Raw genomic sequence first — 288,358 nt, 5'->3', positions numbered from 1 at the left:
CAATTCAATTCAATTTTACATGTATAGCGCTTTTTACAATAGACATTGTCTCAAAGCAGCTTTACAGAAATATCAACATGGTATACAGATATTAAAGGCGCAAATTTATCCCAACTGAGCAAGCCACTGAGTGGCGACGGTGGCAAGGAAAAACTCCCTAAGATGTTTTAAGAGGAAGAAACCTTGAGAGGAACCCGACTCAGAAGGAAACCCGTCCTCATCTGGGTAACAACAGTTAGTGTGAAAAAGTTCATTATGGATTTATATGAAGTCTGTATGGTGTTAGGAGCAGCCGTAGTCCCAGCAGTCTGGAATTAGAGAAGATTTGAGCTCCATCCAGCGGCAGAAAGGATCTGGATCTCTAGTATCTCCATAAATTTGTGTGGGGCTCGGCGAAAGGAGGGAGGGAGAAAAAAGATAATTACGACTGCGGAGTAGTAGAACAGAATCTAGTCAGGGTAGGCTTGAGTAAACAAATACGTTTTAAGCCTAGACTTAAACACTGAGACTGTGTCTGAGTCCCGAACACTAATAGGAAGTCTGTTCCATAACTGTGGGGCTCTATAAGAGAAAGCTCTTCCCCCTGCTGTAGCCTTCACTATTCGAGGTACCGTCAAATAGCCTGCATCTTTTGATCTAAGTAGGCGTGGCGGATCATATAAAACCAAAAGGTCGCTTAGATATTGTGGCGCGAGACCATTTAGTGCTTTATAGGTTAATAAAAGTATTTTATAGTTAATGCGAGATTTTACTGGGAGCCAATGCAGTATTGATAATATCGGTGTGATATGGTCGTATCTTCTAGTTCTAGTTAGGATTCTAGTAGCTGCATTCTGGACTAACAGGGGCTTATTTATATTCCTACTGGAACATCCAGACAGTAAGGCATTACAGTAATCTAATCTAGAGGTGACGAATGCATGAACTAGTATTTCCGCATCATGTAGTGACAATATGTTTCTTATTTATAAATATTTCTGAGATGAAAGAAAGCTATCCTAGTAATATTATCTACATGAGCATCAGATGATAGACTGGAGTCAATAATCACTCCAAGGTCTTTAACTGCTGTACATGATGAAACAGAAAGACCATCCAGAGTAACCATGTGATCAGAAAGATTACTTCTAGCTACACGTGGGCCTAATAAAAGTATTTCTGTTTTATCAGAATTAAGTAGAAGGAAGTTAATTAACATCCAATGTCTAATGTCCTTTACACAATCCTCAACTTTACTAAGCTTCTGTCTGTCCTCTGGCTTCGCTGAAACATACAACTGTGTATCATCAGCATAACAGTGGAAGCTAATTCCATGTTTACAAATAATTTGACCTAGGGGTAGCATATATAAAGTAAAGAGCAGTGGGCCTAAAACAGAACCCTGTGGAACTCCAAAAGTAACCTCAGTATGCATGGAGAAATCACCATTTACATCTACGAACTGATAACGATCGGTCAAATAAGACCTGAGCTAGGAGAGGACTGTTCCCTTAATACCTACAACATTTTCTAATCTATCAAGTAGAATAGTGTGATCTATAGTATCAAAAGCTGCACTAAGGTCGAGTAACACAAGCAGCGAGACACAACCCTGATCGTAAGTCAGTAAAAGGTCATTTACTACTTTAACTAACGCTGTCTCTGTGCTATGATGAGGTCTAAATCCTGACTGATACATTTCATGAATGTTATTCCTGTCTAAGTACGAGCATAACTGCTTTGCTACAACCTTTTCTAAAATCTTAGAGATGAAGACTTCCTTTCTGCCCAGTGATGTAGCGATGAAGCTCAAAAGGCACTTTTCCTTCAATGCTCACATGTACCAGAACCTTCAGGGCTTCCACTGCAGCCTCACGTCTCCATGTAATATTTCTTGGCCAACTACCACAAACTTGGAATAGAATACCCCTTCTGGGAAACTGCCGTTCCCGAGTTTGGACACACGAGGGCAGTCAAGCTCCATCCAACACAACGCCACCTGAAACAGAAGGTAGATTTGGGCTATTTTACACTGGCGCAGCTCATCAGAGTTATTACTGTGCATTGTCTAGTTTTCACGTATCCAGGACAATACACGGAGCTTCTGAACTGTTTAACAGCATCATCATTATGATTTAATTTTTAAAGAACGCACCCTCTTCTCTAGACATGGAAATGTTGGGGTTTTTTAAGTTTACATTGTCACACAGCAGCTGTACATATATCTGGATATATTATTTATTCTTAATACTTAATACCATTCTTAAACACAGATGAACAAACAAAGAAACTAACCACATGAAAAGGTTAGATAGACCAATGATTAAATACTACTCCGTTCAAATGAATACAGAGGCCAGCTCAGATACCACAACGTTAAAAAACCTCAACATTCGGGCCGTCATAAAGGGAACAACCGTCAAGCATACCATCAGGAAACTTATAGAACTCTGAACGTGACGTCATAACGGATCTTATGGCTCGCTGCTCCGATTTGACTATATATGTCTGTGCGCGCGCGCCGGGGAGACTGACCTAGACACGGTATAAGGACAGCACACAAACACATTTAAAACATATTAACACATTAACATTATATCATGTACATAGCAGTAAAGTTATCATAATAAAGTACACAAATTTACGGCTAATAGTAACATTATTAATGTCTTTCTAATCTTATTAGTCCTTTAATTCTCATCACTGCTCCTACATAACTTCATGTGTTCCCTAGGTGGCCTCGTCTATTTCACTCGAGAATATCCACAAATAGGGAAGAACATTACAGAGATAAAGGCTTAAAATTGCTTGAATGATAAAAAGTCAATAAATACGAAATCACTAGATAACTTTAAAGGGTTTATTTTCTACAGAACATGAATACAATCCTTTCACTCAAAATAGGACTCCCACTGCAGACCCTCCTCCAACGTTTTCAAAAAAGCTCCTAGCGTCATATCTAGAGACTTTTTAGACAAACCTTAGCTACTTTCTGTAGAAGAGAATGGCCAGTACTGCCCGGTGAGTGTGAGGTCCTGCTTTCCCCCCGGAGACACGCCTCTCTCTGCGGCTACTCTGTTCAGTGAGGGGCAGAGAGGAGCAGCACATTCATTCACTTCTAACTTTCTCTCTGAGAGATTATTTTACATGGAAATATAGCACGAAATCACAGTGCACTCGTTGTCTTTAACTTATGTGTGTGGTGGTTTAGTCAGATGACATCACGGTTATAAAATCAGGATTTTAACAGTGTAGATCAGCAGCTTGGAAAAGGTTTGAAAGTGACTGCTGGTGAACATGTAGTCTCTTATTGGGCCGTGGTTCAGTCACTATTTCATACTCGTCCTGTTGTCTGACAACAGAAACAGAAAAAATACGTAAATGAAAACAGCTTTATTGGGAATTTGTCTGTAAAGGGCTGACTTTAGGCAGAATGAAAATACGATGTAATGATGTAATGAATATGCTAATTAGCACATGACATCATCTAGAAACGTGTGGACACAGTGCTCCTGTCACTCACTTGGAGTATTTTAACATTATAGTGAGGTTGAATCAATGCCTGGGAAATACAAATTTAGTCCATGGCAGGATTGCAAGGAGAAAGCCACTGTTTTCCATAATGAACATTGCTTCCTGCATGCAGTTTGCTAAAGATTACATGGACAAGACATAAGGCTACTCGAAAAAACGTTTTGTGGACAGGTGAGACCAAACTAGAACTTTTTGGTTTAAATGAGAAGGGTTGTGTTTGGAGGAAGGAAAACACTGCATTCCAGCATAAGATCCGTATCCCATTTCTGAAAAATGGTGGTGGTAGCATTACAGTTTGGGCCTGTTTCGCTGGGTTTAGGGTTTAGGCTCCAGTCTCTTCAGAGGCGTGGGTTCCCACCGCTGCCAGCCTCCCCAGAGCAGAAAATAGTTATGCTCAACTTTCCTTAACTTTTCTAGTTAATTCTCAATGTTAGTCCTTATCACAACGGATGCAATATATTTTTCGCCACATGTTGAATCCATGGCGCTGTCCCGAAGCTTGGTGTTTTTTCTTTTTTGGCTTTCATCTCTTTTTGTTTATTTCTTTTTTTCCCCAGACAGCGATTAACATTCATCATTTATACCTGAGGGAAAAAAGCGCTATTAGGTGGCAGATAAAGTTAACTGTACACTTACATTTACATTTATTCATTTAGCAGACGCTTTTAACCAAAGCGACTTATAAATAACAAAATTGCTTATTTACTCAAAAGAAACATCGGTATATTATGAATATCATTTGAATGGTTTGTAACTATATATGTAGGGTCAATTGTAGTCAAACACACAGTAAAATTAAGTCTTTCGGTAACAAGTGGGTAGATCACACAATTATTTTAGATTAGGTTAGAATATATTAGATTAGATGTGTATCTTTTCAATAGTTGCATAATTCAATGTTGGGTCATTGATCTTTTAATCTAACATGAAACCTGTCAAGTAATTTTAAAAGAATCAATTACCATATTTTTACTTTACCTAACATTATGCATAACTATGTAAATGATTTTTATAAATTTATTTATGTTAATTGTTCATATCTATGGGTACTATTCATGCTATCAGCATGAAGTTGTCCTTCAGGAGAGGCCCATCAGGTCATTTACGTCGGGACCCATCTGAAGAGGCAAGAAGCATTAAGGACATTCTTTGCAAGAGAAGTCAACACCTCAAAGAGAAGATATGGTCAGGAACAATACAGCCTCCCGCTCCGTTCAATCCACCTGCAAGTGGTGTTCCTGAAGACGTACCTCTGACACAGGTAGCAATTGAGAAGACACCAAAAAAACAAATTAGATCCTGTTTAGCTTGTGGTCTTCCAAATTCTCATTACATGGGTGATGGCTCCTCTGTATATTTCTCTTATCAAGCTGGTGATGTTAAATATTTCTACTGCTCCAGGAAAGTCTTTGAGGCATACTCTGCAGAGGGCCTTCTGGTCATCTGTGCAGGTTCTGCCACCAGCCACTAAAACAAGGACCCAATAGAACTCATAGAAACCCACACTGGTTTCCCTGGAGCGGCAGGCAAATACACTTACTGTCCTTCTAAAGTGCTCTCCCTGTGTCAAGTACAGGGAATGAATGCAGAGACGACATGGGCAGAGTTTCAGCAGTCTTCATTCTATGAGGCTGAGAGGCAGAGGTGGATTGTTGAAAAGAGAAAATAACTTTGTTGTGAAACACAGTATTTAAGGTCTGTGCATGGCATGTCTGATTGCAAGCCAAGCACAAGGTTGGATTTTGGTAAATAGTTACAAATCCTGTGTAATACTGTTGTTCATGAACCTCATTCGTTTTGTTCTGTGCTCGCTCTCGCTCTCGCTCTCTCTCTCTCTCTCTCTCTTTTTACCATTGTGGAATTGTGTATAGACAACACTGTATTTTAAAAAAAGAAAATTGTCCTGTGTATTTGTAAATATGTTTTATCTTGCTTGTATTTGTAGAAGTTTTTAAACTCTTAGTCCTTATTTGCAATACATTTTCAATAACTTACTATAACTCACTCTGCATATATTATTTAGAAAGTTATTTTAATTTTGGCAAACTGTTAATTTCAGGTTCTCCTCAAGCAAAATAGTAAATGTTGACAATTCCTCTTAAAAAAAAAGTTACATAGCTACAATGTGTAACAGATAATATAATAAAAATATACTAAAACATGATCAAAACATCAAAATGTTGTGTGGTGTCTTCATTTTAAATATGAATATCTAAATATTTGAAATAGTAACTACTAATGAAATAGTAACTACTAATGTCCCCATCAATAATTGTTTATTAATGATCATTTTTACAATTTACTCACCTTAAACAAAGAAAACTCTTGAGAAATAACTTTTTTTATTTTTTATTTATTTATTTATTTTTTTTTACATCTTATTGCTTTCATATGTTTATCATATTTTTATGGATTCGACATTAAAACAAGTTTTTTTTTTTTAAATCACATTTTAACCGAGGTGAGATTCTAACCGATGTTTTTACGTTAGGTTCGTCTGACCCGCCTCCCAGATTTTCCTCACTTTCTATTGGCTAGTCAGTGTGCTACACCTATGTGCGACTGGCCACCTCCTGGCAGGTGAGAATTCTACCCCTGAACCACCAATGCTTATCTTAAAAGTCCACGGACTTCACAGTGTGAGATTTACAGCTAAGTATTGTGCTGCTTCAGCAATTTGGTTTAAAATTCTAAAGGGTTTGTCCACTACCCTAGTTTGGGCAGAACTGATAAGACTTGTGAAGTGCTTTGGGTGAAAAGCACTCATGACTTACAATTGAGAAATATTTTGCTTCCGTACAGATAAAACCACTCGATACTTTAATCATGAATAATTTTACTTAAACAATCAACACATAAAGAACTACAACACGTACTTCATTCTGACTGCAGAGCAGCTCCATGATCCTCCAGAAGAAATGCGCCTCCTTTTGGTCAGGATTATCCACATGTTGGAGATACTCTTGGGATTTCTGCTGGATAACATGAATCGGGTCCTCCATCTGCATCTTACTGCTGTGAGAGATGGATATGGATTACTGCACATACACTTTGACCACATGATGAGAAGTTTTAAAGCGTACTGCTGAAACAGCCTGCATGTTTAATGTTCAGTTTGTGTGTGGTATAGAAGAGGAGAAAGAAGGACTCACCTCAACAGAGAGCCAGGAAAAGAGATGTTCTCCCCATCAGGTAGGTAGCTGTCCTCACTTTGGAAGATGCCCTATTCTCTGGAGACAAAAGCTCAGTTAGTAAGGTTACAGAAGAACCTGACACGATAACTTCTAGGTGTGTGTGTCCGTGTCCTACCTGGCCTGCATGGATGAATGCGAGATTCTCCTTCAGGATGGGGCATATGAGCAAGAGGATTGTTCAACATGTTTTTGTTCGCTATCCTCCTCTTGTTTTGGTGAAAACTATGGAACAAGAGAAATAACTTAGCCTATGGTTGTTCATTTATTTGTTTTTATATGGTTAAAGTTATGTTTAAACTCTTTTGCCCGTCTCTTGACAAATTCATCTGATTGGTGGACGATATTTGCTTGTTATTTGCATAAATGTGAGAATTTCTCAGATCCTGTGTACAGGATGTTCACCTGTCTCCATAATAAAAATATGAAGTAAAAATATGAAAAAAGAAAACATGGTGGATTTATAATTAATTTTTTTTGCTTTGTGGATTTACTCCACAATATGTAGTCAAAGAGATAATAAATAATATAGGACTAATGTAAGTTTGTCATTTTCCTGACAGTTTTTGGCTTTAGGTAATAGATCAATATACAGTAGATAGCCGCAGTCACACACTATATTTCCAGATACTGTATAATATTATAATATCTCTTCTCTACTCAACACACATATAATACAGTCTACATACCGTAGAGCAATGTTTTTCAACCGTGGCACACTAGTGTGTCGTGAGAGATCGTCAGGCGTGCCGTGAGAAATTGTCCAATTTCACTTAGTCTTAAAATTATTTTTTATAAATATTGATTAATTATTATCTGCAAATAATAAGCCATGGTCGAGTGTATGCGCTGTAATATAGTGACTGGCAGAGTAATGTAATATTCGTCCGGGTGGCAGCAGGTAAATGCCTCCTACCTTCTTAGAGACAAGAGAATTAGTGACACATGCGACAGGTCGTGGTGGCAGTGATGGAGAAGTTTTTAAAAAGGAAAAATGCAAACTCCGAACTGGGCCCTGGACAAGACTGTGACCCAGGTGAAGGGCCTAGTATGAGTGATGGTAAAAAGAAAGCAAAGATGGTGAGCTCGAGCAAAAGTTATCTTTCGTTAGGATTTACTTTCACCAGCGATGAGATGACCCCGACTCCATTATGCTTGGTGTGTGGCGAGAAGCAGTCCAATAGCGCCATGGTGCCAAGCAAGCTTAAACGCTATCTCCAAGTGAAACACCCGTCGCTTCAAAACAAGCCGATGGACTATTTTGTTTGCCTGCGTGAAAACACAGAAACAGGCAACATTAATGAGAAAAATCACAAAGGTAAATTAGAAAGCCCTCAAAACTAGTTGCTGAACTTGTAGCTAAATGAAAAAAGTCCCACACTGTGGCAGAGATGTTAATACTACCTGCCTGCAAAGACACTGTCAACGAGATGCTCGGCCCTGACACAGTTAAAGACATATCTAAACTCCCGCTCTCAGATAACACAATCGCCAGACGTACTGATGACATGTCTACAGACATCGAAAGTCATGTTTTGGAAAAGATATGCATCAGTAGTAAATTTGCATTGCAACCTGATGAGTCTACGGATATTCTCAGCTCTTGGCCAATGTGCGTTTTGTGGATGGAGATGGCATTAGAGAAAACTTCCTATTTTGTAAGGCACTGCCAGAAAAAACAACAGGAGAGGAAATTTTTCGGGTCACATCTGAAAATCTTGACCAGGGAGGACTTACGTGGGAAAATTGCACAAGTATTTGCACTGATGAGCTGCAGCCATGGTCGGGCACACCTAAGGCTTCGTTAGCAGAGTGAAGGAAAGAAACCCAGATCTTAGTGTTACACACTGTTTTCTGCACCGTGAGGCCTTCGTTGCAAAGACTTTACCAGCAGAACTAGTTCCTGTGGTGGATGTTGTGCACATAGGAAACTTTGTAAAGACACGACCTTTGAAAAGGTATATTTGCATCTTTGCGTGAGGAAATGTGAGCGGAGCATAAAGCCTTATTGCTCCATACGGAGGTCCGATGGTTGTAGCGTGACAAGATGCTGGCCCGTGTGTATGAGCTGCGGGAGGAACTTAAAGTGTTTCTGACAAATGAGAGGTCTGATTACTCAAATCTGTTTGCAAGTGATGAGTGGTGTGCAAAGCTGGCATACCTGGCAGATATATTTCATCATCTGAATGAACCGAACACACGGATGCAAGGCCGAAATGAGATAAAATAAATGGATTCCATTTAAAGGTGCACCTCTGGCAACAACATGTGCAAAGTGCCAACCCTGAGATGTTCCCACTCACAGAGGAACGGCAAGATCACCCTGCTGCACTGTGCGAGGTAATAGGTAAACATCTGAAAACTCTTGAGGAGAAGTTGTCATTTTATTTCTCTTCAGCCTCCACTGAATGCCTTGACTGCTGTTGGAAAGGACATGACTTTACAGGAGCAGGAGGAACTAACTGAACTGAAACAAGATCGTGGTTTAAAGCTAAGATTTGCTGAACTTCCTTTGGACAGTTTTTGGTTGACTGCTGCCAAGGAATTCCCCATTCTGGCCAACAAAGTTTTGACATTGCTCCCATTTTCCACAACATATCTGTGTGAGCTGAGCTTTTCAAGAATAACTGCTATAAAAACTAAAAACAGAGAGAGACTGAAAGCTGGTGAAGAAGAGCTTTATGTATGCCTTTCTTCAATTCCTGCCAGGATATCGGCTTTGTGTTCATCTAAACAGGCCCAGGTTTCACTGTGAGTGAGTATAAATAAATTGAGAAACTATATTGCAATTACATATACTGTATTAGGCTACAGAGTGCCATTCTGTAACATTTTTGGTCGGTGGTGTGCCACAAGATTTTTCCAATGTAAAAAATGTGCCATGGCTCAAAAAAGATTGAAAAACACTACGTTATACTACACAATTTAAGAAGCTACACTTACTTCTGCTTCCATTGTAACACTTTTCAGTTTTGGAGCAACAATAACAGCAACAACAACAACATCAAAAAAGTGTTGGAACAAAATAAAGCTTATTTTCCATTCCAGGTTGCAGGTATTCGTGGGTGCAATGCAACACTGTTCCACACACAAATAACTCTTTTGAATGGTTAAGTGACTAAAATCAGAAAGCGCCACCAGCATATCTGACAAAGATGACTCATGAACCGGTTCTTTAATCACTAGCTGAAAACGACGTATTGAATTTACACAAACGTCAAATAACAAATACAAAATTCTACTTTCTCATGAATATGGTATAGTGCATTGCTTAATCAGCAGTTTTTCTTAGAAAGACAAGATATTTAAATTGAATGAATTTAATGAAATCACACATCAAGCTGTCTTTTCTAACAGAACATTAAATTTAGCATTAGCTCCCAGTTCCAGAAAGTTCTAGCCAGACATTCAGGGGGAAAGAATCAGAATAAAATGTAAAATAAAAAAAAGTAGTGAAAGATGAAAGTGAAGGAATAAATGAGGGGTTTGTGTCTTAGTTGTTGAGTAATTAAAAACTAAAAAAAATAGCTGTGAGAATCAGCGTTTGTCACAACGATGCCAAACGCTCTGCGTCTCCCGACTATTTCTTTGGGATTGTTCCCAAACTGAGAAATCAAGGTTCTTCAGTCATGCTTCCCCCACAATCAAGCTTTGGAGTTGACTCCATATTCACAATGAATACAGAGTCGACTTCAAAGCTTGATTCCTTTGAATCGACTCTATTCCCATTACCTGGTATCTACAAATTGACACCAGGTATTAGGAATCGCCCTGTTAATCATGATAATGATCCTATGTACTTAATACTGTGGGTTGTTCCCCTAACCTTTAATTCGAGATTTGTGCTGAATCGATTCTTGGAACAGACTCATTCAGTGTTGCAATCGATTTCAGATTATTAGCAAGGGTTTGAATCGTTATCATTTCCCCTGCTTCCATTTGTAGGAAGCTTCCTTAATCACGATGAACCCAGGCTACGCAGGCAGGACCGAGCTCCGGGACAACCTGGAGGCCGCTTCAGATCCGTCTCCATGATTGTGCCCGACCACGTCGTCATCGCAGAGGTGTGCTCGGGTGCCGTCATTCATTATGTTATTTAATGAACGCAATAACGGATGTATTCTGGCATATTACAGAACTGTTTCCACGTTGAACCCGCTTGTTCACGTTGTCTCTTTTGCTGTAGGTGGACTTGTGAGCTGATGGCTTCAAGTCCAGTGAGACTCTGGCGAGGAAGATGATTCAGCTGTATAAGCTGTGCAGCAAGCAGCTTTCCCGGCAGGACCACTACGACTTCAGCATGAGAGCCGTCAACTCTGTTATCGCCATGGCCGGGTATGTCCGTCTACGAACAGGGTGAACATATTAGATTAGATTAGATTAATTTGTTGTTTTTTCTAAATTGTTAATTAAAACTATCTATAAATGTAACAGATGTCTTGCTGGAATAAATCGAGCGTGTGTGTGTGTGTGTGTTTTCCAGGTCTCTGAAGCGAGAGAACCCACACCTGAGTGAGAACGTGGTGTTGATTAGAGCGCTACGATACTCCAACCTGCCCAAGTTACTCAAGGATGACACAGAACTTAAAATAAAATAAATTGATAAATAGTAAAGAACGCCAAAGCTTACATATGGAGTATCAAAGGTCATTATCACAGGATCAGTGGAATCAGGCACTAGGAGGAAATTCCAGGACAAATTAGGAAATACAGTAAAACCTTGGATTGCGAGTAACTTGGTTTGCGAGTGTTTTGAAAGACTTGATATACGAGCGAGGTCTTGCAATACGAGTACCTGTAGTACGTATACACCGCTTTGACTGTCGAGCGTCACGTGATCACTACTGAGCTGATGGTTCTTCTCTCACATGCTCGGTCTCAGTCAGCGTGCCTCATTGACTTTTATAGTCAACATCTGTATGAGCGTATACTGTTTACTATAGTGTTGTAACTGTAGTAACTGTACTGCGACAATGGCCCCATGAAGAAAAAAATTGAAAAGGAAAGCGATAAGAAAAAGGAGATGATTACGGTGGAAGTTAAGAAGGAAATGATCGAGAAGCACAAACAAGGTATGCGAGTAGCTGAGTTGCGAGTAGTCAGTTGTCGATGAAATTGTGTCCTTGGGAAAGACCATGGGACTGGACATGAATGAAGACGACATTCAAGAACTGGTTGAGGAACATGGCCAGGAGCTGACCACAGACGAACTGATGGATCTGCATCACGAGCAACAGCAAGAGGTTATGGGGGAGGTCTTGTCTGAGAAGGAGGAGGAGAAAAAGACGGAGAAATCCCTCACTTCAAATGAGATTAGGGAGGTGTGTAAAATGTGGGAAACAGCGCAAAATTTTGTAGAAAAGCACCACCCGAGTAAGACTGTAGCAGTGCGAGCGATGAATCTGTTTAACGACAATGTAATGTCACATTTCCGCGAAATCCTTAAAAGGAGGCAAAAGCAAGTGTCACTGGATAGGTTCCTTGTTAACGTCGTACAAAAAGAAAAAGATTCTGGCGGGACAACAGACAGCAGTGATTCCATTAGTAACAGTGAAAGTCCCCCTACACAATAATGAATAAATGTGATTACTTTATATTAAATTTAAATAATAAAAATATAAAATGGTATTTTGTGTTAATCATTATTATGTATATGAATATTTTTGGCTTTTGGAACAAATTATCTGAGTTTCCATTATTTCTTATGGGGAAATTCGCTACGAGTGCTTTGGATTACGAGGAACGAATTATGCTCACAATCCAAGGTTTGACTGTACAATTAACTGACATTTGCAAATTCTTTGCAACTAAAAAGCTGTAATTATATAACTTTATAACTTTTTTTAAGCATTTAAAGTATATAACATTAGCACCTTGTAATGTTATACCAGATGAAAAGTAAAGAATCCTGGAACAGCTGAACATCCATAATCTGAAAATCTTGAACCTAGTGTCAATCGAGTCAATCCAATCCTTCTTGTGTGCGTTTAGCGGTATTCTGTCGGACCTCTTTCCTGGTGTGGGCGTCCCCGTGCATGACTACGGCGTGCTTCAGTCGAACATCGAGGCAGCTCTATGCGCCCGCTCCCTGCAGCTCTTCTCCAGCATGACCACCAAGGTGATCCAGCTGTACGAGACCAAGCTGGTGCACCCGGGCGTCTTGCTGGTGGGCCCTACAAGAGGCGGTTAGACCACAGCGTACCGTGCCCTCGCTGACTCACTGCGCACTCTCCACGAGACAGAGGGCTGCGAGGTGAATCCCTTCTACAAGCCCATCGAGACCGACGTGCTCAACCCACAGTCAGTGAGCATGGATGAGCTGTATGGTGAAGACGACCCTCTCACACTGGAGTGGAGTGCCATCAAACTGTCCCTCGGCAGTGACATCGTCGACACGCACAAGTGGGTGGTGAGTGACATACCTGTGGATGTGCCTGTGGATTGAGAAAATTACCGCCGTGTTGGACAACAAGACGCTCTGTCTGGCTAAATGTGAAAGGATCAAGCTCACACCTTCTACACACGTTATTCGAGGTGTTACCCATTAGACACAGATAGCACCGGTCCTAAAACCATCACAAACAAGCACAAGTATGTCATTTCCAAGAAGATTTTTATTATTTTTTTTTTACATTAAACGGGTTCCTGATGGAAAGGTCACACACGAACGTATCTTTAAGACTTCACTCTTTCACACGTCTATAACGAGCGATAAACGCATTCGAAGCATGTTATAAAGCCTCTGTAATGCATTACACATAGTATTTAAATAAATATTATTACAATAACATGCACTACACTACATTATGCATTATGCACAACAGATTATAAGTCTTGGCTGACTCTAGACTGATAAGGGAACCTGCAAATGTAAGTGAAAACCAAATTCAAGGTGTCTCAAATGAAAAACTGCTGTAGATTTAACATTGACAAAATATTTCAAATTGTTACAAGCTCTACATCATTCAGAAATTCTGGTGGCCACAACACCGCCTAATCGTTATCCACCAAGTGTGTTCAGACAGGTCACAAAATCTTTCATTAAACCTTCTCCAAACCAGTCAACACTGGAAAAGTTGATGAAAGTTAACAGATCCGTTCTCAACAGTAGAGACTCTTCTTCTGAGATTAGTTTATCATCATGGTCAATCTGGCAACCTGAAGTGTAACTGAGGAAGCAGCACCCTTCGAGCTAACGCTATATCTATACTTTAAAATTATCTACCTTACGTTATACAAATATAACTGACACTACTTTAGATAAAACAATCGTAATGTTGCGCTGTCGCTAAATTTGATCTGTTTTTTTTTTACAAGCATCTGCGACTAGCTTGTAGCCTGTAGCCCGCTAGCATCACCTACTGCTAGCCTTGTTTACGTTTCACATTTCTCACTTACTGCTGTTCTGTTTAAAAAATGGTGCGGCTTCACATGGTGCGGCTGGAACTGGAGGATGTGGAGAAGCAGATCCGCGGCCTACTCGACAAGCAGGCCCAGCTGTTGGAGCGACAAACTGTGCTGGAAACATCTTGTGCCTCTGCCCACATATCCAAGGTAAGCACACAGCATGGTATTTCCACTCCCAGCCCCTCTATGCCGTGTGTTTCTCTGTGCAGGGACCGTGCACCTAGGACTTTCCCAGCCTTGGTCTCCGTCACGCCGGCGCCAACACACCTCGGGCCTTGGGTGAACCAGTGGCGGAAGGCGCGGGCTGGACCATCTCCACTTCCTGTGTTCGAGATTCCAACCAGGAACCGCTTCGCCCCTCTCCGCCAGACCAGACCCAACGCTGTGATCGTCGGGGACTCCATTGCACAACGTCCGTGTAGCCTAATCTAAAGGTAAGGTGCGCACACACTGTTTTTCTGGTGCTTGTGTCCTTGATGTCGCTGCGCAGGTATCCGGGATCCTGAAGAAGGACGAGCGCATTGGAGCGGTTGTGCTGCACGCGGGGACGAACGACATCAGACGGAGGTTCTGAAGAGGGACTTCTCCAGCCTGATCGAGACGGTACGAGGCAGATCACCCACCGCGAAGATCATCGTCTCTGGACCTCTTCCCTCATACAGACGTGGAGCAGAAAAGTTCAGTAGACTTCTATCATTAAATGATTGGTTAGTCTCTTGGTGTAATGAGCAGAATCTGGTGTTTGTCAATAACTGGAATCTGTTCTGGGAGCGTCCTAGGTTGTTTCATCCTGTTGGCCTGCACACCAGCAGCCTTGGAGCGGAACTGCTTTCAGACAACATTTCCAAGGCGCTACACTCCAAGTGACTGTCTACCGTAAGCACATCTTCCAACAATAACGACATTCAGTATAATCAATGTTCAATTAAAAATCTGGCAAAGGTAATACATACTATTAGAGACTGTGTCTGTTCCCCGAGCTATACAAATATATAGAAAATCTCGGAAAGTCTATCTTCGTAACCTAATTAACATAAAATTAAATCATATAGAATGCACAGCCAGCACTTTTGATCTGAGGCTAGGACTATTAAACATTAGATCTCTTGCGTCTAAGGCTCTTATTGTTAACGACATCATTACTGATCAGGAATGTAATTTAATGTGTTTAATGGAAACTTGGATTAAACCAAATGAGTACGTAGCATTAAATGAAGCCAGTCCTCCTGGATACAGTTATGTACATCAGCCTCGTTCAACTGGTAGAGGAGGAGGTGTTGGTCTCATCCATAGTAAAAATCTAGTCGTCACACAAAAAACCTAAGCATAAATTTAATTCTTTTGAAATTCTTTATACCAGTATAACTTATGTAGCCATAAAAAATAAGTCAATTCCTCTAATTATTATTTACAGACCCCCAGGGCCATATATTGAATTTCTTAGTGAATTTGCAGACTTTGTCTCAAACCTGGTTGTGTCTGTAGATAAAGCATTAATCGTCTGAGACTTTAATATTCATTTTGATAACCTGGAAGACCCTCTAAGAATAGCGGTTGTGTCCATCTCAGATTCAGTAGGGATTAATCAGAATGTAATCGGGCCTACTCATAATGGTGGTCACACTCTTGACCTCATACTAACATACGGACTAAGTATAGAAAATATTATCATTTTTCCGCAGTCTGAAGTTGTCTCAGACCATTATCTTATCTCATTCATATTACGTATTGATCATAATATTTCCACCTCGCCTCACTACCGCGTAAAACGTACCTACACATCAGTTACTGCACCGAGCTTCATAAACAACCTCGCAAAAACATCAATTAGATTTGGATCACCGTCAGATCACACAGAACTCGATCAGGCGACTGAAAGCTTGGAGTCAACACTCCGCTACACACTAGATAGAGTGGCTCCACTCAAAAGGAAAATAATTAGAGAAAAAAAATTAGCACCCTGGTATAACGATCAAACGCGAACCTTAAAACAGACCACTCGACAATTAGAACGTAAACGGCGTCAAACCAAACTGGTGATATTTCAAACAGCATAGAAGGAGAACCTACTGAACTATAGAAAATCTCTTAGCGATGCTAGAAAAGTCTCTCCACCTTAATAGGAGACAACAAAAACAATTCTAGATTCCTTTTCAACACAGTAGCAAAATTAACTAGGAATAAAACCACTACAGAGAGAAACACTCAATCATTACATAGCAGTGAAGATTTCATGAAATTTTTCATTGATAAGGTTGAAAATATTAGACGTGAAATACAGGCCATTAAATTAAAACCGGACAGTACTGTAACAAACCCATTACATGACAATGTAGCAATATCAGATCAATGTTTAGAGTGTTTTGCTCCGCTTAGAGAGACCGAACTAGCTACATTAATCTCTTCAGCCAATTCATCAACTTGCATACTAGATCCCGTACCTACATGTTTGTTTAAGCAAATTGGTCCAGGAGTAATTGAACCACTTTTAAATATAATCAATTCTTACCTGAGCACTGGCTCTGTACCTAAATCACTTAAATTAGCAGTTATTAAACCCTTGATTAAAAAACCTGATCTTGACCCGTCTCAATTGTCCAGCTATAGACCAATATCAAATCTCCCCTTCATCTCTAAGATTTGAGAAAAGGTTGTAGCAAAGCAGTTATGCTCGTACTTAGATAGCTCTTCCCCCTGCTGTAGCCTTCACTATTCGAGGTACCGTCAAATAGCCTGCATCTTTTGACCTAAGTAGGCGTGGCGGATCATATAAAACCAAAAGGTCGCTTACATATTGTGGCGCGAGACCGTTTAGTGCTTTATAGGTTAATAATAGTATTTTATAATTAATGCGAGATTTCACTGGGAGCCAATGCAGTGTGGATAAGATCGGGGTGATGTGTCGTATCTTCTGGTTCTAGTTAGGACTCTAGTAGCTGCATTCTGGACTAACTGGAGCTTATTTATATTCCTACTGGAACATCCAGACAGTAATGCATTACAGTAATCTAATCTAGACGTGACGAATGCATGAACTAGTATTTCCGCATCATGTAGTGACAATATGTTTCTTATTTTAGAAATATTTCTGAGATGAAAGAAGGCTATCCTAGTAATATTATCTACATGAGCGTCAAATGATAGGCTGGAGTCAATAATCACTCCAAGGTCTTTAACTGCTGCACATGATGAAACAGAAAGACCATCCAGAGTAACCATGTGATCAGAAAGATTACTTCTAGCTACACGTGATCCTAATAAAAGTATTTCTGTTTTATCAGAATTAAGTAAAAGGAAGTTAGTTAACATCCAACGTCTAATGTCCTTTACACAATCCTCAACTTTACTAAGCTTCTGTCTGTCCTCTGGCTTCGCTGAAACATACAACTGTGTATCATCAGCATAACAGTGGAAGCTAATTCCATGTTTGCGAATAATTAGACCTAGAGGTAGAATATATAAACTAAAAAGCAGTGGGGCTACAAACAGAACCCTGTGGAACTCCAAAGGTAACCTCAGTATGCGTGGAGAAGTCTCCATTTACATCTACGAACTGATAACGATCAGTCAGATAAGACCTGAGACAGGAGAGGAATTTTCCCTTAATGTCAATAACATTCTCTAATCTATCAAGGAGAATAGTATGATCTATAGTATCAAAAGTATCAAGCTGCACTAAGGTCGAGTAACACAAGCAGCGAGATTTTCATTCAAACATGAGGATTTTTATTTAACCATCTTACCCCGTGTGGCCGAAAAACCGGCTTGCCTGTCTTTGATCTATTCCTGTAAGGATGATAGACCGGCTTGGTCGTCTATGCCAAATCCCCGTAAGGCCGATATAGAGGATTTACAGTGTAAACGTTATCCCCGTAAGGCCGGTGTACCGGCATTACTCTGCTATGATTCCTTACTTATTTAATTATTATTTTTTGACCCGGAAGGTTGATGACGTCACGACGTGATTTCGTTTTTACGCCGGCATTATGATGAAGATCCAAGCGTGAATATTAGTGTACTACTAGAAGTGAACTAAAAATGCCAAAGCGACAAGCTAATCGTGTTCCAGCTAAAATTACACCTACAGTGAACACAGGTACATCTAAAACAGTAAAAAAAAACAAAAAAACATACACAGTTACACAGGCGAGAGCGAGGATTCTAGATAGTGACAGCAGTGAAAGTTCAGGCGATGTTGAAACCGAAACCGATAGAGACGCAAACTCTCCTGATTCAGACCCTGATCCATCTTCATCTTCAGCATGAACCAGTGCGACTGACACTGCAGGGGTCTGGAGTCGTAACGGGACCATTTCTGTGCATTCGGGAAAACACTACCTGCTGGTCTGATTATCACCAGAAACTTGACTTTTGGCACTAAAATGCATTTATTTATTTAGTATTTATAAAGGCATTGACCACGCTGATGCTCGTATGGTACTTCTAAATGAGTAGAAGGATTTTAGAGAGCATTTTTTTCGTAATTTCTCTAGTTAAGAATTGTGCTCTAAGTTTAGTAAAAACACTGAACTGCTTCATTTTCAAAGTAATATTACACAAATACATTATAAGTTGTTTCAAGGCCTAAAAATGTTAAAATTAAAATGTTGATTTTGGCCCAGGAACTCAGGGTTGGCGTGCTGTTTCTCTGGGGAATATAGGGTTATGGGACATAATACTGTGGGAACTTAGGGGTAAGAGGGTTAATTATACACTTTTTACACAAATACCAGGATATTAACCAAAAACTATTGGCCTTTCCTTGCCTCCCGGGCCACCGGGTTGTTCAATAGACGTGACACTGATGCCCAAAGCGTCCTCAAGCGGGGACTGGGCAGAGTGCACCTCACCGACCGACAGCTCCGCGACGTAGAAGCGGTCTGATGTCCCCTTGCTGTGGCACATTATTTTCGTGATGAGAGCGCGCTGTTGAGATTCCTCTCACTCTGAAGAAAGAAGACATTTGTCTATCACTTTAATGTTTAAAATATTGAAATTAATTCGTTCGTTTAGTCATTTACATTTTTAATTTTTTTTTACATATGTTAGCTTGCGTAGGTTGCTAGAGCTGTCCTGATGTCAGAGACGTTGTTGTCCTTCCCCACGAGTGTCCACAAGGCATTCTTGACATGCAAAGACATCTTGGTCTGTGAGCCTGTGCTCAAGAAGAAGAACCACCTGACAGAAGCCCCATAGCCTGGCATGTGCTTCCTGCAGTGTTAGAAGCATTTCAGGCACTTCAGCTCACTTTTGTTGAAAGCCAGCTTAGTGTGACCGAAATCAGATTTGTGCTGCTTCACCAGGAAGAAACAGACAATAAATTAATAAATAAAAGAATAAATAAATAAACCACTCCCATGTACAACACAACAGCCCACGGAATAAAAATGAAATACACAGCCCATGGTATAACTAGCGCTGTGGGACTTAGAACATAAGTCACAGGTTTCTAGTTATCCCAGGGGGGCCCACCCTTCTCTGTTATAGCAGGGTTCAGACCCTGCTATGACTCGCGACCTGGGACATGGGACATAGTCCCACGTTCGTGTTTCCCACCTATCACCCAGTCCCACCTATCACCCAGCAGGCCTATAGCCTAGGCTATACCGGGGGTTTGCATCTAAATCTCTGCCCCGGCGCACCTTGGGTGATAGGGTTTTTTTTTCTCTTATTTTCTTATGTCCCCCTGGAACATCCCTGTCCTTTAACGGAGTGACTAACCTTTAGTCTGGCTGTAGTGTAGAGAACGAAACTTGTACTGGAGCTTCTGTGCCTCAAGACAGGTACACCGTGACTGAGGAAGCAAGAGAGGTAAGACAAGACAAACTGTAAACTGGAAAACATGACTTTTGTGAGTAAATTCAAGTGCCTATCCTGTAAATTCCCGGTCCTTTAAAGGAGTGACTAACCATTAATTTTGCTGTAGAGTAGAGACCAGAACTTGTACAACATGACATTTTTATTTACCATCAGTGCTTGGGTCCCTGTGATTGCTACACTCTCCCAAAATTTATTTACAAATGAAATGATAATTTGCAAAAACCAGTGGTAGACAAGTTCAAGTGTCACACTGATGGATAAAATACACAAAAGATAATTCAGAGTCAAATTAAATGTCACACTAACAATGAAATGTAATTGAATCTGGTATTTGAATCAATCCCTGGGGAATGACCGGTTCTACCAATCAGGGCATGCATGCACGCATACATACATACATAAAATAAAAAGCATGGAATTAAACTACAGTTAAAATTGAATAATATATATTCTGGTCTGTGTATTAGATTCTTTTCAGAGTTGTACAATTGTACAAATAGTTGTGTAAAGTTTTAGTCTTAAGTTAATATTTGTAACACTTAAATGGAAAAAAAAAGGGTACTGGAAGTTTGCCCCGCCCCATCCGATTAATCGAAAAAAAAGTAACCGGCCAACTAATCGATTATGAAAATAATCGTTAGTTGCAGCCCTAGTGTACATCTATGTGTATATACCTGCTCTTTATGAGCTAACTCACAGTTTGGGTGTCTGATGTCCCCTCTTCTGGATCTTCCCCTCTGAATCTTGCTACTTGCACATTGCTATTTTTTTATTTTTTTTTCCATGTCCATTCGGCTTAAATTAGTCGTTGTTGGAGAGCTGAAATCGCTCCTGTGTAGGCTACATTGCCATCCTGGGTTCAGTCAGCCATTGCCCAGGGCCGGTGGACGAGCACTACCTCATCAGGCCCTGCCATGTCCACCATAGGGACTGTTATTATCTCATGTACAGGTCCCTGTGCCTTTAGGGAGGTGTGGGCATGTGCTTCTGAGTCCTAAGTGGTGAGAAGTCCTGCTTTGCATTTTCAGAGGAATCAGGTAGGGCTTCCAGCGCAGTGAGGGCTGGACAGAAATGTGGATCTGATGATGGTGCTGAGGGACCCACTTCTGCTGCTACTTGTGTTTGCCGTGGAGGGGCGGAGTCCAGGTCAGGATCAGCTTTCTGTAACTTAGCACACTGAGAAACAGATGAGGGCCCTGCCTGACATTTTTCTCTCTTTTATGTACCTCACACTGACATTTACCAAATGCCTTCCAGTCTACTAAAAACTGTGCTTCTTTTTTTTTTACTTTTAGGAATCTCTCTCTCTTTTGCTTCCGAATTGAGTTTTAACTGTTCTAACTGCCTAAGACAAAACCTCCCTTTTTCTGGGAGTGCACATTCTTTTACTCCCACATCATATCGATACAAGCATCCCTCTCCATAATTTACATGCATAAACATGATATTAGGACAACATATGAACAACCTGTGCGCACCATAGTATGCACCAGACTGCTCTTTGCTACTTGCTTTATCATTATTCAACTTTCACAGTGACCTTCAAAATAACTTAATCAGTTCAACATACTGTTGTAATTAACTGTAACTGTTGTAACCCTCTCTGCTGCTCTAATTACTCTGTGATAGGTCCGAGTTTGGTTAAGCCGGGTTTATGCACATTGTAAAAAAGTTTCTTTGGTCATGAGCCGAGATCAGAACGCACAATGTGAGCCATTGTGACCGGATACAGCAGAAGTTTTGATCTAAAACAGAGAGAACCAAGGGAAAATCATGTCATCCTACAACAGTCCACTTTTTTTCTCTATTCCACTTTCTGTGCTGTGTGATCAGGTGCGGCTGGCTCTGATAGATCTGGAATACTTCCTGGAAAATATCGAGACACCCCTGCTTTTCAGCAGCTCCTTGGAGTGTCAGTCCATCATCACCCGTGCCTTGATGGCCATTAACAAGGTTGGACAACTCCGGATACCCGGATCTGCCTGCCGCTCCCATATTCCATCTTGTTCGCCGGCGGCGGCATCAGCAAACTGTCTCCTACAAATGTTTTAGAAACCTACAACTCGAGGATGGACAGCTGGATGTGCACCTACAGCAGAGAAGAAAAAGCTCGAGCCTATCACGGCACAGTGTTCCTCTACGGTTTTGTGTACGTCATCGGTAGATTCTGTTCTACTACTTTGCAGTCATAATTATCTTTTTTCTCCCTCTCTCCTTTCACCGAGCCCCACATGAATTTATGGAGATACTAGAGATCCAGATCCTTTCTGCCTCTGGATGGAGCTCAAATCTTCTTTAATTCCAGACTGCTGGGACTACGGCTGCTCTTAACGCCATACAGACTTCATATAAATCCATAATGAACTTTTTCACACTATCTGTTGTTACCCAGATGAGGATGGGTTCCCTTCTGAGTCGGGTTCCTCTCAAGGTTTCTTCCTCTTAAAACATCTTAGGGAGTTTTTCCTTGCCACCGTCACCACTCAGTGGCTTGCTCAGTTGGGATAAATTCGCACCTTTAATACCTGTATACCATGTTGATATTTCTGTAAAGCTGCTTTGAGACAATGTCTATTGTAAAAAGCGCTATACAAATAAAATTGAATTGAATTGAATCAGTGTCTTCGACGGCATGGAGTCCTTGAACACGGTGTGCAAGTTCAATCCTCTCAACAGAACCTGGAACGAGGTGGCGCCCATGAAGTCTCGCCGCTGCTTTGTGAACGTAGCCATACTGGATGGATAGACCTACGCGATGGGAGGTTTCGATGGCGTAGATCGGCTTAACACGGCTGAACGTTATCAGCCAAGCACCAACCAGTGGAACCTCATCCCTTCCATGCACGAGGAATGAACTGTTGCCGGTCAGGGCTCTACAGTGCGAGTATTTCACTCGCATTTACGCCTAATAATAGCTGCGTGCGAACTGGAAAAATTATTTAAGAGCAGTGTGCAAGTGACGGGCTGTTCTCAATAAATGCAACAAAAGCACAATGAAGCGAAGTACACCACTAATTACCATGGAGAGGAAGAAAGAGGACGGAAGTTGTCAGGATCATGACTGCGCGATATGAACATAGCACGATGATGGTCTTAGCATTATGCAAATGAGAGTGATGATTCGCAAGCAATGAGCCAATCACTGAAATAATGTGGGAATGTGCAGGAACTGCTGGATTCTAAGTGAGAGAGACGAGTGTCAAATGATAGCCAGGTAAACACTGGGGGAAAAAGGTACAACAGTGCAGACATGGTTTAAAATGAAGCCCATTTTACATTTACTGTGTATTTATTTACTCACTACTTAACAGATAAAGTGTGAAATGCAGAATGCACTCTTGTGTATTCTTATGTATTCTTGTGTATTCAACCTGAAAGCTTGAACTAGAAACACCCAGAACCTTCTTGTTTTTGGGTTCCTTTAGATCTACATACTCAATATTAGTACTATAAATATATTTTTAATATTTATACCATAAATATTAGTAAATAAATAAAATTGTATCCAAAATGAGAATAAAAGTATAAAATTAACAAAAAAAAAGACACAGCATTATCACACTTCAAAGGCTCAGCACATGTACTGTCTACAAACACGCAGTATAAACCTTGTACACAAGTTGACCAATAAAATATTGCTAAAGCACACAAACCTATGTGTAATTATGATCAGAAGCCATTTAAAGTGTTAGTTCACCCAAAAACGAAAATTTACTGATAATTTACCCCAGGTCATCCATGATTTGTATGCATTTGTCTTCATCGGAACACATACATAGGTCCATAAAACGCAAATGAATGGGTGCCAGAACTTTCAGTCCAAACAGCAGATAAAAGCTGCATCAAAGTATTCATGGATGACCTGAAGATGAGTAAATCAGCAAGTTTTCATTTTTGGGTGAAATAGCCATGTAACCATATCAAATGTGAAAAAGTTCCAATTCTATGTACTCAAGCTCGACCCCCCAAGCTCCATGTGAAAAAAAACCTGAACAATAAGGTTGCATTGCACCATTTTTACATCACTGCATTAATTTATTTTTTAGATTGTGAACTCTTGCTGTGCAGCTCGCCAATTTTCATGAAAATTCTCTGAAGTACCTCAAAAGGTATATCATAGTTCTTTGGGATAGTTAATGTTCAGAACATAGAGTAGTCCAAGCAGTATAGCAAGAGCATTAGGAACATCTCCCCTTCCAGTATCACAGCAACATTCAGGACATCAGCTGGGACGAAACCATCATGTCTGGTATCATCACTCACAGTCAGGATGCCCACCTTAACTTCCCTAAGTGTGACTTCCACATCAACAGTTGGCTAAAGAGACAAGAAAAGAAAGAGAGGACTTGATATATTGTACTTCTACACAGTAGGAATACCATACTGCTACTGAGATTAAAAAAAATTTAAAATTGTGTTTGTAGCTGCAAGCTGCAATGGTCGGATTCCTCTTCAAGATTGCAGACCATTTCAAAATTGACATGGTGGAGAAATGTATCCCACATATGTAACATTTCAACGCATTTGGATCAATGGCAGATTTTAAGTTCATTTTTGTAGTTTTCCACAAATGATCATTGTCAAAAACAATAAGGAGTGAGAGGTTTGGAGAATTACTTCATGCTGATACAACACTACTTGAACATTTTGAATTTATTCCTGCTGCTCAAACAAATCTAAATGAAGTGTGCTTTGGCTGGATCCAAGACAAACAGTGCCATCTAGGGGATGATAAAGATAGTTACATTATGTTTATCTACCAAAGATACTGTAGTGCCCTCTTTGTGTGTGCCACAGATCAAGTACAAAAGGTTAATGTTCCATTGATTTATGGACACGATATGTGCAGATGTCAATTCACCAACATGTAAATAGTTTGTCATTTTTTTATTTGATTCCTTATTGCTTATCACCCTATAGAAAGACATGTATCCCACACAAGTACACCAGTTCAGTCAATCGGACCTACAGTTCATAAGGAGAAGATTTTTGTAGTTTTGGACAAAGTGTACAGGAAAATCTATCATGGTGGACTTTATGAATTTTTGTTCCTGATGGGAAATAAAGCATGTATACCAATTTTCAGACAATTTGGACTTATGGGACAGAGTGAAAATCATGTAAATTTGGGCGTGGCCTGTAGCGCTACCTATGGGCTCATGTGGGCCAGTTACCTGTGGCCTGTAGTATCAATGTGCCAAATTTCAAAACTTACCATTCAGATCTTGTTATTGGTCACTTTAGGGAGATAATAATAATAATAATAATAATAATTATTATTATTATTATTATTATTATTATTATTATTATTATTATTAAATCTGCAAGCAGCGATGAAAGGGTCCTCGCACCCGGATACACATTCTGGCTGCTCTGCCAGGGGCACTCAGTTCCAGTTTTTAGCACTTTTTCACATTTATATGTTGTAAGGAGTGTGTCACGATGTCCAATGTATAATTTCCTGTTGGCAGCAGGTGGCTCTATGACTATAACTGAATATTGGCATGTTAATAGCCTCAGGCTAAGTTTTGTACAAAACATGTGACATTTGGTGCAGATTAACACTGTATGTTTAAGTTAGTGTAAATCATGACAGTTCATGTTACCAGTAGGGATGTCACAATACCAAAAATCTAGTAGTCGGTACCGATACCACCAAAAGTACATGAAGTACAAAAGTACAATAAAAGTACATCCTCCTCTGGCAGAGAGAGAGTGTGTGTGTGTGAGAGAGAGAGAGAGAGAGGGGGGGGGGTATTTTAATTATCAAACACTGTCTGAAAATGAGTGGAGGTGCACTCCTAAATGCGCGCATACACACACACACACACACACACACACACACACACACACTCACACATCTTATACTCTGAATGCAAGCATTAGTTTAAATTCACCAATGTGGTGGCAGGCCAGAGAGATTTATTAGCATTAACATTTGAATAATTATTAGTGACGTTAGCTGACGGGACACGGGCTGAATGGCGAGGCATAGCTTTCCGATACTAGCTTTCCTCTCAACAAGCTTCCCTCTCTTTACCTCTCAACGAGTCGGGGTGGAGCTAAATTTGTTAAGCTAAGCTAATCTGTAGTTTTTCCTGTGTACTTGTAGGCGTTGTTCTTATTCTTCAACTCTTGTGGACCAACTAAAACATTTGCGCGTATTTGTTGCCCCATCAGGTCCAGAAGAATTGCAACCCCGGTACCTCCATTAAACTCGTTCCAAAGCTAGTGCAGAAAAGCAAGTACCGTCATGTTTTAAGAATGTTGGTACCAACCTGGTACGGAAGTATCGGTTCTCGTTTGGAACAAATTGGACATTCTATGTATGAGTTAACACAACTTCCTTTTCCTGGTGAAACATCAAAATTTGTGAGATGGCCAAGCCCACACCAAGCAGTGAAAATTCAAAAGCTTCACGATTTAGTGACATTTTAGTGACTTTAGTATTTTAGTGATTTTAGCAATTTAGTGACAAAAGCACTACTGTTGTTATTCGGCATACTTATTATAATTATTATAATTATTATAATTATTCTTCTTCTTCCACTTTTTTTTTGGCGCGTAACTAGTCCCGCACCGTTTGTCGGAGATTGACAGTTGAGGTGTCAAATCGATCGGCTCATTGAGGTGAGGTGTGCTATGTATTACAGAAGCGATCGGAATGTCAGCATTCCCGGTACGGAAGCTCAAATTCGGAAAATTTCCCATAGACTTGCATTGAGTTGCGAAAGAATTGGCGCCCTACCCGGCAAGCTCTAAAAGAATTGCCTCCGTACAAGTCCGGCTCTCAAAAGTATTTTCGCCCCACACAGACGGCTCTAAAAAGTATAGCTGCACTACACTGCTGGCTCCATCAGTTCTGGTGCCCGACATGTCTGGCTCTCGAAAGTATTGGCCCCCTACGTGTCCGGCTCTCAAGAGTATTGGCACCCTTATCGTCCGGCTCTCAGAAGTATTGGTGCCCTACGCGTCCGGCACTTGAAAGTATTGGCGCCCTACGGGTCCGGCGCTCAATAGTATTGGCGCCCTACACGTCCGGCGCTCGGAAGTATTGGCACACTTAGAGTCTGGCTCTCAAAAGTATTGGCGCCCTTAGCGTCCGGCTCTTGAAAGTATTGACGCCCTTAGTGTCTAGCTCTCGAAAGTATTGGCGCCCTTAGCGTCCGGCTCTCGAAAGTATTGCCGCCCTACTCCTCCGGCACTCAAAAGTATTGGCACTGTTATGCATAAAAATGACATGAAATAAACACGAGGGAGACCTAGTATAAGTAATATGTAATTTTATTGAAAATTCACAGGACTGGTGTGTGTGTAATCCTGAGGAGAGCGGTAGGGGGAAGAAAATGGGCGGCGTCCTGGGGACATGGGATAGCCAGCAAGGGTGAAATAAGGACAATACTGAGAGTACTGCGGACTGACAGGTGAGAAGAGGGAAGAATGGTCAGAGCCCAGATCAGAGAAGGCAATATCATTCTTAGACTGAAAGCTGGAGGGAGGGTCAGGCAGAGGGTCTGTTTGTGTAGAGGCGTCAATACACACATTCGCGGGGTGGATTCTGTATCTGAGAGGGGGGGGGGGGGGCACACATTTCCATTTCCAGTGGTATTAGGCAGATATTGACGAATTGGATTCACACTTTAAGATCTTTAAGAGTAACACACAATGGTTTATTAGTCACAGAGAAATATAAGAGCTGAGGAGTGCAGGCTGAGAAACACACACACTCTCGTACTGTCAAGGGCGGGCGTGCAGACATAACACACCCAAATTCCCCAACGCACACACATAACATTATGAGATAACAACATGAGACCAAGGTCTCTCTAAATTGTTTTCTCTCTCTCTCACTTTCAATCCTAATGGTAGTCAGAAAGTCCTCTTTCAGAACATCATGGTAAATTTGATAAGCCTCTTTCAAAACATCATGGTAAATTTGATAAGCCTCTTTCAAAACATCATGGTAAATTTGATAAGCCTTTTTTTAAACATCATGGTAATGTAGATGAGCTCTTTTTTAACCCTATTGGTATTGATATCATAGTCTTTCTAAAATATATTGGTTATTTACTGTGTAAATACAGTGTAAATACTGGAGCTTGAGCTCCAGGTGTCAGATCACTTCTGAGAATTCTCATTGGTGTGGATCTCATGAGGTGGAAATAAAATCTGGACCCTTGCTTCTTCTCACTCACGGCTGGTGTCTTTTTTCTATCTCCAACTGGGTTTACAGATGTGAGTATTTGCTTCTATGTTGAATTTTAAGTGTCTTTGGGTAATAGGCTAAATTTGGGCCAGCATTTGGCGACCCCGAAGGGACTGTGTTAAGATCTATATGTCTGTAATCTCTCCCGTGGGACTTCACTCTCTAAGCAACAGATAGGCCGTATAGGGGAAAAAACGTATTGCAGACGCCTGTTATTTCAAAGTTCTGTTTTAGTGATCTGTTGCCACAAGTGGGAAGCCCCGGGGTGGGAAGAAGGACTAAGTTGGTCTCCAAAAGGACCTTGAGTGAGAAAAGGTAAGAGAAGTGTAAACTGATTGTACCTATGTAAGGTTGTTTAATGGAATGGTATATGTGTTGTGTGAGCAAAAGTCCTGCAATACCGCTGGTGAAAGATTACAGGGCTGGATAGGAAGCAGGTGGATGTGAGGCCTCAAACCCCAGATACCGGCCACTAGAGGTGGCGGCTGCATTGGTGGGGGATCCCTAATACCGCTGGATTGAGTCCAGGTCTGGATAGAGAGAGGTATAAATCCTGGGCCCAGGTCCTGGTCACACAACTTAGGGAAGGTCAGCGTGCCCGGTGTATGAATGTGTAATAACAAATGTGTGTGCTTATAATATGAGTGTGGTGTGAGAGCGTGCATGCATGTGCGATAAGCTCTGAAACTTAGTTTTGGAGACAGGGAAAAATGTATTCATTAGTGCTCTGTACATGAGCTCCATACATAAGGAGATATGTGTGTTTGATAAGCTTTGAAAATTAGTTTCGGAGAAAGTTGCATTTAATTTATATGACTGTAAGCTTCATACATACGGAGCTGGTGTGAAGGTGCTTTATACTCTGAAACCACAATTGTGTGTATGTAATAAAATAAATATGTGTAATATGTGAATATAATATGTGTATGTGAGCTTGCAGGCATTGTTGATAAAAAGGAAGGTATGTGTGTCCCTATCGGGCCTTATCTGCGCAGGAAGTGTGTGTGAAAAAGAGAATACGGTGTACATGTGCTCTTCAGCGCTCTTCTGCTTTGTCATTGAATGTTTTAAATCTGGTACAGACTTTCTGTGAGTCGGGTGTGACTGTGAGTATTATAATTACTTTGGTATCAATAATGGCTGTATGAATGTTTTAAAAATTGGGGAGCATTCAAAAACATTGTAAATATTTTAGACCTTTGCCAGACTGCCTATTGTATAAATAAGAATTTCTAGTAAATATATAAAAACATATTCCCAGATTGTGTGATCCAGGGAAGACTGGAGGTGGAGAAAAAGTGTGCATTTTCAGGCCATTGTTGAGAAATGAGTGAGTCAGTCCATTTGGACCTTTCATTTATATTCCATAAATTATGAATGTGTTGGTTAGTTAAAAGGTCCCAAAATGACAATAATAATATAATTTTTTGCGAAAGCTGCCACAGGGCCTACGCAGATGATGGCCCCAACTCAGTCTGGGGAGAGCCAGCTGCGGCATCCACAGGAAGACAATGGGGCCCATGTAGTGAGGATGCCAAACTCCGCAGGAGTGGGCGAAATATTGGCATGGATAAAACGGGGGGGCGCAAAAAGAGGCGGGTACTGGGTTGTGGTGCACTGTAGAAGGGTTGTGTATAGCCCCAGTCAGCTACCTCCCACTCTTGATCAAAGAAGCCCATGGCTTGGATCATGCCAATAGGGCCGAAATTATCCAGAAAATCCGTCAGGAATGGTGGTCTCCTTACCTGGCCAGTATGGTGAACCATGCGTTGAACACATGTGATGTGTGCATCAACTACAATGTGCGAAAGAACCTTACCGCCCCCTTAGGACATATTCCCCCATCCCCCCATTTTATTCCCCCGCCGACGGGACCTTTCCGGCATATAATGATGGATTATGTAGACATGGGAGCAGACAACAGGACAAATGGGAAGCGCTACATTCTAGTGATAGTAGACCGCTTCAGCAGGTGGGTGGAGGCGACTGCGACTTCCGAGGAGGACACGGGGTCCACGGCTAAATTTTTACGTCGCAAGGTCATTCCCTGATTCGGTATCCCTGATTTTCTGAGTTCTGACAACGGCACCCACTTTGTGAATAATGTCATCAATAATATTGCATCTGCCTTGGGCATAGATCATAAGCTAGGCTGTGTATATCATCTTCAATCCCAGGGCATGGTGGATCGTGTGAACGGTACCCTACTAAGTAAACTGGCAAAAATATGCGAGAGCTCTCACCTAAACACTGAGACTGTGTCTGAGTCCCAAACACAAATAGGAAGACTGTTCCATAACTGTGGGGCTCTATAAGAGAAAGCTCTTCCCCCTGCTGTAGCCTTCACTATTCGAGGTACCGTCAAATAGCCTGCATCTTTTGATCTAAGTAGGCGTGGCGGATCATATAAAACCAAAAGGTCGCTTAGATATTGTGGCGCAAGACCGTTTAGTGCTTTATAGGTTAATAAAAGTATTTTATAGTTAATGCGAGATTTTACTGGGAGCCAGTGCAGTATTGATAATATCGGTGTGATATGGTCGTATCTTCTAGTTCTAGTTAGGACTCTAGCAGCTGCATTCTGGACTAACTGGAGTTTATTTATATTCCTACTGGAACATCCAGACAGTAAGGCATTACAGTAATCTAATCTAGAGGTGACGAATGCATGAACTAGTATTTCTGCATCATGTAGTGACAATATATTTCTTATCTTAGAAATAATTCTGAGATGAAAGAAGACTATCCTAGTAATATTATCTACATGAGCATCAAATGATAGACTGGAGTCAATAATCACTCCAAGGTCTTTAACTGCTGTACATGATGAAACAGATAGTCCATCCAGAGTAACCATGTGATCAGAAAGATTACTTCTAGCTACACGTGGGCCTAATAAAAGTATTTCTGTTTTATCAGAATTAAGTAGAAGGAAGTTAGTTAACATCCAACGTCTAATGTCCTTTACACAATCCTCAACTTTACTAAGCTTCTGTCTTATGCCCAATGCCCATGGCGTTTACCCAAGGGCCGTACACAGGGCCACCTTTGGCACAACTGGAGGACAAAATGCCGGAGTATGTGAGAACTCTCACCCAAATCCATAGACATTTGTATTCACAGGTTAGTGAGGCAGTCCATGGAGGGAACGAGGTACGGGAGGATGTACGTCAAGTGGCACCCGGGGACCAAGTACACATTCGTACCATCAAGAGGAAAAGCCGGGAAGGACCTTTCACCGTGGTCGTTGCAACCCCCACGGCTGTGAAAGTTGAAGGGAGGGATCATTGGTATCACTTGAACCAATGCGTCCGCCCCGGATCAGGTACAGGACTTCTATGGCAAGAACAACCTTCAACCTCAGGCCTTGCCAATACAAGGCAGCCCACTGAGGTAGAGGTGTTAAACGATAGTGACAGTGATTCGGATGCATCCCTGAGCCCTGACCATGGCCCAGACTAAGCCCAGAGCCCAGACTAAGCAGCGGGCTGTTGAAAAACTAACAAGAGTGTCTCAGTCTGATGTCATTAGCCCAACCAGCTCTCTGTTTCTCTCTGCTTCTTCTCACTCACGGCTGGTGTCTTTTTTTCTATCTCCAACTGGGTTTACAGATGTGAATATTTGCTTCTATGTTGAATTTTAAGTTTCTTTGGGTAATAGGCTAAATTTGGGCCAGCAGCACCCTACGCGTCTGGCAATCAAAAGTATTGGCACCATTAGCGTCCTGTTCTCAAAAATAGTGGCACCCTTAGCGTCCTGCTCTCGAATGTGTGATTATAGTGAGTGTGTATGTGTGTGTGATTATAGTGAATGTGTGTGATCATAGCGAGGGTGTGTGTGATTATAGTGAGTGTGTATGTGTGTGATTATAGTGTGTGTGTGATTATAGCGTGTGTGAGTGATTATAGTGAGTGTGTATGTGTGATTATAGTGTGCATGTGTGATTATAGCGAGTGTGTGAGATTATAGCAAATGTGTGTGATTATAGTGAGTGTGTATGTGTGTGTGATTATAGCGAGTGTGTATATGTGATTATTGTGTGTATGTGGTTATAGTGTGTATGTGTGATTATAGCGTGTATGTATGAGTATAGCGAGTGTGAGTGATTATAGTGAGTGTGTGATTATAGTGAGTGTGTGATTATAGTGTGCATGTGTGATTATAGCGAGTGTGTGAGATTATAGCAAATGTGTGTGATTATAGCGAGTCTGTATATGTGATTATTGTGTGCATATGTGGTTATAGTGTGTATGTGTGATTATAGTGAGTGTGTATGTGTGTGATTATAGTGAGTGTGTGTGATTATAGTGTGTGTGTGATTATAGTGTGCATATGTGATTATAGTGCATGTGTGTGTGATTATAGTGCGTGTGTGTGTGATTATAGTAAGTATGTGTGTGTGATTATATATACTAAGCCATCTCAAGTCAGTGTGTAGCAGGAGCTGATTGGTCGCAGTCTGCCTTCTCCAGATGCGCACGGAACAGCTGTCTTTGAAGTGATCTAGCACGTATAGAACAGGCGATCTTTGTTGCCACATCCATGATCTCTTTCATGTTTAGCATTCTTGCACATAAGGCTTGTTGGTGTATTATGCAGTGGTAGTTAAGGAAGTCAGGGAAAGCATCGTCTTCCCTGCACTTGGCAATGAATCCATTTGCGCCGCCAACCATTGACTGATATCAATTTGCACACTGGAGCTGGGTTTTGTCAATGAATTCTTTAAAAGACTGAAAAATGTCCTCTCCCCGCGATTTCTCTCGCTAGCCTTTAGCACTGGCGCGCTTGACCGCACACGCGTGGTGAGAGAAAAGACGAGATCTCAGACTGGCTGCCCTGTACATCAACTAACGTTTTTCTTTTTTTTTTTTTTTACCCGCACTTCCTTTGCGATCGACCGGTCAATCGCGATTGACATCTTGGGCACCCCTGGTCTAAAATATATCCCAATGTTTCTGAAATGTGTGAAAAATGTAAACTTTCACCCTGTAACCTTAGTCATATGTTTGCACTCTGTCCCAAACTGCAGAACTTTTGGAACTCTTTCTTCGTAACTATGTCTGATGTTCTTAAAATCAAATTGGATGTCTGTCCTTTAATTGCCATCTTTGGTGTTCCACCTCAAATTTGTTGTTAAAGCGTTTTTGGCCTTTTGTCAACCCTACAGTGCTCGTCCCCAAGGTGCGTTTACAACGACGCGCCCACTCTTCTCACTTTGCGTTTTCCTACAAAATGTCGCCTCCTGTATTAACACGAGCACTGCTTTTTATTTATTTCAATATTTTACATATACACATTATATATGTTGGATTTCCATGTTCACAGGAATCCCCAAATAGATAGATATAATGTCTTCCAGATCTCCACCAGCCTATCAGCCTATTCTATAATTACTTAATTCTATTAACTTTTAGTTCTTTGCTGCTATGAGCTAGAAAGTGTGGTTTACTGCAGAGTTCAGACCTGGAGAGTCCGAATGAACACACACGCTGTCACATATGACTGTTCACAGAGACTTCCCGTTTATTTCATTCAAAACAAGAGTATTTATACACATTAATAAGAAGCAGTGCGTGGACGGTTTCTACTGGTCCAGGTGTTAGACAGATTTAAACAAAACACACGGTACATAGTCATAATATAAGTCCTGTGTCATGTTGACACGAAAATACATGTGTAATTCAAGGATATAGCTATAATCACGGATAGCAGTTGATCAGCTTATTCAAAGAGGTAATTAAAGGAATACATTCACCATAGGTACTTGATAGCAGTTCATAATATAAGAGAACCAATCTCAATCCGGACCACAGAATCTCTCACCATCTTCAAAAAACAGCTAAAGACCCACCTCTTCCATGAACACCTAACCAACTAATCATAAAAAAAAAAAAAAAAAAAAAAAGGGCACTTACACCTCTACTCTGCACTTTGCTTCTTCTGGAACTCAATTAATGGATCTTGTACAGTAACACTTCTTGTATTGTTCTCTGCTTGATATACAGTGAGGGAAAAAAGTATTTGATCCCCTGCTGATTTTGCCCACTGACAAAGAAATGATCATTCTATAATTTTAATGGTAGATTTATTTGAACAGTGAGAGACAGAATAACAAAAAAATCCAGAAAAACGCATGTCAAAAATGTTATAAATTGATTTGCATTTTAATGAGGGAAATATGTATTTGACCCCTCTGTAAAACATGACTTAGTACTTGGTGGCAAAACCCTTGTTGGCAATCACGGAGGTCAGACGTTTCTTGTAGTTGGCCACCAGGTTTGCACACATCTCAGGAGGGATTTTGTCCCACTCCTCTTTGCAGATCTTCTCCAAGTCATTAAGGTTTCGAGGCTGACGTTTGGCAACTCGAACCTTCAGCTCCCTCCACAGATTTTTTATGGGATTAAGGTCTGGAGACTGGCTAGGCCACTCCAGGGCCTTAATGTGCTTCTTCTTGAGCCACTCCTTTGTTGCCTTGGCCGTGTTTTGGGTCATCGTCATGCTGGAATACCCATCCACGACCCATTTTCAATGCCCTGGCTGAGGGAAGGAGGTTCTCACCCAAGATTTGGCCCTGTCCATCGTCCCTTTGATGCGGTGAAGTTGTCCTGTCCCCTTAGCAGAAAAAGACCCCCAAAGCATAATGTTTCCACCTCCATGTTTGACGGTGGGGATGGTGTTCTTGGGGTCATAGGCAGCATTCCTCCTCCTCCTCCAAACACGGCGAGTTGAGTTGATGCCAAAGAGCTCCATTTTGGTCTCATCTGACCTCAACACTTTCACCCAGTTGTCCTCTGAATCATTCAGATGTTCACTAGCAAACTTCAGTGGGCTTGTATATGTGCTTTCTTGAGCAGGGGGATCTTGCGGGCGCTGCAGGATTCCAGTCCTTCACAGCGTAGTGTGCTACCAATTGTTTTCTTGGTGACTATGGTCCCAGCTGCCTTGAGATCATTGACAAGATCCTCCTGTGTAGTTCTGGGATGATTCCTCACTGTTCTCATGATCATTGCAACTCCACGAGGTGAGATCTTGCATGGAGCCCCAGGCCGAGGGAGATTGACAATTCTTTTGTGTTTCTTCCATTTGCGAATAATCGCACCAACCGTTGTCACCTTCTCACCAAGCTGCTTGGCAATGGTCTTGTAGCCAATTCCAGACTTGTGTAGATCTACAATCTTGTCCCTGACATCCTTGAAGAGCTCTTTGGTCTTGGCCATGGTGGAGAGTTTGGAATCTGATTGATTGATTGCTTCTGTGGACAGGTGTCTTTTATACAGGTAACAAACTGATATTAGGAGCACTCCCTTTAAGAGTGTGCTCCTAATCTCAGCTCATTACCTGTTTAAAAGACACCTGGGAGCCAGAAATCTTTCTGATAGAGGGGGTCAAATAGAGGGGGTCAAATACTTATTTCCCTCATTAAAATGCAAATCAATTTATAACATTTTTGACATGCGTTTTTCTGGATTTTCTTGTTGTTATTCTGTCTCTCACTGTTCAAATAAATCTACCATTAAAATTATAGACTGATAATTTCTTTGTCAGTGGGCAAACGTACAAAATCAGGAGGGGATCAAATACTTTTTTCCCCTCACTGTATCGCTTTGCTTGTATCTTTCTCATTTGTAAGTCACTTTGGATAAAAGCGTCTGCTAAGTGAATAAATGTAAATGTAAAGAGAATTTCCTTTCAATATACTTTATTCATTTACAAAAGGCTGGCGTAGATTTAAAACGTTCTGAATTCTGACTGTTAATTTTTATTAACCCGGTTTATGATGCTCGTGAGTGTGGCTCTGTGACATATTTAACACATTCAGCAAGACTTTAATGCGAACACGCGACAGGAAATACCAGTTTAAAGCAGCAGGCGCACAGGTTTGTTTATGATTAGCACACGCACACTTATAATATTGTCACTACAGATCCCATGGAAATTAATGCTACTTTTGAATGGTTTTACTCTTCACTTTATATATCTGGATTTCCTGCAGACGATACTAAAGTGAATTCAATTCAATTTTATTTGTACAGCGCTTTTTACAATAGACATTGTCTCAAAGCAGCTTTACAGAAATATCAACATTGTATACAGATATTAAAGGTGTGAATTTATCCCAACTGAGCAAGCCACTGAGTGGAGACGGTGGCAAGGAAAAACTCCCTAAGATGTTTTAAGAGGAAGAAACCTTGAGAGGAACCAGACTCAGAAGGGAACCCATCCTCATCTGGGTCACAACAGATAGCGTGAAACAGTTCATTATGGATTTATATGAAGTCTGTATGGCGTTAGGAGCAGCCGTAGTCCCAGCAGTCTGGAATTAAAGAAGATTTGAGCTCCATCCAGAGGCAGAAAGGATCTGGATCTCTAGTATCTTCATAAATGCATTTCTTCAAAACCTTTGTAACCCTGTTATTGATTCGAATACTGCCATGCAACTGGACTCCCCACTCTCTCTTGAAGAAATTATAAGAGAGAGAAGATAGTTTGTATATATTGTAACCCTAGTTTTGACAGGTATAGGTCAAAGGTCAAAAAGATACACATTCTAACTCTATATCTAGATCAAAGGTCATGATCATAAAAATATGAATAGTTATGTTAAATCTGGATCACATCCATTCGTGACCATATATGGTGCTGCCATGTGTGTTTTTCCGCCCCACACGTTGCGCACACCTGGTACATCTTTTCACATAGAATATGAAACTCTCTGTGGTAGGACATAAAAATATATATAGTTTTGTTAAATCTGGTTCACATCCAAATCGTGACCATACCTGGTACGACCATTTGTCCCCCCCCCCCAACTCACCCCACCCCACCCCACACACACACACTGACACAAATTGCATAGTCATGTTTTTCTCACACTCTGTGGTAGGTCATCGACCATGTGTCGTCCGCCCCCCCCCACAGACAAAAGTTGCATACTCATGTTTTTCCTCTTCACATAGAATATGAAGCTCTCTGTGGTAGGTCATAAGAATATATATAGTTTTGTTAAATCTGGTTCACATCCAAATCGTGACCATACCTGGTACGACCATGTGTATCACACATCCAAACAAAAATATGACGCACACAAACGCACTTTATTTTCACATTATTTAAAAGGAATTTAAGTGTTATGTACTAAATTACCATAATTATGAGCACAAGTTGTTAAGTTGACAATCATTTTTAAAATTACGTTTCTCCATTTAGATTGTCTGCAGTAGAATGCAGTCTTTTAATCCAGGAAAAATGACTGCCTTTAAGTTTTATAACAATAGTAAGTAAAATCCAGCGTGATTTACATTACAAATCTCATACGTAACATCTCTGCAGGATTTATAGACGTTAAAGCACTGAATGAAATGAACAATATAGACAAAAAATAAACACTCTGTGTCTACTACTTTTATCTCTCATAGAACTATCCACAGTCCAAAGGCTGTGGAGCTAGAAGGCTACGCGTGCGAATGACAAAAGATTTTTAAAAATAAAATAAAAAATGTATCAATACATGAAATTAGATTACACAATGTAGTTGAGGTTTACATGAATAAGCAGAAATGTAATCATGCTTATCTTTCCTATAGCACAATTGAAAAGCCCTCTCTAGATGAACAGATTTGTCAAATGAAACTTTTTCCTTCTTTTCCACTGCTACGGTAAACTAAAGAGTGGATATTCAAATGACACTGCTAAATATGACTAGCATTAGCTACGTGTACTAGTGCAAAATAGTCCATCAAATGTATTAGCCGGTGTAGCCTATACACGAGTCCACTATCGGTCATATCGCAACTGAGAACATGCCCCAAATTCATTGCTTTAGTAGAATTTAATGGTAAGTGAAATGATAATCACATTGTAATGTACTTAGTATTTGTTCAGTCTACAGGTCCTCCAACACTCTGTTAAATGAATAAATGTAAATGTACTACAACGTAAATTTTGTTTTAAATCAATTAACGCAGAAATTACACACAATATTAAGTTGATGTAATTATCAACATTATTATGTCAACACCACTCATCAAAATAATGTGTACAACTTTAAATATTTAATTAATTCAATAAATTGGAATTTTTATCTTGCAACCACACATTAAATTTAGATTGTGGGGGTTTGTTTTGTATAGCTCCGCTGTTAGAAAATACACGATGGTTGAATGTGAACATAAATGAGCAGAATGTAAGCTTGTGAAATAAATTCAACTTTATTGATTGCACTTTTTTGAGAAAATGGCATGACTTTGAATAAAACTTTACTGAAATAAATACTCTAAAACATTGATATACCCGAAGAAATGTAAAAAAGAAAAAATAATTAAAAAAAACTTTTTACATACCTTCTAAATAGGTCCCTTTAGGAGGTAAACGTTTTAAAGACGGTGTTTTATAAGAAACGCGCGTATTACATGCCTTCTAAACCTAACCCTTTAGGATGTAAAATGCTGCTTAAAAGAATCGAGAGTTTTGTTTAAACTAGAAGACACAATTTCCGGGGAATGTCTTGTAGGCCTATACAGAGTGTCCTACACATCTGACGTGTGTGTGTGTGTATGTGGGTGTGGGGGGGTGTGTGTGCGTGCGTGTGTTAGAGAGAGAGAGAGAGAGAGAGAGAGAGAGAGAGAGAGAGAGAGAGAGAGAGAGTCGAGTGTTTCCTGGGGGTTTGCTGACCAGAATGCTTACAGTGTGTTTATGTTAATGAATCAAGGGACGAGTCGTGTGTTTTAGGGTTTAACGATCCCTACCAATGTGTACATTTATGGTTTAAGTGAATCTTTGTTTCTGAAATTACTTCTGTGGTAAATATCAGTTTGTGTAACTAATCTATCAGAAAATACTAGACCTGGTGACTGAATGTGGTAGATGTATTAGAATTTTGGACATGTTATGCATGTGTAGCTCCCTATGTGTATGATCTATGTGTAATCCTTCTGTCAAGAAATGAGCAGACTGAGGTTTGTGAAATAATTGAACTGTTTATTGGCTACGTTGTTGAGAAAAACACTGTGATGTGTAAAACATTTCTACAGTCCTTCAAGGGTTAGGAGGCAGAAAAACATTTAAAGACGGTGTTTTAAAAGAGTCGTGCATTTTGTTTAAACTATAAACAAGATTTCAGTAAATGGTCCGCCAACGAGGATACTTACACAGAACTGTCGCTAAATACATAAGCTTTCGTCTATGCTTTGACATCCCGTGTCCCAGCAGTACATTTATGACCTCTGGTGACCATGTGGGTGTGCGGGGGTGGGTGTGAGAGAGAGAGACACAGGTGTTCTTTCGGGGGTTTTGCTGACCAGAATTCTTACAAATGTGTTTGTTAACGAATTAAAGGGAGTCGTGTGTCTCAGTGTTAAAATAGTGGTTAAGACGTCGTAGTGGGTGTGGGGGGTGTGCGTGCGTGTGTGTGGGTGTGTTAGAGAGAGAGAGTCGAGTGTTTCCTGGGGGTTTGCTGACCAGACTGCTTACAGTGTGTTTATGTTAATGAATCAAGGGACGAGTCGTGTGTTTTAGGGTTTAACGATCTCTACCAATGTGTACATTTGTGGTTTAAGTGAATCTTTGTTTCTGAAATTACTTCTGTGGTAAATATCAGTTTGTGTAACTAATCTATCAGAAAATACTAGACCCGGTGACTGAATGTGGTAGATGTATTAGAATTTTGGACATGTTATGCATGTGTAGCTCCCTATGTGTATGATCTATGTGTAATCCTTCCGTCAAGAAATGAACAGACTGAGGTTTGTGAAATAATTGAACTGTTTATTGGCTACGTTGTTGAGAAACACTGTGATGTGTAAAACATTTCTACAGTCCTTCAAGGCTGTATGATGTCGTTGTTCTCTTTTACTGAAAGAAAGGTCAAAACCATCGGTGTTATTCGTTGTGTAGACTGAAGTGACAATATGTCTGAAGAAAATGAAAATATGTATTACATATCCTACCTGCTAACCAGGTTATTTTAAGGGTGGAAAAAAAAACCTTTTTTTATAGACGGTGTTTTAAAAGAGTCGTGCATTTTGTTTAAACTATAAACGAGATTTCAGAAAATGGTCCGCCAACGAGGATACTTACACAGAACTGTCGCTAAATACATAAGCTTTCGTCTATGCTTTGACATCCCATGTCCCAGCAGTACATTTATGACCTCTGGTGACCATGTGGGTGTGCGGGGGTGTGTGTGTGTGTGAGAGAGACACACAGGTGTTCTTTTGGGGGTTTTGCTGACCAGAATTCTTACAAATGTGTTTGTTAACGAATTAAAGGGAGTCGTGTGTCTCAGTGTTAAAATAGTGGTTAAGACGTCGTAGTTAAAACACAGAAGAAACTCTGCAACTATCTGTTACTATGTCTGCTCCGAGAAATCCTAATACCCTTAGAAGATTGCTGTGTATTCACCAACAAGAGGACCTGTTGAAATGAGAGAGGACCTGACTTTTGCTCCAAATTTTTTTTTTTTTTTTTAAAAACCAAGAGGTTAGTTTGACAATTTATTAATGAAGGTAATGTAAAGACGTTGTTGTTTAACCCTGAGCAGGGCGTCAACAGCTCCAAAGATCCTGTCTTAAGTCGGAGGGTTTAGTTAGGAGGTAGAAAAACATTTAAAGACGACGTTTTAAAAGAAACAAGTGTTTCATCCTTAATGGTAAAAAAGAAAAATGGCTGTACTCCAATATGAAATAAAACGGCGGAGACACACTGAGTACATTTCTGTTCCACAGTCTATAAGGATCCCCAAACTTCATGTAGTGTGGAAAAATATATACACCCTCCGTGACTACGTTACTTATGGTTTAAACATTTTTATTTTGTGATGGCAGCAAGACAAAACGGTTGTGCATTTGGTATGTGGTGATTTTAGAATTAGGCCCCAAATGTCAAATATGTTTGTGTATGGTTTCGTCAGGCAAAGATCACGACGGTATGGAAAGAGTATACAAGAGTAATTGGGGTGATCTAATGCTTAGGACTTGTACAGTACTTCAGCTCGGGAACGTCCCACCATGGCGTTCAGAGAGGCGTTATCTATGGTACACGTATATATAATATAGATCAGATCACCAGTCTGTCTTTACCCACTCCTGATCTGGGGGTGGGTGGGATGGGGATATCAGTTCGGGCATATTTCCAACAGAACAGAATATTAGACATTTAGTGTAAAGTAGTGAAAAAAAAAAATCTCTGAAACATTTCAGTGAAAATAGTGGTCCATATTTAATGCATTATATTAGAAATGATAGTACAGTCTTTGTTGATCAGTTACCAACTCATACTTTATAATAATTTGTTTAGGAGCATCTGAATCTGGCAAATAACTTTTATTGCAATTAGGCATACAATAAAAGTTAATAAAAAATTAGGAAGAAATGACTTGTGCACTACTGCTGCGGATATTAAGTCAAACCATTTTGTTCAAACTTCAGCATGACCCATAGAGAAGCAGAAACCTATGGCACCTTATGAATACCATGTGAAGGATTACGTTGACTCGTCCCTTACAGTTACAAAGACGTGTCCTTGTGCAGGATCACCTTCGCACCAGCATCGGACCCCTCTTCTCCCATTTCAACGTATAAGAAAAGGCAAAATGTAATATAAGATGTATTAGAATATATTTATAAAATATAACACATTATGAGGAAGAAACATAAAATATTATTTAACAAGGTCTGCCGTTCAGCCCCTCTTAACTGTAAGAGCATCATCAGTATTGTACGGCAGTTGGGGAACAGTAGTTAGCTTTCAGATGTCAGATATAAAACAACTTTTTGAGTCACAGTGCCAAACTACCGGTATTATATTCGGATCCTTCTTTTTCAGCATGAAGGACCGGCATTTATTTAATAGACAGATGGTACAGCCATATACTCGGTCAGAGGATTTAGGAATTTCTTTGAGAGGTTCATTGTTTTCGTTCTTTTATCATAGCTTCAGTTTGTATACTTACTTTGGTTAGTGACTTAAACTGTTTTATTTGGTATGGACCGATTTCATTAACAGGGAACAATGATAGGTGAAGATTAAGTTGGTATGCGTGTACAAAATAAAACTGTCTATATGTATATTCGTCTGCTATGTATCTGTTTAAACACTGCTGTAATGGCGATATAAAGAGAGAGAGATACCCATTTACTAATTCATAGAACCCCTTTCCACCTTTTCAAGTTCGTTATACATTTTTCTTTTCAAGCATCGTGTTCAGACATTGCAAATCATCAGTCTGAAGGTTAAGGGTTACTTAGATTTTTGCTTCTTCAGCATAAAAAAAGTCTAAACATTAATCTTATTATTAAACTCAGAAACAATATAACTGTCTGGTTGTGATCATAATAAAAGGCAACGTGAAAGGTTCCTTAATCCCCACTGAGATTTCTCTATGTTCTCTATGACCTTTCTACAGTATATGCCATTAAGTCCTAGTGTCCAGCCATCATCACAGCACGGGAGAGGAAATCTCGTTCATCAGATGTGCGATGTACGTCTAGACAGTCTGATAACAAACTACACACACAACATTTATGTTGAGAGAATTCAGATTGATCTTTGTTCCCAAATAACATTGGATCAGATCCATAGTTTACAGCATCTGTCCCACGCGTATTTAATCTGTATTACGAGTACTGAACAAGTTAGAGGAGGAGAAAATGTAGATTTACTGTTCATTGGAACTTTATTGTTTATTTAGATCTGTCTTGATTCATTTTCATATTCAAATTTTTAAAAATACATAACGTAACATAACATAACGTATGAATGTAGGAACATGGATTTTCACCATGCGACTCTTTTCAGAAAATGGTCTTTCTCTGTTTCTTATGCACACAGAACCTACTTTTCTTTTCATAAAATCATACACCAATTTACTATTCCTGTATAGGGTTTGAGTAAATATAGATAAACTCATTTTTTAAAAATTTGAATATGAAAATGAATCAAGACAGATCTAAATAAACAATAAAGTTCCAATGAACAGTAAATCTACATTTTCTCCTCCTCTAACTTGTTCAGTACTCGTAATACAGATTAAATACGCGTGGGACAGATGCTGTAAACTATGGATCTGATCCAATGTTATTTGGGAACAAAGATCAATCTGTATTCTCTCAACATAAAAGTTGTGTGTGTAGTTTGTTATCAGACTGTCTAGACGTACATCGCACATCTGATGAACGAGATTTCCTCTCCCGTGCTGTAATGATGGCTGGACACTAGGACTTAATGGCATATACTGTAGAAAGGTCATTTAGAACATAGAGAAATCTCAATGGGAATTAAGGAACCTTTCACGTTGCCTTTTATTATGATCACAACCAGACAGTTATATTGTTTCTGAGTTTAATAATAAGATTAATGTTTAGACTTTTTTTATGCTGAAGAAGCAAAAATCTAAGTAACCCTTAACCTTCAGACTGATGATTTGCAATGTCTGAACACGATGCTTGAAAAGAAAAATGTATAACGAACTTGAAAAGGTGGAAAGGGGTTCTATGAATTAGTAAATGAGTATCTCTCTCTCTTTATATCGCCATTACAGCAGTGTTTAAACAGATACATAGCAGACAAATATACGTATAGACAGTTTTATTTTGTACACGCATACCAACTTAATCTTCACCTATCATCGTTCCCTGTTAATGAAATCGGTCCATACCTAATAAAACAGTTTAAGTCACTAACCAAAGTAAGTATACAAACTGAAGCTATGATAAAAGAACGAAAACAGTGAACCTTTCTCAAAGAAATTCCTAAATCCTCTGACCAAGTATATGGCTGTACCATCTGTCTATTAAATAAATGCCGGTCCTTCATGCTGAAAAAGAAGGATCCGAATATAATACCAGTAGTTTGGCACTGTGACTCAAAAAGTTGTTTTATATCTGACATCTGAAAGCTAACTACTGTTCTCCAACTGCCGTACAATACTGATGATGCTCTTACAGTTAAGAGGGCTGAACGGTAGACCTTGTTAAATAATATTTTATGTTTCTTCCTCATAATGTGTTATATTTTATAAATATATTCTAATACATCTTATATTACATTTTGCCTTTTCTTATACGTTGAAATGGGAGAAGAGGGGTCCGATGCTGGTGCGAAGGTGATCCTGCACAAGGACACGTCTTTGTAACTGTAAGGGACGAGTCAACGTAATCCTTCACATGGTATTCATAAGGTGCCATAGGTTTCTGCTTCTCTATGGGTCATGCTGAAGTTTGAACAAAATGGTTTGACTTAATATCCGCAGCAGTAGTGCACAAGTCATTTCTTCCTAATTTTTTATTAATTTTTATTGTATGCCTAATTGCAATAAAAGTTATTTGCCAGATTCAGATGCTCCTAAACAAATTATTATAAAGTATGAGTTGGTAACTGATCAACAAAGACTGTACTATCATTTCTAATATAATGCAATAAATATGGACCACTATTTTCACTGAAATGTTTCAGAGATTTTTTTTTTCTCTAGTTTACACTAAATGTCTAATATTCTGTTCTGTTGGAAATATGCCTGAACTGTTATCCCCATCCCACCCACCCCCCAGATCAGTAGTGGTTAAAGACAGACTGGTGATCTGATCTATATCATATATACGTGTACCATAGATAACGCCTCTCTGAACGCCATGGTGGGACGTTCCCGAGCTGAAGTACTGTACAAGTCCTAAGCATTAGATCACCCCAATTACTCTTGTATACTCTTTCCATACCGTCGTGATCTTTGCCTGACGAAACCATACACAAACATATTTGACATTTGGGGCCTAATTCTAAAATCACCACATACCAAATGCACAACCGTTTTGTCTTGCTGCCATCACAAAATAAAAATGTTTAAACCATAAGTAACGTAGTCACGGAGGGTGTATATATTTTTCCACACTACATGAAGTTTGGGGATCCTTATAGACTGTGGAACAGAAATGTACTCAGTGTGTCTCCGCCGTTTTATTTCATATTGGAGTACAACCATTTTTCTTTTTTACCATTAAGGATGAAACACTTGTTTCTTTTAAAACGTCGTCTTTAAATGTTTTTCTACCTCCTAACTAAACCCTCCGACTTAAGACAGGATCTTTGGAGCTGTTGACGCCCTGCTCAGGGTTAAACAACAACGTATTTACATTACCTTCATTAATAAATTGTCAAACTAACCTCTTGGTTTTTAAAAAAATAAAAAAATTTTGGAGCAAAAGTCAGGTCCTCTCTCATTTCAACAGGTCCTCTTGTTGGTGAATACACAGCAATCTTCTAAGGGTATTAGGATTTCTCGGAGCAGACATTGTAACAGATTGTTGCAGAGTTTCTTCTGTGTTTTAACTACGACGTCTTAACCACTATTTTAACACTGAGACACACAACTCCCTTTAATTCGTTAACAAACACATTTGTAAGAATTCTGGTCAGCAAAACCCCCGAAAGAACACCTGTGTCTCTCTCTCTCTCACACCCACCCCCCGCACACCCACATGGTCACCAGAGGTCATAAATGTACTGCTGGGACATGGGATGTCAAAGCATAGACGAAAGCTTATGTATATAGCGATAGTTCTGTGTAAGTATCCTCGTTGGCGTACCACTTTCTGAAATCTCGTTTATAGTTTAAACAAAATGCATGACTCTTTTAAAACACCGTCTTTAAATGTTTTTCTGCCTCCTAACCCTTGAAGGACTGTAGAAATGTTTTACACATCACAGTGTTTTTCTCAACAACGTAGCCAATAAACAGTTCAATTATTTCACAAACCTCAGTCTGTTCATTTCTTGACAGAAGGATTACACATAGATCATACACATAGGGAGCTACACATGCATAACATGTCCAAAATTCTAATGCATCTACCACATTCAGTCACCAGGTCTAGTATTTTCTGATAGATTAGTTACACAAACTGATAATTACCACAGAAGTAATTTCAGAAACAAAGATTCACTTAAACCACAAATGTACACATTGGTAGGGATCGTTAAACCCTAAAACACACGACTCGTACCTTAATTCATTAACAAAAACACACTGTAAGCAGTCTGGTCAGCAAACCCCCAGGAAACACTCGACTCTCTCTCTCTCTCTCTCTCTCTCTCTCTCTAACACACCCACACACACGCACGCACACCCCCACACCCACTACGACGTCTTAACCACTATTTTAACACTGAGACACGACTCCCTTTAATTCGTTAACAAACACATTTGTAAGAATTCTGGTCAGCAAAAACCCCGAAAGAACACCTGTGTCTCTCTCTCACACACCCACCCCCGCACACCCACATGGTCCCCAGAGGTCATAAATGTACTGCTGGGACATGGGATGTCCAAGCATAGACGAAAGCTTATGTATTTAGCGATAGTTCTGTGTAAGTATCCTCGTTGGCGGACCATTTTCTGAAATCTCGTTTATAATTTAAACAAAATGCACGACTCTTTTAAAACACCGTCTTTAAAAAAAGGTTTTTTCACCCTTAAAATAACCTGGTTAGCAGGTAGGATATGTAATACATATTTTCATTTTCTTCAGACATATTGTCACTTCAGTCTTCACAACGAATAACACCAATGGTTTTGACCTTTCTTTCAGTAAAAGAGAACAACGACATCATACAGCCTTGAAGGACTGTAGAAATGTTTTACACATCACAGTGATTTTCTCAACAACGTAGCCAATAAATAGTTCAATTATTTCACAAACCTCAGTCTGCTCATTTCTTGACAGAAGGATTACACATAGATCATACACATAGGGAGCTACACATGCATAACATGTCCAAAAGTCTAATACATCTACCACATTCAGTCACCAGGTCTAGTATTTTCTGATAGATTAGTTACACAAACTGATATTTACCACAGAAGTAATTTGAGAAACAAAGATTCACTTAAACCACAAATGTACACACTGGTAGGGATCGTTAAACCCTAAAACACACGACTCGTACCTTGATTCATTAACATAAACACACTGTAAGCAGTCTGGTCAGCAAACCCCCAGGAAACACTCGACTCTCTCTCTCTCTCTCTCTCTCTCTCTCTCTCTCTCTCTCTCTAACACACCCACACACACGCACGCACACACACACCCCCCACACCCACATACACACACACACACCTCAGATGTGTAGGACACTGTGTATAGGCCTACAAGACATTCCCCGGAAATTGTGTCTTCTAGTTTAAACAAAACTCTCGATTCTTTTAAGCAGCATTTTACATCCTAAAGGGTTAGGTTTAGAAGGCATGTAATACGCGCGTTTCTTATAAAACACCGTCTTTAAAACGTTTACCTCCTAAAGGGACCTATTTAGAAGGTATGTAAAAAGTTTTTTTTTAATTATTTTTTCTTTTTTACATTTCTTCGGGTATATCAATGTTTTAGAGTATTTATTTCAGTAAAGTTTTATTCAAAGTCATGTCATTTTCTCAAAAAGTGCAATCAATAAAGTTGAATTTATTTCACAAGCTTACATTCTGCTCATTTATGTTCACATTCAACCATCGTGTATTTTCTAACAGCGGAGCTATACAAAACAAACCCCCACAATCTAAATTTAATGTGTGGTTGCAAGATAAAAATTCTAATTTATTGAATTAATTAAATATTTAAAGTTGTACACATTATTTTGATGAGTGGTGTTGACATAATAATGTTGATAATTACATCAACTTAATATTGTGTGTAATTTCTGAATTAATTGATTTAAAACAAAATTTACGTTGTAGTACATTTACATTTATTCATTTAACAGAGTGTTAGAGGACCTGTAGACTGAACAAATACTAAGTACATTACAATGTGATTATCATTTCACTTACCATTAAATTCTACTAAAGCAATGAATTTGGGTCATGTTCTCAGTTGCGATATGACCGATAGTGGACTCGTGTATAGGCTACACCGGCTAATACATTTGATGGACTATTTTGCACTAGTACACGTAGCTAATGCTAGTCATATTTAGCAGTGTCATTTGAATATCCACTCTTTAGTTTACCGTAGCAGTGGAAAAGAAGGAAAAAGTTTCATTTGACAAATCTGTTCATCTAGAGAGGGCTTTTCAATTGTGCTATAGGAAAGATAAGCATGATTACATTTCTGCTTATTCATGTAAACCTCAACTACATTGTGTAATCTAATTTCATGTATTGATACATTTTTTATTTTATTTTTAAAATCTTTTGTCATTCGCACGCGTAGCCTTCTAGCTCCACAGCCTTTGGACTGTGGATAGTTCTATGAGAGATAAAAGTAGTAGACACAGAGTGTTTATTTTTTGTCTATATTGTTCATTTCATTCAGTGCTTTAACGTCTATAAATCCTGCAGAGATGTTACGTATGAGATTTGTAATGTAAATCACGCTGGATTTTACTTACTATTGTTATAAAACTTAAAGGCAGTCATTTTTCCTGAATTAAAAGACTGCATTCTACTGCAGACAATCTAAATGGAGAAACATAATTTTAAAAATGATTGTCAACTTAACAACTTGTGCTCATAATTATGGTAATTTAGTACATAACACTTAAATTCCTTTTAAATAATGTGAAAATAAAGTGCGTTTGTGTGCGTCATATTTTTGTTTGGATGTGGGATACACATGGCCGTACCAGGTATAGTCACGATTTGGATGTGAACCAGATTTAACAAAACTATATATATTCTTATGTCCTACCACAGAGAGCTTCATATTCTATGTGAAGAGTAAAATCATGACTATGCAACTTTTGTCTGTGTGGGAGGGGTTGTGGAGGGGTTGGGGTGGGGTGGGGGGGACAAATGGTCGTACCAGGTATGGTCACGATTTGGATGTGAACCAGATTTAACAAAACTATATATATTCTTATGACCTACCACAGAGAGCTTCATATTCTATGTGAAGAGGAAAAACATGACTATGCAACTTTTGTCTGTGTGTCTGTGTGTGTGTGTGTGTGTGTGGGGGGGGGGGGGGGGGGGGGGGCGACGACACATGGTCGATGACCTACCACAGAGTGTGAGAAAACATGACTATGCAATTTGTGTCTGTGTGTGTGTGTGGGGGGGGGGGGGACAAATGGTCGTACCAGGTATGGTCACGATTTGGATGTGAACCAGATTTAACAAAACTATATATATTCTTATGACCTACCACAGAGAGCTTCATATTCTATGTGAAGAGGAAAAACATGACTATGCAACTTTTGTCTGTGTGTCTGTGTGTGTGTGTGTGTGGGGGGGGGGGGGGGGGGGGGGGCGACGACACATGGTCGATGACCTACCACAGAGTGTGAGAAAACATGACTATGCAATTTGTGTCTGTGTGTGTGTGTGGGGGGGGGGGGGGACAAATGGTCGTACCAGGTATGGTCACGATTTGGATGTGAACCAGATTTAACAAAACTATATATATTTTATGTCCTACCACAGAGAGTTTCATATTCTATGTGAAAAGATGTACCAGGTGTGCGCAACGTGTGGGGCGGAAAAACACACATGGCAGCACCATATATGGTCACGAATGGATGTGATCCAGATTTAACATAACTATTCATATTTTTATGATCATGACCTTTGATCTAGATATAGAGAGTTAGAATGTGTATCTTTTTGACCTTTAACCTATACCTGTCAAAACTAGGGTTACAATATATACAAACTATCTTCTCTCTCTCATATGTTTCAAGAAGACTATGATCTCACTACCAATAGGGTTGAAAAAGAGCTCATTTACCTTACTCTTATGTTCCAGAAAAGGCCTATTTCACTTACACATAGAATTGAAACCAGGGGTTTTAATTTACACATAAAATCAGAACCCAGGCATTTCTAATAACCCAGAAAATAAAAACCCAGAGTTTCCAGTTACTCAGAGGATCAGAAACCAGAGTTTTCAGTTACCCAGGGCATCAGAATCTTCAGTTTTGATTTACCTAGAGAATAGAAAGTGGAGGAGACTAAACAATCTAATGGGACCTTGGTCTTATTGTTATCTCGAGGGGGGGGGGGGGGGGGGGGGGCAGTTTGACCCAGCCACCCTTATAACTGGCTCTCTTCATGGTTCTCTTAAAATTTAGGCCTCCCTTGCGAGACGAGAATCTTCACCATCTGAATCATGAGTAAGTTATATTTTCCTGTATATCTAGTTTATATTTTATTTTCAGATTTACTCTATATCTCTTATTATATATACTGCTTGAAAAAACAGTTTACTGTACTTCCTACTTCTTATCATTTTTATAAAGAGTATATATATATATATATATATATATATATATATATATATATATATATATGTTATTATTATAAGACATTACCCTTATAATATCTTAATATTCCTTTTTATTATTCTTATAAAGTTATAATAGTATGTGTGTGTGAGATTGTGTGTGTGTGTGTGTTATGTCTACTTGCCCGCCCTTGACTGTACGAGGGTGTGTGTGTGTGTGTTTTAGCACTCCTCAGCTCGTACACTTCTTTCGACTTTTTGACTAACAACCCATAGTGTATTACTCTTAAAGATCTTTAAAGTGTTTTTCCAATTTATCCACATCTGACTAATACCGCTTCTGTATGTCTAGGTGCCGGTGCCCGTCGTCAGTCCCTTCTCTCTCCGTTACTGGACCTGGATCTGGATCTCGATCTGGACACTCATTACCAGCTTGTGCATCTCACTGCTGATATCATGATGCTACTTAACTATCTTCGCAGCACCCGCTCTAGGAATGGAGATCCGGGGGGTTCCCCCCTCTTCTTCGATACAGAATCTGCCTACAGCATCTACAGCAATCTACAGCAAATGTGAGTATTTGCTTCTATGTTGAATTTTAAGTGTCTTTGGGTAATTGGCTAAATTTAGGCCAGCAACTTTCAGCTTTAATTCAAGGGGTTGAACAAAAATATCATATGAAACGTTTAGGAATTGCAACCATTTTTATACACAGTTCCCTTATTTAAGGGGCTCATATGTAATTGGACAGATGAACATAATCATAAATAAAATGTTCATTTTTAATACTTAGGTCAAGAATACTTTGCAGGCAATAACTGCTTGAAGTCTGGAACCCACAGACATCACCAAATGCTGGGTTTCCTCCTTTGTGATGCTTTGCTAGGCCTTTACTGCAGCTGTCTTCAGGTGTTGTATGTTCGTGGTTCTTTCTGCCTTGAATTTTGTCTTCAGCATGTGAAATGCATGCTCGATCGGGTTGAGATCAGGTGACTGACTTGTCAATTGCAGAATGTTCCACTTCTTTGTTTTAAAAAACTCCTGGGTTGCTTTTGCAGTATGTTTTGGGTCACTGTCCATGTGTAAAGTGAAGCGCCGTCCAATTAACTTCACTGAATTTGGCTGAATCTGAGCAGACAATATATTCACATACAATTCATCTGATTGCATCTTCTGTCACATCACCAATAACTACTAGTGACCCAGTGCCATTGGAAGCCATGCATGCCCATGCCATCACACTCCCTCCACCGTGTTTTACAGATGATGAGGTATGCTTTGGATCACGAGCTGTTCCAATCATTCTGGTACAGTTTGATCTTAGTTTCATCTGCCCAAAGAATGCTTGGTCTGGTTTTTTTGGCAAAATCTAATCTGGCCATTCTGTTCTTGAGGCATATGAATGGTTTGCACCTTGTGGTGAACTTGTGTATTTGTTCTTGTGAAGTCGTCTCTTCATGGGAGACTTGGATAATGATACGCCTGCCTCCTGGCGAGTGTTCTTCACTTGGCTGGTGTTGTGAAGGGGTTTTTCTTTACCATGGAAAGGATCCTACGATCATCCACCACTTTTGTTTTCTGTGGACATCCAGGCCTTTTTGCTGCAGAGCTCACCAGTGTGTTCTTTTTTTCTCAGACTGTACCAAACTGTTGATTTGGTCACTCCTAATGTTCCTGCTATCTCTCTGATGGATCTTTTTTTACAGCCTAAGGATGGCCTGTTTCACTTGCATTGAGAGCTCCTTTGACCGCATGCTGTGCGTTCACAACAACAGCTTCCAAATGTGAATGCCACACCTGGAATCAACTCCAGACCTTTTACCTGCTTACAGGCTGTCTGCAGGTCCTTAAAGTCTTATCTCTCTAGTTTTTTCCTTTCCTGGAAAGTCATGGGAAGGAAATACTGGATTTTTCTTTCACTGTTGGAGCAAATGGTAATGCAAACAGTCTCCCATCTACCTCTATAGAAGTTTACCCTGCTGTAGTTTACTTAAACCCAGGAATGGATGTATATGCATGAACACAATCCATTATAGCTGATGTATCGTGTAGCATGACTGAAGTGATGTGCAGGTCTTCAAATCTAATACTTTTTAATATCATAGTCAAGAAATTTCCAAAAATGTAAGTGCTGTTACCTGCAGCTACCCTGTGCTTAACTGATGAAATAGCGAAGGAATAGCCCACACCTGTCCATGAAACAGCTTTTGAGTAAAATGGCCAATTACTTTTGGTCCCTTGAAAAAGAGGGGGCTACATATTAAAGAGCTGTAATTCCTAAACCCTTCCTCCAATGTGGATGTGAATACATTTAAATTAAAGATGAGGGACTGCACTTTAAGCCCATATTCATTATTTAACTGTAACTTGAATAAGTGTGTAATAAGCCTCAGCACTTTTATTATGAGCTACAAGTAATCTGCTTCATTACATTTATTCTCAGTGAATATGAAATTACTGCAGATATATTTATCATCCTGGGGAGGGTCTCTGTTTGCACAAAGGACCAATCACAACTGTTGTCTGCATACACACGACGCATTATTACAGTTTTCTTTAGAAGTGCACATCAGGCAACGCAAAGGTCTGACGTAGAAGTATAAATAGCCTTTTTAGCGTGTCTCGAATTGCAGAAGTTGTCAACTGTTTTGCCTCATGTTCATTAGATGCTGTCTGAAAGAACCCGTTAATATCAAGGGCAACAAGTGCTGAGATTGTGACGGTGATGAAAAGGTGGCTGCAGCTGGCTTCAGACCGTGGAGGAGGATGGAAGAGGTGCAACAAACAGTAGCTTGCCCTGACTAGGAACGCATAAACCATTGAAATCAACGAGGAAAAAATTCAGCTAATTGACGCTCTCTCCCTGGGCAAAGCCTGCGAACTTCGCCCGGAGCTCAGTCCATGTACTTTCGGAAATTTCGGTTGTGTGGTCTCGCCATGAGTGATGCTACTGTACTTTTGACAAGGGGAATTCAGTTCAAACATTTTAATGAAATATTTACACACACACACACACACACACACACACACAGGGCCATTAGCCAAAAACAACCGGCCAATGTAGCACCTATGCCCGCAGCGGACTCTAGCGCAGACTGGGCGGAGTGCGCCTCGCTGACCGACAGCTCCACGACTCAGCTAATTGCTGTAGCACATCGTCTTGGTCACGAGCATGCGTTGTTCGTCTTTTGCGTTCGCACTGTGAACAGGAGACATTTCTCTATCACTTTAACGTTTAACACATTGGAATGAATTTGTTAAAAAACATTTTAATCATGCTTACGTAGGTTGCTAGAGCTGTGCGGATGTCCGACACAGTGATGTCTCTTCCCACGAGTGCCCGCAGGGCAAGCTTGACATGCGCAGAAATCCTGGCCTGTGTGCCAGAAAAGAAAAGCCACCCCACAGAAGTCTCATATCCCGGCATATGCTTCCTCAGGCGGCAGAAAGCTTTCAGCCACTTCAGCTCCAGCTTGGTGACGGCTAGCTTAGCGAATCCGAAAGCGGAGGCAGGTTTGTGCTGCTTCACCTGGGAGAAAAGGACAATGAATGAAAAATATTAAACACCCCCATGTACAACACAGCAGCCCCTGGAAATAAAAGTGAAATACACAGAAGTTACTTACATTGATCAGAAAGAGTCAGCCTTCTCGAGGTTCTCAAACTCCTCAGTCGTGAGGTTCTGCAGGACTCCGGTCCTGTGTCCGCTGACCGAAAAGAAGTGAGCACACAGCAGCCCGATGCAATGGTTGAGCATGTCCGGGTCTGCTGGACGAGTTCAGATCAGCCAGTGAAACAGGGACAGCGTCCAACAGTTTGCCGTGCAGGAGCTGTAAGTACTCCCTCACTCTTCTCCGCTCGCACGCCTTGCCTGTGGAGCACGACTCGACCGGACAGATGTCTGCACTCCCACTGCAGCAGTCTCTGGAGACTCCACAGCCTCGTGGAGCCAACTCGGCCCTTGGACAGTTACTCATCGAGTTAATGGAGGAACTTGGTAACACGCGTCAGAAATAACTTGACCGGAGTGACCTTGTACCGCTGGCACAGTGATTTCATCCATTCAAGGACTCTCAAGACATTGTCGATGTACTTCAAGTGGGCTATGTTGTGGATAAAAATGACATGAAATAAACATGAGGGACACTTAGTATGAGTAATATGTAGTTTTATTGATAATTCACAGGACTGGTGGGTGCGTAATCTTGAGGAGAGTGGTGGGGGGAAGAAAATGGTGTGCATCCTGGGGACATGGGAAAGTCAGCAAAGGTGAAGTGAGAGGACCACTGAGAGTGGGGCGGACTTGCAGGTGAGAAGTGGGAAGAATGGTCGGGGACCAGGTCAGAGAAGGTGACATCTTCCTCAGACTGAAAGCTGGAGGGGGGTTTTGGCTGCGCATTTCCATTTCCAGAGGGGGTGCTGCGAAGATAGTTAAGTAGCACCATGATAACAGCAGTTAGATGCGCAAGCTGATAATGAGTGTCCAGATCCAGAAAAGGGGAGAAGAAGGAATGACGATGGGCACCTAGACACACAGAAGCGGTATTTGGCGGATATTGACAAATTGGATTTACACTTTAAAGATCTTTAAGAGTACTACACTATGGTTTAATAGTCACACACACACACACTCTCGTACAGTCAAGGGCGGGCATGTAGACATAATACACACACATACACACACACACACACACACACACACATAACATTATAACTTTATAAGAATAATAAAAAGGAGTATTAAGATATTATAAGGGTAATATCTTATAATAATAGAAAACTCTTTATAAAATACAGAATAGTAGGATATGTAGGACAGTAGAAGGGTAATATAATGATATTATGAAGTAGGAAGTACAGTAAATCGTTTTTCAAGCAGTATAACTATATATAAAATAGAGATATAGAGCAAATATGAAAATAAATTATAAACTAGAAATACAGGAAAATGTAACTTACTCATAATTCAGATGGTGAAGATTCTTGTCTCGCAAGGAAGGCCTTAATTTTAAGAGAAAACCATGAGGAGCCATTTATAAGGGTAGCTGAGTCAAGCTACTGGTTTTGATTATATTTGTAAGTTGAAAAGCCCTGTTTTTTGAGCTAATGGTAAGTTGAATAGCTCTTTTTTAACCCTATTGGTATTGAGATCATAGTCTTCTTGAAACATATGGGTTATTTACTGTGTAATTACAGTATAAATACTGGAGCTTAAGCTCAGGGTATCAGATCACTTCTGAGAATTCTCATCGGTGTGGATCTCGTGTGATGGAACGGAACAATAAATCTGGACCCTTGCTTCTCACTCACGGCTGGTGTCTTTTTTTCTATCTCCAACTGGGTTCAGAGGTTGATGTGAGTATTGGCTTCTATGTTAAATTTTAAGTGTTTTTGGGTAATGAGCCAGCAGCTGCCAGGGGACTGTCTGCGTTGGCCCACATAAAGTGAAGGAAGCGCTCGACGTGTCTCCTCTCCTGCTTGCCGTTGGCCGCGGCTTTGGGGACATATCTGAGGCTTGTCAGCCAAGCCGTGTACACTTAACATTGGCTCTGGAAAAGAGAAAAAAAAAGGGGGGGGGGGGGGGATCAGTGAAAGAAAAACAAAGTTCATCCTGGGACGTCCACCCCGGGCGACCACCTGGAGTCCGCCGCCCACACACAATAAAAATAGGCCTAGAGATAGTTTAGGTACTCACCCACAGAGCCACTACTCTTTCCGGGCTACTATCGCTTGCAGCCGCTCAAATTCTGCGGAGAGTTTTGCTACTTTTCGATCAGTTCAGAACATTTGCAACTTTTAGATTTCTTCGCCTCACCGAAAGCTTGCAGTTGTTGTTGAGCAGCTTTATTTTGGCGCTGAGCAGTAGCTTCCTGACCGTGTCCCCGGCGAGCTGGTGAAGGTGGAACAGGTGGCTGTCTAGCCGGCGGAAACCTTTCTTGCCACATGCAGACACCGGGCAGTCCAGAGCACCCGCATATCACCCGCTCGCTCGCTGCCGCCAGGTGAAGCCAGCGTTCCTCTGGACCCTGCTGATGAATCTGGGCGAGATGAGCCTGCACGTTGGTGTAGAAACGCCGACAAACTGGACACACTCTTCTCCGTGACATCTCGCTGCTCAGCACCGCTGGAGCGGGTGACTTTATAGGCAGCCAGTCAGGAGGGCGGTCCCATTAGCAGACCTAGTAGGAACCATCCTGCAGCAAAAAAACGGCATGCTCTGCCTATTAGGGACATTTAAACGCTTAAAAATGTGCCCTTAATAGCTACTATGGTGGAATAAATTACATACTTAAAAATTACAATGTTTCAGCTGTGTTCTCTTGCTATTTAAGGACGTTCTGATACTTTCGCATGCTTACAAATGTGCTCTGAACAACTGCCACGGTGGAATAAATAACATGTTAAAATAGTACAGAATGTTTCAGCTATGTGCACTTGCTATTAGGGATGTGCCGATGTTTCCGCACACTACCAAGTGTGCTCCGAAAAATTGCCACGTTGTCATAAACAGGGTTCCATTCTTTCCTCACACAGTTCTTTGACTATCTGCACAGGCAAGTTACCAGACATCGCAGGCTTCGAACAGCCAGTGTGCAGGGAGTCAGTGTTTTTAATTCAGCACTTGAGCACCATTGGGCTGTTCATTTCAGGCTCTCCATCACATTTTATGTGAATGTGGCCATGACATTCCTCACAGTTGCCTCTGATTTCTATGAATTTCTCTGTGGCTGATGGATAGACCTGGGCTCTTTTAAAGACAAATGTGCAGGGGCTTTTCGCTTCTTCCCAAATGTGATGATTTATCACATTTCCAGATGCTACACTTCAGAATTGTGTATTCCCTTTTTTTGTGTTTTAGAGAACTTGTTTTTGTATGAACTGTTACACGCATGAATTCAATCCATTTCTGAAATGAAACTTCAAGATAAAAAGTCCACAATCTTTTGGTCTTGGGGAAAGGGACCTGGCTCAAAATGAGTGTCATCACTACTGCCACTTGTTTCATGATCACCTTCATAAATAAACCCTAAAGCAGTCCAGATGTTGTCTGTTCAATTTAACAAAAGTATATAGAGCCTTTGCAGTGATCTTGTTTTCTAGCTGCTCACTAAGCTCTGTCCAGATGCTCTGATTAGGAGTAGCTATGTTGACATTTTGGACTATGGCCTCTTTTGATGAAGGGAGGACTGTGAAAATGGAATCCCTGTCCACTGCTGGTTTCTTGGGCATCTGGCATAAGCAAAACATAATTACCCACTGAAATAATCCTGATGCAAAAAATGTCATGTACAGTATAAACATGTTTTCATGTATTACTGTATTTGCCAAAATACAAGGAAAATATAATCTAGTAATAATGTATAAGGATATTATATCTTATATCAGGACCAATATGGTAATGTGGACCCTTAGATGCACAATGTATTAAAAAAAACTAACATGGGTACCATGTGCAGCGGTAATTAGCATTTCATAGCTACATTAGCCATATTAGTATTAGCAGTGAGATTTCTGTTCAATAAACATTGACAATCTTAGCTCTCTTGAATGTTTTACCATTATGATTGAAGTTAACTAATATTATTGTAACTGACAGTGTTAAAACATTGTACTTACACTGGCCAGAATTTTGATTTAGTAACTATATCGACTTTCCCTATACTAACACTAATTTCCACTAGAGCATCGAGAACAGAAGTGTCCCTGACACCTAGTGGTGGGAGTGAAGTGTAACATGATTCTCCTTGTAAATAAATGAAAAGTTCAATCATGAGAGACCAGTGAATGAAGTAAAGAGAATTGTTTATTGAACAAATGATGATATGAATTGTCTTGAAAAAGTCTTCGGCACTTCGACTCAAAGTGTGCTCACACCAAGGAGATTTGTGCATATAAGTCAATGTCTAATATTTTAAAAACAAAAGCAGCACAAACGATTGAGAATATTTGTGGTGAATTAAGAGCATATGGGGAGTCTGAGAGACCTCAGAATGACCTATGAATATTCTTTTAAATATCTTCAAAATCGAAGCAGCACAAACGAATTTTTTTTGGGCACAAACGGAGCACAAACGATTGAGACAATTTTGCCGACATTTTGGGTGAGGGTGGCAACTTCATGCAGGTCCAAACCCAAGTTATCAGAATAAGTTTTACTGGCCAAGTATGCTGGAGTATACAAGGAATTTGTTGCTTGAATAGCGATCCTACAGTGCACACTTACACACACAGTTCTGGATGTAAACAAGACACCGAGTAATACAAAAGAGACCAATGACAGATACCACAGGACAGTTTACAGTGAAAACAATCTTAAAAACCACTCACAAAGAACAGTTAAGAGTAAAGTGATATTACTTTAAATGACTAAAAGCTTGTATGAGCCCTGATGAGCCTCATAAATAGGAGTTTGAGACTCTTTAGATTTTATTCACAGGAACTGTAAGAGAATTGTTTCCCATTGTCATAAAGAGTCAATTTAAGGCAAGCTGAGGAATCCATCCTGTCATATCCATGTTTAAAAGCGCAATAATGGAGATTGTTTAACGTGTAAGAAGTATAAACGCTACACTGAAGGAGCGAACTAGAGGAATAATAATTACTACTACTACTAATATTAATAATAATAATAATAATAATAATAATAATAATGCACCTGTAGTAAATCTACGCTAATCAGAATCGTGATGTGTTTTATTCATACAACCAACAGAAGTACCTCAATTTAGCTGAAAGGAGCTGTCTCGCGCTGATTCTCAACAGTCATCTCGCTCGGTTTGAATGACGCACCTGCGCACTCAACCACGCCCACCAGATGACTAAATCATAGAAATGAATGGAATAGGGATATAAACAAATAGATCAATAAAGAAGATTGCACTTTGCATTCCATATTTTCTCCATCACAGTGATTGCAAATGTTATATTATATTTAGAGCTGCAACAACTAATCGATAATAATCGATTATGAAAATCGTTGGAAACGAATCTCATTTTCGATTAGTTGGTCTGCACGGTGCGTTTACTCATTACATTACTTCTGTACTGAAAACACACTTCGGAGAGTAAATATTAAAGTAGTGTCCTTAATGAAGTACTGTACACTTACACTATGTACTTACACTACGCACTACTCTACCGTCTAGTGCAATAAAGTCTAAAACCATCTAAGCCTAATCCGTTTGCAAAAGAAATCTGTGATCTTCAAAATACCTTCATTTTTATATATCCTAAATACTGAAAACATTTGTTAAGTTGCTAGACATGACTGAATGCATTGCTGTCCAACTAAAATGAAGACAATATTATTTGTATATTGTAATATAGTACATAGAATAACACTTCCATGTAGAGACACTTAAAGACTTGTATTATATTTGAAAAGAGACATGGTCAATCGTATAACTGTACACAAGCAGTTTGTGCTTGGTTCCCGATAATCACCGCTTGCACCTATATCTGTATGTTGTCTTATTTATAAGGTATCCTTGAGTGTTATGAAAGGCGGCGACAAATAAAATGTATTATTGCATAGTTCTCCCATCTGGCCATGCAGAGTCCATTGGTGGTGTTGTCCCAGGAATAGCAGCTGGCTGTGTGTAGTGCCGTGTCACTCTTCTGCATTATAGCCCAACTACCAATGTACTTAAATGATTTTCCATGTCTGTTTTTTTTAAATGAGAGTGCGCGCTGTGATACTCTCTGTCCACTGGTTCAGTTTGTTCCGACTTTAGTTCAACCCTGACACCTTCACATTCATCAGTCACTTAAAGAGACGTTTTAGGCTGAGCTGGTGCTTTGGGAAATAGTATAGACACTGGCCTGTGCTCTGTTTCTGTGAGCAAGGGGTATCACTGGGGACACTATTTGGAATGCTATTGTGCATCTGTGCCTTTCCCATTTTGACTCCTGTCCTGGAGTCAGGATCACACTGCTGGTACTGGCAGTGTCCGGCTCTTTTAAGAACTCACTTACACATGATGTGTCACTCACTGTAGGCCAATCAGCTACCCATTACCATTCTCTTTCTTTCCAACAAAAAGAGCTTTTTAATGCATTAAAACTCATGTTGTGTTTCGCTAAAAGGAAATGCTGCATCCATGGAATTGTCATTGCCATATCATGGCACATAGGATTAAAACAAATGCTTCATTTCTCCATATGTTGCTTGTAGCATTTTAAGACGTATTAAGGCACAAGTGAGGTGTAAGAGGCTGTGCTACACCTCGCACAGTCAGCAGAAGACAGCAGCAGTGCACCGCAAGAGTTGCCGTGTGGGGGAACTCAGTTACCCAGAACACTCCAGGCTGATTAACTGGGATTGCCTGCACTTGCCAGGCCGGATGCTTAAAGCCAGACTTTGAGGCCACTCTTTGTCATACCTTTGTAGAGTGGAGAAAAATTGCCTGATGTGGGAACTACTGGGGAAGGGAAGTTGGGTCAGAGCCACTCAAATGCCAGGTGCGCCCTCAATAAATTCTTTGAGGAGGGGGCTCACAACGTAGGTAAAATCATCTCCCACCCTCCCTGCTCCACTTTGGTTGCTCTGCTTCCTTACTCAGCTGAGGTCATTACTCCGCTGCGTGGTTCCACTGAGGACATCCCCCTACCCCTCTGCTCTGCAGAAGATATCATTACAGCTCATGGCCTCACCACTCTGTCTCTCTGCTCTGCCTCCAATGTCACTACACCACCGTGTAAGGCCTGACATTCAGTGTATTTTACGTTACACCCATACTGTTCCTCATTATCTCAATATCATTAAAAAATGGACTGTTCTGTCTCAGATGAGTGATGAAGTTGATTTTGAAGCTGTGTTTCCTGATGTTGGTGTTGCACTTCCACCAAAAAGTGTTAGTGAACCTAGTAATCATTTCTACATTTGAATATGATCATGAGGCACATGGCTCTCACTTCACTTATTCTACAGGGTTCGGCAGGGATTTGATTCAACCTACTAAAGAGTGGAGAAGTGGATACCAGAACTTTGCATGCTGCATGCTCAGTTTTTGTAGGCAGTACGTGGGGTAAGTTTCCAGTAAGCACCTCTGCAGAAAATGCTTGGTGTATTTGGTTATTTTTTAATGTACTCAATTTTACTGAAAATTGGAAACAAAATGAGTGCTCACTGATATCCAAGCAACTTCATAAATCTTTTGTAAATATTTCTTTTAATCTTTGATTTAGTTGCCAATAAGTGGCTCTGCTGTCGGGGACAAGAGTTCAGGAGAAGGTGCACTCTGTACAGGTCCGACTGAGACTGAAAATTGAAACTCTGCCTAAAGCAAGCTGAAAAGATTTTCAGAACTAAGATATTTGGCATAGATCAAAGGGGCTGATTAGATTTGTACTAATGTTTGTAATGTGTATATGAAGAATAAAATACAGAATTGATATGAAAGATAAATATATTAGTTCACTATTTTACAATATTGTGTAATCTCTAGATAAAGGTGATTACTGCACTTCGCTGTTTATTGTTTTATCAAAGGCTTGACACAGTGGATCATGAAATATTGCTGCAGAGATTAAATAATGTTGGTCTATTAAATCATTTAAAAATTATTGAAGTAATCTCAGAGAGGCTATTCGGGTTAAATAAAGGTTAAATAAATAAATAAATAAATAAATAAATAAATAAAATGGCTCTTTCCGCAGGTGATGGCTAATTCCCTGCTTTTCTTGTAATACTTGATTTAATCTCCCATCCCTTCAGTTCTCTCATCTTCGTGTAATGTACTTCTCTAATCAAATATCATTTGTTGGAATACCCCCTCTCATAAAGGGGTCTTCTACTCTCATGTTTAGTTAATCTGTCAAAGAGTTCTAGTCTGTTGTCTGCAAAAATACAACAAAATACAACAAAGATTCATTCTTCTCCCTTCCTGAATTCCTTTCTTAATATCCTTCTGGTGAATGAAAAAACTAAATCCTTTAGTCTAGGACTATTTGTGATGTACACTAATCTAACATGTTAATATCCCATCTGTGCTAATGAGTATAATCCCAATAATACAGAACTAAAAAATAGAGTAAATGAGGTTGAGATCTAGACATGTATTTACAGTTCTCTGGTCTCTTTTATCCCACTAATTTTTATTCAAAACATCCTATTGAATTTGTTTTACTGTGTACAACAATAGTGTTTAGTTTAAAGGGTAGACGTGCATGCACCCCTTTGTCCCTTATTAACTTACAACTGCACCACACTCAAAATATCACTCAGACCCTTCATACATGACATTTAAACTTTCTTCACTTTCTGTAAATCTCTCTAATCATGAGTAATGTGTATGTGTATTTAACTAGTCTAACAAAATTTATCATCTATGAGCTTCGTTTCAATTTAATACAAATTTATTTCCTTCGCTGGGCGCCATTTGTGAAAGGCATAAAAAAGTTCCATTATAAATGTATCCACTTCATTTAAACTGTATTTGATCCTATTAAGTTTATCATATTAAATCTACTCATGTCACGAACTACATTTCCCATCCTGCACTGCGGCCCACAAACATCTCTGCCATGCACTGCAAATCCCAGATCACATACCTGCATTAAATTCACAGCACAATCACAGATACAGTATAAAGACTTTCAATTCACTCACAGATTGTGCAGTATACGCTCCATTCCTCGTGTTTGTGACCATTGCACTGTATTAAATATTGAGACTTGTGTTTTGTATACATTGTATTACATGTCCATAGCACACCGTATATAATATACATTTGTATATTCACACATTACTTTATTCTATTCAACAGTCTACGGTTCAGTAAAGAAACAAGACACTCAAACTACACTGCTGCAAAGAGACTGTAACTGAACTAAACTAACAAACATGTCACTGCAGTGAGACCCACATCAGCACAACAGGTCACATCAACAGCAAAAGAAACCACCACGTAACATGCAACACTGTCCGATCCAGACACATGTAATCCATGCAAATCCTAATTCAACATTAACTATTCATCTTATTCCAATGTGAAGGACTCCACACATCTGGAATAGACAGAAAATATGTTACAAAAAGTTTGAAAATAAGTGTAGACTAATATTACCATCAAATCTTACTAATTATTCATCACTGGACATAGGCACTGTTTAAAGAGGAATATACAGCAAATTATTCATCACAGTGCAACACAAATACCTCACGCCAAAAGAACTCACACTTACACTGCTCAACTTAGAAAAACAGCAGTTACAACTTTTGGTAGGTTTAGTATTGAGCCATAAGTTTAAAAAAAAAATAATGTTGCAGTGGCACGAAGCTCAGTAGAATTTTCTGGCATAAGTTTAATTACCCCAAAGTTCTATGATTTTGCTGTAGCAGTGACATTGATTTGGGACATCCATCCATCCAGCCATCCATTTTCTGTACCACGTATCCTACACAGGGTCGTGGGGGAGCGTGGAGCCTATCCCAGGGGACTTGGGGCACAAGACAGGGGACAGCCCTGGATAGGGTGCCAACCTGTTGCAGGGCACAATTGCACACACACACTCACACACACTCGCACACTACGGATCATTTGTAAATGCCAATCATCCTACAACACATGTCTTTGAATTGGGGAGGAAACCAGATCACCTGAAGGAAACCCATCACTAATGTGTCCAAAAGCACATTGCAAGATGTATGAAAAAAACATGATAATATTAATAATAAAATTAATTCATTAATTCCATAAAAATCAGAAAAGTTGGCTGGACTAGAAAAAACATGCACAATGACCATCCAAGCTGTTTTTTATTTTATTTTTATTTTATTAATTACATTATTTTTGCAGACCCAGCAGATACAGTCAGGTTCATAAATATTTGGACATTGGCAAAGTTATTGTTTTTAAAAATATATATTTTTACCACAGTATATTGGAGTGGAAATAAAATAATATCAATATTCATTATTTCATTCCAACTCCAACATACTGTGTTCGACAGCTAAAATAATAACTTTGTCAAGTAACGAAGAGGAAACATTAGCATTGTCTGTACACCAAAAAAAGAGAGAACCTCTATGTTATGTTAGTATCAGGGTACTGGTATTGCACCTCCCCATAGTCCACCTCCTCTGTATTAAAGGTCATTTTAGATAGCAACTATAGAAAATATAGTAGTTTAAAAAACAACACCCTACTACACACTCGTCTCCTCATGCTGCAAGTGCACACTGGTTTTGGCCTAGTAGGGCGAGTAAGGGAAATTGAACACAGGTTATTGGGAAAAAATAAAATGTAAAGCAAGGCAATGTTCCTAAGCATACCTCCAAAGTTGTAACAAAATGGCTTAAAGACAACAAAGTAAACCTACTCGAGTGGCCATCAAAAACACCCTGACCTGACTCCCAAAGAAAATTTGTGGACTGAAGTGAAAAAGCATGTCTGAGCAATGAGGCCCTCAAAACAGTTCTGTCCGGAGGAATGAGCACAAATTACAGCAAATCATGAGAAGCTTGTGGAAGGCTACCCCAAGTTCAATCAATGAACAGGCAATACCACTAAACACTAACAAAGTGTATGTAATTACTCTAAACATTAAACATAAGGGTTAATAATCTGTCATGTACATATGTTTATAGTTGAATAATTTTCAGACATGGTTTGGTAATTCTAGACAACATGGTTCAGGTTAATTGGGAAAGACTGGAAATACAGTAAGTGAAGAAAGGAAAAGTGAAGGGATTTACAGGAAGAGATGCATGAAACACCTCACACCTATGGGTAAATGATGGGTTGCTGGTTAAATGATGGACTGATGGATTTTATGTGTATTAAATGGTGTTTTTATGAAACATCATAATAAGCAGAGAAATGAGGTAGACTGGGAAATATAGAAGTAGCCCACTACTTATTTGTGGAGGCGGGGTTTGGTTGAACACCAGTTTGTGAATGGAGGGCGGAGCCAGGGAAAAGTGAGTGGTAAGGATCTACACCTGTGCAGGATTTTGTAACAGGTGTTCTGTGTTTCAATGAGCAGGATAAAAGGGGGAGAGAGAGGACAGACACAGGAGACCCACGTGTCTAGATATGTGCATAGTGTAATAAAATTCCTGAAAAGAGACAGAAATAGTGAAGGAAAATAAAGAACTGATTTTTGAGCCTGCCCCCATCTCCTCATTTTCAGTCCACCCGTATGCAGAGATTTTTACTTAGTGTACTGTGTTCACGTAACCATAGAGATTAAAGCTGTTTATTTTTAAATCCACATTCATACCCAATCTTTTATAGAATTCACTGTAAACCGATTAGGTTAAAACACACACACACAATTAAAAAACACCATTAAAAGGTAAGTAGCATTTATAATTTGTTTCTTGCCATACCAGCATACCATAGAATAAAAAAAAGTAAAATAAATGAGAAAACAAAACCAGCATGAATTCATAAAATGTATGTACACTAAATAAAACTCTCTGTATATTCAGTATTGGACCTATTAAGTAATGTTCTATATTTCTCAGTCCACCTTATTCCACTGCTTCTTACAATGCTTCATAAAAACACACACTCTAATGCACAGAAAATCGATCAGTGCATCATTTAAGCATGTAGCCATTATATCCTTTTACTTTTCCTCTCTCCACTTATTGTATTTTATGACTGACAATTAACCTGAGCCATGCTGTCTAGAATGATCAAACACTCTGGTAATTTCCAAACCAAACTAATGTTCTGCCTCTTTTGTTACAGTAGCACACCTTATACAGTGGCTTGTACTGATATTATAACTAGAACACCACCATGAGAGAATTACTATTAACTTTATCACCTTAGCAACACTACAGTTCAAAAGTTTGGAGTCACTCAGAAATTGCCTTGCTTTTGAATGAAAATCACAATTTTTAAAATAACATTGATCAGAAATACAGTCATTATTATAGCTGGATTTTTAAGGGAATATCTACGTAGGCATGGAAAGGCCCATTTTCACCAACCAGCAACTCCTGTGTTCCTATGGCACATTGTGTTAGCTAATCTGACATTATCATGGTAAAAAGTTCATTCATCATTAGAAAACCCTTGTGCAATGATGTTAGCACAGCTGAAAACCGTCGTGCTGTTTAAGAAAGCCATACAACTGGTCTTCTTTGGGCTACTTGAGAACCTGGAGCATCAGCATTTGTGGGTTTGATTACAGTCACAAAATGGCCAGAAAGAAAGAGCTTTCTTCAGAAACTCATCAGTCTATTGTTGTTTTGAGAAATGAAGGCTGTTCCATGTCAGAAATAGACAAGAAATTGAATATATCTTACAAAGGTGTGTAGTAATCTCTTCACAGAACATGACATGAATGAAGTTGTTACTTCTATCATGCAGTTCCACTGCAGTGGCTTAGTAGGTGGCTTTGTACTCAACCTATTTGCATTAAAGGAATTAGATATCATTTTATATTAACAATATTTTCCCCTTCACATATTGAAGCCATGGATTTCTAATAATCTGACAATTATATGAGTGTACGATATTGACCCATAGAGTAGATACAAGTAAAAAGCAGATGTAATTTGTCAACTTTGCTCATTTATTTATCATCAGTAACCACTTCATCCTGCTCAGGATTGAGGAGGATCCAAAGTTTATCCAGGATTAATGGGCAGGAGGCAAGAATATATCTTACATCAGTCCATCACAGGAGACCACGGACACACACACAGACACAGAATCACAGACTCATTCACACCCTGGGGCAAGATAGCATAGGAAATTCACCAACCAGTAGGTCTGTGTGGTGGGAGAAAACCTGGAGGAATCCTGCACAGACGCAGGGAGAAACTGCAGTTCCACATAAACAGTATCCTGAGCTCAGGATCGAATCAGGGAACATGGAGCTGTGAGGTAAACTGGTCTACATGAACCATACTCATACACAATATATGGTAAATCCACTTGGAGGAAGGAGTGGGGATGATTCATTCATTAATAATTATTAGGGCTGCAACTAACCATTATTTTCATAATCGATTAGTTGGCCGATTATTTTTTAGATTAATCAGATGGGGCGGGGCAAACTTTCAGTACCATTTCTTCTTATTTGAAATAAAATCCACAAACTGAGTTTTACTTCAGACTAAAACTTTACACAAGTGTTTGTCCAAAACAGAAAAGAACCCAATACACACACACACACACACACACACACACACACACACACACACACACACACACACACACACACCAGAATATATATTATTAATTAGGACTGTAGTTTAATTCAGTGCTTTTTGTGCAGCCTTGAAAATAATGCATAAATACTATCAAATAAATATAAAATTTTGTGTTTCAATTAGACATTACAGATCTTACTCGCGCTACACATCTGTATCAGCGTGTCTACACCGCGCGTGATCGCAATGCGGCCTCGTTACTAACACATCACTTCCATTATAATAGACAACAGAATTTACACTGCAAGCGCGCAAATACAGCATATAATGACAATGAACTTAAATTAAACTAAACCTTTTAAGCAGCGTGCACCAGTTTCCCCTGCCCCTTACACACAGTGGATATGAACATAACTTTGTGCTTCGCGGTGTTTAATATAAAATGCTCCCTGCATTTCTGATTTTCTTCCTCAGTGACGTCGTGACTTATACTACCGGTTAGTAAAAAAATCACTAGTGATACATTTGAGATGATATTACCTTTCTAAAATCCACACAGTAGAGTATATTTGACTGTAAGTAGAAGTTAATTTTATTATCAGACTCAGATATCCATGTTAATATTTTTAATACTGCTCATTACTGTTAAATGACTTGAAAGAGTTAACACATCGGATAGTCATGGCAGGACCTTGATTTTGTGGTCAGTAAACCAATTGTGTGTTGATTTTGATGTATGTTTTGGATCACTGTCCTGCTGGAAGATCCAACCACGGCACATTTTAATCTTTCTGGCAGAGGCAGTCAGGTTTTTATTTAATATCTGTTGATATTTTGATATTTGGTCCATGATGATCCATATGAGTCCATGATGCCATGTATCCTAACAATATGTCCAGGTCCTCTGGCAGAAAAACATCCCCAAAACATTAAAGATCCACCACCATAGTTAAGTGTGTACATGAGGTACTTTTCCATATGGCTAGGGTGAAGTCAGCTAACATGGGCCACTTTTTGGAAAATGATTTATAATGCCATCAAATAAGCTATCATGTCTCATCATCTCATCAAATCATGAATCATCAATATAAATTTCTTTTAAACATATGAAAAAGTATCATTGTTTAAAAATTATGAGGGTTAGAGTATCAGCAGGAACCCTCTTGAGCCACAACACAATGTTCAGGTAAATTGGGCCGGCTGTTCAGTTAAAATGGACCAATATTGGATCAATGGACCAATTCCCGCTGCATTGAATGCTGAAGGACTGTCGTGGTCTCTCCATTCTCCCCAGCAGTAACCTCTACACAGGGTTTACCCACCTCCCCAACCACACGGGTAGAGTAAAACTGGTCTTGCAGGACAAATACATCACAATTCCACAGATGTGATGGAACATCTCTGATTGCAAGTTCCTCCAGCAGGTCTTCATACTGTGGAAACCACTTTCCTAACACACTACATTGCTGTATGGTTCAAGCTGCTTGGTTTGTTTCCTGCTCTCCAGGTCCTCCCTCGGTAGAGTAGAAGTTGATGGTAAACTAATTGGTTTTTCTTCCATTATTATTTGTAGTTCCTTAGTTAAATCTGTGACCATAGGCACTTCTACTGTTTGTTCTGCATGTTGTTTTAAGTTCCTTTCTCCCCTTTTTCCTTTAGGGCCAGCCTGTGATGGGGTTAATGAAAGTCTGGCTTTCCTCTCTCTACCGAACCCCCTATTTTCCCTTACGGTCCCCGCATAGGAACCCATAACAGGTTGCGTACTCGGTTTAAGAGGTGGAAACGATTCAGGGTCATTGAAGGATTCAGCCAATGGGGTGAGTGACTTTTTTGGCATTTCTGTTAACATTGATTTCAGGGTCTGTGCTGAACTCGCTGTGAATTTCTTTCTATATCTTGTTTTGCTCCAGGTTACTGCTCTGTTGAAAACCTGAATGTCCAATTCCCTTATTTCAGACAAAATGGTTGCTATTACTTCATCGTAGTGTTCTTTTAAGATCTCTATATTATTGTCCATCCACTGTGCTGTGTTTTGTTTGACCTTTTCCAGTGTTGACTGGTTTGGAGAAGGTTTAATGAAGGATTTTGTGACCTGTCTGAACACACTTGGTGGATAAGGATTAGCCGGTGTTGTGGCCGCCAGAATTTCTGAATGATGTAGAGCCTGTAACAATTTGAAATATTTTGTCAGTGTTAAATCTACAGCAGTTTTTGATTTGAGACACCTTGAATTTGGTTTTCACTTACATTTGCAGGTTCCCTTATTGGTCCAGAGTCAGCCAAGACTTCAAATCTGTTGTGCAATACTACAGACATATTGTAAAAGTAAGTTCACTTTAAAAAGGAAGAAAGATGGAACAGCCTGTGCAAAGGGGAAGAATGAATAGGGGCAGAAAATCCTTTAAGATGAAATAGAATTCAGAAAGGAGAAACAGTCAAGGAAATTATTCAATCAACACAACACCAAATCAGAAACAAAACACATATCTGTGTATGTATAGGGAAAAATGTAGAAGTGATGCCATCTGGTGGATGAATCAAGGAATCATTCCTATGATGGACATCTTGGAAGATGTGAGCATAAAATACACCTTGTATTTCTTCACAGGACTGCAATTTTGAGGTCTGGGTGAGCTACCGGCATAAAATGGAGGAAGAACATCCCAACAGGAGAACAGGAAAACTTTCTTTGCAAAGTTGTATATATCCTTTTCTCTTCTTTGTTTTCAGTGTGCACACTCTTTGTAGACTTTACGTAGAAAAGGATTGTACTTACTCCTTTCAGGGTTTGGTCATTGTTGTTGTTGTTTGAGGTTTAGTAGATCTCCTTCCCTCTCTGGATCCCATTAAAAAAATTCATTTATTTATTTTATTAAACATATTCCAGGACTCCAGGCAAAAAAAGATCTTGGAGCCATTGGTTCCTAAACCCAAAATATTTATGTGCCAAATCAAATTTTCAAATTTTCAGGAGCCAAAATAGTGATGTCATATGACATATGATGATATCATTGTTAAATGGCTACCTCACACTGCCTTTTCTTTCCCCTCTGTACTGTCTGCCTTTGTTTACTCTGCCTCCCATAGTTTACACAATGTATTCTTTACATACACAATATGTGCAATATTCAGTACGTCATATAATAATAATAATAATAATAATAATAATAATAATAATAATAATAATAATAATAATAATAATGAGTCTTTATTGATCACATATACATTACAGCACAATGAAATTCTTTTCTTTGCATATCCCAGGTTGTTAGGAAGTTGGGGTCAGAGCACAGGGTCAGCCATGATACACTGAAAAAGAGTGTAAAAAAATTACCATAAATACTTAAATGTGCAGTCATTTGTTTCTTTTTTTTTCACTTTTTTATTCATTTCCTGCTTATTCAGGCTCAGAGTCATGTAGGCTGCATTGAATTTTATTTTCAATTCCCTCATCTCTTTTTCAGTGACTTTATCACTAGCACATTGCACTGCTTTCACGATTGGGGTGGCACGAGGGGCAGACCTAGCAATGACACAATCCTTGGCGTTCTCATGTTTTGTACTGTCTGCATGCTTCTTCACGGTTTCTTTTTTAAAATGACTCGAACTGGTAATGAACTCTGTTTTACCAGCAATATCTTGTCCTGCTTTAGCACAAAAGGTGCCGTACATTTTCCCTTTGTCATAACGTAACCAGTCGAACTCTTGTAGCCAAGCTGATTTAAACTGTCTTGTCGGGACGAGAGCTGCAGAGATGGGAGAAGACTCAACTCGCTGCGCTTGGCTGTCATCATCTGTAAAAGATTGCACACAGATTGAAACGGGCTGGGATGACTCAAATGTCACTTGAGAACTTTCACTGGTCGAGTTGGTCTCAACATCGTGGGCATCTGATGTAGAGGAGGCAGGGTTTGGACAGGCAGGGAATGAGGAAAAAGTCTGATATTTTTCTTGTCAGCTGACTAACGTTAGTTAACTACGCAGTTAGCTAGCCTACATATAACGGATAAATTCACATTCTAACAAACTAAACCACATCAAACTAAATTAAACACCTTTAATAAAAAGGCTCAGGCAGGGTTAGGTTAGGCGATGACTCAACCCAACACTCATTGGTGTGGGAGGTGGCACAGGCACAAAACCTTGTCCTTCATTCTGCATATATTCCTCTATATGTATTTAACATTCTATGAGAAAATATCAGTTGTATAAAAAAAAAATGGGAAAGAAATTATATATATATTTTTAATCTATATATTGTGTTAAAAACGAATTCTGGCACTTAAAAAAAAAAAGAATTTTCATGAATCTCATGAAAATGAATCACATGTAAATGAATCAACGTAAATGAATCACATGAAAATGTATCACTTGAATATGAATCTCATGAAAATGAATCATATGTAAATGAATCACATGTAAATGAACCATATGAAAATGAATAAATAAATTAAAGACTTTAAAAAAAAATCTGTCTAAATGTAAGATGTTTTAGGTGAGTTTAACTATTGGGGGTTGGAGGATCAGTTTAGAGAACATATTTGTTTCTGATGGTTAAGTTCAGGGTTAGGGTTGGCCCCTGAGTTTCAACATTGGAAAAGGGAGTTTTTATTGGTTAAAAATTAGGTGATTAGAGTTTATTGTTTGGGTAAGCCCCTAGATTTCAAGATAAAAAATGGTTTTAATGGTTGGAATAGAAGTTCTAATTGGGTTTAAGGGTACTGGATCTATGTTCCCCATCCCTATTGTCCAACTTGTACAGATGAAATTTAATCTGGCCCAAATTTAGGGCCAAACCAGGAAAAAGTTCCATTAATTTTGTCCATGCTCCCTCTCAGATCCTTCTTCCTATTGATTACTCCCCTCCCCCCTGAGAAGAAATGCCTTTCTCTCTATTAATATATACCCCCACACACATTTTATATATATAATATTATATTATATTTATATTTTTGTGTCACGATATGGAGGTTGAGACGGATGCAAGTGCAGATTTTTCAAGTTTAATAAAGAACTAAACAAAATACAAAAGACACTGACATTGGGGCAAATCACTGTGGCAAAGACTAAACATAAACCAAAGAGAAAAACACAGCACCAAGGACAAAGGTAAAGAAAGACAAACGTGAGACAAAGAGTGCAGTGAAAACTGTGGCTAAATACACAAGTGCTTACCAGGAATGTGATCCAGGTGCAGGTGGTCATGTGACTGTGATGCAGTGGCTGCTGGGAACTGTAGTTCAGATTTCCTTCTCTGATTACATGACATAATGGTGTATGGTGTAACATGTGGTAATGTACGGGTATTACTCTGTGTGTGTGTGTGTGTTTATACAGAGGCTGAATGTGTTGGCCACTCTTGGGTAACTTACCCAAAATACATCAGAGAATCATCACAGCTCTCATTACTGTGGATGTCCACGCCAGAGACATCGTCACGGAGCTCGTCAATGAAAGGGTACAGATGGCTACACACCTTCTCTTCAGAGCAAAGGGAATCATGGGTGTGGTCAGATCTGATTGGTCAGAAGCTGTTAATAAATCTTTTAAAAATAACTGCAGCTCTGACAGCAGTGCATATGCAGATCAGTTCCCAGGTTTATACAGTATGAATGCACTCATTATAAACTATCCACGCTATATCGTCAGTGAGAATGCCCAATTCGTATACAGTGAGATCGTATATATATCACATGTCTTTTTGCATGTGTTCACGTAGGTGGACTCGAGCAGTAACTTTCAGTGGCAGAAGCAGCTGTGCTAATACTGGGACATGGATCTGGATAAGTGCGTGGCCAGGATGGCTCTGTATCAGTACGTCTACGGATATGAGTACCCGGGAGCCTGCGTGCGTCTGGTCATCATCCCGCTCACAGTAAAGACGTGTTAACAATACGTTAAGAATTCATAATGTAGTGTAGTGCATGTTATTATAATAATATTTATTTAAATACTATGCATAATGCATTACGGAGGCTTTATAACATGCTTCGTATGCGTTTATCGCTCGTTATAGGCGTGTGAAAGAGTGAAGTCTTAAAGATACGTTTGTGTGTGACCTTTCCATCAGGAACGCGTTTAATGTAAAAAAAAAAATCTTCTTGGAAATGACATGCTTGTGCTTGTTTGTGATGGTTTTTAGGACCGATGCTACCTGTGTCTGATGGGTAACACCTCGAATAACATGTGTGTAGAAGGTGTGAGCTTGATCCTTTCACCGTTAGCCAGACAGAGCGTCTTGTTATTGTCCAACACGGGGGTAATTTTCTCAATCCACAGGCACGTCCACAGGTACGTCACTCACCACCCACTTGTGCGTGTCGGCGGTGTCACTGCCGAGGGACGGTTTGATGGCACTCCACTCCAGTGTGAGAGGGTCGTCTTCACCATACAGCTCGTCCATGCTCACTGACTGTGGGTTGAGCACGTCGGTCTCGATGGGCTTGTATAAGGGATTCACCTCGCAGCCCTCTGTCTCGTGGAGGGTGCTCAGTGGGTCAGCGAGGGCACGGTACGCTGTGGTTTTACCGCCTCTTGTAGGGCCCACCAGCAAGACGCCCTGGTGCACCAGCATGGTCTCATACAGCTGGATCACATTGGCGGTCATGCTGGAGACGGGCTGCAGGGAGCGGGCGCATAGAGCTGCCTCGATGTTCGACTAAAGCGCGCCGTAGTCATGCTCGGGGACACCCACACCAGGAAAGAGGTCCGACAGAATACCGCTAAACGCACACAAGAAAGATTGGATTGACTCGATTGACACTAGGTTCAAGATTTTCAGATTATGGATGTTCAGATGTTCCAGGATTCTTTACTTTTCATCTGGTATAACATTACAAGGTGCTAATGTTATATACTTTAAATGCTTTAAAAAAAAGTTATATAATTACAGCTTTTTAGTTGCAAAGAATTTGCAAATGTCAGTTAATTGTATTTCCTAATTTGTCCTGGAATTTCCTCCTAGTGCCTGATTCCAGTGATCCTGTGATAATGACCTTTGATACTCCATATGTAAGCTTTGGCGTTCTTTACTATTTATCAATTTATTTTATTTTAAGTTCTGCGTCATCCTTGAGTAACTTGGGCAGGTTGGAGTATCGTAGCGCTCTAATCAACACCACGTTCTCACTCAGGTGTGGGTTCTCTCGCATCAGAGACCTGGAACACACACACACACGCTCGATTTATTACAGCAAGACATCTGTTACATTTATAGATAGTTTTAATTAACAATTTAGAAAAAACAACGGATGAATCTAATCTAATCTAATATGTTCACCCTGTTCATAGACGGACATACCCGGCCATGACGATAACAGAGTTGACGACTCTCATGCTGAAGTCGTAGTGGTCCTGCCGGGAAAGCTGCTTGCTGCACAGCTTATACAGCTGAATCATCTTCTTCGCCAGAGTCTCACTGGACTTGAAGCCCTCAGCTCACAAGTCCACCTACAGCAAAAAAGACAACGTGAAACGGTTCTGTAACACGCCAGAATACATCCGTTATTGCGTTCATTACATAATGTAATGAATGACGGCACCCGAGCACACCTCTGCGATGACGGCGTGGTCGGGCACAATCATGGAGACGGATCTGAAGCGGCCTCCAGGTTGTCCCGGAGCTCGGTCCTGCCTGCGTAGCCTGGGTACATCGTGATTAAGGCAGCTTCCTACAAATGGAAGCAAGGGAAATGATAACGATTCAAACCCTTGCTAATATTCTGAAATCGATTGCAACGCTGAGTGAGTCTGTTCCAAGAATCGGTTCAGCAAAAATCTCGAATTAAAGGTTAGGGGAACAACCCACAGTATTAAGTACATAGGATCATTATCATGATTAACAGGGCGATTCCTAATACCTGGTGTCAATTCGTAGATACCAGGTAATGGGAATAGAGTCGATTCAAAGGAATCAAGCTTTGGAGTCGACTCTATAGTCGTTGTGAATATGGAGTCAACTCCAAAGCTTGATTGTGGGGGAAGCATGACTGAAGAACCTTGATTTCTCAGTTTGGAAACAATCCCAAAGAAATAGTCGGGAGAGCGTTTGGCATCGTTGTGACAAACGCTGAATCTCACAGCTTTTTTTTTTGTTTTTAATTACTCAACAACTAAGACACAAACCCCTCGTTTATTCCTTCACTTTCATCTTTCACTACTTTTTTTATTTTACATTTTGTTCTGATTCTTTCCCCCTGAATGTCTGGCTAGAACTTCTGAAACTGGGAGCTAATGCTAAATTTAATGTTCTGTTAGAAAAGACAGCTTGATGTGTGGTTTCATTAAATTCATTCAATTTAAATATCTTGTCTTTCTAAGAAAAACTGCTGATTAAGCAATGCACTATACCATATTCATGAGAAAGTAGAATTTTGTATTTGTTATTTGGCGTTTGTGTAAATTCAATACGTCGTTTTCAGCTAGTGATTAAAGAATTGGTTCATGAGTCATCTTTGTCAGATATGCTGGTGGCGCTTTCTGATTTTAGTCATTTAACCATTCAAAAGAGTTATTTGTGTGTGGAACAGTGTTGCATTGCACCCACGAATACCTGCAACCTGGAATGGAAAATAAGATTTATTTTGTTCCAACACTTTTTTGTTGTTGTTGTTGTTGCTGTTGTTGTTGCTCCAAAACTGAAAAGTGTTACAATGGAAGCAGAAGTAAGTGTAGCTTCTTAAATTGTGTAGTGTAACGCAGTGTTTTTCAATCTTTTTTGAGCCATGGCACATTTTTTACATTGGAAAAATCTTGTGGCACACCACCAACCAAAAATGTTACAGAATGGCACTCTGTAGCCTAATACAGTATATATAATTGCAATATAGTTTCTCAATTTATTTATACTCACTCAGTGTGAAACCTGGGCCTGTTTAGATGAACACAAAGCCGATATCCTGGCAGGAATTGAAGAAAGGCATACACAAAGCTCTTCTTCACCAGCTTTCAGTCTCTCTCTGTTTTTAGTTTTTATAGCAGTTAGGCTTGAAAAGCTCAGCTCACACACATATGTTGTGGAAAATGGGAGCAATGTCAAAACTTTGTTGGCCGGAATGGGGAACTCCTTGGGAGCAGTCAACCAAAAACTGTCCAAAGGAAGTTCAGCAAATCTTAGCTTTAAACCACGATCTTGTTTCAGTTCAGTTAGTTCCTCCTGCTCCTGTAAAGTCATGTCCTTTCCAATAGCAGTCAAGGCATTCAGTGGAGGCTGAAGAGAAATAAAATGACAACTTCTCCTCAAGTTTTCAGATGTTTACCTATTACCTCGCACAGTGCAGCAGGGTCATCTTGCCGTTCCTCTGTGAGTGGGAACATCTCAAGGTTGGCACTTTGCACATGTTGTTGCCAGAGGTGCACCTTTAAATGGAATCCATTTATTTTATCCATGCTTGTAAGCAGGTTCTCATTTCGGCCTTGCAATCGTGTGTTCGGTTCATTCAGATGATGAAATATATCTGCCAGGTATGCCAGCTTTGCACACCACTCATCACTTGCAAACAGATTTGAGTAATCAGACCTCTCGTTTGTCAGAAACACTTTAAGTTCCTCCCACAGCTCATACACACGGGCCAGCAACTTGTCATGCTACAACCATCGGATCTCCGTATGGAGCAATAAGGCTTTATGCTTCGCTCACATTTCCTCACACAAAGATGCAAATATACGACTTTTCAACGGTCGTGTCTTTACAGAGTTCCCTATGTGCACAACATCATCCACCACAGGAACTAGTTCTGCTGGTAAAGTCTTTGCAACGAAGGTGTCACGGTGCAGAAAACAGTGTGTAACAATAAGATCTGGGTTTCTTTCCTTCACTCTGCTAACGAAGCCTTAGGTGTGCCCGACCATGGCTGCAGCTCCATCAGTGCAAACACTTGTGCAATTTTCCCATGTAAGGCCTCCCTGGTCAAGATATTCTGATGTGACCCAAAAAATTTCCTCTCCTGTTGTTTTTCTGGCAGTGCCTTACAAAATAGGAAGTTTTCTCTAATGGCATCTCCATCCACAAAACGCACATTGGCCAAGAGCTGAGAATATCTGTAGACTCATCAAGTTGCAACACAAATTTACTACTGATGCATATCTTTTCCAAAACATGGCTTTCGATGTCTGTAGACATATCATCAGTACGTCTGGCGATTGTGTTATCTGAGAGCGGGAGTTTAGATATGTCTTTAACCGCGTCAGGGCCGAGCATCTCGTTGACAGTGTGTTTGCGGGCAGGTAGTATTAACATCTCTGCCACAGTGTGGGACTTTTTTCATTTAGCTACAAGTTCAGCAACTAGCTTTGAGGGCTTTCTAATTTACCTTTGTGGTTTTTCTCATTAATGTTGCCTGTTTCGGTGTTTTCACGCAGGCAAACAAAATAGTCCATCGGCTTGTTTTGAAGCGACGGGTGTTTCACTTGGAGATAGCGTTTAAGCTTGCTTGGCACCATGGCGCTATTGGACAGCTTCTCGCCACACACCAAGCATAATGGAGTCGGGGTCCTCTCATCACTGGTGAAAGTAAATCCTAACGAAAGATAACTTTCGCTGTATTGCCTCGAGCTCACCGTCTTTGCTTTCTTTTTACCACCACTCATACTAGGCCCTTCACCTGGGTCACAGTCTTGTCCAGGGCCCAGTTCGGAGTTTGCATGTTTCCTTTTTAAAAACTTCTCCATCACTGCCACCACGACCTGTCGCATGCGTCACTAATTCTCTTGTCTCTTATCTCTTGTCTCAGCAATTACCTGCTGCCACCCGGATAAATATTACATTACTCTGCCAGTCACTACATTACAGCACAGACACTCAACAATGGCTTATTATTTGCAGATAATAATGAATAAATTTTAATAAAAAAGAATTTTAAGACTAAGTGAAATTGGACAATTTCTCAAGGCACGCCTGACGATCTCACGACACACTAGTGTGCCACGGCACAGTGGTTGAAAAACACTGCTCTACGGTATGTAGACTGTATTACATGCATGTTGAGCAGAGAGGAGATATTATAATATTATACAGTATCTAGAAATATAGTGTGTGACTGCTGCTGAAATAAGGAAGAGACTTAGGATTCTCCTTTTCAAATCTGAAACCAAATTGCTGAACAGCACAATACTTACCTGAACAGCTTACTCTGCGAAGTCTTTAGTTATTTAAACTAAGCATTGGTGGTTCAGTGGTAGAATTCTCGCCTGCCACGCGGGAGGCCCGGGTCCAATTCCCGGCCAATGCAGAAGTGAGTTTTGAAAGTTAAGCCTTCACCAAAAGAACATTACAAGCCTTATCATTTCTGCCCAAACTAGACCAACTCCATGCTGCTGAAATATACAAGAGACTTAGGATGCTCCTTTTCTATTTTGAAACCAAACTGTTTAAGCAGAACAATACTTAATGAAAAGCACACTCTGCATTGTCCTTAATCCTTTAAGATAAGCATTGGTGGTTCAGTGGTCAAATTCTGACCGACCACGCGTGAGGCCGGGGTTCGATTCCCGGCCACTCACGGCTGAGTTTTGAATATTGAGCCTTCGCCCAAAGAACTCTACAAGCCTTATCAATTCTGTCCAAAAAAGGGTAGCAGACACAGTCCATGTTGCTCAAATATACAAGAGCCTTAGGATGCTCCTTGTCAATTTTGAAACCAAATTGCTGAGTCAGCACAATACTTACCTGGAAAGCGCCCTCTGTGAAGTCCGGGTTAGATTCCAGGCCAATGCACAACTGAGTTTTGGAGACGTTTGTTTTGCTTGTGTTGCTTCACCCAAAGCACTTCACAAGCCTTATCAATTCCGCCCAAAACTAGGGTAATGGACAAACTCCATGCTGCTGAAATATGGAAGAGATTTTCCTTTAGAATTTTAAACCAAATTGCTGAAGCAGCACAATACTCAGCTTTAAATCACACTCTGCGAAGTCCATGGATTTTTAACATTGGTGGTTCAGTGGTAGAATTCTCACCTGCCACACGGGGGCCAGTCACACGTAGGTGTAGAGCGCTGACTAGCCAATAGAAAGCGAGGAAAATCCAGGAGGAGGGACGGACGAACCTAATGTAAAAACATTGGTTCAAATATTTATATTATATTATCTGTTACATATTGTATCCATGTAATTTTTTTAAAGCGGCATTGTCAACATTTAGTATTCCGATGCTCTTTCAGTGTGCAAAATTAACTGTTAAAGAAGAATGTGAAATTAACAGTTTGTCAGAATTAAAATAACTATCTAAATAATATATGCAGAGTGTGTTACAGTAAGTTATTGAAAATGTATTCCAAATAAGGACTAAGATTTTAAAACATTTACAAATACAAGCTAGATAACACATATTTACAAATACACAGGACAATTTTGTTTTGTTTTTTTAAATACAATGTTGTCTATACACAATTCCACAATGGTAGAGAGAGAGAGAGAGAGAGAGAGAGAGAGAGAGAGAGAGAGAGAGAGAGAGAACACAGAAGACGTAGAATGAGATTCATGGACAACAGTATTACACAGGATTTGTAACTATTTACCAAAATCCAACCTTGTGCTTGGCTTGCAATCAGACATGTCATGCACAGACCTTAAATACTGTGTTTCACAACAAATTTATTTTCTCTTTTCAACAATCCACCTCTCCCTCTCAGCCTCATAGAATGAGGACTGCTGAAACTCTGCCCATGTCATCTCTGCAATCATTCCCTGTACTTGACACAGGGAGAGCACTTTAGAAGGACAGTAAATGTATTTGCCTGCCGCTCCAGGGAAACCAGTGTGGATATGAGGACTATTGGGTCCTTGTTTTTGTGGCTGGTGGCAGAACCTGCACAGATGATGCTGGCTCAAATATAGCCTTTTACCCAAAAACACTTAAAATTCAACATAGAAGCCAATACTCACATCTACCTCTGTAGAACTATCTCAGTTGGAGATAGAAAAAATACACCAGCCGTGAGTGAGAAGAAGCAAGGGTCCAGATTTATTGTTCCGTTCCACCACACGAGATCCACACCGATGAGAATTCTCAGAAGTGATCTGATACCCTGAGCTTAAGCTCCAGTATTTATACTGTACTTACACAGTAAATAACCAATATGTTTCAAGAAGACTATGATATCAATACCAATAAGGTTAAAAAAGAGCTATTCAACTTACCATTAGCTCAAAAAACAGGGCTTTTCAACTTACCATTAGCTCAGAAAACAGGGCTTTTCAACTTACAAATAGAATCAAAACCAGGGGTTTTCAAATTACCATTAGCTTCAAAAGTGGAGAGATAAAACAATCTAGAGTGACCTTGGTCTTACTATTATCTCGCGGGGGGCGGGGGGGGGGGGGGGGGGGGGCAGCTTGACTCAGCTACCCTTATAAATGGCTCCTCATGGTTTTCTCTTAAAATTAAGGCCTTCCTTGCGAGACAAGAATCTTCACCATCTGAATTATGAGTAAGTTACATTTTCCTGTATTTCTAGTTTATAATTTATTTTCATATTTGCACTATATTTCTTATTTTATATATATTTATACTACTTGAAAAGCGGTTTACTGTACTTCCTACTTCATAATATCATTATATTACCCTTCTACTGTCCTACATATCCTACTATTCTGTATTTTATAAAAAGTTTTTTATTATTATAAGATCTTACCCTTATAATATCTTAATACTCCTTTTTATTATTCTTATAAAGTTATAATGTTATGTGTGTGTGTGTGTTATGTGTACATGCCCATCCTTGACTGTGCGAGAGTGTGTGAGTGTGTTAGTGCTCCTCAGCTCTTATACTTCTTTTTGACTCTTCAACTAATAAACCATAGTGTAGTACTCTTAAAGATCTTTAAAGTGTAAATCCAATTTGTCAATATCTGCCTATTACCGCTTCTGTATGTCTAGGTGCCCATCGTCAGTCCTTCTTCTCCCCTTTACTGGATCTGGATCTGGATCTGGACACTCATTATCAGCTTGCGCATCTCACTGCTGAAATCATGGTGCTACTTAACTTTCTTCGCAGCGCCCCCTCTGGAAATGGAAATGCGTGGCTCCCCCTCTCCGATACAGAATCTGCCCCGTGAACATGTGTATTGATGCCTCCACACAGCCAAAACCCCTCTCCAGCTTTCAGTCTGAGGGAGATGTCATCTTCTCTGATCTGGGCCCCGACCCTTCTTCGATCTTCTCACCTGTCAGTCACTCTCAGTGGTCCTCTAACTTCACCTTCGCTGACTATCCCATGTCCCCAGGACGCACCCCTTTTCTTCCCCCCACCGCTCTCCTCAAGATTACGCACCCACCAGTCCTGTGAATTATCAATAAAATTACATATTACTTTACTAAGACTCCCTCATGTTTATTTCATGTCATTTTTATCCACAACATTTCCCCACTCTGAGGCTATAAAGCCTCATACACTACCTTAATTAAGCGGGTGTCTGTAGAGAAGCTGGTTCGTTTTGCTGCACCCCATGGCCGTCCCCCTAACCATAATTCCTAACCCTTAGCTTCTCCTTTCAACTATATATATTATCTCGAATCTAACTACCTTGATTATATGTTTGTTTGCCTACATCGATTATAAGTGTGATTAACTGAGTTCCCCTAATAATTCATTATTACTACTAAGTATGAGAGTGGCCACTGCAGTAACTACTCGATTGGATCTACACGTCCCTATCTTTCTCAACTAGGCCTGTCAGCCCACAGTTTTGTATTTGTCGGGACCTGCAGAGTCTTGCTCCCCCCAAAAAAAACAACCCCAATCCTTCGCAGTCAGGGGTGGGCAAAAAAACCTCCTATGAGGAAAAATTCCCACCCTGTCAGCACTATGTGCTCAACAGCACCATTATACTTTTCTCGTGCCTGAGTGCGTCATATCGCAAACATTTTATAACATTTTATACCAATACAACTTGACAGTCTCTGTTGGCAGTATCTCTCTGTATGCTGTTTGTCTTCAGCACTTTACGTACTGTAGAGAGCCACCCTTTGGAGAGGTTAGGCTAGCACGTACACCCAGTGTATGGATCTTCACATCTTCTCACCCTGTCTGCCACTGACTTGAGAGTTCTACGATAGCAGACCCCCCGTTGACGGCAGCTTCGTACACAGCAGCTTCGTACCGGACCTTCACGTGTTCCCCACCATCTCGTCATTGGAGTAGCATCCTCCGGGGGTCGCATGTTCTTGTAGTCCGCTGCTGCCTTGTAGTCAGCATTCTCTCGCTGCTCCGGGTCTCCCACCTCCGGGTGAACACCTCCCCCCGTTGAGGCGGTAACGCCTCACCCATAACAATGCACCCAGCTCTTTTCCTGTGAATAGATAGCTTCATACATAATAGTTAGTGGTCTCATATATGTTTTTGATTCATCTGCAATTACTCCAGTGGCAGTCCATCATGAGGAACAGACACAGACATGGGTCGACCCGTAAGCATTTCATGCTGTGTTAGATACATATTGCTGTTAGTCCGCATGCAGTGACCTAATAACGATAGGTCATTAGTGCAAGAGGTAGAGCATCTACCGAAATACGTTTAGTATCAGCACAAATTACGGTAACTTGAGATGGTATGCCAGATCTAGGACCTATCCCTGGTCAAGAAATTTTTTTTCAAATATCACACGGTTGCCTGCAAGTACAGAGATCACTCCTCTACCTTCCCCCTCCCACACTGGCTAAAACTCATGGGTATCTGTAATAAATACAGTGAGAAGTGCAGTCAGAATAAGAATTCAGTTAAACTATTTGCTCGATAAGTGGCGTTCCAACGGTTTTTAGAAAACCGCATTGCTTACAAACAACTCCAAACAGACAACACAATCCATGGGCCTAAACGTCAGTATTTATCTATATATTTATATATTAGCAGTTTTACCCTTAACCAGGTTGCACTCTGTAGTGATCGCTTTTAATTCAGCCAATTGGGCAGATCAGGGTGTTCATAATGTTTGTGAAATTTCAGACCCGAAACTTTTAAGCTTGAGGAAATATGAATTTCGGCTGGGCAATCATGAGTGTTCTCAGTGACTGGCTCCACAGAATTAATTAGGCACTACAACACTACAGTTGGTGTGTTTGGCACACTAATAGGTTTAAGAATTTCATTTTGGGTGGTACATAGATCAACCCCATATCCCCATATCTCCCCATGTCCTGTTCTTTCAAAATAGAAATGGCCTGGTGTGATGAACGTAAGATCAATTCGTGAGAGAGCAGTTTTCCCAGTGATCTGCACTAAGAGAGCATCTCCAGCCGCGGCACGCACCGTGCTGGCAATCCTTGTGCCACCAAATCCAATGTTTTCAATACATAAACTACAGCCCTGTAAGCGCCCCACTCTCCTGAGCCGGGACACACACCCCCCAGCAGCACCCCCCCTTTCAGTCACATGTAAGACACAGTCTTTGTTGTAGTTTGCCAGCCATAGTACAGGTGCAAAGCATAAGTCCATTCAATGTCAGGCTTGTCCAAAGAACACCTGGATCTCAGGATGTTGTCATGTAGTGAGCAATCAGTGATCCACTGCAGACCATACTTGATAACGTCCAGGAACATTTGTTGCGCTTTTATGGGGCGGAGGATGACCCCAATCATGTTCTGTCGGCCTTGGGAGCGTGCAAGGGAGTCTATGACCACAGAGGAGTACACCGCAGGGGAGCCCACAGCCCCTGAAGGAGACGCTTCCAGGTGTACTACCGATCTAGGAATGTAAAGGGGAGTAACGGCCTTGAGCTCTCACATGCAGTCACTTGGAAAAAGCGCTGATCAATAATAATATCATGTGGAATGGAATGGGTTACAGTTGGGATATATATATATATATATATGGTATATGTACTTTGGCTAGTTGTTTTTCTCTCCATATGGTTATAATGTTCCCAAGACTAATAATCACAGGTATTCATCATGTATACATAAGATGGACTACCATAACAAAATGAGCATAAAGTTCAAGTCATGCACAGATGTTTATAATCGAATCATTTTCCTATATGTCACAAATGACCAAATAGTCTTCAGTAATTCCAGACAGCATGGAGAAAGTTAAATAAAGTGAAGTGAAGGATATAATGGATGCCTGAAGGGTTGCATAAAACATCTCAAAACTATGACTACACAATAAATTGATGGGATTTATGTGCATTAAATTGTGTTTTTATGAAACATCTTAAGAAACAGGGGAATAATGTCGACTGAGATTGATTACTTAAAGTGAAAAACAATAAGAATCATTTTATAATAAATAAATAATGTACAATGTAAAATAGATAAATTATTTACAATAACCTGATTGCATAAGTGTGCACACCCTTAAACACATTTAAATTTTATCACAGCATTTCATCTTTTTGGATAAGAGTAGATCAGTTTGGAGCGTCTTGATTTAGCAATATTTTGCCATTCTTCCTTGCAAAAGCATTCTAACTCCGTCAGATTGGCTGGACATCTCCTGTGCACAGCCCTCTCCGGGAAACCCCCCAGATTTATGATTGGATTTAGGTCTGGACTCTGACTGGGCCATTCCAAAAGCTTGAACTTGTTTTGGTGAAGTCATTCGTTTGTTGATCTGGAGGTTTGCTTGGTCGTTAACATGCTGAAAGGTGAAATTCCTCTTCATCTTAAGTGTTGTAGCAGAAGCCTTAATGTTTTGTACCAAAATTGACTGATATTTGGAGTTATTCATTATTCCCTCCATCCTGATTAAAGCCCAGGTCCAGCTGAAGAAAAACCACTCCAAAGCTCAATGCTTCCCTGTGGGGATGGTGCTCTTTTGGTGTTGCGTTGTTTTTTTTTTTTTTGCCAAACATGTTTTTTGGTTATAGCTAAAAAGTTAAATTTTGGTCTTGTCAGGTATCATAACATTATTCCACATGGTTTTGGGAGATAAAAAATGAGTAATTTTAGATGTGTAATTCACAAACTTAAACTTTTCATTCAAAACGTTGCTAAATGTTTGAGATTTTTCTTTATTCTCTCGACCATATAAACCATAATACTTAAATACTTAAGAGACGACAACTGAATTTATTTGTGATATTTGTCTTTGTACGGAATGAATGAACACAGGATATTCCAGGTGAAACCATCAGGGTTGAACAGCATTAATAGGCACTAGATGGGACAGTGATGTGAGAAGTTTAAATAGACCCTGTAATGCAGCCTGGCTGGGGTTTTAAGGTCATGTAAAAATCCACTTAAAAATGATATTATATAGAACACGGATACATTCATGGCTCATTTGTTCACATTTAATCCGCACTGAATCATTTGTCAAGTACTGAATAGAACCCATATTCTGTTCATTAAAATTTACTCCAAGTACGTGCATACCATGTGTGTAAAAAGAAAATCAGTACCATCATGCCCTTCTTTAGAGATTTTATATTGATTAGTTTCACTTGTCCATTTGCTCTTACTATATTAATGTTTACGAGGGGCATCTACACACAAATTGTGTTTTTGCTTTGTGCAGGATAATAAAATACATCAAAAAGGCACTCGGGATAAACATTGTGTACATGGACTTTTTAATAATGCTGTAAAATGATTAGCAAAAGGAGACTTCATAATCTTGCTTACAAATCAGAATATATAACTTCAAATAATAATAAACACAGGAAGACATTTCTGTAACCCATCATTCACAACAGCCTTTAAATCTGTTTGCTGGTCCATCTGTAAGAGAAAAAATATTATACATGCATACAAAAATAAATTTCCAGCCCAGCTACACATTTGAGGTTTCATGCTAACTGCAGTTCTACCTGCTTTTTATAGTTACAGGTGTGAGTCACATTTCTTCTGTCATATTCGGCAGAGAGCATAATAAAGCACACCCTTCTTTTTCCCCCTGGTTTCACAGACAAGGCCTAAGCCTAGTCCCAGACTAAAATGTATCTTTGAGCTGTTTTAACTGAAAGCTACTTGCACGGACGGATCTTAAAACACGTCAGTGCCATTGTTTTATCTCAGGATGTGCACCAGAAATATTTTTTTCTAAAGACACGTTTATAAAAGCTACTGAAATGTCCTAATTTATTGAAGATCTAATCCTGGCTTAATGTAAACCCTGTCTGTGAAACCGGGCCTTTATCTTCTAGTGAAGGGGAAGAACATTCATTGAGCCTGTAATAAACTTTTACACAATCTTTAAATAGTAAAAAATGAAGGACACTAATGTAGTAACCGCTGAAAGTATCATGGTGAATATAGTCACAAATAAGGTCAAATATTTCACAAGACCTTGAGCGGGGATAGTTGTGACTTTCACAATATAACATCCTCTACACAACACCAGCAACAATGAACTAAACCTGTTCTGAGACCAGGAGCTATGCTGAAAGAAGTGAGAGCAGCACCTTGCACAGGAAGAACCTCTCCTCCCACTCGTCAACCCCATCATACTTACACTTCTTGCAGCATAACTGGACTCACCTCTGTGTAGCACAAGTCAAACCACTGAACAGAAAAAGGTTGGTGGGTGGACTACAAGACACAGTCACACTTTATTTATAATAATAGAGTGTTTATTCAGAGTCGTACCATCACCTCTTGGGAGAGGGTGAAGATGGCTACCTGTGTTGGAGTGTGATGGAGAACAAGATCACTGCAGCACAAGCACCATGGCCAGAAACCCTTTTGACCTAAAAAAAGAAAAAACATGTTTGGTAAATCATGAGGCTGTCTAACAGAAATTAAATCAATACATAAAAACATGACAAGCATTCTGGCTAGGTCAGCTGATGGAGGACAACATACCCCAGCCCACTTAGCTTCCACATGACAGCCAGGAAGTCTTTCTTGGTGGCCTCCAACACAGCCAAGCACTGCATGTGGAAAACAGCACCTCAGTAAGAATCTGAAAATAAAAGATCATCACCTGGGACTCACAGAGGCCAGAAATGCTGCTTATGTAGAAAGTTTAAAAGCAACTCAACAGCCAGGTCATAAACACACACTCAGCAGGAATATAGATTTATAATCTGCGGCTTTAAACAACGTTTGGGGGAAGGTGCACTTCCTAAACATGACCACACGATGGCAGTCAAGATCCACCCAGAACACCACGCAGCGCTGATATTTTATTTATTTTATTTTATTAATCACCCTTTCTTCTTCTTCTTCTTCTTCTTCTTCTTCTTCTTCTTATTATTATTATTATTATTATTATTATTATTATTGTTATTATTATTGTATTCATATTAGCATAAGATTAGGAAATAATTTCTAAAAACTCAGTCACACCTTCATGCTACCTCTGTGCATGATGTCAATGGTGCACTGCTCCTCTTTCTCCATAGATACAGGGACCCTCGACTTTAAGCCTTTTTATTGCAAGAGCAGCTGCTACAATAATAATTATGTGTAGATGGAAAAAAAAGTATTAGGCTAAGCAAATGTTCTGAGTTTTTTTCTAGCAGTTTTTGACTTTTTATTTCAATTTATTTGTGTAGCGCTTTTTACAATAGACATTGTCTCAAAGCAGCTTTACAGAAATATCAACATGGTATACAGATATTAAAGGTGCGAATTTATCCCAACTGAGCAAGACACTGAGTGGCGACGGTGGCAAGGAAAAACTCCCTAAGATGTTTTAAGAGGAAGAAACCTTGAGAGGAACCCGACTCAGAAGGAAACCGTCCTCATCTGGGTAACAACAGATATTGTGAAAGAGTTCATTATGGATTTATATGAAGTCTGTATGGCGTTAGGAGCAGCCGTAGTCCCAGCAGTCTGGAATTAAAGAAGATTTGAGCTCCATCCAGAGGCAGAAAGGATCTGGATCTCTAGTATCTCCATAAATTCGTGGGGGGCCCGGCGAAAGGAGAGAGGGAGAAAAAAGATAATTATGACTGCGAATTAGTAGAACAGAATCTAGTCAGGGTAGGCTTGAGAAAACAAAATACGTTTTAAGCTTAGACTTAAACACTGAGACTGTGTATGAGTCCCGAACACTAATAGGAAGACTGTTCCATAACTGTGGGACTCTATAAGAGAAAGCTCTTCCCCCTGCTGTAGGCTTCACTATTCGAGGTACCGTCAGATAGCCTGCATCTTTTGATCTAAGTAGGCATGGAGGATCATAGAAAACCAAAAGGTCCATTAGATATTGTGGCGTGAGACCATTTAGTGCTTTATAGGTCAATAAAAGTATTTTATAGTTAATGCGAGATTTTACTGGGAGCCAATGCAGTATTGATAATATCGGTGTGATATGGTCGTATCTTCTAGTTCTAGTTAGGACTCTAGTAGCTGCATTCTGGACTAACTGGAGTTTATTTATATTCCTACTGGAACATCCAGACAGTATGGCATTACTGTAATCTAATCTAGAGGTGACGAATGCATGAACTAGTATTTCCGCATCATGTAGTGACAATATGTTTCTTATTTTAGAAATGTTTCTGAGATGAAAGAAGACTATCCTAGTAATATTATCTACATGAGCATCAAATGATAGGCTGGAGTCAATAATCACTCCAAGGTCTTTAACTGCTGCACATGATGAAACAGAAAGACCATCCAGAGTAACCATGTGATCAGAAAGAATACTTCTAGCTACACGTGGGCCTAATAAAAGTATTTCTGTTTTATCAGAATTAAGTAGAAGGAAGTTAATTAACATCCAATGTCTAATGTCCTTTACACATTCCTCAACTTTACTAAGCTTCTGTCTGTCCTCTGGCTTCGCTGAAACATACAGCTGTGTATCATCAGCATAACAGTGGAAGCTAATTCCATGTTTACGAATAATTTGACCAAGGGGTAGCATATATAAAGTAAAGAGCAGTGGGCCTAAAACAGACATGTACATGTATTTCATCAACACTGCTACGAGCTTATTTTTTCCCCATAACAATAATATAGCCTTATTCTCTGTTTACTCAGCAAGACTATAACTTTATTCCCAGTTCCTCTCCTTAATTTCAGTCACTTCCTCACTGAAACCTATAATCAGAATAACTCCAAAGCTCAGGACCCAAGTCTCCACTCTAAATCCTGTGTCTAGAACACAAGCTCTGAACTCTTATCTAACACATTTAGTGTTTTATCTGCTCTAAAGCACCCACCTCAGCTTGTGCAGGCCGCTTAATTAGCTGATGACTTGAATCAGGTGAGTTTGGTGCAGGTTCTAATTGAACATCCTCAGGAGTGTAAGGAAGCCTCTCTCTAATATCTTTCTTACCGGTTCAACTCCAACTTCATCACCACCCCAAGAAAGCACTGCATGTTAGTAGTGTTCAGGGTCAGTATCTAAACTGACAGTCTATTCACACACACTAGCACTACTGCACTTCACATCCAGTATTTCCTTCTCTAATGTAGTGGGTTCATAATAAAACTGCCATATTAAATCATGAGCACCAAAAGTCATGTTTATTCTCATCACTGCTCCTGTGTAGCTTAATATATTCCGTAGGAGGCCTCGACTGTTTCACTCGAGAATATCCACAAATAGGGAAGAAGATTACAGAGATAAATGTAATGTATTCACTGTTACATTAAAACAACGATTATCAAGGGAGAGAAAGAAAGTGAGTTCTACACCTCTGACCTGTACATGACGTCATCAAAGATCTTATGGTTCACTGCTCCAATTTAACTGTGTGTGTGTGTTAGGGATGCACCGATGCCGATACCAGTACTCAGGTGTCGGCCCGATACTGTGTTCATGTACTCTTGCTTGTAAAACTAAAAAAAACTAAAGACAGAGGAAGAAAGGATCTGGATCTCTAGTATCTCCATAAATTCGTGTGGGGATTACTGGTAGATCAGAGAGAATAGTCGGGAACATATTAAAGGATTTGAAAACATCTTTTCCTGCATGTTTGTGGGATAATATATAACCAAGTTTATGTCTGGCAGTAACACAAAGGTCTTTTTTTCCAGAAGTGTACATAACTCCACAGGTAGGTCAAATTAACAATGGAGACAATGTAAACATGTTGTTATCCTTTAAAGGCTTGCAAAGTCTTCCGTTTTCCATGGTGAACAAACAAAATATTTTTGGTGAATGAACAAAATACAAGCATATATTTCCTGTGTAAAGTCCGACTTTGTCAGACATCTAAGGGGGTGGAGGCATACAAAATGGAGGACTCATTTCTTGATGTCGGGAGATAATGAACTTTCATGGCGGTTATTGTATAAGAACCCTCTACCAAAACGGTCTGGTGACTTACAGTGGCGGATTTTACATTGTGCATTACCAACAAAAGTGTTTTTGTTTAAATGTAAATATGCATCGTCTCCACTGTGTACTTTGTGTGATGAACTTGATACTGTGTTTCATGTCTTTTGTGAATGTTGTAAATTATCTCCGCTCTTTAATCTATTGTATACAATGTTTCGTAGTTTGGGGATCATTTTCTTGAAAACAGTGTTTATTTATGGGGGTAGATATTCTCGCCACAGGCAGGAAATCTGTACCTATTCGAATTTTTTGGTTGGTCAAGCAAAATTAGCCATTTGGAAGGCTTACAAAATGGGATCAGAAGGGAAAGAAGTAAACATGGTTAAATTATTTAAGGCCTTGGTTGAGTCTAGGATTAGATTAAAGTACGAATTTTACCAAATTAATGGTGATCTTCCGATGTTTGAGAAGAAATGGTGTGTAAACAAAGGGGTGACCTTATAAGAGGCGAGAATCTCTTTTTCAATTGGTAATGGTCGTTAAAACAATGTGTTCTGTATGTTAAGGTTTTTTAATTGTAGAATAAATTATATTTTAAAAGTCAAAGTCTCTCTCTCTCTCCCCCTGCAGATGTGTTGTTATCTCTAGCATCCCTGCTGGTGCCTCTGCAAATTACACCTGCAACATGAGGGGTCGTTATGTGAACATCATCATTCCCAATGTTATCCAGGCTCTCACGCTCTGTGAAGTGGAAGTCTATGGGGTTCCAGGTTACACTTTTATATCCAGTTCACAATTTCATATACATTTGAAGTCAAATTAAGTTTTACAACAGCTGCTAAATATCAACATTGCTAATTTTTTTTTAGTGCCTGTTACTAAGAGGGCATTTCTGAGATTGAAGTTTAACATCAGTGAGTATCTTATGAACCCTACTGTGAGGGACAAAATTATTCAAAAGGTTTGTGTTCATGACATGTATGGTAGATTCATAAATAAATAAATAAATAAATAATACTAATACTTTTTCATCATAGACGATATCTGCCAATGTCCAGCCTTCAGTGCGTCAGATCTGTTGGACTACAGAACCAGAGGTGGAAAATGAAACTTAAAAAATGGTAGGAAATATCAGTACTACTACTGCAATAATAATAATAATAATAATAATAATAATAATAATAATAATAATACAACTACTTCTACTGCTAATAATAATAGTAATATAGCGATAAGAGGCAATCTGTCCAAACACTCCCTGCATATAGCACTCCCAGTGGCCAGTTCTTGTCAAGATTCATAGAACAATAAAGAGACCATATGTGAACATACTTATGCATATCACATTTTGTGATGATGGCTCAATGCTAGTTGTGTAACCTACCTGCTGAAAGCCGACTGGCAGAAGGCAGACATTTTTGAAGTAATTCAGTTACAGATTAGCAGAAAGCTCACTGCAAATTCTGCTAAATTGGCATTTTGGTTCCTGAGAAACAGCTATTTGAACTTAACGCTGACCCTTATAAACATGAACAGCACGCCCCAGGTAGCCAATTTGAGCGAGATTGCATTGGATACTAGGAGGTCCATCCCTGAACTTTCTATTCAAGTTTTGTGGCAATAACCTAATGGGAAACTTTTCAATTATCTGATATCTGATTGGCCAATGACAGGCATGTTTTTTTTCAGTAATTAAGTCATCATGAGAATCTATTATAGATTAGCACATACGGTATATCTACCATATCAAATTTCAGCTTGATCAGACATACAGTTCCTCATAAACAGCTATCTGATCTTAGCTCTGCTCCATTTGTATGACCAAATTTGGCACATAGCAAAAAATGCTAAACTAACTTTTGCCAACTAGTGCTAGGATGTTTGGCCTAGCTTCAGAAATTTGGTGACAGTCCTCATTAATTAATTTTTGGTGTGATGCTCAATAATTATCAAAAACATGTTGACATTTGTAAACAGCAACATCTCACTTTCCTGGGTAATGGGAGGAAGTACTACAACCCCAATTCCAAAAAAGTTGGGACGTTGTGAAAAATGTAAATAAAAACAGAATGCAATGATTTGCAATCTCATAAACCCATATGTTATTCACGGTAGAACATAAAAAACAAATCAAATGTGTAAACTGAGGAAATGTAGCATTTAAAGGAAAAAAATAGGTAACTTTGAATTTATGGGCGCAACACGTCTCAAAATAATTTGGACGGGGCAACAGAAGGCTGGAACAGTAAGTGTTACTAAAAAGAAACAGCTGGAGGAACATTGTGCTACTAATTATGTTAACTGGCAACAGGTCAGTAACATGATTGGGTATAAAAAGCGTATCTTAGAGAGGCAGAGTCTTTCAGAAGTAAAGATGGGCCTCTGTACACCAATCTGCGAAAAACTACATCTACAATTTGTGGAACAATTTCAGAATAATGCTCCTCGATGTAAAATTGTGAAGGCTATGAATATCCCATCATCTACAGCACATCATATCATGAAAAAATTCAGAATCTGGAGAAATCTGTGGCCCGAGTCTCTTTCCATAAATCTTAAATAAACACCTCCTTATAGATAGCTTCACCATATCAACGACTAAAAGTTTTTATTAAAGTAGTACAGCACAAATCTGTTTATTATTAGACTTTGATTATGTGGAATGTTTGCCAGAGAAGTCTCTGTGAATGATTTGCTATCATAGAAAGGATAACTTATTACAATGAGCACATTAATGTAAACCTGAGATATGAATTGCAACCTTCAGACCTTCTGACCTATCAGATTCCAGAGTGCAACAGCAGTGTGATATAATTTGTATTAAATACACTAAAATGTCTATTAATAGTTCCATGAAATTTGCAGAAAATCAGTTTACTGTTACTTATTTATTAATTCATTGATTTATTTCTTTTACCTGAGTGATATTACAGTCAAGAATTTTGTCATTCTGACTTACAGGTGGCAGAAATATATCTGAAACAAGAAGAAGAAGAAGCGGAAGAAGAAGAAGAAGTGTTCAAAGAACAAAAAGAAAGAAAAAACATCAAATGTGTGAGGTTTGGGTTTAGCACTTGAAAATACTAGCTAACTGATGTTATAGGTTTATTAATTAGAAGTACTAGAAGTTTTTTAGTTTGTTTGTTTGGGAAATGTATCCATGAAAAATTATTACCACAGGGTTTGTACAAGGTGCTTGAATTTGGCATTTGGAAATTTAAGTACTGGAAAACCTTGAAAATAGCCAATTTTTTTTTTTATGTTAAAAAAGTGGTTAAAAAGTGCTTGAATGATAAAACATCAATAAATAAAAAATAACAATCACTTTAAAGGGTTTATTTTCAAAAGAACACGAATACAATCCTTTCACTCAAAATATGACTCCCCGCTGCAGCCCCTCCTCCTCCTGCTGTTCACTCATTCATTTTAACAGGGACAGCTTCGGTCCACTTCTCAGACCCCTTTAGCAACTTTTTTTTTTTTTTTTAAAGCATCTAGCGACATATCTAGCGACATTTTGGACAACCCTTAGCTACTTTCCATAGAAGATAATGGCCAGTACTGCGCGGCGAGTGCGAGGTCCTGCTTTCAGAAACAGAAAAAATGTCCAGAATGTCTCTGAAACACTTCAGCCTATGATTAGCCCTGGATTCCTGGGAGGACACTGTAGCAGTCTCTGAGGATTTCTTCTCATCACTCCACTGTAAAAACAAACAAACAAAACAAACAAACAAACAAAAAAAAACAAACCACTAAATGTTAGCTTCATCTTCTTTTAATTTGATTGTCAGTGCTCAACTCAAACCAACAGCAGAATTATTAATAATATCAAGAATGATTGTGTCTAAAATCAACCACTGATTATATCCCACTTGTTTGTTTCTAGATAGTATGATTTATTTAGCCAAATCTAAACTCACTTCTCCATTTGTGTAACTGGATACTCAGGATAATAAAATTTCACTCTCGTTTCCATCCACCCCCATTTTCTACATCTCCTATCATACAGGAACCTTGAGCCTATCCCAGAGATCATAGGGCACAGGACAGGGTACACACTGGACAGGGTACCAGTCTATCGCAAGGCACACTCACATACACATTCACACACTACAGACACTTTGGACATGCCAATCAGCCTACCATGCATGTCTTTGGACAGGGGGAGCAGCACAGGGAGAACACGCAAACTACGCACACACAGGGTTGTGGTGGGAATCAAACCCCCAACCCTGGAGGTGGGAGGCAAACGTGCTTAGCACTAAGTCACCGTGCGCCCCACTCTGGTCTCTTTAATAAAAATGTGACACACAGAATAGCGCAATGTGCTATCAAATAAATAGTGGGTGACTGTTTTCTTTATAGTGTATATGCACTGTGAATGACTTCTTATTTAAAAACATAAATGTAACTGACATGCTGCTTTATTAAATCATAGCAACTTGAGCACCTGCCTAGCCCTACTCTGAATATGAGGAACTTTCCTACACAACTATTGACATAACTAATGGTCTGCACTTATATAGTGCTTTTTAACCTGAGCAGTGTTTCCCATTCACCCATTCTCACACCAATGGTAGCAGAGCTGCCATGCAAGGTGCTAACTTGACATCAGGAGCAACTTGGGGTTCAGTGTCTTGCCCAAGGACACTTCGAGTCATGTGGGCCAGGAATCGAACCTCCAACCCTACGATTAGACAACCTGCTCTACCACCTGAGCACAGCCACCAACTAGATAACTAGATGTTTAAGTCAGCCTATCCCATTCCTTCATTTTCTTGTTACATATAGATTAAGTCTCTTAAGTGTTTCCTACATGTATATATTTTTTTAAATTTGCATATGTCTACCAATATGTAAGCCAATGCATATGTTTTACACTACTAATACAAAATGTCCCAGTGAGGCCTTCTACACCCATCAAAATATTGCCATCTCACTGTTTGACAGAATAAAATATAGCAATGATGCTTTAGAATTAGATAAATTAAGTTTCTGCAAAATATGAATTGAACTATTCATTTAGAATTCAAAAAGTACATTAATGACTTTTGTAATGACTACTCTGTAGCCCATGTAGCACACTAACCCTAATGTGTATGACCGCATGTACTATGTTGCAATAATAATAAAATGTATTATTATTATCACCAAATAATCACTTCACTGGACAGGAGTGTGATGTGATGTAACGACACAGGACAGTTAGCAGGAAGTAAGCGCAGGAGCGCCGTCTTTATTGATAAACAAACTAACAGAACACAAGAAACGCGGTCTATGCTGAACAGGACTAGCTGGATCAACCATGGAACTACAGTCTAGGCATTACTCGAAAACAGAACATGGAAGTGAGACCGCTAGCATGCTACACGCATTCTAACACAGTGCTAAAGCTATACTCCTTAACCACTACTAACGTTACAAACTATAATACTGCGCGAAGTGCGCAGCCACACGAGGGGTTTAAATAACCAACATAATTATCTAAAGCATAGACACCTGGAGAAATAAAGACACACCCTCGAACATAAGCCAATACCTGGACGGGAAGTAAGTCAAAACAAACGAGCCGCGCGTGTCCATATGTCAGGGTCTCGTGCACGCGCGCTCTGCAGCAGTCTTTGCGCTTCGACGACACAGCGCCACCCACCGGCGGAAGCGTAACAGATGTAAAAACAGACTTAAAAACATTGAGTCATTTAACACAGGTCAACTGTTTTCTATTATACAAGCAGCGTGCGTGTGTTCCGTTTCATTTTCTTTTCAGGGATAAACATACTGGAGGATTTTTTGTTGATCTGGCACAAAATTAAATTGAACTAAGTTACATTAAAAAGGGGGAAACTTTGGGTACCAAGGTTATAAGTTATAAACTAGGGAACACTGAGAGAGAGAGAGAGAGAGAGAGAGAGAGAGAATCGGCATGTGGTCTGCGCCTCTGTAGCACCGCTGTTTTATAGTAAGTGCTGAGGGGGAGACCTGAATGTCGGGCTGCCAGATAGCTTCATTTCAACTATAACTATTAACTGGATGGGGTGGGGTTAATATTTGACTATTGCATAAATTACACCTAATACGTCTAGGTCACTAGTTACTATTAGCTATAATTTAATCAAAAAAGAGAACCTAGTATGTTTATTAGAAACCAACCAAAATTACTCCAATAGTGAGACATGTAAAAGTCCCTGAAGTTACAAAGGAACCCAGGGTAACTTCTAAGCAAACAAAGGCCTCTCTCACATTGGCTAATGTTAATGTTCATGAGTTCACCATCGGGAGAACACTGAACAACAATGGAGTGAATTACAGTGTTACAAGGAGAAAGCCACTGCTCTCCAAAAAGAACATCGCGGTCCATCTGCAGTTTGCTAATGATTACGTGGAAAAGTCTTTTGGAAAAATGTTTTTTGGTGGAAAAATATAACCTTTTGGTTTAAATAAGAAGTGTTATGTTTGGAGAAAGCAAACACTACATTCCAGCATAAGAACCTTACTTATAAGAACCTTTCAATAATGGATGCAACAATGAATTCTGAATTATAACAGTGAATTCTAAAGGAAAGTTTCAGGACATCTGTCTGTGAACTGAATCTCAAGAGAAAGTGGGTCATGCAGCAGGCCAACAACCCTAAGCACAAAAAGCACATAAGGGTCTACCAAAGTATGGTTAAAAGAGAATAAAATTCATGCTTCAGAATTTGCCAAGTCAATGTCCTGACCTTAATCCAATAGAAATGTTGTGGAAGGACCTCAAGCAAGCAGTTCATGTGAGGAAAATCACCAGCATTCCAGAGCTGAAGCTGTTCTGTACTGAGAAACGAGCTAAAATTCTTACAAGCCGATGTGCAGGACTGATCAACAGTAAAAACAGGGAAAATGTTTAGTTTCGGTTATTTCTGACCAAGGGGTTCACACCATATGCTGAAAGCAAAGGTTCACATAGGATCACATAATAGAAAGAAAACATTCTACACACCGTTATACCACCAGCAGCAGTCTGGACTGTTGACACAAGGCAGGTTCATGCTGCTGATGCCAATGTCTGACCCTATCATCTCAATGTCACAACAGAAATCAAGATTCATCAAATCAGGCAATGTTTTTCCATGCTTCAACTGTCCAGTTCCAGTGAGTCCACGCCCACTCTAGCCTCAGGTTCCTGTTCTTGGCTCACAGACAGGAGTGGAACCTAATATGGTTGTAGCTTATCCACCTCATTTGGTTAGACGTATTGTATGTTGCAAGAGGGTTTTCTGTTCTCCACACTTGTAAAGTGTAAATTATCATTACCATAGCCTTTCTGTCAGCTCGAACCAGTCTGTCCATTCTCCTCTGTCCTCTCTCATCAACAAGGTGTTTGTTTTTCTCCACCATTCTGTGTAAACTCAAGAGATTGATTGCTGTCTGTGAAAATCCCAGATCAGCCTCTAGAATTCTCAAACCAGCTCATCTGGCACCAACATTCATACCATCATCACTGAGATCACTGAGATTCTGATGTTTGGTGTGAATATTAACTGAAGCTTACTGAAATACTTACCTGTATCTGCATGATTTTATGCATTGTGCAGCTGCCACACGAATTAGTTAAGTTCTTTTTCAAACACATCCTGCAGAAGCAAATAAGATCGGCACTCCAGCTGCTTTGAGTAGCCTAATGCAAAATGTATTCAAAATACTATTTTTCCTAAAACAGATCATTAAGAACTCCCAAAACACCTGAAATTGGATTCAAGGCACTGTATACAGTGTTACCACCACTGAAATCACCATTTAATTACACATGCTTCAACAGTTAAAATATATCATAAATAAATAAATACATTATTATTATTATTATTAATAATAATAATAATAATAATAATAATAATAATAATAATAATAATAATAATTATATGTGTAATTTATATAGCTCCTTACTCATAACCAATGTCGCTTTACAATTACAATGTCTCAACAAAACATGGAACATGCGGTAGACTAAATTTGAGAAAAAATATGATTTATAGTTTACAAAGAAATATTCAATTTCTCATCAAAACACGATTTCACTGCTTATGCTAAGCTTAATTTACACAAGTTTCTAATTACAAGATTGAATTATATAAAGTGAGCATGATCAATTAATGTAGTATTAATGTAAACCCATTACATTATGAAATCTTGGGGGATGTTGGCACTGACAGGTACTATAACTATAGTATTTAAATTAACATGATTCAAAGGTGTGTGATAGAATAGCACAGTGTTTTAATAAATTCAATGCTAATGAATATTAGGTGCTATTATTAATGAATATTATCCTGGTGTCTAATATTTTTTGAGAACAGTTTCATATTGAAATACAATGAATCTGCACATTTTAACAGTTCAAATGGAGAAGTTATTAATGTTTTGTCACAGTAATGATTCTGTGTCTCATTGCCAAACATGAAAAGATCTTAACTCTGAAAGTCAATTAAACAATGTTTGAAGGAGAATCTATAATAAATGCATCATCAGATGACTAAAGGGAACGCTGGATGATCCGTCACATCAGTTTTAGCCTGACATTTTTGCTTTTGCGTCACACATTTGTATAAATCAATTATCTCGCTGGATAAAACCTAAACCTATATTATATATGTATATATTTATGTATGTATAAAATGTAAATGGAAGCTTTTTGCTTCATGTTTTTTTAAACTTTGCTGTAGACTGTCGTTTGAGTCAAACTTATTTGCATTTGAAGAACACAAAGTGCATTTGCCTTTTAAATAAACTAAATAACCATTTAGTGATACACCAAGTGGACAGGTCAGAGTTTAAAGGGTCAAAGAAATGACTTTCTGATCTATGTCGAAGAAGGTAAGAAATTCTGATTTCAAGTATCAAACAGATTTCAAGTATTTAAAAAAAAAAATCTCATTTTACAGTACACTATGATTGATTTAATATCACTTGTAAATTGTCATCATTTAAAAAGACAATACCTTTTATAGATTAAAAACACAACCTATCAAATGTTCCTATAATGTATATATATTTTTGCGCAGGGATATGCATTTTTTCACTGCAGTCGATTCTGACCCATCAGCAAGGTAAGAATACAGTATAGTAGAACACAGAAACACACACACACACACACACACACACACACAGAAAAATGTCTGAGACCACATTGAAAATCTGGATTTTTTTTTCTCTTACATTTTGAAATAAATTTGTTAGAATGTATTACTATTTAAAACAAAGAAAGTAAATGTTTAATATATTGGATATTTATATATTTTTTTAATTCTGCAATTGTAAACATTAAGAAACTCTGAATCTCTTGTAAATATTTTAAAGATTCTCCGTTTTTTTTTTTTTTTTTTTTTTTTTTTTTTACTGAAGTTGTAGTCAATAATACAATTTCGAATGAAAATGTTAAAATTAAATAATAAAAACATGCAAAATAGAAACATTTTCCACTAGTGCTCTCAGACTTTTGGCCCCGACTGTGTGTGTGTGTGTGTGTGTGTGTGTGTGTGTGTGTGTGTGTGTGTGCGTGCGTGCGTGCGTGCGTGCGTGTGCGTGTGTGCGTGTGTCTGTGTCTGTGTGTACGTAAACAAACTATTAATGAAAATAAAATTTTGTGTAAGATAAATGAATGAATAAATATGTTCCCTTCTCCCCTCCAGTCGATGTGGCCTTAGGAGGAATAGCAGTACAATCTTCTTTACACTAACAATTATCCTGCTTACTTTGCTATCGATGACAACAGAGCATCTAACATGAATTTCAACTCGTGTGATTACGGCTGCTCCTAAGGCCATACAGACTTCATATGAATCCATAATGAACTTTTTCACACTATCTGTTGTTACCCAGATGAGGACGGGTTCCCTTCTGAGTCGGGTTCCTCTCAAGGATTCTTCCTCATAAAACATCTTAGGGAGTTTTTCCTCGCCACCGTCGCCACTCAGTGTCTTGCTCAGTTGGGATAAATTCACACCTTTAATATCTGTATACCGTGTTGATATTTCTGAAAGCTGCTTTGAGACAATGTCTATTGTAAAAAGCACTATACAAATAAAATTGAATTGAATTGAACTTATGTTTATATCCAAAATGCTACACTGTGTGTAAGGGGCAGGGGAAACTGGTGCAAGCTGTTCAAAAGGTTTAGTTTAATTTAAGTTTGTCATTATATGCTGTATCTGCGCGCTTGCAGTGTAAATTCTGTCGGAAGTGACATGTTAGTAACAAGGCTGCGTTGCTGGTCACGCGCGGTGTAGACGCGCTGATACAGAGTGTAGTCCTAAATTAATAATATATATTCTGGTGTGTGTGTGTGTGTGTGTGTGTGTGTGTGTGTGTGTGTGTGTGTGTGTGTGTGCGTGTGTGTGTGTGTTGGGTTCTTTTCTGTTTTGTACAAACAGTTGTGTAAAGTTTTACTGTGAAGTTTATATTTGTTACACTCAGTTTGTGGACTTAAAAACAAAAACAAATGGTACTGAAAGTTCGCTCCACCCCATACGATTAATCAAAAAAATAATTGGCCAACTAATAGTAATAATAATAATAATAATAATGCTGTTAAACAGTTCAGAAGCTCCGTGTATTGTCCTTGATACGTGAAAACTAGACAATGCACAGTAATAACACTGATGAGCTGTGTTATTATTATTATTATTATTATTATTATTATTATTATTATTATTATTCTACAAGAAATAAGCTCATAGCAACACTGATGAAATACACATACAGTACAAAAAACCACACACACAAATAGAGAATGTGTTTAGCATTTTGTTTTTACATCTGCACATAATTTAGTCTGCACATAGTTTAGCAGCTGTTTTAGAATTAAAAATGTCATGTATAAGTCTACATAATGAGTCTTTATTGGTCACATATGCAGTAGAGCACAGTGAAATTGTTTTCTTCACATACCCCAACATGTCAGGAAGCTGGGGTCAGAGCACAGGGTCATGATATGGTGACCTAACCTTCTGATCAGTAAACCAGAGCCTTAACCACTAAGCCACCTCTGCCCCAGTGGTGAGAGAAACATGAATGTTCATAGCATCTATTACTTCTTACCCCACTATTTGCCAAATAATACAAATATAGACTTCTAAACACCGCCATTAAAAGCTTAATAAGAGAATACTGCAATTTTGGGGAAATTGCCGTTCCCGAGTTTGGCCACACGAGGGCAGTCATGTTCCATCCAGCACAACACACGCCGCCTAAAACAGAAGGTAGGTTGTAGGTATTTTACTATTACTACTACTACTTCTAATAATGACCTCAATCGAAGTAATTAAATACGTAATGAACATTGTTGTCTATATAGCTGACCTCATTTTTCTACACAGTGAGTTAAAGGCACACAACTATCAGAATCCCAGTTCATAATTGTGTTTGATTGGCCAAGTAGAATAAAGTGTGCTGCGAGTCCGGCTCTTTTTGAGCTTATTGGACATTACACATTGCTGTAATTATCTCATTGGCACTACTTAATTGCTCATAGTTTATTTGACGAATGCAACTGCTGCGACATATTTTGCCAATCTTAAGCTCAGCCGTCATTCTGGAGGCGCAGTTTTGGTTGATGCATGACATTTAGGTTCAAACACAGTGTGTACATCGACTGTAACACAGATAGTGAAAATGGAAATGTGAAAAGAGAAGGCCAGTGATTAGAGAAAGAGAGAGAGAGAATGGGGAAGAAGAAGACGTTAGCAGGTGAAAAGCAGTGCCTAGTGATTGCTTTCGAAAAAGAGAGCTATTGTGTGACCGTTGGTGTAAGGCCCGCCTCCTCGCCTGTTCTCAACTAGGTCCTGTCGAGTGTGGATAAATAGGTGGGCGCTGCGCGAGAACTTTTATTGAGTGGTTTGACTTCGAGAGCAGCGCTATGTCTGGCAGAGGCAAGGGTGGTAATTAATACTCTCTTTTTGCAAGTGGTATCCTCGTTCGTAATTTGAAACTAAAGACTTTAACGACATCAACAACAAAAACACCTTTAACGAGGTGATAATTATCGCCACCCGGGGTTCGGTATGTCACCCCGTGTGGCCTCCTCGCCGTCGGCGGGGAGGCACTGAGTCAGACTACGTTACAGTGGAGAAGGAGAAGCGCCAGACAGGTCTGAAGTCGGAGTAAACCTTTTAAGTAGTCAATGGATATCGACTACAGATGTATACTCTTTTATTGCAATGCCTAACAGAAAAGAGTATGAAATATGTTTTACCAAAGAACAGGCACTTCAAACATTTTCTCAAATTTTTAATAATAATACAGGAAGTGAATTCTGGAAAAACTGGGAGATGACTACATCAGCTCCCCAAGACATAAAGAGCATTGTAGTAAAGTTTTGGACTGGGAGAATCGCTGACTCGGATGTAGAACAATACCTCTTAAGGTTTGGTGAGATACTGAACCCTGTTGACAAGCCGCTGGACCAGTTCGGGATATGGTATGGAGTCAGGAGATATAAAATAAAACTCAAGAAAAACCCCCAGAGAAGGGAACTGGGAGGCCTTGGGGCTGTCGATATATCCTTAAAAACTAAAATAGCAGTGTGCAAAATCATCGCGAGTGGTATTGCCAGGCAAACCGAATGGATAGGGAACATCTCTAACTGGAAATCTAAAAAAGGTCCATCGAGGAAAGGTATTCCGTATTATAAACTGATGTTTTCCGACTTCACTGACAAATTTAAAGATCTAAACATCGATTGGGTGAAAGACTCGAGCAAAGAAATATATCTTTTAATTGTTGATCGAGTTTATTGTAACCCTGTGGCTTTCAGAAATTTGGAGGAAGACCAAAACAAAGAATGTCTCCAAAATTTACAGAATAAAATCCTATCTGAACACCTGAGAGATACAACTTGGTTAGTCGCTGTAAGAAGGCTCCCAGTAAGAGCGGTTGTAAAATGGAGCTGTTTTGTAAAAACCAGTAAATGCCCGATGCCTAATTGTAATGAAGAGGAAACACTCGAACATTTCCTGTTAGAGTGTTATCGCGCTAAAGAAACATGGGCTAAATTAAAAATCATTGGTCTCAATATAGAAATAAATATGAACTCAATTTTCTATGGCATTTTTAAAGAAAATTATAGCAAGACTCAGCATGACTTCATTTGGTTCATAATATGTTTGACTAAATCTAAACTCTGGAAAACAAGGTCCAGAATGACTATAAATCAAACGTTTATATCCAGTGATGTTGTATTCAAGGACATTCAAAAAGAGCTAAGAAGACTTAAAAGCAGCACATCTTGGTTTAAAGACTCTTCAGTGTGGGACAATATTTGCGTGTAATTGTACTTTGACTATGTAAGTTTTTTCTCTCCCTTTCTTTCTGAATATGACTTGTGTAAGATTGTGAATTTTGTATAATTTCAATAAAACTCATTAAAAAAAAAAAAAAAGCAAGGGTGGTAAGGGACTCGGCAAAGGAGGCGCTAAGCGTCACCGCAAGGTGCTTCGCGATAACATCCAGGGGATCACCAAGCCGGCTATTCGTCGTCTGGCTCGCCGTGGTGGTGTAAAGCGTATTTCTGGTCTGATCTATGAAGAGACTCGCGGTGTGCTGAAAGTGTTTCTGGAGAACGTGATCCGCGACGCCGTCACCTACACCGAGCATGCCAAGAGAAAGACCGTGACCGCCATGGATGTGGTGTACGCTCTGAAACGCCAAGGACGCACCCTGTACGGCTTCGGCGGTTAAACGCTCTAACACCGAACGACGCGAACACAACGGCTCTTTTAAGAGCCACCCATATGTCTAGAAAAAGAGCTGTTCCGTGTGGGGGGAAAAAGGCTTTTTCTTTCATGAAGCATAAGGCATCAAACGCTGTACAGAAGTAGCATAAGTGGTAGATCTATTTGTATTTTTTGTAATAAACTACATATATGCAGTGTTCAATAGTATAAACTATAAATCAATATAATATATCAACATTATAAAACGATTTAAAAGATGATTTCAGTAGAAACTTACTTCTATATTTTTTTTCTCTCATACACACGCACACATGCATATATAATATAAAACGGTTTTTTCGCAAGCCAATTGTTTTTTCATAGTGCACGTTGTCCTGAAAGTACAAGGGCGGGAAGGGAAACAAAGCGTGGAGGACGAGGAGGAGGTATGGGAGGAGGGAGGAAGCAGAGTGCAGTAGGAGGCGCCATGCAGGAAGAGGTATCGAATTTTGGCCAATCAAAAAAAGGTGTCTTGTCTGTTCGTCATTAACATGTGGGTCTGTAAATAGAGCGGGCGCGAGGTGGGCGCCAGTCATTTTCTGTTTGTTTATTCGAGAAGTAGCATCATGCCCGATCCAGCCAAGACCGCGCCCAAGAAGGGATCAAAGAAAGCCGTGACCAAGACGGCCGGCAAAGGAGGCAAGAAGCGCAGAAAGTCCCGGAAGGAGAGCTACGCCATCTACGTGTACAAGGTCTTGAAGCAGGTGCACCCTGACACCGGCATCTCATCCAAGGCCATGGGCATCATGAACTCTTTCGTGAATGATATTTTTGAGCGCATCGCCGGTGAGTCTTCTCGTCTGGCTCACTACAACAAGCGCTCCACCATCACCTCCAGGGAGATCCAGACCGCCGTGCGCCTGTTGCTTCCCGGCGAGCTGGCCAAGCACGCCGTGTCCGAGGGCACAAAGGCCGTCACCAAGTACACCAGCTCCAAGTGAAGCGCGTTACCGCCGTCTTCATCAACCCAACGGCTCTTTTAAGAGCCCCCCACTTTTCATACAAAGAACAATCTATTCTCTTTCGCTTTCTCTCTTGCTCTGTGTGTGTGTGTGAGAGAGAGGGGGGGGGACACTTCTGAAGTGCTGCTCTCCCACGAATGTTCAGGCTTATTTCTCAGGGTAATTCTAGCAGTCTGATAAATGCAGAGATGAGTAAATCTCAACAGGGTTGTAGCACGGTTTCTTGGGCTTGTATAATCTGAGCAATGCAAAATGGGGCTTTAGCAGCACAAAGTTATTCATATTAAGACTAGCAACAGGAAGTAACTGAAAATGGTATTCTAGTAACATGTAGAAATTCAAACTAAGGTTCTAGAAGCACGTAAATGTTCTAAATACTGTTGTAGTAACATGTAGTCATTCAAAACAGTGTTCCAGCAGTACAAAGTCATTCAAAAGAATGCTCTAGCAGCATGGAATACAACACACACACACACACACACACACACACACAAGGCAATAGCGGAGTTGGGATAAAGGGCATTAGGGTGACTGTTTTGTTAGGGTCAGGGAGGAATCCGACCGAGCTAAAGAGGAGGAGGCCGGATGGGCTGGCTGGTGCTAACTAGGCGTGCCTGTTTGGCCCGGGACTACAAGAGCGGAGCGCCGCGTACGAGTGGGGAAGCCCGGACACTGGCAAAAACAGAAGGAGTCTTCTGACCTACACCTATAATCACATTTTCTTGTTGGACATGCTTTCTCCCCTACAACTAACAATGTCTTACTCTTGTCTTTGCTGCTCTGTTCAGCTCTTCCTACTTTCCTACTGACTGTTTCCCACCCACCTAGTCAACTTTTATTCAACATTTGTTCTTTTCATCTAGACTTTAAATTTATTTACTCTTCACCATCTATTCATATGCTTTCAGTTTGAATGAAAGTGAGCAAGTGATTTCTAGCATGCTAGCCGTGTTAATGAATGATAGCGACCATGCAAAGTTTGCTCCGGTCGAAGAATAGCTTGTTTCTCTATGAATGGGACTGTTGTGTAAACTTCTCCTTTGAAACTGCTTTATCCTCTTTACTCTTTATCCTCTTTAATTTTGTCTATATGATTAATGTGTGGGATTTTAGCTTGTTCTTATGAAATGGGGGTTTGACTCCTGTACTTATGTTGCTTTTTTCTAAAGCCTACAAACATTTGCAATATCTGCCACAAGCTCTCCCATTTTCTCCAAACTACTGAATTTGTGATGCAACAAACTTTTTTTGGACAAACAATTTTGAGCCTTTGCTTTTATTTCTTTTAACTATATGCTTTGAGAACTAATAATTTTCCCCCAATATCTGATTCTGACTATTGTGCTAGTAGGTCATTAAGGCTTGAACCTTATGAAAACTTCATTTAGACTGATTTGCTAGCCTAAGCTCAATCGGTTTTGTCCGATCTAATCCACAAACTGAGCAGGAGTCACACCCGACTCCATCTGTTTAATCGGTCGATCTTGACTTTCAGTAGACTCGGGTGTGGCTTCTGCTTGGTCAGAATGAAAACCTGCACCTGAGTTCTGAGTCCTGAGTTCCTGAATACTAGATGTTCATACCAAATTACTACAGTCTTTCACTTATCCCAGTATTTTTTAGATAGTTTATTAGGGGACAGTGCATTTTCCCAGATGTTTTTAGTGTCATGTTTTGCATTCCAATTCACATCTCTAGCTCAGTTCTCTCCTCCTGATATCTTTTGCAGTCTAACAGAATGTGTTTTACCGTCTCTTGTGTATTGCAGTGTGTGCAGAGTCCAGTGGGGTGTTTACCTATTCTGTGTAATGTTAGATTTAAGCCAGCATGAACTATTCTAAGACACATAATTATCATCTCTTCCTTTGGGTTCCTGCCTTGGCTCATACATATGTCCCGGTATTCCTGCCGTATTTTATGTGTCCCTTTATAATGGTTTTAACATCTGCTCTACTTAATGGTACTTGTATATCAACTGTTTCATGCTTTATCGATCTTTTTGCCAGTACATCCACAGTTTCATTTTCTTCCACCCCTACATGTGCAGGAACCCAAAAGAAGGAAACATTCAGCTCCCTACCATGGAGTATGAGAAGCAGATAAAATATTTGTTAACCAAGGTCTTGTCTACATGATGTTTTCCCAGACTGTATATGTGATAGTGCAGATAGACTGTCAGAAGCTATAGCGACATCTTAGTTCTGATTATTTTTTTCCGACCGCTGCAGTGACAATAGGACTCCTGATAGTTCTACGGTGTACTGATAAATGATCGGTCGCTCTTTTTTTGACTGCTACTTCACGAGGAATGAACAAAGCCACACTGCGGCCAGTATTGAGCCATCTGTATATACAAGTCATTTATTCTGATAATGGTCCATATATTTTTGAAGTATTATCCACTGTGGTGCTATTTTAGATTCCTCTTTTAATATTTGTTGTAATCTTGTATCTACAGATGGTTTTATGAATTTCCAGGGTGGTACAGTTCACCTCTATGGGGCTTTCTTGTAGCTGGCTGAGGCCTGCATTTTGTGCCTATACATTTCTTACCCATCCCAAACTCTTAAAGAAGTTAGTCCTATAAAACTGAGCATTCTTGGTGTACACCCTGCTATGCCCTCATAGATTTATCCAATATAAATCACAGCATCTCTCCTGTCTCGACCTGTAACGCAGTCACTGGTGATGATTTAAATGCTCTAGTACAGATCCAGAGTTCTTGCGCCTGTTCCACGTCAAGCTTTTTAAGATTTTTAAGATACATTAGGCGACCGTAATCAAAGACAACTCTTGTAAGAGCCTGATAGATATTTATGAGCGATGCCCTACTTGCTCCCCGGTCTCAGAACATTATTCATCTTTTTACATTTGTTCTTAATTTTATCAATATGCTGACCCAGGTAAACTTCTAATCAAAAAGCTCTCCTAAAAATCTCACAGCCTTGACCTGTTCAAGATCTTGCCTGTGCAGTTTCAATGGTGCTGTTTTATGACGTTTAGAAAAACATATACCTTGTGATTTTGAAATTGATAGTTTAAAACCCTATTCATTTGCCCACTGTTCTACTTTCCCTATTGCGTGTTGCATTTTCTTTCTTACATATTCTATATCCCAACCCCTAACCTCGTCAGCTGCATAAAGCGACTTACCTATATTTTTACCTGATAAAATGTCTTTAATCATAATATTAAACAGTATCGGGCTACATACACTGCCTTGTGGGGTAAAATTTTCTACTGCATATCTATTTGAGTACTCTGCACCTACTCTAACTTCTATTGGCCTTCTGTTCAGGAAGTCTAATACCCAATTATATATATATCTTTCCGTTTATTCCTAATTCGTCAAGTTTAATAAGAAGTCCATCCTTCCCAAGGGTATCGTACATATTTTCGACATTGAAAAATACAGAGGTGACACTTTCTTTGTTAGTTTGAGCTTTCCTAACTTCTGGGTCTAGGCATAAAATGGATTCTACCATTCTCCCCCTCCCTTTACAAAATCCTGACTGATACGGTGAGAGAAGAACTTTACTTTCTATATAGTGATCTAATCTATCTGTTATCATCCTCTCCGTAGTTTTCCCTGTGACGTTAACACTGTGGATCTGTAACTTGACGGATCTGACTGTATTTGCCGGGTTTGAGTATTGGAACCGTTTCCGTGTTAGTGGGATTTTTCCTGTATTCCATACCATATTGAACAGTCTTAATAATACATCAAGCATGATGTCTCTCATGTGGCCTAACATGCTATAGCATGTACTGTATTTCCCTGATGTCGTTTGCCGTGCGTTTGATATAACTCTTTTGAACTCAAATAGAGTAAATGGCAAGTCCTTCTTTCTACTATCCCTGGATTTTGGGCAAGTGTCTGATCTCTACACTGCTTGGCTGTTGAGGATAGGTTTTCAGTACTGTGGAGCTTCACAAAAGTTTTTACCAAATGTTGTTTTTTTTCTGCATTGCTAATTGCATTTTTATTGTTGCTATTTAACACTGGTATTTACACACCGTTTCTTATTCCACTCATTTTCCTAATTGTTCTCCATATGTCCGATAGCTGGGTTTCTCTTCCAATTTTATTGCAGAATTGTCTCCAATATACACGTTTTGCTGATCTGATTGTTTTCTTACCTACTGCTTGCGCCATTTTATAGTTAATCAAAGTTTCCTGTGTACGGTGAGCTTCGAGTTTCCTAAAAGCTTTATTTCTCTTTTTAATTGCTACAGTACAGCTCTCATCCCACCGTGGCACGCTCTTTCTTCGTTTACTTCCTATCTTTTTTGACATTGTTTCTTCATCTGGTCGTATAATGGCCGTGGTCACTTTTCCGTTCGTTTCTTCGACATCTGTTATATCCTTATTCGCTAATCCCACACATTTCAGTCCGCTCTACGTTTGGAACATCTGCTGGTCGGCTTTCTCTAACTTCCACCTTGGCGTTCTCGGTACCTACTGTCGAATGGTCTAAACCCTCCCATGTGTTGATTCCTGCAATTTCAGTTGACGTTATTGTCAGATCGATAGCGCTTTCTGCATTATGTGAACTACACCACGTGTCCTTCCCGTCATTAACACATACCAAATTTTTATCATCTATAAATTCCTCGATCACTGATTAATTTATATCTGTATTCTTACTCCCCTGTATTGTGCTGTGTGTGTGAGTTAAAATCCCCACACCGTACTAATTTCCCTTCAACCCACATACTGCATTTGGTGTATCGGTGCTCTGTCTATTACGGGGATTGTAAAAGTTGAATATCGTTATACTGTCTTTTCCTGTCCGTAGTTTGACTACCACAGATTAGTGTTCTTTCCCTTTATTGATTATATCTCACATCATTTCTTATAAAAGTTTCTATCCCCTCCACCTTTCCCCTTTCCCCAATCATTTCTGATTGTACACTGCAAATTTTAGTGTTATTTTTACACTCACAGTGTTAAAACTAACACTTATCAAGAGTTTATATAGGTCCACACTAAATAGAGTTCAATTTACACTTTCAGTATTGTTTTTTTCCTACACTCTCATAGTGTTGATCAAGCACTGTAAGTGTTCACTGTTAGCACAATTGGTGTAGTTTTTTTACTCCTCACAGGCTCCATTTACACTAAGAAAGTGTTGAATCTACATTAAATGTGTCAAAAGCTCAACCTAATGAGTTATTTTCTACACTAGTGTAATTAAATGTGATCTACACCCTGTCTGCCTAAAAATGCAGACCTTTAAAATGTGTGTACTCGTCAGTAAAAGAACAGATAACACATCAGTTGCTGTATAAGGTTGAACTTTTATTTTCAACACAGTATCTTAGATGTAACAAACCAGCATGAATTGAGGTGCAATATATTCACCTCATAGTGAATATATTCATCTGACCCATTTGGACCCTGTAGATCAAAAGGCATGTAGAACTTCAAACTCCGGGCTTTTACAAGTTCACCCAAGTCACATACTGTCGGCTACAGCCACGCTGTGCACATAATAACTTAAACTTTAACAAAGGATAGAAACTGTACGTGACTCTCGTGGCTTTGCATGCATCTCATTTGTAAGTCGCTTTGGATAAAAGCATCTGCTAAGTGAATAAATGTAAATGTACTAACATTTAACCTAGTTCAGAAGCTTTGCATGCAATTCCTTTACTCTGGGAGACTCACTTGTAAGACCAACATCAATGTTGTAGATCGTAGTCTGCAGGAAGGTAAAGATGTTGACAAGGGCTTCCTCATATCACAGGTTGAACACATAGTGGACTTTGAAGAGTTCATCTATAGCACTCAAGGAGCTGGTTCCTGTGCAAGTGATGAGGTGCTTATCCACTACCACGTAGAATTTGTCAATCCTGCCCTTGATCCTTCCTAATGGTAGTAGATACGGCTGGAGGCCCTCCCTGGCACTGAGATGGCCTTCAATACTGGTGGATGACTAGAAAAAAAACCCAGCAACGCTAAAAACTAGATTAAAAATACAAAATACACCAATTACAACGTGCAATGACGAAATCCCTGAAATGTGGTCCTTGGCACATTCAGACACTGTGATGAAAAATGTGCTATAATCATAACTAGGAAACACAACAAACCTTAATTCAATATGTCCAAAATAACGCCAGTTCATATCATTCTTTATGTATTACTGGACAACTTCATCAAAGGAATATTTCAACCAAAAAAGAAAGTTCTTATGTGACTTTCTTTCTTCATCTGAACACAAAGAATTTTCAAAGGAAATTCAAGTTCTGTGAGTCAATAGAATGCACGTGAATGGGTGCCATCTTTCTGAGAGTCCAAAATGTACATTTAGACAGTGTCACAGTAATAAAAGAACAGTTATTCAAAGAGCTAACAAGCTGTACACTCACTACTTTACACCGTAGCAAAGTGTCACTTCTTCAGTGTTGTCACATGAAAAGATATAATCAAATATTTCCAAAAATGCGAGGGTGTACTCACTTTTGTGAGATACTGTGTATATATATATATATATATATATATATATATATATATATATATATAGTGTGTATGAGAGAGAGAGAAATATAGAAGTATTATATGTAATAAATATAGAAATATGTTTCTACTAAAACAGTCTTCTAACTCGTTTTAAACAAACACATTAAATGTTATTTAATACAGCGCACACACACACACACACACACACACACACACACACACACACACACATATATATATATATATATATATATATATATATATATATATATATATATATATAGAGAGAGAGAGAGAGAGAGAGAGAGAGAGAGAGAGAGAGAGAGAGAGTGTGTATCCACAAATAGGGAAGATTTCAATGATCATGTCATGTCTACAATTATTAAATTACAAAAACAATTATCATGGACGGGACAAAAGGGATGATGGATGAAATGTATGTATGATGTAATAGCTCTTGCCCAGAAATCCGCTTCTAGAAAATTGCCGTTCCCGAGTTTGGACACACGGGGGCAGTCAAGCTCCATCCAGCACAACGCTGCCCGAAACAGAAGGTAGGTTTGAGCTATTTTACAGACACAGCTCATTACTGTGCATTGTATTGTTCGGACATAACCACAATTAACGGCTCATCTATAAAAACAAACATTACGTAATACTCATGTCTATACTTGTCATGAAAATGCAAAATGAATAACCAACCTTTCTAATGTGGATAAAAATAGAAAGCCGCGCACTTCATTTACACACACATACACATATGTACACATACACATATATACACACATTATTATTACTGTTCCTTCTCCCTGTACCACGTTCTAATACTTAAACTGCCCAAGAAAGAAAATTTGCTGTTTTCTGAGACGAGGAAGTGGCTCTTAAAAGAGCCTTTGTGTATATTAAAGAGAGTTGTGGTTTAAGCGCGTTCTCCGCGAATACGGCGGGCCAGCTGAATATCCTTGGGCATGATGGTCACTCTCTTGGCGTGGATAGCGCACAGATTGGTGTCCTCGAACAGACCGACCAGGTATGCCTCGCTCGCTTCCTGCAGGGCCATGACGGCCGAGCTCTGGAAACGCAAGTCGGTCTTGAAGTCCTGAGCGATTTCTCGCACCAGGCGCTGGAAGGGCAGCTTGCGGATGAGCAGCTCAGTAGACTTCTGATAACGACGGATCTCTCTCAGAGCCACGGTGCCGGGCCTGTAACGGTGAGGCTTCTTCACGCCGCCGGTAGCCGGCGCACTCTTGCGAGCAGCCTTAGTAGCGAGCTGCTTCCTTGGCGCCTTGCCACCGGTGGACTTACGGGCGGTCTGCTTGGTTCTTGCCATAGCGTCAAACTCTGCACTTCGCGGATAGAAAAACAGAATAAACTGCGCGCGCGAACGCGGCCTTTTTAAGCCATAACGCCGCCCTGCGCTGATTGGGCGTCTCGAACGCGCTCGTCTGCTATTCGATAGAACGTTTTACGTCACCTGTTGACTATTGGACCGTCTTCTCTGCCACCGTTCGAAACACAAGACGTCCGCCACTATTCTATTCTATTGGCGCGCTCTCTAATACAAATGCTTTGTTCATTAGGAACACACACAACGCCGTCACAAACCATTTTCACTCCTCAGACTTCATTTAACCAGCACTCTAACTGCTATTGTTCTTATAGTCATTACTTAAATATGGTATTAAATCATGACTACAAAATTATCGTCCTTTTTTTATTTATAAATATGCTGTCTTAAAAGTGCACAATTTCACCCCTCAGATTTCATTTAGACAACACGCTAACTACCACTATTATTACTACTACTACTTAACGTAATCACATAATTATTAGCAAAGTATAACGCTTCTGTTTTCATTTCAAACGTGCTGACTTTCTAGTGCACTTTCAGTAGAAAAACGGGTGTAAAATTGCACTTTTGAAGCAAAGATGGTGGCTCTTAAAAGAGCCTTTGGGTACTGACAAAGCAGCAGTGGACGAGTTTACTTAGTCTTGACGGCCTTCTCGGTCTTTTTAGGCAGAAGCACAGCCTGAATGTTGGGCAGCACACCACCCTGAGCTATGGTCACTCCGCCGAGCAGTTTGTTCAGCTCCTCGTCGTTACGCACGGCGAGCTGCAAGTGGCGGGGAATGATACGAGTCTTCTTGTTATCACGGGCGGCGTTACCGGCCAACTCCAGGATCTCAGCGGTCAGATACTCCAACACTGCGGCCAGGTAGACCGGAGCGCCGGCACCGACGCGCTCGGCATAGTTGCCTTTACGTAGAAGCCTGTGCACACGTCCCACGGGGAACTGAAGTCCAGCCCTGGATGAACGAGTCTTAGCCTTAGCTCTAGCTTTTCCGCCGGTTTTTCCTCTGCCACTCATCTTGATACTCAAATCTGTTCTAACAACTCCGAAATAAACGTTACACCCCGAGCTCTCCGTGATATAGACAAAACGACCACTCTCTTATTCGCTAAGAACGCAATGGCAGATTAGCCAATCAAAAACAGGCCGTCGAATTCCAGCGTCACCCCTCCCACCCCTGTTTGTGCTTGTGTGTGTGTGTGTGTGTGTGTGTGTGTGTGTGTGTGTGTGTGAGAGAGAGAGAGAGAGAGCGCGCGAATGAAAACATACAGAAGGGAATATTCATACAAAAGCACGAAGTAACTATATACTGAATTTATTTATTCTTATCATTAACATTGATTTATTATGTATCAATATGTTATCCTACATATTCTGTGATCGTTTTGGAGATCAGGAATGACGTTTAGGAATCACGATCAGGATTCTATCCTACTGTACTAAAATCAGTATCAGCTTGTGGCTATGTGTATATGATATGTAGTAGATATGTGTATCCATACTATTGAATGTTTCAAACGTGTATTGCTTTGATTCCATAAAGCTTGACTGAAAATGTTGCTCTTTAAAGGAAAATATGGGTGGCTCTTAAAAGAGCCGTTTAAGGAACAAAAGCATGAAAGAAACAAACGTCTTTACTTCTTTTTGGGTGCTGCCTTCTTCGCCTTTGCCGCTTTAGGCTTTGTGGTCTTGGGCTTGACAGCTTTCGCTTTCTTGGGGCTCTTGGCTGCCTTTTTAGGGGTCGCGGGCTTTTTCGCCTTCTTCGGGCTCTTGGTGGCTTTCTTTGCGGCGGCAGCGGGCTTCTTCGCCTTCTTAGGAGACTTCTTGGCCGCGGCGGCGGGTTTCTTGGCCGCTACCTTCTTGGGCTTCTTAGTGGCGGCGGGCTTTTTCGCTTTGGGCGCGGCTTTCTTCACGGGCTTCTTGGCTTCGGTCTGCTTCTTGTTCAGCTTGAAAGAGCCAGACGCGCCGGTCCCTTTGGTCTGCACCAGAGTGCCTTTAGTCACGAGACCCTTAACGGCGATCTTGACGCGGGAGTTGTTCTTCTCCACATCATATCCGCCGGCAGCCAGCGCTTTCTTCAGGGCAGCGAGAGACACGCCGCTCCTCTCCTTAGACGAGGAAACGGCTTTGACGATCAGCTCGCCGACGCTAGGGCCGGCTTTTTTTGCTCTCGAAGCTGCTTTCTTCTTGGGCGCTTTGGCCGGCGCGGCGGCGGGAACGGGTGCGACTTCTGCCATCTCTCTTGGAACTACGTAGAATACACGAGTCGTACGCTGTACGTTAGTGTGTAACACAGGATGATCCTCCCTCCCCGGGGCCGGGGGCTGGTCTTAAAAACAGATATGAGAGCGGTGTAGACTCAACTCGGGCGCCGCTGAATGAATGCACGGACGCGGCGCGCGCTCAGATGTGTTTTCTCATGGCATTTCTCGGTGAAAATCCCACTCGCAAAACGAGATTCAAAACGTTGAAGCACACGCTGAGCGAAGACGGGCTTTCTCGTTTCCCCCGTGGCCCGGCCTGGCCGGCTAGAGAGCAACAGTCTCGCGCAGCGCACATGAAAAGGCGCGGCGCGCGTTGTACTCAAGCCGGCGGGCTGCGCATTTGGTGCGATGTGGTGTGTAAAAACGGGCGAAAAGCAGGCACGGCCGTGGTATGCGTTCTGGGCCGAGTTAAAGAGGAGCCTTGTGAACGAGCCTGATGTCTTTGCAGCTGTCGAGTGGTGTGTGTAGTATCGGAAGCAGAGCGCGTTGGGGGCCGTGTAAAGCACAGCACGCGTGACTATAGGCTCCGCTATAGCCTTGTGTGTGTGTGTGTGTGTGTGTGTGTGTGTGTGTGTTGTATTTCATGCTGCTAGAACATTCTTTTCAATGTCTATGTGCTACTAGAACACTCTTTTGAATGACTTTGTGCTAATGTCACATTAGTTCGAATGACTAGGTGCTACTACAACAGTATTTAGAATTATTATGCGCTTCTCGAACCTTAGTTCGAACGATTACGTGCTACTGTGACATTAGTTCAAATGACTAAGTGCTACTACAACAGTTAGAACAGAGATGCCCAAAGTTGGCCCGTGGTGACTTGATTTGGCCCGCCATGCCATATGTGAGAAGGGGGGGAGGGGGAAATTTAATTGATGCTGATCTTCATTTCTAATTTAACATTTTTTTAATTATTATTATTGAGCTACAAAAAATGAAAATTGAAATTAAATGTAGAGAATAAGAATTAGAATTTTATTTAATGTACATGCATACTTCAAGGCCAGCATGCATTGCGACAGTCAACAAACAGGTAATAATGGAGAGATCCAGGCACTGGCACACAGACAAGAGGAAATTTAAAAAGATTTGGCAAGTTGACTTTTTATTTACTGAAATCAATTCAATGGCAGTGTGTCTAGTTTGCAAGCAGTCAGTTGCTGTTTTGGAAGAGTACAAAATCCGTCATTATGAAACAAAACCTTCTTCAGCTTTCTCAAAGGACAGCGGCAAGGCATAAAACAGAAGGCTAACGAGCTGCTACTAAACTTCGATCTGAGCAGAGTGTGCTGCTACGTCCTTCATCAGCTCAAGAAAGTGCCACACGGGCCAGCTATCAGATTTCCTGTATTTTACATCAAGAACAGCTATGTGCCCAATCCATCGGGCTTGTGGATGTGTTTGACGTCGTCAAAATTGTGAATGATATACGCTCCGAGGCGCTCTCTCACCTGCAGTTCAAGGTACTGTTGGATGAGATGGATGTGCAATACGTTGATGTGTTGTACCACCAGGAGGTTAGATGGCTGAGCAGAGGAAAAGTGTTCAGGAGACTTTTTGATCTGCGTGATGAGATCAGAGCTTTTCAGGAAAGCAAGATTGGTAGGATTCAAGAGCCCATGGATAAGAAATGGTTTTCTGACCTGGCTTTCCCGGTGGACGTCACAGAGCTGCTCAATGTTTTAAATGTTCAGCTCCAGGGAAAAGACCAGATTATCACCCAGCTTTTTTATCACGTCAGAGCCTTCAAACAAAAACTACTGCTGCTCAGAAGACATCTCTCAGCAGCTAACATTCACAATTATAATATTCACCATAGTTTTATGTGCAGTTATTGTTATTATTAATACTTATATTTAGTTAGCATTTATATCCAGTGGTGTCAGCTTTGGGTTTTTTTGTTAATCAAGCTGATAAATTTTGTGTCAAAGTTCTCTTAAATTATCCTGATTTAATTCCCTTGTTTTGTCAGTTATTTATTCTATTTTCCTCCCTCTCTCTTCTTTCACTCCCTGTCTCACACTGTTCCTCTCTCGCTCATCTCCACATCCAGGAAATTTAGCCCATTTTCCCTGTTTTAGAGAGGCAGGCATGATGAGAGAAGGTACCTGAGTATGATGCCGTTCTCAGCAACCTTTTCCAGGAGTTTGACAGTTGCTTTGAGGACTTCAGACACAATGCTTCTGACTTTGAGTGGTTTGTTCAACCCTTCACCATCAGTGTGGACACAGTCAGTGATGATCTACAGATGGAACCAATTGAGCTTCAGTGTGATTCAGAACTCAAACACAAGTTCAGGTCCCTTCCCTTGACAGACCTCTACAAATGTGTCCCAGCAAACAGGTACAGATGGGCAAACAGGCACAAGTGATGCTGTCTCTGTCTGGCAGTACCTACCACTGTGAACAGACTTTCAGTCTGATGAACTTAAACAAGTGTAAACTGAGATGCAAAGTAACTGACTCACACCACCATAATATCCTGACTTTGACAGTAAGTCCACTGCATCCCAATTTGGAAATACTTTTGAAAAATAAGGACCAGCTTCATGTGTCTCATTAGAGGTCACTGATATTGCAGGCATGTGGCTGTATTGCTTATAGCTTGAATAGTTGTATGAGGTATTGAACATGTATTATAAATGGGATTGGTTCTATGTTTTAGTTATACTATAAGTTTCATTGAACTATAGAACTCTGAAAATAAAACTGCATTAGTGAAGCAGATACAGACTAATGTTTTCTATTAATTTATTTATTTGTAAATATTATGAAATGATAGAGAACCATGGTAACTTTAATTTTAATATAATACAGTTTGGTATAATGCAACATTTATTTTTGGCCCACAGCCCTCAATCAAGTTTGATTTTTGGCCCTTCACAGGAAAAAGTTTGGGCACCCCTGATGTAGAATGATTATGTGCTAGTAGAAAACCATTTTCAACTACTTCCTGTTGCTACAATCTTAATACGAATAACTTTGTGCTGCTAAAATCCCCTTTTGCATTGCTCAGATTATACAACCCCTGAAACCGTGCTACAACCCTGTTTAGATTTACTCATCTCTGCATTTAACAGACTGCTAGAATTACCCAAAAGCCTGAACATCCGCGGGAGTGCAGCGCTTCAGAAGTCCCCCTCCCGCTCTCGCTCACACACACAGCGAGAGAGAAAACGAAAGAGAGAAAATTACTCTTTGTATGAAAAGTGGGTGGCTCTTAAAAGAGCCGTTGGGTTGATAAAGACGTAACGCGCTTTACTTAGAGCTGGTGTACTTGGTGACGGCCTTTGTGCCCTCGGACACGGCGTGCTTGGCCAGCTCGCCGGGAAGCAACAGGCGCACGGCGGTCTGGATCTCCCTGGAGGTGATGGTGGAGCGCTTGTTGTAGTGAGCCAGACGAGAAGACTCACCGGCGATGCGCTCAAAAATATCATTCACGAAAGAGTTCATGATGCCCATGGCCTTGGATGAGATGCCGGTGTCAGGGTGCACCTGCTTCAAGACCTTGTACACGTAGATGGCGTAGCTCTCCTTCCGGGACTTTCTGCGCTTCTTGCCTCCTTTGCCGGCCGTCTTGGTCACGGCTTTCTTTGATCCCTTCTTGGGCGCGGTCTTGGCTGGATCGGGCATGATGCTACTTCTCGAATAAACAAACAGAAAATGACTGGCGCCCACCTCGCGCCCGCTCTATTTACAGACCCACATGTTAATGACGAACAGACAAGACACCTTTTTTTGATTGGCCAAAATTCGATACCTCTTCCTGCATGGCGCCTCCTACTGCACTCTGCTTCCTCCCTCCTCCCATACCTCCTCCTCGTCCTCCACGCTTTGTTTCCCTTCCCGCCCTTGTACTTTCAGGACAACGTGCACTATGAAAAAACAATTGGCTTGCGAAAAAACCGTTTTATATTATATATGCATGTGTGCGTGTGTATGAGAGAAAAAAAATATAGAAGTAAGTTTCTACTGAAATCATCTTTTAAATCGTTTTATAATGTTGATATATTATATTGATTTATAGTTTATACTATTGAACACTGCATATATGTAGTTTATTACAAAAAATACAAATAGATCTACCACTTATGCTACTTCTGTACAGCGTTTGATGCCTTATGCTTCATGAAAGAAAAAGCCTTTTTCCCCCCACACGGAACAGCTCTTTTTCTAGACATATGGGTGGCTCTTAAAAGAGCCGTTGTGTTCGCGTCGTTCGGTGTTAGAGCGTTTAACCGCCGAAGCCGTACAGGGTGCGTCCTTGGCGTTTCAGAGCGTACACCACATCCATGGCGGTCACGGTCTTTCTCTTGGCATGCTCGGTGTAGGTGACGGCGTCGCGGATCACGTTCTCCAGAAACACTTTCAGCACACCGCGAGTCTCTTCATAGATCAGACCAGAAATACGCTTTACACCACCACGGCGAGCCAGACGACGAATAGCCGGCTTGGTGATCCCCTGGATGTTATCGCGAAGCACCTTGCGGTGACGCTTAGCGCCTCCTTTGCCGAGTCCCTTACCACCCTTGCCTCTGCCAGACATAGCGCTGCTCTCGAAGTCAAACCACTCAATAAAAGTTCTCGCGCAGCGCCCACCTATTTATCCACACTCGACAGGACCTAGTTGAGAACAGGCGAGGAGGCGGGCCTTACACCAACGGTCACACAATAGCTCTCTTTTTCGAAAGCAATCACTAGGCACTGCTTTTCACCTGCTAACGTCTTCTTCTTCCCCATTCTCTCTCTCTCTTTCTCTAATCACTGGCCTTCTCTTTTCACATTTCCATTTTCACTATCTGTGTTACAGTCGATGTACACACTGTGTTTGAACCTAAATGTCATGCATCAACCAAAACTGCGCCTCCAGAATGACGGCTGAGCTTAAGATTGGCAAAATATGTCGCAGCAGTTGCATTCGTCAAATAAACTATGAGCAATTAAGTAGTGCCAATGAGATAATTACAGCAATGTGTAATGTCCAATAAGCTCAAAAAGAGCCGGACTCGCAGCACACTTTATTCTACTTGGCCAATCAAACACAATTATGAACTGGGATTCTGATAGTTGTGTGCCTTTAACTCACTGTGTAGAAAAATGAGGTCAGCTATATAGACAACAATGTTCATTACGTATTTAATTACTTCGATTGAGGTCATTATTAGAAGTAGTAGTAGTAATAGTAAAATACCTACAACCTACCTTCTGTTTTAGGCGGCGTGTGTTGTGCTGGATGGAACATGACTGCCCTCGTGTGGCCAAACTCGGGAACGGCAATTTCCCCAAAATTGCAGTATTCTCTTATTAAGCTTTTAATGGCGGTGTTTAGAAGTCTATATTTGTATTATTTGGCAAATAGTGGGGTAAGAAGTAATAGATGCTATGAACATTCATGTTTCTCTCACCACTGGGGCAGAGGTGGCTTAGTGGTTAAGGCTCTGGTTTACTGATCAGAAGGTTAGGTCACCATATCATGACCCTGTGCTCTGACCCCAGCTTCCTGACATGTTGGGGTATGTGAAGAAAACAATTTCACTGTGCTCTACTGCATATGTGACCAATAAAGACTCATTATGTAGACTTATACATGACATTTTTAATTCTAAAACAGCTGCTAAACTATGTGCAGACTAAATTATGTGCAGATGTAAAAACAAAATGCTAAACACATTCTCTATTTGTGTGTGTGGTTTTTTGTACTGTATGTGTATTTCATCAGTGTTGCTATGAGCTTATTTCTTGTAGAATAATAATAATAATAATAATAATAATAATAATAATAATAACACAGCTCATCAGTGTTATTACTGTGCATTGTCTAGTTTTCACGTATCAAGGACAATACACGGAGCTTCTGAACTGTTTAACAGCATTATTATTATTATTATTATTACTATTAGTTGGCCAATTATTTTTTTGATTAATCGTATGGGGTGGAGCGAACTTTCAGTACCATTTGTTTTTGTTTTTAAGTCCACAAACTGAGTGTAACAAATATAAACTTCACAGTAAAACTTTACACAACTGTTTGTACAAAACAGAAAAGAACCCAACACACACACACACGCACACACACACACACACACACACACACACACACACACACACACACACACACACCAGAATATATATTATTAATTTAGGACTACACTCTGTATCAGCGCGTCTACACCGCGCGTGACCAGCAACGCAGCCTTGTTACTAACATGTCACTTCCGACAGAATTTACACTGCAAGCGCGCAGATACAGCATATAATGACAAACTTAAATTAAACTAAACCTTTTGAACAGCTTGCACCAGTTTCCCCTGCCCCTTACACACAGTGTAGCATTTTGGATATAAACATAAGTTCAATTCAATTCAATTTTATTTGTATAGTGCTTTTTACAATAGACATTGTCTCAAAGCAGCTTTCAGAAATATCAACACGGTATACAGATATTAAAGGTGTGAATTTATCCCAACTGAGCAAGACACTGAGTGGCGACGGTGGCGAGGAAAAACTCCCTAAGATGTTTTATGAGGAAGAATCCTTGAGAGGAACCCGACTCAGAAGGGAACCCGTCCTCATCTGGGTAACAACAGATAGTGTGAAAAAGTTCATTATGGATTCATATGAAGTCTGTATGGCCTTAGGAGCAGCCGTAATCACACGAGTTGAAATTCATGTTAGATGCTCTGTTGTCATCGATAGCAAAGTAAGCAGGATAATTGTTAGTGTAAAGAAGATTGTACTGCTATTCCTCCTAAGGCCACATCGACTGGAGGGGAGAAGGGAACATATTTATTCATTCATTTATCTTACACAAAATTTTATTTTCATTAATAGTTTGTTTACGTACACACAGACACAGACACACGCACACACGCACACGCACGCACGCACGCACGCACGCACGCACACACACACACACACACACACACACACACACACACACACACACACAGTCGGGGCCAAAAGTCTGAGAGCACTAGTGGAAAATGTTTCTATTTTGCATGTTTTTATTATTTAATTTTAACATTTTCATTCGAAATTGTATTATTGACTGCAACTTCAATAAAAAAAAAAAAAAAAAAAAAAAAAAAAACGGAGAATCTTTAAAATATTTACAAGAGATTCAGAGTTTCTTAATGTTTACAATTGCAGAATTAAAAAAATATATAAATATCCAATATATTAAACATTTACTTTCTTTGTTTTAAATAGTAATACATTCTAACAAATTTATTTCAAAATGTAAGAGAAAAAAAAATCCAGATTTTCAATGTGGTCTCAGACATTTTTCTGTGTGTGTGTGTGTGTGTGTGTGTGTGTGTTTCTGTGTTCTACTATACTGTATTCTTACCTTGCTGATGGGTCAGAATCGACTGCAGTGAAAAAATGCATATCCCTGCGCAAAAATATATATACATTATAGGAACATTTGATAGGTTGTGTTTTTAATCTATAAAAGGTATTGTCTTTTTAAATGATGACAATTTACAAGTGATATTAAATCAATCATAGTGTACTGTAAAATGAGATTTTTTTTTTTAAATACTTGAAATCTGTTTGATACTTGAAATCAGAATTTCTTACCTTCTTCGACATAGATCAGAAAGTCATTTCTTTGACCCTTTAAACTCTGACCTGTCCACTTGGTGTATCACTAAATGGTTATTTAGTTTATTTAAAAGGCAAATGCACTTTGTGTTCTTCAAATGCAAATAAGTTTGACTCAAACGACAGTCTACAGCAAAGTTTAAAAAAACATGAAGCAAAAAGCTTCCATTTACATTTTATACATACATAAATATATACATATATAATATAGGTTTAGGTTTTATCCAGCGAGATAATTGATTTATACAAATGTGTGACGCAAAAGCAAAAATGTCAGGCTAAAACTGATGTGACGGATCATCCAGCGTTCCCTTTAGTCATCTGATGATGCATTTATTATAGATTCTCCTTCAAACATTGTTTAATTGACTTTCAGAGTTAAGATCTTTTCATGTTTGGCAATGAGACACAGAATCATTACTGTGACAAAACATTAATAACTTCTCCATTTGAACTGTTAAAATGTGCAGATTCATTGTATTTCAATATGAAACTGTTCTCAAAAAATATTAGACACCAGGATAATATTCATTAATAATAGCACCTAATATTCATTAGCATTGAATTTATTAAAACACTGTGCTATTCTATCACACACCTTTGAATCATGTTAATTTAAATACTATAGTTATAGTACCTGTCAGTGCCAACATCCCCCAAGATTTCATAATGTAATGGGTTTACATTAATACTACATTAATTGATCATGCTCACTTTATATAATTCAATCTTGTAATTAGAAACTTGTGTAAATTAAGCTTAGCATAAGCAGTGAAATCGTGTTTTGATGAGAAATTGAATATTTCTTTGTAAACTATAAATCATATTTTTTCTCAAATTTAGTCTACCGCATGTTCCATGTTTTGTTGAGACATTGTAATTGTAAAGCGACATTGGTTATGAGTAAGGAGCTATATAAATTACACATATAATTATTATTATTATTATTATTATTATTATTATTATTATTATTATTAATAATAATAATAATAATGTATTTATTTATTTATGATATATTTTAACTGTTGAAGCATGTGTAATTAAATGGTGATTTCAGTGGTGGTAACACTGTATACAGTGCCTTGAATCCAATTTCAGGTGTTTTGGGAGTTCTTAATGATCTGTTTTAGGAAAAATAGTATTTTGAATACATTTTGCATTAGGCTACTCAAAGCAGCTGGAGTGCCGATCTTATTTGCTTCTGCAGGATGTGTTTGAAAAAGAACTTAACTAATTCGTGTGGCAGCTGCACAATGCATAAAATCATGCAGATACAGGTAAGTATTTCAGTAAGCTTCAGTTAATATTCACACCAAACATCAGAATCTCAGTGATCTCAGTGATGATGGTATGAATGTTGGTGCCAGATGAGCTGGTTTGAGAATTCTAGAGGCTGATCTGGGATTTTCACAGACAGCAATCAATCTCTTGAGTTTACACAGAATGGTGGAGAAAAACAAACACCTTGTTGATGAGAGAGGACAGAGGAGAATGGACAGACTGGTTCGAGCTGACAGAAAGGCTATGGTAATGATAATTTACACTTTACAAGTGTGGAGAACAGAAAACCCTCTTGCAACATACAATACGTCTAACCAAATGAGGTGGATAAGCTACAACCATATTAGGTTCCACTCCTGTCTGTGAGCCAAGAACAGGAACCTGAGGCTAGAGTGGGCGTGGACTCACTGGAACTGGACAGTTGAAGCATGGAAAAACATTGCCTGATTTGATGAATCTTGATTTCTGTTGTGACATTGAGATGATAGGGTCAGACATTGGCATCAGCAGCATGAACCTGCCTTGTGTCAACAGTCCAGACTGCTGCTGGTGGTATAACGGTGTGTAGAATGTTTTCTTTCTATTATGTGATCCTATGTGAACCTTTGCTTTCAGCATATGGTGTGAACCCCTTGGTCAGAAATAACCGAAACTAAACATTTTCCCTGTTTTTACTGTTGATCAGTCCTGCACATCGGCTTGTAAGAATTTTAGCTCGTTTCTCAGTACAGAACAGCTTCAGCTCTGGAATGCTGGTGATTTTCCTCACATGAACTGCTTGCTTGAGGTCCTTCCACAACATTTCTATTGGATTAAGGTCAGGACATTGACTTGGCAAATTCTGAAGCATGAATTTTATTCTCTTTTAACCATACTTTGGTAGACCCTTATGTGCTTTTTGTGCTTAGGGTTGTTGGCCTGCTGCATGACCCACTTTCTCTTGAGATTCAGTTCACAGACAGATGTCCTGAAACTTTCCTTTAGAATTCACTGTTATAATTCAGAATTCATTGTTGCATCCATTATTGAAAGGTTCTTATAAGTAAGGTTCTTATGCTGGAATGTAGTGTTTGCTTTCTCCAAACATAACACTTCTTATTTAAACCAAAAGGTTATATTTTTCCACAAAAAAACATTTTTCCAAAAGACTTTTCCACGTAATCATTAGCAAACTGCAGATGGACCGCGATGTTCTTTTTGGAGAGCAGTGGCTTTCTCCTTGTAACACTGTAATTCACTCCATTGTTGTTCAGTGTTCTCCCGATGGTGAACTCATGAACATTAACATTAGCCAATGTGAGAGAGGCCTTTGTTTGCTTAGAAGTTACCCTGGGTTCCTTTGTAACTTCAGGGACTTTTACATGTCTCACTATTGGAGTAATTTTGGTTGGTTTCTAATAAACATACTAGGTTCTCTTTTTTGATTAAATTATAGCTAATAGTAACTAGTGACCTAGACGTATTAGGTGTAATTTATGCAATAGTCAAATATTAACCCCACCCCATCCAGTTAATAGTTATAGTTGAAATGAAGCTATCTGGCAGCCCGACATTCAGGTCTCCCCCTCAGCACTTACTATAAAACAGCGGTGCTACAGAGGCGCAGACCACATGCCGATTCTCTCTCTCTCTCTCTCTCTCTCTCTCTCTCAGTGTTCCCTAGTTTATAACTTATAACCTTGGTACCCAAAGTTTCCCCCTTTTTAATGTAACTTAGTTCAATTTAATTTTGTGCCAGATCAACAAAAAATCCTCCAGTATGTTTATCCCTGAAAAGAAAATGAAACGGAACACACGCACGCTGCTTGTATAATAGAAAACAGTTGACCTGTGTTAAATGACTCAATGTTTTTAAGTCTGTTTTTACATCTGTTACGCTTCCGCCGGTGGGTGGCGCTGTGTCGTCGAAGCGCAAAGACTGCTGCAGAGCGCGCGTGCACGAGACCCTGACATATGGACACGCGCGGCTCGTTTGTTTTGACTTACTTCCCGTCCAGGTATTGGCTTATGTTCGAGGGTGTGTCTTTATTTCTCCAGGTGTCTATGCTTTAGATAATTATGTTGGTTATTTAAACCCCTCGTGTGGCTGCGCACTTCGCGCAGTATTATAGTTTGTAACGTTAGTAGTGGTTAAGGAGTATAGCTTTAGCACTGTGTTAGAATGCGTGTAGCATGCTAGCGGTCTCACTTCCATGTTCTGTTTTCGAGTAATGCCTAGACTGTAGTTCCATGGTTGATCCAGCTAGTCCTGTTCAGCATAGACCGCGTTTCTTGTGTTCTGTTAGTTTGTTTATCAATAAAGACGGCGCTCCTGCGCTTACTTCCTGCTAACTGTCCTGTGTCGTTACATCACATCACACTCCTGTCCAGTGAAGTGATTATTTGGTGATAATAATAATACATTTTATTATTATTGCAACATAGTACATGCGGTCATACACATTAGGGTTAGTGTGCTACATGGGCTACAGAGTAGTCATTACAAAAGTCATTAATGTACTTTTTGAATTCTAAATGAATAGTTCAATTCATATTTTGCAGAAACTTAATTTATCTAATTCTAAAGCATCATTGCTATATTTTATTCTGTCAAACAGTGAGATGGCAATATTTTGATGGGTGTAGAAGGCCTCACTGGGACATTTTGTATTAGTAGTGTAAAACATATGCATTGGCTTACATATTGGTAGACATATGCAAATTTAAAAAAATATATACATGTAGGAAACACTTAAGAGACTTAATCTATATGTAACAAGAAAATGAAGGAATGGGATAGGCTGACTTAAACATCTAGTTATCTAGTTGGTGGCTGTGCTCAGGTGGTAGAGCAGGTTGTCTAATCGTAGGGTTGGAGGTTCGATTCCTGGCCCACATGACTCGAAGTGTCCTTGGGCAAGACACTGAACCCCAAGTTGCTCCTGATGTCAAGTTAGCACCTTGCATGGCAGCTCTGCTACCATTGGTGTGAGAATGGGTGAATGGGAAACACTGCTCAGGTTAAAAAGCACTATATAAGTGCAGACCATTAGTTATGTCAATAGTTGTGTAGGAAAGTTCCTCATATTCAGAGTAGGGCTAGGCAGGTGCTCAAGTTGCTATGATTTAATAAAGCAGCATGTCAGTTACATTTATGTTTTTAAATAAGAAGTCATTCACAGTGCATATACACTATAAAGAAAACAGTCACCCACTATTTATTTGATAGCACATTGCGCTATTCTGTGTGTCACATTTTTATTAAAGAGACCAGAGTGGGGCGCACGGTGACTTAGTGCTAAGCACGTTTGCCTCCCACCTCCAGGGTTGGGGGTTTGATTCCCACCACAACCCTGTGTGTGCGTAGTTTGCGTGTTCTCCCTGTGCTGCTCCCCCTGTCCAAAGACATGCATGGTAGGCTGATTGGCATGTCCAAAGTGTCTGTAGTGTGTGAATGTGTATGTGAGTGTGCCTTGCGATAGACTGGTACCCTGTCCAGTGTGTACCCTGTCCTGTGCCCTATGATCTCTGGGATAGGCTCAAGGTTCCTGTATGATAGGAGATGTAGAAAATGGGGGTGGATGGAAACGAGAGTGAAATTTTATTATCCTGAGTATCCAGTTACACAAATGGAGAAGTGAGTTTAGATTTGGCTAAATAAATCATACTATCTAGAAACAAACAAGTGGGATATAATCAGTGGTTGATTTTAGACACAATCATTCTTGATATTATTAATAATTCTGCTGTTGGTTTGAGTTGAGCACTGACAATCAAATTAAAAGAAGATGAAGCTAACATTTAGTGGTTTGTTTTTTTTTGTTTGTTTGTTTGTTTTGTTTGTTTGTTTTTACAGTGGAGTGATGAGAAGAAATCCTCAGAGACTGCTACAGTGTCCTCCCAGGAATCCAGGGCTAATCATAGGCTGAAGTGTTTCAGAGACATTCTGGACATTTTTTCTGTTTCTGAAAGCAGGACCTCGCACTCGCCGCGCAGTACTGGCCATTATCTTCTATGGAAAGTAGCTAAGGGTTGTCCAAAATGTCGCTAGATATGTCGCTAGATGCTTTAAAAAAAAAAAAAAAAGTTGCTAAAGGGGTCTGAGAAGTGGACCGAAGCTGTCCCTGTTAAAATGAATGAGTGAACAGCAGGAGGAGGAGGGGCTGCAGCGGGGAGTCATATTTTGAGTGAAAGGATTGTATTCGTGTTCTTTTGAAAATAAACCCTTTAAAGTGATTGTTATTTTTTATTTATTGATGTTTTATCATTCAAGCACTTTTTAACCACTTTTTTAACATAAAAAAAAAAATTGGCTATTTTCAAGGTTTTCCAGTACTTAAATTTCCAAATGCCAAATTCAAGCACCTTGTACAAACCCTGTGGTAATAATTTTTCATGGATACATTTCCCAAACAAACAAACTAAAAAACTTCTAGTACTTCTAATTAATAAACCTATAACATCAGTTAGCTAGTATTTTCAAGTGCTAAACCCAAACCTCACACATTTGATGTTTTTTCTTTCTTTTTGTTCTTTGAACACTTCTTCTTCTTCTTCCGCTTCTTCTTCTTCTTGTTTCAGATATATTTCTGCCACCTGTAAGTCAGAATGACAAAATTCTTGACTGTAATATCACTCAGGTAAAAGAAATAAATCAATGAATTAATAAATAAGTAACAGTAAACTGATTTTCTGCAAATTTCATGGAACTATTAATAGACATTTTAGTGTATTTAATACAAATTATATCACACTGCTGTTGCACTCTGGAATCTGATAGGTCAGAAGGTCTGAAGGTTGCAATTCATATCTCAGGTTTACATTAATGTGCTCATTGTAATAAGTTATCCTTTCTATGATAGCAAATCATTCACAGAGACTTCTCTGGCAAACATTCCACATAATCAAAGTCTAATAATAAACAGATTTGTGCTGTACTACTTTAATAAAAACTTTTAGTCGTTGATATGGTGAAGCTATCTATAAGGAGGTGTTTATTTAAGATTTATGGAAAGAGACTCGGGCCACAGATTTCTCCAGATTCTGAATTTTTTCATGATATGATGTGCTGTAGATGATGGGATATTCATAGCCTTCACAATTTTACATCGAGGAGCATTATTCTGAAATTGTTCCACAAATTGTAGATGTAGTTTTTCGCAGATTGGTGTACAGAGGCCCATCTTTACTTCTGAAAGACTCTGCCTCTCTAAGATACGCTTTTTATACCCAATCATGTTACTGACCTGTTGCCAGTTAACATAATTAGTAGCACAATGTTCCTCCAGCTGTTTCTTTTTAGTAACACTTACTGTTCCAGCCTTCTGTTGCCCCGTCCAAATTATTTTGAGACGTGTTGCGCCCATAAATTCAAAGTTACCTATTTTTTTCCTTTAAATGCTACATTTCCTCAGTTTACACATTTGATTTGTGTTTTATGTTCTACCGTGAATAACATATGGGTTTATGAGATTGCAAATCATTGCATTCTGTTTTTATTTACATTTTTCACAACGTCCCAACTTTTTTGGAATTGGGGTTGTAGTACTTCCTCCCATTACCCAGGAAAGTGAGATGTTGCTGTTTACAAATGTCAACATGTTTTTGATAATTATTGAGCATCACACCAAAAATTAATTAATGAGGACTGTCACCAAATTTCTGAAGCTAGGCCAAACATCCTAGCACTAGTTGGCAAAAGTTAGTTTAGCATTTTTTGCTATGTGCCAAATTTGGTCATACAAATGGAGCAGAGCTAAGATCAGATAGCTGTTTATGAGGAACTGTATGTCTGATCAAGCTGAAATTTGATATGGTAGATATACCGTATGTGCTAATCTATAATAGATTCTCATGATGACTTAATTACTGAAAAAAAACATGCCTGTCATTGGCCAATCAGATATCAGATAATTGAAAAGTTTCCCATTAGGTTATTGCCACAAAACTTGAATAGAAAGTTCAGGGATGGACCTCCTAGTATCCAATGCAATCTCGCTCAAATTGGCTACCTGGGGCGTGCTGTTCATGTTTATAAGGGTCAGCGTTAAGTTCAAATAGCTGTTTCTCAGGAACCAAAATGCCAATTTAGCAGAATTTGCAGTGAGCTTTCTGCTAATCTGTAACTGAATTACTTCAAAAATGTCTGCCTTCTGCCAGTCGGCTTTCAGCAGGTAGGTTACACAACTAGCATTGAGCCATCATCACAAAATGTGATATGCATAAGTATGTTCACATATGGTCTCTTTATTGTTCTATGAATCTTGACAAGAACTGGCCACTGGGAGTGCTATATGCAGGGAGTGTTTGGACAGATTGCCTCTTATCGCTATATTACTATTATTATTAGCAGTAGAAGTAGTTGTATTATTATTATTATTATTATTATTATTATTATTATTATTATTATTGCAGTAGTAGTACTGATATTTCCTACCATTTTTTAAGTTTCATTTTCCACCTCTGGTTCTGTAGTCCAACAGATCTGACGCACTGAAGGCTGGACATTGGCAGATATCGTCTATGATGAAAAATTAGTATTATTTATTTATTTATTTATTTATGAATCTACCATACATGTCATGAACACAAACCTTTTGAATAATTTTGTCCCTCACAGTAGGGTTCATAAGATACTCACTGATGTTAAACTTCAATCTCAGAAATGCCCTCTTAGTAACAGGCACTAAAAAAAAATTAGCAATGTTGATATTTAGCAGCTGTTGTAAAACTTAATTTGACTTCAAATGTATATGAAATTGTGAACTGGATATAAAAGTGTAACCTGGAACCCCATAGACTTCCACTTCACAGAGCGTGAGAGCCTGGATAACATTGGGAATGATGATGTTCACATAACGACCCCTCATGTTGCAGGTGTAATTTGCAGAGGCACCAGCAGGGATGCTAGAGATAACAACACATCTGCAGGGGGAGAGAGAGAGAGACTTTGACTTTTAAAATATAATTTATTCTACAATTAAAAAACCTTAACATACAGAACACATTGTTTTAACGACCATTACCAATTGAAAAAGAGATTCTCGCCTCTTATAAGGTCACCCCTTTGTTTACACACCATTTCTTCTCAAACATCGGAAGATCACCATTAATTTGGTAAAATTCGTACTTTAATCTAATCCTAGACTCAACCAAGGCCTTAAATAATTTAACCATGTTTACTTCTTTCCCTTCTGATCCCATTTTGTAAGCCTTCCAAATGGCTAATTTTGCTTGACCAACCAAAAAATTCGAATAGGTACAGATTTCCTGCCTGTGGCGAGAATATCTACCCCCATAAATAAACACTGTTTTCAAGAAAATGATCCCCAAACTACGAAACATTGTATACAATAGATTAAAGAGCGGAGATAATTTACAACATTCACAAAAGACATGAAACACAGTATCAAGTTCATCACACAAAGTACACAGTGGAGACGATGCATATTTACATTTAAACAAAAACACTTTTGTTGGTAATGCACAATGTAAAATCCGCCACTGTAAGTCACCAGACCGTTTTGGTAGAGGGTTCTTATACAATAACCGCCATGAAAGTTCATTATCTCCCGACATCAAGAAATGAGTCCTCCATTTTGTATGCCTCCACCCCCTTAGATGTCTGACAAAGTCGGACTTTACACAGGAAATATATGCTTGTATTTTGTTCATTCACCAAAAATATTTTGTTTGTTCACCATGGAAAACGGAAGACTTTGCAAGCCTTTAAAGGATAACAACATGTTTACATTGTCTCCATTGTTAATTTGACCTACCTGTGGAGTTATGTACACTTCTGGAAAAAAAGACCTTTGTGTTACTGCCAGACATAAACTTGGTTATATATTATCCCACAAACATGCAGGAAAAGATGTTTTCAAATCCTTTAATATGTTCCCGACTATTCTCTCTGATCTACCAGTAATCCCCACACGAATTTATGGAGATACTAGAGATCCAGATCCTTTCTTCCTCTGTCTTTAGTTTTTTTTAGTTTTACAAGCAAGAGTACATGAACACAGTATCGGGCCGACACCTGAGTACTGGTATCGGCATCGGTGCATCCCTAACACACACACACAGTTAAATTGGAGCAGTGAACCATAAGATCTTTGATGACGTCATGTACAGGTCAGAGGTGTAGAACTCACTTTCTTTCTCTCCCTTGATAATCGTTGTTTTAATGTAACAGTGAATACATTACATTTATCTCTGTAATCTTCTTCCCTATTTGTGGATATTCTCGAGTGAAACAGTCGAGGCCTCCTACGGAATATATTAAGCTACACAGGAGCAGTGATGAGAATAAACATGACTTTTGGTGCTCATGATTTAATATGGCAGTTTTATTATGAACCCACTACATTAGAGAAGGAAATACTGGATGTGAAGTGCAGTAGTGCTAGTGTGTGTGAATAGACTGTCAGTTTAGATACTGACCCTGAACACTACTAACATGCAGTGCTTTCTTGGGGTGGTGATGAAGTTGGAGTTGAACCGGTAAGAAAGATATTAGAGAGAGGCTTCCTTACACTCCTGAGGATGTTCAATTAGAACCTGCACCAAACTCACCTGATTCAAGTCATCAGCTAATTAAGCGGCCTGCACAAGCTGAGGTGGGTGCTTTAGAGCAGATAAAACACTAAATGTGTTAGATAAGAGTTCAGAGCTTGTGTTCTAGACACAGGATTTAGAGTGGAGACTTGGGTCCTGAGCTTTGGAGTTATTCTGATTATAGGTTTCAGTGAGGAAGTGACTGAAATTAAGGAGAGGAACTGGGAATAAAGTTATAGTCTTGCTGAGTAAACAGAGAATAAGGCTATATTATTGTTATGGGGAAAAAATAAGCTCGTAGCAGTGTTGATGAAATACATGTACATGTCTGTTTTAGGCCCACTGCTCTTTACTTTATATATGCTACCCCTTGGTCAAATTATTCGTAAACATGGAATTAGCTTCCACTGTTATGCTGATGATACACAGCTGTATGTTTCAGCGAAGCCAGAGGACAGACAGAAGCTTAGTAAAGTTGAGGAATGTGTAAAGGACATTAGACATTGGATGTTAATTAACTTCCTTCTACTTAATTCTGATAAAACAGAAATACTTTTATTAGGCCCACGTGTAGCTAGAAGTATTCTTTCTGATCACATGGTTACTCTGGATGGTCTTTCTGTTTCATCATGTGCAGCAGTTAAAGACCTTGGAGTGATTATTGACTCCAGCCTATCATTTGATGCTCATGTAGATAATATTACTAGGATAGTCTTCTTTCATCTCAGAAACATTTCTAAAATAAGAAACATATTGTCACTACATGATGCGGAAATACTAGTTCATGCATTCGTCACCTCTAGATTAGATTACAGTAATGCCATACTGTCTGGATGTTCCAGTAGGAATATAAATAAACTCCAGTTAGTCCAGAATGCAGCTACTAGAGTCCTAACTAGAACTAGAAGATACGACCATATCACACCGATATTATCAATACTGCATTGGCTCCCAGTAAAATCTCGCATTAACTATAAAATACTTTTATTGACCTATAAAGCACTAAATGGTCTCACGCCACAATATCTAATGGACCTTTTGGTTTTCTATGATCCTCCATGCCTACTTAGATCAAAAGATGCAGGCTATCTGACGGTACCTCGAATAGTGAAGCCTACAGCAGGGGGAAGAGCTTTCTCTTATAGAGTCCCACAGTTATGGAACAGTCTTCCTATTAGTGTTCGGGACTCATACACAGTCTCAGTGTTTAAGTCTAAGCTTAAAACGTATTTTGTTTTCTCAAGCCTACCCTGACTAGATTCTGTTCTACTAATTCGCAGTCATAATTATCTTTTTTCTCCCTCTCTCCTTTCGCCGGGCCCCCCACGAATTTATGGAGATACTAGAGATCCAGATCCTTTCTGCCTCTGGATGGAGCTCAAATCTTCTTTAATTCCAGACTGCTGGGACTACGGCTGCTCCTAACGCCATACAGACTTCATATAAATCCATAATGAACTCTTTCACAATATCTGTTGTTACCCAGATGAGGACGGTTTCCTTCTGAGTCGGGTTCCTCTCAAGGTTTCTTCCTCTTAAAACATCTTAGGGAGTTTTTCCTTGCCACCGTCGCCACTCAGTGTCTTGCTCAGTTGGGATAAATTCGCACCTTTAATATCTGTATACCATGTTGATATTTCTGTAAAGCTGCTTTGAGACAATGTCTATTGTAAAAAGCGCTACACAAATAAATTGAAATAAAAAGTCAAAAACTGCTAGAAAAAAACTCAGAACATTTGCTTAGCCTAATACTTTTTTTTCCATCTACACATAATTATTATTGTAGCAGCTGCTCTTGCAATAAAAAGGCTTAAAGTCGAGGGTCCCTGTATCTATGGAGAAAGAGGAGCAGTGCACCATTGACATCATGCACAGAGGTAGCATGAAGGTGTGACTGAGTTTTTAGAAATTATTTCCTAATCTTATGCTAATATGAATACAATAATAATAACAATAATAATAATAATAATAATAATAATAAGAAGAAGAAGAAGAAGAAGAAGAAGAAGAAGAAGAAGAAGAAAGGGTGATTAATAAAATAAAATAAATAAAATATCAGCGCTGCGTGGTGTTCTGGGTGGATCTTGACTGCCATCGTGTGGTCATGTTTAGGAAGTGCACCTTCCCCCAAACGTTGTTTAAAGCCGCAGATTATAAATCTATATTCCTGCTGAGTGTGTGTTTATGACCTGGCTGTTGAGTTGCTTTTAAACTTTCTACATAAGCAGCATTTCTGGCCTCTGTGAGTCCCAGGTGATGATCTTTTATTTTCAGATTCTTACTGAGGTGCTGTTTTCCACATGCAGTGCTTGGCTGTGTTGGAGGCCACCAAGAAAGACTTCCTGGCTGTCATGTGGAAGCTAAGTGGGCTGGGGTATGTTGTCCTCCATCAGCTGACCTAGCCAGAATGCTTGTCATGTTTTTATGTATTGATTTAATTTCTGTTAGACAGCCTCATGATTTACCAAACATGTTTTTTCTTTTTTTAGGTCAAAAGGGTTTCTGGCCATGGTGCTTGTGCTGCAGTGATCTTGTTCTCCATCACACTCCAACACAGGTAGCCATCTTCACCCTCTCCCAAGAGGTGATGGTACGACTCTGAATAAACACTCTATTATTATAAATAAAGTGTGACTGTGTCTTGTAGTCCACCCACCAACCTTTTTCTGTTCAGTGGTTTGACTTGTGCTACACAGAGGTGAGTCCAGTTATGCTGCAAGAAGTGTAAGTATGATGGGGTTGACGAGTGGGAGGAGAGGTTCTTCCTGTGCAAGGTGCTGCTCTCACTTCTTTCAGCATAGCTCCTGGTCTCAGAACAGGTTTAGTTCATTGTTGCTGGTGTTGTGTAGAGGATGTTATATTGTGAAAGTCACAACTATCCCCGCTCAAGGTCTTGTGAAATATTTGACCTTATTTGTGACTATATTCACCATGATACTTTCAGCGGTTACTACATTAGTGTCCTTCATTTTTTACTATTTAAAGATTGTGTAAAAGTTTATTACAGGCTCAATGAATGTTCTTCCCCTTCACTAGAAGATAAAGGCCCGGTTTCACAGACAGGGTTTACATTAAGCCAGGATTAGATCTTCAATAAATTAGGACATTTCAGTAGCTTTTATAAACGTGTCTTTAGAAAAAAATATTTCTGGTGCACATCCTGAGATAAAACAATGGCACTGACGTGTTTTAAGATCCGTCCGTGCAAGTAGCTTTCAGTTAAAACAGCTCAAAGATACATTTTAGTCTGGGACTAGGCTTAGGCCTTGTCTGTGAAACCAGGGGGAAAAAGAAGGGTGTGCTTTATTATGCTCTCTGCCGAATATGACAGAAGAAATGTGACTCACACCTGTAACTATAAAAAGCAGGTAGAACTGCAGTTAGCATGAAACCTCAAATGTGTAGCTGGGCTGGAAATTTATTTTTGTATGCATGTATAATATTTTTTCTCTTACAGATGGACCAGCAAACAGATTTAAAGGCTGTTGTGAATGATGGGTTACAGAAATGTCTTCCTGTGTTTATTATTATTTGAAGTTATATATTCTGATTTGTAAGCAAGATTATGAAGTCTCCTTTTGCTAATCATTTTACAGCATTATTAAAAAGTCCATGTACACAATGTTTATCCCGAGTGCCTTTTTGATGTATTTTATTATCCTGCACAAAGCAAAAACACAATTTGTGTGTAGATGCCCCTCGTAAACATTAATATAGTAAGAGCAAATGGACAAGTGAAACTAATCAATATAAAATCTCTAAAGAAGGGCATGATGGTACTGATTTTCTTTTTACACACATGGTATGCACGTACTTGGAGTAAATTTTAATGAACAGAATATGGGTTCTATTCAGTACTTGACAAATGATTCAGTGCGGATTAAATGTGAACAAATGAGCCATGAATGTATCCGTGTTCTATATAATATCATTTTTAAGTGGATTTTTACATGACCTTAAAACCCCAGCCAGGCTGCATTACAGGGTCTATTTAAACTTCTCACATCACTGTCCCATCTAGTGCCTATTAATGCTGTTCAACCCTGATGGTTTCACCTGGAATATCCTGTGTTCATTCATTCCGTACAAAGACAAATATCACAAATAAATTCAGTTGTCGTCTCTTAAGTATTTAAGTATTATGGTTTATATGGTCGAGAGAATAAAGAAAAATCTCAAACATTTAGCAACGTTTTGAATGAAAAGTTTAAGTTTGTGAATTACACATCTAAAATTACTCATTTTTTATCTCCCAAAACCATGTGGAATAATGTTATGATACCTGACAAGACCAAAATTTAACTTTTTAGCTATAACCAAAAAACATGTTTGGCAAAAAAAAAAAAAACAACGCAACACCAAAAGAGCACCATCCCCACAGGGAAGCATTGAGCTTTGGAGTGGTTTTTCTTCAGCTGGACCTGGGCTTTAATCAGGATGGAGGGAATAATGAATAACTCCAAATATCAGTCAATTTTGGTACAAAACATTAAGGCTTCTGCTACAACACTTAAGATGAAGAGGAATTTCACCTTTCAGCATGTTAACGACCAAGCAAACCTCCAGATCAACAAACGAATGACTTCACCAAAACAAGTTCAAGCTTTTGGAATGGCCCAGTCAGAGTCCAGACCTAAATCCAATCATAAATCTGGGGGGTTTCCCGGAGAGGGCTGTGCACAGGAGATGTCCAGCCAATCTGACGGAGTTAGAATGCTTTTGCAAGGAAGAATGGCAAAATATTGCTAAATCAAGACGCTCCAAACTGATCTACTCTTATCCAAAAAGATGAAATGCTGTGATAAAATTTAAATGTGTTTAAGGGTGTGCACACTTATGCAATCAGGTTATTGTAAATAATTTATCTATTTTACATTGTACATTATTTATTTATTATAAAATGATTCTTATTGTTTTTCACTTTAAGTAATCAATCTCAGTCGACATTATTCCCCTGTTTCTTAAGATGTTTCATAAAAACACAATTTAATGCACATAAATCCCATCAATTTATTGTGTAGTCATAGTTTTGAGATGTTTTATGCAACCCTTCAGGCATCCATTATATCCTTCACTTCACTTTATTTAACTTTCTCCATGCTGTCTGGAATTACTGAAGACTATTTGGTCATTTGTGACATATAGGAAAATGATTCGATTATAAACATCTGTGCATGACTTGAACTTTATGCTCATTTTGTTATGGTAGTCCATCTTATGTATACATGATGAATACCTGTGATGTATTAGTCTCGGGAACATTATAACCATATGGAGAAAAAAACAACTAGCCAAAGTACATATACATAATATTTACATTTAATAGGATGTCACATGAGCAATGTTATTTCTATCGAGCAGTTCTACTGCATGGTTTTAGTAGCAAAAGTTTTGACTTTCAGTTAAATAATACTGCTAGTATATAATAGAATATGGAATATGAGACTATATGCTGTTTGTTATGATAGGTCAGTCTGCTCAGTGTAATAGTATAACACACCTGATATGGAGATAAATGCGCTGCTAAATACTTCACTGGACAGATACTTAAACCCAGAGTTTACACTTTTGAGGTTTTTTGTTTGTTTGTGTGTAAGTGATTTTCAGTCAAGTCTAAAATTCACAAGTGCTCTGTCTTCTTTAATACACTTCACACAACACTTTTGCTTGTTTGCAAGTACTAATATTCAAACAGGTTCTTTTTTTTTATTTTTTTTTTTAGAGCAGGACACATAGATCCACCCATTTTTCCTACACAGAGTCAAGACTCACAGGGGACTCAGGGCACAAGGTGGGGGGACACCCAGGACAGGGTGCCAACCCATTGCAGGGCACAATTGCACACATTTTTTAGAGATACCAATTGGCCTACAACACATGTCTTTGGACTGTGGGAGGAAACCAGAGTACCCGGATGAAACCCCCTGAAGCACGATGAGAACTACGATGCAGGGCAGAGGCAGGAGTTGAACCTCCAAAACTGGAGGTGCAAGGCAAACATGATAACGTACGTGCAGCAATTGCCTTGGGCCCCGAGCTAGCAAGGGCCCCCAAAACGCTGCATAAACTTAGAGTTAAGAAAGTTTTATTTTTACTTTTTGCTAATTAATTATGTTTTTTTCTAAAATGCCATCAGAATGCTTACTTCATGAGTGGCGTATTGTGGACCGGGTGTGGTGGTCCACTCGGGGCCAGAAAGTCCAGGGCCACTTTTAGGCCCCGTACACGCCTGATTATTGCTGTTAATGCTAAATAACATAAGCTGAAATTTTAAATATTGATGTTAAAACACTGAAATGAGGGCCCCATCCCTATATTTTGTCTAGGATCCGACAAATCACTAAATCTGTCCTTGTGCTAGCCACTACACCACCACATAGGACACAAGTTTTATTTTATACATTTACAAAATATATAATTTATTTACAAAAAAAATTTGTATGAGTTGCATTTTGAAGCTATAATATTTGTGATTTTATGTGAAACTACTATAAACAGGTGTCACTCAAGTGAATTAAATGATGTAGATAATGACTGAATCATACTCTATGGACCCTTAGTCTCTGTATAAGAGGATTTCACTGGGGATGAAGTAATAGATTTAAACTCTATGTAGAGCGCTCTCTCGTGGCTCCACCCACCACGCACGTTCGAACCAACCATATTATCCTCTCTGGCGTCCATGGGCGTGGCTAACCGCATCTGTCTGTTAAAGGTAGCAGGTTTATTTGGATTTGGGCACAGGCCACGCTAATGAAACATCATCCATTTCAAGTCAAGTTGCTATTGTTAAACACTTCACTAAAACCTGTATGGAAACGTTGCTGTTCAGTTGTTCTATAAGCGCAATTTCAACCAAATACAGTGGAGTGTAAAAGTTTGTACCCCCTTTTGGTTTTCTTTTGGGTGTTAAATGTTCTAAACACTACAAAATTTGACTGCAAGTAGAAGTTAATTTTATTATCAGACTCAGATATCCATGTTAATATTTTTAATACTGATCATTAGTGTTAAATGATTTTGTGGTCAGTAAACCGTTTTTGCGTTGATTTTGATGTATGTTTTGGATCACTGTCCTGCTGGAAGATCCAACCACGGCACATTTTAATCTTTCTGGCAGAGGCAGTCAGGTTTTTATTTAATATCCATGTATCCTAACAATATGTCCAGGTCCTCTGGCAGAAAAACATTCCCAAAACATTAAAGATCCACCACCATATTTAACCGTGGGCATGAGGTACTTTTCCATATGGCTGCCTATCTGTGTGCTTCAAAACCACCTCTGGTGTTTATTACCAAAAAGCTCTATTTTGGTTTCATCTGACCATAGAACCCGATCCCATTTGAAGTTCCAGTAGTGTCTGGCCAACTGAAGACACCTGAGTGTGTTTTTGGATGAGAGTAGAGGCTTTTTTCTTGAAACCCTTCCAACAACTTGTGGTGATGTAGGTGACTTCATATTGTAGTTTTGGAGACTTTCTGACCCCAAGACACAACTAACTTCTGCAATTCTCCAGCTGTGACCCTTGGAGATGTTTTATCCACTCGAACCGTCCTCTTCGGTGTGTTGAGACGATATAGACACACGTCCAATTCCAGGTTGATTCATAACATTTCCAGTTGACTGGAGCTTCTTAATTATTGTCCTGATGGTGGAAATGAGCATTTTCGATGCTTGTGCTATTTTCTTATAGACACTTCCCATTTTGTGAAGCTCAACAACCTTTTGCTGCACATCACAGCTACAGTGGTGCTTGAAAGTTTGTGAACCCTTTAGAGTTTTCTATATTTCTACATAAATAACAAGATTTTCAGACAAGTCCTAAAACTACTCAAAGAGAACCCATTTAAACAAACGTGACACATGTTATACTTGGTCATTTATTTATTGCAGAAAATAATCCAATATTACATATCTGGGAGTGGCAAAAGTATGTGAACCTTTTGCCTTCAGTATCTGATCTGACCCCCTTGTGCAGCAATAACTGCAACTAATCATTTCCAGTAACTGTTTATTAGTCCTGCACATGGGCTTGGACATCAGTTTTGGCCATTCCAAACCAATAACTTTATTGTTCTTTAACCATTATTTGTTTTGGGCCATTGTCTTATTGCATGCCCCACTTTCTCTTGAGATTCAGTTCAGTTCCTGGGTTCATTCTTGCCCTGCGTTTGGGGAACTCACCACTACACTAATTATAATCTTTCAGATAGCTTGGAGATTTAGTACGTGTAGACCTTCTCAACTCGGGGTTTTCCATCCCAAGGAAAGTTTCTGATGCAGCCACTTCAGAAGTTCCTCCCAGTTTTTGTTTGTGACTTTCCTCAGAGAATGAAGAACCTGAGTCTTTTGTAGAATGCGCTGGAATGGCAACATCTGGCCGTGAAGTGTCTTACAACTCTGGTGCTACGGATGTTGCATTGTGCCTGTCTCTCACCTGATCAATATGTCAGTGCACTACTTGCCCACTTCCCAATGCTACTGTGCACCATACAGGACCAGTCTTTTTCTGAACTGTTCCTGGAATAAAAGTAGGTCCAGAGCTGAAGTTCCTAGTATACACTGGGTCACCCACCACGAGATATCTTTCCTTTGCATGTTGGTCATGGTACCATTTTTCTCAATTATTTGTATCTCAATGAGATACAAATAATTGTGTAGACCAGTCTCCCTGTGTAGACCAGTTTCCTTCCACACAGCTGATTAGCGGCTGATTTGCCAGTGGTCGACTGTGGCGTCGTTCGGTAACTGAACAGCACTCTGCCTAGCTTTTTCAATGGACTCTCCAGCACTCTTTTCATCAGGGTTTTGAATGTTTGAACGGCCCTTTCAGCCAGACCACTGGAAGATGCATGGTAGGGTGCTGTGCTTGTGTTTAATTCCGTTTCTTTCCATAAACTCTTGGAATTCAGCACTGGTAAAAAAACAAAAAAACTGCTATGGTCTGACATCACTACTTCTGGTATCCTGTGTTGGCTAAAGGTTTGTCTTAAGCACTGAATGGTAACTGTGGATGTAGACTTGATTAACAGATAAGCCTCTATCCATTTTGAGAATGCTTCTACCACGATCAAGAACATTCTACCCATCCACGGTGCACCGTAATCAATGTGAATCCTTCTCCATGGTTGCTCTGGTATCTCTCACGCATGCAGTGGCGCGTTTGCCGGAGCGTTTCTGTTTTCCTGACAGACTGCATACGATTTGACCAATGCTTCCACCTCTGCATCCAAGTGTGGCAACCACATATAGCTACGCACCAGGCCTTTCATCCTGGTAATTCCCGGATGGGTTTCGTGTAGATGTCTTAGAAGAGCCGCACGCCGCGGAGGTGGAACCACTACGCGAGTCCCCCATAAAACTAAGCTTCCCTGTATGCAGAGTTCATCCTATTTCCTTACATATTAGGGATGTCATGATACCAAAAATCTAGTCGTTGGTAACGATACCACCAAAAGTACACATGCTCAGTACCATGGTGTGATTTTTATTTTTTTTTAAAAACCCAGAGAATTAAAAAAAAAAACTATAAAATTGAAAACTCCTGGAGGGCATCCTCCTCTGGCTGATACTGAGAGAGAGAGAGAGAGAGAGAGAGAGAGAGAGAGAGAGAGAGAGAGAGAGAGATATTTTAGTTCAAACACTGTCTGACCATGACTAATAAGTGCTAAGGTGCACTCCTGAATGCACACACATATCCCTTATACTCTGAATGCAGGCATTAGTTTAAAGTCACTGATACGGTGTCAGGATAAAAAGATTTATTAAAAGCATGAACATGTGAATAATTATTAGTGACATGAGGCTACATTTAGCTGACAGGACACGGGCTGAATGGAGATGCATGGTGGTCCATTAGGAGGTAGTTTATAACATTGCAATGCGTTAGCGTTTAACAAATAACTGGATATCTCAAACATTACATGGAGCATAATGTTAGCTGATTTCACGGCTACAATGCCAGCTGTCTCAAACATAATATAGGACCTGTCTTTCGACTGTAATCCTATGGCATTAATTTTGTGACCTAAAAATATCTCTACTTCTCCCAAGGACTCGCACTTGCTCCTTCTTTGCCTCAGTCCACTCTTTTCTATCCTACTTAGTACCTCATCCAAGTTCTGCAGATGTTCATTAGCCCCTGAGACTAAAATGTCATCCAGATAAACTGTGACGCGTGTGATGTCTTGCAGAATCCCTTCTATTGTGTGCTGGAAGATCGCTGGACTTGAAGCAACTCCAAATGGTGGCCTGTTGTAAGTACATAATCCCTTGTGCATGTTGATTGTAACATACTTATTGGAATTTTTGTGCAGCATTATCTTCTGATGCGCATGGGTCATGTCCAGTTGGGAAATTCTTTCCTCCTGCCGACTGAGCAAATAAATCTTCTACCTTGGGAATTGGATACTGCTCCACACTAGAGCTGGATTTACTGCGAATTTATAATCCCTACAAATTGGGGTAGAACCATCAGTTTTCTGACTGGAACAATGGGAGCTGCCCACTCTGCAAACTGCATTTGTTCAATGATCTTGTCTTCCACCAGCCTCTGGATTTCTCTCTCCAGTAGTGGACCCAACTCTTCTTTGAACACTTTGGATTGTCTCTCCAATACGTTAGCCAATTTATGACCTGGTACATTTGCTACTGTATTTACCAGCTGAGGCAACAAATGATTTCTGTAGCCACCACCCCCCCCCCCCCCCCCCCCCCATCTTTGAATGTTGAATGTTTGAATTTTACCAAAATGAAGCTCGTTTAACCGCATGTTTATTCCTTACATAATACATATTAAACTCAAAGCATGTAGGGGTTCTACATGCATAAAGTATTTGCACAATCAATAACCTATTCGAGTAATACATTGTCGTATATAAACTTGATTTTGTGTTTGTGTCTGCAGTGTCCAAAGCCCAGGCTGACCCCCCACCCCTTCAACCTTTGCAGCAATGCTGGCAGCACTATTTCCCAAAGACAACCTCTGGATATGACGCTGAGCACGTGCACTCAACTTCTTCTTTGGTCGACCATGGCAAGGCCTGTTCTGAGTGGAACCTGTCCTGTTAAACCGCTGTATGGTCTTGGTCACCGTGCTGCAGCTCAGTGTCAGGGTCTTGGTAATCTTCTTAAAGCCTAGGCCATTTTTATGTAGAGCAAGAATTCTTTTTTTCACATCCTCAGAGAGTTCTTTGCCTTGAGGTGCCATGTTGAACTTCCAGTGACCAGTATGAGGGAGTGTGAGAGTGATGACACCAAATTTTACACACCTGCTCCCCATTCACACCTGAGACCTTGTAACACTAACAAGTCACATGACACCGGGGAGGGAAAATGGCTAATTGGGCCCAATTTGGACATTTTTACTTGGGGGTGTACTCACTTTTGTTGCCAGCGGTTTAGACATTAATGTGTGTTGAGTTATTTTGAGGGGACAGCAAATTTACACTGTTACACAAGCTGTACACTCACTACTTTACACTGTAGCAAAGTGTCATTTCTTCAGTGTTGTCACATGAAAAGATATCATCAAATATTTACAAAAATGTGAGGGGAGTACTCACTTTATTGTGAAATACTGTACATCTTTTTATTGACTTTAATATTTATTCATAGTGTGTGTGTTTGTTTATATATATATATATATATATTAAATAAATAGATAGATAGATAGAGCGAGCGAGCGAGCGAGCGCCGGTAGCGTGTCTGACTCCAGATCAGAAGGTTGCGTGTTCAAATCACGTCGGGGTCATTCAATGCACTGGGGTGAGATCTACCATTTGATCTTGAAAATCTCCCTTAATGTCCAGGGAAGGGAAACCTGGCAGGTTATGCCTTTAAAGGGCTCGTGCCTTGTCCTTGAAAGAGCTCTTGCCCAGATGTCAGACACTAGTCGCAACAGTCACAGCCCACCACCTGTCTCCGAGTTCCAATGCGTCTTGATCGCCACACCGATGAACAAGTATGCCTTGCACCATGATGCGCTATAGGCTTCGAGCTGGGACCTCGTGGCGCAACGGAAGTGTGTCTGACTCCAGATCAGAAGGTTCAAATCATGTCGGGGTCATTCAATGTGCTCTTTTTCACACAGACCCATGATTTTCTGCGCAGTCTAATAAGGATGCTGTTATATGGACTCCAATCTCTATGATGACCACCCATGTCTTTGTCAACTTCATGCTAAAAGGTAACAAAGCTTAGGTAGCAACACTCTCACCTAGTAACCATTAGTAACTTGACAACCTGCTGAATGTTTACCCTTAGTTTGCCCATTTTGCTTGCTGAACAAAACATGCTGGAAAGAGGCACCTTAGATGGTTTCACTGGTCCTCTCAGAAGATTTGGAGGGTACTACAACACCCAAACAAGGACTTGAACCCTGGACCCTCAGATTAAAAGTCTGATGCTCTACCGACTGAGCTTACTGGACTGAGCTTTTCATGGCTTTCTACAAACTATTAACACAGCTCAGCACCACTATTCAAGGATACAAACCAACAAGGTTCAACCACAGCTCTGTCCTTCATACTTCTTTACCCACTGACTGCCTGCAGTCTGAGACATACAAAGAGACAAGGTTCTTGTGAAACCTGTAAAATGGTGACGTTAACCAAGAGAATGTTGAACTTTGGTCCTATCTATTATGTTGGCCAGTTTCTAAGTTGAGATCAACTTAACCCCAGTGCTTTCTGTTTAACGACCTTGTTCGTATTTTTGTTTACAACTAGCACACTTTTGACCAGCATGTCGCTTGGAAATCGTTACCAGCATAACTCTTATTCGTAAGGCTCACTCTGGAGGCTTGTCTTGGTTCAAGGAATGCCTTCGTGTCATGGTATGAGAACAAGTAGAATAGCATCAGCATTTTTAATTAAACTTGGCTTTTCTGCACAAGGAGACCAAAATTTCTAACAAACACGTTAATTCCACACCACAAACTGACGTGTAATCTTGGCTCTGTATGCCTCGCAAAAAGCAGGTTTACGCCACCTTTGCCACTGATTGCCCATCATCTGACACGTATAATGACACAAAGGCCTCGTACAAATGGTAAATGTGTGAAGTTACCCAGAAGAAGGCTGAACCATGGTTCTATCGCATAGGCAGTTGAGTCCCTGAGTTGCGCTTCAGGTATAAGTTGTCCACGCTTCACTCTCACGCACTGGGGTGAGATCTACCATTTGATCTTGAAAATCTCCCTTAATGTCCAGGGAAGGGAAACCAGCCAGGTTATGCCTTTAAAGGGCTCGTGCCTTGTCCTTGAAAGAGCTCTTGCCCAGATGTCAGACACTAGTCGCAACAGTCACAGCCCACCACCTGTCTCCGAGTTCCAATGCGTCTTGAGCGCCACACCGATGAACAAGTATGCGTTGCACCATTGTGCGCTATAGTTTTTGCGCTGGGACCTCGTGGCACAACGGAAGTGTGTCTGACTCCAGATCAGAAGGTTCAAAGCACGTCGGGGTCATTCAATGTGCTCTTTTTCACACAGACCCATGATTTACTGCGCAGTCTAATAAGGATGCTGTTATATGGACTCCAATCTCTATGATGACCACCCATGTCTTTGTCAACTTCATGCTAAAAGGTAACAAAGCTTAGGTAGCAACACTCTCACCTAGTAACCATTAGTAACTTGACAACCTGCTGATTGTTTACCCTTAGTTTGCCCATTTTGCTTGCTGAACAAAACATGCTTGAAAGAGGCACCTTAGATGGTTTCACTGGTCCTCTCAGAAGATTTGGAGGGTACTACAACACCCAAACAGGGACTTGAACCCTGGACCCTCAGATTAAAAGTCTGATGCTCTACCGACTGAGCTTACTGGACTGAGCTTTTCATGGCTTTCTACAAACTATTAACACAGCTCAGCACCACTGTTCAAGGATACAAACCAACAGGGTTCAACCACGGCTCTGTCCTTCATACTTCTTTACCCACTGACTGCCTGCAGTCTGAGACATACAAAGAGACAAGGTTCTTGTGAAACCTGTAAAATGGTGACGTTAACCAAGAGAATGTTGAACTTTGGTCCTATCTATTATGTTGGCCAGTTTCTAAGTTGAGATCAACTTAACCCCAGTGCTTTCTGTTTAACGACCTTGTTCGTATTTTTGTTTACAACTAGCACACTTTTGACCAGCATGTCGCTTGGAAATCGTTACCAGCATAACTCTTATTCGTAAGGCTCACTCTGGAGGCTTGAACCCTGGACCCTCAGATTAAAAGTCTGATGCTATATATATATATATATATATATATATATATATATATATATATATATATTTCATTAGAAAAAGTGCAGTACATTTTCATGGTACGGTCAGTACTGTTTATTTTTGTAATAAAGTGAACTTAATTTTTCCACTGAGTGTTATATTTTCATTCAGTAGTAATCGGTTATTAGTAGGTGCTACCCAACTTTGTTATCAGCATCTGTAAGATCCACTGTCGATCAGCCTTTAAAATAGATTAATGTGTATGACATGATCTTCTTTAATTAATAAAGAAATGCACTTGTTGACAACTTGCTGTGGTATAAGGGGAATAAAACACTTCAGAATGTGCAGTTCTACCTTAGGGTGGTAACGGTCACTCCACTTCATTGGATCGTTGACTGTTTTCCTATAACCGTATGTTTATTCCTTACATAAATTAAACACAAAGCATGTAGGGGTTCGACATGCATGTAGTATTTGTACAATCAATAACCTATTAGAGTAATACATTGTGGTATATAAACTGAACTTTGTGTTTGGTGTGTCTGCAGTGCCAAAGCCCGTGGTGGTGGCAGTGCATGGCGTTTGTGTGGAAGCAGGTCTGTTGGGAGTGTTAAGTACCATCATCTCATATACTCACCACAACTCTGGGAAGTTCCATCCATATTGTTTGCTGTCACTTTTCCTGCAAAGCTTTAACCATCAGAGAGTTATCTTTTACTGGGGCTTTTAGCTGCAGGAGACTGAATTACTAAGTTTTTTTTTTTTGTGGATCTGATTTCTTCTTTCGCAGGAGTGGATCTAATCACAGCCTGTGATATTCGTCTGTGCACACAGGATGCCTGGTTTCAGGTGAAGGTATGAGGAACATTAACTTGCCATACATTGCTTGCTTACATGTTTACACCAAGATCTGTAAACAAGCTATTTTTGTCCATATGATCATATATAGAGATAGTAAGTGATGAGAAGATAAGAATGGGCTGATTGTTCTGACTCGTACAAGCCCCTATGAAAGAGTTGACCACAAGGGGGCACACTCTGAACAATTATTTACATTTGCAGTTTGTTGAAGATTAAATAAACCACAGTGAGCATCAGATGTCTGGTTTTAATACAAAGTTTTATGATGAACTATTTTATGATATTACCATCTTGTCATTTATCAAAGAAGAGCTACAAAACCTGAAATTTGTTCATTTTTAGACAGAAAAATTCTGCAGTGTAGCTCTTCTAGTGGGCTTTCCCACTGGATGTTTAGTCCAACACAGAGCAGTTTGCATGAAAAGTTGGTAATGTGACCGTCGTAATGTGGACTGGGAAGTGCACTGCGGTACCGAACCCGAGACTACCTGTAGAAGGTGGTCCGAGTTCAGTTACAATGGAACTGTGAATGTGAATTGTCCCATGAATGTGAACGTAACTTGTATCCGGGTCTGCACTTGTTCAGGAAGTAGAGTAACCTGTGCTGAAGGCCTGTTGTGGTGATGACGTGTCATGACATGTTTTGGCCCAAATCTGCAGTGACTTTGAAAAAGTGGAAGCTCCTCTGAATATTGTGGAGTTTCTTGATTTTGCGTTAATTTCTGTGATCACAAAAAGGTGAAATTCTGGACTGACACATGGAAGATATGGAATGATAACAGAAGAATGTGACTTTGGGTTGTACCGTGTATTTTTTTCATGTAGCTTTATTATTTAGTATAAATGAAGGCAAGTGTGTGTTCTGTTCTTCATCTCTGCAGTCGTGTGTTCCCTGATAGTCAATGATTGCTGGAGCTCTGGAAATAGCAGGTGAGATTGCAGGCCGGAGTCGCGTCACTGTCCAAGGAAGCAAAATCAACCTCCTCTACTCCTGAGACCACAGTGTGACTGAGAGCCTAGACTACATGGTAAGAACCTGCTTAAGACATGAAAAGCATTTTTAGCCTCAAGGTAGACCCATGCACACACAGTATGGCCACAAACACAAAGCAGAGCGGTCGAAATCTGAGATTTCTCCTCTGCGTCTCCAGGCTACTTGGAACATGAACATGTTGCAGACACAGGATCTTATGAAGTCAGCGCAGGCAGCCCTGGAAAAGAAGAGTCCGAAAGACGTGCCCTTCTCCAAGCTTTAAAGGAGAAGATCCAGGGCTGTTGAAGCTGCGGTGGAACTGAGACTTCATCATCCACAGATCTTCAGTTCTTCTTGCTAAGTCTGTTTCTTTTTAGTCTTTTTATTTTTAGACTGGTCAAAAGACTGATTAGTGGAAGTGAAATGATAGATGAACTTTTAATTACTTGCTTTATTATTTGCAGGTGCCTTGTACAGTAAGACAGGGTAACTAATACTCAAAAGCTTGTTTTGTGTGTTAACATGTACAGTAGATGGACATATTTTTTCTGGTGCTGTGTGACTGCAGAATGTAGTGCAGTTAACACATTAAATTTCCTTGGATGCTCACTTTTAACTCGAGGAGGTCACAGTTTGCCCAGACATCTTTTTTTAAATCCGTCAATCCGTCACCCACACGTCATTCTGGGGGACGAAGAGGAGGAAGCTGGACAGATAAATTTATTTATTTATTTATCATTGCTGTGTTTCCTCAATCGAGTGCAGAAAGAAGAAAAACAACACAACTGATTTAAAATTAAAATATAGAAAACAATCTAATGTAAGGTTCTGATCCGGTTTGCTTTCAGCAGGAAGGCTGTCCTCTTTCCTCTTGCTCTTTCTCTTCTATTAGTCCATTTGTCCAGTCTGAATCGGTTTGATTCGTTTCGAGATGATTCGGTGTCAAATAATTTTCTAGTGAGAGTCGCACACTTCCAAACGAACTAGACTGAGATGAGTATTTGATTCTCACTAGAAAGTGATTCGACTCTGAATCAACTCGAAATGAATCAGTCAAACTGATTCAGACTCTATAAAAGGACTATGAGATGTGATTAAGATATATATTCCAATGTTTTGCTTTACAATTCCACTGTGTGTGTGCATGTGTGTTTTTCAGGAGAACGAGAAACTCTGACACAAGAGTACATCCTGACCATTGGTACTGTGTGCACATCAACATACACACACACGTCTCCATGCTGGACATCTCAGGAGCTTTCACACACAGTGCTAGGAATATCCCGGGACAGAGAAACGCACCTTCTAAGTGAGCGAGTTTAGCGTCAACCGGTGAAATTTGCTGTAGCGTGAACACTTCGCCTCTGTGAGCTTCACTCTCCGTCAGGTTCACTGTAATTAGACATAAAATGTACATAATGTTTATTTTTCATGCATTTAGGATTTAATGTTTTTTTTTTTTTACTCTTCGAGGAACAGAAATGATCTTTCGAGGCAGCTTCTTCATCACTACCTGCTCCGTTTGACTCAAAAATGTAACGACCGGTTTCAAAAAGTCACGATGTCTCGGGTTCATGAGATTTTACTGTTGAATTTAAACAGGAAATGTGAAATATTTTTGTTCCTTTGTTTCCTCTACTGTCTTTTTGCTGTGATCTTGAACACAGTTGTAATTTTTTTTTTTAATAATAAATAAATGATCATTCTAGTTCTCACTTTCCTTGTCCTAATTGTCCTGTATCTGTTAAATCCGTTTCATCTCTGGTCTTTCTGTCTGTATGAACACTTGTAGAAATGACTTGTAGTCCATATTTTTAAATGATTCGTGATTTTGAATTTAAATAAAGATATTCTTTAATTCTGTATTTTGTCATTTAATTATCATTAGAAATCAGAAGAGCAGATTAAAGCCACGGCTTCTTTACCTGCTGGAGCTGTAAAACTTTCAACAAACCAGTCAATAGATCAGCTGGATAAATGTAGATTTTTATTTACTGATGAGATGTATTGATGGTGTTGATAGATTATTTGAAGATTTTTATTGATCTTGGACAACCATTCAGTTAAATATTGAAAAAACTTGATAAATAGTTGATTAAATAAATATAGTGTAATGTACTGAGTCAAACATGAAAACTACATATAAATAAAATCTATGTGTATAATTAAAAACCTCACTTAACACAAGAAATTCATATCCTAAATGTTGCAAGTGATTAATCTGATCATTTTATTCAACTGTTTAATTATTACTTTCTAAATAATAAATGAATGTTCTGGATTCATGAGGAATGTTTACATTTTGTGTCCAAACTCAAAAGTTTAAATAAAGTGTATATTTATGATGATAAAGCACAAAGAACGTGAAACCTCAACACGACTACAATCATTGATGAATTAAATATTAATTAAAAAAATTAAACAAGAGTAAGATGAAGTATATTTTTAATTAAAATGTAATTAGGAGCACTTTTAAAGTGGATTTGATTTAAAATAATGATAAAGCTGTTTTTTTATGTATTTGTATATCTTATCCTCTATCGTGTTTAAGAAGAGAATAATGAAGCTTTTTATGAAATGATATTTGGGTTTATTTTATTTTCTCCTCACATATTCAAATTTACGTCAACGTCCGTTACGTTGGTGACGTCACCGCGAGCGCGAGAAGTCGAACTGAGGAGCAGAAAGCGTTGTTAGTGTTAGTTCTGGCCCGTTTGGACCCAAACTAAAGTGAGTTTATTCGGTTCTGTGTAACCGAACCCGTTCTGTTTTTTGCTGTATTGTGTGTATGTGTGTAGTTAACGGTGTTAACACCTGTGTTTCAGGTGTATCAGTATGAAGCAGGCGGTGACGGCGCAGTGGTTCACTCTCGGAGCTCGGTTCACTAATAACCGAATCACCGAGGAACCGACCAAAGATAACTCACACCCACACGGAGAAGAAGAACAAGAGGAGGAGAAGTGAGAAATAACATTTTATAACTTTTTTTATTCACTCCTCTGGTTCAATATTAATGTTAATATTGTACAAATATGCTAGCGGTGCTAGCTTTTGAGGAGGCAGTCCAGTCCACGCATGCGCAGTGTAATTAATGAGCAAGCTATTCGAAATGTGATTAGCAAATAGGTCGATGTTATTTTTGATTCTATTTAAAACGATGGATTCACTCTGTCAATAACTGCCCAGTCTGAGAATATTGCATGATTTACTTTTATAAGTGGACGTGGCAGAACAACATTTAGCTTCACTGGCTAATTAGAGCTCTTTTCCTAGTTTAATGGCCGATTCATCCGGCTTCGCGCATGCGCAGTGTGGGTTAAGGCGCTATAGTTCTCTTCGTTTTTGTTTTAATGCTAAAGAGGCATTCCCGCCACCTACTGGACTGGAGTGTGGGCAGTCGTTTGGCAGAAAAAATCAAATAAAATGGAAAAAAAAACAATAATACCAAAACAATACTACGTAAATAAAGGAAAATAAAGAGATACAAAACTATATACTTATTCTTGTATACTTACTGACAACCACTGCATATAGACACGTGTATAACCTAATAGACCTATGTAAGATATAACCCAGCACACCTGTACTATAGCACTTGCATTGGAAACATACACTACCGGTCAAACGTTTAGACACATTCATTTTTTTTAGGTTTAGGCGCTATAGTCTTCTTCTTTTGAATTATTATTATTATTATTATTATTATTATTATTATTATTATTATTGAGACCATTTGGGGTAAATTTGGAGCATGTGGGGGGTTTGAGTGACCCCAGAATGACCTATAAATATTCTTTTAATATCTCCAGAACTGAAGCAGCACAAACGAAAATTTTTACGGCACAAACCAGCACAAACTATTCTGACGATGTTTTGTGTTGGTGGGGGGTCCAACTTCACGCAGGTTGTGTGTGTGTGTGTGTGTGTGTGTGTGTGTGTGTTTGTATGCTCTTCAAATATCCAGGTGTTAGATGGTCAAGTGTGTAGTGTACAGATAGAGTGCACAATTTAAGAAATAGGAACCAGTCAGAGAGAGGACATCGTAATAAGAACAGGAAGCTCTGACCAAATAAGGAAATAGATTAAACCGGTACACGGCGTATGGGAGGCAGGAGATCGTGACAGTTATGTTGAATTATAACGTGTTGGATTATAGAAATAAATAAAGTGATACTGATGTGTGTGTGTGTGTGTGTGTTTTAGGATGAACTGGAGTGGGGCAAAGAGAACTGCATTCAGATCAAACGGATACAAGAGGTTATGACTCTCACTCACTCGCACACATCTATACACACACTTCTTGACACAGATCCCTAACTATCATTTCTGGTGTGTGTGTGTTAGAGGTGGCCGAGTTGTTTGAGGATCTGAAGAATCGAGTGTCACAATTCAGCATGCACATCAGCGAAACTTTTCCCTCTGACTACACCAGCGTGCACACAGAAATTCATAGTGCAGGTAACACACACACACACACACACACACACACACACACGAGTAGAGCAGGTGTAGTTTAACAGCATATGTGTATAAAGAGGCTTTTTTCTTCAGGTCAAAATATATACAGCAGGGGTGCTCAATATGTCGATCGCAAAGGAAGTGCGGGTAGATCGCCATTAAAAAAAAGATGTTAGTTGACGTACAGGGCAGCCAGTCTGAGATCTCGTCTTTTCTCTCACCACGCGTGTACGATCAAGCGCGCCAGTGCTAAAGGCTAGCGAGCGAAATCGCGGGGAGAGGACATTTTTCAGTCTTTTAAAGACTTCATTGACAAAACCCAGCTCCCAGTGTGCAAATTGATATCAGTCAATGGTTGAGCAGCGCAAATGGATTCATTGCCAAGTGCAGGGAAGACGATGCTTTCCCTGACTTCCTTAACTACCACTGCATAATACACCAAAAAGCCTTATGTGCAAGAATGCTAAACATGAAAGAGATCATGGATGTGGCAACAAAGGTCGTCTGTTCTATACGTGCTAGATCACTTCAAAGACGGCTGCGCATCTGGAGAAGGCACACTGCGACCAATTAGCTCCTGCTACACACTGACGTGAGACGGCTTAGTAGGGGTAAATTCCTGCAGAGATTTCGAGAGCTCTGTCCGGAGATAAGCGAGTTTCTTTTTGCTGTTAAACATGCAGAATACACCCAGGTCAATGATGATCAGTGGCTGCTGGACTTTTTTTAACCGAGCATTTTTAACCGATCTGACCAACTTAATTTGGAGCTGCAAGGAAAAGACAAAAATTAAAGGCAGTTAATGCCTTTAAACGGAAAATGCAACTTCTGTTTTCAAAGCTGCAGCGCCATGTTTTTGGGAACTTCCAAAACCTCCCGTCAGATCTGGAGACGCAGCGGAAGGCTTGTGCGCAGTTTAACATTGCACGCTACATGGAGCAGATTGACAGCTGTCGGTCAGAGTTTGACAGACGCTTCAAGACTTTGCTTTACTGGAGCCATTCGCCACATTCATGTGCTACCCGTTTAGGGACAATGTTGAGGTTGATTCACTCGCATCGAAAATTGCAGCGCTGTTTCACCTGAACTCGTCTGAAGTGGAGGATGAGATTTTGAAACTACAGACTGACATTCAGGTCCAGGGCTCATGGACAGTTCTGGAACTTACTCACAGGGGAAAAGTACCCAAACATGAGGAAATGTGCCACCTCCTTGACTGCATTATTTGGCTCTACTTATTTATGTGAGTCAGCCTTTTCCCTCATGAAGATCATTAAGTCCAAATACCGTTCCACAATGACTGATCATCATTTGGAGGCCTGCTTGAGGCTGGCTACCAGCAGCTACTGTCCGGACTATGCAACCCTGGCTGATTCTATTCAGTGCACGTCGTCAGAGTAAGGTAATGACCAAAAATGTACTGAATTGTATCGCGCCATAAGGGTTCATGCAGTTATGCAAGGTACATGAACATATATTGTATGTGTGTGTGTATATGTATATGTATATGTGTATATATATATAAAGTATACGCAGTGTATATATAAATATGTTTAGCATTTTTAGTGTAGGTAGATCTCTTTGACTGGTCATGTTAAAAGTAGCTCGCAAGTCAAAAAAGTGTGGGCACCCCTGATATACAGTAAATATAAATATTAGTCATAATTCGCAGCCTTAGAAGCACAAGCATCCAAAGTAAGTCCAAGAAGTGTAACTTACTCCTGCAGAAAATAAATAATAATTATTATTAAGTATCAGTGATGTTTCCGTTGTTCAGGTGGCGATTGCAGGCGCATTTTATCCGAACTGCTTCCTCCAGGGAACTGTGGACGAGGAGCTCGCCTCCAAGGAACTCTATGGAAACGACCCCAGGACTACCGTAGTGGTATTGTCAGCTTCCATTTAACTAAGGGATTATTATTATTATTATTATTATTATTTCTCTCTCTCCCTCCCTCTCTCTCTCTCTCTCTCAGGTGTGTAATCTCCCTCCATTTGCATTCCTCTACTATAAACAGCTCCAGTCTCTCTTCAGACACTGTGGTTAAATCAAATCCATCTCCTTTGACAGCTCCAGGTGTGTGTGTGTGTGTGTGTGTGTGTGTGTGTGTGTGTGTGTGTGTTTAATTGTGATTTTCTATAAATATGTATTGTGGGTCTGTGTGTATCAGGGCCTATGTAGAGTTCTACCGCTCGTAAATGAGAGGTTCTGGCGTTCTCCCAGAGGTCTCTCTGTCTCTCCTCCTCACGCAGCAGAGACTTCCTCTCCATCTCAACGTTTAACCCGCTGGAGAGGTGGAGACTTGGGCAGGGGGGTAGTGTATCTCACACCTCAGATATACACGGTACACACACACACACTGCAGCGAGCATCATCAGATGAGTCATGGTTACATTTTAAGTGAGAGTAGTCATGTGACCACATCCCCTAGACAGTGTGATGTTTAGATGATGTTCTGTACATTAGTGCTGTTCTGTTACAGGTCTCTCTCTCTGTGTCTCTCTCACTCACTGTGTGTGTGTCTCTCTCAGGGTGAATGTGGATTTTCAGAATCAGTCAGTAAGCCCTGTCGGGGTTCTGAGCAGCTCCATTGAGCTGGAGAATCTTCCGTCTAACCCTGTCTTTATCGTCAATATCACCGAAGTGTCTGTTCCGCCTCTTTCACTTTCAGTGCACAAATAAAAAAAGCAGTGGCTCCTGTGTGTGTGTGTGTGTGTGTGTGTGTGTGTGTGTGTGCACTAACAGGATTTCAATGTGTGTCTGTCTGTCTGTGTGTGTGTGTGTGCACTAACAGGATTTGTGTGTGTGTGTGTGTAGGTCATCAGAGTCGGGCATTTCTGGGGTTTCCAGGCTCACGCGGCAAGTCTGGAGAAACAGAGGTGGCTGACAGTGGCTGTTAATACACGGGCGCTCTGCTCACTTCCTGTCTCACCTTATCCAAATCTTCTGTGTCTCGCCCCTTTCTCTGAAACTCACACCAAACCTGGGAACTACTACAGAGCCAAAATACTGCATGTCATGGGGAGTAATGTGGAGGTAACATCTGTACACACACACACGTACACCTACTAAAGCGCCTCCGTGATGGAGAATGGAGTGGTTACAGGAAAACTGCACATTGAGTGTACACACGTGTGTGTGTGTGTGTGTGTGTGTGTGTGTGTGTGTGTGTGTGTGTGTACAGGTGTTCTTTGTGGACTTTGGAAACACTTCCAAGGTGCCATGTAACTCTCTGCTGACCGGCAAGCTCTGCCCTTTCAGGTATTGTCTCCATGGCAACAATTTAGGCTGTAAACATTAAACACTTAATCTCCAACAACACGTAGTTAATACAAAATAGTGTGTACCAGAAGTGTATATACTGAGGGGAGTGTGTGTGTGTGTGTGTGTGTGTGTGTGTGTGTGTGTGTGTGTGTGTTCGTTCAGGCTCAGGAGTTCAGCGTGGCGTGTTTGGCATCATCGGCACAGTCAGTCAAGAAGTCCGTGTTACAGAGTAAAAGTCTTTTAATTCATTCAGTACAACAATATCAAGAAACACAAACAAACATCACAAGCTCTTCACACAACTTGGTGACGTCTTCCACGTCCTTCATCTGAAAACACAGACGAAATAGAAATCACACACTGCAAGGACACAGCCAGGTTCTGTTTTACACACACCTGAGAGGAGATAAACCAGCTGAACTTTCTAATCTTACATTAAACATCCAACAAGCAGCTTTCGGGTCACAGTGACTACGTTTACATGGACAGCAGTAATCTAATTATTGACCTTACTCTGAGTAAGATAATAATGTGATTAAGGTGTTTACATGAGTCGCTTTTAGAATACTCCTGTCATGTTCCCGTTTTACATGTTTTAGAACATAATTAGATTAACAGCCCGCATCATTACGTCACCGCGCCACGCCGTCCGACGTCCCTCCAGAATTTCACGTATCGACATACAGTTCGTCTTCGTTATGGAACCGTATACAGTTTTGGGTGTTTTTATTTAATTTTTAATTTTTTTAACGAACGCTTTAAGTGCAGTTAATTATTTGTCATGCTGTACATGCTAATAGACAACTGCTTGAAGCCGTGGGCTGTGTCCCAAATCGCGTAGTTACCGTCTATGTAGTAGTCGAGATACATGTATTTTTCCCCATTACAGGCCTGTAGTAGGAAAGTATGCGATTTGGGACACAGCCGAGCTCTCTTGTTCGCCGTAAAACTGCCGTGTGTGATCGTGTCCTGTCGCAAAATGTGGTGAAAACTCTCACACAACGTTCATAATGTGATAAAGGTGTTTACATGTCACTACTACACGTCCATAATGCGACTAAAACAGGAGTACTCCACCTGTCTTAATTAGATTATTTCCTGTAGCATAATCTCACCAAACTGTGTGTACACGAGTCCACAGACACTGAGTCTATTCACAGTTCCATGCTGTGTAGATGTTCTGCTCATCCTCACTGTACCGTAAAGGTCAGAACCTCACATCTGTAACCTTGTAGCTTTCCTTAATCAACACGACTGCAACCAAGCTTGTGTAGCACTACTATTTTTAGATCTCCGCCTCTCAAAAGTATTGGCGCCCTGCGCGGCCGCCTCTCAAATCTTTTGGCGGCCAGCTCTCAAATCTGTTGGCGCCCTATGCGTCCGGCTGTCAAATCTATTGGCGCCCTATGCGTCCGGCTCTCAAAACTATTGGCGCCCTTCACGGGCAGTTCTCAAAAGTATTGGCACCCGATCTGAATTTTGCCACGGCAAGCACCACTCACATTTTCTTCAGGAAATGTACCTTAAAATAATAAAAAGTCTCTCACTAGGCTGTGTGTCGAGATAAACGTCAAAACATCTTGAGCTTGTGTTCACCACAGACCTTATTTCCGGCATTTAACCCAAAACCCCATTGACGGAAGTGCTAATACGCTGAATCGTTTCTGGGTTTCACGACTCATTCCTGCAGCACTCTGTAAGACGGGCTGTTGTTATCAAACCATCGAAGTAAGATAAGCGGCTTTGGTAATGATTCTTTAAATGAACCGATTCAGAATCCTCTTCTTGAATCGTTTGAGTCGTTCTCACTCGGTCAGGGTTGCACGTGTGGGTTGCTTTTCCTGCACGTGTAATCAGCACGTGTTCACAGACCGTAAATCCCGACCACATGGTAGACACTCGACAGAAATTTCATACTAAAGTAAGTATTTTATATTTTCTGGGTCTAAACAGAGCAGAAGTATTGCTAACGTGTTGTACAGATTCTATTGGACTGGTGAACTGTGTGGATTTGTATATTTAACCCAGTTTTATATGGCCTGCTTTGTTCAGTCAGAGACAAGTAAATCTGTTCTAATGTTCATTTATTTTCCATAGATAAAACACGTTTGTTTACACATGAATACGTACTTTATGCTTTCAGAATGGTGGAGATTTGTCTCTTAACTATGGTTAAGTGGGGGGTACTATAAAATGCACAGTTCTGAGACACTATATACCTATACTGTGAAATCAGTACATGTGTGTGTTTAGAATGATTATAGCTTTTGGGGAAAAAACTATTCTTGAATCTATTAGTCCTTGTTCTGATGCACCTGTAACGTGTCCCTGAGGGCAACAGATCAGAGCCAGGGTGAGAGCTGTCCTCAATGATGGTTTTTCCTCTGCTGAGGCAACGGGGGGTGTAAATATCCATCACGGAGGTGTTGTGGATAAAAAATGTCATAAAATAAACATAAGGGAGACCTAGCATCCAGCAAAGGGGAGAAGAAGAAAAGACGGTCACCTAGACACATAGAAGCGGGATTAGGCGGACATTGACAAATTGGAATTACACTTTAAAGATCTTTAAGAGCAGTAGTACTCAAAAAAGTCAAAAAGAGGTATACGAGCTGAGCTGAGGAGTGCTAATACACACACACACACGCTCGTACAGTCAAGGGCGGGCAAGTAGACACAACATACACACACACTCTCTCGCTCTCATACACACACATGAATAACTTTAATAATCTTATTGTAATAGAGAAACTCTCTATAAAAAAACAGAATAGTAGGATATGCAGGACAGTATGGAGGATATGCAGGAGCTTAAGCTCATCACTTCTGAGAATTCTCATCGGTGTGGATCTCGTGTGGTGGAACGGAACAATAAATCTGGACCCTTGCTTCTTCTCACTCACGGCTGGTGTCTTTTTTTCTATCTCCAACTGGGCTCAGAGGTAGATGTGAGTGTTGGCTTCTATGTTGAATTTTAAGTGTTTTTGGGTAATAGGCTATATTTGAGCCAACAGAGGGGAGAGGTAATAAATAAACTTATAAATGTGATTACTTGATGACCGTAGTCAAAACTCTATAAATGTGAAATGTTTTGTTGAAGTTCAGATGAATCTCTGATGTACAGAATCTTCAACAGAGTTCTGCAGAAAGATTTTGAATGCCTGTCATTCACCAGAACAAATTTGCAGGTGATCAGTCTGTCTAAAAGAAAAAATCTAAACACACAATATAAAATTCCTGCAGTGTGAATAAAGCCTTTGTGTTGCTTTTAGCAAACATGTCTAAGTACTCTCGGTTCAATGTACACAATTTACCCCATTTAAATGCATTTTGGAAATTGTTCCACATGGCCTTAAAGTGTGAATATTCACTGTATGACAAATAAGTAATCAAAGAATGGAATGGATTTTTTCTTCTCTAATGGACCAATTCTTCCCTAAGCAGTGGCTATGTACCTAAATCACTTAAATTAGCAGTTATTAAACCCTTGATTAAAAAACCTGATCTTGACCCGTCTCAATTGTCCAGCTATAGACCAATATCAAATCTCCCCTTCATCTCTAAGATTTTAGAAAAGGTTGTAGCAAAGCAGTTATGCTCGTACTTAGATAGGAATAACATTCATGAAATGTATCAGTCAGGATTTAGACCTCATCATAGCACAGAGACAGAGTTAGTTAAAGTAGTAAATGACCTTCTACTGACTTACGATCAGGGTTGTGTCTCGCTGCTTGTGTTACTCGACCTTACTGCAGCTTTTGATACTATAGATCACACTATTCTCCCTGATAGATTAGAAAATGTTGTTGGTATTAAGGGAACAGTCCTCTCCTGGCTCAGGTCTTATCTGACCGATCGTTATCAGTTCGTAGATGTAAATGGTGAATTCTCCATGCGTACTGAGGTTACTTTTGGAGTTCCACAGGGTTCTGTTTTAGGCCCACTGCTCTTTACTTTATATATGCTACCCCTAGGTCAAATTATTCGTAAACATGGAATTAGCTTCCACTGTTATGCTGATGATACACAGTTGTATGTTTCAGCGAAGCCAGAGGACAGACATAAGCTTAGTAAAGTTGAGGATTGTGTAAAGGACATTAGACATTGGATGTTAATTAACTTCCTTCTGCTTAATTCTGATAAAACAGAAATACTTTTATTAGGCCCATGTGTAGCTAGAAGTATCCTTTCTGATCACATGGTTACTCTGGATGGTCTTTCTGTTTCATCATGTGCAGCAGTTAAAGACCTTGGAGTGATTATTGACTCCAGCCTATCATTTGATGCTCATGTAGATAATATTACTAGGATCGCCTTCTTTCATCTCAGAAATATTTCTAAAATAAGAAACATATTGTCACTACATGATGCGGAAATACTAGTTCATGCATTCGTCACCTCTAGATTAGATTACTGTAATGCCTTACTGTCTGGATGTTCCAGTAGGAATATAAATAAGCTCCAATTAGTCCAGAATGCAGCTGCTAGAGTCCTAACTAGAACTAGAAGATACGACCACATCACCCCGATCTTATCCACACTGCATTGGCTCCCTGTAAAATCTCGCATTAATTATAAAATACTCTTATTAACCTATAAAGCACTAAACGGTCTCGCGCCACAATATCTAAGCGACCTTTTGGTTTTATATGATCCGCCACGCCTACTTAGATCAAAAGATGCAGGCTATCTGACGGTACCTCGAATAGTGAAGGCTACAGCAGGGGGAAGAGCTTTCTCTTATAGGGCCCCACAGTTATGGAACAGTCTTCCTATTAGTGTTCGGGACTCAGACACAGTCTCAGTGTTTAAGTCTAAGCTTAAAACGTATTTGTTTACTCAAGCCTACCCTGACTAGATTCTGTTCTATTTTCTCCCTCTCTCCTTTCGCCGAGCCCCACACGAATTTATGGAGATACTAGAGATCCAGATCCTTTCAGCCTCTGGATGGAGCTCAAATCTTCTTTAATTCCAGACTGCTGGGACTACGGCTGCTCTTAACACCATACAGATTTCATATAAATCCATAATGAACTTTTTCACAATATCTGTTGTTACCCAGATGAGGATGGGTTCCCTTCTGAGTCGGGTTCCTCTCAAGGTTTCTTCCTCTTAAAACATCTTAGGGAGTTTTTCCTTGCCACCGTCGCCACTCAGTGGCTTGCTCAGTTGGGATAAATTCACACCTTTAATATCTGTATACCGTGTTGATATTTCTGTAAAGCTGCTTTGAGACAATGTCTATTGTAAAAAGCGCTATACAAATAAAATTGAATTGAATTGAATTGAATTGAATTAATGGACCATTAATCACAATTATAAAAGATGATGCATCAGGTACAAAGTATCAGGGTTTTTCCCCCCTCTTTTTCCCACAATAGTTGCATGATTTTTGCTACACCCTTTCCACCGTGTGTGTGTGTGTGTGTGTGTGTGTGCGCGCGCGCTACAAATCACTTTGAGGTAAAAATATTTTAAGGCAGCCACTTTCACCTTCCTACAACAATTGGTGACTGGTCTGAGGTGAAGCTTCTTGTCATGTTACTGTGGTCATGGATCACATTGTGGGGATCTCTGTAATGTAACCGTTTCTGTAATTATCCTTACTTGCCTTTGCGCTTTTGTGCTTCTGTATCTTCTGTTGGTGCTTTATTCTGCTTTTTAGGGCCCGAGCACCGCTGCTGCAAAGCCCTATTGGATCTGCTGTTTATTATTGGGGCAGAGCACCGAAGGTGCAGCGCTTCCGGTGACCACCGGAGGGCGCATGCACCGGATGTGCAGGGCCCTATTGATTTTCTGGTGTTTATTGTTTATTTCATGCATTCTTGTCGTTTTTAAGGACCTAAACATGGCTGAAAACTCCCAAAACTCGGTAGACGCGCCAGCACCAGTGAAAATGTAACTTGCATGGGCATGGTCGAGGAGCTCCTTAGCACCCCTGAATGCAGACAAAGGTCGGGATGAAGTTGCTCCGATGTGCACGATTTACCATATATATATTAATATATATATATATATATATATATATATATATATATATATATATATATATATATATATATATATATAATTAGATAGATATGGGGTAATAAAGTGTAAAATATAGATAATTCACTATAATTTAATATCAGATATCAGTTAGATTCAGCTTCGGACACAAGTTCCAGGTACTGATCGAGAAGGAGTGGATCAGCTTCGGACACAAGCTGGCCTCGGTGCGTATGAGCAGTGAGGGCGTGGTTGTGTGTGGGCGCGTGAACGCATGTATATTTAACCCCATCTTTCTCTCTCTGTGTGTTTCTCAGCGTGTCGGCCTTGGAGATGAGAATCACGCCAACTCGGAACGATCCCCTCTCTTTGTGCAGTTCATCGACTGTGTGTGGCAGATGATGAGACAGGTCAGCTACTGATGCTTTACATCACAACACTGTTGAATTCTCCAGTCTGATTGGTCAGAAGGCGTTGGAGACATTTCTGTAACAGCAAGATTCTGATTCCAGCTGCAAGGGAAATTACAGCTTTATAGTGATGTGCTCGTTCTCGTTCCTATAGTAACAGCTCTTTCACAGGGTCTAGTATGGCATACGCAATACATAGTCTAAGCTTAATCGTAAACATATTATAAACATGTCACTTAAAGAAAAAGACGTATGATCATTGTGATCTAGTTAAGATTTATAAGTTATCTATTTATGGAAGTTTTATGGAAGTAGTCTCCAGTGTCACGGCAGAGAGGACATTGCACTTTCCAGTTTCTCAGTAACATTGCAAGTCTTATTCATTTCAAGAGTTAGGGTGGGGAAAGAGAGGCTTGTGAGGGAACTATTGTTTTATTTTAATGTTATAAAGTAAGAGATCATAATGAGAACTAACTCTCTTTTCCAGGACATTCCAAATTGTTCTTTGGCTATGCCCCATGTTTGTGCAATATTTCAGACCGGTTTTTCCTCTTTTCGCAGCTTCAAAATGGCTTGCTTTTCTCCCATAGACAGCTCTCTGGTCTTCATGTCAGTTTATTCTTTTTAACAACAAATGCTGTCTCCACAGGTGAAACCCAGGGCTCAAACCAAGAGAAGACATTCAGAGCTATTCATTCTTTAAAGTCCATTTAACGAGGTACACCTGGCCAGCAAGAAAAAAACATCAGTCACTCGTTCCAGTATTTTTGAACAGTTAATGAATAGGATGGCTTCAAAAAAGCTGCCATATTTTAAGCTGTGTAACACGTCTAGATGTAAATATGAGGAAATGAAAGCTGAAATTCTGATCTATCGTCTCATATTCGTCTTTTATCTCAAACCCAAATGTCTTCAGTATACAGCAAAAGCAAGTGAATTGGCCTTGATGTTCCAATACTTTTGAAGAGGACTCTAATTGTAAGAATTAAATATAATTTCCGTACTGAACAAAGACTGATTATCTGTTCAGGCGTTATTGTGCAGATCCACATTTAAGCATCTTACTATACACTGTTAAACCCAGTGTTTGTGTTCTTTCTTTCAGTTTCCTTCTGCTTCTGAGTTCAAAGAGCTTTTTCTCATCCCCATCCTGGATCGCCCCTACAGCTGCCTGTTTGGTACATTCCTCTACAGCAGTGAGCAGGAGAGAATGGAAAAGGTACGCTCCACATTTCTCCACTAATGGGCGGAGGCTTTCCAGCCTGTCTGATTTTTCTGAATGGAAATGAATTTGTCTAAGTGTCTTATGACTTCTCTCTCTGTCTCTCTCTCTCTTTTGTTTTTAGGAAGTACAGGGTAAAACAGTCACTGTGGTCCTACGTTAACAGTCAGCCGGAGGACTTCACTAACCCGTTCTATGTGGACTGTAAAAACCAGGTGCTGTATCCACTGGCCAGTCTCACACATCTGGAGCTCTGGGTGGGTTATTATGTGCGTTGGAACCCACGCATGAGACCACAGGTGCTTATACTGCAAACCACACTCTATGAAATTCTGGGGAAATGCTCAAAAATAGTGTTTCCAATATATACCAAAATACCTAGTTACTTGTATAACTGAACAGTGTCACTTCAGACACATGATGAATGTCACTTTTTATTTCTAGATGTTTCTGGGTTTTAACACCAAGTTTGCTTTAAAAAAACAAAACCATTTCTATCAGCACAAAGCTAAAACAAACACAAAAGCTGGAGTAATGGGTCGGTAAGCATAAAAAGTGCCGTACACAGTGGAACTGGACACACGAGGATCTCTGACACTGTTGACTCTTCAGTGGTTCCATTTTCAGTTCTAGTTTGTAGGTACAGGTTTCAGTCTTCAACAACATTGTAGTTTTCTTTTTAAAATGCACTCCTTGGTTGTGCTCACTGCATTACAAACTCAAATCCAACATTGTGAGATTATTTTTTTTTTTTAAGTGTGTTGAAATGGAGTTTTCTTGTGATTCCTCTATATTCCTGTATATTTCATGATTGGCTGGTTAGAAAACTACATGAACGTACAGGTGTTCCTAATAAAGTGGACGGTGAGTGAACATGACGTGGCTGAAACGATTTCCAAAACACTTCAGGAGCAGCTAGCGATAAAGATTAAGGTTACACCGGCTTGATGACTGATCTTTTAATAATGCTACATAAATAAATAGAAAGCGAATGGAATGATTTAGAAAATCGGTGTCCCAGAACGAAACTGATGTTTGTGTGCTTTGTTGATTATGTAGATGCCGCTCCATCAGAATCTGAGAGAGTTATTGTTTTTGCGTGAAGAACGTGGAGGAGCTCCAGAGAGAGGCCACGTCATCCTGCTCCATCTCCTCATCCTCAGAGCATACTTCTCCCTCCTCACATAGTGGTACACCACTTCACACTGCTGTCTAAATACACACGCGCACACACACACATACATACATTTAAGAGCACACACTGTCTTTACTCAATGAATACACTCAGGCACAAGTAGGGAGTGGATGAGTATGAAGCGGGCACACACACACACACACACACACATTCCTGTTTGCAATTTTTTTAACTATAGAGAAGTAACCTAGTGTCACATTTTATAAATCTTTAATACTTCAAAATGGATCTTGGATCAATGAGGTTTTCTACTGTTCTCAAGGTTTGGCATGCTGTGCATCCTGAGATGCTTTTCTGCTCACCATGTATGTAAAGAGAGCTTATTTGATGTTACCATGTCCGTCCTATTAACTTGACCCAGTCTGGCCATTCTCCTTTCGCCAACAAGGTGTTTCCACCCCGAGAACTGCCACTTACCGGATGTTTTTCACACAAGTGTGTGTGTGGAAATCCTAGGAGAGCCGAAGTTTCTGGAATACTCAAACCAGACCATTTAGAATCTACAACCATGCCACGGATAAAATCACTGGATTACATTCTGGTGTTTGATGTGAATATTGACTGAAGCTCTTCATCTGATCCTGCTTGATGTTGTACACTGTGGTGTTGCCATATGATTGGCTGATTGGATAATTGTATGAATGAGCACATGTACAAGTGATCAGTGAGCACATCTATCTACCATAGAGGTATTTTGGGGCAATACTTGACAATGTACCTGACTTTGTTAGATTTGTGGCCAAGTTGAAGAAGCTTTTGACATCCCAATGGAAAATAATAAATAAAACAATCCAGGACAAATTCACTTTCAGTATTTTATTTTTACATTGTTTTTTTCCCCCTTAATGTTAATCTCTTTCTACAGAACCCGTCCAAACTTCATATGTCAATGTAGTAAGCAAGATAAACTGTCTACAGATAAAGAATCTAAGCATGCATCTGTTTTCACCCTTATAGAAAAAGTTTTGCAGTTCCTATCCAAAAGACACCAAGAGCCCAGATGTCCTTAGAAACTAAATGTAACCTCCAACTCGTGGCCTTTTCAGAAACTCGATTCCCAGACGTCGCCACACTGATCACAGTGCACCCTTCAAATCCACCGTGCAGCGAAAATGGACCAGTCGATTTAAACGGATTGTTGAAAATGTACGTTGTTCAAGGCATTTGTGGATTTGAAATTTCGCTACAAACCGAGTCTGAACAGTCGCCAGAATCTGAGGCAAAAACACACGAAGGAACGAGATCACGTCGTCATTGCCTCGTCTCTGGTGTTCTACATTTTTGACGAAAGTAACACCAGAGATGCTGCGTTAAAATGGTCAAGAAAATTACACCAGAGTAAAAAAAAATCCCATTGTGTTAGATTATAAACATCGACTGAAACTCTCGATAGGACGTGACACTGTTGGAGAGTTGCATACGAGCGGACATTCAACAATATTTAGTAGAAGCCTTGTGGATGTTTTCGTCTGTGTTCGTCTGTAATATACTGGACAGTCCTACCAAGAGTTCGACCACATACACATTCAACTGAAGCTCATACAGTCGGCATACTGAACTCTCCTTTTTGCCATAGTGCGGCCGCTTAACAGGATAAGGCCTCAGAAGTCAAGCACCAGCAGCTTGTGGCTAAAAAGCTGCAGCAGAATTGAGCTCGGTTAGGGGGTGACGGGTGACGGAAAAAAGCCGGGGAACCTCGGAAAGGAAAACAGGGCTGTGTTCCAAATCTTTTATCGCCTCCTCTTCAAACTCCAAAAACCTCTGGGCCCTACAGCTAAATCCAAAGCTGAGGAAAACAACCGTTCTACTAAGAAGGCCTTCTCAAATACAACGTTTGAGCGAAGGGAGGAAATGATCAAACACAGATCAATTGGAACACAGCCCATACAGCAAAACCGTAAAAGGTGCCATAGAGCGTAAATGATTCAAAAAGACACAAATCTAAGCCCAGTACAACCAGTTGAACATGAATAACACGCAAAGCACATTTCACAAGCATGATATCTTTCAAAAATGTCCAAAAGTACAAATTCCCTAATAAAGGAAAAAGACATGTTTGTGCTAACATGTAAGACTTGAGTTTCTACATCTTCCAAACAAGTACACTTGAGCGTCTTCGTTACTATAAGCTCGGCTCTGAAAATCTGCTACCACTATTGTACCAGTAAACACACACACACAGACAGAGCAAGTTAGCAAAGATCGGTCAACAAGGTTTCTTCAACACAACCACCTTTTTATACATGTATGCTCACTTCATATTGTCAGTCCCTTTTTAAAAGTGAATTAAACCATGAGCAGCTATCTTCTCAAAAGTCCTGTTCAATTTCAGAGCACAAAAAAACTGCCTATATACACAACAATTCAGTCCCACGGCTCTGAAAGAAATGCAGAGCACAAATGTACAAATCACTGCAATTTTTCTTACATGTGAAAAGGATGCTTGTAAAAAGATGATAAATCTTCACTGGGAATGACTTTAAGGTCATCAACAATTAATTTATAAATCAGGGGAGCCTGGCTCTGGTCCTGAATTCCTGTGATCATGCACAGTGTGATGATTTCTCATCTAACACTCCTACCTAATGACCCGAGGACTTAAATCGGGTGTGATTCAGGAAAATTCCCAAACTGTACTGGACTGTAGTCTTACAGGACCACAGTAAGGCTTCCCTGCTCTAAAGCGTTTACTACAGAAATATTTATTTGAACATGATGTGGATAATCTAATCACAGACTCTGGATTAACGGTGCACACAGCGATGCTTTCACACAAAAGTGTGATGGACACTAAAAAGCTGGAGCAGCACTAATGCATGAATAGTTTGTCTCAGAGTTTGTACTTTCAATTAGAAACACATTAAACCTCTGCACAGTTTCCAACTTCATATGAATAATATTGTAAACAGTCGTATTAGTGAGAATGAGGACAAATGGTTAAATATTCACAGAAAGTTTGACTTAGTCACAAAGCAGATGTCCCTCCCCCACCCCCCACTGAGAGCATGTATGCATTGAGCAGTGCTCCCTCTTCAGGCTGGGAGATGTATCACAGGTTACACCACGTTGTCTTCTGTGGGCGGCTCAGCACTGGGGGGCTGGAGGAGAGTTTGTTGAACTGTAAAATGACATTTTCACTTAGGGGTGTACTCACTTTTGTTGCCAGCGGTTTAGACATTAATGGCTGTGTGTTGAGTTATTTTTGGAGGGACAGCAAATTTACACTGTTCCACAAGCTGTACACTCACTACTTTACATTGTATCACAGTGTCATTTCTTCAGTATTGTCACATGAAAAGATATCAGCAAATATTACCATAGCAGGCTGAGAGTTTCACATCAACAAAGGTCAAGCGTGCTCGTTAGAATATCAGCCTGGAAAGTTTTCAAATCGGTCTTATCAGTGTTTTTTTGCTCGCTCATTCACACTTTGCACTATGGTTACGATAACAGTCTATCCTTCTGCCCAACATGGATAAAACTGGCCACGTCAGCCATTTTGACAGCCTGTGGTGTTGTCTGGTTAAAAATGTGTGTAAGTTTATATTCTAGATTATATTTGTAGTACATCTCCTTGCACATGCACTTTTTCCCCTTAATAGTACAGGGACATACTTGTGCATGAAAAGCAGATAGAACAGTATAATCAAAAAGAGTGCGAAGAAGGGGAAAAAAGTAGAGTACTCGTGACCCCGCCCTCCTTTAAGCCAACCAATGAAAGCAAAGCTCGTTATCAAACAAAATCAAGGTCTACAAAATAACCTGTTGGGAGAACACCACATATAAACACTACACCTTAAAGTGATTAACATCCTATATAAGGTTTGCATAATTATTAGTTTCTCCAATTCAGGAAAATGGGTCAAAAAAAAAAAGGTCAGAAATTGTAAAATGCCTATCAGGGGGCTGCAGCACACTGACGATCGCAAAATTATTGAGGTGTGACCTCCCAAGAAAAATGCTTTGTGATGAATACTCGACAGGGGGCAAAAAACCACGGAGAAGAAAAGGCGCTAGTTGACTGCAAAAGACTAAGAAGAATAAAACGTGAGAGAACCCATTAGCCAGCACTGCCACCATGTTTCAGAACTGCAACCTTCCACGAGTGTCCAGAAATACAAGGTGGCAAGTGCTCAGAGACATGGCTACAGTAAGGAAGGCTGAAATACAACCGCCACTGCATAAGACTTACAAGCTGAAGCATCATGACTGGGCCAAGAAATACCTGAAGACCGTTCCTTATAGGTTTCATGGACCGATGAAATAAGAGTGACTATAGATGGAGCAGATGGACCTTTTCCGTCTGGTTAAAGATGGACTGAAAATGAACTCCCAAATCTACTGCCAGTTTGTAGAAGATCCTTTCTTCAACAATGGTACAGGAAGAAGTCAGCAACGTTCAAGAAGACCATGATCTTTATGCAGGACAATGCTCAATTCAGCTAAAATGGATCATGAACAGATCAAGAAACTGACATTCAATGGAAGGCTCACGGCGGTTATTGAAAAGAAGGGTGGCTACATTCATCACTGAATAGCTTTGAAGGGCCAAAATAGTTCATTGTTACTTCACTGAATAACTTCCTGAGAAATTACATTTTTTTATTTGTTAAACCTTCTATTTTGTTGGGAAAGAAACATTTAGGATCAACTGAGACCACTGTATTTGTTCACCAATCAAATTAAGCTGAGAAGTACCATTTGCCATGTGTTTGGGTTTTTTTTTTTCTTTTTACAGGCCTAGTTAAATAAATTGGAATATAGAAGTACAGTAGAAACGAGAAACCGGACTGAATGCACGTTTTTAAAACGGCTATAGTTGTGTATCCGTGGATTGCAGGCGTGAAAAAGTGAAAAACTGAAATCTGACTGAAGCGAATGTAAGTTCAGTCTGAAGTTGTAGAGGAAACATTCGCACTCGGTAATTTAGTTTTGTAACGCCACACAGATCATAAGCTCTGTTAGAAATTATATATCGGAGCTACAAACCCCACCCTGCTCCGCTGACTCAACACCGCCATCTTGTGTTTGTGTGTATGTGTTGCTGTGTTCATGAGGCAGTTTTGCTTAGTTTTTTCTTTAAGGTTTAATGTTCTATATTATTGTGAGTGTGTGTTTATGTATTTTAGTGTGAGCTGTAGTTTTGCTTTGTAATTTTACGTGTTTTGTTTGCACAATGTATTATTAGAAACAGGGCTTCTCTGTATAGGAGAACAGTTGTTTTGTGTTATTAACAGCAAGTTATATCGTTTATTGTGAACCGTTATGTGTGCAGGAGGCGGTTCAGCTGGACGGAGAGATCCTGCATGCGCTGTGAAGCGAGTGTGTTCTGTGGCGTATCGGCACCTGGACAAGCACAAGATCGAGCCGGTGCTCTACATGATGGAGTGCTTCATGTGCGCCTTCTCCAGAACTCTGCCCTGGGCCACGGTCCTCAGAGTGTGGGACATGTTCCTGTGTGACGGTCAGACACAAACACACACTTGTCCTTCTTTTCTTTCTGTGTTGATTCTCTCTCTCATTCTTTCTTTGTGTAGGAGTGAAAATGATATTCTGTGTGGGTTTGGTGGTGTTGACGTCCATGCTGGGTACTCGGGATAAGCTCAAGGCCTGTCCGGGTCAGTATGAGACCATGGAGGTCCTCAGAGCGATTGAGCCTAGATACATGCAGGAGGGCTTCTTCGTGCTCCAGGTAACACAACAGAGAGAAGGAGGAGGAGGAGGATGATGATGATGGGTCTTTCACTACTGTAACATTTCCTGTCATTACTGTAACTATGCGAGTCCATGCCATGGTGATCAAGCATGTTTTATCCATCATCACCTTCGTATTTCTACAAAATTAGCATTCATAAATATTTATCATCGTCTTTTACATGACGTTGTAATGAAGCCCATCCTAACACATTAAGTACAGTAGAATGACATTCTATTCCAGTTCATTTTTGTGACTGATTTTTGCTGTAGGTTCTGGAGTTGCAGGTATCGGCACAGGACGTGGAACGTGAGCAACGCATGCAGCTGAAGCGCTGGAAGAAGAAGCACGGCAAGCCCGGCCCCAAACTCCCTCAGAGAATGCACAGTGCTCGCACCATCATGGCCACCGAGCCTCATACACACCAAGACCTCCGCCAGAAACCCACCATTATGGTCCAGTACCCATCGATCCCTGAGGAGAAGTCCGAGCCGAACCTCAGGAAGAAGAGAGGGAGCCTGAAGAAAAACCAAGCCCTCATTCCGAACCCCTACGCTCTACCTGGCGAGTCTAAACCTAGTCAGATATTGGACATACAGCTTCTGAACCAGGAAAATCTCAATCTTGTACTTCCAAATACACCATCACATCCACCACGGCTCCCTACAATGCAGGAAAATCAGGTCAAAGAGACGAGCACTTCTACAGAGCGACTCGTGCAGCGTCCTCGAATTCCTCCATCGATAAGAAACTGGCGGAATCTATCCCACTGCAACATCTATCCCTCCTTACTGCTCCTGTACACGGATCACCTTCAGCGTAGCGTCCTCACCTGCTGAAATGTGCTCCTGTCCAATCCGGACAACCTGACCATGATGAGCTCCCTAATAATACATAAAACTCAGCCACCATTTTGGATCCATCTACACACTCAAGCCCTCTGCTAACGCACAACGCACCTGCCACCCACGACTCTCCTGCTGCTCCCGAGTACAAAAAGAACACTCATTGATTTTTTTTTTTTTTTGTTGTGCGTGTTAAACAGTGTGATACGTTGAGGAATTGATTATTGGCACACGTCTACTGAATAGCAAGAATCGTTAAGTCTTTAACGTGTGTAAACTATACTTGTTATAAACTATACGTGTTATAGTTTACACCGGAGGAACTGCAAACAATCTGAGAGAGGACCACACTTGGTCCAAAAATGTACACACACTCCACAAAAACTCTGCAGTGCCTGAGGAGTGTTTACTCGCTCCAGTCTTCAGAAGGGAAACTACCTACAGATTCACTTTTGAAAGACTTTCACAGGCATCACAAACATTTGTTTATATTACACTCGTATCAATTTGGCAGGTTTTTTTCTTCTTAATCCGAAGCAACCACCACTTCTTTGTGTTTGTATTTCACAAATTTCCTTACCACATCTTACAAGAGCTGCACGACAATCACAACAATCCTGTACAATAGGCACAGCCTTTTCATTAACATAACCTCAGTGAAATATCCTCTGTCTGTATACTTTACACGCAAACAAAACAACTCAAGCTGAGAACTTTATTGCTGATTCACGTTATACCACACCGCCTTCTAATATAGATCTGATCTATATTATATATACGTGTACCTTAGATAATGCCTCTCTGAACGCCATGGTGGGACGTTCCCGAGTTGAAGTACTGTACAAGTCCTAAGCATTAGATCACCCCAATTACTCTTGTATACTCTTTCCATACCATCGTGATCTTTGCCTGACGAAGCCATACACAAATCATAATTGACATTTGGGGCCTAATTCTAAAATCACCACATACCAAATGCACAACCGTTTTGTCTTGCTGCCATCACAAAATAATAATGTTTAAACCTTAAGTAACAGAGTCACGGAGGGTGTATATATTTTTCACACTACATGAAGTTTTGGGATCCTTATAGACTGTGGAACAGAAGTGTACTCAGTGTGTCTCCGCCGTTTTATTTCATATTGGAGTACAACCATTTTTCTTTTTTACCATTAAGGATGAAACACTTGTTTCTTTTAAAACACCGTCTTTAAATGTTTTTCTACCTCCTAACTAAACCCTCGGACTTAAGACACGATCTTTGGAGCTGTTGACGCCCTGCTCAGGGTTAAACAACAACGTCTTTACATTACCTTCATTAATAATTTGTCAATCTATCCTCTTGGTTTTTTTATTTTTTTTTGTAGCAAAAGTCAGGTCCTCTCTCATTTCAACAGGTCCTCTTGTTGGTGAATACACAGCAATCTTCTAAGGGTATTAGCATTTCTCGGAGCAGACATTGTAACAGATAGTTGCAGAGTTTCTTCTGTGTTTTAACTACAACATCTTAACCATAATTTTAACACTGAGACACATGACTCCCTTTAATTCGTTAACAAACACATTTGTAAGAATTCTGGTCAGCAAAACCCCCAAAAGAACACCTGTGTGTCTCTCTCTCACACCCACCCCCACACACCCACATGGTCATCAGAGGTCATAAATGTACTGCTGGGACATGGGATGTCAAAGCATAGACGAAAGCTTATGTATTTAGCGACAGTTCTGTGTAAGTATCCTCGTTGGCGGACCATTTTCTGAAATCTTGTTTATAGTTTAAACAAAATGCACGACTCTTTTAAAACACCGTCTTTAAAAAAGGTTTTTCACCCTTAAATTAACCTGGTTAGAAGGTAGGATATGTAATACATATTTTCATTTTCTTCAGACATATTGTCACTTCAGTCTTCACAACAAATAACACTGATGATTTTGACCTTTCTTTCAGTAAAAGAGAACAACGACATCATACAGCCTTGAAGGACTGTAGAAATTTTTATTTTATCATCCTAAATGGTTAGGTTTAGAAGGCATGTAATACGCGCGTTTCTTATAAAACACCGTCTTTAAAACGTTTACCTCCTAAAGGGACCTATTTAGAAGGTATGTAAAAACTTTTTTTTCTTTTTGAACATTTGAACATCGGGTATATCAATGTTTTAGAGTATTTATTTCAGTAAATTTTTATTCAAAGTCATGCCAATTTCTCAAAAGTGCAATCAATAAAGTTTAATTTATTTCACAAGCTTACATTCTGCTCATTTATGTTCACATTCAACCATTGTGTATTTTCTAAAAGCGGAGCTATACAAAACAAACCCCCACAATCTAAATTTAATGTGGGGTTGCAAGATAAAAATTCTAATTTATTGAATTAATTAAATATTTAAAGTTGTACACATTATTTTGATGAGTTGTGTTGACATAATAATGTTGATAATTACATCAACTTAACATTGTGTGTAATTTCTGAATTAATTGATTTAAAACAAAATTTACGTCATAGTACATTTACATTTATTCATTTAACAGAGTGTTAGAGGACCTGTAGACTGAACAAATACTAAGTACATTACAATGTGAGTATCATTTCACTTACCATTAAATTCTACTAAAGCAATGAATTTGGGGCATGTTCTCAATAGCGATGTGACCGATAGTGGACTCGTGTATAGGCTACACCTGCTAATACATTTGATGGACTATTTTGCGCTACTACACGTAGCTAACGCTAGTCACATTTAGCAGTGTAATTTGAATATCTACTCTTTAGTTTACCGTAGCAGTGGATAAGAAGGAAAAAGTTTCATTTGACAAATCTGCTCTTCTAGAGAGGGCTTTTCATTTGTGCTATAGGAAAGATAAGCATGATTACATTTCTGCTTATTCATGTAAACCTCAACTACATTGTGTAATCTAATTTCATGTATTGATACATTTTTTATTTTATTTTTAAAAATCTTTTGTCATTCCCACACGTAGCCTTCTAGCTCCACAGCCTTTGGACTGTGGATAGTAGATAAAAGTAGTAGACACAGTGTGCAATATGTGCAATGTTCAGTACGTCATATAATAATAATAATAATAATAATAATAATAATAATAATAATGAGTCTTTATTGATCACATATACATTACAGCACAATGAAATTCTTTTCTTTGCATATCCCAGGTTGTTAGGAAGTTGGGGTCAGAGCACAGGGTCAGCCATGATACAGCGCCCCTGGAGTAGAGAGGGTTAAGGGGCTTGCTCAAGGGCCCAACAGTGGCAGTGCTGCCCCCATCTTGAATCATATTATCGTAAATACTTAAATGTGCAGTCATTTGTTTCTTTTTTTCACTTTTTTATTCATTTCCTGCTTATTCAGGCTCAGAGTCATGTAGGCTGCATTGAATTTTATTTTCAATTCCCTCATCTCTTTTTCAGTGACTTTATCACTAGCACGTTGCACTGCTTTCACGATTGGGGTGGCACGAGGGGCAGAGCTAGCAATGACACAATCCCTGGCGGTCTCATGTTTTGTACTCTCTCCATGCTTCTTTACGGTTTCTTTTTTAAAATGACTCGAACTGGAAATGAACTCTGTTTTACCAGCAATATCTTGTCCTGCTTTAGCACAAAAGGTGCAGTACATTTTCCCTTTGTCATAACGTAACCAGGCGAAGTCTTGTAGCCAAGCTGATTTAAACTGTCTTGTTGGGATGAGAGCCGCAGGGACGGGAGAAGACTCAACTCGCTGCGCTTGGCTGTCATCATCTGTAAAAGATTGCACACCGATTGAAACGGGCTGGGATGACTCAAATGTCACTTGGGAACTTTCACTGGTCGAGTTGGTCTCAACATCGTGGGCATCTGATGTAGAGGAGGCAGGGTTTGGACAGGCAGGGAATGAGGAAAAAGTCTGATATTTTTCTTGTCAGCTGACTAACGTTAGTTAACTACGCAGTTAGCTAGCCTACATATAACGGATAAATTCACATTCTAACAAACTAAACCACATCAAACTAAATTAAACACCTTTAATAAAAAGGCTCAGGCAGGGTTAGGTTAGGGGATGACTCAACCCAACACTCATTGGTGTGGGAGGTGGCACAGGCACAAAACCTTGTCCTTCATTCTGTATATATTCCTCTATATGTATTTAACATTCTATGAGAAAATATCAGTTGTATAAAAAAATGGAAAATAAATTATATAATTTTTTTAATCTATATATTGTGTTAAAAATGAATTCTGCCACTTTAAAAAAAATAATTTTCATGAATCTCATGAAAATGAATCACATGAAAATGAATCAACGTAAATGAATCACATGTAAATGAACCATATGAAAATGAATAAATAAATTAAAGACTTTAAAAAAAAATCTGTCTAAATGTAAGACGTTCTAGGTGAGGTTAACTATTGGGGGTTGGAGGATCAGTTTAGAGAACATATTATTTGTTTCTGATGGTTAAGTTCAGGGTTAGGGTTGGCCCCTAAGTTTCAACATTAGAAAAAGGAGTTTTTATTGGTTAAAAATTAGGTGATTAGAGTTTATTGTTTGGGTAAGCCCCTAGATTTCAAGATAAAAAATGGTTTTAATGGTTGGAATAGAAGTTCTAATTGGGTTTAAGGGTACTGGATCTATGTTCCCCATCCCTATTGTTCAACTTGTACAGATGAAATTTAATCTGGCCCAAATTTAGGGCCGAACCAGGAAAAAGTTCCATTAATTTTGTCCATGTTCCCTCTCAGATCCTTCTTCCTATTGATTACTCCCCTCCCCCCTGAGAAGAAATGCCTTTCTCTCTATTAATATATACCCCCACACACATTTTATATATAATATTATATTATATTTATATTTTTGTGTCACGATATGGAGGTTGAGACGGATGCAAGTGCAGATTTTTTCAAGTTTTATAAAGAACTAAACAAAATACAAAAGACACTGACATTGGGGCAAAATACTGTGGCAAAGACTAAACATAAACCAAAGAGAAAAACACAGCACCAGGGACAAAGGTAAAGAAAGACAAACGTGAGACAAAGAGTGCAGTGAAAACTGGCTAAATACACAAGTGCTTACCAGGAATGTGATCCAGGTGCAGGTGGTCATGTGACTGTGATGCAGTGGCTGCTGGGAACTGTAGTTCAGATTTCCTTCTCTGATTACATGACATAATGGTGAATGGTGTACTATGTAATATTACTCTGTGCGTGTGTGTGTTTATACAGAGGCTGAATGTGTTGGCCACTCTGTTTCAGGGTAACTTACCCAAAATACATCAGAGCATCATCACAGCTCTCATTACTGTGGATGTCCACGCCAGAGACATCGTCACGGAGCTCGTCAATGAAAGGGTACAGACGGCTACAACCTTCTCTTCAGAGCGAAGGGAATCATGGGTGTGGTCAGATCTGATTGGTCAGAAGCTGTTAATAAATCTTTTAAAAATAACTGCAGCTCTAACAGCAGTGCATATGCAAATCAGTTCCCAGGTTTATACAGTATGAACGCACTCATTATAAACTATCCACGCTATATCCTCAGGGAGAATGCCCAATTCGTATATAATGAGATTGTGTATATATCACATGTCTTTGTGTATGTGTTCACGTAGGTGGACTCGAGCAGTAACTTTGAGTGGCAGAAGCAGCTGTGCTAATACTGGGACGTGGATCTGGATAAGTGCGTGGCCAGAATGGCTCTGTATCAGTACGTCTACGGATATGAGTACCCGGGAGCCTGCCTGCGTCTGGTCATCATCCCACTCACAGTAAAGACGTGTTAACAATACGTTAAGAATTCATAATGCATAATGTAGTGTAGTGCATGTTATTATAATAACATTTATTTAAATACTATGCGTAATGCATTACGGAGGCTTTATAACATGCTTCGAATGCGTTTATCGCTCATTATAGGCGTGTGAAAGAGTGAAGTCTTAAAGATACGTTTGTGTGTGACCTTTCCATCAGGAACATGTTTAATGTAAAAAAAAAAAAAAATCTTCTTGGAAATGACATGCTTGTGCTTGTTTGTGATGGTTTTTAGGACCAGTGCTACCTGTCTCTGATGGGTAACACCTCGAATAACATGTGTGTAGAAGGTGTGAGCTTGATCCTTTCACATTTAGCCAGACAGAGCGTCTTGTTGTTGTCCAACACGGGGGTAATTTTCTCAATCCACAGGCACGTCCACAGGTACATCACTCACCACCCACTTGTGCGTGTCGGCGATGTCACTGCCGAGGGACGGTTTGATGGCACTCCACTCCCGTGTGAGAGGGTCGTCTTCACCATACAGCTCGTCCAAGCTTACTGACTGTGGGTTGAGCACGTCGGTCTCGATGGGCTTGTAGAAGGGATTCACCTCGCAGCCCTCTGTCTCGTGGAGGGTGCGCAGTGCGTCAGCGAGGGCACGGTACGCTGTGGTCTTACCGCCTCTTGTAGGGCACACCAGCAAGACGCCCTGGTGCACCAGCATGGTCTCGTACAGCTGGATCACCTTGGCGGTCATGCTGGAGACGGGCTGCAGGGAGTGGGCGCATAGAGCTGCCTCGATGTTCGATTAAAGCGCGCCGTAGTCATGCTCGGGGACGCCCACACCAGGAAAGAGGTCCGACAGAATACCGCTAAACACACACAAGAAAGATTGGATTGACTCGATTGACACTAGATTCAAGATTTTCAGATTATGGATGTTCAGATGTTCCACGATTCTTTACTTTTCATCTGGTATAACATTACAAGGTGCTAATGTTATATACTTTAAATGCTTTAAAAAAAGTTATATAATTACAGCTTTTTAGTTGCAAAGAATTTGCAAATGTCAGTTAATTGTATTTCCTAATTTGTCCTGGAATTTCCTCCTAGTGCCTGATTCCAGTGATCCTGTGATAATGACCTTTGATACTCCATATGTAAGCTTTGGCGTTCTTTACTATTTATCAATTTATTTTATTTTAAGTTCTGCATCATCCTTGAGTAACTTGGGCAGGTTGGAGTATCGTAGCGCTCTAATCAACACCACATTCTCACTCAGGTGTGGGTTCTCTCGCATCAGAGACCTGGAACACACACACACACACACGCACGATTTATTCCAGCAAGACATCTGTTACATTTATAGATAGTTTTAATTAACAATTTAGAAAAAACAACGGATGAATCTAATCTAATCTAATATGTTCACCCTGTTCGTAGACGGACATACCCGGCCATGACGATAACAGAGTTGACGACTCTCATGCTGAAGTCGTAGTGGTCCTGCCGGGAAAGCTGCTTGCTGCACAGCTTATACAGCTGAATCATCTTCTTCGCCAGAGTCTCACTGGACTTGAAGCCCTCAGCTCACAAGTCCACCTACAGCAAAAAAGACAACGTGAAACGGTTCTGTAACACGCCAGAATACATCCGTTATTGCGTTCATTACATAACGTAATGAATGACGGCACCCGAGCACACCTCTGCGATGACGGCGTGGTCGGGCACAATCATGGAGACGGATCTGAAGCGGCCTCCAGGTTGTCCCGGAGCTCGGTCCTGCCTGCGTAGCCTGGGTTCATCGTGATTAAGGCAGCTTCCTACAAATGGAAGCAGGGGAAATGATAACGATTCAAACCCTTGCTAATATTCTGAAATCGATTGCAACACTGAGTGAGTCTGTTCCAAGAATCGATTCAGCACAAATCTCGAATTAAAGGTTAGGGGAACAACCCACAGTATTAAGTACATAGGATCATTATCATGATTAACAGGGCGATTCCTAATACCTGGTGTCAATTCGTAGATACCAGGTAATGGGAATAGAGTCGATTCAAAGGAATCAAGCTTTGGAGTCGACTCTATAGTCGTTGTGAATATGGAGTCAACTCCAAAGCTTGATTGTGGGGGAAGCATGACTGAAGAACCTTGATTTCTCAGTTTGGGAACAATCCCAAAGAAATAGTCGGGAGAGCGTTTGGCATCGTTGTGACAAACGCTGAATCTCACAGCTTTTTTTTTAGTTTTTAATTACTCAACATTTAAGACACAACTTTTAAGACACAAACCCCTCGTTTATTCCTTCACTTTCATCTTTCACTACTTTTTTTATTTTACATTTTGTTCTGATTCTTTCCCCCTGAATGTCTGGCTAGAACTTTCTGGAACTGGGAGCTAATGCTAAATTTAATGTTCTGTTAGAAAAGACAGCTTGATGTGTGGTTTCATTAAATTCATTCGATTTAAATATCTTGTCTTTCTAAGAAAAACTGCTGATTAAGCAATGCACTATACCATATTCATGAGAAAGTAGAATTTTGTATTTGTTATTTGGCGTTTGTGTAAATTCAATACGTCGTTTTCAGCTAGTGATTTAAAGAATTGGTTCATGAGTCATCTTTGTCAGATATGCTGGTGGCGCTTTCTGATTTTAGTCATTTAACCATTCAAAAGAGTTATTTGTGTGTGGAACAGTGTTGCATTGCACCCGCGAATACCTGCAACCTGGAATGGAAAATAAGATTTATTTTGTTCCAACACTTTTTTGTTGTTGTTGTTGTTGCTCCAAAACTGAAAAGTGTTACAATGGAAGCAGAAGTAAGTGTAGCTTCTTAAATTGTGTAGTGTAACACAGTGTTTTTCAATCTTTTTTGAGCCATGGCACATTTTTTACATTGGAAAAATCTTGTGGCACACCACCGACCAAAAATGTTACAGAATGGCACTCTGTAGCCTAATACAGTGTATATAATTACAATATAGTTTCTCAATTTATTTATACTCACTCAGTGTGAAACCTGGGCCTGTTTAGATGAACACAAAGCCGATATCCTGGCAGGAATTGAAGAAAGGCATACACAAAGCTCTTCTTCACCAGCTTTCAGTCTCTCTCTGTTTTTAGTTTTTATAGCAGTTAGGCTTGAAAAGCTCAGCTCACACACATATGTTGTGGAAAATGGGAGCAATGTCAAAACTTTGTTGGCCGGAATGGGGAACTCCTTGGGAGCAGTCAACCAAAAACTGTCCAAAGGAAGTTCAGCAAATCTTAGCTTTAAACCACGATCTTGTTTCAGTTCAGTTAGTTCCTCCTGCTCCTGTAAAGTCATGTCCTTTCCAATAGCAGTCAAGGCATTCAGTGGAGGCTGAAGAGAAATAAAATGACAACTTCTCCTCAAGTTTTCAGATGTTTACCTATTACCTCGCACAGTGCAGCAGGGTCATCTTGCCGTTCCTCTGTGAGTGGGAACATCTCAAGGTTGGCACTTTGCACATGTTGTTGCCAGAGGTGCACCTTTAAATGGAATCCATTTATTTTATCCATGCTTGTAAGCAGGTTCTCATTTCGGCCTTGCATCCGTGTGTTCGGTTCATTCAGATGATGAAATATATCTGCCAGGTATGCCAGCTTTGCACACCACTCATCACTTGCAAACAGATTTGAGTAATCAGACCTCTCGTTTGTCAGAAACACTTTAAGTTCCTCCAACTTATTAACAATTTAAGCTCATACACACGGGCCAGCAACTTGTCATGCTACAACCATCGGATCTCCGTATGGAGCAATAAGGCTTTATGCTCCGCTCACATTTCCTCACACAAAGATGCAAATATACCTTTTCAAAGGTCGTGTCTTTACAAAGTTCCCTATGCGCACAACATCATCCACCACAGGAACTAGTTCTGCTGGTAAAGTCTTTGCAACGAAGGTGTCACGGTGCAGAAAACCGTGTGTAACAATAAGATCTGGGTTTCTTTCCTTCACTCTGCTAACGAAGCCTTAGGTGTGCCCGACCATGGCTGCAGCTCCATCAGTGCAAACACTTGTGCAATTTTCCCACGTAAGTCCTCCCTGGTCAAGATATTCTGATGTGACCCAAAAAATTTCCTCTCCTGTTGTTTTTTTCTGGCAGTGCCTTACAAAATAGGAAGTTTTCTCTAATGGCATCTCCATCCACAAAACGCACATTGGCCAAGAGCTGAGAATATCCGTAGACTCATCAAGTTGCAACACAAATTTCCTACTGATGCGTATCTTTTCCAAAACATGGCTTTCGATGTCTGTAGACATGTCATCAATACGTCTGTCAATTGTGTTATCTGAGAGCAGGACTTTAGATATGTCTTTAACCGCGTCAGGGCCGAGCATCTCGTTGACAGTGTCTTTGCAGGCAGGTAGTATTAACGTCTCTGCCACAGTGTGGGACTTTTTTCATTTAGCTACAAGTTCAGCAACTAGCGTTGAGGGCTTTCTAATTTACCTTTGTGGTTTTTCTCATTAATGTTGCCTGTTTCTGTGTTTTCACGCAGGCAAACAAGATAGTCCATCGGCTTGTTTTGAAGCGACGGGTGTTTCGCTTGGAGATAGCGTTTAAGCTTGCTTAGCACCATGGCGCTATTGGACTGCTTCTCGCCACACACCAAGCATAATGGAGTCGGGGTCATCTCATCGCTGGTGAACGTAAATCCTAACGAAAGATAACTTTTGCTCGAGCTCACCATCTTTGCTTTCTTTTTACCACCACTCATACTAGGCCCTTCACCTGGGTCACAGTCTTGTCCAGGGCCCAGTTCGGAGTTTGCATGTTTCCTTTTTAAAAACTTCTCCATCACTGCCACCACGACCTGTCGCATGCGTCACTAATTCTCTTGTCTCTAAGAAGGTAGGAGGCAATTACCTACTGCCACCCGGACGAATATTACATTACACTTCGTCACTATATTACAGCACAGACACTCGACAATGGCTTATTATTTGCAGATAATAATGAATAAATTTTAATAAATAAGAATTTTAAGACTAAGTGAAATTGGACAATTTCTCAAGGCATGCCTGACGATCTCTCACGACACAGTAGTGTGCCACGGCACAGTGGTTGAAAAACACTGTTCTACGGTATGTAGACTGTATTACATGTGTGTTGAGCAGAGAGGAGATATTATAATATTATACAGTATCTGGAAATATAGTGTGTGACTGCTGCTGAAATAAGGAAGAGACTTAGGATTCTCCTTTTCAAATCTGAAACCAAATTGCTGAAGCAGCACAGTCTTTAGTTATTAAAACTAAGCATTGGTGGTTCAGTGGTAGAATTCTCGCCTGCCACGCGGGAGGCAGGTTCAATTCCCGGCCAATGCAGAAGTGAGTTTTGAAAGTTAAGCCTTCACCAAAAGAACATTACAAGCCTTATCATTTCTGCCCAAACTAGTCGAACTCCATAGGGAGGGTAACCATGCTCGTGAGTTTCGTTGGTGGAGTCCAAACAATTTAGAGATTTTTTTTTTTTTTTTTAACTTTTCCAGCCTGATGAGCATCAACAACTCTTTTTCTGAGATCCTCACAAATTTCCTTTTTTCATACCATGATACACTTCCACAAACATGTGTTGTGAAGATCAGACTTTGGTAGATCCCTGTTCTTCAAATAAGACAGGGTGCTCACTCACACCTGATTGTCATCCCGTTGATTGAAAACACCTGACTCTAATTTCCCCTTCAGACTAACTGCTCATGCAGACGCCAACAATGTCTGCACCATGCACGCTTCCTTTACAGAATGCGCTTAAGCAAGGTCTTTACAAGAAAAATAGGGTCCAAACCCACATGGGCTGTGCCCAGCGGATTGGCAGTTCATCACCTTAACCTCTTGCTGACATAGCTCACGCGTATGAAATTACATCCCGGTGTGTGGAGCAAAAAAGAGGTTTCGGTGCAGGTTCTTTGCCCCTGTCGTCTGGACTGCGGAATGCGTTCTGCGTTGACGGACCTCCAGAGACGCCAGAGCCTTACAGCAGCTGTGGCCAAAAAGCATTGAAATACAGTTCACGGTTGCGAAACACGTAGTCACAGTGCTAGCTTTTCACATTTCTCCACCCTCTCTAGTGCTAGCTCAGGAACCTGTACAAAGCTTCACATTTGTAGGCCTTGTAGGTGTGAGACAGACTGCAACAAAGCCAGATATTGCTGGAAAGAGGAGGCAAAGTAACAAGTTTGCGACGAGGATGGAATTCGAACCCACGCGTGCAGAGCACAACGGATTAGCAGTCCTTAACCTTAACCTCTCAGCCACCTCGCCATCGCAATGCAATCCAATCCTTGGTCGGCTAGGTACCGACTACCTATGGACTGCCCATCTCAGCGTGTTAAATTGCTTTGGAAAATGTAATACAGCTCATGGTTGCGAAACACGTAGCCACAGTGCTAGCTTTTCACATTTCTCCATCTCTCTCAAGGATATTCAGCTGGCCTGCCGCATTCGCGGAGAATGCGCTTAAACGACAACTCCGTCTAATATACACAAAGGCTCTTTTAAGAGTCACTTCATCGTCTCAGAAAACAGCTAATTTTATTTCTTGGGCTGTTGGAATATTTAGATAAGAGAAGGGGACATATATATATATATATATATATATAAATAAATGCTTTATATTTCTATCAACATATAGAAATGTTTATTATTCGTTATTAATGAGTGAACTTTATTATGATAAATATACTGCTATGTATATTACATAATGTTTTTTGTTTTTTATAGATGATGATGAACAGTGCAGAAGAGCCGTGTATTGTCCTTAGGTGAAAACTAGACAATGCACAGTAATAACGCCGATGAGCTGTTTGTGTACAGTAGCCCAAATCTGCCTTCTGTTCCAGGCGGCGTTGTGTCTTGTGCTGGATGGAGCTTGACTGCCCTCGTGTGTCCAGTTTAAATATTAGAACGTGGTATGGAGAGAAAAGGAGATTATATATATATATATATATATATATATATATATATATCTGTGTGTGTAAATGATGTAAAAGGCTTTCTATCAACATTATAAAAAGGTTAGTTAATTTTGTATTTTTAGTATAAATATAGTGCTATGAATATTACATAGTTTGTTTTTATAGAAGAGCCGTTAATTGTGATTATGTCCGAACAATACAATGCACAGTAATGAGCTGTGTCTGTAAAATAGCCCAAACCTACCTTCAGTTTCAGGTGGCGTTGTGTGTTGTGCTGGATGGAGCTTGACTGCCCTCGTGTGTCCAACCTTGGGAACGGCAATTTCCCAGCAGCGGTATTCTGTCATAAGAGTACATTTGTAGTTAGGCCCGAGTAGGGTAAGAAATATTACATGGTTTATATTACTGTGTCCCCTTTTTAACGCATTCATGATCATTATTGTATACATTACAAAGATAAAGGTAATGTTCTTCCTTATTTGTGGATATTCTCGAAGTGAAATAGATGAGGCCACCTAGGGAACACTAAGTTATCTAGGAGCAGTGATGAGAATGACATGTCTAATAACATTAGAAATACATTAATAATGTTATTATAATAGAAATCAAGGTATGCACTTTAACATTATAAAATATACATACACAGCAAAATCAACAGAAACAAATCCACTCTATTGGAGTTTCATTTCAACACTTTTAAAGTGTCCGGAGGGGTCCACACTCCACAGTGTCACTTTAACACTTTAATAGAGTTCACATCAACTCTTTGTATAGTTGAAATTGAACACTACTCAAGTGTTAGTTTCTCAACAGCAGTGTGTAGTGTTAGAAATTAATTCTCATAGGAGTAATTCATTAAATCTCATAGTGTTAATTGCGTACTATTAAATGAGTTGCCTGTAACACTATAAAGTGTTAATATGCTACTGCACAATTAAAATAACATTTAAATGATTACAAATCTAAAAGGCAAATAAAGAAAAAAAAAACAGTTGGTTGCTTTATAATAGTTTTCTTTTTTTCAAGGGCGTTAACATTACTGACCCCTCAGGTCAAGGCTTTCTAAATATAACAATTGGGCACTATGTACTCTGTTTGTTTATTCTCATTAGAGCACTGCTGGTCAAATGGCCTAAAGTGTGTCAGTTCATTCACAGAGATGACAGAAAACTCATCCATTCGGTTATCTTCTATACAGTATGCATTGAAGTGGTCATCATAGTACATCGTTTTTACATTGCAGGAAATAATGAAAGCACTCTCTTCATATATTATTATATCACAGATCTTTTTGAACACAGGGAGATCATAGGTACATCCAGTGCATATGAACACACCAACCTGATACTCAGTACCATAATGTCTGACCCACTTTGTACTTGTAACACTCAAACAGGCTTCTAAATATAATGTCTGACTGAGTTCTTCCCCACCTTGCAAGTTACAGACGGTTTTTGATGTAGGACCAAATTCAAACCTTCTAAAACAATCATTTTCATAGTTAAATGCCAATTGACTTTGATGTTGCTTTACTAATGATTTAATGAGATTCTTGAAATTTTTGTCACATCTTTTGAAAATATGGTGCTTAGCTTCAAATCGCATTCACCACATATGGATAAGAGGGCCAATTTTTTTTTATGCATCTCAGATAGTGCATCATCAAGTGGTGCTTGGGAATCGACGTCTTGTCAGGAAACAATTCTTTGAATAGAGTATGGTGATCACAGATCAGATGTTTTAAGTAACATATCATTCCATCAGTTATGGTGTAGGAAAACACTATATTGACAATCTGTATCAAAAGTAGGAGAAAGTTCCAGTGATTGTTATTCCTTTCAATGACCACCAAATATCAGTGGAGTGTTGTGCAGAAGACACCATGACTGTATGGCATTCAAACCCAGGTGTTTGCCCTTATCATCCATTTTTAACCCACTTGGTTTGTTTTTACGGTCTGTGTAACCATAATTAAAGCTCTGCATCCTGTTTAACATGGTACTCAAAAACCAGTTTAAGTTCATACTGTACCACACCCTCTAGCAGATCATGCATGATGTCAACAGCATAGTTATCAGTACAATGGAAATACTCTAATGAATTGAGCGCACATGACTTTTTGACACCATATATTGACCGCAGTTCAGGATTTTCATTTAGTGCCTTACAATGTTCAGTATGAACCTCTTTGGAACGAAAAATTAACCCAGAATGATCTTCAGAAAATATAGATTGAACTTCTTCCTTACTAATTAAACAAAGCCTACAGAAATTAGTTGCACTGTAAGATTCCCAGCAAGCCATTTAAAGCCAAATTATCTCCTGTTACTTGAATTACTGAGCCAAACAATGGTGGTTCAAAACAAGGAAGCTGTATGCCTTCGGTTTCTAAGATTTTCAGGTCATCAATAAGGGGCTTTAGTATCACATCAAAACCATATGTCTTAAGATCTTCCATGTAGAATCAAGCTGCAAGATGTACATTAATCAGTACAGAGTTACACTTGGGTGGAAGATTTTTTAGAGTAAAATAGATTCAACCAAGTTTGTGGATCCCCCTCTTGGAACCTAGAGGGTTAGCAGTTTCAAAATCGTTGTGATAGAGTAGAATCTGAAAAGTGTGCTTTTGCTGTGAGAACAGTGCATGGTTTTGGAAACACGACCCATCATTAATGTCTTTGTAAACTCCAACTTTGTAAACTTGGGCGATCATTTGAACATTCTGCCTCATATTCTCCCTGAGTGGAAAGATCCTGATTAGTATCAATCTCCTGATCCATAGTGTGACTATGTACCTTGCTGAGGTGTTTTCAGAAGCCACTATATGTACAAAATGATAACAGGTGACCTGGCTCTCCACATTTTAAATGTAACTTTTTGCTAGGATATAAACATGTTGAAATTTTAAATGTTGACGAAGAGCCAAACAAGTTCTGAGGTATGCTTTACATTCAAAACATGTGAACATCTTCAAGGCAGTTAATCTCGCTGCAGCAATCATGCTCGAAGTTCTTTAACACGCAGGCTCTCCATTGCTCTTCCGACATCGATGTTATAGATAGTGGTTTGGATAAATGTGTAGAAATCACAAAGAGCTTCATCATATGAGAAACTGAAGACACAGTGAGCTTTGAACAGTTCATCAAAAGCTGCCACTGATGTGTGCGCCTTACATGGGATCGCCTTTTGGTCGATAATAACGTAGAACTTTGGGATATCCTTCTTTCGCTCACCGATGCAGAGGAGAAATGGTTGTCTTGTGTCAGCACTCTCAATGAAGGTATTCACACTGGCTCCTTCCTGAAGGTCAGCAAAGGGACATAAAATAAATATGACAATAAAACTCTTTGCATGTTTTTTACATTATCACTAGCACCGTCACATCTTGTTTGCAGGTGGTGTAAGCAAAATAAGATGCAGGTCTCAGAATCCCAAAATAATCTACACCTCAAGAGCTCCTAAAATTAAGATCTGATGTTTAAATATTAACTTTTGCATACCTTAAGACAGCTCACAAGATGGCTGATTGCTTGAGCTGAACTGATCTTGGATATTTTTTTCTGGCCTCTTGAGGTTAGAGGGAGCAGATGCAGCTGCAAAAGGATTGAGGACATATCGCTGTCCCATCCTAAAGACATCACAAAATAATTAAATGATCTCTATTTAATTATTTTTTTAAAGACTGGAACATTTTTAAAATACAAAACAGTTTATACTGACCATTGTAGTCCTCAGATTCAGGTTCAGTTCCTGACAGCAGCTCGCCCATATTCTTAAGAGTCTTGCAGTCTGCAATGATTTTTGGCTTGAAGAATATTGACCACATTGCCAGGAACTTCTGAGACACTTTGTCACCAAACATCATGGAGAAATCGTGGTAGATCTTTAAACAAGGTTTATACAGGTTTAAACACAACGGACATAAATGGATAAAAGCTCAAATACTAAAAATTAAGATCTGCTGTGTTATTTTAGCTCTTCCAAAACACTTACCCATATTTCCGGTTTTACCGTTAACCGAGAGATGGTTGAAAGTGTGGAGCATTTCAGATATCTGGGCATTACATTGGATAAACATCTCAGCTTCAATCAGCACATTCTAGGTATTTACAAATGTTGTCAGAGACTCACAGTTATCCATAAACTTAAATATCTGTCTGTTCAGCCTAGTCTGCTTCTTCTTCTGTACCGAAGTATTATTGAACCGGTTCTTATATATGGTGCCATTTGTTTTTTTCCATATGCTAACAGTAACTAATAAGAACAACCTTTTGAAAATAACTAATTTAGCAAAGAAAATTATTGGTATTCCCATCCCTAATTTATCGGACTGTGTCAATTCATTTACGCTCCAGAAGGCACATAAAATTTTGAATGACCCAAACCACCCACTTTATCAATATTTCAATCTCCTTCCATCTGGCCGCAGGTATAGACTACCCGTGTGCAGAAAGGCTGGCTATGGTAGGAGTTTTGTTAATATGGCTATACGAGCATTAAACACATAGGTACACAGCCATTGTGATGTCAGATGCATTGTTGTATGATGATCCTGATGTTTTTCTCCTCGTCCCCTTTTCCTCTCTATGGCTGTGATTGTTTATGTTGGTCTATACGTATGACGTTATGTTTTTGTACGCACCCACTGTGGAAACAAATTTCCTCTTTTTGAGGACCAATAAAATTATCTGTCTATCTATCTATCTACAGGACAACTCTGTGAATGTCCTTGAGTGGCCCAGCCAGAGCCCAGACTTGAACCCGATTGAACATCTCTGAGCAAGTTTCTTTTAGTAAAGTTGTGTGTAAATGTTTGCCCAAGTCAAACCAAACTAAACGTTTCTGCCGGATTTATAAAAGTTTCGGAAACGCCGATGTTCTTCGTACTTGTGTACGCGTGTTGTTCACCTCTAAAGTGCAAACCGTGTTCCTGACACAGCTCATTTCCATGTAGCAATGCCCACAAAAGTCCATAAAAGGAAACGGAAGTTATTTTTGACTCACTGTTACGACCCCAGTCTAGGGTCGAGGTGTAACATAAAAAAAGTATAAACAAAAACAAATCAGACTCAGAAATAATGAGGTTGACACCTCATTATCTCATTACCTCACGTCTTTCAAATCTTACAAATTTAATGATCACAAGAAAAATAATGCAAAACAAACAGAATCACTCGGAAAGCACCACTCTTCAGGGCTGGCAAGGCCAATGTAATAAACAAAACAATCGATATCTTCCCTGTATCAGTTTAACTAACCTAACAAAAAAGGTATGTCAAAAGAAAACAGAGTCTAACCTGACTCCCTCACTGAGGCAAAAACAGCGAACAAAAGGTAGAGCCCAAAAATAAACGCCACACAACCCCTACAGCTTTCATGACAGTAAGAAGAGAAATATTTACAATGAAAGATGTATTTACAATTCAGGCGTACACTCAGCCACAACACAAGACAAACCAGGGGAATGGGACAACACAATATACTTCCACTCACTTCTTTCACTCGTACACACACAACAAGCAAGCGATTTCACTCAAACACCAGGAAAAACATTCGCTACTCAGTCGTACACACGCAGACACAGACACCCCACACATCCGCATTCCTCCCAACATATTGTTCGTCCTCCTTTTTAAAAGAGGGACAATCTTCTCCTCTCCAATCCCCGTGCAGCACGTCAGCACAACGAATTAGGTCAGAGCGACCTGTGAGAAAAAAACAGGGGGAGGGAGAGAGAACACAAACCCACACAATACGTCTGCTGACTTAACATCACTTCCATACCTTTGGAAAATATTTAGCAGCGTAACAAACAAGGTCAAATCATTAGAGACTAATTATCCAATAAGATCACTGACTGGGTTTCACTAAATTTCCTCGATGTCCCTGCAAATGTGCTTCAGGGGTTTCCTCCCCCAGTCCAAAGACATCCGTTGTAGGTGGATTGGCATCTCCAAAATTGTCCAGTGTGTGTGTGCACGAGTGATTGTGCCCTGTGATGGGTTGGCACCATGTCCAGGGTGTCCCCTGCCTTGTGCCCCGAGTTCCCTGGGATAGACTCCAGGCTCCCCACAACCCTGTGTAGGATGGATGGATGGAAGTGTGCTGTGGTATAAGAAGAATAAAACACTGTTATTGGAACTGTGCTGTTATTGTAAAACTTCAGCGGCTAGTTTGTAGCTGTATCTTGCCAGTTACTGATGATTACTTTTCTATAACAGCACACGCCAAAATGTATTATTTCTTCCTCACTTTCATTTATTTTTCAGATTTTTTTTGTTCATTGATTGTCAAACAACCAAACTTCAAACCGCATGCTTTGCTTTAATGAGCATTTTTCTGAGTTTGTGTGCAAATGATAACATAAGCCTTTCCTTCAGCTTTTCTGTGCTTACCACTTGCTAAAAAGCAGATGGAAGCAAACGCTTTTTCACAGCACAGTATGAGTATGCAGCCTTTTACTGGGGGTGGACAAGACAGTTACCATGGTGATGAGTGATGAAGCCTCAGAGGTCAGGATGGTCATCTACTTACAGAGAGACAGAGAAAGGGCCGTTTATGCTGGAGACAGAGGAGAGCATAGCGAAAAAAGTGAAACAAAGAGAAGCAAAAAATATTTGTACAAAGAAGAGAATTTCAGACGTGCAGTGTTAAAGCAGTCAGACAAGGCAAGGGTAATAAATTATAGCATTCATATAATCATCTCTGAATCCAATTCATTAATTCTGACTTAATCCTATTATCCTAATGATTTACAGTGATGTTTGAGAAGCTAAAAATCATCTAATCTCTACTATTCCAAGCACACCATTTGCCCTTTAACCCTATATTATTTAAACTAGTCATGAAGTGAGATAGGAGAGAATGCACTTTTAGCTCAAGTTGGACATTATCCCCAGATAACTACTAGACCCGATTCGTGGTTTTATACACGTGTATACATTACTTTGCAAAAAAAATTAAAAGTATTTTTTCTGAAACCAGAGCCAGGCTCCCCTGATCAATTAATTGTTGATGATCACCTTAAAGTAATTCCCAGTGAAGATTTCTCATCTTTTTACATTTAAAAAAAAGAAAAGAAAAATAGAAATCACAGTGATTTGTACATTTGTGCTCTGCATTTCTTTCAGAGACGTGGGACTGAATTGTTGTGTATATAGGCAGTTTTTTTGTGCTCTGAAATTGACCGGACTTTTGAGAAGATAGCTGCTCATGGTTTAATTCACTTTTAAAAAGGGACTGACAATATGAAGTGAGCATACGTGTATCAAAAGGTGGTTGTGTTGAAGAAACCTTGTTGACCAATCTTTGCTAACTTGCTCTGTCTGTGTGTGTGTTTACTGGTAGCAGATTTTCAGAGCCGAGCTTATAGTAACGAAGACGCTCAAGTGTACTTGTTTGGAAGATGTAGAAACTCAAGTCTTACATGTTAGCACAAACATGTCTTTTTCCTTTATTAGGGAATTTGTACTTTTGGACATTTTTGAAAGATATCATGCTTGTGAAATGTGCTTTGCGTGTTATTCATGTTCAACTGGTTGTACTGGGCTTAGATTTGTGTCTTTTTGAATCATTTACGCTCTATGGCACCTTTTACGGTTTTGCTGTATGGGCTGTGTTCCAATTGATCTGTGTTTGATCATTTCCTCCCTTCGCTCAAACGTTGTATTTGAGAAGGCCTTCTTAGTAGAACGGTTGTTTTCCTCAGCTTTGGATTTAGCTGAGGGCCGAGAGGTTTTTGGAGTTTGAAGAGGAGGCGATAAAAGATTTGGAACACAGCCCTGTTTTCCTTTCCGAGGTTCCCCGGCTTTTTTCCGTCACCCGTCACCCCCTAACCGAGCTCAATTCTGCTGCAGCTTTTTAGCCACAAGCTGCTGGTGCTTGACTTCTGAGGCCTTATCCTGTTAAGCGGCCGCACTATGGCAAAAAGGAGAGTTCAGTATGCCGACTGTATGAGCTTCAGTTGAATGTGTATGTGGACGAACTCTTGGTAGGACAGTCCAGTATATTACAGACGAACACAGACGAAAACATCCACAAGGCTTCTACTAAATATTGTTGAATGTCCGCTCGTATGCAACTCTCCAACAGTGTCACGTCCTATCGAGAGTTTCAGTCGATGTTTATAATCTAACACAATGGGATTTTTTTTTACTCTGGTGTAATTTTCTTGACCATTTTAACGCAGCATCTCTGGTGTTACTTTCGTCAAAAATGTAGAACACCAGAGACGAGGCAATGACGACGTGATCTCGTTCCTTCGTGTGTTTTTGCCTCAGATTCTGGCGACTGTTCAGACTCGGTTTGTAGCGAAATTTCAAATCCACAAATGCCTTGAACAACGTACATTTTCAACAATCCGTTTAAATCGACTGGTCCATTTCCGCTGCACGGTGGATTTGAAGGGTGCACTGTGATCAGTGTGGCGACGTCTGGGAATCGAGTTTCTGAAAAGGCCACGAGTTGGAGGTTACATTTAGTTTCTAAGGACATCTGGGCTCTTGGTGTCTTTTGGATAGGAACTGCAAAACTTTTTCTATAAGGGTGAAAACAGATGCATGCTTAGATTCTTTATCTGTAGACAGTTTATCTTGCTTACTACATTGACATATGAAGTTTGGACGGGTTCTGTAGAAAGAGATTAACATTAAGGGGGAAAAAAACAATGTAAAAATAAAATACTGAAAGTGAATTTGTCCTGGATTGTTTTATTTATTATTTTCCATTGGGATGTCAAAAGCTTCTTCAACTTGGCCACAAATCTAACAAAGTCAGGTACATTGTCAAGTATTGCCCCAAAATACCTCTATGGTAGATAGATGTGCTCACTGATCACTTGTACATGTGCTCATTCATACAATTATCCAATCAGCCAATCATATGGCAACACCACAGTGTACAACATCAAGCAGGATCAGATGAAGAGCTTCAGTCAATATTCACATCAAACACCAGAATGTAATCCAGTGATTTTATCCGTGGCATGGTTGTAGATTCTAAATGGTCTGGTTTGAGTATTCCAGAAACTTCGGCTCTCCTAGGATTTCCACACACACACTTGTGTGAAAAACATCCGGTAAGTGGCAGTTCTCGGGGTGGAAACACCTTGTTGGCGAAAGGAGAATGGCCAGACTGGGTCAAGTTAATAGGACGGCCATGGTAACATCAAATAAGCTCTCTTTACATACATGGTGAGCAGAAAAGCATCTCAGGATGCACAGCATGCCAAACCTTGAGAACAGTAGAAAACCTCATTGATCCAAGATCCATTTTGAAGTATTAAAGATTTATAAAATGTGACACTAGGTTACTTCTCTATAGTTAAAAAAATTGCAAACAGGAATGTGTGTGTGTGTGTGTGTGTGTGTGTGTGTGTGTGCCCGCTTCATACTCATCCACTCCCTACTTGTGCCTGAGTGTATTCATTGAGTAAAGACAGTGTGTGCTCTTAAATGTATGTATGTGTGTGTGCGCGTGTGTGTTTAGACAGCAGTGTGAAGTGGTGTACCACTATGTGAGGAGGGAGAAGTATGCTCTGAGGATGAGGAGATGGAGCAGGATGACGTGGCCTCTCTCTGGAGCTCCTCCACGTTCTTCACGCAAAAACAATAACTCTCTCAGATTCTGATGGAGCGGCATCTACATAATCAACAAAGCACACAAACATCAGTTTCGTTCTGGGACACCGATTTTCTAAATCATTCCATTCGCTTTCTATTTATTTATGTAGCATTATTAAAAGATCAGTCATCAAGCCGGTGTAACCTTAATCTTTATCGCTAGCTGCTCCTGAAGTGTTTTGGAAATCGTTTCAGCCACGTCATGTTCACTCACCGTCCACTTTATTAGGAACACCTGTACGTTCATGTAGTTTTCTAACCAGCCAATCATGAAATATACAGGAATATAGAGGAATCACAAGAAAACTCCATTTCAACACACTTAAAAAAAAAAAATAATCTCACAATGTTGGATTTGAGTTTGTAATGCAGTGAGCACAACCAAGGAGTGCATTTTAAAAAGAAAACTACAATGTTGTTGAAGACTGAAACCTGTACCTACAAACTAGAACTGAAAATGGAACCACTGAAGAGTCAACAGTGTCAGAGATCCTCGTGTGTCCAGTTCCACTGTGTACGGCACTTTTTATGCTTACCGACCCATTACTCCAGCTTTTGTGTTTGTTTTAGCTTTGTGCTGATAGAAATGGTTTTGTTTTTTTAAAGCAAACTTGGTGTTAAAACCCAGAAACATCTAGAAATAAAAAGTGACATTCATCATGTGTCTGAAGTGACACTGTTCAGTTATACAAGTAACTAGGTATTTTGGTATATATTGGAAACACTATTTTTGAGCATTTCCCCAGAATTTCATAGAGTGTGGTTTGCAGTATAAGCACCTGTGGTCTCATGCGTGGGTTCCAACGCACATAATAACCCACCCAGAGCTCCAGATGTGTGAGACTGGCCAGTGGATACAGCACCTGGTTTTTACAGTCCACATAGAACGGGTTAGTGAAGTCCTCCGGCTGACTGTTAACGTAGGACCACAGTGACTGTTTTACCCTGTACTTCCTAAAAACAAAAGAGAGAGAGAGACAGAGAGAAAAGTCATAAGACACTTAGACAAATTCATTTCCATTCAGAAAAATCAGACAGGCTGGAAAGCCTCCGCCCATTAGTGGAGAAATGTGGAGCGTACCTTTTCCATTCTCTCCTGCTCACTGCTGTAGAGGAATGTACCAAACAGGCAGCTGTAGGGGCGATCCAGGATGGGGATGAGAAAAAGCTCTTTGAACTCAGTGTATAGTAAGATGCTTAAATGTGGATCTGCACAATAACGCCTGAACAGATAATCAGTCTTTTGTTCAGTACGGAAATTATATTTAATTCTTACAATTAGAGTCCTCTTCAAAAGTATTGCTTGATGAAGCTGAATCTAACTGATATTAAATTATTGTGAATTATCTATATTTTACACTTTATTACCCCATATCTATCTAATTATATTATATATATATATATATATATATATATATATATATATATAAAATATAATATAATATTATATATATATATATATATATATATATATATATATATATATATATATATATATATATATATATATATATATATATATGGTAAATCGTGCACATCGGAGCAACTTCATCCCGACCATTGCCTGCCTTCAGGGGTGCTAAGGAGCTCCTCGACCATGCCCATGCCCAATGTAAGTTGCATTTTCACTGGTGCTGGCGCGTCTACCGAGTTTTGGGAGTTTTCAGCCATGTTTAGGCCCTTAAAAACGACAAGAATGCATGAAATAAACAATAAACACCAGAAAATCAATAGGGCCCTGCACCTCCGGTGCATGCGCCCTCCGGTGGTCACCGGAAGCGCTGCACCTTCGGTGCTCTGCCCCAATAATAAACAGCAGATCCAATAGGGCTTTGCAGCAGCGGTGCTCGGGCCCTAAAAAGCAGAATAAAGCACCAACAGAAGACACAGAAGCACAAAAGCAGGTAAGGATAATTACAGAAATGGTTACATTACAGAGATCCCCACAATGTGATCCATGACCACAGTAACATGACAAGAAACTTCACCTCAGACCAGTCACCAATTGTTGTAGGAAGGTGAAAGTGGCTGCCTTAAAATATTTTTACCTCAAAGTGATTTTTAGCGCGCGCGCGCACACACACACACACGGTGGAAAGGGTGTAGCAAAAATCATGCAACTATTGTGGGAAAAAGAGGGGGGAAAAACCCTGATACTTTGTACCTGATGCATCATCTTTTATAATTGTGATTAATGGTCCGTTAGAGAAGAAAAAATCCAGTTCCATTCTTTGATTACTTATTTGGCATACAGTGAATATTCACACTTTAAGGCCATGTGGAACAATTTCCAAAATGCATTTAAATGGGGTAAATTGTGTACATTGAACCGAGAGTACTAGACATGTTTGCTAAAAGCAACACAAAGGCTTTATTCACACTGCAGGAATTTTATATTGTGTGTTTAGATTTTTTCTTTTAGACAGACTGTTCAACTGCAAATTTGTTCTGGTGAATGACAGGCATTCAAAATCTTTCTGCAGAACTCGGTTGAAGATTCTGTACATCAGAGATTCATCTGAACTTCAACAAAACATTTCACATTTATAGAGTTCTGTCTACAGTCATCAAGTAATCACATTTATAAGTTTATTTATTACCTCTCCCCTCTGTTGGCTCAAATATAGCCTATTACCCAAAAACACTTAAAATTCAACATAGAAGCCAACACTCACATCTACCTCTGAGCCCAGTTGGAGATAGAAAAAAAAGACACCAGCCGTGAGTGAGAAGAAGCAAGGGTCCAGATTTATTGTTCCGTTCCACCACACGAGATCCACACCGATGAGAATTCTCAGAAGTGATGAGCTTAAGCTCCTGCATATCCTCCATACTGTCCTGCATATCCTACTATTCTGTTTTTTTATAGAGAGTTTCTCTATTACTATAAGATTATTAAAGTTATTCATGTGTGTGTATGTTGTGTCTACTTGCCCGCCCTTGACTGTACGAGCGTGTGTGTGTGTGTGTGTGTGTGTGTGTATTAGCACTCCTCAGCTCAGCTCGTATACCTCTTTTTGACTTTTTTGACTACTACTGCTCTTAAAGATCTTTAAAGTGTAATTCCAATTTGTCAATGTCCGCCTAATCCCGCTTCTATGTGTCTAGGTGCCCATCTTTTCTTCTTCTCCCCTTTGCTGGATGCTAGGTCTCCCTTATGTTTATTTTATGACATTTTTTATCCACAACACCTCCCTGATGGATATTTACACCCCCCGTTGCCTCAGCAGAGGAAAAACCATCATTGAGGACAGCTCTCACCCTGGCTCTGATCTGTTGCCCTCAGGGAGACGTTACAGGTGCATCAGAACAAGGACTAATAGATTCAAGAATAGTTTTTTCCCCAAAAGCTATAATCATTCTAAACACACACATGTACTGATTTCACAGTATAGGTATATAGTGTCTCAGAACTGTGCATTTTATAGTACCCCCCACTTAACCATAGTTAAGGGCCAAATCTCCACCATTCTGAAAGCATAAAGTACGTATTCATGTGTAAACAAACGTGTTTTATCTATGGAAAATAAATGAACATTAGAACAGATTTACTTGTCTCTGACTGAACAAAGCAGGCCATATTAAACTGGGTTAAATATACAAATCCACACAGTTCACCAGTCCAATAGAATCTGTACAACACGTTAGCAATACTTCTGCTCTGTTTAGACCCAGAAAATATAAAATACTTACTTTAGTATGAAATTTCTGTCGAGTGTCTACCATGTGGTCGGGATTTACGGTCTGTGAACACGTGCTGATTACACGTGCAGGAAAAGCAACCCACACGTGCAACCCTGACCGAGTGAGAACGACTCAAACGATTCAAGAAGAGGATTCTGAATCGGTTCATTTAAAGAATCATTACCAAAGCCGCTTATCTTACTTCGATGGTTTGATAACAACAGCCCGTCTTACAGAGTGCTGCAGGAATGAGTCGTGAAACCCAGAAACGATTCAGCGTATTAGCACTTCCGTCAATGGGGTTTTGGGTTAAATGCCGGAAATAAGGTCTGTGGTGAACACAAGCTCAAGATGTTTTGACGTTTATCTCGACACACAGCCTAGTGAGAGACTTTTTATTATTTTAAGGTACATTTCCTGAAGAAAATGTGAGTGGTGCTTGCCGTGGCAAAATTCAGATCGGGTGCCAATACTTTTGAGAACTGCCCGTGAAGGGCGCCAATAGTTTTGAGAGCCGGACGCATAGGGCGCCAATAGATTTGACAGCCGGACGCATAGGGCGCCAACAGATTTGAGAGCTGGCCGCCAAAAGATTTGAGAGGCGGCCGCGCAGGGCGCCAATACTTTTGAGAGGCGGAGATCTAAAAATAGTAGTGCTACACAAGCTTGGTTGCAGTCGTGTTGATTAAGGAAAGCTACAAGGTTACAGATGTGAGGTTCTGATCTTTACGGTACAGTGAGGATGAGCAGAACATCTACACAGCATGGAACTGTGAATAGACTCAGTGTCTGTGGACTCGTGTACACACAGTTTGGTGAGATTATGCTACAGGAACAGTCAAAATACACCATGGCCTTGAATGTTTTGGCCCCGTCGTAAACACTAAACAATCACAACTACTCTGTTGAGAGCGAGAAATGACCTCACAGAGTGCTGCGTGTTGACGTCCATTTTATATAGTTACTGTTTCTGATAGAAAATCGATCTCCCTCGCGCGCTCTCAATACTGCACTGTAACAGTGTGGGACAGAGACCCAAACAGCAAGGTGAAAATGATCTCTCTGCAAAACATGCGTAAAAGTCGTTTAAACAGATTACACAGGGTCTCTTTCTCCTGCAAGGGGTATGTCAACTTCAGACCAGAACTATATACCCACCCAGCTACCAACACGCACACACGCGCGCGCACACACACTAATTCAGCCACTTAAAAACAGCAAGGACTTTTATAAACAATTAAAAATAGACTATAATATGAACATTTTAACAAATTAATAATAGCGCAAAAAACACACCAGTTAAAACACTGTAAATACCCTCCTTTATCAAAAGTCTGCTCTTGCGCCCACACTCTCGCTCTGATGCCAGCTGGAGCCGCCTCTTCATGGACCCCTCGACCTCCATCTCTGCAGCTTTAGCCGTGAAGAGGTTTCTATGAACTGCAGCTTTGGAATAAAGCAACACATATCGTACAGTCATTATGAATCTTAAGCATTAATTACACTTATACCACAGTCAGTGTGAATACTGGATTCTGATTGGCTGGAAGGTGTGCATTATACAGTGAGGGAAAAAAGTATTTGTTCCCCTGCTGATTTTGTACGTTTGCCCACTGACAAAGAAATGATCAGTCTATAATTTTAATGGTAGTTGTATTTGAACAGTGAGAGACAGAATAACAACAAAAAAAATCCAGAAAAACGCATGTCAAAAATTAAAAAATAAAAGACACCTGGGAGCCAGAAATCTTTCTGATTGAGAGGGGGTCAAATACTTTTACCTCATTAAAATGCAAATTAATTTATAACATTTTTGACGTGCGTTTTTCTGGATTTTTTTGTTGTTATTCTGTCTCTCACTGTTCAAATAAATCTACCATTAAAGTTATAGACGGATCATTTCTTTGTCAGTGGGCAAACGTACAAAATCAGCAGGGGATCAAATACTTTTTTCCCCTCACTGTAACTGTTTATTGCACAGGTAATTCCAGCCAGTTTGATCACCGTGATCATTCCTAAATCTTATCACACTACTTTATCTCTGTGTCTGATTTACTTCAGACAAAATTCCAGATCTGACCACCTAACTTATGGAAATTAAAGTTTATTTTAAACTACTTTTTTCTTTCCAGTTTCATTTTTATTGAACATTTCTCCTGAACACGTCTACATGTCAGCTGAACATCACCTTTTCTCTTCTCTCCTCCCCTCCCTTTCCCAAGGAAAACAAATTGAGCAACACAGAGCAGTAAACATTCACAGGTTTTTCTTCTTTTTTCACTAACAAAGGAAAACAAAATTAAAAATGCAGAAAACCCGCCCCCCGCCTCATCATGGATACCCAATAACTGTCGCTGGTTATAAAGATATTGTAAAATTCAACAACCGGCACAAAAATTTAAGTGGGAAGTGTCTAACTCCATAAAGTATACAATAAAGGGATGCCCTTTATAAAAAAACTTGTCCGTACAACCATTCATCCTATATGTTATTTTCTCGAGTTTCAGAAAAAACATCACGCCCTTTAGCCGCTGGGAGATAGATGGGTATTTAGCAGACTTCCACTGCAACAGTAGGGAACGTCTTGCTATAAGGGATGTGAAAGCAAAAACATCCTTTTGTATCAAGCTCAATGGAACTGAGGCATCAGGAATCCCAAATACAGCAATCAATGGACAAGGATTTAAATCTACCCTGAGAATAGTGGACATGATGGTAAAAAAACAGTCCAAAAACCATGGAGATCAGGGCAGAAGAAAAACCTATGGCCAAGATGACAGGGAGAGCCATGGCATTTATCACACTTGTCCTCTACGTCCGGATACATCACAGAAAGTCTCGACTTGGACAGATGGACTCTGTGTAAAACTTGCACAGGAAGTGGTAGACTGTACCCTCCCTATAGCACGTTCCCAACACCCCTCACTTATCTGTACTCCTAACTCCGTTTCCCACGCATTCCTAACTTTGTTACACGACTCACTACCTAACGCCAGAATGAAATCATAGATCCTAGAAATCATTCCTCTCTGCTGTGGATTGTTTGAAAACAAGCTTTCCCAAGCCTGTTCAGGAGGCGCAGAGGGGAAATCAGGAAAACATCTAGAAACGAAATTCCGAATGTGAAAATACCGAAAAAAATGAGTCACAGGGAGGTCATAAGTGTATGCCAGATTGGCAAAGCTATCGAACACACCTTCGTGATACAGATTTCTAACTTGTTTAATACCCTTGTCATCCTACACTGAGAATGTGGAGTCCAAACACGATGGAGGAAATAGATGGTTGTTGACTAAAGGACACAAAGAGGATGCACCTACAAATTTAAAGCGCCGTCTAAACTGATACCAAGTCATAAGTGTTGAGGACAACTAGATTATCAGTATATAGGGAGAGTTTTGTAGGTAAAGAGGAGTAAAGTAAAGCAGGTAAAGAGGATTCCCTACACGACAATAGTTCCAATTTAGACCAAGAAGATCCAGGAGATTTAACCCAGTAGCAGAGTTTATGGATGTGCGCAGCCCAGTAATAGAATTGAAAATTGGGTAATGCAAGTCCTCCACTAAGTCTACATTTCTGCAATAATTTACTAACCCTTGGTGGCTTCCCTCCCCAAATAAAAGTACTAATTATCTTATCCAATGAATCGAAGAATGATTTTGGCAGAGAAAGAGGCACTTGCTGGAACAAGAAAAGAAACTTCGGTAATATATTCATTTTGACGACATTGATCCTGACAATTAGAGAAAGGGGTAAGTTACCCCAATCTGAATGTTAGATTTAACCTTTGAGATAAGGGGAGTGAAGTTAGCTGATGAAAGATTAGATAGAGAACGTGTCACGTTGATACCTAGGTATTTAAACCCTTACTGACTAAATCGAAACGGTAAATCTGACTGTTGGAGAGAAAATGCTGCAGTATTGACAGGAAAACAGTCGCTTTTATCCAAATTTAATTTATAACCAGAGACAACACCGAAGGATTCCAGAACAGCCAAGACAGCAGGCATAGAGGCAACAGGATCGGTTACATACAATAACAAATCATCAGCATATAGCGACAATTTGTATTCTACACCGTATAGAACTATTCCTTTAAACAAGGGAGAAGATCTTAATGCGATAGACAGAGGTACGATAGCGACAGCAAAAAGCAGAGGGGATAAAGGACAACCTTGACGAGATCGTTTGTCTGAACCCTGGCATTAGGGGTTGAGTAAAGGAGGCTAATCCAAGAAATAAACTCATCCCCAAATCCGAACTTCCTCAAGACTGCAAACAAATACTCCCACTCAACCCTATCAAATGCTTTTTTCAGCATCTAATGAAATCACAATCTCAGGAAGCACTGCCGAATGCTTTGAATAAATTATATTAAAGAGCGTACGGGTATTGAAAAACATCTGACGTCCCTTTATAAAACCCTTCTGCTCTTCACATATAATATAAGGGATAATGTCCTCTAAACGAGATGCCATTACTTTCACCAACACCTTTACATCTGCATTAAGCAGAGACAGCGGTCTATAAGAACCACAGGAGGTTGGATGCTTACCCTCCTTAAGAAGCAGAGCTATCGTGGCTTGTGTCAGAGTCAGAGGCAAAGACACATTCCAAGGATTCGTTGAACACAGATAAAAGCAATGGAGCTAATTTTCCAATAAACATTTTAAAAAATTCAACTGGAAACCCGTCCGGGCCAGGAGCTTTGTTAGATTGCATAGTTTTAACTGAATTCAAATTTCTTGAAGAGAGTGGGGAGTCCAGTTGCATGGCAGTATTCGAATCACTAACAGGGTTACAAAGGTCTTGAAGAAATGCATTCACTTTAGTATCGTCTGCAGGAAATTCAGATTTATAAGGTGAAGAGTAAAACCATTTAAAAGTAGCATTAATTTCCATGGGCTCTGTAGTGACGATATTATGAGTGTTTTTAACACTAGGTATGAGACGGGAAGCGGCCTGTCGCCGTAGCTGACGTGCCAGTAAACGACTCGGCTCGTCGCCATGTTCATAATATGAACCAGGAGTACGTAACAACAAGCGTTCCGCCTCTTTAGTCGAAATAAGATTGAATTCTGCCTGTAAGTCGATTCGCTGTTTAAGAAGTTCTGGAGAGGGGTTCAACGCACATCTTTGATCGAGACTACTGATCGCAGATGCAAGTTCATTAACCCTAGCAGTGCGCTTTTAATTACAGAGAGTGGAGTAAGAAATAATCTGCCCTCTGATATAGGATTTAAGTGTCTCCCATAACAATGAATAAGAGGTGGAGTCATTCTGACTGAAGAAAAGAAAGTCATCCATAGAAGTAGAAATGAACTCACAGAATTCACTGTCTGCTAAAAGAAGAAAATTAAATCTCCAAGGCGGTTGGCTACGTTTATAAATAGAAAGATGAATATCTAATTCATGATCGCATGGTCAGAAATTACAATACCCAAATAGTCAGAAGAAACTACACAAGAATCAAGAGTGCTGTCTATAAAAAATAATCAATCCTCGAATAGGATTTCAATAGGATAGCACCTGGGAGAAGAAAGAAAACTTTTTAAGAGCAGAGTTACGGGATCTCCAGGGATCAACGAGACCGTTCTGACCCATAAAATCGGAAAATGTTTTAGACATTGCAGATTGATTCAGAGTACGGGGATTAGACCGATCAAAGTTTTGGTGAATTACACAGTTTAAATCTCCCCCGAAAATCTACAGGTGAGTATTTAAAAAGGGAGATTGCTCAACAATCTATTAGCAAATTCCACATCATCAAAGTTTGGAGCGTGTACATTTACCAACAACACCTGTCTTTGCATCAGAGTACCAGCAACTATAATATATCTACCGTTCACATCAGCAACAACGTTAGTGGAGGAAAACTGTGACCTTTTGTCAATTAAAATAGCGACCCCTCTTGCTTTCGAATTAAAGTTCGAGTGGAAGACTTGACTCACCCAAGGGCAGAGTAACCTTTGATGATCTTTAATACTTTAAGACGTAGGTGCGTCTCCTGTAAAAATACTATATTGAAGTTTAAATGTTTCAAATGTATAAAATCCTTAGATGTCTTGACAGGATTACCCATACCTCTGACGTTCCAACTAATAAATCTTAAAGGCGTGCCTGTCCCAGCTATGCTGGGATCCATATGACTACTAACCATTTAAATAAAGTAAACCAGAGAAATATAAATAGCCAATTAGAGCCGAAGTGGGACCTCCCAAAGTTTATTTTAAACTTCTAATCAAAGTTTGCACTTCTAAACCAATGACAGCTTTAACGTTATTAATTGTGGAAAGACCATGGTATAGGCGGGGTAATCCATGGCTAGGTGTGCATTAAACGATTTGAACGAGTGGTTCTTTTCCTCCACATCATGCATTAAATCGTTTAATGCACATCTAGCCGTGGATTACCCCTTACATATCATCTGAGAGAGACAGCTAATTCTGTATGTAAACAGATATACTTACCAATCACGACCTCTCCGAGTTGGAGAGCGGACAGTGAAGTCTTTCCATTGACTCCCCTCCAATTGAGATTCTTTGCCAGGGAGTTAGCAATCACCCTCTTCAATATGCGCCAGGTGCAGTCACGCACATACACCCCGTCAATAAGCGCCAACCAGTTTACCTGAAACCGATTTAAAAAATAATATACACTAGTATAAAAACAAATAATTAATAAGCATGTATTGCCTCGTCAACTGTGTCAGTGCTTCTCACTACTCCTGCAGTTACCCTGCCCTGTGTGTTTTCCATCTCTACTAAAGAGTAGGTCATAACTGTTCCCTCATATCAAAGTGGTGTTCAGTGTTGTGCTTTGAGTACGAGTGTGTCACCTTGAGAAAACAGAAATGCTCTCAGTAGCTGTGTAATTGTGCAAGTAGTTGTTAACAAGAAGGAAAAAAAAATCACCAGATTTTGCTTGTAATCTGGGCTCTGTTGCATCCTTTGCTCCAGACTACGCAGTTGAGGAAGGTCTTGCAGGGGCAGTAAATCTTCATCAATATCCAAAGGCTGCACCTGGACCTCCTGTTAGTACACACACACACACACACACACACACACACACACACACACACACACACACACAGGAGCCACTGCTTCTTTTTTTATTTGTGCACTGAAAGTGAAAGAGGCGGAACAGACACCTCGGTGATATTGACGATAAAGACAGGGTTAGACGGAAGATTCTCCAACTCAATGGAGCTGCTCAGAACCCCGACAGGGCTCACTGACTGATTCTGAAAATCCACATTCACCCTGAGAGAGACACACACACACAGTGAGTGAGAGAGACACAGAGAGAGAGAGACCTGTAACAGAACAGCACTAATGTACAGAACATCATCTAAACATCACACTGTCTAGGGGATTTGGTCACATGACTACTCTCACTTAAAATGTAACTATGACTCATCTGATGATGCTCGCTGCAGAGTGTGTGTGTGTGTACCGTGTATATCTGAGGTGTGAGATACACTACCCCCCTGCCCAAGTCTCCACCTCTCCAGTGGGTTAAACGTTGAGATGGAGAGGAAGTCTCTGCTGCGTGAGGAGGAGAGACAGAGAGACCTCTGGGAGAATGCCAGAACCTCTCATTGACGAGCGGTAGAACTCTACATAGGCCCTGATACACACAGACCCACAATACATGTTTATAGAAAATCACAATTAAACACACACACACACACACACACACACACACACACAGTGGTGTCACACACACCTGGAGCTGTCAAAGGAGATGGATTTGATTTAACCACAGTGTCTGAAGAGAGACTGGAGCTGTTTATAGTAGAGGAATGCAAATGGAGGGAGATTACACACTTGAGAGAGAGAGAGAGGGAGGGAGAGAGAGAAATATTAATAATAATAATAATAATAATAATAATAATAATCCCCTAGTTAAATGGAAGCTGACTGAATACCACTACGGTGGTCCTGGGGTCGTTTCCATAGAGTTCCTTGGAGGCGAGCTCCTCGTCCACAGTTCCCTGGAGGAAGCAGTTCGGATAAAATGCGCCTGCAATCGCCACCTGAACAACGGAAACATCACTGATACTTAATAATTATTATTATTTATTTTCTGCAGGAGTAAGTTACACTTCTTGGACTTTGTCGTCATGGTGACAATTTTAAACTCTGCATTTGCAATTTTACTTTGGATGCTTGTGCTTCTAAGGCTGCGAATTATGACTAATATTTATATTTACTGTACATCAGGGGTGCCCACACTTTTTTGACTTGTGAGCTACTTTTAACATGACCAGTCAAAGAGATCTACCTACACTAAAAATGCTAAACATATTTATTTATATACTGCGTATACTTATATATATATATATATATATATATATACACACACACACACACACACACAATATATGTTCATGTACCTTGCATAACTGCATGAACCCTTATGGCGCGATACAATTCAGTACATTTTTGGTCATTACCTTACTCTGACGATGTGCACTGAATAGAATCAGCCAGGGTTGCATAGTCCGGACAGTAGCTGCTGGTAGCCAGCCTCAAGCAGGCCTCCAAATGATGATCAGTCATTGTGGAACGGTATTTGGACTTAATGATCTTCATGAGGGAAAAGGCTGACTCACATAAATAAGTAGAGCCAAATAATGCAGTCAAGGAGGTGGCACATTTCCTCATGTTTGGGTAATTTTCCCCTGTGAGTAAGTTCCAGAACTGTCCATGAGCCCTGGACTTCAGCTGAATGTCAGTCTGTAGTTTCAAAAAATCTCATCCTCCACTTCAGACGAGTTCAGGTGAAACAGCGCTGCAATTTTCGATGCGAGTGAATCAACCTCAACATTGTCCCTAAACGGGTAGCACATGAATGTGGCAAATGGCTCCAGTAAAGCAAAGTCTTGAAAGCGTCTGTCAAACTCTGACCGACAGCTGTCAACCTGCTCCGTGTAGCGTGCAATGTTAAACTGCGCACAAGCCTTCCGCTGCGTCTCCAGATCTGACGCGAGGTTTTGGAAGTTCCCAAAAACATGGTGCTGCAGCTTTGAAAACAGAAGTTGCATTTTCCGTTTAAAGGCATTAACTGCCTTTAATTTTTGTCTTTTCCTTGCAGCTCCAAATTAAGTTGGTCAGATCGGTTAAAAATGCTCGGTTAAAAAAGTCCAGCAACCACTGATCATCATTGACCTGGGTGTATTCTGCATGTTTAACAGCAAAAAGAAACTCGCTTATCTCCGGACAGAGCTCTCGAAATCTCTGCAGGAATTTACCCCTACTAAGCCGTCTCACGTCAGTGTGTAGCAGGAGCTGATTGGTCGTAGTCTGCCTTCTCCAGATGCACACGGAACAGCCGTCTTTGAACTGATCTAGCACGTATAGAACAGGTGATCTTTGTTGCCACATCCATGATCTCTTTCATGTTTAGCATTCTTGTGCATAAGGCTTGTTGGTGTATTATGCAGTTGTTGGCTCAAATTTAGCCTATTACCCAAAAACATTTAAAACTCAACTTAAAAGCCAATAAATACTCACATCTACCTCTGAGACCAGTTGGAGATGGAAAAAATACACCAGCCGTGAGTGAGAAGAAGCAAGGGTCCAGCTTTATTGTTCCATTCCACCACACGAGATCCACACCGATGAGAATTCTCAGAAGTGATCCCCCTACCCTGAGCTTAAGCTCCAGTATTTATACTGTATTTACACACTAGATAACCCATATGTTTCCAGAAAAGGCCTATTTCACTTACCCATAGAATCAGAACCCAGGCATTTCTAATAACCCAGAAAATAAAAACCCAGCGTTTTGAATTACATAGAGAATCAGAAACCAGGATTCTCATTTACCTAGGTGGTCAGAAACCAGGATTCTCAATTACCTAGGTAATTGGGGGGGGGGGCAGTTTGACCCAGCCACCCTTATAACTGGCTCCTCATGGTTCTTTCTTAAAATTAAGGCCTTCCTTGCGAGCCAAGAACCCTCACCATTTGAGTCATGAGTAAGTTTACATTTTCCTGTATTTCTAGTTTATAATTTATTTTCATATTTGCACTATATTTCTTATTTTATATATATTTATACTACTTGAAAAGCGGTTTACTGTACTTCCAACTTCTTAATATCATTACAGTTCTACTGTCCTGCATATCCTACTATTCTGTCTTTTTATACTTTCTCTATTACTATAAGATATTATTAAAGTTATTCATGTGTGTGTATGAGAGCGAGAGAGTGTGTGTGTATGTTGTGTCTACTTGCCCGCCCTTGACTGTACGAGCGTGTGTGTGTGTGTGTATTAGCACTCCTCAGCTCAGCTCGTATACCTCTTTTTGGCTTTTTTTTGAGCAGTACTACTGCTCTTAAAGATCTTTAAAGTGTAATTCCATTCCGTCAATGTCCGCCTAATCCCGCTTCTATGTGTCTAGGTGCCCGTTTTTTTCTTCTTCTACCTTCTGCTGGATGCTAGGTCTCCCTTATGTTTATTTTATGACATTTTTTATCCACAACACAGTGGTAGTTAAAGAAGTCAGGGAAAGCATCGTCTTCCCTGCACTTGGCAATGAATCCATTTGCACTGCTCAACCATTGACTGATATCAATTTGCACACTGGAGCTGGGTTTTGTCAATGAAGTCTTTAAAAGACTGAAAAATGTCCTCTCCCCGCGATTTCGCTTGCTAGCCTTTAGCACTGGCGCACTTGATCGCACACGTGTGGTGAGAGAAAAGACGAGATCTCAGACTGGCTGCCCTGTACGTCAACTAACTACGTCAACTAGCGATCTACCTGCACTTCCTTTGCGATCGACCAGTCGATCGCGATCGACATATTGGGCACCCCTGCTGTATATATTTTGACCTGAAGAAAAAAGCCTCTTTATACACATATGCTGTTAAACTACACCTGCTCTACTCGTGTGTGTGTGTGTGTGTGTGTGTGTGTGTGTGTGTGTGTGTTACCTGCACTATGAATTTCTGTGCGTGGGTGCTGGTGTAGTCAGAGGGAAAAGTTTCGCTGATGTGCATGTTGAATTGTGACACTCAATTCTTTAGATCCTCAAACAACTCGGCCACTTCTAACACACACACACCAAAAATGATAGTTAGGGATCTGTGTCGAGAAGTGTGTGTATAGATGTGTGCGAGTGAGTGAGTGAGTGAGTGAGAGTCATAACCTCTTGTATCCGTTTGATCTGAATGCAGTTCTCTTTGCCCCACTCCAGCTCATCCTAAAACACACACACATCAGTACCACTTTATTTATTTCTATAATCCAACAAGTCATAATTCAACATAACTGTCACGATCTCCTGCCTCCCATACGCCGTGTACCAGTTTAATCTATTTCCTTATTTGGTCAGTGCTTCCTGTTCTTATTATGATGTCCTCTCTCTGACTGGTTCCTATTTCTTAAATTGTGCACTCTATCTGTACACTACACACTTGACCATCGAACATCTGGATATTTGAAGAGCACACACACACACACACACACACACACACACACACACACAACCTGCGTGAAGTTGGCCCCCCCACCAACACAAAACATCGGCAGAATAGTTTGTGCTGGTTTGTGCTGTAAAAATTTTCGTTTGTGCTGCTTCAGTTCTGGAGATATTAAAAGAATATTTATAGGTCATTCTGGGTTCACTCAAACCCCCCACATGCTCCAAATTCACCCCAAATGGTCTCAATAATAATAATAATAATAATAATAATAATTCAAAAGAAGAGAACTATAGCGCCTTAACCCACACTGCGCATGCGCGAAGCCGGATGACTCAGCCATTAAACTAGTAAAAGAGCTCTAATTAGCCAGTGAAGCTAAATGTCGTTCTGCCACGTCCACTTATAAAAGTAAATCATGCAGTATTCTCAGACTGGGCAGTTATTGACAGAGTGAATTCATCGTTTTAAATAGAATCAAAAATAACATCGACCTATTTGCTAATCACATTTCGAATAGCTTGCTCATTAATTACACTGCGCATGCGTGGACTGGACTGCCTCCTCAAAAGCTAGCACCGCTAGTATATTTGTATAATATTAACATTAATACTGAACCAGAGTGAATAAAAAAAGTTTTAAAATGTTATTTCTCACTTCTCCTCCTCTTGTTCTTCTTCTCCGTGCGGGTGTGAGTTATCTTTGGTCGGTTCCTCGGTGATTCGGTCATTAGTGAACCGAGCTCCGAGAGTGAATCAGTGCGCCGTCACCGCCTGCTTCATACTGATATACCTGAAACACAGGTGTTAACACCGTTAACTACACACATACACACAATACAGCAAAAAACAGAACGGGTTCGGTTACACAGAACCGAATAAACTCACTTTAGTTTGGGTCCAAACGGGCCAGAACTAACACTAACACCGCTTTCTGCTCCTACCTTCGACTTCTCGCGCTCGTGGTGACGTCACCAACGTAACGGACGTTGACGTAAATTTTAATCTTTGAGGAGAAAATAAAATAAAATAAACCCAAATATTATTTCATAAAAAGCTTCATTATTCTCTTCTTCTTAAACACGATAGAGGATAAGATATACAAATACATAAAAAAACAGCTTTATCATTATTTTAAATCAAATCCACTTTAAAAGTGCTCCTAATTACATTTTAATTAAAAATATACTTCATCTTACTCTTGTTTAATTTAATTTTTTTAATTAATATTTAATTCATCGATGATTGTAGACGTGTTGAGGTTTCACGTTCTTTGTGCTTTATTATCATAAATATACACTTTGTTTAAACTTTTGAGTTTGGACACAAAATGTAAACATTCCTCATGAATCCAGAACATTCATTTGTTTATTATTTAGAAAGTAATAATTAAACAGCTGAATAAAATGATCAGGTTAATCACTTGCAACATTTAGGATATGAATTTCTTGTATTGAGAGAGGTTTTTAATTATACACAGATATAAATAGATGTTGTTTATTTGTAGTTTTCATATTTGACTCAGTACATTACACCACATTTATTTAATCAACTATTTATCAAGTTTTTTCAATATTGAACTGAATGATTGTTCAATATCAATAAAAATCTTCAAATAATCTTTCAACACCATCAATACATCTCATCAGTAAATAAAAATCTACATTTATCCAGCTGATCTATTGACTGGTTTATTGAAAGTTTTACAGCTTCGGCAGGTAAAGAAGCCATGGCTTTAATCTGATCTTCTGATTTCTAATGATAATTAAATGACAAAATACAGAATTGAAGAATATCTTTATTTAAATTCAAAATCACGAATCATTTAAAAATATGGACTACAAGTCATTTCTACAAGTGTTCATACAGACAGAAAGACCAGAGATGAAACGGATTTAACAGATACAGGACAATTAGGACAAGGAAAGTGAGAGAACTAGAATTATCATTTTTTTATTTTTATTTTTTTAAAAAATTACAACTGTGTTCAAGATCACAGCAAAAAGACAGTAGAGGAAACAAAGGGAAAAAATATTTCACATTTCCTGTTTAAATTCAACAGTAAAATCTCATGAACTGAAGACATCGTGACTTTTTGAAACCGGTCGTTACATTTTTGAGTCAAACGGAGCAGGTAGTGATGAAGAAGCTGCCTTGAAAGATCATTTCTTTTCCTCGAAGAGTAAAAAAAACAAAAAAAAAAACATGAAATCCTAAATGCATGAAAAATAAACTATGTACATTTTATGTCTAATTACAGTGAACCCTACGGAGAGTGAAGCTCACAGAGGCAAAGTGTTCACGCTACAGCAAATTTCACCGGTTGACGCTAAACTCGCTCACTTAGAAGGTGCGTTTCTCTGTCCCGGGATATTCCTAGCACTGTGTGAAAGCTCCTGAGATGTCCAGCATGGAGACGTGTGTGTATGTTGATGTGTACACAGTACCAATGGTCAGGATGTACTGTTGTGTCCGAGTTTCTCGTTCTCCTGAAAAACACACGTGCGCGCGCACGCACACACATACACACACACACACGCACACACACACACACACACAATGGAATTGTAAAGCAAAACATTGGAATATATATCTTAATCACATCTCATAGTCCTTTTATAGAGTCTGAATCAGTTTGACTGATTCATTTCGAGTTGATTCAGAGTCGAATCACTTTCTAGTGAGAATCAAATACTCATCTCAGTCTAGTTCGTTTGGAAGTGTGCGACTCTCACTAGAAAATTATTCGACTCCGAATCGTCTCGAAACGAATCAAAACCGATTCAGACTGGACAAATGGACTAATAGAAGAGAAAGAGCAACAGGAAAGAGGACAGCCTTCCTGCTGAAAGCAAACTGGATCAGAACCTTACATTAGATTGTTTTCTATATTTTTATTTTAAATCAGTTGTGTTGTTTTTCTTCTTTCTGCACTCGATTGAGGAAACACAGCAATGATAAATAAATAAATAAATTTATCTGTCCAGCTTCCTCCTCTTCGTCCCACAGAATGACGTGTGGGTGACGGATTGACGGATTTAAAAAAAGATGTCTGGGCAAACTGTGACCTCCTCGAGTTAAAAGTGAGCATCCAAGGAAATTTAATGTGTTAACTGCACTACATTCTGCAGTCACAGCACCAGAAAAAATATGTCCATCTACTGTACATGTTAACACACAAAACAAGCTTTTGGAGTATTAGTTACCCTGTCTTACTGTACAAGGCACCTGCAAATAATAAAGCAAGTAATTAAAAGTTCATCTATCATTTCACTTCCACTAATCAGTCTTTTGACCAGTCTAAAAATAAAAAGACTAAAAAGAAACAGACTTAGCAAGAAGAACTGAAGATATGTGGATGATGATGTCTCAGTTCCACCGCAGCTTCAACAGCCCTGGATCTTCTCCTTTAAAGCTTGGAGAAGGGCACGTCTTTCGGACTCTTCTTTTCCAGGGCTGCCTGCGCTGACTTCATAAGATCCTGTTTCTGCAGCATGTTCATGTTCCAAGTAGCCTGGAGACGCAGAGGAGAAATCTCAGATTTCGACCGCTCTACTTTGTGTTTGTGGCCATACTGTGTGTGCATGGGTCTACCTTGAGGCTAAAAATGCTTTTCATGTCTTAAGCAGGTTCTTACCATGTAGTCTAGGCTCTCAGTCACACTGTGGTCTCAGGAGTAGAGGAGGTTGATTTTGGTTCCTTGGACAGCGACGCGACTCCGGCCTGCAATCTCACCTGCTATTTCCAGAGCTCCAGCAATCATTGACTATCAGGGAACACACGACTGCAGAGATGAAGAACAGAACACACACTTGCCTTCATTTATACTAAATAATAAAGCTACATGAAAAAAATACACGGTACAACCCAAAGTCACATTCTTCTGTTATCATTCCATATCTTCCATGTGTCAGTCCAGAATTTCATCTTTTTGTGATCACAGAAATTAACGCAAAATCAAGAAACTCCACAATATTCAGAGGAGCTTCCACTTTTTCAAAGTCACTGCAGATTTGGGCCAAAACATGTCATGACACGTCATCACCACAACAGGCCTTCAGCACAGGTTACTCTACTTCCTGAAAAAGTGCAGACCCGGATACAAGTTACGTTCACATTCATGGGACAATTCACATTCACAGTTCCATTGTAACTGAACTCGGACCACCTTCTACAGGTAGTCTCGGGTTCGGTACCGCAGTGCACTTCCCAGTCCACATTACGACGGTCACATTACCAACTTTTCATGCAAACTGCTCTGTGTTGGACTAAACATCCAGTGGGAAAGCCCACTAGAAGAGCTACACTGCAGAATTTTTCTGTCTAAAAATGAACAAATTTCAGGTTTTGTAGCTCTTCTTTGATAAATGACAAGATGGTAATATCATAAAATAGTTCATCATAAAACTTTGTATTAAAACCAGACATCTGATGCTCACTGTGGTTTATTTAATCTTCAACAAACTGCAAATGTAAATAATTGTTCAGAGTGTGCCCCCTTGTGGTCAACTCTTTCATAGGGGCTTGTATGAGTCAGAACAATCAGCCCATTCTTATCTTCTCATCACTTACTATCTCTATATATGATCATATGGACAAAAATAGCTTGTTTACAGATCTTGGTGTAAACATGTAAGCAAGCAATGTATGGCAAGTTAATGTTCCTCATACCTTCACCTGAAACCAGGCATCCTGTGTGCACAGACGAATATCACAGGCTGTGATTAGATCCACTCCTGCGAAAGAAGAAATCAGATCCACAAAAAAAAAAACTTAGTAATTCAGTCTCCTGCAGCTAAAAGCCCCAGTAAAAGATAACTCTCTGATGGTTAAAGCTTTGCAGGAAAAGTGACAGCAAACAATATGGATGGAACTTCCCAGAGTTGTGGTGAGTGTATGAGATGATGGTACTTAACAGTCCCAACAGACCTGCTTATACACAACCGCCATGCACTGCCACCACCACGGGCTTTGGGCACTGCAGACACATCAAACACAAAGTTCAGTTTATATACCACAATGTATTACTCTAATAGGTTATTGATTGTACAAATACTACATGCATGTAGAACCCCTACATGCTTTGTGTTTAATTTATGTAAGGAATAAACATACGGTTATAGGAAAACAGTCAACAATCCAATGAAGCGGAGTGACCGTTATCACCCTAAAGTAGAACTGCACATTCTGAAGTGTTTTATTCCCCTTATACCACAGCAAGTTGTCAACAAGCGCATTTCTTTATTAATTAAAGAAGATCATGTCATACACATTAATCTATTTTAAAGGCTGATCGACAGTGGATCTTACAGATGCCGATAACCGATAAGTCGGGTAGCACCTACTAATAACCGATTACTACTGAATGAAAATATAACACTCAGTGGAAAAATTAAGTTCACTTTATTACAAAAATAAACAGTACTGACCGTACCATGAAAATGTACTGCACTTTTTCTAATGAAATATATATATATATATATTATATATATATATATATATATATATATATATATATATATATAATATATATATATATATATTATATATATATATATATATATATATATATATATATATATATATATATATATATATATATATATATATTTCATTTATATATATATATATATATATATATATATATATATATATATATATATATATATATATATATATATAGCATCAGACTTTTAATCTGAGGGTCCAGGGTTCAAGTCCCTGTTTGGGTGTTGTAGTACCCTCCAAATCTTCTGAGAGGTCCAGTGAAACCATCTAAGGTGCCTCTTTCAAGCATGTTTTGTTCAGCAAGCAAAATGGGCAAACTAAGGAAACATTCAGCAGGTTGTCAAGTTACTAATGGTTACTAGGTGAGAGTGTTGCTACCTAAGCTTTGTTACCTTTTAGCATGAAGTTGACAAAGACATGGGTGGTCATCATAGAGATTGGAGTCCATATAACAGCATCCTTATTAGACTGCGCAGAAAATCATGGGTCTGTGTGAAAAAGAGCACATTGAATGACCGCGACGTGATTTGAACCTCCTGATCTGGAGTCAGACGCACTTCCGTTGCGCCACGAGGTCCCAGCTCGAAGCCTACAGCGCATCATGGTGCAAGGCATACTTGTTCATCGGCGTGGCGATCAAGACGCATTGGAACTCGGAGACAGGTGGTGGGCTGTGACTGTTGCGACTAGTGTCTGACATCTGGGCAAGAGCTCTTTCAGAGGACAAGGCACGAGCCCTTTAAAGGGATAACCTGCCTGGTTTCCCTTCCCTGGACATTAAGGGAGATTTTCAAGATCAAATGGTAGATCTCACCCCAGTGCGTGAGAGTGAAGCGTGGACAACTTATACCTGAAGCGCAACTCAGGGACTCAACTGCCTATGCGATAGAACCATGGTTCAGCCTTCTTCTGGGTAACTTCACACATTGACCATTTGTACGAGGCCTTTGTGTCATTATACGTGTCAGACGATGGGCAATCAGTGGCAAAGGTGGCGTGAACCTGCTTTTTGCGAGGCATACAGAGCCAAGATTACACGTCAGTCTGTGGTGTGGAATTAACGTGTTTGTTAGAAATTTTGGTCTCCTTGTGCAGAAAAGCCAAGTTTAATTAAAAATGCTGATGCTATTCTACTTGTTCTCATACCATGACACGAAGGCATTCCTTGAACCAAGACAAGCCTCCAGAGTGAGCCTTACGAACAAGAGTTATGCTGGTAACGATTTCCAAGCGACATGCTGGTCAAAAGTGTGCTAGTTGTAAACAAAAATACGAACAAGGTCGTTAAACAGAAAGCACTGGGGTTAAGTTGATCTCAACTTAGAAACTGGCCAACATAATAGATAGGACCAAAGTTCAACATTCTCTTGGTTAACGTCACCATTTTACAGGTTTCACAAGAACCTTGTCTCTTTGTATGTCTCAGACTGCAGGCAGTCAGTGGGTAAAGAAGTATGAAGGACAGAGCCGTGGTTGAACCCTGTTGGTTTGTATCCTTGAATAGTGGTGCTGAGCTGTGTTAATAGTTTGTAGAAAGCCATGAGAACCAGATGGGATGCGCCCTTTCCAAGCCAAGGGCTGAGCACCATTTATGTCTGTGAGAACCGTTGAACTAGAGCGTCCACAGGCCTGACCTACAAGCTCGAGGGTAAAGTGCGCTCTCTCTCTCTCCTCGAGCCCAGGTAGCTCAGTCGGTAGAGCATCAGACTTTTAATCTGAGGGTCCAGGGTTCACACAGTCAAACAGTCCCTGTTTGGGTGTTGTAGTACCCTCCAGATCCTCTGAGAGGTCCAGTGAAACCATCTAAGGTGCCTCTTTCCAGCATGTTTTGTTCAGCAAGCAAAATGGGCAAACTAAGGGTAAACATTTAGCAGGTTGTCAAGTTACTAATGGTTACTAGATGAGAGTGTTGCTACCTAAGCTTTGTTACCTTTTAGCATGAAGTTGACAAAGACATGGGTGGTCATCATAGAGATTGGAGTCCATATAACAGCATCCTTATTAGACTGCGCAGAAAATCATGGGTCTGTGTGAAAAAGAGCACATTGAATGACCCCGACGTGATTTGAACCTCCTGATCTGGAGTCAGACGCACTTCCGTTGCGCCACGAGGTCCCAGCTCGAAGCCTACAGCGCATCATGGTGCAAGGCATACCTGTCCATCGGCGTGGCGATCAAGACGCATTGGAACTCGGAGACAGGTGGTGGGCTGTGACTGTTGCGACTAGTGTCTGACATCTGGGCAAGAGCTCTTTCAGAGGACAAGGCACGAGCCCTTTAAAGGGATAACCTGCCTGGTTTCCCTTCCCTGGACATTAAGGGAGATTTTCAAGATCAAATGGTAGATCTCACCCCAGTGCGTGAGAGTGAAGCGTGGACAACTTATACCTGAAGCGCAACTCAGGGACTCAACTGCCTATGCGATAGAACCATGGTTCAGCCTTCTTCTGGGTAACTTCACACATTGACCATTTGTACGAGGCCTTTGTGTCATTATACGTGTCAGACGATGGGCAATCAGTGGCAAAGGTGGCGTGAACCTGCTTTTTGCGAGGCATACAGAGCCAAGATTACACGTCAGTCTGTGGTGTGGAATTAACGTGTTTGTTAGAAATTTTGGTCTCCTTGTGCAGAAAAGCCAAGTTTAATTAAAAATGCTGATGCTATTCTACTTGTTCTCATACCATGACACGAAGGCATTCCTTGAACCAAGACAAGCCTCCAGAGTGAGCCTTACGAACAAGAGTTATGCTGGTAACGATTTCCAAGCGACATGCTGGTCAAAAGTGTGCTAGTTGTAAACAAAAATACGAACAAGGTCGTTAAACAGAAAGCACTGGCAAGATCAAGACAGATCTAAATAAACAATAAAGTTCCAATGAACAGTAAATCTACATTTTGTCCTCCTCTAACTTGTTCATTACTCGTAATACAGATTAAATACGCGTGGGACAGATGCTGTAAACTATGGATCTGATCCAATGTTATTTGGGAACAAAGATCAATCTGAATTCTCTCAACATAAATGTTGTGTGTGTAGTTTGTTATCAGACTGTCTAGACGTACATCGCACATCTGATGAACGAGATTTCCTCTCCCGTGCTGTGATGATGGCTGGACACTAGGACTTAATGGCATATACTGTAGAAAGGTCATAGAGAACATAGAGAAATCTCATTGGGAATTAAGTCACCTTTGACGTTGCCTTTTATTATGATCACAACCAGACAGTTATATTGTTTCTGAGTTTAATAATAAGATTAATGTTTAGACTTTTTTTATGCTGAAGAAGCAAAAATCTAAGTAACCCTTAACCTTCAGACTGATGATTTGCAATGTCTGAACACGATGCTTGAAAAGAAAAATGTATAACGAACTTGAAAAGGTGGAAAGGGGTTCTATGAATTAGTAAATGGGTATCTCTCTCTCTTTATATCGCCATTACAGCAGTGTTTAAACAGATACATAGCAGACGAATATACATATAGACAGTTTTATTTTGTACACGCATACCAACTTAATCTTCACCTATCATCGTTCCCTGTTAATGAAATCGGTCCGTACCTAATAAAACAGTTTAAGTCACTAACCAAAGTAAGTATACAATCTGAAGCTATGATAAAAGAACAAAAACAATGAACCTTTCTAAAAGAAATTCCTAAATCCTCTGACCAAGTATATGGCTGTACCATCTGTCTATTAAATAAATGCCGGTCCTTCATGCTGAAAAAGAAGGATCCGAATATAATACCGGTAGTTTGGCACTGTGACTCAAAAAGTTGTTTTATATCTGACATCTGAAAGCTAACTACTGTTCCCCAACTGCCGTACAATACTGATGATGCTCTTACAGTTAAGAGGGCTGAACGGCAGACCTTGTTAAATAATATTTTATGTTTCTTCCTCATAATGTGTTATATTTTATAAATATATTCTTATACATCTCATATTACATTTTGCCTTTTCTTATACGTTGAAATGGGATAAGAGGGGATCGATGCTGGTGCGAAGGTGATCCTGCACACGGACACGTCTTTGTAACTGTAAGGGACGAGTCAACGTAATCCTTCACATGGTATTCATAAGGTGCCATAGGTTTCTGCTTCTCTATGGGTCATGCTGAAGTTTGAACAAAATGGTTTGACTTAATATCCGCAGCAGTAGTGCACAAGTCATTTCTTCCTAATTTTTTTATTAACTTTTATTGTATGCCTAAATGCAATAAAAGTTATTTGCCAGATTCAGATGCTCCTAAACAAATTATTATAAAGTATGAGTTGGTAACTGATCAACAAAGACTGTACTATCATTTCTAATATAATGCATTAAATATGGACCACTATTTTCACTGAAATGTTTCAGAGATTTTATTTATTTTTCACTAGTTTACACTAAATGTCTAATATTCTGTTCTGTTGGAAATATGCCTGAACTGTTATCCCCATCCCACCCACCCCCCCAGATCAGTAGTGGGTAAAGACAGACTGGTGATCTGATCTATATTATATATACGTGTACCATAGATAACGCCTCTCTGAACGCCATGGTGGGACGTTCCCGAGCTGAAGTACTGTACAAGTCCTAAGCATTAGATCACCCCAATTACTCTTGTATACTCTTTCCATACCATCGTGATCTTTGCCTGACGAAACCATACACAAACATATTTGACATTTGGGGCCTAATTCTAAAATCACCAGATACCAAATGCACAACCGTTTTGTCTTGCTGCCATCACAAAATAAAAATGTTTAAACCATAAGTAACGTAGTCACGGAGGGTGTATATATTTTTCCACACTACATGAAGTTTGGGGATCCTTATAGACTGTGGAACAGAAATGTACTCAGTGTGTCTCCGCCGTTTTATTTCATATTGGAGTACAGCCATTTTTCTTTTTTACCATTAAGGATGAAACACTTGTTTCTTTTAAAACGTCGTCTTTAAATGTTTTTCTACCTCCTAACTAAACCCTCCGACTTAAGACAGGATCTCTGGAGCTGTTGACGCCCTGCTCAGGGTTAAACAACAACGTCTTTACATTACCTTCATTAATAAATTGTCAAACTAACCTCTTGGTTTTTAAAAAAATTAAAAAATTTTGTAGCAAAAGTCAGGTCCTCTCTCATTTCAACAGGTCCTCTTGTTGGTGAATACACAGCAATCTTCTAAGGGTATTAGGATTTCTCGGAGCAGACATTAACAGATTGTTGCAGAGTTTCTTCTGTGTTTTAACTACGACGTCTTAACCACTATTTTAACGCTGAGACACACGACTCCCTTTAATTCGTTAACAAACACATTTGTAAGAATTCTGGTCAGCAAAACCCCCCAAAAGAACACCTGTGTCTCTCTCTCTCACACCCACCCCCGCACACCCACATGGTCACCAGAGGTCATAAATGTACTGCTGGGACACGGGATGTCAAAGCATAGACGAAAGCTTATGTATTTAGCGACAGTTCTGTGTAAGTATCCTCGTTGGCGGACCATTTTCTGAAATCTCGTTTATAGTTTAAACAAAATGCACGACTCTTTTAAAACACCGTCTTTAAAAAAGGTTTTTCACCCTTAAATTAACCTGGTTAGCAGGTAGGATATGTAATACATATTTTCATTTTCTTCAGACATATTGTCACTTCAGTCTTAACAACGAATAACACCGATGGTTTTGACCTTTCTTTCAGTAAAAGAGAACAACGACATCATACAGCCTTGAAGGACTGTAGAAATGTTTTACACATCACAGTGTTTTTCTCAACAACGTAGCCAATAAACAGTTCAATTATTTCACAAACCTCAGTCTGTTCATTTCTTGACAGAAGGATTACACATAGATCATACACATAGGGAGCTACACATGCATAACATGTCCAAAATTCTAATACATCTATCACATTCAGTCACCAGGTCTAGTATTTTCTGATAGATTAGTTACACAAACTGATAATTACCACAGAAGTAATTTCAGAAACAAAGATTCACTTAAACCACAAATGTACACATTGGTAGGGATCGTTAAACCCTAAAACACACGACTCGTACCTTGATTCATTAACATAAACACACTGTAAGCAGTCTGGTCAGCAAACCCCCAGGAAACACTCGACTCTCTCTCTCTAACACACCCACACACACGCACGCACACCCCCCACACCCACTACGACGTCTTAACCACTATTTTAACACTGAGACACACGACTCCCTTTAATTCGTTAACAAACACATTTGTAAGAATTCTGGTCAGCAAAAACCCCGAAAGAACACCTGTGTCTCTCTCTCTCACACCCACCCCCCGCACACCCACATGGTCATCAGAGGTCATAAATGTACTGCTGGGACACGGGATGTCAAAGCATAGACGAAAGCTTATGTATTTAGCGACAGTTCTGTGTAAGTATCCTCGTTGGCGGACCATTTTCTGAAATCTTGTTTATAGTTTAAACAAAATGCACGACTCTTTTAAAACACCGTCTTTAAATGTTTTTCTGCCTCCTAACCCTTGAAGGACTGTAGAAATGTTTTACACATCACAGTGTTTTTCTCAACAACGTAGCCAATAAACAGTTCAATTATTTCACAAACCTCAGTCTGCTCATTTCTTGACAGAAGGATTACACATAGATCATACACATAGGGAGCTACACATGCATAACATGTCCAAAATTCTAATACATCTACCACATTCAGTCACCAGGTCTAGTATTTTCTGATAGATTAGTTACACAAACTGATATTTACCACAGAAGTAATTTCAGAAACAAAGATTCACTTAAACCACAAATGTACACATTGGTAGGGATCGTTAAACCCTAAAACACACGACTCGTACCTTGATTCATTAACATAAACACACTGTAAGCAGTCTGGTCAGCAAACCCCCAGGAAACTCTCTCTCTCTCTCTCTCTCTCTCTCTCTCTCTCTCTCTCTCTCTCTCTCTCTAACACACCCACACACACGCACGCACACCCCCCCCACACCCACATACACACACACACACACCTCAGATGTGTAGGACAATGTGTATAGGCCTACAAGACATTCCCCGGAAATTGTGTCTTCTAGTTTAAACAAAACTCTCGATTCTTTTAAGCAGCATTTTACATCCTAAAGGGTTAGGTTTAGAAGGCATGTAATACGCGCGTTTCTTATAAAACACCGTCTTTAAAATGTTTACCTCCTAAAGGGACCTATTTAGAAGGTATGTAAAAAGTTTTTTTTAATTATTTTTTCTTTTTTACATTTCTTCGGGTATATCAATGTTTTAGAGTATTTATTTCAGTAAAGTTTTATTCAAAGTCATGTCATTTTCTCAAAAAGTGCAATCAATAAAGTTGAATTTATTTCACAAGCTTACATTCTGCTCATTTATGTTCACATTCAACCATCGTGTATTTTCTAACAGCGGAGCTATACAAAACAAACCCCCACAATCTAAATTTAATGTGTGTTTGCAAGATAAAAATTCTAATTTATTGAATTAATTAAATATTTAAAGTTGTACACATTATTTTGATGAGTGGTGTTGACATAATAATGTTGATAATTACATCAACTTAATATTGTGTGTAATTTCTGCGTTAATTGATTTAAAACAAAATTTACGTTGTAGTACATTTACATTTATTCATTTAACAGAGTGTTAGAGGACCTGTAGACTGAACAAATACTAAGTACATTACAATGTGATTATCATTTCACTTACCATTAAATTCTACTAAAGCAATGAATTTGGGGCATGTTCTCAGTTGCGATATGACCGATAGTGGACTCGTGTATAGGCTACACCTGCTAATACATTTGATGGACTATTTTGCACTAGTACACGTAGCTAATGCTAGTCATATTTAGCAGTGTCATTTGAATATCCACTCTTTAGTTTACCGTAGCAGTGGAAAAGAAGGAAAAAGTTTCATTTGACAAATCTGTTCATCTAGACAGGGCTTTTCATTTGTGCTATAGGAAAGATAAGCATGATTACATTTCTGCTTATTCATGTAAACCTCAACTACATTGTGTAATCTAATTTCATGTATTGATACATTTTTTATTTTATTTTTAAAAATCTTTTGTCATTCGCACGCGTAGCCTTCGAGCTCCACAGCCTTTGGACTGTGGATAGTTCTATGAGAGATAAAAGTAGTAGACACAGAGTGTTTATTTTTTGTCTATATTGTTCATTTCATTCAGTGCTTTAACGTCTATAAATCCTGCAGAGATGTTACGTATGAGATTTGTAATGTAAATCACGCTGGATTTTACTTACTATTGTTATAAAACTTAAAGGCAGTCATTTTTCCTGGATTAAAAGACTGCATTCTACTGCAGACAATCTAAATGGAGAAACGTAATTTTAAAAATGATTGTCAACTTAACAACTTGTGCTCATAATTATGGTAATTTAGTACATAACACTTAAATTCCTTTTAAATAATGTGAAAATAAAGTGCGTTTGTGTGCGTCATATTTTTGTTTGGATGTGGGATACACATGGCCGTACCAGGTATGGTCACGATTTGGATGTGAACCAGATTTAACAAAACTATATATATTCTTATGACCTACCACAGAGAGCTTCATATTCTATGTGAAGAGGAAAATCATGAGTATGCAACTTTTGTCTGTGTGGGGTGGGGTGGGGTGAGGTGGGGGGAACAAATGGTCGTACCAGGTATGGTCACGATTTGGATGTGAACCAGATTTAACAAAACTATATATATTCTTATGACCTACCACAGAGAGCTTCATATTCTATGTGAAGAGGAAAAACATGACTATGCAATTTGTGTCTGTGTGTGTGTGGGGTGGGGTGGGGTGGGAACAAATGGTCGTACCAGGTATGGTCACGATTTGGATGTGAACCAGATTTAACAAAACTATATATATTTTTATGTCCTACCACAGAGAGTTTCATATTCTATGTGAAAAGATGTACCAGGTGTGCGCAACGTGTGGGGCGGAAAAACACACATGGCAGCACCATATATGGTCACGAATGGATGTGATCCAGATTTAACATAACTATTCATATTTTTATGATCATGACCTTTGATCTAGATATAGAGAGTTAGAATGTGTATCTTTTTGACCTTTGACCTATACCTGTCAAAACTAGGGTTACAATATATACAAACTATCTTCTCTCTCTGATGTCATCTTTGTCGGTGGTTTCTTGCCCATTGGGCAGTTTCAAGTGGCTGATGGACTTCTTTTCTCTGTTTTTTTCTCCAGCGCGAAGAAGAAAGATGTAGATGAGTCCATTTTATTATATTGTATAAACTTAGTGCGCACCATGGCACCTTGATTTCTCTCGTCATACAAGTTTTTCAGAAGAATTTTGTTCTTCTCCAGCGTTACTTTTGTTCTTGTTTCTTCTTCTTCGCTTATTGAGCTGCTGAGTTTCAGTATTTCCTTTTCAAGAAAGTTGATCCTTTCCTTGATTTCTCTGGTGCTATTTTCCGTGTATTGTTGGCAGAAGATCTGAACCTGAACTTTGCCAATGTCTCACCACTGGTTTACTGATGTATACTGAACCTTTCTCTCTCTCTAAGACTTCCAGAAAAGTGTAAAGGCGTGAATAAAGTGATGATCCTGTAATAACCTGTTGTTAAAATGCCAGTGATGTTGACGGGAAGTGCTCAGTGTGGTAGTGACAGTGACAGAAATGTAATGATGATCAGAAAGATGAGTGGGATGAATATAACAGTTATAAAATCTGCCTCTGTTGAATTTTTGAGTATAAAGTCTATCGAGTCTTGCTGCAAGAATCTTTCCGGGAGTTGATTTTAGCCAAGTGTACTGCCTGTCCATGGGTAGAGTTTCTCTCCACACATCTACTAAATTATGGTTTTGTACCATGCTTCTAAGTGCTTCTGCTAAGCGAGGATGAGGTTCGCCATGATTCCGATCTACACTCTGATTCAAAGTGCAGTTGAAATCTCCAGCTAAAACGATGATCCTTTCTTGAGGGATATCTGAGATGGCTTTATCCAAAAGATTAAAAAAACGGACGCGTTCTGTGCCAATGTTGGGAGCGTAAATGTTAATCAGGGAAAGCGAGAGTTCGTGTAGATCAAGATCTACTCTCTGCATCCTTCCAGGTACAATTTCTACTGCGTTTATTGCTTGTTCTCGAATATCTGCAGAGAACAATATAGCAACCCCAGCGCTCATGTTTGAGCCATGACTGTGAAAAGCCTGACCTTTCCACTCACTTAACCACTGAATTTGATTACTGTTGTCTGTATGTGTTTCTTGTAGAAATACTATGTTAGCCTTCTTTAGGAACAGAAAATTAAAAAGACTGAAACGCTTCTCAGCACTACGGCATCCATTAAAGTTGAGTGAGCCAATGTTTAGAGAGGCCATGTTTTTTTTTTATTTAAGTTAACATTGCCCCTTCTTTTTGAACTTGTGTTGTATCGTCTTTTTCACTTTTAGCATAATTTTTTTCAGATGGTAGTGTTTTTGTTGGTCAAGTTCTTCAAGGGTGGCATTTTGCATTACTACGTGACATGACAAATAAAAACGTGAGAGATCGGGAAAGAAGGTTTCAATTTTGAGTTTCTTAACCCCTTTTGTCAGATCTAAAAAAAAGCATTTATCTGTAATGTGGTAAGCAGCTGAGAACTACTGAAAGTTTTGTGTAGTCTAGCTATCATTCCTGAGGAATCAACATCCTCATCAGAGCTACTCTCTAGATCTTCAAGTTTGTTTTCTGAGCCATCACGCTGTGAGCTTTCTAAAGCCATCTCAGAACAAGTTTCCTGCATTTCCTCCTCTAGCTCTAGTGAAACGTTAGGATCAGCCTCTGGATGAACAGGCTGTGAGAGCTCCTCATTCCCCGTGAGGTCGGTCTGACACAGGGACCGAGGCTGTAAGTGCACTTCACTCCCGGTGGGATTTGTCTGAGATAGGGACCGAGGTTGTGGGGGAGGAGGTACTTGCTTTTTTACAGTTTTTTTCCATTTAATGCTAGGGTTACGTTGTGGAGCTGGGTCAGTGCTGTGGCCCGTTGGGGTTTCAGCAGTGTTGACAGTGTTAGGTGTGACATCTGTCTCGGGTTGGTTAGTGGGAGTTTCTGCCTCGAGTTGCTCAGTAGGACTCGTCACCGGCACTGCGCGAGCTGTAGACACGCTCGGCTGCCCAGCACGCGCTGGGTCTGCCCAGCACGCGCTGGGTCTGCCGGTGTCTCTACCTGTGTGCTCTCCTGTCTGCTCGGACATGTCTGTCTGACATGGCCGTGTTCGCCACACACGAAACATCTCATCTGTTCGGAGCTGATGAAGATGGTGTAATCTTTATTCTCCAGCGTTAGTGTAACAGAGAGAGAGAGCGGCTCGTGTTGTGTGTTTAGGATCATGTAGGTGAAATGGCGGAAAGACATGACGTGTTTAATGTCCGGGTTTTTTAAACCCAACGGAATCATTTTGATCGGTGCTGTTAACTTTCTGTAGTGCTCGAGCACACTTTTTAAAGTTTCATTTTTAATAAAAGGAGGCACATTAGACAGCACGATTTTCTTAGAGACACCGGAGAGTGGAAACACACGAACATACTCATTGTTTATCATTAGCCCCTGTTCAATTAGTGCATCAGCCATTTCAATTTCGGCAAGAAAAACCACCACTGCTTTGTTCATCCGAGAAGCTGATCTGATTTTTAAACCACCAACCTGATTACTGAAAGCGGTGAGAACTTCTTCAATTGGTATAGAATCATCCGGCGTACATTTACACCCATGTCTCAGGGTCAGACGAGAGAAATCTCCATTTAACTCCATTTTGGAGCGAGTTCTGCCGACAATAGTCGGCTCACACATTGTTAACTTCACTAAAGCTCTTACTTTAGAAGAAAAAAAGCTAAATAAGAAAACAGAAAAGAAAGTATTTGAAAAAGCATTACAAACACTCAGACGTGCTCTAGCCACCTGTACTCTCGCCCGCTACCCACAATCCTGAGAGAGAGAGAGAGAGAGAGAGAAAATTGAATTTCAAAGGCCTTTTATTTACAAGCTTTTAAAAACTACATCGACCTATTTCGGTCCCTCAAAGTCATTGCAAATGACCCTAAAAGAAAAAAAGTCAAATAAATTTACATATATATATATATATATATATATATATATATATATATATATATATATATATATATACACATTTATATATTATATATATATATATATATATAAATTGATATTTATATATATATACATTTATATTATATATATATATATATATATAGATAGATAGATAGATAGATAGATAGATAGTTAAAATAATTCTCCTTCCAGTTGCCTTTAAAACCAACAGGGAGTAAAGAATATAAAAAAGCAAACAAGTGTCAAACAGTATGTACACAGTCTTCTAAAAGTTGATGAAATCTCACTTTTTCTTCTGCAACCACACATAATGCCCCTTCCAGACACCATATATTCTCAAATGGTACAAAGTCTTTCATCTTTTGGTAAAACTTAAAATCGATTAATATCCTAGATTTTAACAGAATCACAAAAACCACTAAAATACTGTCCCCTGAATTTGACTCAATTCTGTTTCTCCTGCTGACATATATGGCCATCTTTGCCTGCCCTATGATAAAATTTATCAACTGACACTTAAACCTTTTTTTTGAGAGTATTTACAACCAAAAATAAAAGTTTCGATTGTAAAACTCTCATTAAAATGGCCAAGCAGTCTCTGTAAAACAGTAAAAAGAGGCTTCAATCTCACACAGTGCATAAACATGTGAAAAACAGATTCTCTCACGGCACAGAAAGGACCTTCGTAACTCACATCAGGGTTTAAAACACAGATAAAAGAATTAACAGCCACTGCACCGTGTAAAATCCTCCACTGTAAATCCCCACACTTTTTTGTTAATGGTGACTTGTACAAGGCTCTCCATTGTGGCTTTACATGTTCCTTTATTTGTAGAACTGAACGCCAAGGTGTGTCGACTCTTTTGTCCAGAAACTGTTTATTTAGAGATAGTACACACATTTTGTACAGTTCTTTCCCAGAAGGTAACTTGGGACCCACAAAACTTAGTTTTTCAGATTTAAAAAACACACCTGAGCACTCACGTACATTCGCCGAGACACTAAAATCCGGAAAAGGATCTTGGTCATTGGGACTACTTAACCTTCCGGAATGTTCCTTCAGCATGTTCAGGACCTCTTCAGTCAACAGGGACCTCCATTCCACAAGGAACTGCGTGACTACACGGACTGACCTCATCTTTATGTGTCCAGCAACTGCCACCGTGTTCCTAAACTCCGGTCCTGCTAAGGTCAGTAGGTCACCCAGAGTGACGACTCCAGCCCTGTGGAACCCCTCCGTAAGCGCAGGAAACGGCTTTCTTTGAAAAACATCTAAAATGGAACCATTTATGATTGGCTCCTGCAGCAGCCAGTAGAGAGAACTTGTGCATTGTACTCTCTGCACTGTTAAAAGTCCCCACACTTTAAAAACATTACGGTAAAAAACAGGAAGTTTCCTGATGTCCATCTTTTTCGGGTCCATCCAGAAAAGAGGTTTATTTAAATCCAGTCCTTCAAGTGTCCGTAAAATGGCACATGCTACAGCCTTCCAGTTTGCATTTACAGGTCCATGTAGCAGCCTTTACACAAACTGTAACCGAAAGGCTGCAGTCCTGCTCTGCAGGTGCACCAGTCCATGTCCCCCTTCATCCTTGGGGAGAAACAGAACACTCTGTGGAACCCAGTGTAGACTGTCCAAAAAAAATTAACCAAAATTGACTGGATTTTAGATAAAATGTGTATTGGGGGATCGATGCACGCAAGCCTATGCCAGAGGGATGATGCTACCAGGTTGTTAATTATAAGCACACTGCTTTTGCATGAGGTGAAAATTTCTCCAAATATACACAAGGTCACAGGACTTCATTAACTCGACTAACCTTCTACGTGATGGCATATGGGGCTCTACATGATTCCTGTCCATATCCAGCTCTGTACAATTAAAATCCCCCTCTAGAATTAAAAAATCATCAGAGTCACAATTCTTCAGGACATCATCTAAGGTTCGTAAAAATAACATTCTTTCAATGGCTGTGGTTGGGGCATAAACACAAACAAAAACAACCCACCTATTCTCATATTGAGCTCTAACCTTTAACAGTCGACCCTTTATGATTTCATCAACTTTTCATCAACAATAAGAACAGGGGATAAAATTATGGGGAAATAAAATAGCTACTCCGCCACTGGTAGATGTCTTATGGCTTAAAACGGATGACCCTTTAAACTCCCTGGCCCAGTCAGCAGCATTACTGGCATCTGTGTGGGTTTCCTGAGCAAAGATGACATCAATTTTCTTTTGCTTCACCGTTTCAAATAACAAAAATCTTTTATTTCTTTCCCTTGCTCCATTTAAATTCAACGAAGCGATTCGAAACTCACTCATAAATATGAGGAAAAATAATAGATTTACGTACATGATGTCTAGGATTGACTATCACAACCGTTATTGTCTAACATTACATTGACTTTTGTAAGGATTTTTTTTAGACGGTATCCCTCCTGATCAGTGAAACCCCCTTCTGACATAAACCCACGTGTTTTTTTTAATGAGCTGTTCCACATCCGGAAAAAACTCGTCTATCCTCACATTCCTAGCATGCTTAGTCTTTTTCAGAAAAGCCTTGATGTCGTCCACACTATATTCATGGCTCGAAAAGCCACTTAGATTTACACTACATGTAATACTACAGTCAGACGCTTCGCTGTCGCTCTCTACCTCCACAGAATTGCGACATCTTTCCTCTTAGCCTGTGCATGAGGACGATTTCTCTGTCTCTTTCTCTGGGGCACCTTGAACACATTCTCTTCTGTATCCATATGAGAGCTATCATCCACAACTTCATCAACAAGGGACAGATCCACACTATCTAGTGACACCATAGTGACCTGTGTATCCTTATCACCTAAATCCTGCTCAGTCTCAGCCTTCTCTTCTTCACCTGGTTTAGCACCGACACCCTGGTGAGAGGGGCCAGCTTCAGGTGTCTCCACCTGAGAAGGTGCTGCTGTTCCCTCTCCCGGTGTGTGGGCCCCATCCACCCCAACACCCTCTCCAGCAGTAACCTCGTTACCAGCGGCCGCGTTAGCATTATCATTATTTTCGGGATTTACCCGTTTTTCCGGACAGGCCCTCACCAGATGACCAGATAAACCACACCCACAACACTTCATTGTAGTAGTAGTAGCATAAATAACATAATTATAAAAAAAAAAAAACATAATTAAAACGACATGTTTTACACGAGAGGATTTACTTGTAGTTGCTATCTTCTTGATCTGGGAGACCGGTTTTCCATAGCGGGATAGAGTTTGGGACAGAACCTCGTCCTTAATAAAAGGAGGAACATTCGACAGGATGACTTTTTTACACAGGGTTGATAAAGGAAGCACTAAGTGGAACACATCATCAATCACAACTCCACTGTCCACCATGTCGTTTGCCAACTCCACCGTTTTCAGAAACAGAACGACGGCACTATTCATCCGGGCCGCAGACAGAATGTTGTCGTATCCAACACTCTCCCCCACGGCCAGACTAACCTCCTCAACGCTGGCGGTAGTGGCTACTTTAATAGCATGCCGCCGGGTGAGAGAATTATACTTCCCCGTACCTGAGGCAGCCATGCTTCCCAACCATGGAAACAGCCGCCCAGGCCAGCGAGAAACACACACAAACACACACACCTGCGCACACACACACACACAACAAACAAGAGTAAATTAAGACTCCCTCAGAAACCAAAGACCTAAAAGGAAATCGTATTTCTTAAGAAAAAATAGATCGAAAAATGAACACGCGAACTTTGGAGCAGCGGCCTCGGCCACGCTCCGCACACACTCACTACCGCTCCCACTCTGCCCACTCACTCAATCCATGCGCACACAAGAGAGAGAGAAAGAGAGAGAGAGAGAGAGTGTCTGAGTGTGAGAGACAGTGAGAATGTCTGTGCGAGAATGTCTGTGTGTTAGAGAGAGAGAGTGTCTGTGTGAGAGTGTGTCTGTGTGTGTGAGAGACAGAGTGTGTCTGTGAGAGAGAGAGAGAGTGTGTGTCTGTCTGTGTGTGAGAGTGTGTCTGTGTGAGAGAGAGAGTGTGTATGTGTGAGAGAGAGAGTGTGTCTGTGTGTGTGAGAGAGTGTGTGTGAGAGAGAGAGTGTGTCTGTGTTTGAGAGAGAGAGAGAATGTGTCTTTGTGTGAGAGAGAGAGTGTCTGTGCGAGTGAGAGAGAGAGAGAATGTGTCTGTGAGAGAGAGTGTCCGTGCAAGAGAGAAAGAGTGTGTCTGTGTGTGAGAGACAGAGAGAGTGTCTGTGGGAGAGAGAGATAGTGTGTCTGTGTGAGAGTGTGTCTGTGTGTGTGTGAGAGAGAGTGTCTGTGTGAGAGTGTGTCAGTCTGTGTGAGAGAGAGTGTCTGTGCGAGAGAGAGTCTGTCTGTGTGAGAGACAGAGTGTGTCTGTGAGACAGAGTGTGTCTGTGTGTGTGAGAGAGAGAGAGTATGTGTGTGTAAGAGTGTGTGTGAGTGTGTGTGAGAGAGTGTGTGTGTGTGTGAGAGAGAGTGAGAGAGTATGTGTGTGTGAGAGAGAGGGTGTGTGCATGTCAGAGAGAGAGCGTGTGTGTGTGAGAGAGTGAGAGAGTATGTGCGTGTGAGAGGGGGTGTGTGTGAGAGAGAGGGTGTGTGTGTGTGAGAGAGAGTGTGTGTGTGAGAGAGAGTGTGTGTGTGAGAGAGTGTGTGTGAGAGAGAGAGAGAGAGAGAGAGTATGTGTGTGTGAGAGAGAGAGTGTGTGTGAGAGAGAGGGTGTGTGCGTGTGAGAGAGAGTGTGTGTGAGAGAGTATGTGTGGGTGAGAGAGAGAGAGAGAGAGTATGTGTGTGTGAGAGAGAGAGTGTGTGTGAGAGAGTGTGTGTGTGTGTGTGTGTGTGTGAGATAGAGAGAGAGAGAGAGAGAGAGAGAGAGTGTGTAATTATCACTTCATGGGGACATCATCATGTTTACACAGCAACCTCATGGGGACCAAAAACATCAAGGGGACAAAAATCCACGTCCTCACAGGGGTGATGCATTGAAAAGTGTCGAGGAGGCTGTAAATAGACGCCTCACAAATTTTTATCTTTGGCATATAACGCATGATCTGGACAAACTGTGTGTGATCGGTTTGGTCTATTTCGCCCCCTTTAGTCTGGAACCGGTATTTTTTGGGGGCGGGGTTTGGCCAACCACTTCACACACTCTGCAAGTCTAATTTATGCAAATTATGGTACCGCCCACTTAGTAAAGGACTGTGGCTAATCTGCATATGCACATTAGCTCTATTACCTATTAGCGGATTAAAAAGATTTAAAACAAAGAGGTAATATTTTTAAAGTTTTATTCAACTAGGCATTAATATTGATATTTAATTAAGTTAAAATTAACAGAAAATGTAAGTGTACAAAAAGTGACTGGTAAGTTAAAAGCCTAATTAGACTGTTAGAAGGTTAGATTGTTAGCATAAGATAAACATTAATAAGTTAGAACAGATAGTTATCATGTTGTCCAAATAATTATAAGTCTTAATAGTAATTAAAGTTTGAGTTTTTAAATTTCTGCACAGCGAAATGACACTATTTAAAAATCTCCAAACAGTAAAACGAAATCCTTAAGTCGGGTTATGGCGGAGTGTAGTTTTTTTGACTGCACTAATAGTTCGTAAACACCACACAGGAAGTAGGAAAAGAACTACATTTCCTATCTGCCCTGGCTGTCACAGACTAATAGCACCAGCTGCTTTCCATTGCCCTAAGGAGTGATTCTACTGCTGCAACGAGACCAAATACAACGAAAGGTAAGTTATTATTATAATTTTTTTGCAGTTTATAAGTTTGTAATTTTATTTCCGTGCTTTAAGACTTTATTTATAATTGAATCACAATATTAAAGTAATTGTTATGCTAGCGGACTTTACTAGCCAGAGTTAGCACACACTTTAACCAATCCAGCACATTAGTAAGTACAATAAGTTAATAAAATGAAGTTAATATATTAAATAGACTTTGGTGGTTGTCATGTCATGTGAATATTTAGTGTTACACCGACTTCTGTAACTAGCTTCACCATGTAACGGATAGTTCGGTTATAAATAGCAGAGTCAGGCTTCCTAAATAGTTATCGATCTGAGCGCTGGATTGAGTTTAAAGCCTCTGAAATCGAGGACAGGGTGGACAGTAGTCTGGACCGAGCCGAGCTCATTAGTTCAAGTTATTAGTTTGTTATGAATCTGTAAAGCGCTGGGCGGTGGTGTGATGTGCTTCGATGTTGTAACTACAGCGCGCTCCTTTTATTCTGCGTCTCTAAACACCGCAGCTGAGCTGTGATCTGTGTGTAGAACAGGTTCTCACTCAGCACAGTTATTAGCAAGCACGGATATGGTTATTTTCTTACTCAGAACATCACTAGGGACTGAAAATCTCAATATATTAACATTTTCTTTAGAGGTAAAATGGCACGAAGGTGGAAGAAGAATAATTATAACTAGACCAGTACATTTCCTGAAGAAAATGTGAGCGGTGCTTGCCATGGTGAAATCGGGACAGGGCGCCAATACATTCAAGAGCCGCCCACGTAGGGTGCCAATACTTTCGAGAGCCGGACAGATATGGCACCAGCACTGTTAGAGCCGGCCGTGTAGTTCGCCAATACTTTTTAGAGCCGACCGTCAAGGGTGCCAGTACTTTTGAGAGCTGGCCGTGCGGGGTCCCAATACTTTTGAGCGCCGGCCAGAGAGTAATAATATATATACAGATATTAAAAGGTGTGAATTTATCCCAACTGAGCAAGCCACTGAGTGGCGACGGTGACGAGGAAAAACTCCCTAAGATGTTTTAAGAGGAAGAATCCTTGAGAGGAACCCGACTCAGAAGGGAACCCATCCTCATCTGGGTAACAACAGATAGTGTGAAAAAGTTCATTATGGATTCATATGAAGTCTGTATGGCCTTAGGAGCAGCCGTAATCACACGAGTTGAAATTCATGTTAGATGCTCTGTTGTCATCGATAGCAAAGTAAGCAGGATAATTGTTAATGTAAAGAAGATTGTACTGCTATTCCTCCTAAGGCCACATCGACTGGAGGGGAGAAGAGAACATATTTATTCATTCATTTATCTTACACAAAATTTTATTTTCATTAATAGTTTGTTTACGTACACACACACACACAGACACACACACACACACACACGCACACACACACATGCACACGCACGCACGCATACACACACACACACACACACAGTCGGGGCCAAAAGTCTGAGAGCACTAGTGGAAAATGTTTCTATTTTGCATTTTTTTATTATTTAATTTTAGAATTTTCATTAGAAATTGTATTATTGACTGCAACTTCAATAAAAAAATAAATAAAGTACAATCTTTAAAATATTTACAAGAGATTCAGAGTTTCTTAATGTTTACAGTTGCAGAATTAAAAAAAAATAAATATCCAAAATATTAAACATTTACTTTCTTTGTTTTAAATATTAATAAATTCTAAAACCAATTTATCTCAAAATGTAAGAGATTTTCAATGTGGTCTCAGACATTTGTGTGTGTGTGTGTGTGTGTGTGTATTTCTGTATTCTACTATACTGTATTCTTACCTTGCTGATGGGTCAGAATCGACTGCAATGAGAAAATGCATATCCCTGCGTAAAAAATATACATTATGGCAACATTTGATAGGTTGTGTTTTTTATCTATAAAAGGTATTGTCTTTTTAAATGATGACAATTTACAAGTGATATTAAATCAATCATAGTGTACTGTAAAACGAGATTTTTTAAAATACTTGAAATCAGTTTGATACTTGAAATCAGAGTTTCAAGTAAAAGAAAAAGCATGGGCCTCTGTGAATTCTCCATTTTCTGCTTAACTAGAAAGATACCAACTTTAGACAATTTATAAGAGCACTCAAGGATTAAAAAGAAAATAGCCAATTGAGGAAGCAATGTACCATTCACCACTTAATAATGCTGTGGGGAGCAGAAAACCCTCTTGCAACATACAATACGTCTAACCAAATGAGGTGGATAAGCTACAACCATATTAGGTTCCACTCCTGTCTGTGAGCCAAGAACAGGAACCTGAGGCTAGAGTGGGTGTGGACTCACTGGAACTGGACAGTTGAAGCATGGAAAAACATTGCCTGATTTGATGAATCTTGATTTCTGTTGTGACATGTAGATGATAGGGTCAGACATTGGCATCAGCAGCATGAACCTGCCTTGTGTCAACAGTCCAGACTGCTGCTGGTGGTATAATGTTCTGTGGAACTATAGAACCGTGTGTGTGTGTGTGTGTACTGTTTGTTTGTTTGTTTCCCTCCTTCATCGACTACACCCACCTTGCCACAAGTGTTTTTCCTAAAAATGTTTGTAGTAGGACAAAAATAGAAAGAATATGGCACAGTCATTCTACCTAGAGCACGCCAACCATCAGAAGTCAGTGACTGGGTAAGAGTCCATTAGTCAGTGAAGCGCTAACAAATTCTGAGAAATTAATCAGTGTAAATTCTACACTTTACATTCTTGCACATTTAAAAACTTTCTGCATTCCTCAAAATCTGCATACCTGATCTCTAAAAACATTTCAGAATATTCCTTTTAGCTTCATCACCACCCACCATTTTTTGGGGTTGCCACATTTAAATGAGTTAAGTAACAAATTATGTTTTGTAAAATATATTTCAGATATGTTTCACATTCTAGACCCGGGCTTCCAGAAAAGTACTGTAAACACATAACGTAACACATAATCCAGTACGATGAAATTCTTTGCTTGGAATTGTAGGTTGCAGAGTATAAATGATTAAACTTTGGGTTGTTAAGCTTCCTATGATTTTGTTTTGAAAGTTCAGTTCCATATAGTAGACAAACATCTGCTTCTGTTTGAATCAAATAACCAAATATTTTATTTTTTTCTGTATATGAGCCAGACTGAGACAGATTCTAAAAAGATTGTATACAAGTGTCAATCTCTCCAAGCCACACTGGATAATCAAATCCCTTCCTTATACTTTCCACCATAACAGCATTCAAAAGCACTACAGCTGGAAAGAACAACACAGAAAGATACTGAGCAAGTCATATGATTATCACTCTTTAGCTCTTGTTTAGTTTGTCTACGTATACCCCTCTTTGTTTCTTTGTAAAATCTTATAGTGCATTTCTAGCATCCAAGCCTTGTTTTCTACAACCCCAATTCTAAAAAAATTGTGACGCTGTGTAAAATGTAAATAAAAACATAATGCAATGATTTGCAAATCTCATAAACCCATATTTTATTCACAAAAGAACATAGAATACATCAAATGTTTAAACTGAGGAAATGTACCATTTTAAGGAAAAAATAAGGTAATTTTGAATATGATGGCAGCAACACGTCTAAAAAAAGTTGGGACAGGACCATGTTTACCACTGTGTGGTATCCCCTCTTCTTTTAACAACAGTCTGTGTAAGTCTGGGAACTGAGCAGACCAGTTGCTGGAGTTTTGGGAGAGGAAGGTTGTCTCATTTGTGTCTGATACAGAATCCTAGCTGCTCAACAGTCCTCAGTCTTCTTTGTCGTATTTTTCATTTCAGGAAGCACCAAATGTTTTCAATTGGTGAAAGGTCCGGACTGCAGGCATTTGTGTATCATACATTATATCAAATAATTATTTTAAATAGGACACCAAATTAATTAAGAAAACCATCCAATCCAGTATGGTTCATTTTCGACCCACTTTATGCATTTGTGTAGGCTTTTTGGTTCATGCATTCTAGGGTTAATAAGTCGCTTTAAGTATGATAGCCATGTTATATGGACTTTGATATGATATACTTATATATTGCAGACAGTAGTTTCTAATAAACATACTGGTTTATTGTATAAACACGACACTCTCTTTAACCACGTACCAACTGTATGTGTCCGCCATATTGATGAGGGAAAGACCGCGCTGTAAACAAATACAAGTAAACGGAGGAGCTGTGGTTTTTCTGGATAATAATTTACATGATTTACCGGAGATGATAACGGCATCGTTTTCAAAAACTTGCCCTTTGAAACCCGTTTTCCAAACTTTTCAGGCCCCGAAACGCCGTCGTCATGGAAACAAACAGCCAAACCGCATCAGACGTTTTCGGTTTTTATTTGAAAACGTTGTGGTGTAAACGGCCCCTTAACAACTACAGCAAAATACTGCTTTTATTGCTGAAGTCTTTCTGTAAACAAATAGAAATGAAATAGAATTTTTATGATTCACACTATATTACACTCCATTCTTCTTATCAAAGACAACTCTATTTTGAAAAGAATTAAGGTGTTTTTATTATTTAAAAAAAAAACAATTTCATGATACAGCTTATTATTAGAGCTGCAACTAACGATTATTTTCACAATCGATTAATTGGTCAATTATTTTGTCGATTAATCTGATGGGGGCGGGGCAAACTTTCAGTGCCTTTTTGTTGATTTAAAATAAAATCCACAAACTGAGTGTTACAAATACAAATTCAGACTAAAACTTTACACAGATGTTTGTCCAAAACAGAAAAGAACCCAATACATACACACACACACACACACACACACACACATATATACATACATACATATATATATATATATATATATATATATATATATATATATATATATATATATATAATTAATTTAGGACTGTAGTTTAATTCGGTGCTTTTTGTGAATCCATAAAAAAAATAATGCATAAGTACTTATATAATATAAATGTAAACTAACTATATAAGATAAATATATATAAACATTTATAAATAGTTAGATAGATAGCATTATTTTTTTATGGATGCACAAAAAGCACAGAATTAAACTCCAGTCCTAAATGAATAATAAAAACTCACTTTCACTGCACCTTGTGGTTTCTGTATCTCTGTGTCTTTAGACATGATTTTACTTTTGATCATAATGTTTGAATTAGACATTACAGATCTTACTCGCGCTACACTCTGTATCAGCGCGTGACCAGCAACGCGCGTGACCAGCAACGCGCGTGACCAGCAACGCGCGTGACCAGTTACTAACACATCACTTCCGACAGAATTTACACTGCAAGCGCGCAGATACAGCATATAATTACAAACTTAAATTAAACTAAACCTTTTGAGCAGCTTGCGACCGCATCACTATCATGCTTCCGTGCTCCACAAACTCCGCTTTATAAAGTTTATACACCTTCTCAGAGGTGTTTAATCCCTGATTTAGAGGACACACACTTTCTTCCTCAGTCACGTGATGATTTCTCCTCCGTCTGCTGAGGACTGAGGTCATGTTGGGAATAAAAGATAACACTGACAGAAAGTAAATTGAAGAAAGTCAGTGTCGATGACTCTGAGGCTAAAGCTAGCGGTGTCGCATTACGTGCGTGTGACGATTTTCTGACAGTGCTCCTCTTCCGACTACCTGCTCAAGTGACGAGAGGTTAGGCTATGTCACGTTGTCATAAAGTGGTGTCGGTGCGGTTGTATCGGGGTAGTTTTACAAGTACGTGTACATGAACACAGTATCGGGCCGACACCTGAGTACTGGTATCGGCATCGGTGCATCCCTAACACACACAGACAGTTAAATTGGAGCAGTGAACCATAAGATCTTTGATGACGTCATGTACAGATCAGAGGTCTAGAATTCACTTTCTTTCTCTCCCTTGATAATCGTTGTTTTAATGTAATAATGTATACATTACATTTATCTCTGTAATCTTCTTCCCTATTTGTGGATATTCTCGAGTGAAATAGTCGAGGCCTTCTACAGAACATATTAAGCTACACAGGAGCAGTGATGAGAATAAACATGACTTTTGGTGCTGATGATTAAATATGGCAGTTTTATTATGAACCCACTACATTAGAGAAGGAAATACTGGATGTGAAGTGCAGTAGTGCTAGTGTGTGTGAATAGATTATCAGTTTAGATACTGACCCTGAACACTACTAACATGCAGTGCTTTCTTGGGGTGGTGATGAAGCTGGAATTGAACCGGTAAGAAAGATATTAGAGAGAGGCTTCTTTACACTCCTGAGGATGTTCAATTAGAACCTGCACCAAACTCCCCTGATTCAAGTCATCAGCTAATTAAGCGGCCTGCACGAGCGGAGGTGGGTGATTTAGAGCAGATAAAACACTAAATGTGTTAGATAAGAGTTCAGAGCCTGTGTTCTAGACACATGATTTAGAGTGGAGACTTGGGTCCTGAGCTTTGGAGTTATTCTGATTATAGGTTTCAGTGAGGAAGTGACTGAAATTAAGGAGAGGAACTGAGAATAAAGTTATAGTCTTGCTGAGTAAACAGAGAATAAGGCTATATTATTGTTATGGGGAAAAAATAAGCTCGTAGCAGTGTTGATGAAATACATGTACATGTCTGTTTTAGGCCCACTGCTCTTTACTTTATATATGCTACCCCTTGGTCAAATTATTCGTAAACATGGAATTAGCTTCCACTGTTATGCTGATGATACACAGTTGTATGTTTCAGCGAAGCCAGAGGACAGACAGAAGCTTAGTAAAGTTGAGGAATGTGTAAAGGACATTAGATGTTGGATGTTAATTAACTTCCTTCTACTTAATTCTGATAAAACAGAAATACTTTTATTAGGCCCACGTGTAGCTAGAAGTATTCTTTCTGATCACATGGTTACTCTGGATGGTCTTTCTGTTTCATCATGTACAGCAGTTAAAGACCTTGGAGTGATTATTGACTCCAGTCTATCATTTGATGCTCATGTAGATAATATTACTAGGATAGCCTTCTTTCATCTCAGAAACATTTCTAAAATAAGAAACATATTGTCACTACATGATGCGGAAATACTAGTTCATGCATTCGTCACCTCTAGATTAGATTACTGTAATGCCATACTGTCTGGATGTTCCAGTAGGAATATAAATAAGCTCCAGTTAGTCCAGAATGCAGCTGCTAGAGTCCTAACTAGAACCAGAAGATACGACCATATCACACTGATATTATCGATACTGCATTGGCTCCCAGTGAAATCTCACACTGATTTATAAAATACTTTTATTGACCTATAAAGCACTAAATGGTCTCGCGCCACAATATCTAAGCGACCTTTTGGTTTTATATGATCCGCCACGCCTACTTAGATCAAAAGATGCAGGCTATCTGACGGTACCTCGAATAGTGAAGGCTACAGCAGGGGGAAGAGTTTTCTCTTATAGAGCCCCACAGTTATGGAACAGTCTTCCTATTAGTGTTCGGGACTCAGACACAGTCTCAGTGTTTAAGTCTAAGCTTAAAACGTATTTGTTTACTCAAGCCTACCCTGACTAGATTCTGTTCTACTACTTCGCAGTCATAATTATCTTTTTTCTCCCTCTCTCCTTTCGCCGAGCCCCCCACGAATTTATGGAGATACTAGAGATCCAGATCCTTTCTGCCTCTGGATGGAGCTCAAATCTTCTTTAATTCCAGACTGCTGGGACTACGGCTGCTCCTAAGGCCATACAGACTTCATATGAATCCATAATGAACTTTTTCACACTATCTGTTGTTACCCAGATGAGGATGGGTTCCCTTCTGAGTCGGGTTCCTCTCAAGGTTGCTTCCTCTTAAAACATCTTAGGGAGTTTTTCCTTGCCACCGTCGCCACTCAGTGGCTTGCTCAGTTGGGATAAATTCACACCTTTAATATCTGTATACCGTGTTGATATTTCTGTAAAGCTGCTTTGAGACAATGTCTATTGTAAAAAGCGCTATACAAATAAAATTGAAATAAAAAGTCAAAAACTGCTAGAAAAAAACTCAGGACATTTGCTTAGCCTAATACTTTTTTTTCCATCTACACATAATTATTATTGTAGTAGCTGCTTTTGCAATAAAAAGGCTTAAAGTCGAGGGTCCCTGTATCTATGGAGAAAGAGGAGCAGTGCACCATTGACATCATGCACAGAGGTAGCATGAAGGTGTGACTGAGTTTTTAGAAATTATTTCCTAATCTTATGCTAACATGAATACTACAATAATAATAATAATAATAATAATAATAATAATAATAATAAGAAGAAGAAGAAGAAGAAGAAGAAGAAGAAAGGGTGATTAATAAAATAAAATAAATAAAATAGCAGCGCTGCGTGGTGTTCTGGATGGATCTTGACTGCCATCGTGTGGTCATGTTTAGGAAGTGCACCTTCCCCCAAACGTTGTTTAAAGCCGCAGATTATAAATCTATATTCCTGCTGAGTGTGTGTTTATGACCTGGCTGTTGAGTTGCTTTTAAACTTTCTACATAAGCAGCATTTCTGGCCTCTGTGAGTCCCAGGTGATGATCTTTTATTTTCAGATTCTTACTGAGGTGCTGTTTTCCACATGCAGTGCTTGGCTGTGTTGGAGGCCACCAAGAAAGACTTCCTGGCTGTCATGTGGAAGCTAAGTGGGCTGGGGTATGTTGTCCTCCATCAGCTGACCTAGCCAGAATGCCTGTCATGTTTTTATGTATTGATTTAATTTCTGTTAGACAGCCTCATGATTTACCAAACATGTTTTTCTTTTTTAGGTCAAGAGGATTTCTGGCCATGGTGCTTGTGCTGCAGTGATCTTGTTCTCCATCACACTCCAACACAGGTAGCCATCTTCACCCTCTCCCAAGAGGTGATGGTACGACTCTGAATAAACACTCTATTATTATAAATAAAGTGTGACTGTGTCTTGTAGTCCACCCACCAACCTTTTTCTGTTCAGTGGTTTGACTTGTGCTACACAGAGGTGAGTCCAGTTATGCTGCAAGAAGTGTAAGTATGATGGGGTTGACGAGTGGGAGGAGAGGTTCTTCCTGTGCAAGGTGCTGCTCTCTCTTCTTTCAGCATAGCTCCTGGTCTCAGAACAGGTTTAGTTCATCGTTGCTGGTGTTGTGTAGAGGATGTTATATTGTGAAAGTCACAACTATCCCCGCTCAAGGTCTTGTGAAATATTTGACCTTATTTGTGACTATATTCACCATGATACTTTCAGCGGTTACTACATTAGTGTCCTTAATTTTTTACTATTTAAAGATTGTTTAAAAGTTTATTACAGGCTCAATGAATGTTCTTCTCCTTCACTAGAAGATAAAGGCCCGGTTTCACAGACAGGGTTTACATTAAGCCAGGATTAGATCTTCAATAAATTAGGACATTTCAGTAGCTTTTATAAACGTGTCTTTAGAAAAAAATATTTCTGGTGCACATCCTGAGATAAAACAATGGCACTGACGTGTTTTAAGATCCGTCTGTGCAAGTAGCTTTCAGTTAAAACAGCTCAAACATACATTTTAGTCTGGGACTAGGCTTAGGCCTTGTTTGTGAAACCAGGGGGAAAAAGAAGGGTGTGCTTTTATTATGCTCTCTCCAGAATATGACAGAAGAAATGTGACCCACACCTTTAACTATAAAAAGCAGGTAGAACTGCAGTTAGCATGAAACCTGAAATGTGTAGCTGGGCTGGAAATTTATTTTTGTATGCATGTATAATATTTTTTCTCTTACAGATGGACCAGCAAACAGATTTAAAGGCTGTTGTGAATGATGGGTTACAGAAATGTCTTCCTGTGTTTATTATTATTTGAAGTTATATATTCTGATTTGTAAGCAAGATTATGAAGTCTCCTTTTGCTAATCATTTTACAGCATTATTAAAAAGTCCATGTACACAATGTTTATCCCGAGTGCCTTTTTGATGTATTTTATTATCCTGCACAAAGCAAAAACACAATTTGAGTGTAGATGCCCCTCGTAAACATTAATATAGTAAGAGCAAATGGACAAGTGAAACTAATCAATATAAAATCTCTAAAGAAGGGCATGATGGTACTGATTTTCTTTTTACACACATGGTATGCACGTACTTGGAGTAAATTTTAATGAACAGAATATGGGTTCTATTCAGTACTTGACAAATGATTCAGTGCGGATCAAATGTGAACAAATGAGCCATGAATGTATCTGTGTTCTATATAATATCATTTTTAAGTGGATTTTTAAATGACCTCAAAACCCCAGCCAGGCTGCATTACAGGGTCTATTTAAACTTCTCACATCACTGTCCCATCTAGTGCCTATTAATGCTGTTCAACCCTGATGGTTTCACCTAGAATATCCTGTGTTCATTCATTCCGTACAAAGACAAATATCACAAATTCACTTGTCATCTCTTAAGTATTTAAGTATTATTGTTTATATGGTCGAGAGAATAAAGAAAAATCTCAAACATTTAGCAACGTTTTGAATGAAAAGTTTAAGGTTGTGAATTACACATCTAAAATTACTCCTTTTTATCTCCCAAAACCATGTGGAATAATGTGTTATGATACCTGACAAGACCAAAATTGAACTTTTTAGCTATAACCAAAAAACATGTTTGGCAAAAAAAAAAAAAAAAAGCCCAGCACAACACCAAAAGAGCACCATCCCCACAGGGAAGCATTGAGCTTTGGAGTGGTTTTTCTTCAGCTGGACCTGGGCTTTGATCAGGATGGAGGGAATAATGAATAACTCCAAATACCAGTCAATTTTGGTGCAAACCATTAAGGCTTCTGCTACAACACTTAAGATGAAGAGGAATTTCACCTTTCAGCATGTTAACGACCCAAAGCAAACCTCCAGATCAACAAACGAATGACTTCACCAAAACAAGTTCAAGCTTTTGGAATGGCCCAGTCAGAGTCCAGACCTAAATCCAATCATAAATCTGTGGGGTGGCCTGGAGAGGGCTGTGCACAGAAGATGTCCAGCCAATCTGACGGAGTTAGAATGCTTTTGCAAGGAAGAATGGCAAAATATTGCTAAATCAAGACGCTCCAAACTGATCTACTCTTATCCAAAAAGATGAAATGCTGTGATAAAATTTAAATGTGTTTAAGGGTGTGCACACTTATGCAATCAGGTTATTGTAAATAATTTATCTATTTTACATTGTACATTATTTATTTATTATAAAATGATTCTTATTGTTTTTCACTTTAAGTAATCAATCTCAGTCGACATTATTCCCCTGTTTCTTAAGATGTTTCATAAAAACACAATTTAATGCACATAAATCCCATCAATTTATTGTGTAGTCATAGTTTTGAGTTGTTTTATGCAACCCTTCAGGCATCCATTATATCCTTCACTTCACTTTATTTAACTTTCTCCATGCTGTCTGGAATTACTGAAGACTATTTGGTCATTTGTGACATATAGGAAAATGATTCGATTTTAAACATCTATGCATGACTTGAACTTTATGCTCATTTTGTTATGGTAGTCCATCTTATGTATACATGATGAATACCTGTGATGTATTAGTCTTGGGAACATTATAACCATATGGAGAAAAAAACAACTAGCCAAAGTACATATACATAATATTTACATTTAATAGGATGTCACATGAGCAATGTTATTTCTATCGAGCAGTTCTACTGCATGGTTTTAGTAGCAAAAGTTTTGACTTTCAGTTAAATAATACTGCTAGTATATAATAGAATATGGAATATGAGACTATATGCTGATTGTTATGATAGGTCAGTCTGCTCAGTGTAATAGTATAACACACCTGATATGGAGATAAATGCTCTGCTAAATACTTCACTGGACAGATACTTAAACCCAGAGTTTACACTTTTGAGGTTTTTTGTTTGTTTGTGTGTAAGTGATTTTCAGTCAAGTCTAAAATTCACAAGTGCTCTGTCTTCTTTAATACACTTCACACAACACTTTAGCTTGTTTGCAAGTACTAATATTCAAACAGGTTCTTTTTTTTCTTTTTCTTTTTTTTTTAGAGCAGGACACATAGATCCACCCATTTTTCCTACACAGAGTCAAGACTCACAGGGGACTCGGGGCACAAGGTGGGGGGACACCCAGGACAGGGTGCCAACCCATTGCAGGGCACAATTGCACACATTTTTTAGAGATACCAATCGGCCTACAACGCATGTCTTTGGACTGTGGGAGGAAACCAGAGTACCCGGATGAAACCCCCTGAAGCACGATGAAAACTACGATGCAGGGCAGAGGCAGGAATTGAACCTCCAAAACTGGAGGTGCAAGGCAAACATGATAACGTACGTGCAGCAATTGCCTTGGGCCTCGAGCTAGCAAGGGCCCCCAAAACACTGCATAAACTTATAGTTAAGAAAGTTTTATTTTTACTTTTTGCAAATTAATTATGTTTTTTTCTAAAATGCCATCAGAATGCTTACTTCATGAGTGGCGTATTGTGGACCGGGTGTGGTGATCCACTCGGGGCCAGAAAGTCCAGGGCCACTTTTAGGCCCCGTACACGCCTGATTATTGCTGTTAATGCTAAATAACATAAGCTGAAATTTTAAATATTGATGTTAAAACACTGAAATGAGGGCCCCATCCCTATATTTTGTCTAGGATCCGACAAATCACTAAATCTGTCCTTGTGCTAGCCACTACACCACCACATAGGACACAAGTTTTATTTTATACATTTACAAAATATATAATTTATTTTCAAAAAAAATTTGTATGAGTTGCATTTTTAAGCTATAATATTTGTGATTTTATGTGAAACTATTATAAACAGGTGTCACTCAAGCGAATTAAATGATGTAGATAATGACTGAATCCTACTCTATGGACCCTTAGTCTCTGTATAAGAGGATTTCACTGGGGATGAAGTAATAGATTTAAACTCTATGTAGAGCGCTCTCTCGTGGCTCCACCCACCACGCACGTTCGAACCAATCATATTATCCTCTCTGGCGTCCATGGGCGTGACTAACCGCGTCTGTCTGTTAAAGGTAGCAGGTTGTACATGGCGAGCGGGTTACTCACTGAGGGTTGGTGATTGGTGTAATGGAAGCCGTCTCTGAACCGCATTTAATGACGGAGAACTACAGGAGTGGAGAGTGCGGTAGAGACTCCATTCGTTCAGACCGTGTGTAGTGTACCTAGATACGCAGTCGTGCAGGATTTGGGCACAGGCCAAGCTAATGAAACATCATCCATTTCAAGTCAAGTTGCTATTGATAAACACTTCACTAAAACCTGTATGGAAACGTTGCTGTTCAGTTGTTCTATAAGCGCAATTTCAACCAAATACCGTGGAGTGTAAAAGTTTGTACCCCCTTTTGGTTTCTTTTGGACGGAAGGGTGTTAAATGTCCTAAACACTACAAAATTTGACTGCAAGTAGAAGTTAATTTTATTATCAGACTCAGATATCCATGTTAATATTTTCAATACTGATCATTAGTGTTAAATGACGATGATTTTGTGGTCAGTAAACCGTTTTTGCGTTGATTTTGATGTATGTTTTGGATCACTGTCCTGCTGGAAGATGCAACCACGGCACATTTGAATCTTTCTGTCAGAGGCAGTCAGGTTTTTATTTAATATCCATGTATCCTAACAATATGTCCAGGTCCTCTGGCAGAAAAACATTCCCAAAACATTAAAGATCCACCACCATATTTAACCGTGGGCATGAGGTACTTTTCCATATGGCTACCTATCTGTGTGCTTCAAAACCACCTCTGGTGTTTATTACCAAAAAGCTCTATTTTGGTTTCATCTGACCATAGAACCCGATCCCATTTGAAGTTCCAGTAGTGTCGGCAAACTGAAGACACCCGAGTGTGTTTTTGGATGAGAGTAGAGGCTTTTTTCTTGAAACCCTTCCAACAACTTGTGGTGATGTAGGTGACTTCATATTGTAGTTTTGGAGACTTTCTGACCCCAAGACACAACTAACTCCTGCAATTCTCCAGCTGTGATCCTTGGAGATGTTTTGTCCACTCGAACCGTCCTCTTCAGTGTGTTGAGACGATATAGACACGCGTCCAATTCCAGGTTAATTCATAACATTTCCAGTTGACTGGAACTTCTTAATTATTGTCCTGATGGTGGAAATGAGCGTTTTCGATACTTGTGCTACTTTCTTATAGACACTTCCCATTTTGTGAAGCTCAACAACCTTTTGCTGCACATCACAGCTACAGTGGTGCTTGAAAGTTTGTGAACCCTTTAGAGTTTTCTATATTTCTACATAAATAACAAGATTTACAGACAAGTCCTAAAACTACACAAAGAGAACCCATTTAAACAAACGTGACACATGTTATACTTGGTCATTTATTTATTGCAGAAAATAATCCAATATTACATATCTGGGAGTGGCAAAAGTATGTGAACCTTTTGCCTTCGGTATCAGATCTGACCCCCTTGTGCAGCAATAACTGCAACTAATCATTTCCAGTAACTGTTTATTAGTCCTGCACATGGGCTTGGACATCAGTTTTGGCCATTCAAACCAATAACTTTATTGTTCTTTAACCATTATTTGTTTTGGGCCATTGTCTTATTGCATGCATCACTTTCTCTTGAGATTCAGTTCAGTTCCTGGGTTCATTCTTGCCCTGCGTTTGGGGAACTCGCCACTACACTAATTATAATCTTTCAGATAGCTTGGAGATTTAGTACGTGTAGACCTTCTCAACTCGGGGTTTTCCATCCCAAGGAAAGTTTCTGATGCAGCCACTTCAGAAGTTCCTCCCAGTTTTTGTTTGTGACTTTCCTCAGAGAATGAAGAACCTGAGTCTTTTGTAGAATGCACTGGAATGGCAACATCTGGCCGTGAAGTGTCTTACAACTCTGGTGCTACGGATGTTGCATTGTGCCCATCTCTCACCTGATCAATATGTCAGTGCACTACTTGCCCACTTCCCAATGCTACTGTGCACCATACAGGACCAGTCTTTTTCTGAACTGTTCCTGGAATAAAAGTAGGTCCAGAGCTGACGTTCCTAGTATACACTGGGTCACCCACCACGAGATATCTTTCCTTTGCATGTTGGTCATGGTACCATTTTTCTCAATTATTTGTATCTCAATGAGACCCTGTGTAGACCAGTTTCCTTCCACACAGCTGATTAGCGGCTGATTTGCCAGTGGTCGACTGTGGCGTCGTTCGGTAACTGAACAGCACTTTGCCTAGCTTTTTCAATGGACTCTCCAGCACTCTTTTCATCAGGGTTTTGAATGTTTGAACGGCCCTTTCAGCCAGACCACTGGAAGATGCATGGTAGGGTGCTGTGCTTGTGTTTAATTCCGTTTCTTTCCATAAACTCTTGGAATTCAGCACTGGTAAAAAAAACAAAAAAACTGCTATGGTCTGACATCACTACTTCTGGTATCCTGTGTTGGCTAAAGGTTTGTCTTAAGCACTGAATGGTAATTGTGGATGTAGACTTGATTAACAGATAAGCCTCTATCCATTTTGAGAATGCTTCTACCACGATCAAGAACATTCTACTCATCCACGGTGCACCGTAATCAATGTGAATCCTTCTCCATGGTTGCTCTGGTATCTCTCACGCATGCAGTGGCGCGTTTGCCGGAGCGTTTCTGTTTTCCTGACAGACTGCACACGATTTGACCAATGCTTCCACCTCTGCATCCAAGTGTGGCAACCACATATAGCTACGCACCAGGCCTTTCATCCTGGTAATTCCCGGATGGGTTTCGTGTAGATGTCTTAGAAGAGCTGCACGCCGCGGAGGTGGAACCACTACGCGAGTCCCCCATAAAACTAAGCTTCCCTGTATGCAGAGTTCATCCTATTTCCTTACATATTAGGGATGTCATGATACCAAAAATCTAGTCATTGGTAACGATACCACCAAAAGTACACATGCTCAGTACCATGGTGTGATTTTTATTTTTTTTTAAAAACCCAGAGAATCAAAAAAAAACACTATAAAATTAAAAACTCCTGGAGGGCATCCTCCTCTGGCAGAGAGAGTGAGAGAGAGAGTGAGAGAGAGAGAGAGAGTGAGAGAGTGAGAGAGAGAGAGAGAGTGAGAGAGAGAGTGAGAGTGAGAGTTCGTTCAAACACTGTCTGACCATGACTAATAAAGTGCTAAGGTGCACTCCTGAACGCACACCCCCCCCCTTATACTCTGAATGCAGGCATTAGTTTAAATTCACTGATACGGTGTCAGGATAAAAAGATTTATTAAAAGCATGAACATGTGAATAATTATGAGTGACATGAGGCTACATTTAGCTGACAGGACACGGGCTGAATGGAGATGCATGGTGGTCCATTAGGAGGTAGTTTATAACATTGCAATGCGTTAGCGTTTAACAAATAACTGGATATCTCAAACATTACATGGAGCATAATGTTAGCTGATTTCACGGCTACAATGCCAGCTGTCTCAAACATAATATAGGACCTGTCTTTCGACTGTAATCCTATGGCATTAATTTTGTGACCTAAAAATATCTCTACTTCTCCCAAGGACTCGCACTTGCTCCTTCTTTGCCTCAGTCCACTCTTTTCTATCCTACTTAGTACCTCATCCAAGTTCTGCAGATGTTCATTAGCCCCTGAGACTAAAATGCCATCCAGATAAACTGTGACGCGTGTGATGTCTTGCAGAATCCCTTCTATTGTGTGCTGGAAGATCGCTGGACTTGAAGCAACTCCAAATGGTGGCCTGTTGTAAGTACATAATCCCTTGTGCATGTTGATTGTAACGTACTTATTGGAATTTTTGTACAGTATTATCTTCTGATGCGCATGGGTCATGTCCAGTTGGGAAATTCTTTCCTCCTGCCGACTGAGCAAATAAATCTTCTACCTTGGGAATTGGATACTGCTCCACACTAGAGCTGGATTTACTGCGAATTTATAATCCCTACAAATTGGGGTAGAACCATCAGTTTTCTGACTGGAACAATGGGAGCTGCCCACTCTGCAAACTGCATTGGTTCAATGATCTTGTCTTCCACCAGCCTCTGGAGCTCTCTCTCCAGTAGTGGACCCAACTCTTCTTTGAACACTTTGGATTGTCTCTCCAATACGTTAGCCAATTTATGACCTGGTACATTTGCTACTGTATTTACCAGCTGAGGCAACAAATGATTTCTGTAGCCACCCCCCCCCCCCCCCCCCATCTTTGAATGTTGAATGTTTGAATTTTACCAAAATGAAGCTCGTTTAACCGCATGTTTATTCCTTACATAATACATATTAAACGCAAAGCATGTAGGGGTTCTACATGCATATAGTATTTGCACAATCAATAACCTATTCGAGTAATACATTGTCGTATATAAACTTGATTTTGTGTTTGTGTCTGCAGTGTCCAAAGCCCAGGCTGACCCCCCACCCCTTCAACCTTTGCAGCAATGCTGGCAGCACTATTTCCCAAAGACAACCTCTGGATATGACGCTGAGCACGTGCACTCAACTTCTTCTTTGGTCGACCATGGCGAGGCCTGTTCTGAGTGGAACCTGTCCTGTTAAACCGCTGTATGGTCTTGGCCACCGTTCTGCAGCTCAGTGTCAGGGTCTTGGTAATCTTCTTAAAGCCTAGGCCATTTTTATGTAGAGCAAGAATTCTTTTTTTTCACATCCTCAGAGAGTTCTTTGCCTTCAGGTGCCATGTCGAACTTCCAGTGACCAGTATGAGGGAGTGTGAGAGTGATGACACCAAATTTTACACACCTGCTCCCCATTCACACCTGAGACCTTGTAACACTAACAAGTCACATGACACCGGGGAGGGAAAATGGCTAATTGGGCCCGATTTGGACATTTTTACTTGGGGGTGTACTCACTTTTGTTGCCAGCGGTTTAGACATTAATGTGTGTTGAGTTATTTTGAGGGGACAGCAAATTTACACTGTTACACAAGCTGTACACTCACTACTTTACACTGTAGCAAAGTGTCATTTCTTCAGTGTTGTCACATGAAAAGATATCATCAAATATTTACAAAAATGTGAGGGGAGTTCTCACTTTGTGAAATACTGTACATCTTTTTATTTACTTTAATATTTATTCATAGTGTGTGTGTGTGTGTTTTGTATTTATTTATTTATTTATTTATTTATTTATGACAGACAGACAGACAGACAGACGGTAGCGTGTCTGACTCCAGATCAGAAGGTTGCGTGTTCAAATCACGTCGGGGTCATTCAATGCACTGGGGTGAGATCTACCATTTGATCTTGAAAATCTCCCTTAATGTCCAGGGAAGGGAAACCTGGCAGGTTATCCCTTTAAAGGGCTCGTGCCTTGTCCTCTGGAAGAGCTCTTGCCCAGATGTCAGACACTAGTCGCAACAGTCACAGCCCACCACCTGTCTCCGAGTTCCAATGCGTCTTGATCGCCACGCCGATGAACAAGTATGCCTTGCACCATGATGCGCTATAGGCTTCGAGCTGGGACCTCGTGGCGCAACGGAAGTGCGTCTGACTCCAGATCAGAAGGTTCAAATCATGTCGGGGTCATTCAATGTGCTCTTTTTCACACAGACCCATGATTTTCTGCGCAGTCTAATAAGGATGCTGTTATATGGACTCCAATCTCTATGATGACCACCCATGTCTTTGTCAACTTCATGCTAAAAGGTAACAAAGCTTAGGTAGCAACACTCTCACCTAGTAACCATTAGTAACTTGACAACCTGCTGAATGTTTACCCTTAGTTTGCCCATTTTGCTTGCTGAACAGAACATGCTGGAAAGAGGCACCTTAGATGGTTTCACTGGTCCTCTCAGAAGATATGGAGGGTACTACAACACCCAAACAGGGACTTGAACCCTGTACCCTCAGATTAAAAGTCTGATGCTCTACCGACTGAGCTATCTGGGCTCGAGGAGTGAGAGCGCACTTTACCCTCGAGCTTGTAGGTCAGGCCTGTGGACGCTCTAGTTCAACTGTTCTCACAGACATAAATGGTGCTCAGCCCTTGGCTTGGAAAGGGCCCACCCCAGCTGGTTCTCATGGCTTTCTACAAACTATTAACACAGCTCAGCACCACTATTCAAGGATACAAACCAACAGGGTTCAACCACAGCTCTGTCCTTCATACTTCTTTACCCACTGACTGCCTGCAGTCTGAGACATACAAAGAGACAAGGTTCTTGTGAAACCTGTAAAATGGTGACGTTAACCAAGAGAATGTTGAACTTTGGTCCCATCTATTATGTTGGCCAGTTTCTAAGTTGAGATCAACTTAACCCCAGTGCTTTCTGTTTAACGACCTTGTTCGTATTTTTGTTTACAACTAGCACACTTTTGACCGGCATGTCGCTTGGAAATCGTTACCAGCATAACTCTTATTCGTAAGGCTCACTCTGGAGGCTTGTCTTGGTTCAAGGAATGCCTTCGTGTCATGGTATAGGAACAAGTAGAATAGCATCAGCAGTTTTAATTAAACTTGGCTTTTCTGCACAAGGAGACCAAAATTTCTAACAAACACGTTAATTCCACACCACAAACTGACGTGTAATCTTGGCTCTGTATGCCTCGCAAAAAGCAGGTTTACGCCACCTTTGCCACTGATTGCCCATCGTCTGACACGTATAATGACACAAAGGCCTCGTACAAATGGTAAATGTGTGAAGTTACCCAGAAGAAGGCTGAACCATGGTTCTATCGCATAGGCAGTTGAGTCCCTGAGTTCAGGTATAAGTTGTCCACGCTTCACTCTCACGCACTGGGGTGAGATCTACCATTTGATCTTGAAAATCTCCCTTAATGTCCAGGGAAGGGAAACCTGGCAGGTTATGCCTTTAAAGGGCTCGTGCCTTGTCCTCTGGAAGAGCTCTTGCCCAGATGTCAGACACTAGTCGCAACAGTCACAGCCCACCACCTGTCTCCGAGTTCCAATGCGTCTTGATCGCCACGCCGATGAACAAGTATGCCTTGCACCATGATGCGCTATAGGCTTCGAGCTGGGACCTCGTGGCGCAACGGAAGTGCGTCTGACTCCAGATCAGAAGGTTCAAATCATGTCGGGGTCATTCAATGTGCTCTTTTTCACACAGACCCATGATTTTCTGCGCAGTCTAATAAGGATGCTGTTATATGGACTCCAATCTCTATGATGACCACCCATGTCTTTGTCAACTTCATGCTAAAAGGTAACAAAGCTTAGGTAGCAACACTCTCACCTAGTAACCATTAGTAACTTGACAACCTGCTGAATGTTTACCCTTAGTTTGCCCATTTTGCTTGCTGAACAAAACATGCTGGAAAGAGGCACCTTAGATGGTTTCACTGGACCTCTCAGAAGATATGGAGAGTACTACAACACCCAAACAGGGACTTGAACCCTGGACCCTCAGATTAAAAGTCTGATGCTCTACCGACTGAGCTATCTGGGCTCGAGGAGTGAGAGCGCACTTTACCCTCGAGCTTGTAGGTCAGGCCTGTGGACGCTCTAGTTCAACGGTTCTCACAGACATAAATGGTGCTCAGCCCTTGGCTTGGAAAGGGCCCACCCCAGCTGGTTCTCATGGCTTTCTACAAACTATTAACACAGCTCAGCACCACTATTCAAGGATACAAACCAACAGGGTTCAACCACAGCTCTGTCCTTCATACTTCTTTACCCACTGACTGCCTGCAGTCTGAGACATACAAAGAGACAAGGTTCTTGTGAAACCTGTAAAATGGTGACGTTAACCAAGAGAATGTTGAACTTTGGTCCCATCTATTAACACCATCATTTCCCCCGACAGCGTAAACCCATCCTCCATACGCGACCACGCCCAGTCCACACCTTCTGATCATCATGGGGGTGATGAGGGTCCACGCTCCCGTCTGAGGACTGTAATACTCCCCCGTGAACAAACACCCGAAAATGTCATACCCTCCACATATGTACACTTTGCCATTCAGTACTGTAGCGCTAGAGCTGCTCCTTCGTCCGTGCATTGGCGCAATCATGCACCACCGATCATTCTCAGGTTCATATCGCTCTACCGTATTCAGATGTTCGAAGCCATTAAATCCTCCCATTGCATAGATACGACTGTCCAGCACACACACGCTCACGTCACACCGGCAATAGTGCATGGGGTGCACCTGAGCCCAGATTCTGGTGATGGGGTCAAACCTTCTCACACTGCAGAGGAAATCCTCACTGTCGATTCCTCCGATGCAGTACACGAAGCCGTTTAGATACACCGTCCCGTGATGGGCAGACGGTGGACTCTCATCGGTGCACGTGACGCATACCCAGCGTGCCGCTCGCGTATCATACGCTTTTATGGCATTGGTGCGATTCCTTTGGTACCAGCCACCGATGGCCAGCAGAACAGCGCTGGGCAGGCGGAGTCTCGTGAGATCAGAGCTGAGAGAAAGGCTTGGGTTGAGGTCATCAATGCCCATCAGAACTCTGGTGACGATCGGCTTACATGTCATGTCGTCCATCACTGAAACGTTGTTGCTCACATTGTTCCTGAGGTAATCGTGCGTCAATAGCCCCAGACGCACCTTGGGCAGTAACACTCCTATGTGTGCTTTCCGTTTCCATGGCGCATGTTTGATCCACTGTAAGACGGCTTCAAACACCACGCTCTCCTGTTTCACGTTCAGTTCGTCCTTCTCGATGGTCTCGCTCAGCTGCACGACCGTCAGGTCTAGGAAGTCCTCAGAGAGGCGCACCATCTCCTCAAAGTTGTGCAAGATAAACCGGAAGGCCTGCTGCTTCAACTTCTCGCAGAAGTAGGAGTGTGCAAAACGCCAGAGGTTAATGCAGTTCTCTGGACACAGCTGAGCCTTCAGGAACGCGCAGCACTCGTTCACCAGGCTGTTCACCAACAGATAATCAGCAGCGATCAGCAGCTTACACACGTTTTTCTCTGTGATGTTAACACGTCTTATATACGGTTACTCCACGACCAGCTCCATTATCTCGGCGGAAACATTAGGGATGCTGTACCTGAGCTTATCAGGAGGGTACCAGCCTTTGGTAAAGAGAACCATGAAGTATGGGCTGCAGCTGCACAGGATGTTCTTGTGCACGTGGAACTTGGCGCCATCCACCATGATGACTACATCACAGAGCTTCTTCTCTAACCGCAGCTCATTGATGATGTTGCAAGACATCCCGTCCACCTTCCTCTGCATTCCTTTCTCTTCTTCCTGTTTACTCATTTTCTGTCCAGTTTTTATGCAAGTCAGAGCTACTGAATGTACAACTTTCATCTGAATGTGGATTGTGCTGATGCAGATCAGCTTTTCATCTCGCAATGTTCTGATTCCAAGGTTCCAATTCTAATTCTGTAACCACTGATATATGCACAGGATGCAGTGAACCTGACAGAAACCTGCAGTTCAGGATCAGTCTCTGTGAAATGCTTTAAAAACAGCTATAAATCCTGCGCATGTCCAAAATGCATACGTCCAGCATAAAGAACCGTTTATTTTCCTGGAAAAAACCCACCTCCCAGGGTGAATTTCCCAAATGGAATTAATTCTACATTAAAATGATTAAATATTGATGATGATGAAATAGTTAATGATGGCTGTATATTTATTTCTTTATTTGTTTGTTTAATAGCTTTATAGATGGAGAGAGATGTATGTTTATACAGAAACATTACCTTTCCAGCGTTTTGTTGAGGAAAGTAATAAAAGTATTACTTGTCCACTTTAAGTAACCTTTTAAAACATTTAGCTGTTTTACACCAGAAATAAATTCTGCACTGATGAACACTGCTATAAGTTTTGACACCATGACATTTTAAATGAAATGCTAATAAATGTTCTTTACTTAGTGTGGCCTACATATGTTTTATTACAGATATCATTTTATTACAAAAAGTGTCATAGGATATTGTACATCATTACACTACACACTCTAAATAACACTTTTCTTCCTGCTACAGAGAGAATTAAGGATGAAGATTTCTAACAAGTTAGATGAATAAATATTTGATCCAAAGAGAGGTGTAGAAAGGAACTATTTCTCACTGTTCTCTAAGAATCATGACCACATGTCTTGAAATTATTTATTGCTATGGATTAAATTTAGATTAGTTCCAGGGTAGAGCAATTTCCCAGGACGTTAAACCAGTGTTTATTAGAAATTGGGTTCTTCTTTTCCAGTTCAATAGTTTAATCTTTTTAACTGGCTACACTTTGATTCATGACTATTATTTTTGTATATGCCCTAATAAACATGCTGATCTCATGCGATTGCGTCCCGTCTCTTCACCTCTAAATGACACATTTTATATACACACACACACACACACACACACACACACACACACACACACACACACACACACACACACACACACACACACACACACACACACACACACACACACACACACACACACACACACACACACACACAGAGAGAGATCCCTGAGAGAGAGAACGAACAAGAACACAGCTTGTTCATATAAGAAAACAAAAATAAGCAACAGGTGTGCCTAGTTAATTGCCCATTCCACCACAGTCCCTCTGCAGACTTCCGCTAAACCAACTCCCCACCTGCTACAATAATTAACAATATAACAAACTTGACATACCTGGAATTCCTGAGCTAATGGGAAATAAAACTGTACAACCTATTCATCCCAAACACTTGTTGTGACTCATTGTGAATTTTCATGACCTTCTGTTGATTTCAAATTTTAAATAAAAAAAAACTCAGAAAAAAATGGTCAGACTTTTCGACCGCACGGTATATGTTTATGTAGGACATTTAGACAAGTGTACATTTTTAATCTTAACGCCTGTAAACTTATTAAGTTCACAGCAACTCTTTCAACACTGTCAAATACAACATTAATTCTAAATTGTGCAGTTTTGTTAATAAATTAAAACAATTTATGAATCAAAACAGGGTTGAAAGCTTAAAGAGAATTAAAGCCCCACACCTGAGGTTATCTAAATAATTTGCTTCATGCGAACTCTATTTTTTATTATTTTGGAGACCATGATTTCAGAGCAGATCAAATTAAAACAAAGCATCTAAGGGAGTTCAAGAAATGTGGAAGCACATGTGACACTACTGACTGAAGTTTATGCTTCACTTGGGTGTATAGAATATATGTGTGCGTATATACAAAGTAGACTGAAAGGGCATGCGTTTTTATGGTGTGTCTCAGCTGGCATGGATTTAAATGCTGGTTAAATTTAAACCTAGTGTGCAACTGCATAAACCACTTCTAAATCTGAACTTTAATAGGGAAAATCTTATCCCTTGGGTAATACATGACCATTATTGGACCAAAATGGATTTGAAAATCACATTGCGTAGATTCTGTACATAACACCTTTTGCACCATTCCACACACATTAGCACAGAGCATTTATTTATGCCCACAAAAATAGCATCAGAGCTCAAGAGTGAATTCTTTTAATCCGCCCAACAAAAAAGCATCATGCTAGTGTTATCCAACAAATTACACCTGCAATAACATGAAAATAGAGCTCTTTATGTACAGTAATTATATATACACTAGTTTTTATGGCTGCTGGACAACTGTTCCAGTGTCATCACCCCATTATTAGAAAGATATTACCTCTCGCCAATGTATGGTCTGGAATTTACTATTGGCTTCATCAGAAACCTAGTGCTGGTCCTAGGCTATATCTTTTGCCTCCCTGCTTGGAAGTCCACAAACTTGTACCTGTTTAACCTGTCTGTGTCTCTCATCTACCTGTGTACTTTACCTGAGCTGTCCTATAACTACGCTTACAACCAGAAGAAACTCAATACTTCACTATGAATGGTTAATCGCTATATCCTCCATGTGAACTTGTACTCTAGCATCCTTTTCATGATGTGGGTAAGTGTGGACCGGTTCTTGTTGCCATGTCACCCCCAGCGAGAACACATCCTGTTGACACTCAAGGCCTCATTGTGCATCACTATACTGAACTGGATCTGGGTAAATGCTAAAATTGCTCCCCTCATAGACTTCATTATCCAGGACTTGGAGGACAATGGCTGGACAGTGTGTTGTGATTTTGCAAGCCTTGGAGTGGCCTGAGTTATTCTGATTTACAGCATAGTGCTCAACATAACTGGATATGTGATGCCCCTGGTGGGTTTGTTTCTATCAATCATCACACCACATGGTTTCTGTTCTCATGAAAAGAGAGGAAATGCATACGACATCCTTCCAAAGGCCTGTAAGAATCGTGGGGCTGTGGCAATCATGTTTCTGGTGCTCTACACACCCATCCATATAATGAGGATTGTGTGTATTGCCTCTCGGCTTCCTGAATTGTCACCGTGCATCGTAGACTTCATCAATTTGGTTTTCGCAGTGACACGGCCAATTGCATAGGCTCAGTGTCATCAACCCAGTATTTTACTTCCTCATGACAGACAGCTTTAAAGAAGCACTGCAAGACAAGTGGAGGCATGCTAAAAGGATGCTAATGGCTGCACTACAGGCAAGTATGGCCTATCAAGCAAAGACAGCACTTATAACAATTGCCTTGCTTATAAATCTTACTGTTGTGAATATTTATATATAACATAATAACAGATGGTTGACAAATTAAAGCAAAAAACAATATAAAGTGTCTTAGTAGAACATTGCCAAAAACATTTTCAGTACACCTTGGTGTAGATTTTAAAAGTCTCTAGAACTGTACTGAAGCATTGTTCTTCCAAAAGAGATTTACTTCATTTGTTTTGTACCCCGCCTTGTGCACGATGCTTCCTGGGATAGGCTCCAGGTTCCCAGGGACCCTGAAAACGAGTAAGCGGTAGAAGATGGATGGATGGATAGAACATGTGTAGTTACTACTAAACTATGAATAAAAATATGGAGTTTCTTCAATATGATGGTGTTTTCAATAGTTATTTATATATTTTTTCCTCCAGTGGAATCCTGTACAAGAAAGCGATAAAAATAATAAAATAACCACTACCAGTTAATAAAAAACTGGAAGAACAAACATTAAAAAGTAGATTTCTAAAACAAATTTTGTGAAATGAAATAAAGCTGATGTATAGTAAAATTTGCAATTAACCCTGCAAGGATGCAAAAGTGTGACATAATGGTGTTGTGAGGAGAAACACACTATATATGCTAATTTGAGGCTGTTCTGAGCATTCATGATTCCCAGGGGATTAGAAAATCCTGTGCCTATGGGCAGGAACCTACACACAGAATACCTCCCCATCCTGCCACTCATGAACCAATGTAGCCTTGACTGCCCCATTCCACAACTTGTATGACAAACCATATTTTCCTCTCCATACTTTTTTTAATGAGAATGAATAACTGGCTATATATAGCCACTGTTGGAAACGGGTCAAATATGCACAATATGCTGGAAAAGAAAAGAATGTGCAGGACCTGTACAACAGTGGGCAGTTTAACTGCTCAGGACAAACAAGGGACTCATGAACAACTATCACAAAACAGAAAAACAGTCGTGGATCATCCAGGTGGTTGATCATGTATGATCATCCATACATGAAAGTGGTTGGAGTTGGACAAAAAGGTCCAATTAATGCTTCTGAACCTATACCTAAAAGGGGCCAGCAGGTAAAATACCAGTGACATTAAAAGAGCTTTTTAAAACCTGCACCCACATCAGCCCTAATTGATTAAGATTGGACACACCTGCTCTAAGACCATCTGCAGAGACAAGGGACTGCATTGTCCTTCTGCAAATAAAATGGTATGATAATGTGGACTCCACACAATGCTAAAAGCACTGTTTATTGCACAGATAGATGACCGTGGCTTGTTGTCCTTAACCACATCGATTTTTCCACCAAAGGTATCAGTTACTTGATTAAAGAATGTAATACAGTCCCCTCCAAAACTATTGGAACTAATTCATTTGTTTGTGCTCTACACCAAAGACATTTGACACTGACTGTTCTGGGGTTTTTCTTCACAACTCTCACAATGTTTCTGCCATCAGCTGCTGCTGTTGTGTACAAGATGACTGAATAAGCCTGCATGATATCATCAAATGTGCTTAATTTTTGCATTTACTGTGGCATTACCAAAAGGAGGGAAACGTTTATCTAAATTTAGTAAATCCAACTACGCCACCCTGGGGGAGAACCAGGGAAATATTCCTAAATAAAGGCATACAAGTTTTACCTAATGGGGCAAAGAACATGAGAGTACGAATATATAGAGACATGAGTACGAATATAAAAACTACATTTTATTATGACACTTAAGTATCGTTAAAACTAACATATAAATAGAAAATCGCTCTCCAATGAATCACAATAAGGATTTTAAAACAAAGCACTTCTTTAGGCCCAGGCTTGGCAGGAACAAGGCAGGCCAGCTACAGCTCAGGAGGTCATCCAAACCCACCTCAAGTCACACCAAAATCATCAAACACTACCTACACCTTAAGGAAGTGGTTGTGTTGGCACACTGAGCATGCTGTGAGGCACACACCACCAAATAAATGCAGCTAGCCTCTCCTGTCCCACCAAGACTCACCGGCTCCTGGAGAGATAGAAAACACCGGTTAACCCCAACTTACACAAACACTGAACAATAAACAAAGAAAGACAAATATTACAGACACTGGGGTGTGGTAGCGCTAACACCTCCACATGAAATGGAGGAAGTTAACAGCACCCAAGCAGAACCATAATTATGGTAAACAATACAAAATGGAAAATATAGCCACTATAGCATGGAGACAATAATGCATAGCATACACCTCATCAATAGTAAGGTGGTTATATGGGAAAACAAACCTGATAGAACAGGTTTGAACCTGGAAAACACCAATTTACCAATTAGTGTCTCATACTACATGTGGTTACAGAACATAAACTAAACATACATCCTAAACTAAAGTCAACAAAAATAGCAACAAAACAGACACTAGCACAACAAAAAATAGAAAAAGAAAAGACTGGTGCAAAACAATAAGTAAAACAAAGAAAATAACGGTAAAGCAATACAATTGAGAAAATGACCGTAAAGCAACACAATGAAGTAAACCAAAACAAGAAACCGATCAAGCAAAATAGGAGCGGAGTCACATGTAGCGTATTCGGCTAGAGACTGGCCTTAGAAAAGATTTAGATGCTCAATTCACCACTCTCACCTTAACACAAAGATCAAAGTCAAACTAATCTCACTAATCTAATCACGTCTCTGACAAAGAACAGAAAAGGTTGCCAGATTCTGTAAAATTTCCCATTCGTCCCCTTGACAGTGTACCTAATCTTTTCCAACTTAAGATGAGACATGACTTCCCTGACCCAGTGACCATACACTGGTGGAGCAGGATCCTTCCATCTAAACAATATTCATCTCCTGGCCAGGACAGTGCAGAAGGACATCATGCTCCTCTCGCACCATTTAAAAGAGTTAGGGTTAGGTTTTGGTAAGAATACAATGTTCCCCCCCATCACAGTTCATTGCGTGGTTGAATAGGGGACCAAGGAAGGTGCACGGGCTAGCGCTTGTTAAGCATAGATATTGTTCATGCAGCAGACCCCGGCTTGGTGTCTGCTGATTTAACAAATCTAATCGAGTCTAACCCGATTAGGTTTTATAGTTGGTGGGTCACAAGCTAGTTCTCAATGGGCTGTGGAGATGGTATTGGTACTGGATGGTATACTCTGCACTTCCCTGTCTGTTGATTTAGAAGAGGCTCTCAACACAGTGAATCAGGAAATATTGCTGCAGAGATTAAATAATGTTGGTCTATCAAATAATTAAAAAATTTACTAAAGTAATCTCTACTGTTCTAATCACACGAATAACACCTCTCTTAATGGGGTCTTCCACTCTCATGTATAGTTAACCTGTAAAATAGTTCTAGTCTGTTTACTTCAACAATACAATCCCAATTGGCAAAGATACATTCTTATCCCTTCCTGTTTTTTATTTACCAGAAAGATATTAAGAAAGGAAAACAAAATTCCTTCATTAAAATGCAAATTAATTTATAAAATTTTTGACATGTGTTTTTCTGGATTTTTTTGTTGTTATTCTGTCTCTCACTGTTCAAATAAATCTACCATTAAAATTATAGACTGATCATTTCTTTGTCAGTGGGCAAACGTACAAAATCAGCAGGGGATCAAATACTTTTTTCCCTCACTGTACGAGACTCAACATTTCGGAGAGACCTTGGTCTCACGGTGTCCGCTGTTCCCATCGACAGTTATCTCCCGGCCCTAGCCGTTCCCATAGACGGTTGTCTCACAAGTGCAACTCGGCTCAACTACCCTTATAAACGGCCCATCTTGGTTCTCTCTTAAAAATTAAGGCCTTCGTCTGTGTTACTCCTGACTTTTTCTTGTGAGAAAAGAATCCTCCACACCTTCAAGTGCATTATGAGTAAGTTTCTTTCAGATTTTTCTGTATTTCTGTTTTATAATGCTTTTTTCTTTTCATATTTGCTCTACATTTCTGTTTTATATCTGGTTATACTGCTTGCAAGTATTTTACCCCCTTTTCTGTACCCCATACTTCACAATATCATTATAATATCCTTATAATCCTTATAATATCCTAATACTCCTTTTATTATTCTTATAATGTTCTGTTTTCCTTCTGTGTGTGTGTGTGTGTGTGTGTGTGTGTGTGTGTGTGTGTGTGTGTGTGTGTGTGTGTGTGTGTGTGTGTCTTAGTTGACCGTCCACCTACACTCTGAGGCCTGCCACACTAATCAAATACATGTATTGTTATCCCCCTGTGCCTTGCTTATCTGTGTGTTGTGTCTTTGGTGAACATCTGTTCATACAGTCCACCAGCCCAGTGAATTCTCAATAAGATTACATATTACTCATACTAGGTCTCCCTCGTGTTTATTTCATGTATATTTTATATACAACACTACACTCACATAATGTGGCTTCAATTCCTGTTGAAAATATCATAATTATGAGGTGAATGCACGTGAAAGTATAACTAGAACTCATATTTTTATATGAGCCCCGACTTTATGAACTGAGAGTAAGTTCAAAAAAAAAAAAAAGTAATGGCAGCCCCCACAATTAATGTGCCACCTACAGCAGACAGTAAAATTTAAGTGGTACTTTTGCTTGTTAACTAAGAACTACAGCTCGATATTTTCCTTCAGTAAGTAAAAAATAAACTTCTTGTTGATGAAATTGCAAAACAAATAAATAAATAAAAGAAAATGTCTCACGCTGTCAATTTTACTTCCAAAACCAGTTGAACACACACCAAATCATAATGACCATCTCCGATATTGTGTGCACAAACTTCTGAGGACGACTTGGAAGGCAGCAATAAATGATGTCACATGATTTATTAACAACAAACAGATAAAAACAATAAAGTGTCCATGTTCCCCTGGACTGTTGAATAAGGTGAGTAAATGAATAAACCTTTTACCTGTGTAATGATTGCTCTAATTTTTAAGAGACTTACTGTATACTTATAATGTAATGTACACATCATATAAATGATCAGTTCATTTGGAGAAGGATATAAGGATAATGATTCTCAAATAATTACTTTTCTTCTCTTTTTCTATTTCTATGAAGCCCAAATTAAATCTCATGAAATCTCGTTTCATAAAGTCTTATTGTTTTCTTAAAAACCTTATTTTTTGGTTAATGGTGATGGACAGTGTGCACTGATCCGGTTTCTGTTTTATAGCCACTCTAGCGTTTCACTAACAGTGTGTCATGGAACGACTGAAAGACAATATGCATGCCTCTAAATTTTAAAAGTTTTAAACAAGAACAACCCAGCCCCACCTGCCCCCATCATCCTGTGTGACTCCCCAGTCGATACTGTGCACTTTTTCTGCTTCCTGGGAACTATCATCACCTAGGACCTCAAGTAGGAGCTGAACATCAGGTCTCTCATTAAAAAAATCAGAGTGTACTTCTTGTGGCAACTGAAGTTCAACCTACCAAAGACAATTATGGTGCACTTCTATACCTCCATCATCAGTATGGTGAGTCCATACTCACCTCCTCAGTCACCATCTAGTACACTGCTGCCACTGAAAAAGGACAAGGACAGACTGCAGCATGTCATTCGCTCTGCTGAGAAGGTCATTGGCTGCAATCTGCCACCCCTTCATTATCTGTGCACTTCCGGGACCCTGAAGCGGGCAGTTACGATTATGGCTGACCCCTCTCACGCTGGACACAAACTTTTCCAGGCACTCCCCTCTGGCAGGAGGCTGCAGTCCATCAAGTCCAAAAACTGACGCCACAAAAACAGTTTCTTCCCATCGACAACTGGCCTCATTAACAACACTGAAGACCCACCATGGTCTCTTATCCGCCTCCATGAACATTTACACATCACATTAACGAACAACCCCTCATTGTTGTTTCATATGTGTTACATTAACACACAAATCAGACTGCTGTGTTCAACACATGCTGTACTAATGTACAGTTGATGTCTTTATTTTTTATCGGGCCTACTCATAATGGTGGTCACACTCTTGACCTCATACTAACATACGGACTAAGTATAGAAAATATTATCATTTTTCCGCAGTTTGAAGTTGTCTCAGACCATTATCTTATCTCGTTCATAATACGTATTGATCATAATATTTCCACCTCGTCTCGCTACCGCGTAAAACGTACCTACACATCAGCTACTGCACCGAGCTTCATAAATAACCTCGCAGAAACATCAATTAGATTTGGATCACCGTCAGATCACACAGAACTCGATCAGGCGACTGAAAGCTTGGAGTCAACACTCCGCTACACGCTAGATAGAGTGGCTCCACTCAAAAGGAAAATAATTAGAGAAAAAAAATTAGCACCCTGGTATAACGATCAAACGCGAACCTTAAAACAGACAACTCGACAATTAGAACGTAAATGGCGTCAAACCAAACTGGTGATATTTCAAACAGCATGGAAGGAGAGCCTACTGAAATATAGGAAATCTCTTGGCGATGCTAGAAAAATCTATTTCTCCACCTTAATAGGAGACAACAAAAACAATTCTAGATTCCTTTTCAACACAGTAGCAAAATTAACTAGGAATAAAACCACTACAGAGAGAAACAATTACATAGCAGTGAAGATTTCATGACATTTTTCATTGATAAGGCTGAAAATATTAGACGTGAAATACAGGCCATTAAACTAAAACCGGACAGTACTGTAACAAACCCATTACATGACAATGTAGCAATATCAGATCAATGTTTAGAGTGTTTTGCTCTGCTTAGAGAGACCGAACTAGCTACATTAATCTCTTCTGCCAATTCATCAACTTGCATACTAGATCCCGTACCTACATGTTTGTTTAAACAGATTGGTCCAGTAGTAATTGAGCCACTTCTAAATATAATCAATTCTTCCCTAAGCAGTGGCTATGTACCTAAATCACTTAAATTAGCAGTTATTAAACCCTTGATTAAAAAACCTGATCTTGACCCGTCTCAATTGTCCAACTATAGACCAATATCAAATCTCCCCTTCATCTCTAAGATTTTAGAAAAGGTTGTAGCAAAGCAGTTATGCTCGTACTTAGATAGGAATAACATTCATGAAATATATCAGTCAGGATTTAGACCTCATCATAGCACAGAGACAGCGTTAGTTAAAGTAATAAATGACCTTCTACTGACTTACAATCAGAGTTGTGTCTCGCTGCTTGTGTTACTCGACCTGCAGCTTTTGATACTATAGATCACACTATTCTCCTTGATAGATTAGAAAATGTTGTTGGTATTAAGGGAACAGTCCTCTCCTGGCTCAGGTCTTATCTCACCGATCGTTATCAGTTCGTAGATGTAAATGGTGAATTCTCCATGCGTACTGAGGTTACTTTTGGAGTTCCACAGGGTTCTGTTTTAGGCCCACTGCTCTTTACTTTATATATGCTACCCCTAGGTCAAATTATTCGTAAACATGGAATTAGCTTCCACTGTTATGCTGATGATACACAGTTGTATGTTTCAGCGAAGCCAGAGGACAGACATAAGCTTAGTAAAGTTGAGGATTGTGTAAAGGACATTAGACATTGGATGTTAATTAACTTCCTTCTGCTTAATTCTGATAAAACAGAAATACTTTTATTAGGCCCACGTGTAGCTAGAAGTATTCTTTCTGATCACATGGTTACTCTGGATGGTCTTTCTGTTTCATCATGTACAGCAGTTAAAGACCTTGGAGTGATTATTGACTCCAGCCTATCATTTGATGCTCATGTAGATAATATTACTAGGATAGCCTTCTTTCATCTCAGAAATATTTCTAAAATAAGAAACATATTGTCACTACATGATGCAGAAATACTAGTTCATGCATTCGTCACCTCTAGATTAGATTATTGTAATGCCATACTGTCTGGATGTTCCAGTAGGAATATAAATAAGCTCCAATTAGTCCAGAATGCAGCTGCTAGAGTCCTAACTAGAACTAGAAGATACAACCATATCACACCGATATTATCAATACTGCATTGGCTCCCAGTAAAATCTCGCATTAATTATAAAATACTCTTATTAACCTATAAAGCACTAAATGGTCTCGCGCCACAATATCTAAGCGACCTTTTGGTTTTATATGATCCGCCACGCCTACTTAGATCAAAAGATGCAGGCTATCTGACGGTACCTCGAATAGTGAAGGCTACAGCAGGGAGAAGAGCTTTCTCTTATAGGGCCCCACAGTTATGGAACAGTCTTCCTATTAGTGTTCAGGACTCAGACACAGTCTCAGTGTTTAAGTCTAAGCTTAAAACGTATTTGTTTACTCAAGCCTACCCTGACTAGATTCTGTTCTACTTTCTCCCTCTCTCCTTTCGCCGAGCCCCACACGAATTTATGGAGATACTAGAGATCCAGATCCTTTCTGCCTCTGGATGGAGCTCAAATCTTCTTTAATTCCAGACTGCTGGGACTACGGCTGCTCCTAAGGCCATACAGACTTCATATAAATCCATAATGAACTTTTTCACAATATCTGTTGTTACCCAGATGAGGATGGGTTCCCTTCTGAGTCAGGTTCCTCTCAAGGTTTCTTCCTCTTAAACATTTTAGGGAGTTTTTCCTTGCCACCGTCGCCACTCAGTGGCTTGCTCAGTTGGGATAAATTCACACCTTTAATATCTGTATACCGTGTTGATATTTCTGTAAAGCTGCTTTGAGACAATGTCTATTGTAAAAAGCGCTATACAAATAAAATTGAATTGAATTGAATTGAATTTATTTTTATTTTCCTAAAACTTCCAAAACATAACTTCCTAACTCTCTCTTATTAATATTATATTACTTCTTGTATGTACTGTTATTGTTAAGTGGCAGTACACCAAGACAAAATCCTTGTACATGTAAACCCACCGTACTTGACAATAAATCTGATTCTGATTCCCAACAAACATCACTGCGAAAGACCGTGCAAAACTATGTCATGCACTTACAAATTTCACCAATTCAAGTAGGTTTCCACAAAAAAGTACAATAAACTCCACAAGTTGCATCGCACATTTTGAGATCACGCATTTATGGCTGCAAAAATCAGAAAAAAACTAGAAATCCTGTAGGGACTGATATTGAATCTTGCTACTTTGCATTTCGTGGAATTTCAGAGTAATGAGGTCTAAAGCTGACATCCAAAATGTGTTTTAAAACATGTTCTGTAATGTGTTCTGCACAGTAAACACCTTACTCAACACAACATTCTTTCCCACGAGTACAGGCAGGCACGTATCCATCATGGAGCTTCCGGGAAGTGTGATTATCATTCCCCAGGATACCATGACTGGTGTAGTTAAAGGCAGCAGAGTGCAGCAGCACCATGTCATTGAAAGTTGGAAAGGCCTTTACCTCTACAAACAGTTCGTCACTCAGTGTGAGAAAGAGGTGGCTGCATCGACAAAGTGCACCGAGGCTGGGGTGCTAGTCAGGCATGGAGTTTATGGAAACATGCTAACTTTATACCTTAACAGCAGCGCACCCCTCACTCACGTACTCCAGTTTTAATCGAAGGTTCACATTTCAAATTCCTGTTGGAATCTTTCTGACCATGTTCATGTACAGTTTGTATAAGATTTAGTTCCACTTATTCCTACTGATTATTGTGAAATGTTTAACAGAGGTACAGTATATTTTGAGATGTTTACATAACCTTTGAAAATAAATTATTGGTTTTAACTTTGCTTTCTGTTTCTGTTGTAGATTTTTAGCTTATTTATTAAATGATCTGGCAGACAGAAAATGGGAGTGAGAAATTTTTGGTAGGTTTAGTATTGAGCCATAAGTTTAAAAAAATAATAATGTTGCAGTGGCACGAAGCTCAGTAGAATTTTCTGCCATAAGTTTAATTACCCCAAAGTTCTATGATTTTGCTGTAGCAGTGACATTGATTTGGGACATCCATCCATCCAGCCATCCATTTTCCGTACCGCGTATCCTACACAGGGTCGTGGGGGAGCGTGGAGCCTATCCCAAAGGACTTGGGGCACAAGACAGGGGACAGCCCTGGATAGGGTGCCAACCTGTTGCAGGGCACAATTGCACACACACTCACACACATTCACACACTACGGATCATTTGGAAATGCCAATCATCCTACAACACGTCTTTGAATTGGGGAGAAAACCACATCACCGGAAGGAAACCCCCGAAGCATGGGGAGAGCATGCAAACTCCATGCATATGATAGTTGTTGTTATTGTTATTGTTATTATTATTATTATTATTATTATTATTATGAGGACCCCGTTGTGTGCGGGAGAGGCTTTTCCAGCCTGTCTCTCTACCACACCTTAAAGCATCTTAACATCACAGGACAACAAATGAAAAGAACTATCAGGAACACCACAGAGGCTGCTGAGAGAGCTTCAAGAAGGCTCTGGAGGGTGATCAGCAATTTGGACACAGGACAGGTCCAGGGAGTCTTAGGATTAAAGACCCGAAACACCCAGTGGCTCCAGGTTCCATTAATAATGTGTCCAAAAGCACATTGCAAGATGTATGAAAAAAACATGAAAATATTAATAATAAAAATTCATTCATTAATTCCATAAAAATCAGAAAAGTTGGCTGGACTAGAAAAAACATGCACAATGACCATCCAAGCTGTTTTTTTATTTTATTTTTATTTTATTAATGACATTATTTTTGCAGACCCAGCAGATACAGTCAGGTTCATAAATATTTGGAAATTGGCAAAGTTATTGTTTTTAAAAATATATATTTTCACCACAGTATATTGGAGTGGAAATAAAATAATATCCATATTCATTCTTTCATTCCAACTCCAATATACTGTGTTCGACAGCGAAAATAATAACTTTGTCAAGTAACGAAGAGGAAACATTAGCATTGTCTGTACACCAAAAAAAAAGAGAACCTCTATGTTATGTTAGTATCAGGGTACTGGTATTGTACCTCCCCATAGTCCACCTCCTCTGTATTAAAGGTCATTTTAGATCTATAGAAAACTAGCAACTATAGAAAATATAGTAGTTTAAAAAAACAACACCCTACTACACACTCGTCTCCTCATGCTGCAAGTGCACACTGGTTTTGGCCTAGTAGGGCGAGTAAGGGGAATTGAACACAGGTTATTGGGGAAAAATAAAATGTAAAGCAAGGCAATGTTCCTAAGCATACCTCCAAAGTTGTAACAAAATGGCTTAAAGACAACAAAGTAAATCTACTCGAGTGGCCATCAGAAACACCCTGACCTGACTCCCAAAGAAAATTTGTGGACTGAAGTGAAAAAGCATGTCTGAGCAATGAGGCCCTCAAAACAGTTCTGTCCGGAGGAATGAGCACAAATTACAGCAAATCATGAGAAGCTTGTGGAAGGCTACCCCAAGTTCAATCAATGAACAGGCAATACCACTAAACACTAACAAAGTGTATGTAATTAATAATCTGTCATGTACATATGTTTATAGTTGAATCATTTTCAGACATGGGTTGGTAATTCTAGACAACATGGTTCAGGTTAATTGGGAAAGACTGGAAATACAGTAAGTGAAGAAAGGAAAAGTGAAGGGATTTACAGGAAGAGATGCATGAAACACCTCACACCTATGGGTAAATGATGGGTTGGTGGTTAAATGATGGACTGATGGATTTTATGTGTATTAAATGGTGTTTTTATGAAACATCATAATAAGCAGGGAAATGAGGTAGACTGGGAAATATAGAAGTTGCCTACTACTTATTTGTGGAGGCGGGGTTTGGTTGAACACCAGTTTGTGAATGGAGGGCGGAGCCAGGGAAAGGTGAGTGGTAAGGATCTACACCTGTGCAGGATTTTGTAACAGGTGTTCTATGTTTCAATGAGCAGGATAAAAGGGGGAGAGAGAGGACAGACACAGGAGACCCACGTGTCTAGATATTTGCATAGTGAAATAAAATTCCTGAAAAGAGACATAAATAAAGAAGGAAAATAAAGAACTGATTTTTGAGCCTGCCCCATCTCCTCATTTTTGGTCCACCCATATGCAGAGATTTTTACTTAGTGTACTGTGTTCACGTAACCATAGAGATTAAAGCTGTTTATTTTTAAATCCACATTCATACCCAATCTTTTATAGAATTCACTGTAAACAGATTATGTTAAAACACACACACACACATACACACACACACACACACACACACACACACACACAGACACACAATTAGAAAACATCATTAAAAGGTAAGTAGCATTTATAATTTATTTCTTGCCATACCAGCATACCATAGAATAAAAAAAGTAAAATAAATGAGAAAACAAAACCAGCATGAATTCATAAAATAAATAAAACTCTGCATATTCAGTATTAGGCCTATTAAGTAATGTTCTATATTTCTCAGTCCACCTTATTCCACTGCTTCTTACAATGTTTCATAAAAACACACACTGTAATGCACAGAAAATCCATCAGTGCATCATTTAAGCATGCAGCCATTATATCCTTTTACTTTTCCTCTCCACTTATTGTATTTTATGACTGACAATTAACCTGAGCCATGCTGTCTAGAATGATCAAACCCTCTGGTAATTTCCAAACCAAACTAATGTTCTGCTTCAAAAGTTTGGAGTCACTCAGAAATTGCCTTGCTTTTGAATGAAAATCACAATTTTTAAAATAACATTGATCAGAAATACAGTCATTATTATAGCTGGATTTTTAAGGGAATATCTATGTAGGCATGGAAAGGCCCATTTTCACCAACCAGCAACTCCTGTGTTCCTGTGGCACATTGTGTTAGCTAATCTGACATTATCATGGTAAAAAGTTCATTCATCATTAGAAAACCCTTGTGCAATGATCTTAGCACAGCTGAAAACCGTTGTGCTGTTTAAGAAAGCCTTACAACTGGCCTTCTTTGGGCTACTTGAGAACCTGGAGCATCAGCATTTGTGGGTTTGATTACAGTCACAAAATGGCCAGAAAGAAACAGCTTTCTTCAGAAACTCATCAGTCTATTGTTGTTTTGAGAAATGAAGGCTGTTCCATGTCAGAAATAGACAAGAAATTGAATATATCTTACAAAGGTGTGTAGTAATGTCTTCACAGAACATGACATGAATGAAGTTGTTACTTCTATCATGCAGTTCCACTGCAGTGGCTTAGTAGGTGGCTTTGTACTCTACCTATTTGCATTAAAGGAATTAGATATCATTTTATATTAACAATATTTTCCCCTTCACATATTGAAGCCATGGATTTCTAATAATCTGACAATTATATGAGTGTACGATATTGACCCATAGAGTAGATACAAGTAAAAAGCAGATGCAGTTTGTCAACTTTGCTCATTTATTTATCATCAGTAACCACTTCATTCTGCTGACGGTCGAGGAGGATCCAGAGTTTATCCAGGATTAATGGGCAAGAGGCAAGAATATATCTTACATCAGTCCATCACAGGAGACCACGGACACACACACACACAGAATCACAGACTCATTCACTCCCTGGGGCAAGATAGCATAGGAGATTCACCAACCAGTAGGTCTGTGTGGTGGGAGAAAACCTGGAGGAATCCTGCACAGACGCAGGGAGAAACTGCAGTTCCACATAAATAGTATCCTGAGCTCAGGATCGAATCAGGGAACATGGAGCTGTGAGGTAAACTGGTCTGCATGAACCATACTCATACACAATATATGGTAAATCCACTTGGAGGAAGGAGTGGGGATGATTCATTCATTAATAATTATTAGGGCTGCAACTAACCATTATTTTCATAATCGATTAGTTGGCCGATTATTTTTTCGATTAATAGGATGGGGCGGGGCAAACTTTCAGTACCATTTCTTCTTATTTGAAATAAAATCCACAAACTGAGTGTTACTTCAGACTAAAACTTTACACAAGTGTTTGTCCAAAACAGAAAAGAACCCAATTCAAACACACACACACACACACACACACACACACACACACACACACACACACACACACACACACGCAGCAGAATATATATTATTAATTAGGACTGTAGTTAAATTCAGTGCTTTTTGTGCAGCCATGAAAATAATGCATAAATACTATAAAAATAAATTATATAAAATTTTGTGTTTGAATTAGACATTACAGATCTTACTCACGCTACACTCTGTATCAGCGCGTCTACACCGCGCATGACCGCAACGCGGCCTCGTTACTAACACATCACTTCCGTTATAATAAACAACAGAATTTACACTGCAAGTGCGCAGATACAGCATATAATGACAATAAACTTAAATTAAACTAAACCTTTTAAGCAGCGTGCACCAGTTTCCCCTGCCTCTTACACACAGTGGATATGAACATAACTTTGTGCTTCGCGGTATTTAATATAAAATGCTCCCTGCATTTCTGATTTTCTTCCTCAGTGACGTGATGATTTCTCCTCCATCTGATGGAGACTGACGTCATGTTGGGAATAATAGGTAACGCTGACAGAGAGTAAACTAGAGAAAGTCAGTGTCGGTGTCTCTGAGTGTTTGCTAATGCTAGCGTGCGTATGACGTCATGCGTCATCGTGACTTATACTACCGGTTAGTAAAAAAATCGCTAGTGATACATTTGAGATGATATTACCTTTCTAAAATCCACACAGTAGAGTATACAGACAGTAGAGTACACAGTGCATAGTGTAAGTGTACAGTACTTCATTTGGGACAGAACTTTAGTATTTACTCACCGAAGCGTGTTTTCTGAACAGAAGTAAAGTAAGGCAGACCATCTAGTCCATAATGACTTTTTGACTTTTTTTTGACCCAGTGTAAAATGTTAAAGAGCTATCTCTATATCTCTAGATATAACCATATATATCATGTTAGATGGTATGTTAGATGGTGGTATGCTGTGTTCAATAGGACTATGTGAGCACAAACAAACACTGAAATCTAAGAATGTTTTTTTTTTTTTTAACAGATAATTAGTAAAAATGTGTCCGCACAGGTCTGTTAGATCTTTAACATATAACAGGTAGTGCAATAATGGAAAAATGGTGTAAATGTAAACATAACACACTATGACTGAGTATTCAGCAAATTAGCTTATACCAAATATGATCATAGCAGTTATAGTGATAGCAGCCAGGTAAAGTGTATATAAAGTGTATATAGTGACAATAAATTAGATACTATGTTTTTTTTTATAATACAGTACAGTATAATTCAGTTGTTCTATTAGTGCAATTTCAACCAAATACAGTGAAGTGTAAAAGTTTGTACCCCCTTTTGGTTTCTTTTGGACAGAAGGGTGTTAAGTGTCCTAAACACTACAATATTTGACTGTAAGTAGAAGTTAATTTTATTATCAGACTCAGATATCCATGTTAATATTTTTAATACTGCTCATTACTGTTAAATGACTTGAAAGAATCAACACATCGGATGGTCATGGCAGGACCTTGATTTTGTGGTCAGTAAACCAATTGTGTGTTGATTTTGATGTATGTTTTGGATCACTGTCCTGCTGGAAGATCCAACCACGGCACATTTTAATCTTTCTGGCAGAGGCAGTCAGGTTTTTATTTAATATCTGTTGATATTTGATAGTCCATGATGCCATGTATCCTAACAATATGTCCAGGTCCTCTGGCAGAAAAACAGCCCCAAAACATTATAGATCCACCACCATAGTTAACTGTATATATGAGGTACTTTTCCATATGGCTAGGGTGAAGTCAGCTAACATGGGCCACTTTTTGGTAAATAATTTATAATGCCATCAAATAAGCTATCATGTCTCATCATCTCATCAAATCATTATCTATAATGATATTTTTATAAATTAGCATGGGCCTCTTCAATATAAATTTCTTTTAAAAATATGAAAAAGTATAATTGTTTTAAAATTATGAGGGTTAGAGTATTGGCAGGAACCCTCTTGAGCAACAACACAATGTTCAGGCAAATTGGGCCGGCTGTTCAGTTAACATGGGCCAATATAAAAAGATAACAGGTAATTTCGACTGAAACCATTTTAATTTTAACAGTAAATTGACACTATTGTGTTCAGTGTGCCATAGCAGCAACACCGTAAATATATTTCATTTAATAGAAAGCGCATCTTCTCCACAGCTCTCGTGGTACAATGAGTTGCACTGACAGCAGCACACCCTAAATGTTCCCGCTGCATTGAATGCTGAAGGACTGTCGTGGTCTCTCCTTTCTCCCCAGCAGTAACCTCTACACAGGGTTTACCCACCTCCCCAACCACACGAGTAGAGTAAAACTGATCTTGTGGGCCAAATACATCACAATTCCACAGATGTGATGGAACATTTCTGATTGCATGTTCCTCCAGCAGGTCTTCATACTGTGGAAACCACTTTCCTAACACACTACATTGCTGTATGGTTCAAGCTGCTTGGTTTGTTTCCTGCTCTCCAGGTCCTCCCTCAGTAGAGTAGAGGTTGATGGTAAACTGACTGGTTTCTCTTCCATTATTATGTGTAGTTCCTTAGTTAAATCTGTGACCATAGGCACTTCTACTGTTTGTTCTGCATGTTGTTTTAAGTTCCTTTCTCCCCTTTTTCCTTTAGGGCCAGCCTGTGTTGGGGTAAATGAAAGTCTGGCTTTCCCCTCTCTACCGAACCCCCTATTATCCCTTACGGTCCCCACATAGGAACCCATAACAGGTTGCGTACTCGGTTTAAGAGGTGGAAACGATTCAGGGTCATTGAAGGATTCAGCCAATGGGGTGAGTGACTTTTTTGGCATTTCTGTTAACATTGATTTCAGGGTCTGTGCTGAACTCGCTGTGAATTTCTTTCTATATCTTGTTTTGCTCCAGGTTACTGCGCTGTTGAAAACCTGAATGTCCAATTCCCTTATTTCAGACAAAATGGTTGCTATTACTTCATCGTAGTGTTCTTTTAAGATCTCTATATTATTGTACATCCACTGTTCTGTGTTTTGTTTGACCTTTTCCAGTGTTGACTGGTTTGGAGAAGGTTTAATGAAAGATGTGAATTTTGTGACCTGTCTCAACACACTTGGTGGATAAGGATTAGCCGGTGTTGTGGCCGCCAGAATTTCTGAATGATGTAGAGCCTGTAAAAATTTGAAATATTTTGTCAGTGTTAAATCTACAGCAGTTTTTGATTTGAGAGACCTTGAATTTGGTTTTCACTTACATTTGCAGGTTCCCTTATCGGTCCAGAGTCAGCCAAGACTTCAAATCTGTTGTGCAATACTACAGACATATTGTTAAAGTAAGTTCACTTTAAAAAGGAAGAAAGATGGAACAGCCTGTGCAAAGGGGAAGAATGAATAGGGGCAGAAAATCCTTTAAGATGAAAAAGAATTCAGAAAGGAGAAACAGTCAAGGAAATTATTCAATCAACACAACACCAAATCAGAAACAAAACACATACCTGTGTACGTATAGGGAAAATGTAGAAGTGATGCCATCTGGTGGATGAATTAAGTAATCATTCCTTTGATGGACATCTTGGAACATGTGCATAAAATATGTACAGATATCTGGATATATTATTTCAGTGTCCATTCTTCAACACGACAGATGAACAAACAAAGAAACTAACCACATGAAAAGGTTAGATAGACCAATGATTAAACACTACTCCGTTCAAATGAATACAGAGGCCAGCTCAGATACCACAACGTTTAAAAACCTCAACATTTGCGGCGTCATAAACGGAACAACCGTCAAGCATACCATCAGGAAACTTATAGAACTCTGAACGTGACGTCATAACGGATCTTATGGCTCGCTGCTCCGATTTGACTATATATGTCTGTGCGCGCGCCGGGGAGACTGACCTAGACACGGTATAAGGACAGCACACAAACACATTTAAAACATATTAACATTATATCATGTACATAGCAGTATAGTTATAATAATAAATTACACAAATTAATTGCTAATATTAACATTATTAATGTCTTTCTTAATATTATTAGTCATTTCATTCTCATCACTGCTCCTACATAACTTCATGTGTTCCCTAGGTGGCCTCGTCTATTTCGCTCGAGAATATATATGGTTATTACCATTTTATTCCCTATTTATTCATTTTAACATGAGCTCATGTCTACAATTGTTAAATAACAACAATAATTATCATGGACGGGTCAAAAGGGAAGAGAGAGATTAATAATAATATCATGTAACAGTTCTTGCCCAGAAATCCGCTTCTAGAAAATCGCCGTTCCCGAGTTTGGCCACACGAGGGCAGTCAAGCTCCAGCTAGCGCAACACACAACGCCGCCTGAAACTGAAGGTAGGTTTGGGCTATTTTACTTTTTTTTTTTTTTTTTTTTTTTAATGAGTTTTATTGAAATTATGCAAAATTCACAATCTTACACAAGTCATATTCAGAAAGAAAGGGAGAAAAAAAAACTTACATAGTTAAAGTACAATTACACGCAAATGTTGTCCCACACAAGAGTCTTTAAACCAAGATGTGCTGCTTTTTAGTCTTCTTAGCTCTTTTTGAATGTCCTTGAATACAACATCACTGGATATAAACGTTTGATTTATAGTCATTTTGGCTCTTGTTTTCCAGAGTTTAGATTTAGTCAAACATATTATGAACCAAATGAAGTCATGCTGAGTCTTGCTACAATTTTCTTTAAAAATGCCATAGAAAATTGAGTTCATATTTATTTCTATATTGAGACCAATGATTTTTAATTTAGCCCATGTTTCTTTAGCGCGATAACACTCTAACAGGAAATGTTCGAGTGTTTCCTCTTCATTACAATTAGGCATCGGGCATTTACTGGTTTTTACAAAACAGCTCCATTTTACAACCGCTCTTACTGGGAGCCTTCTTACAGCGACTAACCAAGTTGTATCTCTCAGGTGTTCAGATAGGATTTTATTCTGTAAGTTTTGGAGACATTCTTTGTTTTGGTCTTCCTCCAAATTTCTGAAAGCCACAGGGTTACAATAAACTCGATCAACAATTAAAAGATATATTTCTTTGCTCGAGTCTTTCACCCAATCGATGTTTAGATCTTTAAATTTGTTAGTGAAGTCGGAAAACATCAGTTTATAATACGGAATTCCTTTCCTCGATGGACCTTTTTTAGATTTCCAGTTAGAGATGTTCCCTATCCATTCGGTTACTGTGCATTGTGTTGTTCGGACATAACCACAATTAACGGCTCATCTATATAAACAAACATTAATATTCATAGCATTATATTTAATATAAAACCTTGTACATCATTTAAACATATATATATATATATATATATATATATATATATATATGTATATATATATATATATATATATATATGTGTGTGTATATATACATACATACATATATACATACATATATATATATATATATATATACATATACATATATATACATATACACATATATATATACATATACACATATACATATATATATATATATATATATATATATATATATATATATATATATATATATATATACATACACACACAAACATACGTATATATATAAATAAAAGTGTCATTTTATCTCTGTACCACGTTCTAATATTGAGACTGCCGAAGAAAGAAAATTTTCCGTTTTCTGAGACGATGAAGTGGCTCTGAAAAGAGCCTTTGTGTTTATTAGACGGAGTTGTGGTTTAAGCGCGTTCTCCGCGAATACGGCGGGCCAGCTGAATATCCTTGGGCATGATGGTCACTCTCTTGGCGTGGATAGCGCACAGGTTGGTGTCCTCGAACAGACCGACCAGATATGCCTCGCTCGCTTCCTGCAGGGCCATGACGGCCGAGCTCTGGAAACGCAAGTCGGTCTTGAAGTCCTGAGCGATTTCTCTCACCAGCCGCTGGAAGGGCAGCTTGCGGATGAGGAGCTCAGTAGACTTCTGATAACGACGAATCTCCCTCAGAGCCACGGTGCCGGGCCTGTAACGGTGAGGCTTCTTCACGCCGCCGGTAGCCGGCGCACTCTTGCGGGCAGCCTTAGTGGCGAGCTGCTTCCTTGGCGCCTTGCCACCGGTGGACTTACGGGCGGTCTGCTTGGTTCTTGCCATAGCGTCAAACTCTGCACTTCGCGGATAGAAAAACAGAATAAACTGCGCGCGCGAACGCGGCCTTTTTAAGCCATAACGCCGCCCTGCGCTGATTGGGCGTCTCGAACGCGCTCGTCTGCTATTCGATAGAACGTTTTACGTCACCTGTTGACTATTGGACCGTCTTCTCTGCCACCGTTCGAAACACAAGTCGCCCGCCACTATTCTATTCTATTGGCGCTCTCTGTAACACAAATGCTTTGTTCATTAGGAACACACACAACGCCGTCACAAACCATTTTCACTCCTCAGACTTCATTTAACCAGCACGCTAACTGCTATTGTTCTTATAGTCATTACTTAAATATGGTATCAAATCATGACTACAAAATTATCGTCCCATGGATAAGAAATGGTTTTCTGACCTGGCTTTCCTGGTGGACGTCACGGAGCTGCTCAATGTTTTAAATGTTCAGCTCCAGGGAAAAGACCAGATTATCACTCACCTTTTTTATCAAGTCAGAGCCTTCAAACAAAAACTACTGCTGCTCAGAAGACATCTCTCAGCAGGTAACATTCACAATTATAATATTCACCATAGTTTTATGTGCAGTTATTATTATTAATACTTATATTTAGTTAGCATTTATATCCAGTGGTGTCAGCTTTGGGTTTTTTTGTTAATCAAGCTGATAAATTTTGTGTCAAAGTTCTCTTAAATTATCATGATTTAATTTCCTTGTTTTGTCAGTTATTTATTCTATTTGCCTCCCTCTCTCTTCTTTCACTCCCCGTCTCACACTGTTCCTCTCTCTCTCTCTCTCTCATCTCGACATCCAAGAAATTTAGCCCATTTTCCCTGTTTTAGAGAGGCAGGCATGGTGAAAGAGGAGGTACCTGAGTATGATGCTGTTTTCAGCAACCTTTTCCAGGAGTTTGACAGTCGCTTTGAGGACTTCAGACACAATGCTTCTGACTTTGAGTGGTTTGTTCAACCCTTCACCATCAGTGTGGACACAGTTAGTGATGATCTACAGATGGAACCAATTGAGCTTCAGTGTGATTCAGAACTCAAACACAAGTTCAGGTCCCTTCCCTTGACAGACTTCTACAAATGTGTCCCAGCAAACAGGTACAGATGGGCAAACAGGCACAAGTGATGCTGTCTCTGTTTGGCAGTACCTACCACTGTGAACAGACTTTCAGTCTGATGAACTTAAACAAGTGTAAACTGAGATGCAAAGTAACTGACTCTCACCACCATAATATCCTGACTTTGACAGTAAGTCCACTGCATCCCAATTTGGAATACTTTTGAAAAATAAGGACCAGCTTCATGTGTCTCATTAAAGGTCACTGATATTGCAGACACGTGGCTGTATTGCTTATAGCTTGAATAGTTGTATGAGGTATTGAACATGTATTATAAATGGGATTGGTTCTATGTTTTAATTAAACTATCAGTTTCATTGAACTATAGAACTCTGAAAATAAAACTGCATTAGTGAAGCAGATACAGACTAACGTTTTCTATTAATTTATTTATTTGTAAATATTATGAAATGATAAATGAGAACCATGGCAACTTTAATTTTAATATAATACAGTTTGGTATAATGCAACATTTACTTTTGTCCCACAATCCTCAATCAAGTTTGATTTTTGGCCCTTCACAGGAAAAAGTTTGAGCACCCCTGATTTAGAATGATTATGTGCTAGTAGAAAACCATTTTCAACTACTTCCTGTTGCTACAATCTTAATACGAATAACTTTGTGCTGCTAACGTCCCATTTTGCATTGCTCAGATTATACAACCCCCGAAACCGTGCTACAACCCTGTTTAGATTTACTCATCTCTGCATTTAGCAGACTGCTAGAATTACCAAAAAGACTGAACATCCGCGGGAGTGCAGCGCTTCAGAAGTCCCCCTCCCGCTCGCTCTCTCTCTCTCACACACACACACACACACACACACACAGCGAGAGACAAAACGAAAGAGAGAAAATTACTCTTTGTATGAAAAGTGGGTGGCTCTTAAAAGAGCCGTTGGGTTGATGAAGACGGCTGTAACGCGCTTTACTTGGAGCTGGTGTACTTGGTGACGGCTTTTGTACCCTCGGACACGGCGTGCTTGGCCAGCTCGCCGGGAAGCAACAGGCGCACGGCGGTCTGGATCTCTCTGGAGGTGATAGTAGAGCGCTTGTTGTAATGAGCCAGACGAGAAGACTCACCGGCGATGCGCTCAAAAATATCATTCACGAAGGAGTTCATGATGCCCATGGCCTTGGATGAGATACCGGTGTCAGGGTGCACCTGCTTCAAGACCTTGTACACGTAGATGGCGTAGCTCTCCTTCCTGGACTTTCTGCGCTTCTTGCCTCCTTTGCCGGCCGTCTTGGTCACGGCTTTCTTTGATCCCTTCTTGGGCGCGGTCTTGGCTGGATCGGGCATGATGCTGCTTCTCGAGTAAACGAACAGAAAATGACTGGCGCCCGCCTCGCGCCCGCTCTATTTACAGACCCACATGTTAATGACGAACAGACAAGACACCTTTTTTTGATTGGCCAAAATTCAATACCTCCTCCTGCATGGCGCCTCCTACTGCACTCTGCTTCCTCCCTCCTTCCATACCTCCTCCTCGTCCTCTGCTACGCTTTGTTTCCCTTCCCGCCCTTGTACTTTCAGTACAACGTGCACTTTGAAAAAACAATTGGCTTGCGAAAAAATCGTTTTATATTATATATGCATGTGTGCGTGTGTATGAGAGAGAGAGAGAAATATAGAAGTAGGTTTCTACTAAAATCATCTTTTAAATTGTTTTATAATATTGATATTATATTGATTTATAGTTTATAATATTGAACACTGCATATATGTTGTTTATTACAAAAAATACAAATAGATCTACCACTTACGCTACTTCTACAGCGTTTGATGCCTTATGCTTCATGAAAGAAAAAGCCTTTCCCCCCCCACGGAACAGCTCTTTTTCTAGACATGTGGGTGGCTCTTAAAAGAGCCGCTGTGTTCGCGTCGTTCGGTGTTAGAGCGTTTAACCGCCGAAGCCGTACAGGGTGCGTCCCTGGCGTTTCAGGGCGTACACCACATCCATGGCGGTCACGGTCTTTCTCTTGGCATGCTCGGTGTAGGTGACGGCGTCGCGGATCACGTTCTCCAGAAACACTTTCAGCACACCGCGAGTCTCTTCATAGATCAGACCAGAAATACGCTTTACACCACCACGCCGAGCCAGACGGCGAATAGCCGGCTTGGTGATCCCCTGGATGTTATCGCGAAGCACCTTGCGGTGACGCTTAGCACCTCCTTTGCCGAGTCCTTTACCACCCTTTCTTTTTTTTTTTTTTTTAATGAGTTTTATTGAAATTATACAAAATTCACAATCTTACACAAGTCATATTCAGAAAGAAAGGGAGAGAAAAAACTTACATAGTCAAAGTACAATTACACGCAAATAGAGTCCCACACTGAAGAGTCTTTAAACCAAGATGTGCTGCTTTTAAGTCTTCTTAGCTCTTTTTGAATGTCCTTGAATACAACATCACTAGATATAAACGTTTGATTTATAGTCATTCTGGACCTTGTTTTCCAGAGTTTAGATTTAGTCAAACATATTATGAACCAAATGAAGTCATGCTGAGTCTTGCTACAATTTTCTTTAAAAATGCCATAGAAAATTGAGTTCATATTTATTTCTATATTGAGACCAATGATTTTTATTTTATCCCATGTTTCTTTAGCGCGATAACACTCTAACAGGAAATGTTCGAGTGTTTCCTCTTCATTACAATTAGGCATCGGGCATTTACTGGTTTTTACAAAACAGCTCCATTTTACAACCGCTCTTACTGGGAGCCTTCTTACAGCGACTAACCAAGTTGTATCTCTCAGGTGTTCAGATAGGATTTTATTCTGTAAATTTTGGAGACATTCTTTGTTTTGGTCTTCCTCCAAATTTCTGAAAGCCACAGGGTTACAATAAACTCGATCAACAATTAAAAGATATACTTCTTTGCTCGAGTCTTTCGCCCAATCGATGTTTAGATCTTTAAATTTGTTAGTGAAGTCGGAAAACATCAGTTTATAATACGGAATTCCTTTCCTCGATGGACCTTTTTTAGATTTCCAGTTAGAGATGTTCCCTATCCATTCGGTTTGCCTGGCAATAGCACTCGCGATGATTTTGCACACTGCTATTTTAGTTTTTAGGGATATATCGACAGCCCCAAGGCCTCCCAGTTCCCTTCTCTTAAAAAGGAGCTCACGTTTTGTAACCTCACGAGTCGTATCCCATATGAAATTACAGCATATTTTATGAAGTCTTTTTACCCAAACTTCTGTCGGAGGTAAGATGCATGATAAAAACAGTATTTTTGATAATAGAAAAGTTTTTATAATATTTATTCTAGTTTTATAACTTAGATTACATGATTTCCATTTATCAATTTCATCTTGTATTATTTCTTCTTTTTTTGACCAGTTATGGTCGACACAGCCATTATTATCTATATATATACCTAAAACCTTTAATTGCTGAACTTCTGGGACATCTATGGGAAATTTGTTTTTTTCATTTCCAATCCAGACACATTCCGTTTTAGCTTTATTTAAGGAGGCTCCAGAGACTTGCTCATACTCGCTAAAATATTCAAAGATGATGTCTAGTTCTTGTTTAGATTTCACAAATACAGTTATGTCATCAGCATAAGCAGAGATCACGACTCTGTTCTTTCCTATTTGAAGACCTTTAAGTCTATGATCATCTTGGATTTTTTGTACAAGTGGGTTTATAGATAAAATATATAGGGCTGCACTCAGAGGGCACCCTTGCTTTACACCCCGCATAACTTCAAATGGTTCAGTCAAAGAACCGTTAACATTTACTTCAACCGTCGATTTAACATAAAGGCATTTAATCATGTTTATGAAATTTTCAGGGAATTGATACAGATTTAAAATCTCCCACAAATAGTCTCTTGAGATATAGTCAAATGCTTTCCTTTGGTCCAAAGCCACAATGTAAAAACTGTCACCATTTTTATCAAAAACTAGTTCTCTTAATGTGTTCAAGTTGTCCCACATAAATCTTCCCTTTATTGCACATGTTTGTTGTTTAGCTATTATTACATCCAAATAGTCACTCATCCTGTTCATAATGGTCTTTGCAAAAATCTTATAATCGACATTCATTAGGGTGAGATGTCTCCAGTTGTTGATATCACACATTTCACCCTTTTTATACAACAAGGATAAAACGCCTTCATAGAACGAGTCATGCATGTAACCTCTAGCGATCCCATCATTGAAGGCTTGCGTTAATATTTTAGCCAAATCTATGGCGCATGCATGATAAAAATCAGACGGGAGACCATCTTTCCCTGGAGACTTTTTTAGATTTAATTGTTTAATGGCATTAACAACCTCAGCCTCTTTTATTTCCTCACCTAAGCTCTTGGAAGGCGGGTCAACACTATTTTTTACATTCAAAAAGGTTTTTAGGAGTTTATTATCTATTTCAATTGAGTTGTACATGTTTGAACAAAGGATCCGAACAGCATCTCTGACGTCTTTAGGATTTTTCACTATAGTTCCATTATCTGTTTTAATGGCTTCGATATATTGGGCTTCTTTCCTTTTATTAAATAGTGAAATTGCTTTTGTTTGATTTAGAAGTTCATCGGAAATTATTCCTGCTCGGACTTGAATGTTCAGTAAAAACTCACTATTTAAAGTTTCTATCTCTTTTTTCAAATCCTTTAAGTTGTTTTCCTCACTTTCATCTCTTGTATTTTTCAGTTTTAGGTTTATATATTGTGTCATAATTGTATTGTACTTCTCATTTTTTTCTTTATTAAAACATAGACATTTGTATTTAAGAAATTTTTTAATCTGAATCTTAAAAACTTCCCACAAATCACAATAATTGGTAGTGAGGATATCTAAAGTTTTAATCCTATTAATTTCTTCTTTTAATTCTACAATCAATAAAGGACTTTTCAAAATTTGTGTGTTTAATTTCCAATAGTTTCTTCTTTCTTCATTTTTAAATCTAATGCCACATATAACTGTCAAGTGGTCCGACTCAACCAAGAGTTTTGTTGTATAAAATTTTGCCTCAAAATTATTATTAATATATATCCTGTCAATTCTAGTTTTACATGTTTTATCAAACCTTGTAAAGTCCACTTTCTCTGGATATAATGTCCTAAATATGTCGGTGAAATGCTGTTCATTCATTATGGATTTAAGGACACCACCTTCTCTCCTAATTTTACATATTTTGGAAGAAATTTTATCATTATAATCTGTGATTGTATTAAAATCACCGCATACAATGGTATAGAAACCGACACACAGGAGCATTTTAAGCTTTTTAAAAAGCCGGATTTTACCAACAGTATCCTGTGCTGTGTATACATTTATTACTCTAATTTTTTTTGTGCAATAAAACACATCTATAAACATTAATCGACCAGGAATTATTTCACGGCTCTTAATTATTTTAAATTTATTGTTAGAAAATAAGGTCGCAATACCATCAGCTTTACTTTCACCTATTGAAAAGATTGAAGGACCTTTGATCCATAAACTTTGAGCGTCCTGTACGTCTGCAAAACTGCTTAATCTGGTCTCTTGTATACATAAAATATCAACATGTTCTCCACTCAATATATTTAACTTTTTCACTTGATTAATTTTTGCCTGAATCCCTCTAACATTACATGTGGCAACAGTTAAATTTGAAAAAACCATAGAAATTAAGATAAGAATCTTCTCCGATAGATATTATTGCATGTCCATTAGTCCACATTTTCTCAACATTATCCACATCATTTAACCTTAATTCCTGCAGACATATATCACATTTCTTTTTAAATGATATAGGAATTGAAGTTAAAATCAAAGACATTATGTCAAAAAAAAGGGAAGAAAAGTAGGCGATATACATCATTCCTTAACCTTTTTTGCATTGTCAACATTTCCAGGAGAATTCCTCTTTCGCCTTTGGCGTTTATATGGATAGTCTAAAGTGTTTTTACCTTTCGCCAGCGTGGGAGTGTCCGCAGTGTCACCTGTGTTGTCGGCGATTGTCTGAGTTGTTCCACTTTCACCAGCTGGATGCGATGATTCCTCTCGGCCCTGTAGGCTTCCTGCAGGTGTAGAAATGATCTGGGTCGCTCCGGTCTCTCCCTCTGAGCACGTAGGCTCCTCTGGGGCTTGTGGACCTCCTTCAGGGGTTGAGCCGATCCGAGTCTCGCCGACTTCTACAGCTGATAGCGCAGGAAACTCCGATGCTTGCCGTCTCTCCACAGACGAAAGACTGGGCGGAGATGCTCCGCTGCTTCCAGCAGGTACTTCCGGTGTCTTCCGTCTCCCTTCCGGGATCAGAGATTCGGCGCTGCTCTCAGAGTCCTCGCTGTCTTCGCTGTCGCTGGTATCGGTGCTGCTTGAGTCACTCCCAGATGTCGAGTCGTCCTCACTTGTGTGTAGTTTATTTTCTTCCCAGTTGTTATCCTCTTTATCGTTTGTTTTGGTTTCTGTGTTATGTGCGTTTTGTGTTGCATTCTGGTCAATGTCTTTTTGATTTTTCGGCAGTCTTAGTTTATAGCTGTAAGAATTTGGGCATTGAAAATATATATGCCCAGTTTCATTACATAAATTACATACTTGTGTATTTCTACAACTCTTTCCTTTGTGGCCAAAGCTTCCGCATTTCCAGCACTTTGTTTTCTCACAGTCCTTTGCCTGATGGTCGGAATCGTTACATATAAAACATCGCTTTGTTTGGCCGGGGTATGTAATCGTTCCATTGTATGGTCCCATGGAAATGGAATTTGGTATCTGGAATATACTTCCGTCGGGGTTTTTCTTGAGTTTTATTTTATATCTCCTGACTCCATACCATATCCCTAACTGGTCCAGCGGCTTGTCAACAGGGTTCAGTATCTCACCAAACCTTAAGAGATATTGTTCTACATCCGAGTCAGCGATTCTCCCAGTCCAAAACTTGACTACAATGCTCTTTACGTCTTGGGGAGCTGATGTAGTCATCTCCCAGTTTTTCCAGAATTCACTTCCTGTATTATTATTAAAAATTTGAGAAAATGTTTGAAGTGCCTGTTCTTTGGTAAAACATATTTCATACTCTTTTCTGTTAGGCATTGCAATAAAAGAGTATACATCTGCAGTCGATATCCATTGACTACTTAAAAGGTTTACTCCGACTTCAGCCCTGTCTGGCGCTTCTCCTTCTCCACTGTAACGTAGTCTGACCCAGTGCCTCCCCGCCGACGGCGAGGAGGCCACACGGGGTGACATACCGAACCCCGGGTGGCGATAATTATCACCTCGTTAAAGGTGTTTTTGTTGTTGATGTTGTTGTTGTCGTTAAAGTCTTTAGTTTCAAATTACGAACGAGGGTACCACTTGCAAAAAGAGAGTATTAATTACCACCCTTTCCTCTGCCAGACATGATGCTGCTCTCGAAGTCAAACCACTCAATAAAAGTTCTCGCGCAGCGCCCACCTATTTATCCACACTCGACAGGACCTAGTTGAGAACAGGCGAGGAGGCGGGCCTTACACCAACGGTCACACAATAGCTCTCTTTTTCGAAAACAATCACTAGGCACTGCTTTTCACCTGCTAACGTCTTCTTCTTCCCCATTCTCTCTCTCTCTCTCTCTCTCTCTCTCTCTCTCTCTCTCTCTCTCTCTCTCTCTAAATACACACATACAGATACAAAACAGTAAAACATACATAGTAAAGCATACAGCCAAACACTCATCAGCATAAGGAGGTTAGAAAAAGCTGTCTGTGTTTGTACAACATTGACATTACTGTTTCAAACACAAGACGTTCCTTTTGAGCACGTCCTTGGACTCGAGGCCCGTATATACTACAGTCCTACGCCCACTGCAACTACAGGTCACACATAGTAGCACAAGCCTTTATTAGTAGGCCCAGCATTCAGCGGATCAGCACTAATGTCTGTGTTCACTTTGAAGCCAGTCCACATTCTACCACACAAGTACATCACTAACTGACAAGCACCACAGAAAGGAATGCAAACACAACTATCAGGCCTTGCTTTATCAGCTCTCGCAAATGCACGATATAATGGACTCTCGAAGGTCGAAATTAGCTACATTGTCTCAAACACTCATCTCATTCTTAAAAAGTGTCACTCACAAGGAAAGCATATGCACTTCGACAGTTGTGCAAGAGAAACTAACATAACAAACATCACACACAAGTAGGAATACAAAGTCAGCCTTCACACTGTCTAATCACTGGCCTTCTCTTTTCCCATACGCACTGTGTTTGAACCTAAATGTCATGCATCAACCAAAACTGCACCTCCAGAATGACAGCTGAGTTTAAGATTGGCAAAATATGTCACAGCAGTTGCATTCGTCAAATAAACTATGAGCAATTAAGTAGTGCCAATGAGATAATTACAGCAACGTGTAATGTCCAATAAGCTCAAAAAGAATGGGACACTTTATTCTACTTGGCCAATCAAACACAATTATGAACTGGGATTCTGATTATTGTGCGCCTTTAACTCACTGTGTAGGAAAATGAGGTCAGCTATATAGACAACACCTTTTTACGTATTTAATTACTTTGATTGACGTCATTACTAGAATCAGTAGTAGTAGTACAATACCTACAACCTACCTTCTGTTTTAGGCGGCGTCGTGTGTTGTGCCGGATGGGACATGACTGCCCTCGTGTGGCCAAACTCGGGAACGGCAATTTCCCAAAAATTGCAGTATTCTGTTATTAAGCTTTTATTGGCGGTGTTCAGAAGTCTATATTTGTAGTAGTTAGAAAACAGTGGGGTAAGAAGTAGTAAATGCTATGAAAACTAACTCTCTCTCTTAATGTAGCTAGTTCGGTCTCTCTAAGCGGAGCAAAACACTCTAAACATTGATCTGATTGATCGATCTCTCTATCTCTCTCTCTCTCTCGATCACATCTCTCACCCCATACCCTGGGGCAGTGGTGGCTTAGCAGTTAATGCTCTTGCTTACTGATCAGTAGGCTGGGGGTTCAATCCCCAGCACTGTCAAGCTGCCCACTGAGCAAGGTCCTTAACCCTCTGCTCCTGGGGTGCCATATCATGACCCTGCACTCTGACCCCAGCCTCCTGACATGTTGGATTATGTGAAGAAAACAATTTCACTGTACTCTACTGTACATGTGACCAATAAAGACTTATACATGCCTTTTTTTATTCTAAAAAAGCTGCT

At 39.7% G+C, this 288,358-nt stretch overlaps 11 protein-coding genes, 9 long non-coding RNA genes, 1 other non-coding gene and 2 pseudogenes across 42 annotated transcripts; 8 read left to right on the top strand and 15 right to left on the bottom strand.

The window, feature by feature from the left end:
• The first annotated feature begins 9,366 nt into the window (after positions 1-9,366).
• On the top strand, positions 9,367-21,079 carry LOC128629713 (uncharacterized). Its single transcript, XR_008394092.1, has 5 exons — positions 9,367-9,455; positions 10,650-10,768; positions 10,891-11,039; positions 11,188-14,987; positions 20,960-21,079. It is a non-coding gene; the product is annotated as an uncharacterized LOC128629713 (long non-coding RNA).
• LOC128629717 (uncharacterized) lies at positions 16,638-25,169 on the bottom strand. The gene is made up of 3 exons (XR_008394096.1): positions 20,629-25,169; positions 19,152-19,905; positions 16,638-19,057 (listed from the first exon to the last, which is right to left on the bottom strand). It is a non-coding gene; the product is annotated as an uncharacterized LOC128629717 (long non-coding RNA).
• A 27,989-nt stretch (positions 25,170-53,158) lies between these two features.
• LOC108261912 (uncharacterized) lies at positions 53,159-55,621 on the bottom strand. The gene is made up of 4 exons (XR_008394071.1): positions 55,302-55,621; positions 53,969-54,867; positions 53,626-53,871; positions 53,159-53,541 (listed from the first exon to the last, which is right to left on the bottom strand). It is a non-coding gene; the product is annotated as an uncharacterized LOC108261912 (long non-coding RNA).
• Positions 55,622-72,441: 16,820 nt separating this feature from the next.
• On the bottom strand, positions 72,442-76,650 carry LOC128629673 (dynein axonemal heavy chain 6-like). The gene is made up of 2 exons (XM_053678460.1): positions 76,310-76,650; positions 72,442-75,128 (listed from the first exon to the last, which is right to left on the bottom strand). Exon 2 carries the CDS (start codon positions 74,063-74,065, stop codon positions 73,727-73,729), a length of 339 nt encoding a protein of 112 aa, XP_053534435.1. The 5' UTR covers positions 74,066-75,128; positions 76,310-76,650; the 3' UTR covers positions 72,442-73,726.
• A 1,965-nt stretch (positions 76,651-78,615) lies between these two features.
• Positions 78,616-78,686, top strand: trnag-gcc (transfer RNA glycine (anticodon GCC)). The gene has a single exon. It is a non-coding gene; the product is annotated as a tRNA-Gly (tRNA).
• Positions 78,687-85,942: 7,256 nt separating this feature from the next.
• Positions 85,943-87,484, bottom strand: LOC128629686 (uncharacterized). The gene is made up of 2 exons (XR_008394044.1): positions 87,195-87,484; positions 85,943-87,079 (listed from the first exon to the last, which is right to left on the bottom strand). It is a non-coding gene; the product is annotated as an uncharacterized LOC128629686 (long non-coding RNA).
• A 6,406-nt stretch (positions 87,485-93,890) lies between these two features.
• Positions 93,891-96,514, bottom strand: LOC128629707 (uncharacterized). The gene is made up of 2 exons (XR_008394087.1): positions 96,110-96,514; positions 93,891-94,271 (listed from the first exon to the last, which is right to left on the bottom strand). It is a non-coding gene; the product is annotated as an uncharacterized LOC128629707 (long non-coding RNA).
• An 8,349-nt stretch (positions 96,515-104,863) lies between these two features.
• Positions 104,864-105,359, top strand: LOC128629667 (histone H2B-like). The gene has a single exon (XM_053678454.1). It carries the CDS (start codon positions 104,879-104,881, stop codon positions 105,251-105,253), a length of 375 nt encoding a protein of 124 aa, XP_053534429.1. The 5' UTR covers positions 104,864-104,878; the 3' UTR covers positions 105,254-105,359.
• Positions 105,360-110,528: 5,169 nt separating this feature from the next.
• On the bottom strand, positions 110,529-116,078 carry LOC128629642 (histone H1). Its single transcript, XM_053678433.1, has 2 exons — positions 114,731-116,078; positions 110,529-111,213 (listed from the first exon to the last, which is right to left on the bottom strand). The coding sequence occupies exons 1-2, from the start codon at positions 115,327-115,329 to the stop codon at positions 111,147-111,149; spliced, it is 666 nt and encodes a 221-aa protein (XP_053534408.1). The 5' UTR covers positions 115,330-116,078; the 3' UTR covers positions 110,529-111,146.
• Positions 112,652-113,078, bottom strand: LOC128629654 (histone H3). Its single transcript, XM_053678443.1, has one exon. The coding sequence runs from the start codon at positions 113,068-113,070 to the stop codon at positions 112,660-112,662; it is 411 nt and encodes a 136-aa protein (XP_053534418.1). The 5' UTR covers positions 113,071-113,078; the 3' UTR covers positions 112,652-112,659.
• LOC128629660 (histone H2A) lies at positions 113,723-114,243 on the bottom strand. The gene has a single exon (XM_053678448.1). It carries the CDS (start codon positions 114,107-114,109, stop codon positions 113,723-113,725), a length of 387 nt encoding a protein of 128 aa, XP_053534423.1. The 5' UTR covers positions 114,110-114,243.
• A 2,074-nt stretch (positions 116,079-118,152) lies between the features above and the next one.
• On the bottom strand, positions 118,153-119,004 carry LOC128629668 (histone H2B-like). Its single transcript, XM_053678455.1, has one exon. It carries the CDS (start codon positions 118,986-118,988, stop codon positions 118,614-118,616), a length of 375 nt encoding a protein of 124 aa, XP_053534430.1. The 5' UTR covers positions 118,989-119,004; the 3' UTR covers positions 118,153-118,613.
• Positions 119,005-125,801: 6,797 nt separating this feature from the next.
• Positions 125,802-128,457, top strand: LOC128629711 (uncharacterized). The gene is made up of 2 exons (XR_008394090.1): positions 125,802-126,238; positions 128,077-128,457. It is a non-coding gene; the product is annotated as an uncharacterized LOC128629711 (long non-coding RNA).
• Positions 128,458-134,860: 6,403 nt separating this feature from the next.
• LOC128629683 (uncharacterized) lies at positions 134,861-136,402 on the top strand. Its single transcript, XR_008394041.1, has 2 exons — positions 134,861-135,150; positions 135,266-136,402. It is a non-coding gene; the product is annotated as an uncharacterized LOC128629683 (long non-coding RNA).
• Positions 136,403-151,469: 15,067 nt separating this feature from the next.
• Positions 151,470-174,157, top strand: LOC128629635 (TBC1 domain family member 10A-like). 5 transcript variants are annotated; one of them, XM_053678417.1, is made up of 11 exons: positions 151,470-151,564; positions 151,660-151,794; positions 153,038-153,091; positions 153,179-153,292; positions 162,863-162,955; positions 163,605-164,174; positions 164,302-164,476; positions 165,237-165,367; positions 170,648-170,836; positions 170,910-171,064; positions 171,340-174,157. In XM_053678417.1, the coding sequence occupies exons 9-11, from the start codon at positions 170,752-170,754 to the stop codon at positions 171,904-171,906; spliced, it is 807 nt and encodes a 268-aa protein (XP_053534392.1). In that variant the 5' UTR covers positions 151,470-151,564; positions 151,660-151,794; positions 153,038-153,091; positions 153,179-153,292; positions 162,863-162,955; positions 163,605-164,174; positions 164,302-164,476; positions 165,237-165,367; positions 170,648-170,751; the 3' UTR covers positions 171,907-174,157. The 5 variants fall into 5 exon arrangements, with proteins under 5 accessions (XP_053534392.1, XP_053534394.1, XP_053534393.1 ...); XM_053678419.1 differs by lacking the exons at positions 151,470-151,564; positions 151,660-151,794; positions 153,038-153,091; positions 153,179-153,292; positions 162,863-162,955 and having other exon boundaries at positions 162,962-163,673; positions 164,061-164,174; XM_053678418.1 differs by lacking the exons at positions 151,470-151,564; positions 151,660-151,794; positions 153,038-153,091; positions 153,179-153,292; positions 162,863-162,955 and having other exon boundaries at positions 162,962-164,174.
• A 2,417-nt stretch (positions 174,158-176,574) lies between these two features.
• On the bottom strand, positions 176,575-178,984 carry LOC108262479 (dynein axonemal heavy chain 6). The gene is made up of 2 exons (XM_047153985.2): positions 178,806-178,984; positions 176,575-178,533 (listed from the first exon to the last, which is right to left on the bottom strand). Exon 2 carries the CDS (start codon positions 178,416-178,418, stop codon positions 178,080-178,082), a length of 339 nt encoding a protein of 112 aa, XP_047009941.1. The 5' UTR covers positions 178,419-178,533; positions 178,806-178,984; the 3' UTR covers positions 176,575-178,079.
• A 5,870-nt stretch (positions 178,985-184,854) lies between these two features.
• Positions 184,855-210,309, bottom strand: LOC128629643 (uncharacterized). 18 transcript variants are annotated; one of them, XR_008394004.1, is made up of 18 exons: positions 210,235-210,306; positions 210,005-210,139; positions 209,074-209,127; positions 208,859-208,974; positions 205,844-205,951; positions 205,642-205,741; positions 205,369-205,542; positions 204,828-204,944; positions 204,384-204,543; positions 195,788-199,359; positions 195,311-195,452; positions 195,009-195,183; positions 194,118-194,248; positions 191,005-191,135; positions 188,330-190,714; positions 188,110-188,237; positions 187,843-187,909; positions 184,855-184,949 (listed from the first exon to the last, which is right to left on the bottom strand). XR_008394004.1 is itself a non-coding variant. In XM_053678435.1 (7 exons), exons 4-7 carry the CDS (start codon positions 188,669-188,671, stop codon positions 187,607-187,609), a joined length of 663 nt encoding a protein of 220 aa, XP_053534410.1. In that variant the 5' UTR covers positions 188,672-190,714; positions 191,005-191,135; positions 194,118-194,248; positions 194,375-195,001; the 3' UTR covers positions 185,611-187,606. The 18 variants fall into 18 exon arrangements, 2 of the variants coding, with proteins under 2 accessions (XP_053534410.1, XP_053534409.1); XR_008394009.1 differs by lacking the exon at positions 184,855-184,949 and having other exon boundaries at positions 185,650-187,909; positions 195,788-195,909; positions 199,210-199,359; positions 210,235-210,309; XR_008394010.1 differs by lacking the exon at positions 184,855-184,949 and having other exon boundaries at positions 185,650-187,909; positions 195,788-195,909; positions 199,264-199,359; positions 210,235-210,309.
• Positions 210,310-211,688: 1,379 nt separating this feature from the next.
• LOC128629685 (uncharacterized) lies at positions 211,689-214,484 on the bottom strand. Its single transcript, XR_008394043.1, has 2 exons — positions 212,984-214,484; positions 211,689-212,860 (listed from the first exon to the last, which is right to left on the bottom strand). It is a non-coding gene; the product is annotated as an uncharacterized LOC128629685 (long non-coding RNA).
• A 17,646-nt stretch (positions 214,485-232,130) lies between these two features.
• On the top strand, positions 232,131-242,592 carry LOC128629684 (uncharacterized). Its single transcript, XR_008394042.1, has 4 exons — positions 232,131-232,237; positions 232,591-232,711; positions 241,242-241,341; positions 241,455-242,592. It is a non-coding gene; the product is annotated as an uncharacterized LOC128629684 (long non-coding RNA).
• Positions 242,593-253,271: 10,679 nt separating this feature from the next.
• LOC128629621 (kelch-like protein 10) lies at positions 253,272-257,521 on the bottom strand (annotated as a pseudogene).
• On the top strand, positions 256,369-263,864 carry LOC128629611 (succinate receptor 1-like; annotated as a pseudogene).
• Positions 263,865-277,530: 13,666 nt separating this feature from the next.
• LOC128629653 (histone H3) lies at positions 277,531-278,575 on the bottom strand. Its single transcript, XM_053678442.1, has one exon. It carries the CDS (start codon positions 278,099-278,101, stop codon positions 277,691-277,693), a length of 411 nt encoding a protein of 136 aa, XP_053534417.1. The 5' UTR covers positions 278,102-278,575; the 3' UTR covers positions 277,531-277,690.
• A 113-nt stretch (positions 278,576-278,688) lies between these two features.
• LOC128629662 (histone H2B-like) lies at positions 278,689-280,775 on the bottom strand. The gene has a single exon (XM_053678450.1). It carries the CDS (start codon positions 280,531-280,533, stop codon positions 280,159-280,161), a length of 375 nt encoding a protein of 124 aa, XP_053534425.1. The 5' UTR covers positions 280,534-280,775; the 3' UTR covers positions 278,689-280,158.
• Positions 280,776-288,358: the final 7,583 nt, after the last annotated feature.

Source organism: Ictalurus punctatus, unplaced genomic scaffold (assembly GCF_001660625.3).
Source record: "Ictalurus punctatus breed USDA103 unplaced genomic scaffold, Coco_2.0 Super-Scaffold_100, whole genome shotgun sequence".
Classification (NCBI taxonomy): domain Eukaryota; kingdom Metazoa; phylum Chordata; class Actinopteri; order Siluriformes; family Ictaluridae; genus Ictalurus; species Ictalurus punctatus.
Note: the sequence above shows the minus strand (reverse complement) of the source record. Positions and strands in the feature narration are given on the sequence as shown.

Coding starts and splice junctions, on each gene's coding strand:
- LOC128629673 (XM_053678460.1), bottom strand. CDS start 74,065: ATGACCGCCAATGTGATCCAGCTGTATGAGACCATGCTGGTGCACCAG.
- LOC128629667 (XM_053678454.1), top strand. CDS start 104,879: ATGCCCGATCCAGCCAAGACCGCGCCCAAGAAGGGATCAAAGAAAGCC.
- LOC128629654 (XM_053678443.1), bottom strand. CDS start 113,070: ATGGCAAGAACCAAGCAGACCGCCCGTAAGTCCACCGGTGGCAAGGCG.
- LOC128629660 (XM_053678448.1), bottom strand. CDS start 114,109: ATGAGTGGCAGAGGAAAAACCGGCGGAAAAGCTAGAGCTAAGGCTAAG.
- LOC128629642 (XM_053678433.1), bottom strand. CDS start 115,329: ATGGCAGAAGTCGCACCCGTTCCCGCCGCCGCGCCGGCCAAAGCGCCC. Junction 111,214..114,730: donor AAGGCAGCACCCAAAAAGAA/GTAAAGACGTTT, acceptor TTTTTTTTCTAG/TCATCCACCAGTATTGAAGG.
- LOC128629668 (XM_053678455.1), bottom strand. CDS start 118,988: ATGCCCGATCCAGCCAAGACCGCGCCCAAGAAGGGATCAAAGAAAGCC.
- LOC128629635 (XM_053678417.1), top strand. CDS start 170,752: ATGATGGAGTGCTTCATGTGCGCCTTCTCCAGAACTCTGCCCTGGGCC. Junction 170,837..170,909: donor GGACATGTTCCTGTGTGACG/GTCAGACACAAA, acceptor TTCTTTGTGTAG/GAGTGAAAATGATATTCTGT. Junction 171,065..171,339: donor AGGGCTTCTTCGTGCTCCAG/GTAACACAACAG, acceptor TTTTTGCTGTAG/GTTCTGGAGTTGCAGGTATC.
- LOC108262479 (XM_047153985.2), bottom strand. CDS start 178,418: ATGACCGCCAAGGTGATCCAGCTGTACGAGACCATGCTGGTGCACCAG.
- LOC128629643 (XM_053678435.1), bottom strand. CDS start 188,671: ATGCCCAGATATCTGAAATGCTCCACACTTTCAACCATCTCTCGGTTA. Junction 188,493..188,602: donor CGGTAAAACCGGAAATATGG/GTAAGTGTTTTG, acceptor CCTTGTTTAAAG/ATCTACCACGATTTCTCCAT. Junction 187,910..188,109: donor ATCTTGTGAGCTGTCTTAAG/GTATGCAAAAGT, acceptor GCTGACCTTCAG/GAAGGAGCCAGTGTGAATAC.
- LOC128629653 (XM_053678442.1), bottom strand. CDS start 278,101: ATGGCAAGAACCAAGCAGACCGCCCGTAAGTCCACCGGTGGCAAGGCG.
- LOC128629662 (XM_053678450.1), bottom strand. CDS start 280,533: ATGCCCGATCCAGCCAAGACCGCGCCCAAGAAGGGATCAAAGAAAGCC.